The sequence below is a fragment of the Taudactylus pleione genome, unplaced genomic scaffold (genome assembly GCF_031769625.1).
Source record: "Taudactylus pleione unplaced genomic scaffold, aTauple2 ptg000862l, whole genome shotgun sequence".
Taxonomy (NCBI): Eukaryota; Metazoa; Chordata; class Amphibia; order Anura; family Myobatrachidae; genus Taudactylus; species Taudactylus pleione.
In genome coordinates this window covers 1,287,118-1,575,475 of record NW_028285264.1, presented here as the reverse complement: position 1 = coordinate 1,575,475, position 288,358 = coordinate 1,287,118, and the positions used below count along the sequence as shown (strand labels likewise).

At 47.5% G+C, this 288,358-nt stretch overlaps 1 protein-coding gene across 1 annotated transcript; it reads right to left on the bottom strand.

Annotated features, from left to right (window-relative positions):
• Positions 1–53,932: 53,932 nt before the first annotated feature.
• LOC148474244 (C-type lectin domain family 2 member B-like) lies at positions 53,933–182,860 on the bottom strand. Its single transcript, XM_088458897.1, has 5 exons — positions 182,720–182,860; positions 180,096–180,147; positions 166,572–166,723; positions 102,877–102,983; positions 53,933–54,038 (listed from the first exon to the last, which is right to left on the bottom strand). The coding sequence occupies exons 1-5, from the start codon at positions 182,858–182,860 to the stop codon at positions 53,933–53,935; spliced, it is 558 nt and encodes a 185-aa protein (XP_088315023.1).
• Positions 182,861–288,358: the final 105,498 nt, after the last annotated feature.

Here is a 288,358-nt window from a genome sequence, read left to right as displayed (position 1 = left end):
GTGACAGTAGATATGTCAGAAATTGTTGCCAGGTCCTACAGTCAGGACCAGATGTCCAAACTTGGTCCTGCCTGCCCTGCATTACTGCCAGCAGGTTGCTTAGGTTAGTTTTTTCCTGGCAGCCCCAGTTGTGGGAGAAAATGAAGAAGGAGCTGTTGACATGTCACGTTCCGCTTCAGCTGACAGTGTTTTCACCAGCAGGTCTTTGCACCTCTGCAGGCTTGTGTCAGCCGGAAAGAGAGACACCACATAGGCTTTAAACCTAGGATCGAGCACGGTGGCCAAAATGTAGTGGTCTGATTTCAACAGATTTACCACCCTGGAATCCTGGCATTGCGAATGAAGGGCTTCATTGACAAGTCCCACTTGCCGAGCGGAATCGCTCCATCTTAGCTCCTCCTTCACTTTCTCCAGCTGCTTCTGCAAAAGCTTGATGAGGGGAATGACCTGACTCAAGCTGGCAGTGTCTGAACTGACTTCACGTGTGGCAAGTTCGAAGGGCTGGAGAACCTTGCACAACACGGAAATCATTCTCCACTGCGCTTGAGTCAGGTGCATACCCCTCCTTTGCCTATGTCATAGGTGGATGTATAGGCTTCAATGGCCTTTTGCTGCTCCTCCATCCTCTGAAGCATATAGAGGGTTGAGTTCCACCGCGTCACAACCTCTTGCTTCAGGTGATGGCGGGGCAGGTTCAAGAGTGTTTGCTGGCGCTCCAGTCTTCGGCATGCAGTCGCTGAATGGCGAAAGTGGCCAGAAATTTTTTGGGCCACCCAAAGCGTCTCCTGCACGCCCCTGTCACTTTTCAGAAAATTCTGCACCACCAAGTTTATTGTGTGAGCAAAACATGGGACGTGCTGGAATTTGCCCAGATATAATGCCCGCACAATATTGGTGGTGTTGTCAGATATCACAAATCCCCAGGAGAGTCTAAGTGGGGTAAGCCACTGGGCGATGATTTCCCTCAGTTTCTCTAAGAGGTTGTTGGCGGTGTGCCTCTTATTGAAACCGGTGATACACAGCGTAGCCTGCCTTGGAACGAGCTGGCGTTTCTGAGATGCTGCTACTGGTGATGCTGCTGTTGTTGCTGCATAAGGTGATACATCTACCCAGTGGGCTGTCACAGTCATATAGTCCTTAATCTGCCCTGTTCCACTTGTCCACATGTCTGTGGTTAAGTGGACATTGGGTATAACTGTATTTTTCAGGACACTGAGGACATTTTTTCTGATGTTTCTGTACAGTCTCGGTATCGCCTGCCTAGTGAGTGGAATCTAGATGGGATATGGAACCGGGGACACACTACCTCCATCAATTGTCTAAATTCCACTGCACTAATGGCGGATACCGGACACACATCTAACACCAACATATCAGTCAAGGCCTCAGTTATACATTTTTCTTCAGGATGACTGCTGTCGTACTTCATCCTCCTCGCTAAGGACTGTTGGAGGGTCAATTGTTTAGAAAAAGTAGTGGTGTTCCTACTTCCTCTCTGGGATGAAGAATGACTCCCAGCAGCAGCAACAGCAGCAGCGGCAGCAGTAGGTGTAGCAATGCAGGATCCTCCGGAGGAATCCAGGATAGGAGAGTCAGTCATGCCAGTGACATTGCCTGCAGGACTACTTCCGATCCTGACTAAGGAGGAAATTGACGAAGAGGGAGTTGACGGTGTGGTTTGCAGGCACTTGGATACAACAGGACAATGGGATTTAGGTGTCCCTGGACAGCTTATGGTCTTAGCCAAAGTTTCTGAACTTGACAGTAACTTATTATGAACACACTGCAGGTGACGTATAAGGGAGGATGTTCCGAAGTGGTTAAAGTCCCTACCCCTACTTAGTTCACCTTTACATATGGTACATATGGCAAGACAGTTGTTGTCTGGATTTGGATAGAAATATTGCCAGACCAAAGAGGTGGAATGTTTGGTCTTCTGCCCAGGCATGACCGTGATGGGCTTTTTCATCCCACAGACAACAACTGTCTCCCCCGGAGCCTGATTTAAACAAACCACATCACCATCAGAATCCTCCTTGCCATCTTTCTCCTCAGCGCCAGCTACACCAGTATCCTCATCCTGTTGTACTTCAACAGTGACATCTTCAATTTGCATATCAGCAAGTGGACTGTATGTGCTCCTTCCAGCACTTGCAGGGGGCGTGCAAATGGTGGAAAAAGCCACCTCTTCCCATCCAGTGCTGGGAAGGTCAGGCATCACAACCACCACCACACTTCGACTCTCCTTGGGGATTTGTGATATCTTCTTAGAATTCACAGTTATTCGCTGTGCTTTTGACAGGTTAACTCATTTGATTTTTTTAGTGGGAGGAGGGCTTCCATCGTCATGTGAAGCTGAACCTCTAGTCATGAACATAGGGAAAGACCTTAGCCATTCCTTGCCACTCCGTGTCGTAAATGGCATATTGGCAAGTTTACGTTTCTCTTCAGATGATTTAAATGTTTTTTTAAGGTCATTTTCCTGAACTTTGTCATTTGGGATTGTATGTGCCCTCTACTATGACATTGGGCATCGGCCTTGGCAGACGACGTTGATGGCATGTTATCGTCTATGTCATGACTAGTGGTAGCAGCTTCAGCACTAGGAGGAAGTGGTTCTTGATCTTTCCCTATTTTATTTTTATCAGATATAGTTTGGTCCTCCATTTATGTTATATTGATATATACGTGCGGCTAAGGCGCACACAAACACAGAAAATATTTTTTTATTTTTGTTGGAGACTAGTGCACTTTGTGGGTTACACCACCCTTTAAGAAAAGAGCCAGCCGGCTCTTTACTTATGGGACACAGGCGCACGCTTGGCGCTGCTCCTTTGTTGATGAAGGTGCAGCTACAGCCCACACAATTCACAAAGACAGAAAAAAAAAGAATTTTTTATTCTTTGTGGAGCTCACTTTGAGGGTTACACAACCCTTTAACAGACAGACGCACGCTTGGTGCTGATGCTTTGAGGATGCACTTACAGTGCAGACAATTCATAAACACAGAAGATAATGTTTTATTTTTATTGGAGTGCATTTTGAGGGATACACCACCCTTTAACAGACAGACGCACGCTTGACGCTGCTGATTTGAGGATGCAGGTGCAGCTACAGCCCACACAATTCACAAAGACAGAAAAAAAGGAGAATGTTTAATTTTTTGTGGAGCGCACTTTGTGGGTTACACCACCCTTTAACAGACAAGCCAGCCGGCCCTTTACTTATGGGACACAGGCGCACGCTTGGAGCTGCTCCTTTGTTGATGCACGTGCAGCCACAGTGCACACAATTCACAAACACAGAAAATATTTTTTTATTTGGTTTGGAGTGCACTTTGGGGGTTACAGCACCCTTTAATGGTCAAGCCAGCCAGCCCTTTACCTATGACACAGGCGCACACTTGGCGCTACTTTGTTGATGCACGTGCGGCTACTGCGCACACAATTCACAAACACAAAAAAATATTTGTTTTTATTTTTTATGGAGTGCACTGTGGGGGTTACAGCACCCTTTAACGGACAAGCCAGCCTGCCCCTTACTTATGACACAGGCACACGCTTGGCACTACTTTGTTGATGCACATGCGGCTACTGCACACACAATTCACAAACACAGAAAAAATATTAATTTTTTTTGCACTTGGGGGGAGCACCCCTGATGGACAGAGCACCCCCTGGACAAAACAACAGCACCCCTTTAGAACTGGGACACTGCACAGGACTTTGGAGTGGACACAGCCCCTATGGACAACTGACTGCACAACACAGCCCAGCCAGCCCCTATGGACTTTGGAGGAGTGGACACAGCCCCTATGGACAATAGCAGCACAGCACAACACAGCCAGCCCCTATGGACTTTGGAGTAGTGGACACAGCCCCTATGGACAACAGCAGCACAGCACAGAGCAGCATAGCACAACACTACTCTGCACTACACTACACTACACTACACAGCCCAGCCAGCCCTAACTCCCACCCTCCCTCTTCACTGACCACAGCCGAGTGAGAAAATGACACCGACGCGGGTACCTTATATAGAATCCAAAACCCGCGAGACCCGGAAGGCGGGATGATGATGTTTTGCCTTGATTTCAGATCCGAGTCAGACGGGAAAAGTCGAGCCTGATTTGGATCTGCCTCGGATCGGGGGGACTCGGGGGGGTTTGGATTTCAGAAATCCAAACCCGCTCACCCCTATAAAATCAAGATGATGTTACCCGATAATATTCTGTGCAACATCGTCACAGTGGCTGAATAGGCCCCTCAGTGCTTATATATTAGCATTAGGGGTGTGCACCGGCCACTTTTCGTGTTTTGTGTTTTGGATCTGGATCTTTCTTCGTGTTTTGGATCTGGATTGGTTTTGCCAAAACCACCCTTCCGTGTTTTGGGTTCTGGGTTTTGTGTTTTGGATCTGTATTTTTTTTTTAAAAAGCATAAAAACAGCTAAAATCACAGAATTTGTGGGTTTTTCTGCTCCTATGCTATTATTAACCTCAATAACCTAAATTTCCACTAATTACCATTCTATTCTTAACACCTCACACCTCACAATAGTGTTTTTATATCCAAAAGGTTGCACCGAGGTAGCTGGATGACTATGCTAAGCGACACGAGTGGGCGGCACAAACACGTGGCCCATCTAGCAGTGACACTGCAGTGGCAGACAGGATGGCAGTTTGAAAAACTAGGCCCCAAACTGTACATAATGCAAAGAAAAAAAAGAGATGCAAGATGGAATTGTCCTTGGGCCCTCCCACCCACCCTTATGTTGTATAAACAGGACATGCACACTTTAACAAACCAATCATTTCAGCGCCAGGGTCTGCCACACGACTGTGGCTGAAATGATTGGCTCGTTTGGGCCCCCACAAAACAAGCTGGCAATTAATCTGTCCCTGCACAAACTGGCTCTACGGAGGCAAGATGTCGTCCTCATCCTCCTCATCCACCGATTCCTCACCCTCTTCAGTGTTATGTACATCCTCACAGAGTATTAATTCGTCCCTGCTGGAACCACAGGTCCCTCTGTACGTTCTGGAGGCTGGTCTCCCTGGAAGAGTTGATAATTCATTTTTATGAATATCATCTTCTCCACATTTTGTGGAAGCAACCTCCTACGCCTTTCACTGACAAGGTTCCCGGCTGCACAAAACACTCTTTCGAAGTACACACTGGAGGGGGGGCAACTCAGGTAACATAGAGCCAGTTTGTACAGGGGCCTCCAAATTGCCTCTTTTTCCTGCCAGTACATGTACGGACTGTCTGACATGCCTACTTGGATGCTGTCACCGATGTAATCCTTTAACAGACAGACGCACGCTTGTTGCTGCAGCTTTGAGGATGCAGGTGCGGCTACAGCCCACACAATTCACAAAGACAGAAAAAAAAAAGAATTTTTTTATTGTTTGTGGAGCACACTTTGAGGGTTACACCACCCTTTAACAGACAGATGCACGCTTGTCGCTGCTGCTTTGAGGATGCAGGTGCGGCTGCAGCCCACGCAATTCACAAACACAGAAAATATTTTTTATTTTGTTTGGAGTGCACTTTGGGGGTTACAGCACCCTTCAACGGGTCAAGCCAGATGGCCCTTTACTTATGACACAGGCCCATGCTTGGCACTACTTTGTTGATGCACGTGCGGCTACTGTGCACACAATTCACAAACACAGAAAAAATATTTATTTTTTTTGCACTTGGGGGGAGCACCCCTGATGGACAGAGTACCCCCTGGACAACACTACAGCACCCCTTTAAGACTGGGACACTGCACAGGACTTTGGAGTGGACACAGCCCCTATGGACAACTGACTGCACAACACAGTCCAGCCAGCCCCTATGGATTTTGGAGGAGTGGACACAGCCCCTATGGACAACAGCAGCATAGCACAGCACAACACTACACTGCACTACACTACACAGCCCCTATGGACAACAGCAGCACAGCACAGAACAACAATACACTGCACTACACTACACTACACAGCCCAGCCAGCCCTAAATCCCACCTTCCCTCTTCACTGTCCACAGCCGAGTGAGAAAATAGCGCCGACGCGGGTACCTTATATAGAATCCAAAACCTGCGAGACCCGGAAGATGGGATGATGACATTTTGCCTCGATTTCAGATCCGAGTCAGGCGGGAGAAGTCGAGCCTGACTCGGATCGGCCTCGGATCGGGGGGGCTCGGGGGGGTTCGGATTTCAGAAATCCGAACCCGCTCACCCTTAATTAGCATACTGGCTGAATAGGCCTCTCAGTGCTTATATATTAGCATACTGACATATAAATGTAACACAGTGGACCCTGCCGATGAGCATTTCTCAGGTATGTGTCTTCACCAAGACAAGCCAAGTGACCCTTCTCGCCAAGCTAATATACACTCTCCATGTTAATCCCTTTTGGGAGGTGTGTCTATTAACTCTTTCATGCCTGTTTTTATATGCCTACAGTTGTTACTCATGGTTATGTTTTATCCTTTTGGGTCCCCTTCTGGATGACAGGACGTATTCTCATGGGAATAATCCTCATTTCCAGTCTGTGTATTTGTCTACATTGAGATGTGGAAACGGGGGGGATAGCCAGACCTAAAGTCCCCAGGCCTGGGCAGAAAGTGGGCCCGTGTGGTAGCAGAGTGAATAAGCACCATCAGCATATTGCAAGTGGCACTGGCCATGAGCCAATCTAAGCTCCTAATTGACTACCGGTCCGCGAGCTCCAATTAAATTGCGGCCGGCATCACAGAAGGAGCCACTGCCCGGCAACGGCCAGCCTGCATGGAGAGACCGGGCCAGGCCAGGAAGAATACAGACGGGGGAGAGGAAGAAGCAGTTGTGCCGGGGGAGAAGCTATCTGCATCCACTGCCGCACGATGGGGAAGGTAAAGAGCTCAGATGGGCAGGAGAGGCTTCTGGGATCCAACTTCCCATCCAGTTATTCCCATGGTAGAGACATCAGGTACAGAGACTTCTGCTCTCCCACCCTCACCCTGCTCTCTCACCCTCATCCTGCTCTCTCACCCTCACCCTGCTATCCTACCCTCACCCTGCTTTCCCACCCTCACCCTGCTCTCTCACCCTCACCCTGCTCTCCTACCCTCACCCTGCTCTCCTACCCTCACCCTGCTATCCCACCCTCACCCTGCTCTCCTACCCTCACCCTACTCTCCCACCCTCACCCTGCTCTCCCACCCTCACCCTGCTCTCCCACCCTACCCTGCTCTCTCACCCTCTCCCTGCTCTCCCACCCTCACCCTGCTCTCCCACCCTCACCCTCATCCTGCTCTACTACCCTCACCCTGCTCTCCCACCCTCACCCTGCTCTCCCACCTTCACCCTGCTCTCCCACCCTCACTCTGCTCTCCTACCCTCACCCTGCTTCCTACACTCACCCTGCTCTCCCACCCTCACCCAGCTCTCCCACCCTCACCCAGCTCTCCCACCCTCACCCTGGTCTCTTACCCTCACCCTGCTCTCCTACCCCCACCCTGCTCTCTCACCCTCACCCTACTCTCCCACCCTCACCCTGCTCTCCCACCCTCACCCTGCTCTCCTAACCTCACCCTGCTTCCTACCCTCACCCTGCTCTCCCACCCTCACCCTGCTCTCCCACCCTCACCCTGCTCTCTTACCCTCACCCTGCTCTCCTACCCTCACCCTGCACTCCCACCCTCACCCTGCTCTCCTACCCTCACCCTGCTCTCCCACCCTCACCCTGCTCTCCAACCCTCACCCTGCTCTCCCACCCTACCCTGCTCTCTCACCCTCTCCCTACTCTCCCACCCTCACCCTGCTCTCCCACCCTCACCCTGCTCTCTCACCCTCACCCAGCTCTCCTACCCTCACCCTGCTCTCCCACCCTCACCCAGCTCTCCCACCCTCACCCTGCTCTCCCACCTTCACCCTGCTCTCCTACCCTCACCCTGCTCTCCTACCCTCACCCTGCTTCCTACCCTCACCCTGCTCTCCCACCCTCACCCTACTCTCCCACCCTCACCCTGCTCTCCCACCCTCACCCTGGTCTCTTAATCTCACCCTGCTCTCCTACCCTTCCCCTGCTCTCCCACCCTCACCCTGCTCTCCCACCCTCACCCTGCTTTCCTACCCTCACCCTGCTTCCTACCCTCACCCTGCTATCCTACACTCACCCTGCACTCCCACCCTCACCCTGCTCTCCCACCATCACCCTGCTATACCACCCTCACCCTGCTCTCCCACCCTCACCCTGCTCTACCACTCTCACCCTGCTCTCCTACCCTCACCCTGCTCTCCCACCCTCACCCTGCTCTCCCACCCTAACCCTGCTCTCTCATCCTCACCCTGCTCTCCCTCCCTCACCCTGCTCTCCCACCCTCACCCTGGTATCCCACCCTCACCCTGCTCTCCCACCCTCACCCTGCTATCTCACCCTCACCCTGCTCTCCTACCCTCACCTTGCTCTCCCACCCTCACCCAGCTCTCCCACCCTCACCCTGCTCTCCCACCTTCACCCTGCTCTCCTACCCTCACCCTGCTCTCCTACCCTCACCCTGCTTCCTACCCTCACCCTGCTCTCCCACCCTCACCCTACTCTCCCACCCTCACCCTGCTCTCCCACCCTCACCCTGTTCTCTTAATCTCACCCTGCTCTCCTACCCTTACCCTGTTCTCTCACCCTCACCCTGCTCTCCCACCCTCACCCTGCTCTCCTACCCTCACCCTGCTTCCTACCCTCACCCTGCTATCCAACACTCACCCTGCACTCCCACCCTCACCCTGCTCTCCCACCATCACCCTGCTATACCACCCTCACCCTGCTCTCCCACCCTCACCCTGCTCTACCACTCTTACCCTGCTCTCCTACCCTCACCCTGCTCTCCCACCCTAACCCTGCTCTCTCACCCTCACCCTGCTCTCCCACCCTCACCCTGCTATCCCACCCTCACCCTGCTCTCCCACCCTGACCCTGCTCTCTCACCCTCACCCTGCTCTCTCACCCTCACCCAGCTCTCCTACCCTCACCCAGCTCTCCTACCCTCACCCTGCTCTACCACCCTCACCCAGCTCTCCCACCCTCACCCTGCTCTCCCACCTTCACCCTGCTCTCCTACCCTCACCCTGCTCTCCTACCCTCACCCTGCTTCCTACCCTCACCCTGCTCTCCCACCCTCACCCTACTCTCCCACCCTCACCCTGCTCTCCCACCCTCACCCTGGTCTCTTAATTTCACCCTGCTCTCCTACCCTTCCCCTGCTCTCCCACCCTCACCCTGCTCTCCCACCCTCACCCTGCTTTAATACCCTCACCCTGCTTCCTACCCTCACCCTGCTATCCTACACTCACCCTGCACTCCCACCCTCACCCTGCTCTCCCACCATCACCCTGCTATACCACCCTCACCCTGCTCTCCCACCCTCACCCTGCTCTACCACTCTCACCCTGCTCTCCTACCCTCACCCTGCTCTCCCACCTTCACCCTGCTCTCCCACCCTCACTCTGCTCTCCTACCCTCACCCTGCTTCCTACACTCACCCTGCTCTCCCACCCTCACCCTACTCTCCCACCCTCACCCTGCTATCCCACCCTCACCCTGCTCTCCCATCCTCACCCTGCTATCTCACCCTCATCCTGCTCTCCTACCCTCACCCTGCTCTCCCACCCTCACCCAGCTCTCCCACCCTCACCCTGCTCTCCCACCTTCACCCTGCTCTCCTACCCTCACCCTGCTCTCCTACCCTCACCCTGCTTCCTACCCTCACCCTGCTCTCCCACCCTCACCCTACTCTCCCACCCTCACCCTGCTCTCCCACCCTCACCCTGGTCTCTTAATCTCACCCTGCTCTCCTACCCTTACCCTGTTCTCTCACCCTCACCCTGCTCTCCCACCCTCACCCTGCTCTCCTACCCTCACCCTGCTTCCTACCCTCACCCTGCTATCCAACACTCACCCTGCACTCCCACCCTCACCCTGCTCTCCCACCATCACCCTGCTATACCACCCACACCCTGCTCTCCCACCCTCACCCTGCTCTAACACTCTTACCCTGCTCTCCTACCCTCACCCTGCTCTCCCACCCTAACCCTGCTCTCTCACCCTCACCCTGCTCTCCCACCCTCACCCTGCTCTCCCACCCTCACCCTGCTATCCCACCCTCACCCTGCTCTCCCACCCTCACCCTGCTCTCTCACCCTCACCCTGCTCTCCCACCCTTACCCTGCTCTCTCACCCTCACCCTGCTCTCCTACCCTCACCCTGCTTCCTACCCTCTCCCTGCTCTCCTACCCTCACCCTGCACTCCCACCCTCACCCTGCTCTCCTACCCTCACCCTGCTCTCCCACCATCAACCTGCTCTCCCACCATCACCCTGCTATACCACCCTCACCCTGCTGTCTCACACCTCACCCTGCTCTCCCACCCTCACCCTGCTATCCCACCCTCACCCTGCTGTCTCACCCTCACCTTGCTCTCTCACCCTCACCTTGCTCTCTCACCCTCACCCCTCTCTCACCCTGCACTCACTCCGCCACCCTTCTCTCACCCTGCTCTCATACCGTCACCCCTCTCTCACCCTGCACTCACACCGTCACCCCTCTCTCACCCTGCTCTCACACCGCCACCCCTCTCTCACACCATCACCCCTCTCTCACCCTACTTTCACACCATCACCCCCCACTCATCATCACCCCTCTCTCACCCTGCTCTCACACCATCACCCCTCTCTCACCCTGCTCTCACACCATCACCCCTCTCTCACCCTACTTTCACACCATCACCCCCCACTCACCATCACCCCTCTCTCACCCTGCTCTCACACCGCCACCCCTCTCTCACCCTGCACTCACACCATCACCCTCCACTCACCATCACCCCTCTCTCACCCTACTTTCACACCATCACCTCCAACTCACCATCACCCCTCTCTCACCCTGCTCTCACATACCTGGGCTTCCATGTTACAGCAGGACATACCGGGGCTTCCATGTTACAGCAGGACATAACGTGGCTTCCATGTTACAGCAGGACATAACGGGGCTTCCATGTTACAGCAGGACATAACGGGGCTTCCATGTTACAGCAGGACATACCGGGGCTTCCATGTTACAGCAGGACATACCGGGGCTTCCATGTTACAGCAGGACATAACGGGGCTTCCATGTTACAGCAGGACATAACGGGGCTTCCATGTTACAGCAGGACATAACGGGGCTTCCATGTTACAGCAGGACATAACGGGGCTTCCATGTTACAGCAGGACATAACGGGGCTTCCATGTTACAGCAGGACATAACGGGGCTTCCATGTTACATCAGGACATACCGGGGCTTCCATGTTACAGCAGGACATAACGGGGCTTCCATGTTACAGGAGGACAAAACGGGGCTTCCATGTTACAGCAAGACATAACCGGGCTTCCATGTTACAGCAGGACATAACGGGGCTTCCATGTTACAACAGGACATAACGGGGCTTCCATGTTACAGCAGGACATAACGGGGCTTCCATGTTACAGCAGGACATAACGGGGCTTCCATGTTACATCAGGACATAACGGGGCTTCCATGTTACAGCAGGACATAACGGGGCTTCCATGTTACATCAGGACATAACGGGGCTTCCATGTTACATCAGGACATAACGGGGCTTCCATGTTACATCAGGACATAACGGGGCTTCCATGTTACATCAGGACATAACGGGGCTTCCATGTTACATCAGGACATACCGGGGCTTCCATGTTACATCAGGACATAACGGGGCTTCCATGTTACATCAGGACATAACGGGGCTTCCATGTTACATCAGGACATACCGGGGCTTCCATGTTACATCAGGACATAACGGGGCTTCCATGTTTCTGTTTCACAGTAGTAGGTGCATTGATTTTGTAGCACACCATTTTGGTAGACGAAATCTGTATAGGATTGAGGACAGATAAGATTGATGGTTTCTGCAAGGTGTTTTTGTATATGACAGCCTGTTGGCTGAGTGAAGGGTTTGTGTCAGGTGGTCAGTTCATCCTATAAGCAGAGGGATAGGAGGAGTTAAATGGAGGATATATAAGGTAGGGTTAGAGGGCAGCTCAGCCTCTTTTGCAGTGGAATTTCGGAAAGGCTGAGTATCACTTGCATATTTATTCCTATCCATTTATACCAACTGTCTCTATCACCATGTCCCGTCCTCGTCGCGATGCCCCCCCTCCCTGCAGGCTGGCTGAATTTGCTTGTCCTCTGCGCGCTGTGCCAGCCTGAATATCTCCCCCATCCTCCCCTTCCCAGATATATATGTCTTCCCCGAGCGGCTCTGCCCCGCTTACCGTCTGCTCCCCAGCGGCTGCTGGGTCCGCTCCCTCATCTGCTTGCACGCTTTCCCCAGGCGCGTCAGTATCTGGCCCGGCTGCATCCCCACCACGCCCCGGCGCCAGCTCTTCTTGCAGCATCACGGCCCCTGCTTCTCCGGCACGTGACGCGCACGGACGTCCCCTTCCATGCACCTTCACTCCGGTTGGCAGCGCGTCTCCTCTGGCGCCGCTGGGGTCCCCTACCATACCGGCTTTGTCCGCGGCTTCTGCGGGGGCTCTCAGCAGTGTCACGGAAGTGCACGCGGCGTTCTCAGCGGGTCTGCCCCATGCAGTCAGCAGGGGTCACCTGACCTCAGCCCCATCCTGGCCTTATGTGGGGTCCGGTGGGGGTATATACACCGCGGCTGTGACCTCCGCCGCTCTGCTTCCCAGTGGCCCAGCCGGCCTGGCCCATGCGGCGGGCCCGGCGGCCATCTTTCCTCAGGCGGCCATTTTAGGTGCGGGGTCTCCCTATTTCCCAGGCACCTTTTCACATTTTTTGGGGGGTTCAGTGCAGCGGTTAAGCTCCCCAACTTTGCCCGCAACTCCATTCGCTGGAGTATCATTTGGGCACATGGTGCCGCTTTCGATTCAACTCCCATGGTACACCCCAGCTGGCAACCAGGCACCATCCTTTAATGTGCCACCTCCTCTTTCTGTGGCTGGCCCTTCTTGGGGTCAGACTTCTTGGAGCTCAGGCGGAGCTCCGCCGATCTTTACATCTTCTGCTGCTGTTCCTCCTGCCCCCTTTTATTCTCCCCATTTCGCAGCCCCTCCTTCGGCATATCCTCCTGCTTTTCAGCATGCGCAATTTCAGAACCCTTACATGCCAGCTTGGCAAGTTTACCCACCTGCCTCGGTCGCGCCCCCGCCTTTGCCTTCAGTTTCATCTTTCAGCACGCACACCCTGGCCAAAACGCTTCTTCTTTGCTCCCGTCCAGTTTGTCGCCATTTCCACGGGCGCCAGCCATTCCTCCTCCTAAGCCGGTCACCATGTCTCTCCCCACGTCGGAGGTTTCCAGGTCTGTTTCTGCGGTGGCTCACACGTCTTCCTTAGTTCCAGGCCTTGAAGTATCTGATGGTCCAGGTGGTGAGGTGTCCGTGGTTCTTTCGTTGCCTGCTTCGGGACAGGAAGATTCAGCACCGGTATCCGAAGCTGTGGCTTTGTCAGGGGAGAATTCTGCTTGAGCGGGTCCGCTTCCTTCTGGTTCCGGTGAGTATGAAACTCCTTTATCTTCTTCTGACTCTTCTTCTTCAAATCACTCTTCTGGTTCCCCCGCTCGCCCCCGTAAAATTGCTAGACTGGTTGCGCGTCGGCTGGCGAAAAAGTCAGGTAGCGAGACTAGGAAGTCTGATGAGTCAGGGGCAAAAGAGCAGGAGACAGGGGCAGATACAGTGCATTGCACGAATACTGCGGTGCTACGTGGCTTACGGAAAAGTGTAAAAGGCAAAATTCGAAAAGGGAAATTTGTAGACCTTTTTACGCTCACAGATGACATGAAGAAAGGCTTGGCGCAGGCTAAAAAAGTGGGAGGCATAGGGGAAGATGCTTTCTGTAGCTTTAATACTTGGTTGAAAGGCATGCTCATATTTGCGACATGCTATTTGGAGACCAGGGCACAGGAGCACGTTAACATTCTCAGGTATCTATTTTTAGTGCTCGACATGTTCGTCAGGTCTCGTAACTTGGCATGGCGTGAATATGATTCACAATTTAGAAAAAAACATGACGGTTCTTCAGTTATTCCTTTCGGGGTTAAGGATGTTGAAGTATGGTTAGAGGTCTCTCAACAGCGTCGGCCTCCCTTGGACGGTGCGCCTCCTCGGAAAAGCTATGCTGCCAACAGGCAGGGGTCGACAGGAGTGGGGAGAGGGAAATGCTTCGCCTATAACGACTCCAAATGTACTAGGGGGTCGGGGTGTCGCTTTCGCCACTCCTGTCGTCTCTGCGGAGGTGAGCATCCGGCCAAGGATTGTCAACGTGGGGCGGGAGGTATTTCCCAGGACCGTGCCGAGGGACCCAGGAGTGCTAGTTAAGGCTTGTTCTCCAGTTCGTTTAGATTCTCTTATGAGATGGTTACATTTATACCCATGTAGGGAGGATGCACTTTTTCTTTACGAGGGTTTTTCAGTAGGTTTTTGTTTGCCCATAGACAAGCAGTTGATAGTTAAGGCGTCGCAGAATTTGCGCTCCGCCAGGGATTTTCCCCGGGAATTGAGGGTTAAGGTGCGTGCGGAGGTTTTGCTGGGGAGGATGGAGGGTCCTTTTCCTTGTCCTCCCTTGCATAATCTCTGTATTTCTCCAGTGGGCGTAGTTCCGAAAAAAGTGCCGGGCAAGTTTCGTTTGATTCAGCATCTCTCATATCCGCAGGCAGGTTCTGTTAATGATACCATTCCAGAGAATTGTCGTAGGGTCGTTTACCAATCATTTGACGATACCTTGGATTTAGTTCGTAGTTTTGGACATGGCGCTTTGTTGGCAAAATTAGATATAGAATCAGCGTTTTGTTTATTACCAATGCATCCTGAGGCAATGAGATTTCTGGGTTTTAGGTTAGATTCGGGTTATTTTGTAGATAAGTGTTTACCTATGGGCTGCGCGGTTTCCTGTGCCTATTTTGAGAAATTCAGCTCCTTTCTGCAGTGGTGTCTACATGCCGGGACCGGACAAACGGGCATAGCGCACTATTTAGATGATTTTCTCTTTATTGGTCCAGGAAGAAGTGACGTTTGTTCTGACCTCCTTTTTTCTGCGCAGTCCTTATTTAGAGTTTTAGGTGTTCCCGTTGCTAATGAGAAGACAGAGGGTCCGTCTGTTTGTTTATCTTATTTGGGAATTGAGATATATACGTTGGAGGGCTGTTGTAGACTTCCCATTGATAAGGTTGAGAAACTGCGGGGTCTTATTGAGGTCTGCTTAGCAGAGGATTCGGTTAGGTTACGTAGAGTTCAGTCTCTCCTCGGCTCTTTAAATTTTGCTTGCCGTATTATTCCAGTGGGTAGGGTTTTTTGTAGAATTTTGGAGAGGGCAACAGCTGGCGTGGTTCGGCCGCATCACTACATTCGCCTTTCTGCGGAGATAAAGGAGGATCTTCGTATGTGGAATAGGTTTTTGATACACTTTAATGGCGAACGCATTTGGCCTTCGCCTCCGTTAGCGAACAGTTCGTTGCAACTTTTTACGGATGCGGCCGGATCGTCCGGTTTTGGGGCCTTTTTCAATGGGGAATGGTGCGCGGCTCCGTGGCCGATAGCTTGGCGCGAGGAGGGTTTAACAGAGAACTTGTTGCTGCTGGAACTTTTTCCAATTGTCGTATCAGTTGAACTTTGGTCCGTGCGACTGAGCAACTGTCATGTAGTATTTTGGTGCGACAATTTGGGTGTGGTTCATGCCATCAACAACCAGCGTTCGTCTTCACATTTTGTTTTGCGTTTGCTCCGGCATTTAGTTTTGCGCTGCTTGGAGTTTAATATTAGATTCAGGGCGAAGCATGTACCAGGTGTATGTAATGACATTGCAGACGCGCTGTCCCGTTTTCAATTTGATCGCTTCCGGGCGCTTGTGCCGTCGGCTTCTAACGTTGGTTTGGTATGCCCCTCGTTTGTGTGGCAGATTATCAGGCCGGCTTAGAAGGTTTGGCGTTAAAGTCGCTTGCTCCTTCGACTTTCCGGGCTTACTCAGCCGCTTGGCGGGATTGGTGCACGCATTGTGCTCTCCCAGACGTGGAGGGTAAGTCTCCGGAACAGTTGATTTCATCGTTTGTTTGGTTTAGATATCAACAGGGCAGATCTAGAGCGTTTATAGGTTCCGCGCTTGCTGGTGTCTCCTTTTTCTGCAAATTAAAAGGTTTACATGATCCCACCAAGGCTTTCGTGTTAGTGAAGGCTTTGAGGGGTTGGGCTAAGGGGTCGCCAGCACGTTCAGACTCTCGCCGGCCAATTGATTTGCAGCTTTTGTCTGGCTTGTTGACTTCAATGGGAAAGATAGCGGTTGATTTGTATGAAACTTTTCTTTTTAGGCTTGCTTTTGCGGTAGCATTTTTTGGGGCGTTTCGTGTTAGCGAGGTAGTGTCTACCAATAAAACTTCCACAGTTTCTGGTCTTTTGTTAAAAGACATTGTTTTTCGTGACTCAGCGATACTTTGCAAGCTGCGTTTCTCCAAAACAGATCAAACAGGCAGGGGGAAATGGGTTACTCTGCATAAGAATAGGGATTTAGACATCTGTACAGTTCAGTTAGCTGCAAGGTTTATGGAGTTACGTCCTAGTGGGGGTGCGCAGTGGCTAATTCATGCGGATGTCACTCCTCTGACCAAGTTTCAATTTGCAGCGGTTTTTAAGAAAGGTTTGTTAGAGTTGGGTTTGAATCCTTCAGAGTATGGCACGCATTCTTTTCGTATTGGCGCTGCTACTTGTGCGGCCCTCTCAGGGGCATCTGTGCAGGACATTCAGAAGGTGGGGCGTTGGAAGTCAGCTGCATATAAAAAGTACGTGCGTTGCGATAAGGTATAGGGGCGCACCCTGCGTTAACCCGAAAACGTTGCTTACCCGCCAATTGGTCAACGGTTAGCGTTGAGCAATTGGGGGTGTGAAGGGATTTTTAATTTTTCCTCCCGTTAGCCATGATTTGACCCATTTGGTTCACGGGCAGGTTTTTTTGGGTTTTTCTTCTTCACTCGGGTTCCTGTTTTCCCCAGTTCTGCATCCCTGCTAGTCAGTTGCTATGTGTTACTAAAGTTGTGTTAGTTGGAATTGGGTTTGGTGCGGTTCTCACGATTAGGTTCTCTCTTTTTCCACAGCATTGGCGGAAGAAGAGGGGCAGGTGTGGCTTCTTGGTCACTCATATATTTTTTGGGCGGAAAAATATGTGTTGTCCCAAAAACAGGTTTTGTAGCCTCGCAGATTTAGAGTGCGTTGGATTGGTGTAAGGGGCTTGCGTGTGGCATCTGTTTTGGCACTGATAGTTTCATCGGTGGCTAAGTGGGGAGTTCCAAAAATATTGGTTTTACATGTTGGTGGCAATGATGTGGGCCAGTTGAAAGGTGTGGAGCTGATTGTCAGGATTTGTGAAGTGATGGACGAGATACGTTTGCAGTGGCCCAATATTCGGATTGTATGGTCTGAAATGATGCCTCGTTTGACATGGAGGGGAGTGCGCAAGTATGGTGCTTTGGAGAGAGCACGTAAGAAAGCGAATGTTGCAATTGCCAAGCATGTGGAAAAAATTGGAGGAATTTTGGTGAGTCATGGCTTTTTGGTTGGTGATATTGGGAAGTTCCTTCGTCATGATGGTGTGCATTTGAATGCTGTGGGGACCAGTTTGTTTGTGAAGGATTTATTCTCATTTTTGGTGTAGTTTTTGGGTGGCGGGCCAGTCTTTCCTTAGGGCCTGGCTTTGGCGGGAGTTCGCTGCAACTCAGTGGCTTTAGGTGGCGTAAGACAACTTTGTGGGGGCACTGTCCCTCATTGCCCCTGGCGAATTTGTCCTTCTCTTTGCGGGGGGACCCGGGTGCTGTTTTAGTGCGAAAGCACCTCGGATTGGCCCAGGAGGGAAGTGAGACTCTCGCATCGTTAGTACGTCTTGAAGGGGGGTCGTTTAGTCGTCCTCCGAGTATTGATCAACGTGAAAGCTAGAACTGAGTTGCAGCGTCTCTTGGCCACCCTGGTTAGGTTGATTGAATTTAATTTATAAATAAAAAGCTGTGACCTTTTTTAGCCAAGCTCTGGTGTCCGTGTCTTTATTTATTTGTAACTTAAGTTAAGTAAGCTAATCAGGTGTTAAGGTATTGTAAAGCAGTAAACCAATACAGATCTTATAGTATAACAACATACAGTACATTTAAACATACATTGCTATACTGTAGACTGACATTGTCATTCACACTGCATTTAGGAGCAATATTTCCTGTGAGCCAAAGCAACTAATCAGAAATGGGCTTTCATCTGTCCACAGTAAGAAAAATAGACAGAGAAAGCAAAAATCTGATAGGATGCTATTGGATTTGTGTTAATTTTCAACTAAATGCAGAATAACTAAGTAATGCTGGCAGTAATGCAGTGTATGGTACAGAGGGGTCAGTAATGCAGTGTACGGTACAGAGGGGTCAGTAATGCAGTGTACGGTACAGAGGGGTCAGTAATGCAGTGTACGGTACAGAGGGGTCAGTAATGCAGTGTACGGTACAGAGGGGTCAGTAATGCAGTGTACGGTACAGAGGGGTCAGTAATGCAGTGTACGGTTCAGAGGGGTCAGTAATGTAGTGTAGGGTATAGAGGGGTCAGTAATATAGTGTACGGTATAGAGGGGTCAGTGATGTAGTGTAGGGTATAGAGGGGTAAGTAATGTAGTGTAGAGTATAGAGGGGTCAGTAATGTAGTGTAGGGTATAGAGGGGTCAGTAATGTAGTGTATGGTATAGAGGGGTCAGTGATGTATTGTAGGGTATAGAGGGGTCAGTAATGTAATGTATGGTACACAGGGTTCAGTAGTGGCGTAACTAGGGCAGGCCGAGCGGGGTGCGTGCCCTGGGCGCCGTTGGACCTGCGGCGCGGGGGGGTGCCGCCGGCCACGGTACCGGCCCGCCCGCCCTAGTTAGCCAGTGTAGAGCTGACCGCAGTGAGTGCAGTCAGCACTACACATTTACACAGGACCGGCGCTAGGATTCCAGCAATGGTCCTGTGCTTCACACCTGAGCCCGTTCCCTCCCCCTGAGCGCTTGCCCAATAGTGCCAGGAGGCGGGCTCAGGCTGTGCATAACACACGCATCGCCGCCAGCACTGGCGGCGATGCGTGTGTTAAACAGCAGCCAATGAGAGTCAGATAGACTCTCATTGACTGCTGCAGCACCCACTGCAAAAGCTGGACTTTCGTCCGGCTCCTGCAGTGGGTAATGGGACTGACATCATGACGTCAGTCCCATAATGCTGAGCACGCCAGCCCGGGCGGGAGCAGTGTCGCGAGCAGGACCAGGAGCAGAGATTCAGGTAAGTATATTTTTATGTATAAATATATATGTTTTTTTAACCTATCTGCACAATGGGGGAGGGGGGTGGCTACTACTGGGGGCGCCATTGGGAGGACCTCTACTGGGGGTGGGCTACTCTACTGGGGACTATTACTTGGGGGGGAACTACCACTGGGGGCATTATAAAAGGGGCCTACTACTAGAGGCACTGCACTCGGGGGACCACTACTGGGGGCAATAATAGGAAGGGCCACTACAGGGGGCACTGGAAAGGGGGAATCACTACAGGGTGCCTGCATAAGGTGACCACTACTGGGAAAACTGCATGGGGGGGACTACTGCTGGGGGCACTATATAAAAGGGCACTGCATGGGGGGGACAACTACTGGGGGTACTGAGTAAGGGAAATTAATTGGGGGCTGTATAAGGGGGACCACTACTGTGGATACTGTATAAGTGGCACTACTATGGGCCTGCATAAGAGGGACCACAACTGCATACTGGGGGTACTGTATAAGGGGTACTACTGGGGTTAAGGTGCATATGGATAGGAATGTTCAGCGTGAAAATAAAGGGATGTGTCATGTTGACATGCCCCATTTTTAAGTGACCATGCCCATTTCTTTTCCACGCACGCCTTTAGCGCGTGCACATCTCGGAATGTTAGAGAGAAGGGGGGCTCCCTTTTCAAATTCGCCCTGGGCTCCAAATACCCTAGTTATGCCACTGAGGGTCAGTAATGTAGTGTAGGGTATAGAGTGGTCAGTAATGTAGTGTAGGGCATAGAGGGGTTAGTGATGTAGTATAGGGTATAGAGGGGTCAGTAATGTAGTGTAGGGTATAGACGGGTAAGTAATGTAGTGTAGGGTATAGAGGGGTCAGTAATGTAGTGTAGGGTATAGTGGGGTCAGTGATGTAGTGTAGGCTACAGAGGGGTAAGTAATGTAGTGTAGGGTATAGAGGGGTCAGTAATGTAGTGTAGGGTATAGTGGGGTCAGTGATGTAGTGTAGGGTATAGAGGGGGTCAGTGATGTAGTGTAGGGTACAGAAGGGTAAGTAATGCAGTGAAGGGTATAGAGGGGTCAGTAATGTAGTGTATGGTATAGAGGGGTCAGTGATGTAGTGTAAGTGTATAGAGGGGTCAGTGATGTAGTGTAGTGCATAGAGGGGTCAGTAATGTAGTGTAGGGTACATAGGGGTCAGTGATGTAGTGTAGAGTATAGAGGGGTCAGTGATGTAGTGTAGGGTATAGAGGGGTCAGTAAAGTTTTGTAGGATATAGAGGGGACAGTCATGTAGTGTAGGGTATAGAGAGGTCAGTAATGTAGTGTACGGTATAGAGGGGTCAGTAATGTAGTGTATGGTATAAAGGGTTCAGTAATGTATTGTAGAGTATAGAGGGGTCAGTGATGTAATGTAGGGTATAGAGGGGTCACTAATGTAGTGTATGGTATAGAGGGGTCAGTAATGTAGTGTAGGGTATAGAGGGGTCAGTGATGTAGTGTATGGTATTAAGGGGTCAGTAATGTAGTGTATGGTATAGAGGGGTCAGTGATGTAATGTAGGGTATAGAGGGGTCAGTGATGTAGTGTAGTGTATAGAGGGGTCAGTGATGTATTGTAGGGTATAGAGGGGTCAGTGATGTAATGTAGGGTATAGAGGGGTCAGTGATGTAGTGTAGTGTATAGAGGGGTCAGTGATGTATTGTAGGGTATAGAGGGGTCAGTGATGTAATGTACGGTACAGAGGGGTCAAGGGATGTAGTGTAGGATATAGAGGGGTCAGTAATGTAGTGTTGGGTATAGAGCGGTGAGTGATGTAGTGTTGGTATAGAGGGGTCAGTGATGTAGTGTAGGGTATAGAGGGGTCAGTAATATAGTGTAGGGTATAGAGAGGTCAGTAATGTAGTGTTGGGCATAGAGAGGTCAGTAATGTAGTGTATGGTATAGAAGGTATAGAGGGGTCAGTGATGTAGTGTAGGGTATAGAGGGGTCAGTGATGTAGTGTAGGGTAAAGAGGGTTCAGTAATGTAGTGTAGGGTATAGAGTGGTCAGGAATGCAGTGTAGGGTATGGAGTGGTCAGTAATGTAGTGTAGGGTACAGAGGGGTCAGTAATGTAGTGTACGGTACAGAGGGGTCAGTAATGTAGTGTAGGCTATAGTGGTGTCAGTGATGTAGTGTAGGCTACAGAGGGGTAAGTAATGTAGTGTAGGGTATAGAGGGGTCAGTAATGTAGTGTAGGGTATAGTGGGGTCAGTGATGTAGTGTAGGGTATAGAGGGGGTCAGTGATGTAGTGTAGGGTACAGAAGGGTAAGTAATGCAGTGAAGGGTATAGAGGGGTCAGTAATGTAGTGTATGGTATAGAGGGGTCAGTGATGTAGTGTAAGTGTATAGAGGGGTCAGTGATGTAGTGTAGTGCATAGAGGGGTCAGTAATGTAGTGTAGGGTACATAGGGGTGAGTGATGTAGTGTAGAGTATAGAGGGGTCAGTGATGTAGTGTAGGGTATAGAGGGGTCAGTAAAGTTTTGTAGGATATAGAGGGGACAGTCATGTAGTGTAGGGTATAGAGAGGTCAGTAATGTAGTGTACGGTATAGAGGGGTCAGTAATGTAGTGTATGGTATAAAGGGTTCAGTAATGTATTGTAGAGTATAGAGGGGTCAGTGATGTAATGTAGGGTATAGAGGGGTCACTAATGTAGTGTATGGTATAGAGGGGTCAGTAATGTAGTGTAGGGTATAGAGGGGTCAGTGATGTAGTGTATGGTATTAAGGGGTCAGTAATGTAGTGTATGGTATAGAGGGGTCAGTGATGTAATGTAGGGTATAGAGGGGTCAGTGATGTAGTGTAGTGTATAGAGGGGTCAGTGATGTATTGTAGGGTATAGAGGGGTCAGTGATGTAATGTAGGGTATAGAGGGGTCAGTGATGTAGTGTAGTGTATAGAGGGGTCAGTGATGTATTGTAGGGTATAGAGGGGTCAGTGATGTAATGTACGGTACAGAGGGGTCAAGGGATGTAGTGTAGGATATAGAGGGGTCAGTAATGTAGTGTTGGGTATAGAGGGGTCAGTGATGTAGTGTAGGGTATAGAGGGGTCAGTGATGTAGTGTAGGGTAAAGAGGGTTCAGTAATGTAGTGTAGGGTATAGAGTGGTCAGGAATGCAGTGTAGGGTATGGAGTGGTCAGTAATGTAGTGTAGGGTACAGAGGGGTCAGTAATGTAGTGTACGGTACAGAGGGGTCAGTAATGTAGTGTAGGCTATAGAGGGGTCAGTGATGTAGTGTAGGGTATAGAGTGGTCAGTGATGTAGTGTATGGTACAGAGGGGTCAGTAATATAGTGTAGGGTATAGATGGGTCAGTGATGTAGTGTAGGGTATATAGGGGTCAGTGATGTAGTGTAGGGTATAGAGGGGTCAGTAATGTAGTGTAGGGTATAGTGGAGTCAGTGATGTAGTGTAGTGTATAGAGAGGTCAGTAATGTAGTGTAAGGTATAGAGTGGTCAGTAATGTAGTGTAGTGTATAGAGGGGTCAGTAATGTAGAGTAAGGTATAGAGGGGTCAGTAATGTAGTGTAGGGTATAGAGGGGTCAGTAATGTAGAGTAGGATATAGAGGGGTCAGTGATGTAGTGTAGGGTATATAGAGGTCAGTGATGTAGTGTAGAGTTTAGAGGGGTCAGTAATGCAGTGTAGGGTATAGAGGGGTCAGTAATATAGTGTAGGGTATAGAGAGGTCAGTGATGTAGTGTAGGGTATAGAGGGGTCAGTGATGTAGTGAAGGGTATAGAGGGGTCAGTAATGTAGTGTACGGCACAGAGGGGTCAGTAATATAGTGTAGGGTATAGAGGGGTCAGTGATGTAGTGTAAGGTATAGAGGGGTCAGTAATTTAGTGTAGGGTATAGAGGGGTCAGTAATGTAGTGTATGGTACATAGGGGTCAGTGATGTAGTGTAGGCTACAGAGCGGTAAGTAATGTAGTATAGGGTATAGAGGGGTCAGTAATGTAGTGTAGGGTACAGTGGGGTCAGTGATGTAGTGTAGGGTATAGAGGGGGTCAGTGATGTAGTGTAGGGTACAGATGGGTAAGTAATGCAGTGAAGGGTATAGAGGGGTCAGTAATGTAGTGTATGGTATAGAGGGGTCAGTGATGTAGTGTAAGTGTATAGAGGGGTCAGTGATGTAGTGTAGTGCATAGAGGGGTCAGTAATGTAGTGTAGGGTACATAGGGGTCAGTGATGTAGTGTAGAGTATAGAGGGGTCAGTGATGTAGTGTAGGGTATAGAGGGGTCAGTAAAGTTTTGTAGGATATATAGGGGACAGTCATGTAGTGTAGGGTATAGAGAGGTCAGTAATGTAGTGTACGGTATAGAGGGGTCAGTAATGTAGTGTATGGTATAAAGGGTTCAGTAATGTAGTGTAGGGTATAGAGGGGTCAGTAATGTAGTGTAGGGTATAGAGGGGTCACTAATGTAGTGTATGGTATAGAGGGGTCAGTAATGTAGTGTAGGGTATAGAGGGGTCAGTGATGTAGTGTATGGTATTAAGGGGTCAGTAATGTAGTGTATGGTATAGAGGGGTCAGTGATGTAATGTAGGGTATAGAGGGGTCAGTGATGTAGTGTAGTGTATAGAGGGGTCAGTGATGTATTGTAGGGTATAGAGGGGTCAGTGATGTAATGTACGGTACAGAGGGGTCAAGTAATGTAGTGTAGGGTATAGAGAGGTGAGTGATGTAGTGTTGGTATAGAGGGGTCAGTGATGTAGTGTAGGGTATAGAGGGGTCAGTAATATAGTGTAGGGTATAGAGAGGTCAGTAATGTAGTGTTGGGCATAGAGAGGTCAGTAATGTAGTGTATGGTATAGAAGGTATAGAGGGGTCAGTGATGTAGTGTAGGGTATAGAGGGGTCAGTGATGTAGTGTAGGGTAAAGAGGGTTCAGTAATGTAGTGTAGGGTATAGAGTGGTCAGGAATGCAGTGTAGGGTATGGAGTGGTCAGTAATGTAGTGTAGGGTACAGAGGGGTCAGTAATGTAGTGTACGGTACAGAGGGGTCAGTAATGTAGTGTAGGCTATAGAGGGGTCAGTGATGTAGTGTAGGGTATAGAGTGGTCAGTGATGTAGTGTATTGTACAGAGGGGTCAGTAATATAGTGTAGGGTATAGATGGGTCAGTGATGGTCAGTGATGTAGTGTATTGTACAGAGGGGTCAGTAATATAGTGTAGGGTATAGATGGGTCAGTGATGTAGTGTAGGGTATATAGGGGTCAGTGATGTAGTGTAGGGTATAGAGGGGTCAGTAATGTAGTGTAGGGTATAGTGGAGTCAGTGATGTAGTGTAGTGTATAGAGAGGTCAGTAATGTAGTGTAAGGTATAGAGTGGTCAGTAATGTAGTGTAGTGTATAGAGGGGTCAGTAATGTAGTGTAAGGTATAGAGGGGTCAGTAATGTAGTGTAGGGTATAGAGGGGTCAGTAATGTAGAGTAGGATATAGAGGGGTCAGTGATGTAGTGTAGGGTATATAGAGGTCAGTGATGTAGTGTAGAGTTTAGAGGGGTCAGTAATGCAGTGTAGGGTATAGAGGGGTCAGTAATGTAGTGTAGGGTATAGAGGGGTCAGTGATGTAGTGAAGGGTATAGAGGGGTCAGTAATGTAGTGTACGGCAAAGAGGGGTCAGTAATATAGTGTAGGGTATAGAGGGGTCAGTGATGTAGTGTAAGGTATAGAGGGGTCAGTAATTTAGTGTAGGGTATAGAGGGGTCAGTAATGTAGTGTATGGTCCATAGGGGTCAGTGATGTAGTGTAGGGTAAATAGGGGTCAGTGATGTAGTGTAGGATATAGAGGGGTCAGTAAAGTTGTGTAGGATATAGAGGGGTCAGTGATGTAGTGTACGGTACAGAGGGGTCAGTAATGTAGTGTAGGGTATAGAGGGGTCAGTGATGTAGTGTACGGTACAGAGGGGTCAGTAATGTAGTGTAGGGTATAGAGGGGTCAGTAATGTAGAGTGCAGTACAGAGGGGTCAGTAATGTAGTGTAGGGTATAGAGGGGTCAGTGATGTAGTGTATGGTACAGAGTGGTCTGTAATATAGTGTAGGGTATAGATGGGTCAGTGATGTAGTGTAGGGTATATAGGGGTCAGTGATGTAGTGTAGGGTATAGAGGGGTCAGTAATGTAGTGTAGGGTATAGTGGAGTCAGTGATGTAGTGTAGTGTATAGAGAGGTCATTAATGTAGTGTAAGGTATAGAGTGGTCAGTAATGTAGTGTAGTGTATAGAGGGGTCAGTAATGTAGTGTAAGGTATAGAGGGGTCAGTAATGTAGTGTAGGGTATAGAGGGGTCAGTAATGTAGAGTAGGATATAGAGGGGTCAGTGATGTAGTGTAGGGTATATAGAGGTCAGTGATGTAGTGTAGAGTTTAGAGGGGTCAGTAATGCAGTGTAGGGTATAGAGGGGTCAGTAATGTAGTGTAGGGTATAGAGGGGTCAGTGATGTAGTGAACGGTATAGAGGGGTCAGTAATGTAGTGTACGGCACAGAGGGGTCAGTAATATAGTGTAGGGTATAGAGGGGTCAGTGATGTAGTGTAAGGTATAGAGGGGTCAGTAATTTAGTGTAGGGTATAGAGGGGTCAGTAATGTAGTGTATGGTACATAGGGGTCAGTGATGTAGTGTAGGGTAAATAGGGGTCAGTGATGTAGTGTAGGATATAGAGGGGTCTGTAAACTAGTGTAGGATATAGAGGGGTCAGTGATGTAGTGTACGGTACAGAGGGGTCAGTGATGTAGTGTAGGGTATAGAGGGGTCAGTGATGTAGTGTACGGTACAGAGGGGTCAGTAATGTAGTGTAGGGTATAGAGGGGTCAGTAATGTAGTGTGCAGTACAGAGGGGTCAGTAATGTAGTGTAGGGTATAGATGGGTCAGTGATGTAGTGTGGGGTATATAGGGGTCAGTGATGTAGTGTAGGGTATAGAGGGGTCAGTAATGTAGTGTAGGGTATAGTGGAGTCAGTGATGTAGTGTAGTGTATAGAGAGGTCAGTAATGTAGTGTAAGGTATAGAGTGGTCAGTAATGTAGTGTAGTGTAAAGAGGGGTCAGTAATGTAGTGTAAGGTATAGAGGGGTCAGTAATGTAGTGTAGTGTATAGAGGGGTCAGTAATGTGGTGTATGGTATAGAGGGGTCAGTAATGTAGTGTAGTGTATAGAGGGGTCAGTAATGTAGTGTAGTGTACAGAGGGGTCAGTAATGTGGTGTATGGTACAGAGGGGTCAGTAATGTAGTGTAGGGTATAGAGGGGTCAGTAATGTAGAGTAGGATATAGAGGGGTCAGTGATGTAGTGTAGGGTATAGAGGGGTCAGTAATGTAGTGTAGGGTATAGAGGGGTCAGTAATGTAGTGTAGGGTATAGAGGGGTCAGTGATGTAGTGTAGGGTATAGAGGGGTCAGAAATGTAGTGTACGGCACAGAGGGGTCAGTAACATAGTGTAGGGTATAGAGGGGTCAGTGATGTAGTGTAAGGTATAGAGGGGTCAGTAATGTAGCGTAGAGTTATAGAGGGGTCAGTAATGTAGTGTAGGATATAGGGGGGTCAGTAATTTAGTGGAGGGTATAGAGGGGTCAGTAATGTAGTGTAGGGTACATAGGGGTGAGTGATGTAGTGTAGGGTACATAGGGGTCAGTGATGTAGTGTAGGGTATAGAGGGGTCAGTGATGTAGTGTAGGGTATAGAGGGGTCAGTGATATAGTGTAGGGTATAGAGGGGTCAGAAATGTAGTGTAGGATATAGAGGGTTCAGCCATGTAGTGTAGAGTATAGAGAGGTCAGTAATGTATTGTAGGTTATAGATGGGTCAGTGATGTAGTGTAGGGTATAGAGGGGTCAGTGATGTAGTGTAGGCTATAGAGGGGTCAGCAATGTAGTGTAGGGTATAGAGGGGTCAGTAATGTGGTGTAGAGTATAGAGAGGTCAGTAATGTAGTGTAGGGTATAGAGGGGTTAGTAATGTAGTATAGGGTACAGAGGGGTCAGTGATGTAGTGTAGGGTATAGAGGGGTCAGTAATGTAGTGTAGAGTACAGAGGGGTCAGTAATGTAGTGTATAGTATAGAGAGGTCAGTTATGTAGTGTAGGGTATAGGTTTAGAGGGGGTCAGTGATGTAGTGTAGGGTATAAAGGGGTCAGTGATGTAGTGTAGGCTATAGAGGGGTCCGCAATGTAGTGTAGGGTATAGAGGGGTCAGTGATGTAGTGTAGGGTATAGAGGGGTCAGTAAAGTAGTGTAGGATATAGAGGGGTCAGTAATGTAGTGTAGGGTATAGAGAGGTCAGTAATGTAGTGTAGGGTATAGAGGGGTCAGTAATGTAGTGTAGGGTATAGAGGGGTCAGTAATGTAGTGTAGGGTATAGAGGGGACAGTAACGTAGTGTAGGGTATAGAGGGGTCAGTAATGTAGTGTAGGGTATAGAGAGGTCAGTAATGTAGTGTAGGGTATAGTGGGGTCAGTGATGTAGTGTAGGGTATAGAGGGGTCAGTAATGTAGTGTAGGGTATAGAGGGGTCAGTAATGTAGTGTAGGGTATAGAGGGGTCAGTGATGTAGTGTAGTGTATAGAGGTGTCAGTGATGTATTGTAGGGTATAGAGGGGTCAGTAATGTAGTGTACGGTACAGAGGGGTCAGTATTGTAGTGTAGGGTATAGAGAGGTCAGTGATGTAGTGTAAGGTATAGAGGCGTCAGTAATGTAGTGTAGGGTACAGAGGGGTCAGTGATGTAATGTAGTGTATAGAGGGGTCTGTAATATAGTGTAGGGTATGGAGAGGTCAGTAATGTATTGTAGGGTATAGAGGGGTCAGTAATGTAGTGTACGGTACAGAGGGGTCAGTATTGTAGTGTAGGGTATAGAGAGGTCAGTGATGTAGTGTAAGGTATAGAGGGGTCAGTAATGTAGTGTAGGGTACAGAGGGGTCAGTGATGTAATGTAGTGTATAGAGGGGTCAGTAATGTAGTGTAGGGTATAGAGGGGTCAGTAATTTAGTGGAGGGTATAGAGGGGTCAGTAATGTAGTGTAGGGTACATAGGGGTGAGTGATGTAGTGTAGGGTACATAGGGGTCAGTGATGTAGTGTAGGGTATAGAGGGGTCAGTGATGTAGTGTAGGGTATAGAGGGGTCAGTGATATAGTGTAGGGTATAGAGGGGTCAGAAATGTAGTGTAGGATATAGAGGGTTCAGCTATGTAGTGTAGAGTATAGAGAGGTCAGTAATGTAGTGTAGGCTATAGAGGGGTCAGCAATGTAGTGTAGGGTATAGAGGGGTCAGTAATGTGGTGTAGAGTATAGAGAGGTCAGTAATGTAGTGTAGGGTATAGAGGGGTTAGTAATGTAGTATAGGGTACAGAGGGGTCAGTGATGTAGTGTAGGGTATAGAGGGGTCAGTGATGTAGTGTAGTGTATAGAGGTGTCAGTGATGTATTGTAGGGTATAGAGGGGTCAGTAATGTAGTGTACGGTACAGAGGGGTCAGTATTGTAGTGTAGGGTATAGAGAGGTCAGTGATGTAGTGTAAGGTATAGAGGGGTCAGTAATGTAGTGTAGGGTACAGAGGGGTCAGTGATGTAATGTAGTGTATAGAGGGGTCTGTAATATAGTGTAGGGTATGGAGAGGTCAGTAATGTAGTGTAGGGTATAGAGGGGTCAGTAATGTAGTGTAGGGTAAAGAGGGGTCAGTAATGTAGTGAAGGATATAGAGGAGTCAGTGATGTAGTGTAGGGTACAGAGGGGTCAGTAATGTAGTATAGGGTATAGAGGGGTGAGTAATGTAGTGTAGTGTATAGAGGGGTCAGTACTGTAGAGTAAGGAATAGAGGGGTCAGTAATGTAATGTAGGGTATGGAGGGGTCAGTAATGTAGTGTAGGGTATAGAGGGGTCAGTGATGTAGTGTAGGGTATAGAGGGGTCAGTGATGTAGTGTAGGGTATAGAGAGGTCAGTAATGTAGTGTAGGGTATAGAGGCGTCTGTAATGCAGTATAGGGTATAGAGGTGTCAGTAATATAGTGTAGGGTACAGAAGGGTCAGTGAAGTAGTGTAGGGTACAGAGGGGTCAGTAATGTAGTGTAGGGTACAGAAGCGTCAGTGATGTAGTGTAGGGTACAGAGGGGTCAGTAATGCAGTGTAGGGTATAGAGGGGTCAGTAATGTAGTGTACGGTACAGAGGGGTCAGTGATGTAGTGTAGGGTATAGATGGGTCAGTGATGTAGTGTAGGGTATAGAGGGGTCAGTGATGTAGTGTAGGCTATAGAGCGGTCAGCAATGTAGTGTAGGGTATAGAGGGGTCAGTAATGTGGTGTAGAGTTTAGAGAGGTCAGTAATGTAGTGTAGGGTATAGAGGGGTTAGTAATGTAGTATAGGGTACAGAGGGGTCAGTGATGTAGTGTAGGGTATAGAGGGGTCAGTAATGTAGTGTATGGTACAGAGAGGTCAGTAATGTAGTGTACGGCACAGAGGGGTCAGTAACATAGTGTAGGGTATAGAGGGGTCAGTGATGTAGTGTAAGGTATAGAGGGGTCAGTAATGTAGCGTAGAGTTATAGAGGGGTCAGTAATGTAGTGTAGGGTATAGAGGGGTCAGTAATTTAGTGGAGGGTATAGAGGGGTCAGTAATGTAGTGTAGGGTACATAGGGGTGAGTGATGTAGTGTAGGGTACATAGGGGTCAGTGATGTAGTGTAGGGTATAGAGGGGTCAGTGATGTAGTGTAGGGTATAGAGGGGTCAGTGATATAGTGTAGGGTATAGAGGGGTCAGAAATGTAGTGTAGGATATAGAGGGTTCAGCCATGTAGTGTAGAGTATAGAGAGGTCAGTAATGTAGTGTAGGGTATAGATGGGTCAGTGATGTAGTGTAGGGTATAGAGGGGTCAGTGATGTAGTGTAGGCTATAGAGGGGTCAGTAATGTAGTGTAGAGTACAGAGGGGTCAGTAATGTAGTGTATAGTATAGAGAGGTCAGTTATGTAGTGTAGGGTATAGGTTTAGAGGGGGTCAGTGATGTAGTGTAGGGTATAAAGGGGTCAGTGATGTAGTGTAGGCTATAGAGGGGTCCGCAATGTAGTGTAGGGTATAGAGGGGTCAGTGATGTAGTGTAGGGTATAGAGGGGTCAGTAAAGTAGTGTAGGATATAGAGGGGTCAGTAATGTAGTGTAGGGTATAGAGAGGTCAGTAATGTAGTGTAGGGTATAGAGGGGTCAGTAATGTAGTGTAGGGTATAGAGGGGTCAGTAATGTAGTGTAGGGTATAGAGGGGACAGTAACGTAGTGTTTGGTATAGAGGGGTCAGTAATGTAGTGTAGGGTATAGAGGGGTCAGTAATGTAGTGTAGGGTATAGAGGGGTCAGTGATGTAGTGTAGTGTATAGAGGTGTCAGTGATGTATTGTAGGGTATAGAGGGGTCAGTAATGTAGTGTATGGTACAGAGGGGTCAGTATTGTAGTGTAGGGTATAGAGAGGTCAGTGATGTAGTGTAAGGTATAGAGGGGTCAGTAATGTAGTGTAGGGTACAGAGGGGTCAGTGATGTAATGTAGTGTATAGAGGGGTCTGTAATATAGTGTAGGGTATGGAGAGGTCAGTAATGTAGTGTAGGGTATAGAGGGGTCAGTAATGTAGTGTAGGGTAAAGAGGGGTCAGTAATGTAGTGAAGGATATAGAGGAGTCAGTGATGTAGTGTAGGGTACAGAGGGGTCAGTAATGTAGTATAGGGTATAGAGGGGTGAGTAATGTAGTGTAGTGTATAGAGGGGTCAGTACTGTAGAGTAAGGAATAGAGGGGTCAGTAATGTAATGTAGGGTATAGAGGGGTCAGTAATGTAGTGTAGGGTATAGAGGGGTCAGTGATGTAGTGTAGGGTATAGAGGGGTCAGTGATGTAGCGTAGGGTATAGAGAGGTCAGTAATGTAGTGTAGGGTATAGAGGCGTCTGTAATGCAGTATAGGGTATAGAGGTGTCAGTAATATAGTGTAGGGTACAGAGGGGTCAGTGAAGTAGTGTAGGGTACAGAGGGGTCAGTAATGTAGTGTAGGGTACAGAAGCGTCAGTGATGTAGTGTAGGGTACAGAGGGTTCAGTAATGCAGTGTAGGGTATAGAGGGGTCAGTAATGTAGTGTACGGTACAGAGGGGTCAGTGATGTAGTGTAGGGTATAGATGGGTCAGTGATGTAGTGTAGGGTATAGAGGGGTCAGTGATGTAGTGTAGGCTATAGAGCGGTCAGCAATGTAGTGTAGGGTATAGAGGGGTCAGTAATGTGGTGTAGAGTTTAGAGAGGTCAGTAATGTAGTGTAGGGTATAGAGGGGTTAGTAATGTAGTATAGGTTACAGAGGGGTCAGTGATGTAGTGTAGGGTATAGAGGGGTCAGTAATGTAGTGTATGGTACAGAGAGGTCAGTAATGTAGTGTAGAGTACAGAGGGGTCAGTAATGTAGTGTATAGTATAGAGAGGTCAGTTATGTAGTGTAGGGTATAGGTATAGAGGGGGTCAGTGATGTAGTGTAGGGTATAAAGGGGTCAGTGATGTAGTGTAGGGTATAGAGGGGTCAGTAAAGTAGTGTAGGATATAGAGGGGTCAGTAATGTAGTGTAGGGTATAGAGAGGTCAGTAATGTAGTGTAGGGTATAGAGGGGTCAGTAATGTAGTGTAGGGTATAGAGGGGTCAGTAATGTAGTGTAGGGTATAGAGGGGACAGTAACGTAGTGTACGGTATAGAGGGGTCAGTAATGTAGTGTAGGGTATAGAGGGGTCAGTAATGTAGTGTAGGGTATAGAGGGGTCAGTGATGTAGTGTAGGGTATAGAGGGGTCAGTAATGTAGTGTAGGGTATAGAGGGGTCATTGATGTAGTGTAGGGTATAGATTGGTCAGTGATGTAGTGTAGTGTATAGAGGTGTCAGTGATGTATTGTAGGGTATAGAGGGGTCAGTAATGAAGTGTACGGTACAGAGGGGTCAGTAATGTAGTGTAGGGTATAGAGAGGTCAGTTATGTAGTGTAGGGTATAGAGGGGTCAGTAATGTAGTGTAGGGTATAAAGGGGTCAGTAATGTAGTGTACGGTACAGAGGGGTCAGTAATGTAGTGTAGGGTATAGAGAGGTCAGTGATGTAGTGTAAGGTATAGAGGGGTCAGTAATGTAGTGTAGGGTACAGAGGGGTCAGTGATGTAATGTAGTGTATAGAGGGGTCTGTAATATAGTGTAGGGTATGGAGAGGTCAGTAATGTAGTGTAGGGTATAGAGGGGTCAGTATTGTAGTGAAGGATATAGAGGGATCAGTGATGTAGTGTAGGGTATAGAGAGGTCAGTAATGTAGTGTAGGATATAGAAGGATCAGTGATGTAGTGTAGGGTATAGAGAGGTCAGTAATGTAGTGTAGGGTATAGAGGGGTCAATAATGTAGTGTAGGGTATAGAGGCGTCTGTAATGCAGTAAAGGGTATAGAGGTGTCAGTAATATAGTGTAGGGTACAGAGGGGTCAGTAATATAGTGTATGGTACAGAGAGGTCAGTAATGTAGTGTAGAGTACAGAGGGGTCAGTATTGTAGTGTATAGTATAGAGAGGTCAGTTATGTAGTGTAGGGTATAGGTATAGAGGGGGTCAGTGATGTAGTGTAGGGTATAAAGGGGTCAGTGATGTAGTGTAGGGTATAGAGGGGTCAGTAAAGTAGTGTAGGATATAGAGGGGTCAGTAATGTAGTGTAGAGTATAGAGAGGTCAGTAATGTAGTGTAGGGTATAGAGGGGTCAGTAATGTAGTGTAGGGTATAGAGGGGACAGTAACGTAGTGTATGGTATAGAGGGGTCAGTAATGTAGTGTAGGGTATAGAGGGGTCAGTGATGTAGTGTAGGGTATAGAGGGGTCAGTAATGTAGTGTAGGGTATAGAGGGGTCATTGATGTAGTATAGGGTATAGAGGGGTCAGTGATGTAGTGTAGTGTATAGAGGTGTCAGTGATGTATTGTAGGGTATAGAGGGGTCAGTAATGTAGTGTACGGTACAGAGGGGTCAGTAATGTAGTGTACGGTACAGAGGGGTCAGTAATGTAGTGTAGGGTATAGTGAGGTCAGTGATGTAGTGTAAGGTATAGAGGGGTCAGTAATGTAGTGTAGGGTACAGAGTGGTCAGTGATGTAATGTAGTGTATAGAGGGGTCTGTAATATAGTGTAGGGTATGGAGAGGTCAGTAATGTAGTGTAGGGTATAGAGGGGTCAGTATTGTAGTGAAGGATATAGAGGGATCAGTGATGTAGTGTAGGGTATAGAGAGGTCAGTAATGTAGTGTAGGGTATAGAGGGGTCAGTAATGTAGTGTAGGGTATAGAGGGGTCAGTAATGTAGTGAAGGATATAGAGGAGTCAGTGATGTAGTCTAGGGTACAGAGGGGACAGTAATGTAGTATAGGGTATAGAGGGGTCAGTAATGTAGTGTAGTGTATAGAGTGGTCAGTACTGTAGAGTAAGGAATAGAGGGGTCAGTAATGTAATGTAGGGTATAGAGGGGTCAGTAATGTAGTGTAGGGTATAGAGGGGTCAGTGATGTAGTGTAGGGTATAGAGGGGTCAGTGATGTAGTGTAGGGTATAGAGAGGTCAGTAATGTAGTGTAGGGTATAGAGGCGTCTGTAATGCAGTATAGGGTATAGAGGTGTCAGTAATATAGTGTAGGGTACAGAGGGGTCAGTGATGTAGTGTAGGGTACAGAGGGGTCAGTGATGTAGTGTAGGGTACAGAAGCGTCAGTGATGTAGTGTAGGGTACAAAGGGGTCAGTAATGCAGTGTAGGGTATAGAGAGGTTAGTAATGTAGTGTAGGGTATAGAGGGGTCAGTAATGTAGTGTAGGGTATAGAGGGGTCAGTAATGTAGTGTAGGGTATAGTGATGTCTGTAATGTAGTGTAGGGTATAGAGGCGTCAGTAATGCAGTGTAGGATATAGAGGGGTCAGTGATGTAGAGTAGGGTATAGAGGGGTCAGTAATGTAGTGTAGGATATAGAGGGGTCAGTGATGTAGTGTAGGGTATAGAGGGGTCAGTAATGTAGTGTAGGGTATAGACGGGTCAGTAATGTAGTGTAGGGTACAGAGGGGTCAGTGATGTAGTGTAGGGTTAGAGGGGTCAGTAATGTAGTGTAGGGTATAGAGGGGTCAGTAATATAGTGCAGGGTACAGAGGGGTCAGTGATGTAGTGTAGTGTATAGAGGGGTCAGTGATGTAGTGTAGGGTATAGAGGGGTCAGCAATGTAGTGTAGGGTATAGAGGGGTCATTGATGTAGTGTAGGGTATAGATTGGTCAGTGATGTAGTGTAGTGTATAGAGGTGTCAGTGATGTATTGTAGGGTATAGAGGGGTCAGTAATGAAGTGTACGGTACAGAGGGGTCAGTAATGTAGTGTAGGGTATAGAGAGGTCAGTTATGTAGTGTAGGGTATAGAGGGGTCAGTAATGTAGTGTAGGGTATAAAGGGGTCAGTAATGTAGTGTACGGTACAGAGGGGTCAGTAATGTAGTGTAGGGTATAGAGAGGTCAGTGATGTAGTGTAAGGTATAGAGGGGTCAGTAATGTAGTGTAGGGTACAGAGGGGTCAGTGATGTAATGTAGTGTATAGAGGGGTCTGTAATATAGTGTAGGGTATGGAGAGGTCAGTAATGTAGTGTAGGGTATAGAGGGGTCAGTATTGTAGTGAAGGATATAGAGGGATCAGTGATGTAGTGTAGGGTATAGAGAGGTCAGTAATGTAGTGTAGGATATAGAAGGATCAGTGATGTAGTGTAGGGTATAGAGAGGTCAGTAATGTAGTGTAGGGTATAGAGGGGTCAATAATGTAGTGTAGGGTATAGAGGCGTCTGTAATGCAGTAAAGGGTATAGAGGTGTCAGTAATATAGTGTAGGGTACAGAGGGGTCAGTAATATAGTGTATGGTACAGAGAGGTCAGTAATGTAGTGTAGAGTACAGAGGGGTCAGTATTGTAGTGTATAGTATAGAGAGGTCAGTTATGTAGTGTAGGGTATAGGTATAGAGGGGGTCAGTGATGTAGTGTAGGGTATAAAGGGGTCAGTGATGTAGTGTAGGGTATAGAGGGGTCAGTAAAGTAGTGTAGGATATAGAGGGGTCAGTAATGTAGTGTAGAGTATAGAGAGGTCAGTAATGTAGTGTAGGGTATAGAGGGGTCAGTAATGTAGTGTAGGGTATAGAGGGGACAGTAACGTAGTGTATGGTATAGAGGGGTCAGTAATGTAGTGTAGGGTATAGAGGGGTCAGTGATGTAGTGTAGGGTATAGAGGGGTCAGTAATGTAGTGTAGGGTATAGAGGGGTCATTGATGTAGTATAGGGTATAGAGGGGTCAGTGATGTAGTGTAGTGTATAGAGGTGTCAGTGATGTATTGTAGGGTATAGAGGGGTCAGTAATGTAGTGTACGGTACAGAGGGGTCAGTAATGTAGTGTACGGTACAGAGGGGTCAGTAATGTAGTGTAGGGTATAGTGAGGTCAGTGATGTAGTGTAAGGTATAGAGGGGTCAGTAATGTAGTGTAGGGTACAGAGTGGTCAGTGATGTAATGTAGTGTATAGAGGGGTCTGTAATATAGTGTAGGGTATGGAGAGGTCAGTAATGTAGTGTAGGGTATAGAGGGGTCAGTATTGTAGTGAAGGATATAGAGGGATCAGTGATGTAGTGTAGGGTATAGAGAGGTCAGTAATGTAGTGTAGGGTATAGAGGGGTCAGTAATGTAGTGTAGGGTATAGAGGGGTCAGTAATGTAGTGAAGGATATAGAGGAGTCAGTGATGTAGTCTAGGGTACAGAGGGGACAGTAATGTAGTATAGGGTATAGAGGGGTCAGTAATGTAGTGTAGTGTATAGAGTGGTCAGTACTGTAGAGTAAGGAATAGAGGGGTCAGTAATGTAATGTAGGGTATAGAGGGGTCAGTAATGTAGTGTAGGGTATAGAGGGGTCAGTGATGTAGTGTAGGGTATAGAGGGGTCAGTGATGTAGTGTAGGGTATAGAGAGGTCAGTAATGTAGTGTAGGGTATAGAGGCGTCTGTAATGCAGTATAGGGTATAGAGGTGTCAGTAATATAGTGTAGGGTACAGAGGGGTCAGTGATGTAGTGTAGGGTACAGAGGGGTCAGTGATGTAGTGTAGGGTACAGAAGCGTCAGTGATGTAGTGTAGGGTACAAAGGGGTCAGTAATGCAGTGTAGGGTATAGAGAGGTTAGTAATGTAGTGTAGGGTATAGAGGGGTCAGTAATGTAGTGTAGGGTATAGAGGGGTCAGTAATGTAGTGTAGGGTATAGTGATGTCTGTAATGTAGTGTAGGGTATAGAGGCGTCAGTAATGCAGTGTAGGATATAGAGGGGTCAGTGATGTAGAGTAGGGTATAGAGGGGTCAGTAATGTAGTGTAGGATATAGAGGGGTCAGTGATGTAGTGTAGGGTATAGAGGGGTCAGTAATGTAGTGTAGGGTATAGACGGGTCAGTAATGTAGTGTAGGGTACAGAGGGGTCAGTGATGTAGTGTAGGGTTAGAGGGGTCAGTAATGTAGTGTAGGGTATAGAGGGGTCAGTAATATAGTGCAGGGTACAGAGGGGTCAGTGATGTAGTGTAGTGTATAGAGGGGTCAGTGATGTAGTGTAGGGTATAGAGGGGTCAGCAATGTAGTGTAGGATATAGAGGGGTCAGTGATGTAGTGTAGGGTATAGAGAGGTCAGTGATGTAGTGTAAGGTATAGAGGGGTCAGTAATGTAGTGTAGGGTACAGAGGGGTCAGTGATGTAGTCTAGGGTACAGAGGTGTCAGTAATGTAGTGTAGGGTACAGAGGGTTTAGTAATGTAGTGTAGGGTATAGAGGGGTCAGTAATGTAGTGTAGGGTATAGAGGGGTCAGTGATGTAGTGTAGGGTATAGAGTGGTCAGTAATGTAGTGCAGGGTATAGAGGGGTCAGTAATGTAGTGTAGGGTATAGAGGGGTCAGTGATGTAGTGTAGGATATAGAGTGGTCAGTAATGTAGTGTAGGGTATAGAGTGGTCAGTAATGTAGTGTAGGTAGTGTAGGGTATAGAGGGGTCAGTGATGTAGTGTAGTGTATAGAGTGGTGAGTAATGTAGTGTAGGATATAGAGTAGTCAGTAATGTAGTGTAGGTAGTGTAGGGTATAGAGGGGTCAGTAATGTAGTGTAGGGTATAGAGTAGTCAGTAATGTAGTGTAGGGTATAGAGGGGTCAGTAATGTAGTGTAGGGTATAGAGGGGTCAGTTATGTAGTGTAGGGTATAGAATGGTCAGTAATGTAGTGTAGGGTATAGAGGGGTCAGTAATGTAGTGTAGGGTATAGAGGGGTCAGTAATGTAGTGTAGGGTATAGAGGGGTCAGTAATTTAGTGTAGGGTATAGAGAGGTCAGTAATGTAGTGTAGGGTATAGAGGGGTCAGTAATGTAGTGAAGGATATAGAGGAGTCAGTGATGTAGTGTAGGGTACAGAGGGGTCAGTAATGTAGTATAGGGTATAGAGGGGTCAGTAATGTAGTGTAGTGTATAGAGGGGTCAGTACTGTAGAGTAAGGAATAGAGGGGTCAGTAATGTAATGTAGGGTATAGAGGGGTCAGTAATGTAGTGTAGGGTATAGAGGGGTTAGTGATGTAGTGTAGGGTATAGAGGGGTCAGTGATGTAGTGTAGGGTATAGAGAGGTCAGTAATGTAGTGTAGGGTATAGAGGCGTCTGTAATGCAGTATAGGGTATAGAGGTGTCAGTAATATAGTGTAGGGTACAGAGGGGTCAGTGATGTAGTGTAGGGTACAGAGGGGTCAGTGATGCAGTGTAGGGTACAGAGGGGTCAGTAATGCAGTGTAGGGTATAGAGAGGTTAGTAATGTAGTGTAGGGTATAGAGGGGTCAGTAATGTAGTGTAGGGTATAGAGGGGTCAGTAATGTAGTGTAGGGTATAGACGGGTCAGTAATGTAGTGTAGGGTACAGAGGGGTCAGTGATGTAGTGTAGTGTATAGAGGGGTCAGTGATGTAGTGTAGGGTATAGAGGGGTCAGCAATGTAGTGTAGGATATAGAGGGGTCAGTGATGTAGTGTAGAGTATAGAGAGGTCAGTGATGTAGTGTAAGGTATAGAGGGGTCAGTAATGTAGTGTAGGGTACAGAGGGGTCAGTGATGTAGTCTAGGGTACAGAGGTGTCAGTAATGTAGTGTAGGGTACAGAGGGTTTAGTAATGTAGTGTAGGGTATAGAGGGGTCAGTAATGTAGTGTAGGGTATAGAGGGGTCAGTGATGTAGTGCAGGGTATAGAGGGGTCAGTAATGTAGTGTAGGGTATAGAGGGGTCAGTAATGTAGTGTAGGGTATAGTGATGTCTGTAATGTAGTGTAGGGTATAGAGGCGTCAGTAATGCAGTGTAGGATATAGAGGGGTCAGTGATGTAGTGTAGGGTATAGAGGGGTCAGTGATGTAGTGTAGGGTATAGACGGGTCAGTAATGTAGTGTAGGGTACAGAGGGGTCAGTTATGTAGTGTAGGGTTAGAGGGGTCAGTAATGTAGTGTAGGGTATAGAGGGGTCAGTATTGTAGTGAAGGATATAGAGGGATCAGTGATGTAGTGTAGGGTATAGAGAGGTCAGTAATGTAGTGTAGGATATAGAAGGATCAGTGATGTAGTGTAGGGTATAGAGAGGTCAGTAATGTAGTGTAGGGTATAGAGGGGTCAATAATGTAGTGTAGGGTATAGAGGCGTCTGTAATGCAGTAAAGGGTATAGAGGTGTCAGTAATATAGTGTAGGGTACAGAGGGGTCAGTAATATAGTGTATGGTACAGAGAGGTCAGTAATGTAGTGTAGAGTACAGAGGGGTCAGTATTGTAGTGTATAGTATAGAGAGGTCAGTTATGTAGTGTAGGGTATAGGTATAGAGGGGGTCAGTGATGTAGTGTAGGGTATAAAGGGGTCAGTGATGTAGTGTAGGGTATAGAGGGGTCAGTAAAGTAGTGTAGGATATAGAGGGGTCAGTAATGTAGTGTAGAGTATAGAGAGGTCAGTAATGTAGTGTAGGGTATAGAGGGGTCAGTAATGTAGTGTAGGGTATAGAGGGGACAGTAACGTAGTGTATGGTATAGAGGGGTCAGTAATGTAGTGTAGGGTATAGAGGGGTCAGTGATGTAGTGTAGGGTATAGAGGGGTCAGTAATGTAGTGTAGGGTATAGAGGGGTCATTGATGTAGTATAGGGTATAGAGGGGTCAGTGATGTAGTGTAGTGTATAGAGGTGTCAGTGATGTATTGTAGGGTATAGAGGGGTCAGTAATGTAGTGTACGGTACAGAGGGGTCAGTAATGTAGTGTAGGGTATAGTGAGGTCAGTGATGTAGTGTAAGGTATAGAGGGGTCAGTAATGTAGTGTAGGGTACAGAGTGGTCAGTGATGTAATGTAGTGTATAGAGGGGTCTGTAATATAGTGTAGGGTATGGAGAGGTCAGTAATGTAGTGTAGGGTATAGAGGGGTCAGTATTGTAGTGAAGGATATAGAGGGATCAGTGATGTAGTGTAGGGTATAGAGAGGTCAGTAATGTAGTGTAGGGTATAGAGGGGTCAGTAATGTAGTGTAGGGTATAGAGGGGTCAGTAATGTAGTGAAGGATATAGAGGAGTCAGTGATGTAGTCTAGGGTACAGAGGGGACAGTAATGTAGTATAGGGTATAGAGGGGTCAGTAATGTAGTGTAGTGTATAGAGGGGTCAGTACTGTAGAGTAAGGAATAGAGGGGTCAGTAATGTAATGTAGGGTATAGAGGGGTCAGTAATGTAGTGTAGGGTATAGAGGGGTCAGTGATGTAGTGTAGGGTATAGAGGGGTCAGTGATGTAGTGTAGGGTATAGAGAGGTCAGTAATGTAGTGTAGGGTATAGAGGCGTCTGTAATGCAGTATAGGGTATAGAGGTGTCAGTAATATAGTGTAGGGTACAGAGGGGTCAGTGATGTAGTGTAGGGTACAGAGGGGTCAGTGATGTAGTGTAGGGTACAGAGGGGTCAGTGATGTAGTGTAGGGTACAGAAGCGTCAGTGATGTAGTGTAGGGTACAAAGGGGTCAGTAATGCAGTGTAGGGTATAGAGAGGTTAGTAATGTAGTGTAGGGTATAGAGGGGTCAGTAATGTAGTGTAGGGTATAGAGGGGTCAGTAATGTAGTGTAGGGTATAGTGATGTCTGTAATGTAGTGTAGGGTATAGAGGCGTCAGTAATGCAGTGTAGGATATAGAGGGGTCAGTGATGTAGAGTAGGGTATAGAGGGGTCAGTAATGTAGTGTAGGATATAGAGGGGTCAGTGATGTAGTGTAGGGTATAGAGGGGTCAGTAATGTAGTGTAGGGTATAGACGGGTCAGTAATGTAGTGTAGGGTACAGAGGGGTCAGTGATGTAGTGTAGGGTTAGAGGGGTCAGTAATGTAGTGTAGGGTATAGAGGGGTCAGTAATATAGTGCAGGGTACAGAGGGGTCAGTGATGTAGTGTAGTGTATAGAGGGGTCAGTGATGTAGTGTAGGGTATAGAGGGGTCAGCAATGTAGGTAGGATATAGAGGGGTCAGTGATGTAGTGTAGGGTATAGAGAGGTCAGTGATGTAGTGTAAGGTATAGAGGGGTCAGTAATGTAGTGTAGGGTACAGAGGGGTCAGTGATGTAGTCTAGGGTACATAGGTGTCAGTAATGTAGTGTAGGGTACAGAGGGTTTAGTAATGTAGTGTAGGGTATAGAGGGGTCAGTAATGTAGTGTAGGGTATAGAGGGGTCAGTGATGTAGTGTAGGGTATAGAGTGGTCAGTAATGTAGTGCAGGGTATAGAGGGGTCAGTAAGGTAGTGTAGGGTATAGAGGGGTCAGTGATGTAGTGTAGGATATAGAGTGGTCAGTAATGTAGTGTAGGGTATAGAGTGGTCAGTAATGTAGTGGAGGTAGTGTAGGGTATAGAGGGGTCAGTGATGTAGTGTAGTGTATAGAGTGGTGAGTAATGTAGTGTAGGGTATAGAGTAGTCAGTAATGTAGTGTAGGTAGTGTAGGGTATAGAGGGGTCAGTAATGTAGTGTAGGGTATAGAGTGGTCAGTAATGTAGTGTAGGGTATAGAGGGGTCAGTAATGTAGTGTAGGGTATAGAGGGGTCAGTTATGTAGTGTAGGGTATAGAATGGTCAGTAATGTAGTGTAGGGTATAGAGGGGTCAGTAATGTAGTGTAGGGTATAGAGGGGTCAGTAATTTAGTGTAGGGTATAGAGAGGTCAGTAATGTAGTGTAGGGTATAGAGGGGTCAGTAATGTAGTGAAGGATATAGAGGAGTCAGTGATGTAGTGTAGGGTACAGAGGGGTCAGTAATGTAGTATAGGGTATAGAGGGGTCAGTACTGTAGTGTAGTGTATAGAGGGGTCAGTACTGTAGAGTAAGGAATAGAGGGGTCAGTAATGTAATGTAGGGTATAGAGGGGTCAGTAATGTAGTGTAGGGTATAGAGGGGTTAGTGATGTAGTGTAGGGTATAGAGGGGTCAGTGATGTAGTGTAGGGTATAGAGAGGTCAGTAATGTAGTGTAGGGTATAGAGGCGTCTGTAATGCAGTATAGGGTATAGAGGTGTCAGTAATATAGTGTAGGGTACAGAGGGGTCAGTGATGTAGTGTAGGGTACAGAGGGGTCAGTGATGTAGTGTAGGGTACAGAGGGGTCAGTGATGTAGTGTAGGGTACAGAAGCGTCAGTGATGCAGTGTAGGGTACAGAGGGGTCAGTAATGCAGTGTAGGGTATAGAGAGGTTAGTAATGTAGTGTAGGGTATAGAGGGGTCAGTAATGTAGTGTAGGGTATAGAGGGGTCAGTAATGTAGTGTAGGGTATAGACGGGTCAGTAATGTAGTGTAGGGTACAGAGGGGTCAGTGATGTAGTGTAGTGTATAGAGGGGTCAGTGATGTAGTGTAGGGTATAGAGGGGTCAGCAATGTAGTGTAGGATATAGAGGGGTCAGTGATGTAGTGTAGGGTACAGAGGTGTCCGTAATGTAGTGTAGGGTACAGAGGGTTTAGTAATGTAGGGTATAGAGGGGTCAGTAATGTAGTGTAGGGTATAGAGGGGTCAGTGATGTAGTGTAGGGTATAGACTGGTCAGTAATGTAGTGCAGGGTATAGAGGGGTCAGTAATGTAGTGTAGGGTATAGAGGGGTCAGTGATGTAGTGTAGGATATAGAGTGGTCAGTAATGTAGTGTAGGGTATAGAGTGGTCAGTAATGTAGTGTAGGTAGTGTAGGGTATAGAGGGGTCAGTGATGTAGTGTAGTGTATAGAGTGGTGAGTAATGTAGTGTAGGGTATAGAGTAGTCAGTAATGTAGTGTAGGTAGTGTAGGGTATAGAGGGGTCAGTAATGTAGTGTAGGGTATAGAGTGGTCAGTAATGTAGTGTAGGTTATAGAGGGGTCAGTAATGTAGTGTAGGGTATAGAGGGGTCAGTTATGTAGTGTAGGATATAGAGGGGTCAGTAATGTAGTGTAGGGTATAGAGAGGTCAGTAATGTAGTGTAGGGTATAGAGGGGTCAGTAATGTAGTGTAGGGTATAGAATGGTCAGTAATGTAGTGTAGGGTACAGAGGGGTCAGTAATGCAGTGTAGGGTATAGAGAGGTTAGTAATGTAGTGTAGGGTATAGAGGGGTCAGTAATGTAGTGTAGGGTATAGAGGGGTCAGTAATGTAGTGTAGGGTATAGTGATGTCTGTAATGTAGTGTAGGGTATAGAGGCGTCAGTAATGCAGTGAAGGATATAGAGGGGTCAGTGATGTAGTGTAGGGTATAGAGGGGTCAGTAATGTAGTGTAGGATATAGAGGGGTCAGTGATGTAGTGTAGGGTATAGAGGGGTCAGTAATGTAGTGTAGGGTATAGACGGGTCAGTAATGTAGTGTAGGGTACAGAGGGGTCAGTGATGTAGTGTAGGGTTAGAGGGGTCAGTAATGTAGTGTAGGGTATAGAGGGGTCAGTAATATAGTGCAGGGTACAGAGGGGTCAGTGATGTAGTGTAGTGTATAGAGGGGTCAGTGATGTAGTGTAGGGTATAGAGGGGTCAGCAATGTAGTGTAGGGTATAGAGGGGTCAGTGATGTAGTGTAGGGTAAAGAGAGGTCAGTGATGTAGTGTAAGGTATAGAGGGGTCAGTAATGTAGTGTAGGGTACAGAGGGGTCAGTGATGTAGTCTAGGGTACAGAGGTGTCAGTAATGTAGTGTAGGGTACAGAGGGTTTAGTAATGTAGTGTAGGGTATAGAGGGGTCAGTAATGTAGTGTAGGGTATAGAGGGGTCAGTGATGTAGTGTAGGGTATAGAGTGGTCAGTAATGTAGTGCAGGGTATAGAGGGGTCAGTAATGTAGTGTAGGGTATAGAGGGGTCAGTGATGTAGTGTAGGATATAGAGTGGTCAGTAATGTAGTGTAGGGTATAGAGTGGTCAGTAATGTAGTGTAGGTAGTGTAGGGTATAGAGGGGTCAGTGATGTAGTGTAGTGTATAGAGTGGTGAGTAATGTAGTGTAGGGTATAGAGTAGTCAGTAATGTAGTGTAGGTAGTGTAGGGTATAGAGGGGTCAGTAATGTAGTGTAGGGTATAGAGGGGTCAGTAATGTAGTGTAGGGTATAGAGGGGTCAGTTATGTAGTGTAGGATATAGAGGGGTCAGTAATGTAGTGTAGGGTATAGAGAGGTCAGTAATGTAGTGTAGGGTATAGAGGGGTGAGTGATGTAGTGTAGGGTATAGACGGGTCAGTAATGTAGTGTAGGGTACAGAGGGGTCAGTGATGTAGTGTAGGGTTAGAGGGGTCAGTAATGTAGTGTAGGGTATAGAGGGGTCAGTAATATAGTGCAGGGTACAGAGGGGTCAGTGATGTAGTGTAGTGTATAGAGGGGTCAGTGATGTAGTGTAGGGTATAGAGGGGTCAGCAATGTAGTGTAGGATATAGAGGGGTCAGTGATGTAGTGCAGGGTATAGAGAGGTCAGTGATGTAGTGTAAGGTATAGAGGGGTCAGTAATGTAGTGTAGGGTACAGAGGGGTCAGTGATGTAGTCTAGGGTACAGAGGTGTCCGTAATGTAGTGTAGGGTACAGAGGGTTTAGTAATGTAGGGTATAGAGGGGTCAGTAATGTAGTGTAGGGTATAGAGGGGTCAGTGATGTAGTGTAGGGTATAGAGTGGTCAGTAATGTAGTGCAGGGTATAGAGGGGTCAGTAATGTAGTGTAGGGTATAGAGGGGTCAGTGATGTAGTGTAGGATATAGAGTGGTCAGTAATGTAGTGTAGGGTATAGAGTGGTCAGTAATGTAGTGTAGGTAGTGTAGGGTATAGAGGGGTCAGTGATGTAGTGTAGTGTATAGAGTGGTGAGTAATGTAGTGTAGGGTATAGAGTAGTCAGTAATGTAGTGTAGGTAGTGTAGGGTATAGAGGGGTCAGTAATGTAGTGTAGGGTATAGAGTGGTCAGTAATGTAGTGTAGGGTATAGAGGGGTCAGTAATGTAGTGTAGGGTATAGAGGGGTCAGTTATGTAGTGTAGGATATAGAGGGGTCAGTAATGTAGTGTAGGGTATAGAGAGGTCAGTAATGTAGTGTAGGGTATAGAGGGGTCAGTAATGTAGTGTAGGGTATAGAATGGTCAGTAATGTAGTGTAGGGTACAGAGGGGTCAGTAATGCAGTGTAGGGTATAGAGAGGTTAGTAATGTAGTGTAGGGTATAGAGGGGTCAGTAATGTAGTGTAGGGTATAGAGGGGTCAGTAATGTAGTGTAGGGTATAGTGATGTCTGTAATGTAGTGTAGGGTATAGAGGCGTCAGTAATGCAGTGTAGGATATAGAGGGGTCAGTGATGTAGTGTAGGGTATAGAGGGGTCAGTAATGTAGTGTAGGATATAGAGGGGTCAGTGATGTAGTGTAGGGTATAGAGGGGTCAGTAATGTAGTGTAGGGTATAGACGGGTCAGTAATGTAGTGTAGGGTACAGAGGGGTCAGTGATGTAGTGTAGGGTTAGAGGGGTCAGTAATATAGTGCAGGGTACAGAGGGGTCAGTGATGTAGTGTAGTGTATAGAGGGGTCAGTGATGTAGTGTAGGGTATAGAGGGGTCAGCAATGTAGTGTAGGGTATAGAGGGGTCAGTGATGTAGTGTAGGGTAAAGAGAGGTCAGTGATGTAGTGTAAGGTATAGAGGGGTCAGTAATGTAGTGTAGGGTACAGAGGGGTCAGTGATGTAGTCTAGGGTACAGAGGTGTCAGTAATGTAGTGTAGGGTACAGAGGGTTTAGTAATGTAGTGTAGGGTATAGAGGGGTCAGTAATGTAGTGTAGGGTATAGAGGGGTCAGTGATGTAGTGTAGGGTATAGAGTGGTCAGTAATGTAGTGCAGGGTATAGAGGGGTCAGTAATGTAGTGTAGGGTATAGAGGGGTCAGTGATGTAGTGTAGGATATAGAGTGGTCAGTAATGTAGTGTAGGGTATAGAGTGGTCAGTAATGTAGTGTAGGTAGTGTAGGGTATAGAGGGGTCAGTGATGTAGTGTAGTGTATAGAGTGGTGAGTAATGTAGTGTAGGGTATAGAGTAGTCAGTAATGTAGTGTAGGTAGTGTAGGGTATAGAGGGGTCAGTAATGTAGTGTAGGGTATAGAGGGGTCAGTAATGTAGTGTAGGGTATAGAGGGGTCAGTTATGTAGTGTAGGATATAGAGGGGTCAGTAATGTAGTGTAGGGTATAGAGAGGTCAGTAATGTAGTGTAGGGTATAGAGGGGTCAGTAATGTAGTGTAGGGTATAGAGGGGTCAGTTATGTAGTGTAGGATATAGAGGGGTCAGTAATGTAGTGTAGGGTATAGAGAGGTCAGTAATGTAGTGTAGGGTATAGAGGGGTCAGTAATGTAGTGTAGGGTATAGAGTGGTCAGTAATGTAGTGTAGGGTATAGAGGGGTCAGTAATGTAGTGTAGGGTATAGAGTGGTCAGTATGTAGTGTAGGTAGTGTAGGGTATAGAGGGGTCAGTGATGTAGTGTAGGGTTTAGAGTGGTCAGTAATGTAGTGTAGGGTATAGAGGGGTCAGTAATGTAGTGTAGGTAGTGTAGGGTATAGAGGGGTCAATGATGTAGTGTAGGGTATAGAGTGGTGAGTAATGTAGTGTAGGTAGTGTAGGGTATAGAGTGGTCAGTGATGTAGTGTAGGGTATAGAGGGGTCAGTGATGTAGTGTAGGGTACAGAGGGGTGAGTAATGCAGTGTACGGTAAAAAAAAATTACACTAAAATATGATACAAGTGACCCGCTTAATGCCTTGTACCCTGTATTTTTAGGGTGTCTTCTGAAATTATTTTGTGAAATAAATACTCATACATTTGAATGGTAAGTGTGTTCATGCGAAATATGAGGATACATTTGTTTATATTATATATAGATACATATACATTTACATTTACAGGTCCATTCAATAGAAAATTGAGAGAGAACGATATGATGTTGTTATTGTTACCATGGTTTCAGTGCATACTATGCCTTTTTTTTTCCCTGATAGTTTTTGCTAATTGGATAAATTTCTGATGTGTTTGAAGATTCTATATAGAGCCTGATAGATTGTATCACTATAGGTGCATACACACACATTGATTTTTTGAACGATTATCGTTAAACGATATAGTTTAACGATAATCGTTTGAAAAAATCGTTCACTTTCTGAGTCAAACGATGAACGAATATCGTTCATGCGCGTTCACGTTTGTAGTTTGTAGATTGTAATTTGTAGTTCGAATTGTAATTTGAATAGCCACCCCTATTTTCTGGACGAGCGAGCGCAAATAGCGACCGGCTCTGAATCAGGCCCTCTGTGTCTTGTTTTTAGATATAATGTGAAATTGGATTACATTGAACATTTTGGAATTTTTGTCAAATCTTGAAAAAGGTTCATATTAGAACCGAAACGTCGATAAATGACCACAAATGACTATTATTTACATGGCAAATGTGAACAACTTTTTTGAACCCTGATGATTAAAATAAGACTTTATTGGATTAACTAAAGACGTTCTTTTTATTTTTGGTCAGTGCTCCAATCCAGGAGACTGGATTAAGTTGGATATTTGATTGGATTGGAGCAATACTGATCTTGGTTTAGCACCCCACTGATGAGTTTTTCTGATGAGAGTGCAGGATTTCAAAGGATATATATATAATGATGGCACAGTCGAGCCCTTATATTAAGGCTGCATCTAAAAAAACAAATTTCTCCATAGAGAATTCTGGAGGGGGGCAGGGTGTTTAAGGGGCTAAACCTCAAAAGTTATAGGAGGTACCGGGCTAAAATTTGGCAAGGCCGGGTAGAACTGTTGCTCGGTGCTGCATGCCTAATTTCAGGGCAAAAACATAAAAAAATGAGGATTTGGGAATAATCTAAAGCTCCAACTGTCACTTTTATCTGACATTCTCAATTAGGACCACTTTTCTGCTGTAGTCTATGAGGGATTTTTGGGAAGGCAAAACTCAGGATAGGGGTGGAATTTAGACTTGGGGTTTGTTTTATTAGGTAGCTATTGTGCCATTTGAGGTTCAGGTAAATTAGAAAGTTACAGTTTTTAAACTATTACCTCCAGAATGCCCCATTATAAAGATAGGACTTTTCAACTAGTTGCGCAGCCTCAGTAGGAGCCTCAAGCAGGTGTATTCACTGTGGCTTCACTTGGGTGTACCAAGATGGCCATTATTTGTGGGCATTAGTTGTGGACCAACCCAGCAATGGCAGCGGGCATAAACGGGGACATGGCGGCAGTCAAGTGAGCATCAGTGGTGGTGGTGGAGTGGACGACAGCGGTGGAGCGAGCAGCAGTGGCATCTTTGCTGTTACAGCAGCGGCATTGATGTGCGGGCAGCGGGAGTGGCGGCAGTGGTGGAGACAGTAGCGGTGGGACCCAGCGCCTGTGCGGGTGTCGGTGGTGGGCCTGGATCCGAAAGGATCCAGTCCCTGCCAGGCACTCTGCTGTGTACAGCAGCGGCGCCCATTTCAAAAATAGCACCCAGCGCCATTTTTGAATTTCAAAGATGGCCGCTGCGAGCCAATCACCATTTTTTAAATGGGCACCGCCATCATACTGGGCAAAATGAGTGGCAGGGACTGGATCCTCTCGGATCCAGGCCAGCTGCCGCAACCTGCATGGGCACCAGATCCCGCAGCTGCTGCTGCCGGGTGCCACCACCGATGACATCACAAGCCGTTATTGACTTGCGGTGGCCATCTTGGAATTTCAAAGATGGCCGCTGTGAGCCAATCGCGGCTCCCTACATCATCGGAGGCAGCAGCTGAGGGACCCAGCACTTCTGAAGAGGACAACAGAAGCCCTATGGAGGTGGCAGACACCTCCCAGGCAAAGACGCCAAATCCTTGGTTGGTTGGCGCGCACCAGCCTAAGATGCAGGAGCCCTGGTGGGCAGTGGCCATGCAAAAGAGCTGACACAGGCTGCCGTCCACTAGGTGAAGATGCCAAAGCCAGGCAATAATGCCGAAGCTCTGGCAGGTTGGTGCCCGCCAGGTGAAAATGCCAAAGCCCTGGTAGATTGGCACCTGTCAGGTGAAGGCACCGGAAATCCAAGTGGACGGCAGCCATGAAAAAGAGCTAACACAGGCTGCTGCCCACTAGGTGAAAACGCTGAAGCCCTTGGGGTTGATGTCCTTCAGGCGAAGACATGCGAAGTCCTAGTGGGTGGCAGCCATGCAAAAGAGCTGACACAGGCTGCAACCTACTAAGTAAAGATGCCGAAGCTCTGGTGGGTTGGCGACCACCAGGCAGAGACGCCGGAAGTTCTAGTGGGAGGCAGCCACGATAAAGAGCTGACACAGATTGCTGCCCACTAGGTGGATGCTGAACCCTGGCCGGTTGGCGGCCACCAGGCAAAAACGCCAAAGCACTGGTGCATTGACGCCCACCAGGCTGAAAACGCCAAAGCCCTAGTGGGTTGGCGTCCATCAGGCAAAGATGCCGGAAGTCCTAGTGGATGGCAGCCATGAAAAAGAGCTGGCACAGGCTGCTGCCCACTAGGTGAAGACACCGAAGCCCTGGTGGGTAGGCGCACATCAGGCAAAAATGCCGAAGCCCTGGCGGGTTGGTGTCCACATGGTGAAGACGCCGAAGCCCTGTTGGGCTGGTGCCCGCCAGGCTAACACATGAGAAGTCCTAGTGGGTGGCGGCCATTCAAAAGAGCTGACACAGGATGCCGCCCAGTAGGCGAAGACACAGAGGTCCTGGCGGGTGAAAATGCTGAAGCCCTGGCGAGTTGGCGCCCACCAAACAAAGATGTTCAAAGCCCTAGCAGGTTGGTGCTCACCAGGCGAAGATGCCGAAGTCCTGGGGTGGTGGTTGCCATGAAAAAGAACTTAAAGGCCACCACACAGGTGAAGGTGCAGATAAAATACATTTTATTTAAAAAATGATGTCATGTTCATTTTAATATTTCTTTTACAGGTGTACTAAAGGTACCAGTGGGCCCAAAATTCCCCACTTGCTGGTACTTGTGGTTTTCCAAGTACTAGCATGCGAGGAAGGCTTGCTGGGACCTATAGTTCACCTGCAAAAGAAAATATTCTTTAAAATGCAACATTACACAATCAACCCGGCACCCACTGCCCAAGGGTGCCAGGTATAGCCCTGGGCTATAAGCCTGGGCCTGGGGTGTCCTGGAGAGGGGGACCCCTTTATTGGGAGGGTCCCCAGCTCCCCATGGATCCCAAGCCTAGGCTAACTAGCAGTCAGGGTTAATGCTGTGGCTGAGGGTCCTGGTGAAAGGGCTCCCCTGGCTGTGGCATTAGCCCCCCGCTAGAAAAAGTTCCCCCTATATTTCCAAAACTAGGACCAGATCAAAGCCCATTGCTGGCTGCACAAAGTACAGGGGACCCCTATGTCATTTGTCCCCCCTATTTTGGCAACCAAGCCTGGTTCTCACTAGCCCAGTGCTGGTTTGGCTTAAGTACGGGGGACCCCTACATCATCTGTCCAATGTATTTATGCACAACCAGGGCTGGCCATTAAAAGCCTGGGGCTAGTTGTGCTTCAGGGGAAGGGGGTCACTTCACACAATCAACCCAGCACCCACAGCACGGGGGTGCTGGGGATAGCCCATGGCTATCAGTTTAAGCCTGGGGTGCCCTAGAGAGGGGATCCCTTTATTGAAGGGGGTCCCCAGCTCCCCAGTGATCCCTGGCCTGGGCTGACTAGTAGTTAGGGTTAATGCTGCGGCTGGGGCGCCCAATGAAAGGACTCAACTGGCTGTGGCATTAGCCCCCCACTAGAAAAAGTTTGGTGCTGGTTCTGAAGAATACGGTTGGACCCTACAAATTTTTCCCCCTATATTTCCAGAACCAGGACCGGATCAGAGCCCAGTGCTGGTTGCACAAAGTACGGGGACCTCTATGTAATTTGTTCCCTTTATTTTGGCAACCAGGGCTGGTTCTGACTAGCCCGGTGCTGGTTGTACTTAAGTACAGGGGACCCCTACATCATTTGTCCCCTGTTCTTAAGCTCAACCAGGAATTGCCATTAAAAGCCCGGTGCTGGTTGTGTTTTGGGGGTGCAAGGTACCTTTTTTTATTTTAGATTCATTTTTTAACATAGATGCAATTTTATTTTCTCAGGTGCATGCACAGTACCAGTGAGCCTTCTGTCACCCACTGATGCCCCCTTTTCACTGCACCACTGCCACTGCTCTGCAGCATCGCTGCTGCCACTACCCCGCATGCCTACACCCTGCCCCTGCAGCCATCTTGCACTCTGCACCTCCCAAACCACCTCCTGTGTGCTGGCCCCTCTTCCACCTGCGCTAGTGTACCATTTTGTTGCCCTTCTCCCCTGCAGGTGGCCCGGTTTGCACCTCCAAACCCTGATAGTTAATACATTTTAAAAAAGCTATCAAATTCCATAGACAAAAAACCTTACGGTTTCACATGTCCCATTAAGGCTTCTTAGACATGATCTGAAATTTCACAAAACATTCTGAATTTGTGCCACTCAAACTAAAAAAAACAATGAAATTGCGATCATTAAGACTGACACAAAATATTGCATAATATAGATATGGTATGCCATCACACCCTGTGGTTAACTGTAGATTCAGCACTCTCACAGAGTGAGATTGCTGTCACTCACAAAATGGAGCTGCTAATTCACAGAATTGTGTGCTCATTGGAATACACACCTGCAGTCTATGCAACTGAGGTCTGAGCAGAACATAGAACTGCGCAGATGGGATAAGAGTATGGTGGATGGGGCAGAAGACAGAGCAGTGTGGATGGGGCAAACAGGCGTGGAGAGGGGAAGATTAAGCAGTAAGGTTGGGGGTGAGCCAAAGTGATGCAGTAGTGCACATGGGGGGGAAGATAGAGTGGCACATGGTGGGGAGACAGAGTGACACAGTTTAGGGGAACAGAGCAACATGAATGGGGGTTCAGAGTGGCATGGATGCGGAAAGACAGAGCAGCGCAGATGGGTAAATAATAGATTGGTGTGGATGAGGAATACAGACTAGCACAATGAGAGAACACACAACAGTAGGGATTGGGGAAGACAAATTGGTTCGGATGGGTGGGAAGACAGAGTAGTACCGGTGGGAGGGGAAAGACAGAGTGGCACGGTTGGGGGGGACAGAGTGGTGCAGACGGAGGAATAAAGAGTGGCAGAGATGAGGGGAAGACAGAGTGGCATGGTTGGGGCAAGGCAGTGGTGCAGATGGAAGGAAACAGTGGCATGGATGCAGGAAGACAGGACTGTGCACATGGGGAAATACATATTGGTGTGGATGAGGGCATGCAGACTAGCACAGTTGTGGGAACACACAGATGTAGGGAATGGGGAAGTTATAGCAGCATGGAGGTGAAGATAGTATACATAGACAGAGTATGATAGTTTTAGCAATTGGGAAGCTGAATGTGTATAATGAGTGAGAAGGATGTTGGAACCCAGTGGGATTATTGTGGTGAGTGAATGGGAAGATTGTGGGCACAGAGTGGGATGTGGGAACCACATAACTGCTCAGACCTCAGTTGCATAGACTGCATGTGTGTATTCCAATGAGCACACAATTCTGTGAATTGGCAGCTCCACCATTTTGTGAGTGACAGCAATCGCATTCTGTGAGAGTGCTGAATCTGCAGTTAACCACAGGGTGTGATGGCATACCATATGTGTATTACGCAAGGAGAACGTCCATTAAGGCGTCAGTCTTAATTATCGTAATGTCATTGCTTTTTTTAGTTTGAGTGGCAGCAATTCAATAGGTTCTGTGAATTTCAGATCATGTCTAAGGAGCTTTAATGGGACATTTGAAACCGTAAGGTTTTTAAGCCTATAGAATATATATATATATATATATATATATATATATATATCGGGTTATGCTACGTGAGTAGTCCAACACCACACAGGTCACTCCAGGGCTTTCCAGGAAAGGTTTAATGTGATCGACATTTCAAGACTACACAGAGGGCCTCATTCAGAGGCGGTCGGAGGATGCAAGCGGTCGCTCAGAAACTGGGCGGCCACTTGCATCCTGACCGCCCGCCTCTGTTGTGGTCGGTAGGCTGTGGGTTAACACCCACAGCTCTAACGACCGCTCGGGTGATGGTCGTGATGGTCATTGACCATCGTGACCATCGGGGCTTACGACAAGACCCTAGGGTAGGGTCTCACTTGTCGTAAGCCCCGGAGAGCTTCTGGCTCTGTCAGAGCCGGAAGCTCTCCACTGACATCACTAGTGATGTCAGTGGGGCCTCCCTCAAACGGCAGGCGGTCCCATGGGAACGCCTCCATTTGGGCTGCCACCCCCACGGCCCGCCTTCCAAACGGGGCGAGCTGTCAATCAACATTGACAGCTCACCCCCTTTGGAAAGAGACCTGCTACGACCGGCGCTGTCGGTCGTAGCGGGTCTCACGCATGAGCACGAGGGAGCCGGCTCCCTCGTGCGCATGCGCACTGGCAAAACATCGAGGTGGCTGTGCGGTCGTAGACCGTACGGCCACCTCTGAATAAGGTCCAGAGTCTCTTTGTCAAGATACAAGGCAATATAGAAAACAATACAAATATGTGCTTACCTTATATCCTTAATGCAGTGATCTAAGCTTCCATCGGAGGTGAGAGTGGCATGCACGCTCATCCGGGGTCGCATTCCAGATGACGTCAGTGCCCAGTGGAGGTTGGTTACCATGGTAGCACTATGCTCTGTCTCCTCCTCTGGCGGACAGCTAGAATAAAGATTAAAAACAGTCAATAATGACTATGTCCACTCAAATATATGCGCACAATTCTGTTATATCAGTAAGAATAAATATATTTCTTTATCATCTCTGGCATCTGATTAACTGAGCATGGAGGAGACTGCAACATTGTGTCATAATCTATTTATTTATATCAACCAACTCCTGAGTGATATCTATTATACATCCAATTGTAGGTGAATAGGTGCAAATAGAATTTATCATCTCTCCCACATTGCTACATGAAAGTGGTATGATCCAGCATACAGGCACCAGGTACAGGCAGGACAGCCGTATAGAGAGGATCTGAATACTGATTGGTAACATTTATTTTACTGTATTATAGTATGTGGTGACAACGGGAAACACAGGTAACAAATGACTATTCCACAATTATCGGCCAGATCAGTCCTCTCCTGCAGATAGTTACATTGTGTCTCTCTCACAGATCCAGTGCAGCTCTGCGTAACAGTTCTCCAGAAACAGACGACGTCCTATCTTCACACAACTTCCAGTCCCTTCACTGACAGATCTAAGAGAGAGATAATAATTAGGTGAAAGCTCATGTTCCTCTCATTCCCTACAGGAGATGCCCGGATGTACTGGTGAGGTGTCTATCAGAGATGTGTGCTATGCCCATATAATCACTGTGCCTGCTACGGGTTTCCTGTCTGTATATATGCTGGGACTATGGCCTCATACAGAGATGTGCGCTATGCCCATATAATCACTGTGCCTGCTACGGGTTTCCTGTCTGTATACATGCTGGGACTATGGCCTCATACAGAGATGTGCTCTATGCCCATATAATCACTGTGCCTGCTACGGGTTTCCTGCCTGTATATATGCTGGGACTATGGCCTCATACAGAGATGTGCGCTATGCCCATATAATCACTGTGCCTGCTACGGGTTTCCTGCCTGTATACATGCTGGGACTATGGCCTCATACAGAGATGTGCTCTATGCCCATATAATCACTGTGCCTGCTATGGGTTTCCTGCCTGTATACATGCTGGGACTATGGCCTCATACAGAGATGTGCGCTATGCCCATATAATCACTGTGCCTGCTACGGGTTTCCTGCCTGTATATATGCTGGGACTATGGCCTCATACAGAGATGTGCGCTATGCCCATATAATCACTGTGCCTGCTACGGGTTTCCTGTCTGTATATATGCTGGGACTATGGCCTTATACAGAGATGTGCGCTATGCCCATATAATCACTGTGCCTGCTACGGGTTTCCTGTCTGTATATATGCTGGGACTATGGCCTTATACAGAGATGTGCGCTATGCCCATATAATCACTGTGCCTGCTACGGGTTTCCTGCCTGTATACATGCTGGGACTATGGCCTTATACAGAGATGTGCGCTATGCCCATATAATCACTGTGCCTGCTACGGGTTTCCTGCCTGTATATATGCTGGGACTATGGCCTTATACAGAGATGTGCGCTATGCCCATATAATCACTGTGCCTGCTACGGGTTTCCTGTCTGTATATATGCTGGGACTATGGCCTCATACAGAGATGTGCACTATGCCCATATAATCACTGTGCCTGCTACGGGTTTCCTGCCTGTATATATGCTGGGACTATGGCCTCATACAGAGATGTGCGCTATGCCCATATAATCACTGTGCCTGCTACGGGTTTCCTGTCTGTATATATGCTGGGACTATGGCCTTATACAGAGATGTGCGCTATGCCCATATAATCACTGTGCCTGCTACGGGTTTCCTGTCTGTATATATGCTGGGACTATGGCCTTATACAGAGATGTGCGCTATGCCCATATAATCACTGTGCCTGCTACGGGTTTCCTGCCTGTATACATGCTGGGACTATGGCCTTATACAGAGATGTGCGCTATGCCCATATAATCACTGTGCCTGCTACGGGTTTCCTGCCTGTATATATGCTGGGACTATGGCCTTATACAGAGATGTGCGCTATGCCCATATAATCACTGTGCCTGCTATGGGTTTCCTGCCTGTATACATGCTGGGACTATGGCCTCATACAGAGATGTGCGCTATGCCCATATAATCACTGTACCTGCTACGGGTTTCCTGTCTGTATATATGCTGGGACTATGACCTCACACAGAGATGTGAGCTATGCCCATATAATCACTGTGCCTGCTATGGGTTTCCAGTCTGTATACATGCGGGGACTATGGTCTCATACAGAGATGTGCGCTATGCCCATATAATCACTGTGCCTGCTACGGGTTTCCTGTCTGTATATATGCTGGGACTATGGCCTCATACAGAGATGTGCGCTATGCCCATATAATCACTGTGCCTGCTACGGGTTTCCTGCCTGTATATATGCTGGGACTATGGCCTCATACAGAGATGTGCGCTATGCCCATATAATCACTGTGCCTGCTACGGGTTTCCTGCCTGTATACATGCTGGGACTATGGCCTCATACAGAGATGTGCGCTATGCCCATATAATCACTGTGCCTGCTACGGGTTTCCTGCCTGTATATATGCTGGACTATGGCCTCATACAGAGATGTGCGCTATACCCATATAATCACTGTGCCTGCTATGGGTTTCCTGCATGTATACATGCTGGGACTATGGCCTCATACAGAGATGTGCGCTATGCCCATATAATCACTGTGCCTGCTACGGGTTTCCTGTCTGTATATATGCTGGGACTATGGCCTTATACAGAGATGTGCGCTATGCCCATATAATCACTGTGCCTGCTACGGGTTTCCTGCCTGTATACATGCTGGGACTATGGCCTTATACAGAGATGTGCGCTATGCCCATATAATCACTGTGCCTGCTACGGGTTTCCTGCCTGTATATATGCTGGGACTATGGCCTTATACAGAGATGTGCGCTATGCCCATATAATCACTGTGCCTGCTACGGGTTTCCTGTCTGTATATATGCTGGGACTATGGCCTCATACAGAGATGTGCGCTATGCCCATATAATCACTGTGCCTGCTACGGGTTTCCTGTCTGTATACATGCTGGGACTATGGCCTCATACAGAGATGTGCGCTATGCCCATATAATCACTGTGCCTGCTACGGGTTTCCTGTATGTGTACATGCTGGGACTATGGCCTTATACAGAGATGTGCGCTATGCCCATATAATCACTGTGCCTGCTATGGGTTTCCTGTCTGTATACATGCTGGGACTATGGCCTCATACAGAGATGTGCGCTATGCCCATATAATCACTGTGTCTGCTACGGGTTTCCTGCCTGTATACATGCTGGGACTATGGCCTTATACAGAGATGTGTGCTATGCCCATATAATCACTGTGCCTGCTATGGGTTTCCTGTCTGTATACATGCGGGGTCTATGGCCTCATACAGAGATGTGCGCTATGCCCATATAATCACTGTGCCTGCTACGGGTTTCCTGTCTGTATATATGCTGGGACTATGGCCTCATACAGAGATGTGCGCTATGCCCATATAATCACTGTGCCTGCTACGGGTTTCCGGTCTGTATACATGCTGGGACTATGGCCTCATACAGAGATGTGCGCTATGCCCATATAATCACTGTGCCTGCTACAGGTTTCCTGCCTGTATATATGCTGGGACTATGGCCTCATACAGAGATGTGCGCTATGCCCATATAATCACTGTGCCTGCTACGGGTTTCCTGCCTGTATACATGCTGGGACTATGGCCTCATACAGAGATGTGCTCTATGCCCATATAATCACTGTGCCTGCTACGGGTTTCCAGCCTATATACATGCTGGGACTATGGCCTCTTACAGAGATGTGCTCTATGCCCATATAATCACTGTGCCTGCTACGGGTTTCCTGTCTGTATACATGCGGGGACTATGGCCTCATACAGAGATGTGCGCTATGCCCATATAATCACTGTGCCTGCTATTGGTTTCCGGTCTGTATAAATGCTGGGACTATGGCCTCTTACAGAGATGTGCTCTATGCCCATATAATCACTGTGCCTGCTACGGGTTTCCTGTCTGTATACATGCGGGGACTATGGCCTCATACAGAGATGTGCGCTATGCCCATATAATCACTGTGCCTGCTATTGGTTTCCAGCCTGTATACATGCTGGGACTATGGCATACAGAGATGTGCGCTATGCCCATATAATCACTGTGCCTGCTACGGGTTTCCTGACTGTATACATGCTGGGACTATGGCCTCATACAGAGATGTGCGCTATGCCCATATAATCACTGTGCCTGCTACGGGTTTCCTGCCTGTATACATGCTGGGACTATGGCCTCATACAGAGATGTGCTCTATGCCCATATAATCACTGTGCCTGCTACGGGTTTCCTGCCTGTATACATGCTGGGACTATGGCCTTATACATAGATGTGCGCTATGCCCATATAATCACTGTGCCTGCTATGGGTTTCCTGTCTGTATACATGCGGGGACTATGGCCTCATACAGAGATGTGCGCTATGCCCATATAATCACTTTGCCTGCTACGGGTTTCCTGTCTGTATACATGCGGGGACTATGGCCTCATACAGAGATGTGCGCTATGCCCATGTAATCACTGTGCCTGCTACGGGTTTCCTGCCTGTATATATGCTGGGACTATGGCCTTATACAGAGATGTGCGCTATACCCATATAATCATTGTGCCTGCTACGGGTTTCCGGTCTGTATACATGCTGGGACTATGGCCTCATACAGAGATGTGCGCTATGCCCATATAATCACTGTGCCTGCTACGGGTTTCCTGCCTGTATATATTCTGGGACTATGGCCTCATACAGAGATGTACGCTATGCCCATATAATCACTGTGTCTGCTACGGGTTTCCTGCCTGTATATATGCTGGGACTATGGCCTCATACAGAGATGTGCGCTATGCCCATATAATCACTGTGCCTGCTACGGGTTTCCTGTCTGTATACATGCTGGGACTATGGCCTCTTACAGAGATGTGCACTATGCCCATATAATCACTGTGCCAGCTACGGGTTTCCTGCCTGTATACATGCTGGGACTATGGCATACAGAGATGTGCGCTATACCCATATAATCACTGTTCCTGCTACAGGTTTCCTGCCTGTATACATGCTGGGACTATGGCCTCATACAGAGATGTGCGCTATGCCCATATAATCACTGTGCCTGCTATGGGTTTCCTGACTGTATACATGCTGGGACTATGGCATACAGAGATGTGCGCTAAGCCCATATAATCACTGTGCCTGCTACGGGTTTCCAGCCTGTATATATGCTGGGACTATGGACCTCATACAGAGATGTGCGCTATGCCCATATAATCACTGTGCCTGCTACGGGTTTCCTGCCTGTATATATGCTGGGACTATGGCCTCATACAGAGATGTGCGCTATGCCCATATAATCACTGTGCCTGCTACGGGTTTCCTGTCTTTTTATATGCTGGGACTATGGCCTCATACAGAGATGTGCGCTATGCCCATAAAATTACTGTGCCTGCTACGGGTTTCCTGTCTTTTTATATGCTGGGACTATGGCCTCATACAGAGATGTGCGCTATGCCCATAAAATTACTGTGCCTGCTACGGGTTTCCTGTCTTTATATATGCTGGGACTATGGACTCATACAGAGATGTGCACTATGCCCATATAATGACTGTGCCTGCTACGGGTTTCCTGCCTGTATACATGCTGGGACTATGGACCTCATACAGAGATGTGCACTATGCCCATATAATCACTGTGCCTGCTACGGGTTTTCCTGTCTGTATATATGCTGGGACTATGGCCTCATACAGAGATGTGCGCTATGCCCATATAATCACTGTGCCTGCTACGGGTTTCCTGTCTGTATACATGCGGGGACTATGGCCTCATACAGAGATGTGCGCTATGCCCATATAATCACTGTGCCTGCTACGGGTTTCCTGCCTGTATACATGCTGGGACTATGGCCTCATACAGAGATTTGCGCTATGCCCATATAATCACTGTGCCTGCTACGGGTTTCCTGCCTGTATACATGCTGGGACTATGGCCTCATACAGAGATGTGCGCTATGCCCATATAATCACTGTGCCTGCTACGGGTTTCCTGCCTGTATACATGCTGGGACTATGGCCTCATACAGAGATGTGCTCTATGCCCATATAATCACTGTGCCTGCTATGGGTTTCCTGCCTGTATACATGCTGGGACTATGGCCTCATACAGAGATGTGCGCTATGCCCATATAATCACTGTGCCTGCTACGGGTTTCCTGCCTGTATATATGCTGGGACTATGGCCTCATACAGAGATGTGCGCTATGCCCATATAATCACTGTGCCTGCTACGGGTTTCCTGTCTGTATATATGCTGGGACTATGGCCTCATACAGAGATGTGCACTATGCCCATATAATCACTGTGCCTGCTACGGGTTTCCTGCCTGTATATATGCTGGGACTATGGCCTCATACAGAGATGTGCGCTATGCCCATATAATCACTGTGCCTGCTACGGGTTTCCTGTCTGTATATATGCTGGGACTATGGCCTTATACAGAGATGTGCGCTATGCCCATATAATCACTGTGCCTGCTACGGTTTTCCTGTCTGTATATATGCTGGGACTATGGCCTTATACAGAGATGTGCGCTATGCCCATATAATCACTGTGCCTGCTACGGGTTTCCTGCCTGTATACATGCTGGGACTATGGCCTTATACAGAGATGTGCGCTATGCCCATATAATCACTGTGCCTGCTACGGGTTTCCTGCCTGTATATATGCTGGGACTATGGCCTTATACAGAGATGTGCGCTATGCCCATATAATCACTGTGCCTGCTATGGGTTTCCTGCCTGTATACATGCTGGGACTATGGCCTCATACAGAGATGTGCGCTATGCCCATATAATCACTGTACCTGCTACGGGTTTCCTGTCTGTATATATGCTGGGACTATGACCTCACACAGAGATGTGAGCTATGCCCATATAATCACTGTGCCTGCTATGGGTTTCCAGTCTGTATACATGCGGGGACTATGGTCTCATACAGAGATGTGCGCTATGCCCATATAATCACTGTGCCTGCTACGGGTTTCCTGTCTGTATATATGCTGGGACTATGGCCTCATACAGAGATGTGCGCTATGCCCATATAATCACTGTGCCTGCTACGGGTTTCCTGCCTGTATATATGCTGGGACTATGGCCTCATACAGAGATGTGCGCTATGCCCATATAATCACTGTGCCTGCTACGGGTTTCCTGCCTGTATACATGCTGGGACTATGGCCTCATACAGAGATGTGCGCTATGCCCATATAATCACTGTGCCTGCTACGGGTTTCCTGCCTGTATATATGCTGGACTATGGCCTCATACAGAGATGTGCGCTATACCCATATAATCACTGTGCCTGCTATGGGTTTCCTGCATGTATACATGCTGGGACTATGGCCTCATACAGAGATGTGCGCTATGCCCATATAATCACTGTGCCTGCTATGGGTTTCCTGTCTGTATATATGCTGGGACTATGGCCTTATACAGAGATGTGCGCTATGCCCATATAATCACTGTGCCTGCTACGGGTTTCCTGCCTGTATACATGCTGGGACTATGGCCTTATACAGAGATGTGCGCTATGCCCATATAATCACTGTGCCTGCTACGGGTTTCCTGCCTGTATATATGCTGGGACTATGGCCTTATACAGAGATGTGCGCTATGCCCATATAATCACTGTGCCTGCTACGGGTTTCCTGTCTGTATATATGCTGGGACTATGGCCTCATACAGAGATGTGCGCTATGCCCATATAATCACTGTGCCTGCTACGGGTTTCCTGTCTGTATACATGCTGGGACTATGGCCTCATACAGAGATGTGCGCTATGCCCATATAATCACTGTGCCTGCTACGGGTTTCCTGTATGTGTACATGCTGGGACTATGGCCTTATACAGAGATGTGCGCTATGCCCATATAATCACTGTGCCTGCTATGGGTTTCCTGTCTGTATACATGCTGGGACTATGGCCTCATACAGAGATGTGCGCTATGCCCATATAATCACTGTGTCTGCTACGGGTTTCCTGCCTGTATACATGCTGGGACTATGGCCTTATACAGAGATGTGTGCTATGCCCATATAATCACTGTGCCTGCTATGGGTTTCCTGTCTGTATACATGCGGGGACTATGGCCTCATACAGAGATGTGCGCTATGCCCATATAATCACTGTGCCTGCTACGGGTTTCCTGTCTGTATATATGCTGGGACTATGGCCTCATACAGAGATGTGCGCTATGCCCATATAATCACTGTGCCTGCTACGGGTTTCCGGTCTGTATACATGCTGGGACTATGGCCTCATACAGAGATGTGCGCTATGCCCATATAATCACTGTGCCTGCTACAGGTTTCCTGCCTGTATATATGCTGGGACTATGGCCTCATACAGAGATGTGCGCTATGCCCATATAATCACTGTGCCTGCTACGGGTTTCCTGCCTGTATACATGCTGGGACTATGGCCTCATACAGAGATGTGCTCTATGCCCATATAATCACTGTGCCTGCTACGGGTTTCCAGCCTATATACATGCTGGGACTATGGCCTCTTACAGAGATGTGCTCTATGCCCATATAATCACTGTGCCTGCTACGGGTTTCCTGTCTGTATACATGCGGGGACTATGGCCTCATACAGAGATGTGCGCTATGCCCATATAATCACTGTGCCTGCTATTGGTTTCCGGTCTGTATAAATGCTGGGACTATGGCCTCATACAGAGGTGTACACTATGCCCATATAATCACTGTGCCTGCTACGGGTTTTCCTGTCTGTATATATGCTGGGACTATGGCCTCATACAGAGATGTGCGCTATGCCCATATAATCACTGTGCCTGCTACGGGTTTCCTGTCTGTATACATGCGGGGACTATGGCCTCATACAGAGATGTGCGCTATGCCCATATAATCACTGTGCCTGCTACGGGTTTCCTGCCTGTATACATGCTGGGACTATGGCCTCATACAGAGATGTGCGCTATGCCCATATAATCACTGTGCCTTCTACGGGTTTCCTGTCTGTATACATGCTGGGACTATGGCCTCATACAGAGATGTGCGCTATGCCCATATAATCACTATGCCTGCTATGGGTTTCCTGTCTGTATATATGCTGGGACTATGGCCTCATACAGAGATGTGTGCTATGCCCATATAATCACTGTGCCTGCTACGGGTTTCCTGTCTGTATATATGCTGGGACTATGGCCTCATACGGAGATGTACGCTATGCCCATATAATCACTGAGCCTGCTACGGGTTTCCTGTCTGTATATATGCTGGGACTATGGCCTAATACAGAGATGTGCGCTATGCCCATATATTCACTGTGCTTGCTACGGGTTTCCTGTCTGTATACATGCTGGGACTATGGCCTCATACAGAGATGTGCGCTATGCCCATATAATCACTGTGCCTGCTACGGGTTTCCTGTCTGTATATATGCTGGGACTATGCCCTCATACAGGGATGTGCGCTATGCCCATATAATCACTGTGCCTGCTACGGGTTTCCTGCCTGTATACATGCTGGGACTATGGCCTCAAACAGAGATGTGCCCTATGCCCATATAATCACTGTGCCTGCTATGGGTTTCCTGACTGTATACATGCTGGGACTATTGCCTCATACAGAGATGTGCGCTATGCCCATATAATCACTGTGCCTGCTACGGGTTTCCTGTCTATATACATGCTGGGACTATGGCCTCATACAGAGATGTGCGCTATGCCCATATAATCACTGTGCCTGCTACGGGTTTCCTGACTGTATACATGCTGGGACTATGGCCTCATACAGAGATGTGCGCTATGCCCATATAATGACTGTGCCTGCTACGGGTTTCCTGCCTGTATACATGCTGGGACTATGGCCTCATACAGAGATGTGCGCTATGCCCATATAATCACTGTGCCTGCTACGGGTTTCCGGTCTGTATACATGCTGGGACTATGGCCTCATACAGAGATGTGCGCTATGCCCATATAATCACTGTGCCTGCTACGGGTTTCCGGTCTGTATACATGCTGGGACTATGGCCTCATACAGAGATGTGCGCTATGCCCATATAATCACTGTGCCTGCTACAGGTTTCCTGCCTGTATATATGCTGGGACTATGGCCTCATACAGAGATGTGCGCTATGCCCATATAATCACTGTGCCTGCTACGGGTTTCCTGCCTGTATACATGCTGGGACTATGGCCTCATACAGAGATGTGCTCTATGCCCATATAATCACTGTGCCTGCTACGGGTTTCCAGCCTATATACATGCTGGGACTATGGCCTCTTACAGAGATGTGCTCTATGCCCATATAATCACTGTGCCTGCTACAGGTTTCCTGTCTGTATACATGCGGGGACTATGGCCTCATACAGAGATGTGCGCTATGCCCATATAATCACTGTGCCTGCTATTGGTTTCCGGTCTGTATAAATGCTGGGACTATGGCCTCATACAGAGGTGTACACTATGCCCATATAATCACTGTGCCTGCTACGGGTTTTCCTGTCTGTATATATGCTGGGACTATGGCCTCATACAGAGATGTGCGCTATGCCCATATAATCACTGTGCCTGCTACGGGTTTCCTGTCTGTATACATGCGGGGACTATGGCCTCATACAGAGATGTGCGCTATGCCCATATAATCACTGTGCCTGCTACGGGTTTCCTGCCTGTATACATGCTGGGACTATGGCCTCATACAGAGATGTGCGCTATGCCCATATAATCACTGTGCCTTCTACGGGTTTCCTGTCTGTATACATGCTGGGACTATGGCCTCATACAGAGATGTGCGCTATGCCCATATAATCACTGTGCCTGCTACGGGTTTCCTGTCTGTATATATGCTGGGACTATGGCCTCATACGGAGATGTACGCTATGCCCATATAATCACTGAGCCTGCTACGGGTTTCCTGTCTGTATATATGCTGGGACTATGGCCTAATACAGAGATGTGCGCTATGCCCATATATTCACTGTGCTTGCTACGGGTTTCCTGCCTGTATACATGCTGGGACTATGGCCTCATACAGAGATGTGCGCTATGCCCATATAATCACTGTGCCTGCTACGGGTTTCCTGTCTGTATATATGCTGGGACTATGCCCTCATACAGGGATGTGCGCTATGCCCATATAATCACTGTGCCTGCTACGGGTTTCCTGCCTGTATACATGCTGGGACTATGGCCTCAAACAGAGATGTGCAATATGCCCATATAATCACTGTGCCTGCTATGGGTTTCCTGACTGTATACATGCTGGGACTATGGCCTCATACAGAGATGTGCGCTATGCCCATATAATCACTGTGCCTGCTACGGGTTTCCTGTCTATATACATGCTGGGACTATGGCCTCATACAGAGATGTGCGCTATGCCCATATAATCACTGTGCCTGCTACGGGTTTCCTGACTGTATACATGCTGGGACTATGGCCTCATACAGAGATGTGCGCTATGCCCATATAATGACTGTGCCTGCTACGGGTTTCCTGCCTGTATACATGCTGGGACTCTGGCCTCATACAGAGATGTGCGCTATGCCCATATAATCACTGTGCCTGCTACGGGTTTCCTGTCTGTATACATGCTGGGACTATGGCCTCATACAGAGATGTGCGCTATGCCCATATAATCACTGTGCCTGCTACGGGTTTCCTGTCTGTATACATGCTGGGACTATGGCCTCATACAGAGATGTGCGCTATGCCCATATAATCACTGTGCCTGCTATGGGTTTCCTGTCTGTATACATGCGGGGACTATGGCCTCATACAGAGATGTGCTCTATGCCCATATAATCACTGTGCCTGCTACGGGTTTCCTGCCTGTATATATGCTGGGACTATGGCCTCATACAGAGATGTGCGCTATGCCCATATAATCACTGTGCCTTCTACGGGTTTCCTGTCTGTATACATGCTGGGACTATGGCCTCATACAGAGATGTGCGCTATGCCCATATAATCACTATGCCTGCTATGGGTTTCCTGTCTGTATATATGCTGGGACTATGGCCTCATACAGAGATTTGTGCTATGCCCATATAATCACTGTGCCTGCTACGGGTTTCCTGTCTGTATATATGCTGGGACTATGGCCTCATACGGAGATGTACGCTATGCCCATATAATCACTGAGCCTGCTACGGGTTTCCTGTCTGTATATATGCTGGGACTATGGCCTAATACAGAGATGTGCGCTATGCCCATATATTCACTGTGCTTGCTACGGGTTTCCTGTCTGTATACATGCTGGGACTATGGCCTCATACAGAGATGTGCGCTATGCCCATATAATCACTGTGCCTGCTACGGGTTTCCTGTCTGTATATATGCTGGGACTATGCCCTCATACAGGGATGTGCGCTATGCCCATATAATCACTGTGCCTGCTACGGGTTTCCTGCCTGTATACATGCTGGGACTATGGCCTCAAACAGAGATGTGCCCTATGCCCATATAATCACTGTGCCTGCTACGGGTTTCCTGTCTGTATACATGCTGGGACTATGGCCTCATACAGAGATGTGCGCTAAGCCCATATAATCACTGTGCCTGCTACGGGTTTCCTGACTGTATACATGCTGGGACTATGGCCTCATACAGAGATGTGCGCTATGCCCATATAATCACTGTGCCTGCTACGGGTTTCCAGCCTGTATATATGCTGGGACTATGGCCTCATACAGAGATGTGCGCTATGCCCATATAATCACTGTGCCTGCTACGGGTTTCCTGCCTGTATATATGCTGGGACTATGGCCTCATACAGAGATGTGCGCTATGCCCATATAATCACTGTGCCTGCTACGGGTTTCCTGCCTGTATATATGCTGGGACTATGGCCTCATACAGAGATGTGTGCTATGCCCATATAATCACTGTGCCTGCTACGGGTTTCCAGCCTGTATACATGCTGGGACTATGGCCTCATACAGAGATGTGCGCTATGCCCATATAATCACTGTGCCTGCTACGGGTTTCCTGTCTGTATACATGCTGGGACTATGGCCTCATACAGAGATGTGCGCTAAGCCCATATAATCACTGTGCCTGCTACGGGTTTCCTGACTGTATACATGCTGGGACTATGGCATACAGAGATGTGCGCTATGCCCATATAATCACTGTGCCTGCTACGGGTTTCCAGCCTGTATATATGCTGGGACTATGGCCTCATACAGAGATGTGCGCTATGCCCATATAATCACTGTGCCTGCTACGGGTTTCCTGCCTGTATATATGCTGGGACTATGGCCTCATACAGAGATGTGTGCTATGCCCATATAATCACTGTGCCTGCTACGGGTTTCCAGCCTGTATACATGCTGGGACTATGGCCTCATACAGAGATGTGCGCTATGCCCATATAATCACTGTGCCTGCTACGGGTTTCCTGCCTGTATACATGCTGGGACTATGGCCTCATACAGAGATGTGCGCTATGCCCATATAATCACTGTGACTGCTACGGGTTTCCTGTCTGTATACATGCTGGAACTATGGCCTCATACAGAGATGTGCGCTATGCCCATATAATCACTGTGCCTGCTACGGGTTTCCTGACTGTATACATGCTGGGACTATGGCCTCATACAGAGATGTGCGCTATGCCCATATAATCACTGTGCCTGCTACGGGTTTCCTGACTGTATACATGCTGGGACTATGGCCTCATACAGAGATGTGCGCTATGCCCATATAATCACTGTGCCTGCTACGGGTTTCCTGACTGTATACATGCTGGGACTATGGCCTCATACAGAGATGTGCGCTATGCCCATATAATCACTGTGCCTGCTACGGGTTTCCTGACTGTATACATGCTGGGACTATACCCTCATACAGAGATGTGCGCTATGCCCATATAATCACTGTGCCTGCTACGGGTTTCCTGTCTGTATACATGCTGGGACTATACCCTCATACAGAGATGTGCGCTATGCCCATATAATCACTGTGCCTGCTACGGGTTTCCTGCCTGTATATATGCTGGGACTATGACCTCATACAGAGATGTGTGCTATGCCCATATAATCACTGTGCCTGCTATGGGTTTCCTGCCTGTATATATGCTGGGACTATGACCTCATACAGAGATGTGCGCTATGCCCATATAATCACTGTGCCTGCTACGGGTTTCCTGCCTGTATACATGCTGGGACTATGGCCTCATACAGAGATGTGCGCTATGCCCATATAATCACTGTGCCTGCTATGGGTTTCCAGTCTGTATATATGCTGGGACTATGGCCTCATACAGAGATGTGCGCTATGCCCATATAATCACTGTGCCTGCTACGGGTTTCCTGTCTGTATATATGCTGGGACTATGACCTCATACAGAGATGTGCGCTATGCCCATATAATCACTGTGCCTGCTACGGGTTTCCTGCCTGTATACATGCTGGGACTATGGCATCATACAGAGATGTGCGCTATGCCCATAAAATCACTGTGCCTGCTACGGGTTTCCTGTCTGTATATATGCTGGGACTATGACCTCATACAGAGATGTGCGCTATGCCCATATAATCACTGTGCCTGCTACGGGTTTCCTGCCTGTATACATGCTGGGACTATGGCCTCATACAGAGATGTGCTCTATGCCCATATTATCACTGTGCCTGCTACGGGTTTCCTGTCTGTATATATGCTGGGACTATGACCTCATACAGAGATGTGCGCTATGCCCATATAATCACTGTGCCTGCTACGGGTTTCCTGCCTGTATACATGCTGGGACTATGGCCTCATACAGAGATGTGCGCTATGCCCATAAAATCACTGTGCCTGCTACGGGTTTCCTGCCTGTATATATGCTGGGACTATGGTCTCATACAGAGATGTGCGCTATGCCCATATTATCACTGTGCCTGCTACGGGTTTCCTGCCTGTATATATGCTGGGACTATGGCCTCATACAGAGATGTGCGCTATGCCCATATAATCACTGTGCCTGCTACGGGTTTCCTGACTGTATACATGCTGGGACTATGGCCTCATACAGAGATGTGCGCTATGCCCATATAATCACTGTGCCTGCTACGGGTTTCCTGCCTGTATATATGCTGGGACTATGGCCTCATACAGAGATGTGCGCTATGCCCATATAATCACTGTGCCTGCTACGGGTTTCCTGCCTGTATACATGCTGGGACTATGGCCTCATACAGAGATGTGCGCTATGCCCATATAATCACTGTGCCTGCTACGGGTTTCCTGCCTGTATACATGCTGGGACTATGGCATACAGAGATGTGCGCTATGCCCATATAATCACTGTGCCTGCTACGGGTTTCCTGACTGTATACATGCTGGGACTATGGCCTCATACAGAGATGTGCGCTATGCCCATATAATCACTGTGCCTGCTACGGGTTTCCTGACTGTATACATGCTGGGACTATGGCCTCATACAGAGATGTGCGCTATGCCCATATAATCACTGTGCCTGCTACGGGTTTCCTGACTGTATACATGCTGGGACTATACCCTCATACAGAGATGTGCGCTGTGCCCATATAATCACTGTGCCTGCTACGGGTTTCCTGCCTGTATACATGCTGGGACTATGGCCTCATACAGAGATGTGCGCTATGCCCATATAATCACTGTGCCTGCTACGGGTTTCCTGCCTGTATACATGCTGGGACTATGGCATACAGAGATGTGCGCTATGCCCATATAATCACTGTGCCTGCTACGGGTTTCCTGACTGTATACATGCTGGGACTATGGCCTCATACAGAGATGTGCGCTATGCCCATATAATCACTGTGCCTGCTACGGGTTTCCTGACTGTATACATGCTGGGACTATGGCCTCATACAGAGATGTGCGCTATGCCCATATAATCACTGTGCCTGCTACGGGTTTCCTGACTGTATACATGCTGGGACTATGGCCTCATACAGAGATGTGCGCTATGCCCATATAATCACTGTGCCTGCTACGGGTTTCCTGACTGTATACATGCTGGGACTATGGCCTCATACAGAGATGTGCGCTATGCCCATATAATCACTGTGCCTGCTACGGGTTTCCTGACTGTATACATGCTGGGACTATACCCTCATACAGAGATGTGCGCTATGCCCATATAATCACTGTGCCTGCTACGGGTTTCCTGTCTGTATACATGCTGGGACTATACCCTCATACAGAGATGTGCGCTATGCCCATATAATCACTGTGCCTGCTACGGGTTTCCTGCCTGTATATATGCTGGGACTATGACCTCATACAGAGATGTGCGCTATGCCCATATAATCACTGTGCCTGCTATGGGTTTCCTGCCTGTATATATGCTGGAACTATGACCTCATACAGAGATGTGCGCTATGCCCATATAATCACTGTGCCTGCTACGGGTTTCCTGCCTGTATACATGCTGGGACTATGGCCTCATACAGAGATGTGCGCTATGCCCATATAATCACTGTGCCTGCTATGGGTTTCCAGTCTGTATATATGCTGGGACTATGGCCTCATACAGAGATGTGCGCTATGCCCATATAATCACTGTGCCTGCTACGGGTTTCCTGTCTGTATATATGCTGGGACTATGACCTCATACAGAGATGTGCGCTATGCCCATATAATCACTGTGCCTGCTACGGGTTTCCTGCCTGTATACATGCTGGGACTATGGCCTCATACAGAGATGTGCGCTATGCCCATAAAATCACTGTGCCTGCTACGGGTTTCCTGTCTGTATATATGCTGGGACTATGACCTCATACAGAGATGTGCGCTATGCCCATATAATCACTGTGCCTGCTACGGGTTTCCTGCCTGTATACATGCTGGGACTATGGCCTCATACAGAGATGTGCTCTATGCCCATATTATCACTGTGCCTGCTACGGGTTTCCTGTCTGTATATATGCTGGGACTATGACCTCATACAGAGATGTGCGTTATGCCCATATAATCACTGTGCCTGCTACGGGTTTCCTGCCTGTATACATGCTGGGACTATGGCCTCATACAGAGATGTGCGCTATGCCCATAAAATCACTGTGCCTGCTACGGGTTTCCTGCCTGTATATATGCTGGGACTATGGTCTCATACAGAGATGTGCGCTATGCCCATATTATCACTGTGCCTGCTACGGGTTTCCTGCCTGTATATATGCTGGGACTATGGCCTCATACAGAGATGTGCGCTATGCCCATATAATCACTGTGCCTGCTACGGGTTTCCTGTCTGTATACATGCTGGGACTACGGCCTCATACAGAGATGTGCGCTATGCCCATATAATCACTGTGCCTGCTACGGGTTTCCTGTCTGTATATATGCTGGGACTATGGCCTCATACAGAGATGTGCGCTATGCCCATATAATCACTGTGCCTGCTACGGGTTTCCTGCCTGTATACATGCTGGGACTATGGCCTCATACAGAGATGTGCGCTATGCCCATATAATCACTGTGCCTGCTACGGGTTTCCTGTCTGTATACATGCTGGGACTATGGCCTCATACAGAGATGTGCTCTATGCCCATATAATCACTGTGCCTGCTACGGGTTTCCTGCCTGTATACATGCTGGGACTATGGCCTCATACAGAGATGAGCGCTATGCCCATATAATCACTGTGCCTGCTACGGGTTTCCTGTCTGTATACATGCTGGGACTATGGCCTCATACAGAGATGAGCGCTATGCCCATATAATCACTGTGCCTGCTACGGTTTTCCAGCCTGTATACATGCTGGGACTATGGCCTCATACAGAGATGTGCGCTATGCCCATATAATCACTGTGCCTGCTACGGGTTTGCTACCTGTGTACATGCTGGGACTATGACCTCATACAGAGATGTGCGCTATGCCCATATAATCACTGTGCCTGCTACGGGTTTCCTGTCTGTATACATGCTGGGACTATGGACTCATACAGAGATGTGTGCTATGCCCATATAATTACTGTGCCTGCTACGGGTTTCCTGCCTGTATATATGCTGGGACTATGGCCTCATACAGAGATGTGCGCTATGCCCATATAATCACTGTGCCTGCTACGGGTTTACTGTCTGTATACATGCTGGGACTATGGCCTCATACAGAGATGTGTGCTATGCCCATATAATCACTGTGCCTGCTACGGGTTTCCTGCCTGAATATATGCTGGGACTATGGCCTCATACAGAGATGTGCGCTATGCCCATATAATCACTGTGCCTGCTACGGGTTTCCTGTCTGTATGCATGCTGGGACTATGGCCTCATACAGAGATGTGCGCTATGCCCATATAATCACTGTGCCTGCTACGGGTTTCCTGCCTGTATATATGCTGGGACTATGGCCTCATACAGAGATGTGCGCTATGCCCATATAATCACTGTGCCTACTACGGGTTTCCTGTCTGTATGCATGCTGGGACTATGGCCTCATAAAGAGATGTGCGCTATGCCCATATAATCACTGTGCCTGCTACGGGTTTCCTGCCTATATACATGCTGGGACTATGGCCTCATACAGAGATGTGCGCTATGCCCATATAATTACTGTGCCTGCTACGGGTTTCCTGCCTGTATATATGCTGGGACTATGGCCTCATACAGAGATGTGCTCTATGCCCATATAATCAATGTGCCTGCTACGGGTTTACTGTCTGTATATATGCTGGGACTATGGCCTCATACAGAGATGTGCGCTATGCCCATATAATCTCTGTGCCTGCTACGTGTTTCCTGCCTGTATATATGCTGGGACTATGGGCCTCATACAGAGATGTGCGCTATGCCCATATTATCACTGTGCCTGCTACGGGTTTCCTGCCTGTATACATGCTGGGGCTATGGCCTCATACAGAGATGTGCGCTATGCCCATATAATCACTGTGCCTGCTACGGGTTTCCTACCTGTATACATGCTGGGACTATGGCCTCATACAGAGATGTGCGCTATGCCCATATAATAATCACTGTGCCTGATACGGGTTTCCTACCTGTATACATACTGGGACTATGGCCTCATACAGAGATGTGCGCTATGCCCATATAATCACTGTGCCTGCTTTGGGTTTCCTGTCTGTATATATGCTGGGACTATGGCCTCATACAGAGATGTGCGCTATGCCCATATATTCACTGTGCCTGCTATGGGTTTCCTATCTGTATACATGCTGGGACTATACCCTCATACAGAGATGTGCGCTATGCCCATATAATCACTGTGCCTGCTACGGGTTTCCTACCTGTATACATGCTGGGACTATGGCCTCATACAGAGATGTGCGCTATGCCCATATAATCACTGTGCCTGCTACGGGTTTCCTGTCTGTATATATGCTGGGACTATGGCCTCATACAGAGATGTGCGCTATGCCCATATAATCACTGTGCCTGCTACGGGTTTCCTGTCTGTATATATGCTGGGACTATGGCCTCATACAGAGATGTGCGCTAGGCCCATATAATCACTGTGCCTGCTACGGGTTTCCTGTCTGTATACTTGCTGGGACTATGGACCTCATACAGAGATGTGCGCTATGCCCATATAATCACTGTGCCTGCTACGGGTTTCCTCCCTGTATAAATGCTGGGACTATGGCCTCATACAGAGATGTGCGCTATGCCCATATAATCACTGTGCCTGCTACAGGTTTCCTGCCTGTATATATGCTGGGACTATGGCCTCATACAGAGATGTGCGCTATGCCCATATAATCACTGTGCCTGCTACGGGTTTCCTGCCTGTATACATGCTGGGACTATGGCCTCATACAGAGATGTGCGCTATGCCCATATAATCACTGTGCCTGCTACGGGTTTCCTGTCTGTATACTTGCTGTGACTATGGACCTCATACAGAGATGTGCGCTATGCCCATATAATCACTGTGCCTGCTACGGGTTTCCTGTCTGTATACATGCTGGGACTATGGCCTCATACAGAGATGTGCGCTATGCCCATATAATCACTGTGCCTGCTACGGGTTTCCTGTCTGTATATATGCTGGGACTAAGGCCTCATACAGAGATGTGCGCTATGCCCATATAATCACTGTGCCTGCTACGGGTTTCCTGCCTGTATACATGCTGGGACTATGGCCTCATTCAGAGATGTGCGCTATGCCCATATAATCACTGTGCCTACTACGGGTTTCCTGCCTGTATACATGCTGGGACTATACCCTCATACAGAGATGTGCGCTATGCCCATATAATCACTGTGCCTGCTACGGGTTTCCTGCCTGTATACATGCTGGGACTATGGCCTCATACAGAGATGTGCGCTATGCCCATATAATCATTGTGCCTGCTACGGGTTTCCTGCCTGTATATATGCTGGGACTATGGCCTCATACAGAGATGTACGCTATGCTCATATAATCACTGTGCCTGCTACGGGTTTCCTGTCTGTATACATGCTGGGACTATGGCCTCATACAGAGATGAGCGCTATGCCCATATAATCACTGTGCCTGCTACGGGTTTCCTGTCTGTATATATGCTGGGACTATGGCCTCATACAGAGATGTGCGCTATGCCCATATAATCACTGTGCCTGCTACGGGTTTCCTGTCTGTATATATGCTGGGACAATGGCCTCATACAGAGATGAGCGCTATGCCCATATAATCACTGTGCCTGCTACGGGTTTCCTGTCTGTATACATGCTGGGACTATGGCTTCATACAGAGATGAGCGCTATGCCCATATAATCACTGTGCCTGCTACGGGTTTCCTGTCTGTATACATGCTGGGACTATGGTCTCATACAGAGATGTGCGCTATGCCCATATAATCACTGTGCCTGCTACGGGTTTCCTGTCTGTATACATGCTGGGACTATGACCTCTTACAGAGATGTGCGCTATACCCATATAATCACTGTGCCTGCTACGGGTTTCCTGTCTGTATATATGCTGGGACTATGGCCTCATACAGAGTTATGCGCAATGCCCATATAATCACTGTGCCTGCTACGGGTTTCCTGCCTGTATACATGCTGGGACTATGGCCTCATACAGAGATGTGCGCTATGCCCATATAATCACTGTGCCTGCTATGGGTTTCCTGACTGTATACATGCTGGGACTATGGCCTCATAAAGAGATGTGCGCTATGCCCATATAATCACTGTGCCTGCTGCGGGTTTCCTGCCTGTATATATGCTGAGACTATGGCCTCATACAGAGATGTGTGCTATGCCCATATAATCATTGTGCCTGCTACGGGTTTCCTGTCTGTATAAATGCGGGGACTATGGCCTCATACAGAGATGTGCGCTATGCCCATATAATCACTGTGCCTGCTACGGGTTTCCTACCTATATACATGCTGGGACTATGGCCTCATACAGAGATGTGCGCTATGCCCATATTATCACTGTGCCTGCTACGGGTTTCCAGTAGGGGTGTGCACCGGCCACTTTTCGTGTTTTGTGTTTTGGTTTTGGATCTGGATCTTTCTTCGTGTTTTGGATCTGGATTGGTTTTGCCAAAACCACCCTTCCGTGTTTTGGGTTCTGGGTTTTGTGTTTTGGATCTGTATTTTTTTTAAAAAAAGCATAAAAACAGCTAAAATCACAGAATTTGTAGGTTTTTCTGCTCCTATGCTATTATTAACCTCAATAACCTTAATTTCCACTCATTTCCAGTCTATTCTGAACACCTCACACCTCACAATAGTGTTTTTATGTCCAAAACGTTGCACCGAGGTAGCTGGATGACTATGCTAAGTGACACGAGTGGGCGGCACAAACACGTGACCCATCTAGGAGTGACACTGCAGTGGCAGACAGGATGGCAGTTAGAAAAACTAGGCCCCAAACTGTACATAATGCAAAGAAAAAAAAGAGGTGCAAGATGGAATTGTCCTTGGGCCCTCCCACCCACCCTTATGTTGTATAAACAGGACATGCACACTTTAACAAACCAATCATTTCAGCGCCAGGGTCTGCCACACAACTGTGGCTGAAATGATTGGTTCGTTTGGGCCCCCACAAAACAAGCTGGCAATTAATGTGTCCCTGCACAAACTGGCTCTATGGAGGCAAGATGTCATCCTCATCCTCCTTATCCACCGATTCCTCACCCTCTTCAGTGTGTACATCCTCATCCTCACAAAGTATTAACTCGTCCCCACTTGAATCCACCACCACAGGTCCCTCTGTACCTTCTGGAGGCTGGTCTCCCTGGAAGAGCTGATAATTCATTTTGATGAACATCATCTTCTCCACATTCTGTGGAAGCAACCTCCTACGCCTTTCGCTGACAAGGTTCCCGGCTGCACTAAACACTCTTTCGGAGTACACACTGGAGGGGGGGCAACTCAGGTAAAATAGAGCCAGTTTGTACAGGGGCCTCCAAATTGCCTCTTTTTCCTGCCAGTACAGGTATGGACTGTCTGCCATGCCTACTTGGATGCTGTCACCGATGTAATCCTCCACCATTCTGTCAATGGTGACAGTATCATATGCAGTGACAGTAGACATGTCAGAAATTGTTGCCAGGTCCTTCAGTCCGGACCAGATGTCCAAACTTGGTCCTGCCTGCCCTGCATCACCGCCAGCGGGTTGCTTAGGATACCTAAGTTTTTTCCTGGCAGCCCCAGTTGCAGGAGAAAATGAAGAAGGAGCCGTTGACGTGTCACGTTCCGCTTCAGCTGACAGTGTGTTCACCAGCAGGTCTTTGCACCTCTGCAGGCTTGTGTCGGCCGGAAAGAGAGACACCACATAGGCTTTAAACCTAGGATCGAGCACGGTGGCCAAAACGTAGTGGTCTGATTTCAACAGATTGACCAACCTGGAATCCTGGCAAAGCGAATGAAGGGCTTCATCCACAAGTCCCACATGCCGAGCGGAATCGCTCCGTCTTAGCTCCTCCTTCACTTTCTCCAGCTGCTTCTGCAAAAGCCTGATGAGGGGAATGACCTGACTCAAGCTGGCAGTGTCTGAACTGACTTCACGTGTGGCAAGTTCGAAGGGCTGGAGAACCTTGCACAACATGGAAATCATTCTCCACTGCGCTTGAGTCAGGTGCATACCCCCTCCTTTGCCTATGTCATAGGTGGATGTATAGGCTTGTATGGCCTTTTGCTGCTCCTCCATCCTCTGAAGCATATAGAGGGTTGAGTTCCACCGCGTCACAACCTCTTGCTTCAGGTGATGGCGGGGCAGGTTCAAGAGTGTTTGCTGGCGCTCCAGTCTTCGGCACGCAGTCGCTGAATGGCGAAAGTGGCCAGAAATTTTTCGGGCCACCCAAAGCGTCTCCTGCACGCCCCTGTCGCTTTTCAGAAAATTCTGCACCACCAAGTTTATTGTGTGAGCAAAACATGGGACGTGCTGGAATTTGCCCAGATGTAATGCCCGCACAATATTGGTGGCGTTGTCAGATATCACAAATCCCCAGGAGAGTCTAAGTGGGGTAAGCCACTGGGCGATGATTTCCCTCAGTTTCTCTAAGAGGTTGTCGGCGGTGTGCCTCTTACTGAAACCGGTGATACACAGCGTAGCCTGCCTTGTAACGAGCTGGCATTTCTGAGATGCTGCTACTGGTGACGCTGCTGCTGTTGCTGCGTAAGGTGATACATCTACCCAGTGGGCTGTCACAGTCATATAGTCCTTAGTCTGCCCTGTTCCACTTGTCCACATGTCCGTGGTTAAGTGGACATTGTGTACAACGGCATTTTTCAGGACACTGAGGACACTTTTTCTGACGTTTCTGTACAGTCTCGGTATCGCCTGCCTAGTGAAGTGGAATCTAGACGGGATTTGGAACCGGGGACACACTACCTCCATCAATTGTCTAAATCCCACTGCACTAATGGCGGATACCGGACGCACGTCTAACACCAACATAGCAGTCAAGGCCTCAGTTATACGTTTTGCTTCAGGATGACTGCTGTCGTACTTCATCCTCCTCGCTAAGGACTGTTGGAGGGTCAATTGTTTAGTAAAAGTAGTGGTGTTCCTACTTCCTCTCTGGGATGATGAACGACTCCCAGCAGCAGCAACAGCAGCAGCGGCAGCAGTAGGCGTAGCAATGCAGGATCCTCCGGAGGAATCCCGGATAGGAGAGTCAGTCATGCCAGTGACATGGCCTGCAGGACTACTTCCGATCCTAACTAAGGAGGAAATTGACGAGGAGGGAGTTGACGGTGTGGTTTGCAGGCGCTTGGATACAACAGGACAATGGGATTTAGGTGTCCCTGGACTGCTTACGGTCTTAGCCAAAGTTTCTGAACTTGACAGTAACTTTTTATGAACGCGCTGCAGGTGCCGTATAAGGGAGGATGTTCCTAGGTGGTTGACGTCCCTACCCCTACTTATTTCACCTTTACATATGGTACATATGGCAAGACAGTTGTTGTCCGGATTTGGATAGAAATATTGCCAGACCAAAGAGGTGGAATGTTTGGTCTTCTGCCCAGGCATGACCGTGATGGGCTTTTTCATCCCACGGACAACAACTGTCTCCCCCGGAGCCTGATTTAAACAAACCACATCACCATCAGAATCCTCCTCGCCAACTTAGTCCTCAGCGCCAGCTACACCAGTATCCTCATCCTGTTGTACTTCAACAGTGACATCTTCAATTTGCATATCAGCAAGTGGACTGTGGGTGCTCCTTTCAGCACTTGCAGGGGGCGTGCAAATGGTGGAAAGAGCCACCTCTTCCCGTCCAGTGCTGGGAAGGTCAGGCATCGCAACCACCACCACACTTGGACTCTCCTTGGGGATTTGTGATATCTTCTTAGAAAGCACAGTTCTTCGCTGTGCTTTTGCCAGCTTAACTCTTTTGATTTTTTTAGTGGGAGGAGGGCTTCCATCGTCATGTGAAGCTGAACCACTAGTCATGAACATACTAGGGATCGACCTTAGCCGTTCCTTGCCACTCCGTGTCGTAAATGGCATATTGGCAAGTTTACGTTTCTCTTCAGCTGATTTAAATGTCTTTTTCAAGGTCATTTTCCTGAACTTTGCCATTTGGGATTGTATGTGCCCTCTACTATGACATTGGGCATCGGCCTTGGCAGACGACGTTGATGGCATGTTATCGTCTATGTCATGACTAGTGGCAGCAGCTTCAGCACTAGGAGGAAGTGGTTCTTGATCTTTCTCTATTTTATTTTTATCGGAGAAAGTTTGGTCCTCCATTTATGTTATATCGATTTGATATATACGTGCGGCTAAACACAGAAAATAATTTTTTTTTTGGTTTGGACTGGAGTGTACTTTGTGGGTTACAGCACCCTTTAACGGTCAAGCCAGCCGGCCCTTTACTTATGACACAGGCGCACTCTTGGCACTACTTTGTTGATGCACGTGCGGCTACTGCGCACACAATTCACAAACACAGAAAATAATTTTTTTTTGGTTAGGACTGGAGTGTACTTTCGGGGGTTACAGCACCCTTTAACGGTCAAGCCAGCCGGCCCTTTACTTATGACACAGGCGCACGCTTGGCACTACTTTGTTGATGCACGTGCGGCTACTGCGCACACAATTCACAAACACAGAAAATAATTTTTTTTTTGGTTTGGACTGGAGTGTACTTTCGGGGGTTACAGCACCCTTAACGGTCAAGCCAGCCGGCCCTTTACTTATGACACAGGCGCACGCTTGGCACTACTTTGTTGATGCACGTGCGGCTACTGCGCACACAATTCACAAACACAGAAAATAATTTTTTTTTTGGTTTGGACTGGAGTGTACTTGGGGGTTACAGCACCCTTTAACGGTCAAGCCAGCCGGCCCTTTACTTATGACACAGGCGCACGCTTGGCACTACTTTGTTGATGCACGTGCGACTACTGCGCACACAATTCACAAACACAGAAAATAATATTTTTTTTGGTTTGGACTGGAGTGTACTTTCGGGGGTTACAGCACCCTTAACGGTCAAGCCAGCCGGCCCTTTACTTATGACACAGGCGCACGCTTGGCACTACTTTGTTGATGCACGTGCGGCTACTGCGCACACAATTCACAAACACAGAAAATAATTTTTTTTTGGTTTGGACTGGAGTGTACTTTCGGGGGTTACAGCACCCTTAACGGTCAAGCCAGCCGGCCCTTTACTTATGACACAGGCGCACGCTTGGCACTACTTTGTTGATGCACGTGCGGCTACTGCGCACACAATTCACAAACACAGAAAATAATTTTTTTTTTGGTTTGGACTGGAGTGTACTTTCGGGGGTTACAGCACCCTTAACGGTCAAGCCAGCCGGCCCTTTACTTATGACACAGGCGCACTCTTGGCACTACTTTGTTGATGCACGTGCGGCTACTGCGCACACAATTCACAAACACAGAAAATAATTTTTTTTTGGTTAGGACTGGAGTGTACTTTCGGGGGTTACAGCACCCTTTAACGGTCAAGCCAGCCGGCCCTTTACTTATGACACAGGCGCACGCTTGGCACTACTTTGTTGATGCACGTGCGGCTACTGCGCACACAATTCACAAACACAGAAAATAATTTTTTTTTTGGTTTGGACTGGAGTGTACTTTCGGGGGTTACAGCACCCTTAACGGTCAAGCCAGCCGGCCCTTTACTTATGACACAGGTGCACGCTTGGCCCTACTTTGTTGATGCACGTGCGACTACTGCGCACACAATTCACAAACACAGAAAATAATATTTTTTTTGGTTTGGACTGGAGTGTACTTTCGGGGGTTACAGCACCCTTAACGGTCAAGCCAGCCGGCCCTTTACTTATGACACAGGCGCACGCTTGGCACTACTTTGTTGATGCACGTGCGGCTACTGCGCACACAATTCACAAACACAGAAAATAATTTTTTTTTGGTTTGGACTGGAGTGTACTTTCGGGGGTTACAGCACCCTTAACGGTCAAGCCAGCCGGCCCTTTACTTATGACACAGGCGCACGCTTGGCACTACTTTGTTGATGCACGTGCGGCTACTGCGCACACAATTCACAAACACAGAAAATAATTTTTTTTTTGGTTTGGACTGGAGTGTACTTTCGGGGGTTACAGCACCCTTAACGGTCAAGCCAGCCGGCCCTTTACTTATGACACAGGCGCACTCTTGGCACTACTTTGTTGATGCACGTGCGGCTACTGCGCACACAATTCACAAACACAGAAAATAATTTTTTTTTGGTTAGGACTGGAGTGTACTTTCGGGGGTTACAGCACCCTTTAACGGTCAAGCCAGCCGGCCCTTTACTTATGACACAGGCGCACGCTTGGCACTACTTTGTTGATGCACGTGCGGCTACTGCGCACACAATTCACAAACACAGAAAATAATTTTTTTTTTGGTTTGGACTGGAGTGTACTTTCGGGGGTTACAGCACCCTTAACGGTCAAGCCAGCCGGCCCTTTACTTATGACACAGGCGCACGCTTGGCACTACTTTGTTGATGCACGTGCGGCTACTGCGCACACAATTCACAAACACAGAAAATAATTTTTTTTTTGGTTTGGACTGGAGTGTACTTGGGGGTTACAGCACCCTTTAACGGTCAAGCCAGCCGGCCCTTTACTTATGACACAGGCGCACGCTTGGCACTACTTTGTTGATGCACGTGCGGCTACTGCGCACACAATTCACAAACACAGAAAATAATTTTTTTTTTGGTTTGGACTGGAGTGTACTTTCGGGGGTTACAGCACCCTTAACGGTCAAGCCAGCCGGCCCTTTACTTATGACACAGGCGCACGCTTGGCACTACTTTGTTGATGCACGTGCGACTACTGCGCACACAATTCACAAACACAGAAAATAATATTTTTTTTGGTTTGGACTGGAGTGTACTTTCGGGGGTTACAGCACCCTTAACGGTCAAGCCAGCCGGCCCTTTACTTATGACACAGGCGCACGCTTGGCACTACTTTGTTGATGCACGTGCGGCTACTGCGCACACAATTCACAAACACAGAAAATAATTTTTTTTTTGGTTTGGACTGGAGTGTACTTTCGGGGGTTACAGCACCCTTAACGGTCAAGCCAGCCGGCCCTTTACTTATGACACAGGCGCACGCTTGGCACTACTTTGTTGATGCACGTGCGGCTACTGCGCACACAATTCACAAACACAGAAAATAATTTTTTTTTTGGTTTGGACTGGAGTGTACTTTCGGGGGTTACAGCACCCTTAACGGTCAAGCCAGCCGGCCCTTTACTTATGACACAGGCGCACGCTTGGCACTACTTTGTTGATGCACGTGCGGCTACTGCGCACACAATTCACAAACACAGAAAATATATTATTTTTTTAGCACTTGGGGGGAGCACCCCTGATGGACAGAGCACCCCCTGGACAACACTACAGCACTCCTTTAGGACTGGGACACTGCACAGGACTTTGGAGTGGACACAGCCCCTATGGAGAACTGACTGCACAACACAGTCCAGCCAGCCCCTATGGACTTTGAAGTAGTGGACACAGCCCCTATTAACAACAGCAGCACAGCACAACACAGCCAGCCCCTATGGACTTTGAAGTAGTGGACAACAGCAGCACTACACTACACTACACTACACAGCCCTAACTCCCACCCTCCCTCTTCACTGTCCACAGCCGAGTGAGAAAATGGCGCCGACGTGTGTACCTTATATAGGATCCAAAACCCGCGAGACTCGGAAGGCGGGAAGATGACGTTTTGCCTCGATTTCAGATCCGAGTCAGGCGGGAAAAGTCGAGCCTGACTCGGATCGGACTCGGATCGGGGGGGCTCGGGGGGGTTCGGATTTCAGAAATCCGAACCCGCTCACCCCTAGTTTCCAGCCTTTATACATACTGGGACTATGGCCTCATACAGAGATGTGCGCTATGCCCATATAATCACTGTGCCTGCTACAGGTTTACTGTCTGTATATATGCTGGGACTATGGCCTCATACAGAGATGTGCGCTATACCCATATAATCACTGTGCCTGCTACGTGTTTCCTGCCTGTATATATGCTGGGACTATGGCCTCATACAGAGATGTGCTCTATGCCCATATAATCACTGTGCCTGCTACGGGTTTCCTGCCTGTATATATGCTGGGACTATGGCCTCATACAGAGATGTGCTCTATGCCCATATAATCACTGTGCCTGCTACGGGTTTACTGTCTGTATATATGCTGGGACTATGGCCTCATACAGAGATGTGCGCTATGCCCATATAATCTCTGTGCCTGCTACGTGTTTCCTGCCTGTATATATGCTGGGACTATGGCCTCATACAGAGATGGGCGCTATGCCCATATAATCTCTGTGCCTGCTACGTGTTTCCTGCCTGTATATATGCTGGGACTATGGCCTCATACAGAGATGTGCGCTATGCCCATATAATCACTGTGCCTGCTACGGGTTTCCTACCTATATACATGCTGGGACTATGGCCTCATACAGAGATGTGCGCTATGCCCATATTATCACTGTGCCTGCTACGGGTTTCCAGCCTTTATACATACTGGGACTATGGCCTCATACAGAGATGTGCGCTATGCCCATATAATCACTGTGCCTGCTACAGGTTTACTGTCTGTATATATGCTGGGACTATGGCCTCATACAGAGATGTGCGCTATACCCATATAATCACTGTGCCTGCTACGTGTTTCCTGCCTGTATATATGCTGGGACTATGGCCTCATACAGAGATGTGCTCTATGCCCATATAATCACTGTGCCTGCTACGGGTTTCCTGCCTGTATATATGCTGGGACTATGGCCTCATACAGAGATGTGCTCTATGCCCATATAATCACTGTGCCTGCTACGGGTTTACTGTCTGTATATATGCTGGGACTATGGCCTCATACAGAGATGTGCGCTATGCCCATATAATCTCTGTGCCTGCTACGTGTTTCCTGCCTGTATATATGCTGGGACTATGGCCTCATACAGAGATGTGCGCTATGCCCATATAATCACTGTGCCTGCTACGGGTTTCCTACCTATATACATGCTGGGACTATGGCCTCATACAGAGATGTGCGCTATGCCCATATTATCACTGTGCCTGCTACGGGTTTCCAGCCTTTATACATACTGGGACTATGGCCTCATACAGAGATGTGCGCTATGCCCATATAATCACTGTGCCTGCTACAGGTTTACTGTCTGTATATATGCTGGGACTATGGCCTCATACAGAGATGTGCGCTATACCCATATAATCACTGTGCCTGCTACGTGTTTCCTGCCTGTATATATGCTGGGACTATGGCCTCATACAGAGATGTGCTCTATGCCCATATAATCACTGTGCCTGCTACGGGTTTACTGTCTGTATATATGCTGGGACTATGGCCTCATACAGAGATGTGCGCTATGCCCATATAATCTCTGTGCCTGCTACGTGTTTCCTGCCTGTATATATGCTGGGACTATGGCCTCATACAGAGATGTGCGCTATGCCCATATAATCACTGTGCCTGCTACGGGTTTCCTACCTATATACATGCTGGGACTATGGCCTCATACAGAGATGTGCGCTATGCCCATATTATCACTGTGCCTGCTACGGGTTTCCAGCCTTTATACATACTGGGACTATGGCCTCATACAGAGATGTGCGCTATGCCCATATAATCACTGTGCCTGCTACAGGTTTACTGTCTGTATATATGCTGGGACTATGGCCTCATACAGAGATGTGCGCTATACCCATATAATCACTGTGCCTGCTACGTGTTTCCTGCCTGTATATATGCTGGGACTATGGCCTCATACAGAGATGTGCTCTATGCCCATATAATCACTGTGCCTGCTACGGGTTTCCTGCCTGTATATATGCTGGGACTATGGCCTCATACAGAGATGTGCGCTATACCCATATAATCACTGTGCCTGCTACGTGTTTCCTGCCTGTATATATGCTGGGACTATGGCCTCATACAGAGATGTGCTCTATGCCCATATAATCACTGTGCCTGCTACGGGTTTCCTGCCTGTATATATGCTGGGACTATGGCCTCATACAGAGATGTGCGCTATGCCCATATAATCTCTGTGCCTGCTACGTGTTTCCTGCCTGTATATATGCTGGGACTATGGCCTCATACAGAGATGTGCGCTATGCCCATATAATCTCTGTGCCTGCTACGTGTTTCCTGCCTGTATATATGCTGGGACTATGGCCTCATACAGAGATGTGCGCTATGCCCATATAATCACTGTGCCTGCTACGGGTTTCCTACCTATATACATGCTGGGACTATGGCCTCATACAGAGATGTGCGCTATGCCCATATTATCACTGTGCCTGCTACGGGTTTCCAGCCTTTATACATACTGGGACTATGGCCTCATACAGAGATGTGCGCTATGCCCATATAATCACTGTGCCTGCTACAGGTTTACTGTCTGTATATATGCTGGGACTATGGCCTCATACAGAGATGTGCGCTATACCCATATAATCACTGTGCCTGCTACGTGTTTCCTGCCTGTATATATGCTGGGACTATGGCCTCATACAGAGATGTGCTCTATGCCCATATAATCACTGTGCCTGCTACGGGTTTCCTGCCTGTATATATGCTGGGACTATGGCCTCATACAGAGATGTGCTCTATGCCCATATAATCACTGTGCCTGCTACGGGTTTACTGTCTGTATATATGCTGGGACTATGGCCTCATACAGAGATGTGCGCTATGCCCATATAATCTCTGTGCCTGCTACGTGTTTCCTGCCTGTATATATGCTGGGACTATGGCCTCATACAGAGATGTGCGCTATGCCCATATAATCTCTGTGCCTGCTACGTGTTTCCTGCCTGTATATATGCTGGGACTATGGCCTCATACAGAGATGTGCGCTATGCCCATATAATCACTGTGCCTGCTACGGGTTTCCTACCTATATACATGCTGGGACTATGGCCTCATACAGAGATGTGCGCTATGCCCATATTATCACTGTGCCTGCTACGGGTTTCCAGCCTTTATACATACTGGGACTATGGCCTCATACAGAGATGTGCGCTATGCCCATATAATCACTGTGCCTGCTACAGGTTTACTGTCTGTATATATGCTGGGACTATGGCCTCATACAGAGATGTGCGCTATACCCATATAATCACTGTGCCTGCTACGTGTTTCCTGCCTGTATATATGCTGGGACTATGGCCTCATACAGAGATGTGCTCTATGCCCATATAATCACTGTGCCTGCTACGGGTTTCCTGTCTGTATACATGCTGGGACTATGGCCTCATACAGAGATGTGCGCTATGCCCATATAATCACTGTGCCTGCTACGGGTTTCCTGCCTGTATATATGCTGGGACTATGGCCTCATACAGAGATGTGCGCTATGCCCATATAATCACTGTGCCTGCTACGGGTTTCCAGCCTGTATACATGCTTGGACTATGGCCTCATACAGAGATGTGCGCTATGCCCATATAATCACTGTGCCTGCTACGGGTTTCCTGTCTGTATACATGCTGGGACTATGGCCTCATACAGAGATGTGCACTATGCCCATATAATCACTGTGCCTGCTACGGGTTTCCTGTCTGTATACATGCTGGGACTATGGCCTCATACAGAGATGTGCGCTATGCCCATATAATCACTGTGCCTGCTACGGGTTTCCTGCCTGTATACATGCTGGGACTATGGCCTCATACAGAGATGTGCGCTATGCCCATATAATCACTGTGCCTGCTACGGGTTTCCTGCCTATATACATGCTGGGACTATGGCCTCATACAGAGATGTGCGCTAGGCCCATATAATCACTGTGCCTGCTACGGGTTTCCTCTCTGTATACTTGCTGGGACTATGGACCTCATACAGAGATGTGCGCTATGCCCATATAATCACTGTGCCTGCTACGGGTTTCCTGCCTGTATACATGCTGGGACTATGGCCTCATACAGAGATGTGCGCTATGCCCATATAATCACTGTGCCTGCTACGGGTTTCCTGCCTGTATACATGCTGGGACTATGGCCTCATACAGAGATGTGCGCTATGCCCATATAATCACTGTGCCTGCTACGGGTTTCCTGTCTGTATACTTGCTGGGACTATGGACCTCATACAGAGATGTGCGCTATGCCCATATAATCACTGTGCCTGCTACGGGTTTCCTGTCTGTATACATGCTGGGACTATGGCCTCATACAGAGATGTGCGCTATGCCCATATAATCACTGTGCCTGCTACGGGTTTCCTGTCTGTATCTATGCTGGGACTAAGGCCTCATACAGAGATGTGCGCTATGCCCATATAATCACTGTGCCTGCTACGGGTTTCCTGCCTGTATACATGCTGGGACTATGGCCTCATTCAGAGATGTGCGCTATGCCCATATAATCACTGTGCCTACTACGGGTTTCCTGCCTGTATATATGCTGGGACTATGGCCTCATACAGAGATATGCGCTATGCCCATATAATCACTGTGCCTGCTACGGGTTTCCTGTCTGTACACATGCTGGGACTATGGCCTCATACAGAGATGTGCGCTATGCCCATATAATCACTGTGCCTGCTACGGGTTTCCTGCCTGTATACATGCTGGGACTATGGCCTCATTCAGAGATGTGCGCAATACCCACATAATCACTGTGCCTGCTACGGGTTTCCTGTCTGTATACATGCTGGGACTATGGCCTCATACAGAGATGTGCGCTATGCCCATATAATCACTGTGCCTGCTACGGGTTTCCTGTCTGTATACATGCTGGGACTATGGCCTCATACAGAGATGTGCGCTATGCCCATATAATCACTGTGCCTGCTACGGGTTTCCTGTCTGTATACATGCTGGGACTATGGCCTCATACAGAGATGTGCGCTATGCCCATATAATCACTGTGCCTGCTACGGGTTTCCTGTCTGTATACATGCTGGGACTATGGCCTCATACAGAGATGTGCGCTATGCCCATATAATCACTGTGCCTGCTACGGGTTTCCTGTCTGTATACATGCTGGGACTATGGCCTCATACAGAGATGTGCGCTATGCCCATATAATCACTGTGCCTGCTACGGGTTTCCTGTCTGTATACATGCTGGGACTATGGCCTCATACAGAGATGTGCGCTATGCCCATATAATCACTGTGCCTGCTACGGGTTTCCTGCCTGTATACATGCTGGGACTATGGCCTCATACAGAGATGTGCGCTATGCCCATATAATCACTGTGCCTGCTACGGGTTTCCTGCCTGTATATATGCTGGGACTATGGCCTCATACAGAGATGTGCGCTATGCCCATATAATCACTGTGCCTGCTATGGGTTTCCTGACTGTATACATGCTGGGACTATGGCCTCATAAAGAGATGTGCGCTATGCCCATATAATCACTGTGCCTGCTGCGGGTTTCCTGCCTGTATATATGCTGAGACTATGGCCTCATACAGAGATGTGTGCTATGCCCATATAATCATTGTGCCTGCTACGGGTCTCCTGTCTGTATATATGCTGGGACTATGGCCTCATACAGAGATGTGCGCTATGCCCATATAATCACTGTGCCTGCTACGGTTTTCCTGTCTGTATACATGCTGGGACTATGGCCTCATACAGAGATGTGCGCTATGCCCATATAATCACTGTGCCTGCTACGGGTTTCCTACCTATATACATGCTGGGACTATGGCCTCATACAGAGATGTGCGCTATGCCCATATTATCACTGTGCCTGCTACGGGTTTCCAGCCTTTATAAATGCTGGGACTATGGCCTCATACAGAGATGTGCGCTATGCCCATATAATCACTGTGCCTGCTACAGGTTTACTGTCTGTATATATGCTGGGACTATGGCCTCATACAGAGATGTGCGCTATACCCATATAATCACTGTGCCTGCTACGTGTTTCCTGCCTGTATATATGCTGGGACTATGGGCCTCATACAGAGATGTGCTCTATGCCCATATAATCACTGTGCCTGCTACGGGTTTACTGTCTGTATATATGCTGGGACTATGACCTCATACAGAGATGTGCGCTATGCCCATATAATCACTGTGCCTGCTACGTGTTTCCTGCCTGTATATATGCTGGGACTATGGGCCTCATACAGAGATGTGCTCTATGCCCATATAATCACTGTGCCTGCTACGTGTTTCCTGCCTGTATATATGCTGGGACTATGGGCCTCATACAGAGATGTGCTCTATGCCCATATAATCACTGTGCCTGCTACGTGTTTCCTGCCTGTATACATGCTGGGACTATGGCCTCATACAGAGATGTGCGCTATGCCCATATAATCACTGTGCCTGCTACGTGTTTCCTGCCTGTATATATGCTGGGACTATGGGCCTCATACAGAGATGTGCGCTATGCCCATATTATCACTGTGCCTGCTACGGGTTTCCTGCCTGTATATATGCTGGGACTATGGCCTCATACAGAGATTTGCGCTATGCCCATATAATCACTGTGCCTGCTATGGGTTTCCTGCCTGTATATATGCTGGGACTATGGCCTCATACAGAGATGTGCGCTATGCCCATATAATCACTGTGCCTGCTACGGGTTTCCTGTCTGTATACATGCTGGGACTATGTCCTCATACAGAGATGTGCGCTATGCCCATATAATCACTGTGCCTGCTACGGGTTTCCTGCCTGTATATATGCTGGGACTATGGCCTCATACAGAGATGTGCGCTATGCCCATATAATCACTGTGCCTGCTATGGGTTTCCTGTCTGTATATATGCTGGGACTATGGCCTCATACAGAGATATGCGCTATGCCCATATAATCACTGTGCCTGCTACGGGTTTCCAGCCTGTATACATGCTGGGACTATGGCCTCATACAGAGATGTGCGCTATGCCCATATAATCACTGTGCCTGCTACGGGTTTCCTGCCTGTATACATGCTGGGACTATGGCCTCATACAGAGATGTGCGCTATGCCCATATAATCACTGTGCCTGCTACGGGTTTCCTGCCTGTATATATGCTGGGACTATGGCCTCATACAGAGATGTGCGCAATACCCACATAATCACTGTGCCTGCTACGGGTTTCCTACCTGTATACATGCTGGGACTATGGCCTCATACAGAGATGTGCGCTATGCCCATATAATCACTGTGCCTGCTACGGGTTTCCAGCCTGTATACATGCTTGGACTATGGCCTCATACAGAGATGTGCGCTATGCCCATATAATCACTGTGCCTGCTACGGGTTTCCTGCCTGTATACATGCTGGGACTATGGCATCATACAGAGATGTGCGCTATGCCCATATAATCACTGTGCCTGCTACGGGTTTCATGCCTGTATACATGCTGGGACTATGGCCTCATACAGAGATGTGCGCTATGCCCATATAATCACTGTGCCTCCTACGGGTTTCCTGCCTGTATACATGCTGGGACTATGGCCTCATACAGAGATGTGCGCTATGCCCATATAATCACTGTGCCTGCTACGGGTTTCCTGCCTGTATATATGCTGGGACTATGGCCTCATACAGAGATGTGCGCAATACCCACATAATCACTGTGCCTGCTACGGGTTTCCTGCCTGTATATATGCTGGGACTATGGCCTCATACAGAGATGTGCGCAATACCCACATAATCACTGTGCCTGCTACGGGTTCCTGCCTGTATATATGCTGGGACTATGGCCTCATACAGAGATGTGCGCTATGCCCATATAATCACTGTGCCTGCTACGGGTTTCCTGTCTGTATACATGCTGGGACTATACCCTCATACAGAGATGTGCGCTATGCCCATATAATCACTGTGCCTGCTACGGGTTTCCTGTCTGTATACATGCTGGGACTATGGCCTCATACAGAGATGTGTGCTATGCCCATATAATCACTGTGCCTGCTACGGGTTTCCTGTCTGTATATATGCTGGGACTATGGCCTCATACAGAGATGTGCGCTATGCCCATATAATCACTGTGCCTGCTACGGGTTTCCTGTCTGTATACATGCTGGGACTATGGCCTCATACAGAGATGTGTGCTATGCCCATATAATCACTGTGCCTGCTACGGGTTTCCTGTCTGTATATATGCTGGGACTATGGCCTCATACAGAGATGTGCGCTATGCCCATATAATCACTGTGCCTGCTACGGGTTTCCTGTCTGTATACATGCTGGGACTATGGCCTCATACAGAGATGTGCGCTATGCCCATATAATCACTGTGCCTGCTACGGGTTTCCTGCCTGTATATATGCTGGGACTATACCCTCATACAGAGATGTGCGCTATGCCCATATAATCACTGTGCCTGCTACGGGTTTCCTGCCTGTATACATGCTGGGACTATGGCCTCATACAGAGATGAGCGCTATGCCCATATAATCACTGTGCCTGCTACGGGTTTCCTGTCTGTATACATGCTGGGACTATGGCCTCATACAGAGATGAGCGCTATGCCCATATAATCACTGTGCCTGCTACGGGTTTCCAGCCTGTATACATGCTGGGACTATGGCCTCATACAGAGATGTGCGCTATGCCCATATAATCACTGTGCCTGCTACGGGTTTCCTACCTGTGTACATGCTGGGACTATGACCTCATACAGAGATGTGCGCTATGCCCATATAATCACTGTGCCTGCTACGGGTTTCCTGCCTGTATATATGCTGGGACTATGGCCTCATACAGAGATGTGCGCTATGCCCATATAATCACTGTGCCTGCTACGGGTTTCCTGTCTGTATACATGCTGGGACTATGGCCTCATACAGAGATGTGTGCTATGCCCATATAATCACTGTGCCTGCTACGGGTTTCCTGCCTGTATATATGCTGGGACTATGGCCTCATACAGAGATGTGCGCTATGCCCATATAATCACTGTGCCTACTACGGGTTTCCTGTCTGTATGCATGCTGGGACTATGGCCTCATAAAGAGATGTGCGCTATGCCCATATAATCACTGTGCATGCTACGGGTTTCCTGCCTGTATATATGCTGGGACTATGGCCTCATACAGAGATGTGCGCTATGCCCATATAATCACTGTGCCTGCTACGAGTCTCCTGCCTATATTCATGCTGGGACTATGGCCTCATACTGAGATGTGCGCTATGCCCATATAATCACTGTGCCTGCTACGTGTTTCCTGTCTGTAGACATGCTGGGACTATGGCCTCATACAGAGATGTGCTCTATGCCCATTTAATCTCTGTGCCTCCTACGGGTTTCCTGCCTGTATATATGCTGGGACTATGGCCTCATACAGAGATGTGCGCTATGCCCATATAATCACTGTGCCTGCTACGGGTTTCCTGCCTGTATATATGCTGGGACTATGGCCTCATACAGAGATGTGCGCTATGCCCATATAATCACTGTGCCTGCTACGGGTTTCCTGTCTGTATACATGCTGGGACTATGGCCTCATACAGAGATGTGCGCTATGCCCATATAATCACTGTGCCTGCTACGGGTTTCCTGCCTATATACATGCTGGGACTATGGCCTCATACAGAGATGTGCGCTATGCCCATATTATCACTGTTCCTGCTACGTGTTTCCTGTCTGTATACATGCTGGGACTATGGCCTCATACAGAGATGTGCGCTATGCCCATATAATCACTGTGCCTGCTACGGGTTTCCTGCCTATATACATGCTGGGACTATGGCCTCATACAGAGATGTGCACTATGCCCATATAATCACTGTGCCTGCTACGTGTTTCCTGCCTGTATACATGCTGGGACTATGACCTCATACAGAGATGTGCGCTATGCCCATATAATCACTGTGCCTGCTACGGGTTTCCAGCCTTTATACATGCTGGGACTATGGCCTCATACAGAGATGTGCGCTATGCCCATATAATCACTGTGCCTGCTACGGGTTTCCTGCCTGTATATATGCTGGGACTATGGCCTCATACAGAGATGTGCGCTATGCCCATATAATCACTGTGCCTGCTACGGGTTTCCTGTCTGTATACATGCTGGGACTATGGCCTCATACAGAGATGTGCGCTATGCCCATATAATCACTGTGCCTGCTACGGGTTTCCTGTCTGTATATATGCTGGGACTAAGGCCTCATACAGAGATGTGCGCTATGCCCATATAATCACTGTGCCTGCTACGGGTTTCCAGCCTGTATACATGTTTGGACTATGGCCTCATACAGAGATGTGCGCTATGCCCATATATTCACTGTGCATGCTACGGGTTTCCTGCCTGTATACATGCTGGGACTATGGCCTCATACAGAGATGTGCGCTTTGCCCATATAATCACTGTGCCTACTACGGGTTTCCTGCCTGTATATATGCTGGGACTATGGCCTCATACAGAGATATGCGCTATGCCCATATTATCACTGTGCCTGCTACGGGTTTCCTGTCTGTACACATGCTGGGACTATGGCCTCATACAGAGATGTGCGCTATGCCCATATAATCACTGTGCCTGCTACGGGTTTCCTGCCTGTATACATGCTGGGACTATGGCCTCATACAGAGATGTGCGCAATACCCACATAATCACTGTGCCTGCTACGGGTTTCCTGTCTGTATACATGCTGGGACTATGGCCTCATACAGAGATGTGCGATATGCCCATATAATCACTGTGCCTGCTACGGGTTTCCTGTCTGTATACATGCTGGGACTATACCCTCATACAGAGATGTGCGCTATGCCCATATAATCACTGTGCCTGCTACGGGTTTCCTGTCTGTATATATGCTGGGACTATGGCCTCATACAGAGATGAGCGCTATGCCCATATAATCACTGTGCCTGCTACGGGTTTCCTGCCTGTATACATGCTGGGACTATGGCCTCATACAGAGATGAGCGCTATGCCCATATAATCACTGTGCCTGCTACGGGTTTCCTGCCTGTATACATGCTGGGACTATGGCCTCATACAGAGATGTGCGCTATGCCCATATAATCACTGTGCCTGCTACGGGTTTCATGCCTGTATACATGCTGGGACTATGGCCTCAGACAGAGATGTGCGCTATGCCCATATAATCACTGTGCCTCCTACGGGTTTCCTGCCTGTATACATGCTGGGACTATGGCCTCATACAGAGATGTGCGCTATGCCCATATAATCACTGTGCCTGCTACGGGTTTCCTGCCTGTATATATGCTGGGACTATGGCCTCATACAGAGATGTGCGCAATACCCACATAATCACTGTGCCTGCTACGGGTTTCCTGCCTGTATATATGCTGGGACTATGGCCTCATACAGAGATGTGCGCTATGCCCATATAATCACTGTGCCTGCTACGGGTTTCCTGCCTGTATATATGCTGGGACTATGGCCTCATACAGAGATGTGCGCTATGCCCATATAATCACTGTGCCTGCTACGGGTTTCCTGTCTGTATACATGCTGGGACTATACCCTCATACAGAGATGTGCGCTATGCCCATATAATCACTGTGCCTGCTACGGGTTTCCTGTCTGTATACATGCTGGGACTATGGCCTCATACAGAGATGTGTGCTATGCCCATATAATCACTGTGCCTGCTACGGGTTTCCTGTCTGTATATATGCTGGGAATATGGCCTCATACAGAGATGTGCGCTATGCCCATATAATCACTGTGCCTGCTACGGGTTTCCTGTCTGTATACATGCTGGGACTATGGCCTCATACAGAGATGTGCGCTATGCCCATATAATCACTGTGCCTGCTACGGGTTTCCTGTCTGTATATATGCTGGGACTATGGCCTCATACAGAGATGTGCGCTATGCCCATATAATCACTGTGCCTGCTACGGGTTTCCTGTCTGTATACATGCTGGGACTATGGCCTCATACAGAGATGTGCGCTATGCCCATATAATCACTGTGCCTGCTACGGGTTTCCTGCCTGTATATATGCTGGGACTATACCCTCATACAGAGATGTGCGCTATGCCCATATAATCACTGTGCCTGCTACGGGTTTCCTGCCTGTATATATGCTGGGACTATACCCTCATACAGAGATGTGCGCTATGCCCATATAATCACTGTGCCTGCTACGGGTTTCCTGCCTGTATACATGCTGGGACTATGGCCTCATACAGAGATGTGCGCTATGCCCATATAATCACTGTGCCTGCTATGGGTTTCCTGTCTGTATACATGCTGGGACTATGGCCTCATACAGAGATGAGCGCTATGCCCATATAAATCACTGTGCCTGCTACGGGTTTCCAGCCTGTATACATGCTGGGAATATGGCCTCATACAGAGATGTGCGCTATGCCCATATAATCACTGTGCCTGCTACGGGTTTCCTACCTGTGTACATGCTGGGACTATGACCTCATACAGAGATGTGCGCTATGCCCATATAATCACTGTGCCTGCTACGGGTTTCCTGCCTGTATATATGCTGGGACTATGGCCTCATACAGAGATGTGCGCTATGCCCATATAATCACTGTGCCTGCTACGGGTTTCCTGTCTGTATACATGCTGGGACTATGGCCTCATACAGAGATGTGTGCTATGCCCATATAATCACTGTGCCTTCTACGGGTTTCCTGCCTGTATATATGCTGGGACTATGGCCTCATACAGAGATGTGCGCTATGCCCATATAATCACTGTGCCTGCTACGGGTTTCCTGTCTGTATGCATGCTGGGACTATGGCCTCATAAAGAGATGTGCGCTATGCCCATATAATCACTGTGCCTACTACGGGTTTCCTGTCTGTATGCATGCTGGGACTATGGCCTCATAAAGAGATGTGCGCTATGCCCATATAATCACTGTGCATGCTACGGGTTTCCTGCCTGTATATATGCTGGGACTATGGCCTCATACAGAGATGTGCGCTATGCCCATATAATCACTGTGCCTGCTACGGGTCTCCTGCCTATATTCATGCTGGGACTATGGCCTCATACTGAGATGTGCGCTATGCCCATATTATCACTGTGCCTGCTACGTGTTTCCTGTCTGTAGACATGCTGGGACTATGGCCTCATACAGAGATGTGCTCTATGCCCATTTAATCTCTGTGCCTCCTACGGGTTTCCTGCCTGTATATATGCTGGGACTATGGCCTCATACAGAGATGTGCGCTATGCCCATATAATCACTGTGCCTGCTACGGGTTTCCTGCCTGTATATATGCTGGGACTATGGCCTCATACAGAGATGTGCGCTATGCCCATATAATCACTGTACCTGCTACGGGTTTCCTGTCTGTATACATGCTGGGACTATGGCCTCATACAGAGATGTGCGCTATGCCCATATAATCACTGTGCCTGCTACGGGTTTCCTGCCTATATACATGCTGGGACTATGGCCTCATACAGAGATGTGCGCTATGCCCATATTATCACTGTTCCTGCTACGTGTTTCCTGTCTGTATACATGCTGGGACTATGGCCTCATACAGAGATGTGCGCTATGCCCATATAATCACTGTGCCTGCTACGGGTTTCCTGCCTATATACATGCTGGGACTATGGCCTCATACAGAGATGTGCACTATGCCCATATAATCACTGTGCCTGCTACGTGTTTCCTGCCTGTATACATGCTGGGACTATGACCTCATACAGAGATGTGCGCTATGCCCATATAATCACTGTGCCTGCTACGGGTTTCCAGCCTTTATACATGCTGGGACTATGGCCTCATACAGAGATGTGCGCTATGCCCATATAATCACTGTGCCTGCTACGGGTTTCCTGCCTGTATATATGCTGGGACTATGGCCTCATACAGAGATGTGCGCTATGCCCATATAATCACTGTGCCTGCTACGGGTTTCCTGTCTGTATACATGCTGGGACTATGGCCTCATACAGAGATGTGCGCTATGCCCATATAATCACTGTGCCTGCTACGGGTTTCCTGTCTGTATATATGCTGGGACTAAGGCCTCATACAGAGATGTGCGCTATGCCCATATAATCACTGTGCCTGCTACGGGTTTCCAGCCTGTATACATGTTTGGACTATGGCCTCATACAGAGATGTGCGCTATGCCCATATATTCACTGTGCATGCTACGGGTTTCCTGCCTGTATACATGCTGGGACTATGGCCTCATACAGAGATGTGCACTTTGCCCATATAATCACTGTGCCTACTACGGGTTTCCTGCCTGTATATATGCTGGGACTATGGCCTCATACAGAGATATGCGCTATGCCCATATAATCACTGTGCCTGCTACGGGTTTCCTGTCTGTACACATGCTGGGACTATGGCCTCATACAGAGATGTGCGCTATGCCCATATAATCACTGTGCCTGCTACGGGTTTCCTGCCTGTATACATGCTGGGACTATGGCCTCATACAGAGATGTGCGCAATACCCACATAATCACTGTGCCTGCTACGGGTTTCCTGTCTGTATACATGCTGGGACTATGGCCTCATACAGAGATGTGCGCTATGCCCATATAATCACTGTGCCTGCTACGGGTTTCCTGTCTGTATATATGCTGGGACTATGGCCTCATACAGAGATGAGCGCTATGCCCATATAATCACTGTGCCTGCTACGGGTTTCCTGCCTGTATACATGCTGGGACTATGGCCTCATACAGAGATGAGCGCTATGCCCATATAATCACTGTGCCTGCTACGGGTTTCCTGCCTGTATACATGCTGGGACTGTGGCCTCATACAGAGATGTGCACTATGCCCATATAATCACTGTGCCTGCTACGGGTTTCCTACCTGTATACATGCTGGGACTATGGCCTCATACAGAGATGTGCGCTATGCCCACATAATCACTGTGCCTGCTACGGGTTTCCTGCCTGTATATATGCTGGGACTATGGCCTCATACAGAGATGTGCGCTATGCCCATATAATCACTGTGCCTGCTACGGGTTTCCTGTCTGTATACATGCTGGGACTATGGCCTCATACAGAGATGTGCGCTATGCCCATATAATCACTGTGCCTGCTACGGGTTTCCTGTCTGTATACATGCTGGGACTATGGTCTCATACAGAGATGTGCGTAATGCCCATATAATCACTGTGCCTGCTACGGGTTTCCAGCCTGTATACATGCTGGGACTATGGTCTCATACAGAGATGTGCGCTATGCCCATATAATCACTGTGCCTGCTACGGGTTTCCTGTCTGTATACATGCTGGGACTATGGCCTCATACAGAGATGTGCTCTATGCCCATATAATCACTGTGCCTGCTACGGGTTTCCAGCCTGTATACATGCTGGGACTATGGTCTCATACAGAGATGTGCGCTATGCCCATATAATCACTGTGCCTGCTAAGGGTTTCCTACCTGTATACATGCTGGGACTATGGCCTCATACAGAGATGTGCGCTATGCCCATATAATCACTGTGCCTGCTACGGGTTTCCTGCCTGTATATATGCTGGGACTATGGCCTCATAAAGAGATGTGCGCTATGCCCATATAATCACTGTGCCTGCTACGGGTTTCCTGCCTGTATATATGCTGGGACTATGGCCTCATAAAGAGATGTGCGCTATGCCCATATAATCACTGTGCCTGCTACGGGTTTCCTGCCTATATATATGCTGGGACTATGGCCTCATACAGAGATGTGCGCTATGACCATATAATCACTGTGCCTGCTACGGGTTTCCTGCCTGTATATATGCTGGGACTATGGCCTCATACAGAGATGTGCGCTATGCCCATATAATCACTGTGCCTGCTACGGGTTTCCTGCCTGTATATATGCTGGGACTATGGCCTCATAAAGAGATGTGCGCTATGCCCATATAATCACTGTGCCTGCTACGGGTTTCCTGCCTGTATATATGCTGGGACTATGGCCTCATACAGAGATGTGCGCTATGCCCATATAATCACTGTGCCTGCTACGGGTTTCCTGCCTATATATATGCTGGGACTATGGCCTCATACAGAGATGTGCGCTATGACCATATAATCACTGTGCCTGCTACGGGTCTCCTGTCTGTATATATGCTGGAACTATGGCCTCATACAGAGATGTGCGCTATGACCATATAATCACTGTGCATGCTACGGTTTTCCTGCCTGTATATATGCTGGGACTATGGCCTCATACAGAGATGTGCGCTATGCCCATATAATCACTGTGCCTGCTACGGGTCTCCTGCCTATATTCATGCTGGGACTATGGCCTCATACAGAGATGTGCGCTATGCCCATATTATCACTGTGCCTGCTATGGGTTTCCTGCCTATATATATGCTGGGACTATGGCCTCATACAGAGATGTGCGCTATGACCATATAATCACTGTGCCTGCTACGTGTTTCCTGTCTGTATACATGCTGGGACTATGGCCTCATACAGAGATGTGCGCTATGCCCATATTATCACTGTGCCTGCTATGGGTTTCCTGCCTATATATATGCTGGGACTATGGCCTCATACAGAGATATGCGCTATGCCCATATAATCACTGTGCCTGCTACGGGTCTCCTGTCTGTATATATGCTGGAACTATGGCCTCATACAGAGATGTGCGCTATGACCATATAATCACTGTGCCTGCTACGGGTCTCCTGCCTATATTCATGCTGGGACTATGGCCTCATACAGAGATGTGCGCTATGCCCATATAATCACTGTGCCTGCTACGTGTTTCCTGTCTGTATACATGCTGGGACTATGGCCTCATACAGAGATGTGCGCTATGCCCATATAATCACTGTGCCTGCTACGGGTTTCCTGCCTTTATACATGCTTGGACTATGGCCTCATACAGAGATGTGCGCTATGCCCATATAATCACTGTGCCTACTACGGGTTTCCTGCCTGTATATATGCTGGGACTATGGCCTCATACAGAGATGTGCGTTATGCCCATATAATCACTGTGCCTGCTACGGGTTTCCTGCCTGTATACATGCTGGGACTATGGCCTGATACAGAGATGTGCGCTATGCCCATATAATCACTGTGCCTGCTACGGGTTTCCTGCCTGTATACATGCTGGGACTATGGCCTGATACAGAGATGTGCGCTATGCCCATATAATCACTGTGCCTGCTACGGGTTTCCTGCCTGTATACATGCTGGGACTATGGCCTGATACAGAGATGTGCGCTATGCCCATATAATCACTGTGCCTGCTACGGGTTTCCTGCCTGTATACATGCTGGGACTATGGCCTGATACAGAGATGTGCGCTATGCCCATATAATCACTGTGCCTGCTATGGGTTTCCTGCCTGTATACATGCTGGGACTATGGCCTCATACAGAGATGTGCGCTATGCCCATATAATCACTGTGCCTGCTACGGGTTTCCTGCCTGTATACATGCTGGGACTATGGCCTCATACAGAGATGTGCGCTATACCCATATAATCACTGTGCCTGCTACGGGTTTCCTACCTGTATATATGCTGGGACTATGGCCTCATACAGAGATGTGCGCTATGCCCATAAAATCACTGTGCCTGCTACGGGTTTCCTGCCTGTATACATGCTGGGACTATGGCCTCAGACAGAGATGTGCGCTATGCCCATATAATCACTGTGCCTGCTACGGGTTTCCTGCCTATATACATGCTGGGACTATGACCTCATACAGAGATGTGCTCTATGCCCATATAATTACTGTGCCTGCTACGGGTTTCCTGCTTGTATACATGCTGGGACTATGGCCTTATACAGAGATGTGCGCTATGCCCATATAATCACTGTGCCTGCTACGGGTTTCCTACCTGTGTACATGCTGGGACTATGACCTCATACAGAGATGTGCGCTATGCCCATATAATCACTGTGCCTGCTACGGGTTTCCTGCCTGTATATATGCTGGGACTATGGCCTCATACAGAGATGTGCGCTATGCCCATATAATCACTGTGCCTGCTACGGGTTTCCTACCTGTGTACATGCTGGGACTATGACCTCATACTGAGATGTGCGCTATGCCCATATTATCACTGTGCCTGCTACGTGTTTCCTGTCTGTATATATGCTGGGACTATGGCCTCATACAGAGATGTGCTCTATGCCCATTTAATCTCTGTGCCTCCTACGGGTTTCCTGCCTGTATATATGCTGGGACTATGGCCTCATACAGAGATGTGCGCTATGCCCATATAATCACTGTGCCTGCTACGGGTTTCCTGCCTGTATATATGCCTGGACTAAGGCCTCATACAGTTATGTGCGCTATGCCCATATAATCACTGTGCCTGCTACGGGTTTCCTCCCTGTATATATGCTGGGACTATGGCCTCATACAGAGATGTGCGCTATGCCCATATAATCACTGTGCCTGCTACGGGTTTCCTGCCTGTATACATGCTGGGACTATGGCCTCATACAGAGATGTGCGCTATGCCCATATAATCACTGTGCCTGCTACGGGTTTCCTGCCTGTATATATGCTGGGACTATGGCCTCATACAGAGATGTGCGCTATACCCATATAATCACTGTGCCTGCTACGGGTTTCCTGCCTGTATACATGCTGGGACTATGACCTCATACAGAGATGTGCGCTATGCCCATATAATCACTGTGCCTGCTACAGGTTTCCTGCCTGTATACATGCTGGGACTATGGCCTCATACAGAGATGTGCGCTATGCCCATATAATCACTCTGCCTGCTACGGGTTTCCTGCCTGTATACATGCTGGGACTATGGCCTCATACAGAGATGTGCGCTATGCCCATATAATCACTGTGCCTGCTATGGGTTTCCTGTCTGTATTCAGGGGAGACCATGTTTGAGTTCACCGGGTATTGGAAACGTTGGCCCTCATTCAGAGCCGTACGCTCTGAGCAGAGCGCATGCTCTGAATGAGGGCCGGCCTCCATGAAAATGGAGCGTCCTTCAGGACGCTCGTATAGCTGTGGGTCACCACCCACAGGCTATACGAGCGTGCATTTTGATGGCCGCGATGGTCGTGACCATCGCGACCATCGAAATTGCGAGCCAGAGCCTGCGGTTGAGGTTTTCAACCGCAAGCTCCGGAGTGATTTTGGCTCTATCAGAGCCAAAATCACTCCCACTGACATCACTAGTGATGTCAGTGGGCCGGCTTTTGACGGGAGGCGTTCCCGTGGGAACGCCCCCGTCAGGGAGGCACGCCCCCGGCACGCCTACCAAAGGGGGCATGCTGTCAATCAACATTGACAGCACGCCCCCTTTGATTGGACACAACGAGCGAAGGACTTTCCTTCGCTCGTCGCATCTGGCACATGCGCACGACGGAGCTCCCTCCGTCGTGCGCATGCTCAGTCCAGAACATCGACCCACTTGTGAGCGGACAGCCGCTCGCGAGTGGGTCTGAATCAGGCCTGTAGTTCGCTAATTGTGCCCTGATCCTTAGGTTCAGCAATAACACAGGTAAGGAGGAGAGAAAGTTACAACAGCACCTTTATTGCATAATAATGTCAACAATATGCAAAACAAAAGACTAAAACCACTAAAAAAAATTTAGCACCTTAAATAACGTGTCAGGGTATTACTAGTCTCATTAACTCATCATCCCCCATAAAGTCTATAACAGCCCAGAGACAAGCCAGCAAGCACAGTCCCTTTATCTCACCAGGCTTTGGGTAAGGGTCCTGGCCAAGCTCTTCACCTGCATGGTGGGGCTCTGGGTCTCAGTCACCCTGCTCCAGCCGCCACACCAAATACCACAGAACCAGCGAGCTGCTCTGGATGGAGCGATGCCTCGTACAGGTCCTCAGTGGTGACTCAGATTTGCCAGTAATCCAGCAGATTATCTCCCACATATATACTAGGTGCTTGTAGAGATCAATACTGCAACATCAGGCAGGATCTGAAATACCCCCTCACTGAACTTGTGCTCCTCAAACTCCCCCTCCCCTTCCCTTCTGCTACCTGGGGTGTGTGACTAAAGTCCATTGGTCAGGGGGTATATAATGGATGATGTTGAATGGGTGGGTCAGTCTTCTACACTGTGACTGGGAGATTGCTGATGCTACCACCCTGGTGTCTGCTGGGAATCCTGTACACAGTGGGGTGTATGGGATCAGATTACCGGCCTCTCCAGAGATAACCTGGTTACTAATTATCCTAATATAATCTAATTATACAGTCAGGGAACTAGACTTATTCCTACTGACAACTATGCACACACTGAACATAGTATAACAAAATAAATTACAATTCCGAATATAATGGATACAATATAACTATACAATATAATAAACATCTAACTTATTTTAAAGCCTGTTATGGGAACCAAGGACAAAAAGTCACTCATAATTGTGCAAAATGAGGTACAACATGGCTGTGAGTTAAGGGAGCCCTCATGTCATCACACCATGTATATTGGGGCTGGGGGGTAGTAGGGGCATGTGTCCTCTGTGATGGAATAGGGTGGGGGGAAAGCAGTGGGGCCGTGTACATGAGAGATGGAGAATTCTGGATTTGGGGTGATATGTGTGCGACCTCACAGCTGGAGATGATATAATGAGAGGACCTTACTGAGTGCTGCCATCAGCCCAATTTCCTGTCCACATGTTCCCCTGGTAATGGCTTCCTTCAGGAGATAATCCAATCCAGAACTCCTGTGCTGTGATAGTCACCAGTTTCTGTGAACACACCACATATAGATAACATATAAAGGTTAGAATTAGTGCTCTGTGCATTTATATCTATATCATAGAGAGGAAACTGTAATATGGCTTCTGGTCTGACACTAAATATAACGGAGGTTAGGAATAGAGCCGACGGCACATAAACTTCTAGTCAGGGATAGAGGGGTTAATAAATTTAAAAATGTTTGTTGACAGTAGTAGGCAGATGTGATAGGACGTTAGGTTAGGGGCGGAGTGAGTGAGAGGGTGTGGTGATAGGACGTTGGGTTAGGGGCGGGGTGAGTGAGAGGGTGTGGTGATAGGACGTTAGGTTAGGGGCGGGGTGAGTGAGAGGGTGTGGTGATAGGACGTTAGGTTAGGGGCGGGGTGAGTGAGAGGGTGTGGTGATAGGACGTTAGGTTAGGGGCGGGGTGAGTGAGAGGGTGTGGTGATAGGACGTTAGGTTAGGGGCGGGGTGAGTGAGAGGGTGTGGTGATAGGACGTTAGGTTAGGGGCGGGGTGAGTGAGAGGGTGTGGTGATAGGACGTTAGGTTAGGGGCGGGGTGAGTGAGAGGGTGTGGTGATAGGACGTTGGGTTAGGGGCGGGGTGAGTGAGAGGGTGTGGTGATAGGACGTTAGGTTAGGGGCGGGGTGAGTGAGAGGGTGTGGTGATAGGACGTTGGGTTAGGGGCGGGGTGAGTGAGAGGGTGTGGTGATAGGACGTTAGGTTAGGGGCGGGGTGAGTGAGAGGGTGTGGTGATAGGACGTTGGGTTAGGGGCGGGGTGAGTGAGAGGGTGTAGTGAATCTACTGTGGAAAATCTGCCTCTTTGAATTGATCTGCGACCAGGGAAGTACTGTTCCTTTATTAACAAATCTGTCTGTTGGGATAATCGTTTTTATTCATCCCTACTTTCTCTTTCCCTACTTTATATCTTTCCCTACTCTCTTCTCCATACTTTCCCTATATCTACACTCTTTTTTCTTAGCTAACTTTTCTTTCTCTTTCTTTGCTCTACCTATCTTGCTAACCTGCATTAGCACTATGAGCCGCCCCCAGCGCGCGCGCTCGGTACCCGCCCGTCTGTCAGACGGTGTCGGGCCCGGTGCTCTTTATTCCCCGCAGGTCCTGCCCTCCCGGCGTTCGGGAGGGTCAGGTACAGCGGGCCCCTTATCAGGCAACGCTGCGGTCCCATGCACGCGGCTGCGGCGGTCCCGTGAGGCGCCACAGTTGCTGCCTCCGCCTGCCCCTGGTTCCCCGCTGGTCGCCAGTACTAGTGCGACTGGGGACCAGGGCAGGCGGGGATCGGGGGTGGCTGGGCATAATACAGCGCCCGCGCGAGTAGCGGGCGCTCACTCCGGCCGTTCCCGCGGCCAGCAGCGCTCAGTTACACCGCCCGTCCCTTCTCCCCCAATTGCCGCTCAGAGTGAGCCGGCTGAAGTCCGGGGGGAAGGGCGGCGGAAGCGGCCACATAAGCGTGCAGGCCGGATGCCTGTCATGGCGCCGGCTTGCACGCAGGCCAATATTTCTTCAGGCGGGGGGCGGAGACGAAGGGGGCGGAGCCAACGCCTGCATAGTGACAGGCAGGTTAATCCGCCCCCTCTTCTGCTGCCCTCTGTTTATAATGATGCAGACATGGGGTCCCCCATGTCTGCAGTAGCCAGCTCCTCCAGGCCTGCGGGGGTGGCAGCTGCTCCGGCGTCTGCTATGCCCGCAGGGCCTGCGGCACCAGGGAGCGCTCTGTTGCTGGATGCTGGTGCCATAGCCGGACTGCTGGTGTCTGTGGTGGGTGCACTGACACCGCTTTTGACCCAGCAGCCCAAAAACGCTGACACTGGAGGCCCTTCTGCGTCAGCGGTGTCCGCCATGCAGACGCAGCTTGGCCCTCTGGTGCAGCAATTAGGCAGGATTTGCGGTCTTTCCCTCGTTCCCATGCCCGCAGCTCCTTCCGTTTCTTTCTCTCCCTCTGCCATCTCCCTTCCACAGCCCAATCAGGCTACGGACACAGACAATGCGCACGATGCCGCCTCAGTCTCTTCTTTTACAGACGACAGTCTGGAGGAGTTAACAGTGGTCGCAGCCCCGACCAGAAGTGCGACGGCAGAAGTCGGAGCTAACGCAGGCGCTGGAGTTACCAATGCCCTTGCCATTGCTTCTGGTGAGTGTGACAGTACATCTGACTGCGGGTCTACTTCCATTTCCTCCTCCTCTTCAAGCGATAGTTCGCGGAAGGCTAGGCGTAAAAGGGCAAGGAGGTCTCGCAGACGTCGCTCACGTCGTCACAGGCATTCTAGCGAACGGTCCTCTGGCAGTAGTACCAGTGTAGATCGCGGAGCGGGTCCGGAGGATATTGTACACTGCGCTAATACAGCTGTCACTCGAGGTATGCGTACCAGGGTTAAGCAGCGGATCAAAAAAGGGTGCTACGTAGATATGTTCACCCTTACAGCTACGGCGAAGAAAGCTGCTGCGACCGCAAAGGCAAAAGAGGGTATTGGTCTGGAGGCCTTTAAGTCTTACACGAATTGGTTATCTGGGTTCTGCGTGTTCTCAACTTGCTATCTCAAAACCAGGCCTTCCGAGTACCTTAATGTGATAAGATATTTACACCTGATACATGGCCTATTCAAGGCCTCACGCAGTACGGCGTGGCGCCAATACGACGAAGAGTTTCGTCGAAAGCAAGATCGGGTTAAGGTCATGGAATTGGGTTGTAAAGATGTTGAAGTGTGGATGGAGGTTACACAGCCTACACACGTCCTTGTTGATCAGTCCCCTGGGCGGCCAGTTCAACCCTCGTCCCCCTCGGCACCAAGGACAGCCAATGGATGGCAAAACAAGCGGAAGTGTTACGCATACAACAATGGGAATTGTACCCTTGGTAACAGGTGTCGCTTTCGACACCAGTGCCTCCGCTGCGGCGCGGCACACCCCAGTAAGGACTGCTCCCGCGGTCCAGGAGGAGCTCAGGCCTCCTCTGCAGCACCCTCTGCCAAACGGTCGGGGGCTGGGACTTCGAAGTAAAGCGTCGACTCCCATTCGTCTGGATGCCATGGCAAAATGGTTAGACTGGTATCCTGTGCGGGACAACGCCGCCTTTTTGCGTAAGGGTTTTGCAGAGGGATTTTCGCTTCCAATAATACGGCCTGTCGGTTCCGGGTCCCCTAGGAATTTACGCTCAGCCTGCAATTTACCTCACGTGCTAAAGGATAAGGTTATGAAGGAGGTCGGGCTGGGTCGCATGATTGGACCTTTCCCGCAGCCTCCGATACCCGATCTGGTCCTTTCCCCTGTGGGTGTTGTCCCCAAGAAGGCCCCCGGGAGTTACCGTTTAATTCAGCACCTGTCACATCCGTCAGGCACGTCGGTTAACGACGCCATAGATGTTGAGGTCTGCCGCGTACAGTACCAGTCATTCGAATCTGCGTTAGCATTGGTTCGCGCAGCGGGTCCGGGTTCTTTCATGGCGAAAGTGGACATTGAGTCCGCCTTCAGATTGTTGCCCCTGCATCCTGAATCATTTCGCTTCATGTTGTTTCGGTTGACGGATGGCTATTACTTGGACAAATGTCTTCCGATGGGCTGTTCTATTTCCTGCGCGTTCTTCGAGCGTTTCAGTTCCTTTCTCCATTGGTGTGTCGCGGTGGGGTCTGGGGAGACGAGCATAGCCCATTACTTGGTTGACTTCTTGTGCGTAGGTCCAGCTGGTTCGCGTCGCTGCAATCGTCTCCTTTTTTCATTGCAAGCACTCTTCTCGGAATTTGGAGTACCTATCGCGCACGATAAAACTGAGGGCCCAGCCACTAAGCTGGTTTTCTTGGGTATTGAAATTGATACCTTGGAGGGTCTTTGCCGGCTGCCGCCGGACAAGATTCGTCATTTGCAGGATATTATACTCCTAGCGTTGGCAGGAGGAAAGGTAACTCTTCGTCAAGGTCAATCCCTGCTCGGGCTGTTTAACTTCGCGTGTCGAGTTATCCCGATGGGGAAGATTTTCTGTCGGAAGCTACAGAGGGCTTTGGTAGGGCTGCGTCACCCGCACCATTTTCTGCGACTGTCGTCTGAACTAAAGCTGGACCTGGCGGTTTGGGACGCATTTTTGGTCGATTTTAATGGAGTGCGCGTCTGGCCTGCGGATCCTCAGCCTAATGCTTGCCTGCAGCTCTTCACGGATGCTGCTGGATCATCAGGTTTCGGATCTTTTTTGGGAGGAGATTGGTGTTTTTCAGTTTGGCCGGCTGAATGGGCACAGGCAGGATTGACCAAGAACTTGCTCCTACTGGAGCTGTTTCCCATAGTGGTGGCATTAGAGCTATGGTGTCAGCGGTTGCGCGACCGTTCCATAGTTTTTTGGTGCGATAACCTGGGGGTAGTACATGCGATCAATAACCAAAGATCGTCGTCGCTGCCAGTGTTGCGGCTGCTTGCTTGGCTGGTTCTGCGCGCTTTGCAGTTTAACATATTGTTCACAGCTCGTCATGTGCCGGGTACTGATGATTCCATTGCTGATGCGCTCTCCAGACAGGATTGGCGAAGGTTCCGCGAATTGGCCCCGTACGCGGCATTAAAAGGTGAGCTTTGTCCATTTCATTGTTGGCAGATCATCAAACCAGAATGGAAGATCTCGCACGTCGGTCCGTGGCCCCACGGACGTTGACGGCCTACCAGACATCTTGGCAACAGTGGGAGAAGTTTTTGCAAGGACGGAGTTCGTCAGGTAACTCTCGTGATACTAATATGGTTGCTTTTGTTTGTTTCTTGTTCGATTCCGGCAGGTCGCGAGCTTATGTTGCCCAGAGGCTTGCTGGGATTTCGTTATTTTTGCGCCTAGCGGGGCGGAGGGACATAACTAAGGGTTTTTTAATACAAAGGGCCCTTAGGGGTTGGTCTCGCACCAGGCCTGCCACGGATGACCAGCATCGTCCTATTGGTCCTGATTTGTTAGCGCGTCTAGGTGAAAGTTTGACGGGCATTTGTTCTTCGCAATTCGAGGTTCTGTTATTCCGCCTCGCTTTTGCGATGGCCTTTCATGGCTTTTCGCATCAGCGAGCTGGTAGCGTCTTCACGCCGCGCTCAGCCCCCTCGGCGTTCCAAGACCGATCAGTTGGGTAGAGGTCGCTGGGTGTTCCTGAAGTCCTGTCCTGATGACGGGATTTGTCCGGTTCACTTGGCCTCCCAATATACACTTTGCAGGCCAATGCGGCCGGGGGCTTGGCTTATGCACGAGGACGGAAGTCCTTTGACTAAATTCCAATTTAGATCGGTCTTCCATCGCTGCATACGGCACCTTGGGCTTTCCCCTTCAGATTACGGCACCCATTCTTTTAGAATAGGTGCCGCCACTTTTGCGGCCTCCTCGGGTCTTTCTTCACAGGAGATCCAGGCTCTCGGAAGATGGAAGTCCAATGCCTACAGAAATTATGTTCGTCTGGAATCATAAATTGTTATACTTTATTCGTTTGGACTTGAGTGCCTTGGCCAACTCGCTGCCTTTCCGGTGGGGGTCCCGAGAGATTTTGCCCTGTTTTTTGCCCTGCTTTGGACATTGATCGTTTAGCTTAATATAATATTAATGTGAACGAATGAAATATAGAAAAGATCCTGCAGGTTTTTTTGTAGGTTTTCACCTCGGGTCAAGTCTTCCTCCCCCCCTCCCATCCTCCCACTCCTCCTTTGTGATTTACATGCTGCATATATGCTTATCTATTTTATTTCTGTATATTTGCAGGTGTCCAGGACGCTAGGCCCATTTGGCTCATTGGTCACTCTTTTATTTTTTGGGCTGAGCAGTCACGCTTTGCTGTAGATGCCTCCGTGTTCCCATGTTGGGAGAGTGTTAGGTGGTTGGGGCAGAGGGGCATGCTTTGGGAAGCTTTGTTGCGCAACTTGCACAGGTCAGTGGCTGAATTTGGTTCCCCTTTAGTGTTAATTATACATCTCGGGGGCAATGATTTGGGCCAGCAAACTTCCTTAGAGTTGCGCCATGCGATTGTTCGTGACTTGAGAAAGGTGGTTCGGTTATTGCCTAACTGCCTTTTGGTGTGGTCCCCTATCATCGCCAGGCTTTCATGGCAATATTGCTATAATAGTGTGGCTTTGGACAGGTCCAGGAGGAAGGTTAACAAATGGGTGGCTAGGCACGTGCTGGAATTGGGAGGGTTGGTGGTGCACCATCCTTTAATTCGGATTCAGGATGCCCACCTTTTCCGCAGGGATGGAGTTCATCTTACTGAGGAGGGTAATTTTTTGTTTCTAGAAGATATTTTTGCAGTTTTTAAGGGTTTGGTTTGTTAGCATGGTGGCTGGCTGCTTCTCTTCTGAGAGCCGCTGTGGCGGGAAAGACCGGCAATATTGAAGTGTCCATCTTGCAGCAGTAATAGCGGTGCGCACCCCTTCAATGCACTGGTAGGCTGATTTCACCCTATTGGGGTCAGCGGCACCTCTCGACCGAGCAGGATGTATGGTGCATTGGCATGGGTGTTGGGGCCGCATCACTTGCTCTGAAAGGGATAGTTGGCCCTTGCAAGTTTTAAGATCACCCTACCCTTGTGTGGGATAGTTGGCCCTCACAAGTTGTGATCTACTTCCGGCCTAAGACAAGTGGACGCTGGTTAGTTGCCGTTCTTTCTCCTGCCACCATGTCTACCTTGTAACCAAATAAAGCTGACCAATTAATTTAAACGGCATAACTTGGTCTCCTGTGTTTATTTTAGTTTAGTTTAAGTTTATGGGTCACATCTATCATCTGACGATAGAAAGTTTATGGGCCTATATGTTATTTTGATTATAGTGCTCCGAGCGGACCCCGATAATTAACATAACTTGCCATAAGCACCGGAGCAATTCATCATTGCTCCAGTATGGAGACAACCGATTTGAAAGACAGCTGTCTCCCCAAAGCAACTTCACTGCTCCTTTCAGAACAGTGAAACTTAGTACTTCTGAGTCAACTCGGCAGTACTAGTGCACCTGCATGACCCCGAGTTCACGCAGACGCACAAAGCCCCAACGTCCGGCGGAAGGAGCCAGACAGGGGCAGAGAGAGCCAAAAGGGTGTGCACTGCTAGCGGGAGCAAATGCCATCTGAAGATGGCGAATGCTCCTGCAATCAAGCTCCGAAAATATTGGGGCCACATCGGAAGTGAAAGGTAAGTAGGGGATATCTGTGATCTCTCTACTGCATTACCTTTTTGATGAATTGCCCAGACACGTAATTTCTACAAAAGTAGGTGACAATGTTAATTTTCTGCTTTTGTATAAGAGATCACAGCATTGGGCTGTCTGCTAGATGATAATGAGAGCTTCCCCTCTTTCTTTAGAGAGAGATATGAGAGAGAGAGAGAGAGAGAGAGAGAGAGTGAGAATCAAAACTCCTACATTATGGGTTATGTGGTCTTCCTGTTCCTCTGGGGAGGCTTTATGTCCTCTTCCAAGATGGCTGCCAAGATCACTACAGTGCAAGTACAGAGCCCATTTTATCTTTGAGTGACATGGTTAGCTCATATGAGAGACCCAGTTAATACCTGTATATTAACCTGTTCCAGCATCTGTGCACCACTACCCAATTGCAGCATACACTCACCGGTTGTTAAACTGTATAGCACCCTGATTGGCTCAAGCTCCACTCCTTCACTTATGTACATGTAACATTGAGTATGTCTGTACATATAATATTTAATAAACCAACAACACTAAGTAACTGCACTGTTAATAGTTTTAAACATCTGCAGGTGTATGCCTACATAACTCTGCAATAACAAAACCTGTGCACACATCATTTCCAACAGGTTATGGGACCAGACACCCAAAAACATAAACATGCCAGCTATTGGGATTCCCACAGCAGTACACTGATGACATCTTAAGGACATGTGTAGTGCTGTTCTGCATAGAAGCACAGAGTGAAGACTACACAGAGAACTTCCAGTACAATATGTTAGCACAGAAGCTCTGTAAGAGCACAGGGCCTGATTCAGACCCACTTGCAAGCGTTATGCGCTCGCGAGCGGGTCGATGTTTGGCCACTGCGCATGCGCACGCCAGAGCCGGCTCCGACGTGTGCAAGCGCGAGGCCTGGCTAGCGAAGGGTTCTCCAAAGTGGGGCAGCTGTCGATTTTGATTGACAGCTTGCCCCGTTTTGGAGGCGGGAAGGAGGGGTGGCTGGCCAAATGGAGGTGTTCCCGAAGGAACGCCTGCCATTTGGGGGTGGCCCCAGTGACATCACGGGTGATGTCAGTGGGTGAGCTTCTGGCTCTAGTAGAACCAAAAGCTCACTGGGGCTTGCGGGAACGAGACCCTACCACAAGGGTCTCATTGCAAGCCCTGAGGGTCGCGATGGTCGAGACCATCGCGACCATCACCTGGCTGCTCGCAATAGCTGTGGGTGGTCACCCACAGTTAGGCGAGCGGCCAGGAGGCCGCACAAACTAAAAAAAAAAAAGGCCCTGATTCAGAGCGAGCACTCTTTCACAGTGTCCGGCTCGGAATCAAGCCCACAGAGCAAGGACAGCACAAACTTTTTCCAGTGCAATACAGCAGAAGTGAAGCTGATTAGAATCAGAAGCAGCACAGTAATGTCTGTAACAAGCCTACATAGAGGAGCTATACCCATGCAGCTGAACTGTGTTGTTGCACATGAATCAATGTAATGGTGAATGTTTCACCAAGTTAACCAAATGTGACCCTATCACTATGAAATGAATTGGCAAACAAGTCCTTACAACAACAAAAGTTGGGACAATTAAAGCTTTCTTAAATATTGTGACAAAAACCAAAGTCACAGAAATCCAAAATCTGCTTTATATACGAGATATTGGAACAAATTTTATAGCCATCAGTGCCCTAGAACAGAGAGGCCACAGAGTTCATTGTGAAAGTGCATTGTGAGAAACTGAATGGAGACTGATATAGTTACACGATGATGACAACTGAGTCACAGTCACTGTAACAAATAACAGAGAAGATTTTGGATACGACAGTGGTCAGAAGCTACAGAGCAGGATGGTCACAGGAATGTCAGTGACTAATGCAGTGAAACCCATATGTGAGAGCTGTATTGTGGAGAAACAACAACTTCAACCATTTCCAAAATCAACAGAACTACAAATAGTTTATTCATATGTGGTCCAATGGAAGTACAGTTTGAGTGGATACAGAATTGTGATGTTTATAGAGGACTTAACAAGGATGACACATGTGTACTTCATCAGAAAAATCTGGTGGCAAAAAAATTAAGGTTTACAATAGAATTGTAGAGAATCAGACAGGTCACAGACTCAAGACCTTGATATCTGATAATGCTGGAAAATATCTCAAGATCTGATAACGTTGGAGCAATTCTTAATAAAATATGGAATAGAGTATCAATTGACTATTGCTTATACTCATGCAAAATGTTGTCAGTGAATGAGTAAACCATACATTAGTAGAAAGAGCAAGATGCATGCTAAGATACTCAGGCCTAGACAAGCAATTTTGGGCAGAAAACATGTCCACAGCAGTTAATGCAACAGTGTACGCAGATCGATCGATGGTGTATACTGTGCATGTATATGCATTACAGTGCATGTGCATGAGTAAACATTGGGTTCACTCTGCAATCATGCACACAGAAAGAAAGCCAGCGCAGATGCAGGGACGGGACAGGGGAGTGGTTGGAGCAATGCAGGTGTGCCTGTCCACTTGAACAACATTTCCAGGATGTGCATAAATTTGCAACTGCGATGGCATATGCAGTTTGAGTACTCACTGTGTGCAACGAGGTTAGCAATTTCCAAGTAAGGTCAGACCTGTTGTAATTCTGCATGAGAGGCCGATGGTACTCTATGTTCCTGATTTCTATGCAGGACTGCAAGATCTTATGTACGTGCAAAAGTGGTAGTGGACAACTCTATGATGGCTTTGCGATTGTAAACATTTGCATATTTTCACAGTGGGTCTGCAATAGCGATCCATAGTGAATCAGGCCCCATGGGCCTATACTCTACCAAAAGAGAGAAGATGAAAGCTTTATTTAAAGACAGTAAAATGCATCATGCTTGGCTATTGCCATGAGAGAAAAGGTTACAGATTGTGGAATCCAAATACCAGAAAACTTATCAAGTCCAGAAATGTTATCTTTAAAGAGACAATGCAAACTGTGGAATAGTTGGAATCTGATATACAGAGCAAGTACAGTATGTATCAGTGGACATTCTAGCAGCTGGAGATATATCTGAATCACAGACATAACAGTTTAACCAAAGAAAAGATCTTCTTCATGGTCAAATATTGGCAAATGCCCTAAAAGGTATGATCAAGAATTTGCATACCTTGCATTCAGTAAGCCTCTAGATATTCAAGAAGCACACAAAAGTGCCAACTGGTCTGAATGGAAGTCATCGATAGACAACGAGATGAAGTCGCTATAACAATATGTAGACTATATTTCAGTGACCAAGTTATTGCAAAACAGTTAGAAGTAAATGGGTCTTCTGCATAAACTTGAAAGCAGATGAAAAGCATTGCACGGTACAAGGCCTGATTGGTTGCAAAAGGTTATATACAAAAATCATGAATTAATTACAGTGAGACATTTCCTTCAGGGGCAAAATACAGTACCTTAGAACTGGTCATGGATATCAGCATTGTATGATATAATACTATCCCAAATTTTGATTTAGCATCCCTGGTGAACTGGCAGAGGACATGTACATGGATCTGCCAAAATACTATAATGGGAAGATGCTCAAGGAAGACGTTCACCTTTAAAAAGGCACAATATGCAGCCCTGTAACAAAAATTACACATTGGGCTACAAGAAATGGGGTTTGACTGTTCAAAAACAAACCATTTTATTTACTATAAATATATACATACTGTAAGGAACCTGGGGACAACACATTATTTGTTAAGCGTGAGGATTAAGCAAGACCTAGAGAAGGGTGTCATATCCATTGTCCAGCAGACATATATTGAAAATAACTTCTGCAAAAGCACAAAAGAGTTTATCACCCAAAGATGAGAAACAGGTATAATATATGAAAAATGTCCCCTATGAGAATGCTATGGGGCATCTGATGCAAGTGTTGGAACTTGGCCCAAGATCATGTGGTGAGTAAAGTCAGCCAGTTTGCTCAAAACTATGAAGACAGCATTGGACAGCTGTAAAAAGTATTTAAAAGGAATGCCATAAATGAAGTTGGAATTCCACATTGAAGTCATTCTGCAATGCCGACTGGGGGGCTGCCATTCCTACATGGGATACTTGTTCCTACTGGCAGGTGCAGTGGGCAGCTAAGGCAAGCAGGAGCAGCCCACAGTAGCATTGTGCATCAGAGAAACAGAATATACAAAATTGACTGAAATGGTCAAGGAGGCTCTACACTTCAAGGAAACCTTGGGTGAACTAAGGGCCTGATTCAGAGCTGCTCGCTGCTGGCGAGTGCTCGCTCTGAATCAGGGCATGTTTTATTTTTGTGTTTTTTTTTCTCCTGCCCGCTCGCAAAGCTGTGGGTGACCACTAGGGGTGAGCGGGTTCGGTTTTCTGAAATCCGAACCCCCCCGAGCCCCCCGATCCGAGGCCGATCCGACTTTGCCCGCCTGACTCGGATCTGAAATCGAGGCAAAACGTCATCATCCCGCCTTCCGGGTCTCACGGGTTTTGGATCCTATATATGGTACCCGCGTCGGCGCCATTTTCTCACTCGGTTGTGGACAGTGAAGAGGGATGGTGGGAGTTAGGGATGGCTGGGCTGTGTAGTGTAGTGTAGTGCAGAGTAGTGTAGTGTAGTGTTGTGCTGAGCTGTGCTGCTGTTGTCCATAGGGGCTGTGTCCACTACTTCAAAGTCCATAGGGGCTGGCAGGACAGTGTTGTGCAGTCAGTTGTCCATAGGGGCTGTGTCCACTGCAAAGTCCTGTGCAGTGGCCCAGTCCTAAAGGGGTGCTGTAGTGTTTTCCAGGGGGTGCTCTGTCCGTCAGGGGTGCTCCCCCCAAGTGCAAACATTTTTTTATATTTTTTCTGTGTTTGTGAAATGTGTGCACTGTGGCTGCACGTGCATCAACAAAGGAGCAGCGCCAAGCGTGCGCCTGTGTCCCATAAGTAAAAGGCCGGCTGGCTTGTCCGTTAAAGGGTGCTGTAACCCCGTAAGGGCACTCCAAACAAAATTAAAAAAAATATTTTTTTGTGTTTGTGAATTGTGTGCGCAGTAGCCGCACGTGCATCAACAAAGTAGTGCCAAGCGTGCACCTGTGTCCCATAAATAAAGGGCTGGCTGGATTTACTGCTAAAGGGTGCTGTAACCCCCAAAGGGCACTCCAAACAAAATAAAAAAATTATTTTCTGTGTTTGTGAATTGTGTGGGCTGTAGCTGCACGTGCATCAACAAAGGAGCAGCGCTAAGTGTGCGCCTGTGTCCCACAAAGTGCACTACTCTCCAGCAAAAATAAAAAAATATTTTCTGTGTTTGTGTGCGCCTTAGCCGCACGTATATATCAATATAACATAAATGGAGGACCAAACTTTCACAGATGAAAATAAAATAGGGAAAGATCAAGAACCACTTCCTCCTAGTGCTGTTGCTGCTGCTGGGAGTTGTTCATCATCCCAGAGAGGAAGTAGGAACACCACTACTTTTACTAAACAATTGACCCTCCAACAGTCTCTACTGAGGAGGATGAAGTACGACAGCAGTCATCCTGAAGCAAAACGTATAACTGAGGCCTTGACTGCTATGTTGGTGTTAGACGTGCGTCCAGTATCCGCCATTAGTGCAGTGGGATTTAGACAATTTATGGAGGTAGTGTGTCCCCGGTTCCAAATCCCGTCTAGATTCCACTTGCATCCTCAAAGCAGCAGCGACAAGCATGCATCTGTCTGTTAAAGGGTGGTGTAACCCTCAAAGAGTGCTCCACAAACAATAAAAAAAATCTTTTTTTTTCTGCATTTGTGAAATGTGTGGGCTGTAGCCGCACCTGCATCCTCAAAGCAGCAGCGACAAGCATGCGTCTGTCTGTTAAAGGGTGGTGTAACCCTCAAAGTGCGCTCCACAAACAATAAAAAAATCTTCTTTTTTTTCTATCTTTGTGAATTGTGTGGGCTGTAGCCACACCTGCATCCTCAAAGCAGCAGCGACAAGCGTGCGTCTGTCTGTTAAAGGGTGGTGTAATCCTCAAAGTGCTCCAAGAAATAAAAAACAATTTTTTTAATGTTTGTGACTTGTGTGCGATGTAGCCGCACGTGCATCAACACAGTAGCAGCGCCAAGCGTGCGCCTGTGTCATAAGTCAAGGGCCGGTTTGGACATCTGGTCCGGACTGAAGGATGTGCCAACAATTTCTGACAAGTCTACTTTCACTGCATATGATACTGTCCTCAAAGCAGCAGCGACAAGCATGCGTCTGTCTGTTAAAGGGTGGTGTAACCCTTAAAGTGCGCTCCACAAAAAATAAAAAAATTTTTTTTTCCTGTCTTTGTGCATTGTGTGGGCTGTAGCCACACCTGCATACTCAAAGCAGCAGCGACAAGCGTGCGTCTGTCTGTTAAAGGGTGGTGTAACCGTCAAAATGCTCCAAAAAATAAAAAACTATTTTTTTAATGTTTGTGACTTGTGTGCGATGTAGCCGCACGTGCATCAACACAGTAGCAGCGCCAAGCGTGCGCCTGTGTCATAAGTCAAGGGCCGGTTTGGACATCTGGTCCGGACTGAAGGACGTGCCAACAATTTCTGACAAGTCTACTTTCACTGCATATGATACTGTCCTCAAAGCAGCAGCGACAAGCGTGCGTCTGTCTGTTAAAGGGTGGTGTAACCCTCAAAGTGCGCTCCACAAAAAATAAAAAATTCTTTTTTTTCCTGTCTTTGTGAATTGTGTGGGCTGTAGCCACACCTGCATACTCAAAGCAGCAGCAACAAGAGTGCATCTGTCTGTTAAAGGATTACATCGGTGACAGCATCAAAGTAGGCATGTCAGACAGTCTGTACATGTACTGGCAGGAAAAAGAGGCAATTTGGAGGCCCCTGTACAAACTGGCTCTATTTTACCTGAGTTGCCCCCCCTCCAGTGTGTACTCCGAAAGAGTGTTTAGTGCAGCCGGTAACCTTGTCAGCGAAAGGCGTAGGAGGTTGCTTCCACAAAATGTGGAGAAGATGATGTTCATAAAAATGAATTATCAACTCTTCCAGGGAGACCAGCCTCCAGAACGTACAGAGGGACCTGTGGTGGTGGATTCCAGTGGGGACGAGTTAATACTCTGTGAGGATGAGGATGTACACAACACTGAAGAGGGTGAGGAATCAGTGAATGAGGAGGATGAGGACGACATCTTGACTTCGTAGAGCCAGTTTGTGCAGGGCCAGATTAATTGCCAGCTTGTTTTGTGGGGGCCCAAATGAACCAATCATTTCAGCCACAGTCGTGTGGCAGACCCTGGTGCTGAAATGATTGGTTTGTTAAAGTGTGCATGTCCTGTTTATACAACATAAGGGTGGGTGGGAGGGCCCAAGGACAATTCCATCTTGCAGCTCTTTTTTTTCTTTGCATTATGTACTGTTTGGTGCCTAGTTTTTCAAACTGCCATCCTGTCTGCCACTGCAGTATCACGCCTAGATGGGCCACGTGTTTGTGCTGCCCACTCGTGTCGCTTAGCATAGTCATCCATCTACCTCGGTGCAACCTTTTGGGCATAAAAAACACTATTGTGAGGTGTGAGGTGTTCAGAATAGACTGGAAATGAGTGGAAATTAAGGTTTTTGAGGTTAATAATAGAATAGGAGCAGAAAAATCAACACATTCTGTGATTTTAGCTGTTTTTATGCTTTTTAAAAAAAAAATACAGATCCAAAACACAAAACCCAGAACCCAAAACACCAAAGGGTGGTTTTGGCAAAACCAATCCAGATCCAAAACATGAAGAAAGATCCAGATCCAAAACCAAAACACAAAACACGAAAAGTGGCCGGTGCACACCCCTAGTGACCACCCACAGCTTGTGCAAGCGACCTGGAGTCCATCGCGATTATTGCGACCATCGGACTTGTGACGAGACCCTGTGGTAGGGCCTCGGGTCCCGCAAGCCCGAGTGGACTTCCTACTTTAATAGAGCAGGAAGTCCACTACTGACATCACTAGTTATGCTGCATACATACTAGATGATAAATTGGACGATAACGATATCATTATTGTTCATCGCGTTCAATATCGTAGAGTGTGTATGCATGATATCATTAACGATGCCTGCTCCCGCACATCTTTAACAATGATTGCCATCACCGGAATATGCAGGGCAACCTGACGATATCATCAGGTTGTGCATGTTCAGGGATGAGGGAGGGTGCCGTCACTGATCGATATCATTAATGATATTGTACAGTGTGCACGCTCAATGTCGTCTTGACATTGAGCCCGGCAGTTCAGGGAAAACACTTAACGATATCGCTCATGGAGAATATCATTAAGTGTGTATGCGGCTTAAAAAGAGTGACGTGGAGAGAGACTGAAGTCTCCTGCTTAGCTCTTATGAGAGACCCAGGTAATACCCTGCATATAAAGCTGTTACTCATTTGCAGCATTCACTGGTGAGCTGTATAGGACTCTGCTTTGCTCAAGTTACGCTCCATCACCAGTGTGCACGTAACAGTGAGTACAGCTGTGCCTACAATACTTCAATAAACCAACACCACTGGTTATGTAACTGGGCTGTTCATAGTCATTTGTTGGTTTATGCCTACATAACTCTGCAATAAAAACATCTGTGCACAAACATCCTTTCCAACAAGTTACACTGTGCGTGCACAAATTTGCTCTGCCCCAGTGAAGTGGTAAGTTATCTTTGCTGCTCCAGGTCAGTATTGCAACCGAAAGATTGCATAAGAAAAGAGGTGTGTTAAACCTCTAGGATGGGGGCAGGCATGTATGCAAATTACTGTTTAGAGTTAGCCTATCGTTAGCAGGGGCGGGTTTTCAATAGAGACATTATATAAGGGGCTAGAAGTGTGGGCCAAAGCCTCTTTGTTCCAGATTCCTCCAGGACAGGGAAGTGCATTTTGTCAGTTGTCATTTTCCTTAATAAAACTCTCTTAGTGCTTCTCCTTCTTCTCTTCTTCTCTCCTCCTTTTCCTTATTGTATTTAGTCTCTTTTCATTTACTTCATATCATTGCTTTTACTTTTCCTTTCTGTCCTCAATCACTGTCTTTTCTGATTTCTTGTTCTGCTGGGGGTGGGTGTAGCTATGTCCTGCCTAGTAATGAGCCTCCCCAGACCCTGGTCCCTGGCTCCACAGTGTCCCCATGTTATTAGGAGCTGCAGGTGTGGTTCCCCTATTGATAGTTCTATCCCCCCCAGGCTGCAGCAGCTTTGTGGAAGGTGTGCCAGTGCGGGGGAGGGGTGCTTCCCTTTAGTCCTTAATGCCCCTGGTCAATATTATCTTTGTGGCTGCAATGGCCAGCACCATAGGCAAATGCAGGAGGGGTTTATGAGTGCCTTACCTGAACCCCCCCTCAGCCCACACCATGATGACTACAATAGAAATGGCATATAATACTAAAGTTGCATGTTTTTTAGGATCCCCTCAGTGTCACAAATGAAATAACTAGCACTACAGTCCCTGTTGATCTTTTAAATGTGTCAGCCAGTAGAAAAAGTTAAAAAGCCAGTAATGAATATTGTTGTGCACCAACTAGATCTGGAAAACATGCACTGTACGGGGTGCACTGATATGGATCACCTATTGGATCAATTATTAATACTGGATAATACACCATCCAGTACATAAGGGGACCAATCTGTGCATCTATGTCCAGGACAGAGCATGGTTTCTTTTTCTGCCCTCTCCCAGATTCCCCAACTTGCTCATATGATCTGTAAAGGAGCCGGCACATGAAATAAAAGGATTCAGCTCAGACAGGATGGCCCTACTTCTACATATAATTACTTACTGTGTCTGCTGGTCCTGTATATGCCAGAATTATATCATTCAGTACATTCGTATGATGTATTTTATAGATGGTCTAAGTGCTGATTATGGCTCTTAATGGTAGAAAACAGTTGCAGCAAACAGTGTCAGTATTATGCTGGGCATTGAGGTATCATTGGGGGAATAGAATGCTTTAGTGATGCGTTATATGACAGTAAGGGGTAATGGCTTTGACTCTGCTTTATTTATCTATAGCACCTTAGATCTAGCTTTTATCTCCTTTGAATCATATTATCAGCCAATAGAGGAGATTGTATTATATACTGTATTCTGAGCATTTAACTTACAAAATAGACAGAATACATGTGCTACAGTGAATTTCTACAGGGTGCACAGCTTATTATTGCAATCACTGCCCCAAGCAGCTATCACCGGGAAGCTCCATTCTCAGCTATGCTCCTACTTCCACAAATATACATTGCTGGAGGTCACGCAGCCTTCGCGTCCTGCCTATGAGGGGTACAACGCGAGCAAAGCAGCTAGTTCAGTTCGTCAGGGCTAACAGCAGGCGTCTGGGGAAAATGCTTCGCCTTTAATAATTCCACATTAAAATGTCGTTTTCGTCACCTCTGCTTGCGATGTGGTGGCAATCACCCAGTTGCCAAGTGTTTCAAGGGGGGTGCCCAGCAGCAGCCTGCACAGCCAGCAAAAGGCACAAGTGCTAAGTAAAGTTCCATCCCCTGTCCGTGTCACAGCGATAGCAAAATGGTTGAGTTGGTTATCGGTTCTGCAGGACGCAGAATTTTCGTTAAAAGGCTTCAGTTTTGGTTTTCGTTTACCTATTTGCAGGGATGTCGACACATATTCGCCTAGAAATTTGAAGTCTGCCTTTGAATTGCCTCACATTCTTAGGGAAAAAGTGGCTGGCGAGGTTAGCGCAGGCGCATTGCTGGGCCTTTTGCAGAACCCCCATTAGGGATCTTGTGAATTCCCCGGTGGGAGTGGTTCCCAAGAAAATTCCAGGAAAATAAGGGCTCATGCAACATCTGTCTTATCCGCCAGGCTCGTCAGTAAATTATGCCATACCAGTTGAGGTTTCCTCGGTGGTGTACCAGTCTTTTGACGATGCTTTGGACGTCATTAGGTGTTATGGTCCGGGCGCACTGATGGCTAAGATAGATGTTGAGTCAGCTTTTCGTCTACTTCCTTTGCACCCAGAGTCATTCCAGTTTATGGGTTTTTAGCTTGGACAACGGATATTGCATAGACAAATGCTTGCCTATGGGGTGTTCTGTGTCCTGTGCGTTTTTCGAGCATTTTAGCACCTTCCTACACTGGTGCGCGGAATTTATTTATTTAATTTTTGCGGTAGTCATGGAATAGCCCACTATCTCGATGACTTTCTGTGTGTCGGCCCTTCCGGTTCAGGCAGATGCAGTTATCTTTTGTTTTCTTTACGAGCGCTGTTTTTTCATTTGGAGTTCCCGTTGCTGTGGACAAAACGGAGGGCCCTTCCCCTTGTCATTCCTGGGTATCGAGATCTGTACCTCGGTGGGTTCTTGTCGCATTCCTCTCGATAAGCCTGTCAAGTAATGCCATAGCGGAATGCACGGCTTCCAGTAGAATTACCCTGCGGCAGGCGCAATCCCTCCTGGGCCTGTAAAGTAATTCCAATGGGCAGAGCTTTTTCACGTAAATTGGAAAGGGCCACGGCTGGTGTCACTAACCGAGACATTTGCTACGTTTATCCTCAGAGATTAAGCAGGACCTCTCTGTCTGGGTCTCGTTTCTTCGGGATTTTAATGGCTTTCGGTTGTGGATGTCTCCAGCCGCTGACAATTTGCAGCTGCAGCTGTTCACCGACGCAGCAGGCACCACGGGGTTCGGATGTTACCTTGATGGCTCCTGGTGCGTTGGCCGTTGGCTGGAAGAATGGGTGGGAAAGGGTTTGACTAAGGACTTACTCCTTCTCAAACTCTTTCCCATAATGGTTTCCTTGGAAATCTGGGGGGAATGGTTACGCAATCGCAGCATCATTATCAGGTGTGACAACCTGGGCTTGGTCCATGCGATACAATCAGCAACATGCGGCTTCCCTGCTGGTTTTGCGCTTGCTAGCGCAGCTGTGCTCACATGTTTGCGCTGTAACATCATGTTTAAGGCAAGACACGTTCCTGGGGTGGAGAATGAGATAGACGATGCGTTATCACGTTTCCAGTGGGCTAGGTCCCGATCTGTGGCCCTGGTGCTGACGTTGTGCTTTGCCCCTCTTATGTTTGGCAGGTGATCGAGCCGGCATGGAGGGCTAAGCAGAACAGTCTTTAGCCCCCTCCACGTTGCGAGCATATCGGCAGGCATGGAATGAATGGGAAGATTATTCCCGTAGCAGCAAACAGGCAGGTAAGAGTCAGCATCATTCGATGCTTTCTTTTATTTGGAGTCTCCGTTTGGCTGGCAGATCCAGGGCTTCTGTTGCGCGCTCTTTGGGGGGCATTGCATTTTATTGTAAATTGAAGGGCCAACCTGACTTTACTAAAAGTTTTCTGATAGTGAAGGCTTTAAAGGGTTGGGCACGGGTCTCCCGGCCAGTAGCTGACCGTAGGAGACCTGTGGACGCTCATCTGCTTCCGGCAGTATTAGGGGCGGTTCTCGGAGTGGCTCTTACTGCATATGAGGCGGTCCTGATTCAAGTGGTGTTTTCGGAGGCTTTTCACGGCACCTTGAGGGTATCGGAGCTGGTGGCATCATCCAAATGGGTTGATGCCGCCATGCTCCTCTCGGATATCCTGGTCAGTGAGAGGTCTGTTCTCTGTAGGATTCGGCAGTCGAAGACCGACCAGACTGGTAGGGGTAGGTGGATCTCGTTGGGTCCATCTAGGGACGAACAGATCTGCCCCGTGGCACTAGCTATGCGGTATGAGTTATTGCAGCCGGATGTTCCTGGTTCATGACTCATGCATATGGACAGGACTCCGCTTACCAAATACCAGTTTGGTTGGTTTTTGAAGAGGTGTGTATCAGTTTTAGGCCTCCCGCCTCAGGATTTTGGTACACACTCGTTTCTGATCGGAGCCGCAACTTCGGCGGCAGCTGCGGGTTTCTCGGCATCAGAAATTAAGGCCCTAGGACATTGGAAATCGGATAGTTATAAAGGTTACATTCGACCTAGGCATGAAGGCCCTTTGTTTAAAGTCATTTCACAGTCTGTTCCGGTTACGTTTATATTTTATGCTTGCCTGGTTTTTGTCTTGTCTCATGTACTGTCCTGTCTTGTCTGTTACCCCTGTCCGTCCTACTCGGGATTAGCTACTCGCCATTGCTGGCAATGGGAGTCTTGAGGGATTTTACAATTTTTACCTGAACTGACGGATTCAATTCGGCTATTCTCAATCATTTAATTAGGCCATAGTCCATCCCTCAGCAGGTTTTTATTTTACCTCTTGCCGAGTTCACCTGTTTTTTCCCAATTCCCCCCCACCCATTCTTCCCCTTTGTGTCTTCTGTTTGTCTCAGCCACTTCAAATAGTAAAGTCGGCGACCAATAGAAAATTTTTCTTTTTGGCAGATACTCACTTATGTTCTATCAGATCCCACTAATACACCATAAAATTTTATTGTTTTATGACAATTACTAATTTTTTATTTACTGCTTTCCTCCACCTTTAGGATTGCTCTTTGACACGCAGGACATTTGGGTTATAGGCCACTCATATATTTTCTGGGCTGCTAGGTTTGAGTTCAGATCAAGCTCCAATTTTTGAATATTCAGCTAGGGTCCGTTGGATAGGTTCCAGAGGTATGAGATAGCATTCCTTTTGTCCTAAACTGTTAGAGTATGCAAGGCTTTTTGGTAGGCCACGTATTTTGGTGGCTTATTTAGGAGGCAACGACTTAGGGCAGAGGTCCACTGTAGAATTACGAGTTGATATTGTCAACGATTTGGCGAGGGTGCTATCGGCCTGGCCCTTGTGTAAATTAATTTGGTCTTGCATTGTACCTCGACAGGTCTGGTGTGGGGTTAGGAGTTTTCCTGCTAATGACAAAGCTAGGAAGAAACTTAATTTCACAGTTGCCAAATTTGTGATGGCCAATTATGGCCGTTTCATTTACCATAATAACATTCAATTTCGATTTAGTTATATGTATAGACCTGATGGAGTTCATTTAACAGAGGAGGGTGTGTCATTGTTTATTGGGGATCTTTTTGAGGAGTTGGCGTTATTGGGGTAGTACTTGGTATGGTGGCGGTGCGGCGGTTCTATAAGCTGAACCTTGCTGTGGCGGGAAAGAACGGCAGTTCACCAGTCCAGGTGCAATTATGAGTTAAGGGCGTTCCCTTCGTTGACTGGTAGTTGGCTGTACCAACCTAACGGGGGGCAGTATCATCACCTAAACGGGTGGGTAGTCAAGTTGGAGGGTGAGCGTTACCTTTTGTGTTTGACAAGGTTTACATGGTTATGTGTATGCACTCTGGGCGATCTACGCCTGCTATGTCTTTTGTTGTTTGTGTGTGGGCATAGCAGATCTGGCTGATTTCTGGCCGTCCTTTCTTTGCCACCATACATCCTTAATTAATTTAAGAATTAATAAATAATATTAATTTCTCCAATAAATCGCCATCAAGTTATCTGCCAAATCCACGTCTCAGTGTCTTTATTTTATGTTAGTATGATAAGTGGTTTGCACACATGACAACACCTCATCCGATAGAAGGTTTAAGAATAAATTTTAAGAAAAAAAATTGCAGTGATACATGGGACTGGCCAGCCACCAGACAGCTCAGCAATGGAGGGGCTGGCCCTTTTATATGATCTGCCCCATAACACAGGGCCAACCAGCACAGTAACCTACCCCTTGTACAGCTACAACCTAGGGTACTCCCAAGTAAGGGCTTCAGCTGTATATGTGGGTTGTAAAAGCAGGTGATAGACAGATACTCCAGGCCCTGGGAAGGCATCTTGTTTGCCTAATGGTGAGACATCCCTCTGTGACTGCACTGAACGTAAGCTGGCCAAAGCATTTCACCCTATCACGCTACAGCATATGAAGGCAATATGGGGAGCAGGTATAGAGATGGGACAAGGGGCCTGATTCAGAGCCAGACGCTATTTGCGGACGCTCGTTCAGAAAAAGGGGCTGGCTATTTAAATTGAGCGCTCGCTCTTTGCGGTCTGTTGACACCTCTATGTCTGAGCGAGCGTCCGAAACATGCGCTCGCTATTTTGTAAAGACGCCCCTTGGCCGCTCACATCATACGTCATCTCCGCTATTTATTTGATTAATCGAGTACATCAAAAGGTGTATGAACTGCTCGCTATTCTTGTGGTAGCATTTTCCTACCGCAATCATGCGAGCAGTTCAGGCTAAAAGACAACCAAGTGACGTGGTCGATGACGCTGCTTTGTTAATTATGCACACCCTTAAAATGCCCGTTTTGACCGTTTGGCACGCCTGCATTTGGATCTTCACTCCCCATTTTCAAGCACCTTCCCGTTACCACCCACAAACGCCTCATTCTGTCACTCAAATTAGCAGGCACTCGCTATTTTGCGAGCACACGATTTCCAACCGCACTGACTGGTTGGCGCATGCGCATTACAACCCATACTCATGCGCAGATGTGCGAACATCGCTCGGAGCAAACGAGCGGCCGCTTACGAGCGGCTCTGAATCAGGCCCAAGGTCTTCTACATTTTAACATCCAATGATACGAGCCTAATACATTAGATACTAGAGATTGGAGGTCTTTTATACACTAGATACTAGAGATTACTAGAGATACTTGAGATTGGATGTCTTCTATACAACAGATGCAAATACTATATACTGTACTGGAGGTCTTCTATACATTAGATACTAGAGATTGGAGGTCTTCTATGCATTCTATACTAGAGTTTGGAGGTGTAAATGTAAGAGAGTTCTAGTTTGGAAAATGTGCAAGTATAGAGCTGTACTCGCACATTTTAGAACTCACCCTATGTAATACGGTGGGGAAAACATGTACACTCGCATGTTTCTCACACCCCCCGCAACTCGCAATGGAAAAACATGCATCAAGATGTTTAACTCGCACACTATTACTGCCTGAAATCTTGGAAAAAAACAGACCTACTTCAGGATAGCGAGTCTAGCCTGAGCAGGTCCGTGGGGATGGGTACAGGATGCCGGCATTCGGGATCCAGTTGGTCAGAATCCAAATGCCGTCATCATGACAGGGTTAGAATACCGACACTTTGTTGGTCTGTATGCTAACCATCCCCCTTTCTCTACCCTAGCCCTTACCTCCCCCCTAGTGCCTAAACCTGGTCTCCCCCTTCTTGCAACCTAAACCTAACCCTCCCCCTTAGTGCCTATCCCTAATGCTAACCCCAGCCCACCCTAACTCCGCTACTTACCTTCAGGATGCCGGTGCCAGAATTCTGATAAGTGTTGAGATTCCAGCATATCCATTCTGGCCTGCACACTGGTACTTGTGGTTCTCCAAGTATCAATATGCAAGGGAAGTGTGCTGGGATCTCTAGTTCTCCAGCAAAAGACAATATTAGTTATTCTATTTTTTACAATTACATTTACACAATCAACCCAACACCCACTGGCCAGGTTTGCCAAGGATGCCCTGGGCTATCAACCCAGGTTTGGAGTGCCCTGGAGAACGGGGAAGAGGGCCCCCACCTCTCCAGGGACCCCTTGCCTAGGGTCAGGGGTAATGCTTTGACCAAGAGACCTGGTGAAAGGGTTTACTGGTTGTGGCATACACCCCTGCTAGAAAGAGTCAGGTGCTGGTTACAGAAAATAAAGGGGGACCCTGACTTGTTTTATTCCCTGTATTCCTACAACCAGGACTGGCTCAACATAGCCTTGTGCTGGTTCATAAAATACAGGGGAACCCTATGATTTTTTCCTCTGTATTTTAAGAACCAGGACTGGATCAACAGAGCCCAGGGCTGGTTATGCTTGTCGTGAGGGGGGCACACGTAATTATTTTTTTTATAGATTATTATTTTTTTAACACAGAAGCCTTCATGGATCTCAATGATGTGTGAAGGCTTCTGTAAAACTTGGACCTTTTATGCTAGTCACTGTCACGTTCTGGCTAAGATGATTCTCTGACACAAGATTAGAAGATGTGGACCCAGGTTGAGGATGGAACAGGAAGTGAGGGCCTGGATAAGTTACTTCCTCATCCACTAGTACCAGATGTTGGCGAGACCTGACCAAAGGCTCAATGTCTAACTTACTGGGAGGTGTTCACCAGTGACCCCTTCAAGCAGGATTTGGGTTTAAGCTACACCCAATAAGCAGGTCTTGTGATCTGTGTAAACTGTCACCAGAAATTTTGCCCCCTCCAGCAGATATCTCCACTCTTGCAATGCCAGCTTAATGGCTAGTAACTCCTTATCACCAACTGCATAATTCCTCTCTGTAGCAGAAAACTTATGGGAAAAGAACCCACAGGAGTACCACTTGCCCCATTCATCCTTCTGTGACAGTACAGCCCCAACTCCAACCGTGGAGGCGTCCACCTCCAAGAAGAAAGGCAGATTGCAATCAGGTTGTCCTAGAATAGGGGCTGACATGAAGCATTGTTTTAAAAGAACAAAGGCCTATTCAGCTGCAGGAGACCATCTCCGAGTATCTTGTCCTTTTAAGGTGAGCGCAGTGATTGGGGCTGCTATGGAAGAATAGTGTCTGATGAACTGGCGATAAAAATTGCAGAATCCCAGGAAGCTTTGTATTGCTTTCAACCCAACAGGGCGAGGCCAGTTAGTAATGGCAGCTAGTTTTGCTGGATCCATCTGAAGGCAGGAACCAGCAATAATGTATCCCAGAAACGTTAGCTCTTTTTGCTCAAAGAAACATTTTTCAAGCTTGCAAAACAGCTGGTTGGCCCAATCATATCAGCACTTCACATACATGCAGGCAATGACTTGTTACATCTTCTGAGAATATTAGGATGTCATCTAAACATACCACAACGTATTTATAGAGCAAATCCCTGAAGATGTGATTCATATATTTTTGGAAGACAGCTGGAGCGTTGCTTAACCCAAAAGGCATGACTAGGTACTCGAAGTGACCATCACGAATATTGAATGCTGTCTTCCACTCATCTCTGGCCTGAATCCTGATTAAATTATAGGCCCCATGAAGATCTAGCTTGGTAAAAACCTTGGCTCCCTTAATTCGGTCGAACAGTTCAGATATCAGCGGTAATGGAAATAAGTCTTTGATAGAAATAGAATTCAGGCCCCGGTAATCTTTGCATGGTCTCAGACCTCCGTTCTTCTTTTTGACAAAGAATAGACCAGCACCTGTGGGTGATATGGACTCCCTTATGAACCCGCATTCCAGATTCTCCTAAATATACTCAGACACCGATTGGGACTCGGGAAGTGAAAGAGGGAAAATTCTCCCATGAGGTGGCTCTTTACCAGGTAATAGGTCAATAGCACAATCCCAGTCCCTATGAGCAGGAAGTTTCTCAGCGGCTTTCTTACTAAAGACATCTCAGAAGGACCGGTATGAAGCTGGAAGATGAACTTCCGGAGAAATGACTGAACTCCGAATGCTTGGCTGGGGAGGTTTGAAGGATGACAAACAGGAACCATGGCATCGAGGACCCAATGAGAAAATTTGAGGCTCCTCCCAAACAAGCACAGGAGAATGCTTGCGGAGCCAAGGAAGACCCAGGATGACAGGACTCTCAGCTGATGGAAGTATATAGTAAAACTGACAAGACTGTTCCTTTTCTATTGTTCTCTCCCTAAGGCGAAGATCCACTCGGATACACAGGGAGATCAAGTCATCCAAAGAAGTTGGCAGTTCCCTGGATGCAAGTACATCTTTGATCTGACCGGACAAACCCTGCATGAATGCGGCAACTAAGGCTTCATTGTTCCATCCCAATTCTGAATCAAGGGATCAGAACTGCACAGCATACTGTCCTGCAGATTGATTGCCTTGACTCAGCTGTAGAATAGCCGATCCCGCAGAGGAAACTCGACCGGGCTCATCGAAGACCCTTCGGAAAACCGTTAGGAATTATGCGCTATTGTTAACCAGAGGATCATTCCTCTCCCATTGTGGAGAAGCCCAAGCCAGGGCCTGACCAGAGAGCAGCGAGATCACATAAGCCACTTTCATCTTTTCTGACCTGAAATTTGCTGCTTGAATCTCAAAGTGAATTGAGCACTGATTCAGGAATCCTCTACAGTCCTTTGAGTCCAAATCATAATTCATAGGATTCGGGATGCAAAATGGTGCAGAAGCATTTGCAGCCTGTACAGTCATAGGAGGTGGGACTGATTGTACTGGTGCCGGCTGAGCGGTACTGACTTGTTTCATCAAGGTCTGCAGACACTGCATAATCTGCGCCTGGTCTTGTTCTTGTTTCTCGACTCTAGCAAGTAGGTTCTCGAGCAAGTCTCGGAGTGATTGGTTACCAGCAGCACAAACTCTCGGACAGATTGCAACCTGTATTCAGGGAATTGGCTAGACCTATAAATGAGGTGCAGAGTCTAATGTGCTGGCAGTATTCACAAGGGACCCTCACAAGAAGGTATGGACTTGGCTGTGTCCGACACACAGGTCACGGCCCTCAAGTTAGGTTTCTCTATATAGGTGCTGGTGAACTTGGTAGGAGTGCAGAAGACTTTAGTGAAGTCCACAAGCTGGGTCAGAACCAAATGGAGGAGATGGTATCAGGGAGCAGGTGTAAATAGGTCAAAAGGAATAGCCAAGGTCAGAACCAGATATCAAGGCAGAACCAGGGGTCAGGCAGAATTGGAGTCACGAACAAGCTGAGGTCAGAACCAATAGTCAGGATATGCACAGGAATGCTGGAGTATGGTAATGGAGCCTATACTCTGGCACAAGAGTGATCCCAGGAACTTCCTTTTATAGGCAGCTTTGAATGAGGCACCTCCTGTGACATCATGCAGAAGTGTACTAGCCCTTTAAATCCTCCTGCAGTACAGCGTGTGCACCCCTGGGGAAGCAACGGGCATCTGCGCATACCATAACAGCAGGAGTTGTACAGCCACAGGCGCCAAGATCTCCCTGCTGCCGCTTGCCGGAGGACCCCCCAGGAGCCGGAGAGAACTTTGTTGGCTGCGGGCGCAGGGATTTCCCCGCCCACTGCCCATCATAGAACCAGTGCTGCCGGACCCAGTAAGTTAAGACCGGAGTCTGGCACACTGTGACAAGAAAACTGAAATTGATTAAGGATTAATGGTTGTAGAAGAGAAATATGAAGTGTTTTGGAAATCTTCAATTGAGGAGGTAGCTCTAGTTAATACACCACCAAATTGATGATTTTAAAAATACGATATGGTTAAATAAAGCGTGGAGCAAATTTCATGCATGGAACCTTTAGTTGAATGTTCTTTGTTGACAACAACATCCTATCTCCAATCTGCAGAAGAGGAATAGTATACGAAGGCGGGATAAGCGTGAGTATAACTAAGAATACTAGGTTTTTTGCTGTATGGCTGTTGATAACAGCCTTGTTGCTGGGCAGATTATAAGGCTGTCTGGTCAGCTGGTTGGGAGCCAATGATATTGCTTGAAGGAGTGGTCAGATGATCACTATATATTGGGCTGTGTGAGCATAGACAGCCTCTTGGTTCCTGGAGTTTTGAAACACTATCAGGCTGAGTAGTTTTCCCCTTTTTTTGCATAATCCTACTACCTTTTCATTCCCAGTTATTACCTTGCTTTCCCCCCCTTTTTCATATCTTCCCACTGGTTCATCCTTTTACTTACATATCCTGTATATGCCGGCCTGCTCCCCCCCCTCTGTTCCTGTCCATATATAGCCCGGCCATGCCATCCTGCCCCCCCCTCCAACCGGGCTAATTAAGCACACAAGCACCGCTCACCTGCATGAGGCATCCCCCTTTCCACCTCCACTTGTTTGGTCTCCCTTATGGCTGCAGGTCCCCTTCTCATCCCGGGTCAGCATGTATCATTCCGTGCCAGTGGGAGCTCCCGCTTCCGTGCCTCCCGCTGGTGCACTGTTGTCTGCCCTCTAGCCCCCCCCTCCTTCTCCGGCAGGGGTGAGTGCTCCCGCGCCTCCTGCCAGTTCTCAGTCCCCGGCGGCGCGAGCGCCTCTCTGAGCCCCTGGGAGCTCCAGCTCCATCCACTGGCGCTCCTGCATCTGCCCTACAGCCCGCTTCACCTTACCACCGGCGGGGGTGAATGCTCCCGCGCCTCCCGCCAGTGCCCAGTCCCGGCACCACAGGTGCCTCCCTGCACCAGCTGTGCTTCTGCGGCTCCCGCGGGTGCTCCTGGTTACCCCCTTTAGCTCCCCCTTTCATCTCCTCCGGCAGGGGCCACCTCTCCCGCACCTTCTGCCGGCTCACGGCCACCCCGCCGCGAGAGCGGCACAATCCAACCCCCCCCCCCGCGCGACAGATCCCCCGTGGCTGGGGGGGGCCCCCCTTAAATTTTCCTACCAGCGCCAGCCATCTTCTTTGCCCATGCGGCAGGCTCAGCGGCCATTTTCGTGTGGCGGACATTTTGTTGTCCCAACATTCAGCCTTCAGCCTCTCCTGAGCTGCGCTTGCAGCTTTAGTTGCACTCCTTTTTATTATCCCCTGCTACCTCCACTAGCCCTCTGCCCTCTCTCCCCCACCCCCCTTTCAATTTTTTATTTTTTTTTAAGCTCCCTCGCCCCCCCTCCCCCGGCCTCATATTCATTGTTTCCCTTTCTGTACCCCCATCATGTGTTATTATTATCTGCTGCCCCTCCTTCCCTGGCTATCCTTCTGTACACCTTCATCCATGCCTCTTTATAATATGTTCTCTTATGGCTCCCTTCATCTTTTCTTTGGCTCTGCTTCCGGTACCCCATCTTCCCCTTTATCCACCATCCTCACCTCTGTTGGTCACATGTACCCTCCCTGCATACACCCCTGCCCCCCCCCCTCGTCCCTGCACCCTCTTCTTCTGCTCACCTTTCTCCTTTAGTTACAGGTCGGCCTGGCTCTGTGGGCACCTTAAGATGATGCAGTAGTTCATACGGCTAATGTTCCAGTGCGGTGGCTATTGATCCTGTACATGTTGAGACGGTCATGGCGGTCGAGCTGGTTATGGCGGTCGAGCTGGTGGCTCCGCCATATTAAAACATCAAAGATGGCGCCTCGCAGAAGCATTGTAGAGGAGGTTCTGGGTCCACCTGGTGATGGCGAGTATGATTGTGTCACAAATTTTGTTATGACTCCAGTTTTTGTTTTTCATCTAACGTTTGCCTGGCCCGATTGCGTTAGATTGACAGGAGGGTTATTTCTCTTCATGGGTGTGGGAAGGAGTGACGTCTGTTTGGACCTCCTCTTGGGGCGCAGTCACCTTTTTACCATGTTTTGGATGTTCCAGTTGCACGTGATATGATTGTAGGTTTTGTGTCCGGTTGGTAGGTTGGAGAAGGAGATAGTCATGATAGCAGGTTATGGTTGTTTGGTAGGTTTTGTAGCGTAGTGGGAAATGGACCACATATCACACTAGACATTTAAGGTTTTGAGCCTCAGTGGAAACATTTAAAAAATAAATAAATAAAATAATAATAATAATAATGATGTACGGGGTTTGTAAGTTGTTTGCTTAAAGGCGGCGGATTTATAGGTTTACACAGTTTGAGCGAGCACTTCGTGGTTGGGCAAGTTTTCTTGTTCAATTTGACGGTGAACTAATTTGTACTTCAGCAGCAATTTTGCTGCAATTTGTTTACCAATGCGGCTGGCTGGTCAGGTTTTTTTGGGTTTTCAGTTGTAGGGAAATTTTTCAGCATGGTTTATTACGATGCAGGTTTTTCGAGTAATTGTTGCAATTGGAGCCGTTCCCAATTTTCATGGCCAAATTTGCTGGTTAGTGCGACTGAGGTTTAATTATTTTCTAATCTACTCAATTGGATGCAGTTCATGCCATCTACAACCGAAACTCGTTCCTTTTGCGTTTGCGTTGTCATTTAGTTTTGTACGTTTAGTTTCAGAATATTATATTTCTGATGTGAATTTAAGATCTTCTCTGTAAAGCGCTGTGGAATATGTGTGCGCTATATAAATAACTGGTAATAATAATAATAATAATAATAATAATTTCTACATACAAGTTGTGCTTCGGTTTCTTGTCCCAATGATACCAAGGAGGTAATCGTCTGCCTGGCAATTTTGGCGAGCTTATGGGCTCAGCCATCTACGGAGGGTAAGTTTTTCAATATTGCCTTTACTTCTTTGTTTGGAGCCATTCATAGCGGAGTGGCTCCAAAGCCTCTGCAGTGGCGGCGCCAGCGGGGATCTCATCTATTGTTAGCTTGAAGGTATTGATGTACATACCCAGTCAGTTATTACATGTTGGGTGAATGGTTTCCCCGTTCGCGTCATCTCCCGGCGGTTTTCTTTGATGTACGTTTTTTTATGCGTTGCTTGTGGTTACGGGCAGGTGGCTTTCTAACGGGTTTGAGGCTTCGCTTTTGCATTGGAACTTTCCAGCTGCTATTTTGGAGTGTTTCATTTCGTCGGGGATTTTGTTTAAAGATATTGTTTTTCAGGAGATCAGTGGTGCTTTGCAAGTTTTCATTGGGCAGTTCAGACCATAAAGGGGGGGGTGGATAGTTTATTTTTCTCAACATCCAGAGGTTCATTTGCCCAGTACGCCTCGCGGTGCATTACAGATGTGGCGTCTTATCCTGCATTTCTTCAGTTCCCTTAGAGCACGAGGGTGGTGTACAGGCCAATTTTATCCTACGCACTATATTTTAGTTTTCTGCGGTTTTTGGTCTAAGTTTTGATTGGGGCAGTTTCTATGCTTCAGTTTCTAGTACTTAATTTCTTCAAATTGGCGCAGCAATTGCGGTGGCATTTCCTGCAGAGTTTAGGGCGTGCAAATGGCTGCCTATGAGACATGTTCAGTTGTGACTAGAATGAGTTGCGCACCTGGCGACAACCTGAAACATTGTTTACCAACCAATCGTTGAACGGCTATCATTCAACAATTGGGGGGTGGTGAAGGGATTTTTTAATTTTTCCTCCCGGGATCCTTGATCCGGTCCAATTTGGTTCACGGGTAGGTTTTTTAGTTTTTCCCCTTCACTCGGGTTATTTGTTTCCCCTCTTATGCATCCCTGCTATTTAGTTGCTATGTGTTTTCTTAAAGTTGTGTTGGGATGGTTCAGGTTTGGTGTGATATTCATGGTACGGAACTTTGTTGCTCACTGGGAGTGCAACATTGACAATTTGGGTTGTGAGTGATGTGCGCGGTTTGATGTAGATTTTCGTGCTGGGGTTTCTTGTGTCCTCGGTGACTAAATAGGATGTGCCTGACTAGGAGGGTTGCCAGTCAGGGAACGATGTGCGACAGCAGACAGGTGCGGGATGATCGTTCGTGGTGAGAGGTTTTGTTGGGCTTACGGACAAATGGGAGGATGTATGATCTGGCTGGTATATAGTTTGACTTGGAGAGTGGTGTATAAGCACGGTGTGTTAGACAGGACGAGGAAGAAGGTGAATGTGTCAGAAGACTGTCATGCGGAGTCACTGGGTGGCTTGGTTGTGAGTCATAGCTTTTAGTTGGAGATTTAACTCGGTATTTTTCAATCCTGATTGAGGGCATCTTGATGACTTGGATTCAGTTTCCTTATTTAGGAATTCTTGTTTTGGGCTAGGTCGTGTTGGGTGGCGGGCCAGTTTCCTTTGGAGTCTGGCTTTGGCGGGAGTACGCTGCAGCTGTTTTAAGAAGATTGTATCCATAAAAGGGAATAAGAATATCATTCCGCATAGAACAGTTCTCCTCTTTATGAACTTATAGTAGGAGATTGATGAACTGCATACCTTTGATTTTTTAAACGGATATACCCATTGGACGTTTTTTTTCTTCTTTTATCTCACTTTCTTTCTCACATGTTTCCTGGCACGTGGATAAACCGGCAGAACATTATAAGAAGTGAGAACTAAGAACTCCTACCACCTCATCCTACTTAGGGGTATTTATATGTTATCGTTCTGTTCACCCCAATACCTATATTCACGTAATTTTTCGGATTGTATGTATAGCGCTCCCATCCAAGTTCCACTATCTATTGTATATAAAGTAAAACTAGAACTGAGTCTGTAGCGTCTCTTTGCCACCCTGGTTAGGTTAATTCATTATAAATAAAAGTTGTGACCTTTTAGCCAAGCTCTTGTTGTCTGTGTCGTTATTTATTAGTTTAAGTTAAGTAAGCTATACAAGGTTGTTAAGGGTTAGAAGCAATAAATCAATGTATTTCTTATTGTCACACGTTTTCGATCTGCAAACTTTTTGTAATTACTAGAAGCTTTTTTCAAAGAGGAGTGAGTGTTTTTCCTTGTATCAGACAATGATTTCACAAGATTAGTGACAGCAGGCACTTCCATTGCATTTGAAGAAAAGTGGTACCTTAAATTGTGCGCAAACTCTGCCCATGGCAATAAATCGAGCCAGTCATCTTGAGAAGAATATTGGTGAATATTAATTTCTCTTTTTCTTGTGTGGGATACGAAGATTATCTCTAAAAAAAGCCAAGAATTGAAAACAGGAACTCACAAAAAGCAAGTTGGAAACCAGATGGAGAAAAAAATAAACAAATCCGGGAGGTCACTACTACAACTGCCTTAACGGTATAGCATGTAAAACCACAATAAGAAACAATCCAAAAGCCACCACTCAATTTCAGTCAAATCAAACAAAAAGGAATATGTAATAAGAAATCTTATAACATGCGACACAGAAGGAATAGTATATCTACTGGAATGCCCCTGCGGTTACCAATATATTGGACAAACAAAGAGAAAGATAAAAATAAGAATAGCTGAACACTTAACAATATAAAAAAAGGTTTATTAACACACAGTGATTCACAACACTATCTAGATTGTCATGATAAGGACCCTTCATCCATCAATTCTTGGGCATACAAAAAGTGAATGTAACTTGGAGAGGAGGTAGCATGACAGCTGAACTATTAAAAAACGAAACCAGATGGATTTATTACTGAAAAACATTAAAACCACATGGATTAAATATAGACATAGAGATAAAAGTCTATTTATAATATTTCAACATTCCTTTTCTCAATTTTAAAAATGTTATATAGATTTCTTCTTTTAATTTAAGAACCATTTAGTTCTTACATAATACAACAGTGACCAGAGGCCGGCCACACGTGGTTAATGGCTGCCGCGGCACTGAAGGGGGTATTCCCGCCCGTGCTACGTTGCCATTTTTTACAGTAACAATGGGCGCTAGGCACCACATTTAATTGTATTATCGGCACTAGGCGCCATCTTTTAAATGTTTTACCGATGCTTGGCGCCGAGTGTTTCAGGTGTTGAAGACCATGTTGCTGTGCCGCAGCCCTGGACTGTCCCCAGCGGCTGCTACAATGACTGATTTTAACCCCCCACATGCTGCACTGGGGGCGGGGCTTTTATGTTGGCACCCCAGCCCCGGATCAGCTCCGGTGACTGTGGCAGAGTGACAGGAGGACCCGACGCTGGGGACCGGGTGCCTGGCTCCTGGCTCCACAGGACAGTGCAGGGAGCAGTTGAGTGCTCCATGCTGGGGGCAGAAGCTTAGCTCCCAGTGCCCCAGTGAGACAGCGGGCTGAAGAGCTGTAGCTGACTGCCGGGGATCGGGAGCAATGCTCCCGGCGCTCCAGGGCAGACAGAAGCCACTGCAGCCAGGACGAGTGTTCTGTACTGCAGGGCAGAGCACCACACATCGGGGGACAAGGAAAGCCAGCCCCCCGTACAACACTGCAGGCCAGAGTAGCTGCACACGGGGGGCGGGAGTGCCGACCACCATGCAGAGAAAGAGGGCATCATGCTGAGGACTGGGAGCCTGGCTCCTTGCACCCCAGCTCCATGGCAAGGTGATCGGCACTGGAGGGCCGAGAGCTGTGTGCTGTGCTACAGCCCTGGCCAACCCGGAGGCTGCAGGGCTAGATAATACCCAGGGGTACCAGACAAGCCGGCTCCCTGTGCGGTGAGGTAGGGTTTAAAAGTGCTGCTATAGCCTGGGCTGTGGCGTTCAGGAGGTTTAACCTCTGGTGGAGCCCCAGCAGTCCAGGAATGCAGGAATAAGGGAGCCCAGTGCTGAGCGTTGGACACAATAAAATAATAAATGACAATAAATGTATTTAAAAGTAGGGGTGTGCACCGGCCACTTTTCATGTTTTGGTTTTGGATCTGGATCTTTCTTCGTGTTTTGGATCTGGATTAGTTTTGCCAAAACCACCCTTCCGTGTTTTGGGTTCTGGGTTTTGTGTTTTGGATCTGTATTTTTTTTTAAAAAGCATAAAAACCGCTAAAATCACAGAATGTGTTGGTTTTTCTGCTCCTATGCTATTATTAACCTCAATAACATTAATTTCCACTCATTTCCAGTCTATTCTGAACACCTCACACCTCACAATAGTGTTTTTATGTCCAAAAGGTTGCACCGAGGTAGCTGGATGACTATGCTAAGCGACACGAGTGGGCGGCACAAACACGTGACCCATCTAGGAGTGGCACTGCAGTGGCAGACAGGATGGCAGTTTGAAAAACTAGGCCCCAAACAGTACATAATGCAAAGAAAAAAAAGAGGTGCAAGATGGAATTGTCCTTGGGCCCTCCCACCCACCCTTATGTTGTATAAATAGGACATGCACACTTTAACAAACCAATAATTTCAGCGCCAGGGTCTGCCACACGACTGTGGCTGAAATTATTGGTTTGTTTGGGCCCCCACAAAACAAGCTGGCAATTAATCTGTCCCTGCACAAACTGGCTCTACGGAGGCAAGATGTCGTCCTCATCCTCCTCATCCACCGATTCCTTGGATAAAACAGGAAAAAGGGATTTAGGTGACCCTGGACTGCTTACGGTCTTAGCCAAAGTTTCTGAACTTGACAGTAACTTTTTATGAATGTGCTGCAGGTGACGTATAAGGGAGGATGTTCCTAGTTGGTTAACGTCCCTACCCCTACTTATTCCACCTTTACATAAGGTACATATGGCAAGACAGTTGTTGTCCGGATTTGGATAGAAATATTGCCAGACCAAAGAGGTGGAATGTTTGGTCTTCTGCCCAGGCATGACCGTGATGGGCTTTTTCATCCCACGGACAACAACTGTCTCCCCCGGAGCCTGATTTAAACAAACCACATCACAATCAGAATCCTCCTCGCCAACTTCCTCCTCAGCGCCAGCTATACCAGTATCCTCATCCTGTTGTACTTCAACAGTGACATCTTCAATTTGCATATCAGCAAGTGGACTGTGGGTGCTCCTTTCAGCACTTGCAGGGGGCGTGCAAATGGTGGAAAGAGCCACCTCTTCCCGTCCAGTGCTGGGAAGGTCAGGCATCGCAACCGCAACCACACTTGGACTCTCCTTGGGGATTTGTGATATCTTCTTAGAACGCACAGTTCTTCACTGTGCTTTTGCCAGCTTAACTCGTTTGATTTTTTTAGTGGGAGGAGGGCTTCCATTGTCATGTGAAGCTGAACCACTAGTCATGAACATAGGGAAAGACCTTAGCCGTTCCTTGCCACTCCGTGTCATAAATGGCATATTGGCAAGTTTACGTTTCTCTTCAGATGATTTAAATGTTTTTTACCTGAACTTTGTCATTTGGGATTGTATGTGCCCTCTACTATGACATTGCGCATCGGCCTTGGCAGACGACGTTGATGGCATGTTATCGTCTATGCAATGACTAGTGGCAGCAGCTTCAGCACTAGGAGGAAGTGGTTCTTGATCTTTCCCTATTTTATTTTTATCGGAGAAAGTTTGGTCCTCTATTTATTTTATATTGATATATACGTGCGGCTAAGACTCACACAAACACAGAAAATAATTATTTATTTTTGTTGGAGACTAGTGCACTTTGTGGGTTACACCACCCTTTAAGAAATGAGTCAGCCGGCCCTTTACTTATGGGACACAGGCGCATGCTTGGCGCTGCTCCTTTGTTGATGCACGTGCAGCTACAGCCCACACAATTCACAAAGACAGAACGAAAAAAGAATTTTTTATTCTTTGTGGAGTGCACTTTGGGGTTTACAGCACCCTTTAACAGACAGACGCACGCTTGGCGCTGCTCCTTTGTTGATGCACGTGCAGCCACAGTGCACACAATTCACAAACACAGAAAATATTTTTTTATTTTGTTTGGAGTGCACTTTGGGGGTTACAGCACCCTTTAACGGTCAAGCCAGCCGGCCCTTTACCTATGACACAGGCGCTAAGCTTGGCACTACTTTGTTGATGCATGTGCGGCTACTGCGCACACAATTCACAAACACATAAAAATATATTTTTTTATTTTGTTTGGAGGGCCCTATGGGGGTTACAGCACCCTTTAGCAGTCAAGCCAGCCGGCCCTTTACTTATGGGACACAGGCGCACGCTTGGCGCTGCTCCTTTGTTGATGCACGTGCAGCCACAGTGCACACAATTCACAAACACAGAAAATATATTTTTATTTTGTTTGGAGTGCCCTTTGGGGGTTACAGCACCCTTTAACAGACAAGCCAGCTGGCCCTTTACTTATGGGACACAGGCGCACGCTTGGCGCTGCTCCTTTGTTGATGCATGTGCAGCCACAGTGCACACAATTCACAAACACAGAATTTTTTTTTAATTTTGTTTGGAGTGCACTTTGGGGGTTACAGCACCCTTTAACGGTCAAGCCAGCCGGCCCTTTACTTATGACACAGACGCACACTTGGCACAACTTTGTTGATGCATGTGCGGCTACTGCGCACACAATTCACAAACACAGAATTTTTATTTTTTTTTTGCACTTGGGGGGAGCACCCCTGATGGACAGAGCACCCCCTGGACATCACTACAGCACCCCTTTAGGACTGGGACACTACACAGGACTTTGGAGTGGACACAGCCCCTATGGACAACTGACTGCACAACACAGTCCAGCCAGCCCCTATGGACTTTGGAGGAGTGGACACAGCCCCTATGGACAACAGCAGCACAGCACAACACAGCCAGCCCCTATGGACTTTGGAGGAGTGGACACAGCCCCTATGGGCAACAGCAGCACAGCACAACACAGCCAGCCCCTATGGACTTTGGAGGAGTGGACACAGCCCCTATGGACAACAGCAGCACAGCACAACACAGCCAGCCCCTTTGGACTTTGGAGGAGTGGACACAGCCACTATGGACAACAGCAGCATAGCACAGCACAGCACAACACTACACTGCACTACACTACACTACACAGCGAGCCCTAACTCTCACCCTCCCTCTTCACCGTCCACAGCCAAGTGAGAAAATGGCGCTGATGCAGGTACCTTATATAGAATCCAAAACCCGCGAGACTTGGAAGGTGGGATGATGACGTTTTGCCTCGATTTCAGATCTGAGTCAGGCGGGAAAAGTCGAGCCTGACTCGGATCGGCCTCGGATCGGGGGGGTTCGGATTTCAGAAATCCGAACCCGCTCACCCCTAATTTAAAGGGGTATGTGCAGCACTGAGCCAGGAAAGCAGGTCCTGGGCTGCAGTGCTGTCAGTGCTTCAAAGCCTGATGCTGTGCACAGGCACAAAAGAGGAATGTATTTAAAGTGTTTAAATGTATTTTAAGTGTATCATTTAAAGAGAATGCACTTACCTGTGGTCTGTGGAGGTCCAGGGGTATCCGGAGCTCTCTGTGGGCTGCTGGGTCCCCCAGCTTCTCCCCTAGGGGAATTAAATGCCCAACTGTAAGTTCTCATGCATGGAGGTGGCATGAGAATGTAGAGGGAAAGCTGGCTAAGGCAGCCAGCTAACAGGGGAGCTCCAAAATTGCTTCCCTTCCATGGCCAGGGAACGCTGCCCAGGGACCCTGCTTGCCCACCTCTGGAGCTCAGATTCAGGCAGGGGTGGCAGGCATGGTCCCTTAGCAGATTCCTGGAAGTAGGGTTTTGGATTGAAACTTCCCCCAGCCATAGACGAGCCGACTCCTGGGTGGCGACCAAAACACCAGGTAGTCTCAGGCCCAGGGGAGCGACCACTCCCCCCTGTCCATTGGAGAAAATGTTAAAAGTGCATCTGGCCTGCACATTGGAGTGGCATAAAAGAAGGCTTCGTGTCTGTTAATGTTGTACATCTTTGAAAATCCTTTGTGGAGAAGTACTGCTGTTTGATTTCTGTATGAAATTCCCCTTCAGGCAGAAGGAAGGGTCTTCTTTAAGACTTTGAGCAAGAAACAACTTTGTCTTCACTTCGACTACATCTGTACACTGCTACCAACAGAATTGCGCAAAACGCTATTCCGTTCTCCTGCTGTTCTGGGTAAGAGCTCCGTGTCTCCAAGTTCAAGCTCTCTGCCAAGCTACCGTGCAGACCTGGTCCATTGCGGGGGATCAGGTGGGAACAGCCAACACCAAACAGGAGGTGTGGCTGCAGCCAGTCGACGCATTCACAGCAGATTGGTTCCAGGCGCCGGCAGTAGGAGCCTGAGTGTACCTAAGAAGCGGTTCCAAACCCCGATGGTAGAGTTTGGTGGTGGCAGCATTGTTACGCCCATGGCACAGTGGGTGGAGTCAGTGACAGGCGGTCACTGACGGTAAGTGGGAATCCCTGATACCCCAAGGTCAAGTGGGGATCGAGACCCCAGCCTGTGATCGGGAGTCCGGGCTGGAAGCCATCTGGTCACAATAACTATAATGCATTAATTACTATGTAATTTTTTGCTCATAATAATGTAATATAACACACATACAATTCATATATTACATTATTCCGGTGCAATAACTTTTTACCATGCAATTGCCATTTTTGACAACTTTATGACAACTTCCGGAATAGAGCTTCCGTTTTAGCAAACATAGAAAATAAAGTTTTTTCAAAGTTTTTAAAGTTTTGGTATAAATAAAGCATCTTAGAGACAAAAATCATCCTTGACAAAGTGTGCATGCACGAAATGCATTGGATGACGTAAAGCCAGAACCTAAAATGCGGGAAGCGCTGATACTACAAGCAGTGCTATTGGCGTTGTGGAAACCAGCCGGAAGGAAGTTCAACGGCAATCCCGCAAGACACCCAAAGGTAGGAGTGTAGGGTCAGCTACTGGAGATTAGCACATTGTGGATGCACCTCTTTACCTAACTCAATTAGGAATCCTTCCCATATAACACCAGAACCGCAATTTGATCATGAGAGTGATATAAACATAAAGAGTACCTCTCTATTTTATTTTTTGTTTTAATTAATGTTATTGCAGTATTTTATAATTTTTTTTATCCACAGCGCTCTGTAATTATTACCTAGTATTCACACTGGAAACTGGGTCTGTGATACAGTATGCACCAGAAATTGTATGTCTCTATGTACCAGCCCTAAGTGCCACATATACATCATAACTGCAGATGGCAAGTCCCACTCAGTGTCCACCCTACAGTGTCAATGAAAACACATACTTACTAAAGGAGTGATGTCATTGTGTCAGTGGGCAATGATGTCACTAAGAGCAATGGCGCTCCTCTACACTACAGAAGCATGATTTTATGATGCAGGGGGGGTGGTAGAATGTCCTCTATCTTCCCCATTCTGGTATTTCCAAAGTTGGGGTCAGAGAAAGAAGATATACTCTGAGGATTAGTGTGATCACTGGACAAGAACCTCTATACCACAGAAAACTATGGAGGTCCAGGGATGAGGGAAGATCTCCCCTATTTTGGCTTCAATAATTTAGGGGTACACACATTAAAAAGAGGGGACACTTAATTACTTGTACGCGTGGCCAATGGGCTGTACAATTGCAAGTATCAGCTACTGGAACAGAACCCACGTATCCCTCTACAGTGAAAGAAAATGCAAAAGGTGGTTTATAGGCTACAGTGGATAAAGACAACTAAAATGTCAACTTTAATGTAATATTTTGCACAAATTGCAAAATAAAAAGGTATATTCCATAAGCAGGACACTCAAGGTCAGTTTGGAAATGTATGTGGGACCCTTCTTAAAATAATTATTCTGTTTACTTCAAATTAGATACCACTCTCGATATCTTATAGACATACAACACAGGGAAATTATATATATATATATAATGTGATCTTGGTGTAAAAACAATCTAAAAGGAAATTAAATTTGACAAACATGAAAAGTAAAACCACGTACTGTACAGCAATATCCCATAAAGAATAAAAATGTTTTGTAATGAGTAATATTAGTGACCATCAGTTGCTCATTCCCAAGTATGTGTTCACATGGAGATACGTTCAGCATCCCGAAACAGGGAATGTCAGTGCTTAGAATCCCGACACCTGTCAAAATCCCTTTGCTGGCTTCCTGAAGGTAAGTAGTGTAGTTCAGGGAAGGGTTATGGTGAGTGGTTAGGCACTAGTGGGAAGGTTAGGGTTAGGCACTAGTGGGAGGGTTAGGTTTAGGGTGCAAGGAGGGGGAGACGGAGGTTAGGATTAGGCACTGAGGATGGGAGGGTTAGGGTAGGGAGAAGGGGAGGGCTAGGAAACCTACTGTGACTGGATGGCCTCTTGCCAACTCCCGATCACAGGTTTGGGGTTTGATCCCTACTTGGCCTTGGGGTATCAGGGATTCCCACTTACCGTCAGTGACTGCCTATCACTGACTCCGCCCACTGCACCATGGGCGTAACAATGCTGCCACCACCAAACTCTACCATCAGCATTTGGAACCGCTTCTTAGGTATATTCAGGCTACTACCACTGGCACCTGGAACCACTCTGCGCCGACTAACTGCGGACACACCTCCTGTTTGGTGTCGGCTGTTCCCACCTGATCCCTCACAATTTACCAGGTTTGCATGGTAGCTGGCAGAGGGTTTGAGCTTTGGAGATACCTGACTCAACCCAGAACAGTAGGAGAACGGAATAGCGTTTGGCGCAATTCTGTTGGTCACAGGGTACAGATGTAGTTGAAGTGTAGGCAAGATGATTATTGCTCAATGGTCTTTAAAAAGACCCATCCTTCCGGATGAAGGGGTACATTAGCATACATGAATCTTAACAGCAGTTCTTCTCCACAAATGATATACAGAAGATGTACAATTTTACCAGGCATGAAGCCCTCTTTTATGCTACTTCAATACACATTATCACAGGTGGTAAGTCCGCCCTGTGGTTTCCAACCAATCTCCTTAAGTGCATGACCTGTGCATGTGCTGGCCGCATGCACATTTAACATTGTCCCCCTATGGACAGTGGGAAGTGGTCACTCCCCCGAGCCTGAGACTACCTGGTGTTTTGGTCACCACCCAGGAGTTGGCTCATCTAGGGCCGGGAGGTTTCCCTCCAATAACCGACTTCCAGGAATCTGATAAGGGACCAGGCCAGCCATCTCTGCCTGAATCTGAGCTCCAGAGGTGGGCAAGCAGGGTTCCCGGGCACGGTTACTGGCCATGGAAGGGAAACTATTTTGGAGCTCCCTGAAACGGTTAGCTGGCTGCATTAGCCAGCTACCTATGCACCTCCTCATACCACATCCAGGCATGAGGCTGCATAGGAGGACATTTTATTTCTGTGGAAGGGGCTGGGGGATCCAGCAGCCCACTAAGGACTCTGAATCCGCTGGCCATCCAGAGAAACCACAGGTAAGTGCACTTTTTACTTTAAATTATACATACATGCTGTCCTGGCTCAGTGCTGCACAAACCATTTTAAATGCATTGTTTTATTTATTTTAAATGTGTGCTAGTGTGCTTTGACTCTGGGCCTGATTCAAACCCGGTCGCAAGCACTGAGCGCTCTCAACTGGGTCGATGGTGGCCCAGAGTGCATGTGCACGACGGAGCCGGCTCCGTCGTGCGCATGCACAAGACCCGGATAGCGACGGGCACTCTGTCGCTCTTGGTCTCGGAACAAAGGGGGTGAGCTGTCGATGTTGAGTGATGTTGGTGGGCGGGCCAGGGGGGTGGCTGCCCAAACAGAGGCATTCCCTTGAGAATGCCTGTCATTTGGGGGCGGCCCCACTGACATCACAAGTGATGTCAGTGGAGAGCTTCCGGCTCTGTTAGAGCTGAAAGCTCTCTGGGGCTTGCGGCCATGAGACCATACCACAAGGGTCTCGTCGCAAGCCCGATGGTCACAATGGTCTTGGCCATCGTGACCATCATCATGGCCGCTTGCTTTAGCTGTGAGTGGTCACCCACAGATATGCGATCGGCCAGGAGGCCGTTCTAAAAAAAAAAAGCCTGGCCCTGATTCAAAGCGAGCGGTCTGTCAGAGCGACCGGGTCTGAATCAGGGTCTCTGTACCCAGCACTAAATGCTGGGCTCCACTAGCCCTGCAGTTTGGGACTGCAGGGGCTCTCCCTTGATGCAGCACCCAGTTGCTGCCATCATTGCTGGGTGTCCAGGGAGTGTGCTCTCCCTGTCACACAGCATACAGGCACACAGCTCATTGCGCACTCTGCTTCCAGGCCGCGTTAAGCAGCCAGTACGGAGTGATGAGCGGTACCCCCCATTGGGATGGGGTGCCAGGAGCCAGCCTCCAGCCACTCTTCTCCTCCCCCCTCAAGCGGGCCACCAGAGGGCCACATCCTAACAATTTGGCTCCTGGTCCCGCAGTCTCTTGGGGGGTTCAGGGAAGCTACCTGGGGGGCTTTGGCTCCGGCCTTGACAGTTCATCCATATTGGAGTGGGCCGTTCCTTGTCGCTGAACAATGTCCAAATAGTCTGTTTTCCCATAGTGCTGAAGGTGATCCAATGCCCAAGCAATTGCCAACCACTGTATTCCAAACGTTGCATACCCCACCTCCCACCATAGCAGTATCCTGCTTAAACAGGCAACAGGGTGCTCCTGCCAATATGGCTTCTCCTGGCTCTGTACTGCTCCCAGTCCATGCAATGATGCGTTAGTTAATACCACAATGTCCTGGTCCTGAAATTGCGGCATCTGCACTGGAGCTGGTACCAGAGCCTCCTTCAATGACTGGAATGCCAACTCAGGAGCAGGTATCCAGTCCACTGACTTTGGAAGTCCCTCCCTAGACCAATCTGTAAGGGCTGTCACTACCGTACTAAAGTCAGGGACAACTCATCCGTAGGGCCTTACCGTTTCTAAGGTCAGTATCTGTCTTGGGGTTGTGGGCCGGGGACAGTTTCTGGTTGCCTCTACCTCCACTGGTCTGGGCCTAACCCCGTCTATCCCCACACTATACGCTGGGGACTGCACCTTTATCATTTCCACCGGGCATCTGTCTGCACTGCCTCTCAGACCTGCCCTACCATCCTCCTCCAATTACCTATGACTAAGGGAACCTACCCTGTCACCTAGGCCTCCTCTTACCATCTTGCCTACTACCTGTTCCACAGTGATGGTGGACAGATCACCAGCCTCTGAACCCCGTGTGGCATCCACCATGGTTAGGCTGAATGTCTTCCCTGATCTACTTGGAACAGGCAGGGGACCTTGCTCCTTAACTGGCCTATCCCCTCCTACCTTCCTGGCTACCCTGTATCTTAACCCTTCCCGCCAGGTCACACTCATGGCCACCATCCCTGAAAGGCCGCTGCCAGTGTGGCACGATATGCCTTCCAAAGATGCATCAGCAAGCTGAGCTGCCCTGAACTCCTGTCTGTGGCCCTCACTTCCTTCTAAGTAGGGACAGTCTACAGAGGGGTATGGGTTGGGATCGCTAGGGTCAGTCTGGTTGAGGTTAGTGAAAGGGAAGTCAGTGTGGCCATTCATACTCACCGCCGGAGTTGGCAAACCACTAGGGACAGGAGCATCACTGGGCACCCTCACAGGATTCACCGAGCTGGAAACAACATCCTCTGTGTTGCTAGGGGACGTAGGCATACCAAAGGCAAAAGTCATTCTGGGTAGATGTGCTGATCTAGCCGCTGTAATCTTTTCCACTGGGCTGGCTGATGCTTTGGTAAGCTGCGCTGGCAGTTGTCTAGCCGCTGTGGTCTTTTCATCTGGCATGGGCTGCTCTGGAGCAGTTGATGTAGACTGTAATCCGGAAACTTGAATCCAGGCGATGGCATCAGCAAACGTGGTACGATGGCGTCAGCAAACATGGTAATGATTCCACCACCAAGGTCATTCCCCAGGACCACATCAGTTGGAAGGCCATCCATGATGGCAACATCCCTCAACTCTGGGCAAGCTCCCCAGTCCAGGTAGACTCTTGCCACAGGTACCTCTTGCTCCATTCCGCCTGCCATGGTCAATTTGGTAGTGTGACTTGGCATTACTGCAGCAGGATCAAAAAGGTAGGGGCTGACAACAGTGATTTAAGCCCCAGAGTGAGTCTTTTAATACTTGTCCCTGCAGGGGCCCCACTTGGACCATCTGCTGATGCTGCCATATATTTTGTGGTGGCCCCTTGGCCGTGCAGGTGACTCTCTCTGTAGAGGTCACCTGATTCTCCCCACACTCCAGTGGACTGACTGGAATAGGAACAGTCTGTTTGGGCTCACCTCCCTGGGTTAGACAGGCAAGCCAGGCTCCAGCACTCAGATTTGGGGCACGAGTCTGGAGTGCTTGGGGTGTGGGATAGTTCATCCTCAGATGTCTGATTTTCCCACAGCTGTAGCTGTCATGGCCCCGGTGGTCTCTGATGATTTACAGGGGCGGGGCAGTTGCTGGCCAAGAGAACCTGGATTGGAGGATGCCCACTTTGGGGGTTGATGAGCAGAAGAGGGGTGTTTCCCTGGTTGTACAGTCCATTGGAGTTGGCTGCTTGTTGGGTGCTTCTGCCTTCATGGCCGAATTGCCACATACTTGTCTGCTAACTGGGCCGCCATCTTCAAGCTGGGTGACTCCAGGTCTAGTACCCACTCCTTCACCTCCACAGCGCACCTGCGGTAGAACTGCTCTTGACACAGCAGATCAATTAGTGCATCCCAGGTAGTGGCACCAGATCCCTTCACCCACTTCACCACGTACTACCTCAGCTGGGTGGCGAACTGCTCATGGGTTCTTGGGCAAGTCCCGTAACTTTTTCCTGTAGGACTCAGGAGTAACAAAGTATCACTGAAGGAGGGCCCTTATGACTTTGTCATAGTCACCCAGTCCTCGGTGCCACTCCTCGATAGGCCTCCAGGGCCTCTCTGAGCAGTGTGGGCACTAGGTGTCTGACTCACTCCTGCTTGGGTAAATCATGTAGTTTACAAGTCCTTTCAAATACTTGCAAATGTCCATCAATGTCCCCATTGCTGTCTGCAAACTTAGCAAACTGTATATGATCTGATCCAGGTACATCAGTGTGCAATGGTGCTCGGGGTACCACACCTGGTGGTGCCCGCTCGTCATGCCACATCCGAATGATGAGCATACTTTCCTACTCTGTTGCCCTTTCTCCCAAATCTGCTAGCCGATCCGCTAGGATATCCATTCATTGGGATCCCTGCCATGCTGGGGAATGCTGGGAAACATAACTGCTGCGAGAGGGGGTGGGACTTGTTGCTCTTGCCATGTTCTGAGGGGCATCTGTTGTTTTGCCAGCCGCACTTTCCACCTCCGTCTGATGCAACTCCATTACGCTGTGATCAGTCATCCTGCACATTCTCCTGAACTGCAGTTACTCCTCTCCTGATTAACTCGGCTTCTCTCGTCAGGTGACCGAAAAGCCGCCTGGTATTATCCCACTGCTGCCACCAATTTTTGTGATTGGATGGCCTCTTGCTGACTCCCAATCACAGGTTGGGCGTTTAATCCCCACTTGATCATGGGGTATCAGGAATTCCCGCTTACCATCAGTGACCACCTGTCACTGACTCCGCCCACTGCACCATGGGCATTACGATTCTGCCACCACCAAACTCTACCATCAGCGTTTGGAACCGCTTCTTAGGTACACTCAAGCTCCAACCACCAGCACCTGGAACCGCTCTGCTGCATATGCATTGACTAACTGTGGACACACCTCCTGTTTGATGTCAGCTGTTCCCACCTGATCCCTCTCAATGGACCAGGTCTGCACGGTAGCAGGCAGAGGGCTTGAGTTCCGGAGATGCCTGACTCAACCCAGAACAGTAGGAGAACGGAATAGCATTTGACGCAATTCTGTTGGTTGCAGGGTACAGATGTAGTCGAAGTGTAGACAAGATGATTATTGCTCAATGGTCTTTAAAAAGACCCATCCTTCCAGATGAAGGGGTACATTAGCATACAGGAATCTTAACAGCAGTTTTTCACCACAAAGGATATACAGAAGATGTACAATTTTACCAGGCACAAAGCCTTTTACGCTACTTCAATACACATTACCACAGGGGGTAAGTCTCCCCTGTGGTTTCCAACCAATCTCCTTAAGTGCATGACCTGTGCATGTGCTGGCCATATGCACATTTAACATTGTCCCCTATGGACAGGGGGGGTGGTCACTCCCCCAAGCCTGAGACTACCTGGTGTTTTGGTCACCACCCAGGAGTTGGCTTGTCTAGGGCCGGGGGAGGTTTCCCTCCAAAACCCTACTTCCAGGAATCTGCTAAGGGACCAGGCCAGCCACCTCTGCCTGAATCTGAGCTTCAGAGGTGGGCAAGCAGGGTCCCCGGGCACATTTCCTGGCCATGGAAGGGAAGCTATTTTGGAGCTCCCTGAAATGGTTAGCTGGCTGCCTTAGCCAGCTCCCTATTCACCTCCTCACACCACTTCCAGGCAAAAGGCTGCATAGGAGGACATTTTATTTCTCTGGAAGGGGCTGGGGTATCCAGTAGCCCACTGAGGACTCTGGATCCCCTGGCTGTCCAGAGAAAACACAGGTAAGTGCACTTTGTACTTTAAATTTTACATTTTACCTTAACACATACATGAAATATATATACAGTCAGGTGCATATTGGGACATTGACAGAATTTTCATATTTTGGCCTCTATTCACCACCACAATGACTTTGAAATGAAACAAACAAGATCTGCTTTAACTGCAGACTTTCAGATTTAATTTGAGGGTAATTACATCCAAATCAGGTGAACGGTGTAGGAATTACCACGGTTTCTATATGTGCCTCCCACTTTTTAAGGTGCCAAAAGTAATGGGACTATCAACTCAAAAGCTATTTCATGGACAGGTGTGGGCTATTCCCTCATTATTTCATTATCAATTAAGCAGGTAAAATGTCTGGAGTTGATTCTAGGTGTGACATTTGCATTTGGAATCAGTTGCTGTCGACTCTCAATATGAGATCCAAAGAGCTGTCACTATCAGTGAAGCAAGCCATCACTAGGCTGAAAAATCAAAACAAACCCATCAAAGAGATAGCAAAAACATTAGGTGTGTCCAAATCAACTGTTTTGAACATTCTTAAAATGAAAGAACGCACCGGAGAGCTCAGCAACACCAAAAGACCCGGAAGACCACGGCAAACAACTGTGGTGGAAGACAGAAGAATTATTTCCCTGGTGAAGAAAAACCCCTTCACAACAGTTGGCCAAATCAAGAACACTCTCCAGGAGGTAGGTGTATATGTGTCAAAGTCAACAATCAAGAGAAGATTTCACAAGAGTGAATATAGAGGGTTCACCACAAGATGTAAACCATTGGTGAGCCTCAAAAACAGGAAGACCAGATTAGAGTTTACCAAACAACATCTAAAAAAGCCATTACAGTTCTGGAACAACATCCTATGGACAGATGAGACAAAGATCAACTTGTACCAGAGTGATGGGAAGAGAAGAGTATGGAGATGGAAAGGAGCTGCTCATGATCCAAAACATACCACCTCATCAGTGAAGCATGGTGGTGGTAGTGTCATGGTGTGTGCATGTATGGCTGCCAATGGAACTGGTTCCCTGGTATTTATTGATGATGTGACTGCTGACAAAAGCAGCAGAATGAATTCTGAAGTGTTTTGGGCAATATTATATGCTCATATTCAGTCAAATGCTTCAGAACTGATTGGACGGTGCTTCACAGTGCAGATGGACAATGACCCGAAGCATACTGCAAAAGCAACCAAAGAGTTTTTTAAGGCTAAAAAGTGGAATGTTATGCAATGGCCAAGTCAAACCCCTGACCTGAATCCGATTGAGCATGCATTTCACTTGATAAAGACAAAACTGAAGGGAAAATGCCCCAAGAACAAGCAGGAACTGAAGACATTTGCAGTAGAGGCCTGGCAGAGCATCACCAGGGATAAAATATGAGGGGCCGTTCAAGTCAAAATTACAGCTTTCTGGATATGTCATATACCTAAATTATTGCTTTCTGGATATGATGTATACTGAAATGGATATGACGTATGCTGAAATGGATATGACTTATGCTGAAATGGATATAACTTATGCTGAAATGGATATGACGTATGCTGAAATGGATATGACATATGACGTATGCTGAAATGGATATGACGTATGCTGAAATGGATATAACCTATACTGAAATGGATATGACTTATGCTGAAATGGATATGATAAATGCTGAAATGGATATGACCTATGCTGAAATGGATATGACTTATGCTGAAATGGATATGACTTATGCTGAAATGGATATGACATATGATGAAATGGATATGACTTATGCTGAAATGGATATGATAAATGCTGAAATGGATATGACCTATGCTGAAATGGATATGACTTATGCTGAAATGGATATGACCTATGCTGAAATGGATATGACCTATGCTGAAATGGATATGACATATGCTAAAATGAATATGACATATGCTAAAATAGATATGACATATAGGGAAATGGATATGACATATAGTGAAATGGATATGACATATGCTGAAATGGATATGACATATGCTGAAATGGATATAACATATACTGAAAAGCACATGACAGTGCCAGCCAATCACGGCTCTCTTATATAAGCAGGGCTGCTGAGAAGGAAAAGCAGGAGTACAGTGTGGCATCCTGCACTGTCTCTAGGACTTATTTGACCTACCGGTAGGTGGAGAGATGTCCGTGGTGCTATGCAGCGTAAGCTGTGGTCTCAGATGCTGGCCCGGTGTTTTGTTGCATCTCCACAAGCCCGCGTGGTGCCTGGCAGACGGGCACCCGTTGATGTCCTGCTGTGGGCTGTAGAGTGATGTGGAGAGCTGCAGTGTGGTGCTGTACCACAGTCCCGTGGTGTCAGTCTACTGTGCTGTATGCACTGCCAGGGTGGCCTCGGGGCCTTTTTCAATGATTCCTTGAAAAAGGCCCTGAGGCCGAAATGCATTGAAGATCAAGCCTCCCACTCTCACCACCACTACAAGAACTTTAATCAACCATTTATTGCTACACCGAATCCAGGCCACAGAGGATCCAGCACTGTACAACCCGGCAAACCTTGGGTCCCCCTTGCCCGCCCTGGCAGTGCATACAGCACAGTAGACTGACTCTACAGGACCATGGGGCAGCACCACACCACGGCTCTCCACATCACTCTACAGCCCACAGCAGGACATCGATGGGCGCCCATCTGCCAGGCACCCCGCGGGCTCATGGAGGTGCAACGCAACACCTGGCCAGCATCTGGGACCACAGCTTGTGCTGCACAGCACCACAGACATCACTCCACCTACCGGTAGGTCAAACAGGTCCCAGAGACAGTGCGGGATGCCGCCAACTGCACAAGCTACAGGACTTGAACAACACCCCATGCATCCCGGTTCCGGAAGACTGAGACCATTGGTCCAGCAGGGGAATGTGCAGGAGTAAGGACCGCTCAGATAGGAGCCCCCTCAAATGGTCTACCCACTCCCCAACCGAGGATCGCACAGAGCCATCTGCTCATCCCAACACCCCATAATGGAACCACATAGGGAAGCACTGTGTCTTACTGAATAAAACAGGTTAGATTCCACACTTACTGTCTGCCTAATTTTTTCTCACCCACACACCCACTAACATAGCCTCCATTTAGCCCCAATACACAAACCCCTCTCCTCTCCATCTCCCCTCCCCACACTCCCCTTGCCCCCCCCCCTCCCCAGCCAATTCCCCCACACCATCGTATCACACACACCCAGCTGGAGCGCACGTGTACCCCTTTTTCCTCATATTCTACCTGCAGGCATTGGTACTCATGTTAATATCATGTTGCTGAACCTGCCCACTTCCCGCCAGTCCCCTATCCTCACCCCATCACTCCACTACTTTCTCTCCTCAGACCTTCCCTCTATTATCCTCGGTGACTTCAATATTCCTATTGATATCCCCACAGAATCTACCGCCTCCAAACTACTCACCCTCACCTCCTCATTTGGACTCTCCCAATGGACCTCCTCACCCTCCCATGCGAGTGAGCATTTGCTTGATCTGGTATTCACTCACTGTTGTGATATTTCTGCCTACTCCAATTCCCCATTCTGCCTCTCTGACCATCACCTCCTCTCAATTAACCTATCCCTCTCTCCTTCCCCTCCTCTACCTCCCAGAGCCACCATCACTAAGCATAACATTGAAGCTATTGACACTGCTTTCTTTTCTTCCCTACTTGACTCACTTCTCTCCCCTATCCTCTCTTTCTCCTGCGTTGAACAAGCTGCTTCCCTATACAATGCCTCCCTTACTTCTGCTCTTGACTCTGTTGCTTTGGCAATCACTACTCACCCTCGCAAATCCACACCTCAACCCTGGCATTCCAAATGCTCCAGATACCTGCAAAAATGTTCACGAACCGCCAAGTGACAGTGGAGAAGATCACACTCTCAGGCAGATTTTCTCAATTTCAAATTCATGCTGTCATCCTACAGTGCTGCCCTTTCCCTCTCTAAACAGTCATATTTCAAAAACCTCATCTCCTCTCAGTCCTCATATCCCCAGCGTCTCTTTTCCACCTACAACTCCGTCCTCTGACCACCCCCTCCTCCCCTCCCCTCCTTGCTCTCTGCCACTGAGTTTGCTACATATTTCACATCTAAAATTGATTCTGTACGTCACGACATCATATCCAACCAGTCCCCCAGCTCTCCACCTCCTCCTTTCCTGGATCACCCCTCCCTATCCATTTTACTGACTCTGACATCCTTCTCCCCTGTGACTGGAGAGGAAGTTAAGGCCCTTATCCAGTCCTCCCCCATTTCCACCTTTCCCCTATCCCATCCCACCTCCTCCGCTACCTCTCTCCTTCTGCCTGCTCCCATCTTGCCCACCTCCTTAATCTCTCCCTCTCTTCTTGCACTGTTCCTTCTGCATTCAAGCATGCCCTTGTCTCCACCATTCTTAAAAAGCCTAACCTTGATCCTAACATTCTCTCTAACTACTGACCAATCTCTCTCCTCCCTTTTGCCTCCAAACTCCTTGAGCGTATTGTTTATAACCGCCTCACCACATTTCTTTCCTCCCACTCCCTCCTTGACCCTTTTCAGTCTGGCTTCCATTCTCTCCACTCCAATGAAACTGCCCTCAGAAAAGTCTGCAACGACCTCCTTGCTGGAAAATCCAAGAGCCACTACTCCCTGCTCATTCTCCTTGACCTCTCTGCTGCTTTTGACACTGTGGACCACCCTCTACTACTGCATATTCTTCACTCCCTTGGTCTACGTGACACTGCTCTCTCCTGGCTGTCCTCCTATCTCTCTGAACGTTCCTTCTCTGTTTCCTCTCATGACGATTCCTCCCCCCCACAGCCTCTTACAGTAGGTGTTCCCCAAGGTTCTGTTCTTGGACCTCTCCTATTCTCTCTCTATACGTATTCTCTAGGTAAACTCATCAGCTCTTTTGACCTCCATTATCATCTCTATGCTGATGATACTCAGATCTACCTTTCCTCACCTGATCTGTCCCCCTCTCTACTGACTCGTATCTCTAACTGTCTCTCTGCTATCTCTTCCTGGATGTCCCAGCTATTTCTCAAACTTAATATGTCTAAGACTGAGCTGATAGTCTTCCCACCCACCCACCCACATAACATCATGTCCCACTATTTCTTTATTAATAGATGGCATAACTATCTCATCTAGTCCCAAAGTGTGTTGTCTTGGAGTCATCCTGGACTCTTCCCTCTCCTTCAAGCCACACATTCAGAACCTCTCGCAGTCCTGTCATTTCCATCTCAAGAATATTTCCTAGATCAGACCCTTTCTCACCCTGGATGCTTCCAAAACCGTTGTACATTCACTGGTCATGTCCAGATTGGACTACTGTAACCTTCTCCTAGCTGGCCTCCCCAAATCCCATCTCTCTCCTCTCCAGTCTGTGGTAAATGCTGCTGCTCGGCTCATCTTCATCTCCAAATGCTCTACATCTGCCTCCCCTCTACTACAAGCCCTCCATTGGCTCCCTTTCCCTTTCAGAACCTAATTCAAGGCTCTCACACTCACTTACAAAGCCCTCACCCAATCTTCTCCCATTTACATCTCTGATCTCATCTCCCTTCACTCTTCTGTCCGTCCACTTTGTTCACTTAGTACACGCCACTTTTCATGCCAATTGATTACTTCCTCCCACTCCCGCCACCAAGATTTTGCCCATGCTGCTCCTCACCTTTGGAACTCCCTCCCTCTCCCCATCAGACTCTGAACCTCTCTGCAATCTTTCAAATGAGCTCTTAAGACCCACTACTTCATTAAAGCCTTCCTGCTCTCATCCTAACTTGCTGCTACATCTTCCTTCCTCCCCGCCTACCCCATCTGTGTCACTCCTGTTTGTCATCCCCTCCCTTAAAGAATGTTAGCTCTTTCGAGCAGGGCCCTCTACCCTCTTGTGCTTCTCCCTACTGTAATTTAATTAATCTCTTACTCCCCAGTAGGGCAACTAACACTTGGCTGCTTATGCTGGCATAAAGGTTGCTTATATAGCAATGTTTATCCATGTCCTGTATTGTATTGTATTGTAAGTCAATGGTTACTTATTTGTCTATGTACTGTGTAAGGCACTGCGGAACACTTGTGGCACCATATAAATAAATTAATGATAATAATATAAATAATAATTTGAAGCGCAGCCCACCCCTCTTACTTGTACAGTGTGGCAGATCTGTAAAGTGGAGGTGAGTGCTAACACTATAGTCAGTGGTGTAATAACTTTTGCTGTGCTGATGATGGTAATGTAACATATAACTACTACTGCATGTACTATTAGTAATAGCTGCAGATAGGAGACTGCCTCTTTTCAGCTCTTTCTCCTGTGAGGATCGTGCTCCTGCTGCAGGCAGGTTATGTATTAATGTTACTTTCACTTTCCTTTCTGTCCTCATTCTCTCTCATCTCAGCTCTTTCTTTACTCTCCTTTCTCTATGTCTGATTTCTTGCCAGTACCCCAGGACCCTGCTCATGTTAGGGAGTGCCCTGACTCCCAGCAAGATGGCTCCTTCATAATCCAGCAGGTGGGGTAGGATTCCCCTGTTGTCTGGCTGGATGTACTGTTACTGTATGCAGGCTGCTGGGTCAGACAATCGGCAGTAGGCTGTGGTTTTCACACCCCACATGTGCCAAGCATTATTATAACATTTACATGGCTTTCTGTTTTTATTTAGTGCATATACTGTATAGGTACTGTATCAGGCTTGCCTACCCTCCCGATTTGGTCGGGAACCTCCCGAATATCGGGTGCCGCTCCCGACCCCCGGAAAGGCAGGCAAGCCTCCCGGCTGCCTCCTACCCCCCCAGACTACTAGTAAAAAACCCCGCTGCCGGGGGGCCCGATGACGCAATTTGCGCTGAATCGCGTCATCGAGGCTCCGCCCCCTGCTTTGCAATGCCTTTTTTCCGGCATTGTGAAGAGGGGGCGGGGCCACGATGACGAGATCGGGCTGTCACGCCCCCAGCCCCGCCCCCAAAACGGCATCACAGTCCGGCCATGCCCCCCACAGAATGCAGGCATTCAGCTCCCTCCCGGAAGGAGGGAGCTGAATGTCGGCATGTATGTACTTTTATGTGCATGTCTACATACAATTCTACATCTAGGGCTTTTTATTGTGTATGTATGTATGTATACATGGGCAACGAGAGGGGGGGAGTGGGTACAGTTTACCCGGGCCTGGGCTTGCTAGAGGAGCCCGGCGTGGCCCCCCCCTCCCTCACAGCAGCTCAGCACACAGCATGTACTGGGCTGCAGTGTGAGACTGCTTGCAGCTGCTGCAGCAGCCGGAGCAGTCTCCTATGGCTGTGGGGGGGAGCGATCACACTGATCGTGCCCCCCCCCTGCTTAGTGCTGGGCTGATATATTTTTGTGTTTTTTCCAAGGGGGCGTGGCCACATGTCCAGCGATTAGGCCATGCCCCCTCCTTTACCCGGGACTGGCCAGGCTCTCTACGGCCCTGTATGTATGTATTTATTCTGCCACTCACAAGTAGCGGAAGAATAAATACATACATACATACATACACAATATAAAGTCCTAGACATAGAATTGCATGTAGACATGCACATACAGTACCTATACAGTATATGCACTAAATAAACACACAAAGCCATGTAAGTGTTATAACATACCTCCCAACTTTTGCAGAGTTCCACTCGGGACATCTACGCGGCAAAGCTTTCCTGAAAAGGGGTGTGACCTATGTGAAAAAAGGGCGTGACCTAGTGGCACGCCCTGTTTACATTGCTAAGGGGCGTGCCCAGCATCTCCGAGATGCTGGGCTGCCCCCGGACCTCCTCCCATACTGTGAATAATATCAGATATGGCAAGAACTTACCATTGTTATCTCTATTTCTACGACGTCCATAGGGTTCCACAGGACTCCCGCCCTGTCGAACCTGTACTCCAGATGGGCTTTGATCTGGTTACCGTTTTTCTGTCTCCTTCTGGTGAGAATGTGATTCTTGTGTGTTCCAGACTTTCTTCTCTCTCTTTCTTCTCCTCCTCCAGCCTATGGCTTGATATATAACTGGTTTGCCTTGTCTCTGGGGCGGGATATAGAAGGGGGACCCCAGTCCATAGGGTTCCACAGGATATCTTGGGGTATAGGCAGATGATGTCAGACATAGGACACCACAGAGTTCAAGTTTTCAGCCTCCCAGGATGCACTGGGATCCCCCTTCTATACCCGCCCCCAGCCAAGGCAAACCAGTTATGTAACAAGCCATAGGCCAGAGGAGGAGAAAAAGTCTGGAACACACAAGAATCACATTCTCACCAGAAGGAGATGGAAAAACTGGTGACCAGAACAAAGCCCATCTGCAGTACAGGTGAGACAGGGTGGGAGTCCTGTGGAACCCTATGGACTTTGTAGAAATAGAGATAACAAGGGTAAGTTCTTACCATATCTCATATTTTCTACTTCAGGGTCCATAGGGTATCCAAAGGATACCTTGGGGATGTCCCAAAGCAGTATCAGTTAAGGGTGGGGACGCTCCTGTGCTGAAAGGGGAATCCACCGCCCAAAGGAAGCATCCTGAGAGGCGAAGGTATCGAATGCATAATACCTTAAAAGGTATGGACAGAAGACCACGTGGCTGCCTTGCAAAGCTGAACAGCAGAGGCACCACATAGAGCTGCCCATGAAGGACCCACAGACCTAGTGGAATGAGCCCTAACAGAGGATGGAACAGGAAGGCCTTCATGAATATAAGACTTAGAAATAGCCATGCAAATCCATCCTGCCAAAGTTTGCTTAGTGGCAGGCCCTCCCTTCTTAGGGAAGCTATAGAGGACAAACAAGGAGTCCGACTTCCTAAAAGAATTGGTACGGTCAACATAAATCCTTAGAGCCAGTACCACATCTAAGGTGGCCTCACCAACCGAGAGGTCTGGAGAATTAAAGGCCGGCACTATGATTTCCTCGTTAATGTGGAAACTAGATACCACCTTTGGGAGAAAACCAGGGTGAGTGTCCCTATGAAAAATGAGAAAGGGAGGCCGACATGAGAGAGCCCCCAATTCTGAAACCCTTCTGGCTGAAGCAATGGCCAGAAGAAATACAGTCTTAGCTGTAAGCCATTTCAAATCCACTGAGCCCAGTGTTTCAATTGTGGTCCTTGGAGAGCCCTCGGGACCACAGCAAGATCCCAAGGAGCCACTGGAGGAACAAAGGGAGGCTGAACATGAAGTACACCTTGCAGAAAGGTGCGGACATCAGGAAAAGTAGCAATCCTACGCTGAAACCACACTGACAGGGCAGAAACCTGCACCTTCAGAGAAGAAAGGCGAAGACCGTGATCTAAGCCCACCTGCAGGAAAGCCAACACCCTGGATATCCGGAACACCTGAGAATCAAAGGCTCTAGGGTGACACCATTCAAAGAAAGTATGCCATACTCGATGGTAAATTCTTGCAGATGTAGGCTTCCGAGCTCTGAGCATGGTGTTAACTACAGACCTGGAAAAACCCCTGGACCTTAAGTCTCAACAGCCATGCCATCAAAGACAAACAACCCAGGTCCGGGTAATGGCAAGGACCTTGAGACAACAGGTCCGGACATAGAGGCAACAGCTTTGGAGTGTCTAAGGAGAGACACTGAAGATCTGAGTACCAGTGCCATCTGGCCAAGCTGGAGCTATCAGCAGCAGCATGCCACCTTCTTGCTTGAATTTGTGAATCACTTGAGGAAGAAGGGAGAACAGCGGGAAGTGGTATGCAAACTGGAAGGTCCACCGGACCAACAGAGCTTCTACCAGAAGTGCCTCTGCATCTATTGTTCTTGACCCATACACAGGTAGCTTGTTGTTGTGTTGGGAGGCCATGAGGTCTATCTCTGGAAGGCCCCACTTGTTCACCAGGAGTTGAAACACCTCCTGGTGAAGAGACCATTCTCCTGGAAGCACGTCTTGATGGCTGAAATAGTCTGTCTCCCAGTTGAGGACTCCTGGTATGAACACTGCCGAAATGGCAGGGAGATTGCCTTCTGCCCAAGCTAGAATGCGGGACACCTCCGTCAGGGCTGTCTGACTGCGGGTCCCTCCTTGGCGGTTTAGGCAAACCACTGTGGTGGCATTGTCTGACTACCCCTGCATGGGTTTTCTGTGCAGGACATTTCTTGCTTGCTGGAGAGCTTTGAATACTGCCCGAAGTTCCAAGATGTTTATCAGAAGGGCATATTCTGCTGGCATCCACCTTCCCTGGAAGAAGTGCGGACCCATCACCGCTCCCCAGCCTCGGAGACTGGCGTTCATGTCAGAAGGGCCCAGTCCGCAATCCAAAAGGGGTGCCCCTTGTTCAGATGAGCAGTGTGCAGCCACCAGGCCAGAGACAGACGTACCTCCGGAGAAAGCACCATTGTCTGTGTCTTTATCCAATGGGGAAACCCATTCCATCTGGAGAGGATCAACTTCTGCAGAGGTCTGGAGTGAAACTGGGCAAACTCCACCATGTCGAACATCGACACCATGGATCCCAGTAACCTCATCGCCGAGTGACTAGACACCCGGCAACTCTGCAGGCAACTGCGTACTTTTGCCTGTAATGCAGAGATCTTTTCCTCTGTCACAAAGATCCTCTGTTGGGAGTCCAACAGGGCTCTGAGATGGAGCATCCTCTGTGAGGGAACCAGGGAGGACTTCTTCCAGTTTACCAGCCAGCTATGAGTCTGCAACACAGAGACTGCCAGTTGCAGATGGCACTGAAGTATCTCTGGAGACCCTGCCAACAACAGGTCATCCAGATAGGGCAACAAGCGGACCCCCTGCATCCGCAAGTGGGCTGCCATAACTTTGGTAAACACTCGAGGTGCCGTGGCCAGACCAAAGGGCAGTGCCTGAAACTGAAAGTGTTGGTGGGCCACTGCAAACCTGAGGAAACATTGGTGTGCTGAAACAATGGGGATATGCAGGTAAGCGTCCTGAATATCTAGCGACACTATAAAATCCCCAGGCTCCATCGCTAAAATGATGGAATGCAGGGTCTCCATCCAGAACAGAGGAACCCTCAAGAATTGTTGAGGGTTTTGAGGTTGAGGATGGGCCGGTAAGACCATTGGGTTTCTGTACCAGAAAAATATTGGAGTAATACCCCGATCCCCTCTGGGACAATGGAACCGCCACTATAACTCCAGCCTGGAGCAGAGAGTGCAACACCTTCCGGAATACCAGGGCCTTGTCTTGATCCGACTGACAGCCCGTGGTGATTCTGGAAGTGAGGAGACCTATATCCGAGGCTGCCTCATTAATGTACGTGGCTGAGTTTCTGAGATTACCCACTAACTCCACCTGCTCAGGTGAAGAGTCAGTGTCCAGAGATGCCTCCAAGCTATCAGCCCAACACTCCATGGCTCTGGCCACCCAGCACACAGCCATAGCCAGTCTGGACGCCCCCCAGCAAGGGAATAAATGGATTTCAAGCACAGTTTCACCTTGCGATCTGTAGCATCCTTTAAGGAGGACATGGAGGGCATGGGCAATGTATCACTCTTCACAAGGCATGTGACATGAGAGTCCACTTGCAGAGGAGTTTCCCACTTGAAAAAATAATTATCCGCAAAGGGGTATGCAAAGGCCAAATGTTTTTAAGGCTGGTACCGCTTACCCGGATTTTTCCACGCCTCCTCTAAATGATCCACTAACTGACCAGATAGAGGAAATACAGTAGCATCTCCCTTAATATCCTTAAAGAAGGTGTATTTAGATTTAGCCACGGGGGAATTATCATCCTCAATGACCAAGGCTGCATGGACTGCCCATATAAGGCCAGGTATATACACTTTAGACTTAGACTCCGCCTTATTAGTATGGAGGGGCTCCTGGTCTGAAAAGTCAAACATCTCATTGTCATCAGACAACATCATACTGAGCCATCTGAGACACTAAAGGCCGCTTAGGAGGCTGCAATGATGACTACCCCTGTAAAACATCCGACAGGTGTTGCACCATATTCGACAATGAATTCACCCACGCAGGCTCCTGCGAGACCTGGGGGGGCGAAAGCGGGAGACACTGGGGTACCAACAACTGCCTGGGGAACCCCTGCATGGGTGACGACACAACCGACTGCTGTGATAACCCCATCTGGGGGAACGTAGGGGGAGTCGCTAGCTGGCCCACAAGGGTTGTAAGTGCCTTAGCAAAACAAGCCTAGGGCAGTTCCTGCACAGGTGCAGTGACAGAAATCGGGTGTGATATAAGATAACACGCCCTACATAACCCCTCAGTGTTTCCATCACTCTCCGCTAATGGTACATTACATGTGGTACACATTAGCTGAAGAGGAAAATCATGTTTACTCTCAGACATGATGAGTGTAATGTAGTGTGGAATCGGTATGAAATACCGCCGGCCGCATGGCTGGCAGCTCGACTCCCGGCATCGGCAGGCCGACAGATTAGCAGAGCCCGGCAGAGGAAGCCCGACAGCGCAGGAAATCCCGATCGTCCTAAAGGTAAGTATATTCTATACTAACCTAACCCCCTAACCCTATCCCTCCTTTAGGGTGCCTAACCCTAACCCCCCCCAAGTTCCTAACCCTAATCCCCCCTCTAAGTGCCTAACCCTAACCTCCCCTCCCCCTGCTTCCTAAACCTAAGTCCCCCGGGCTGTGCCTAACCCTAAGTCCCCCCCGGGGGTGCCTAACCCTTACCCTCCCTCCCCGTAGCCTAACCCTAAACCTCCCAGTGGGGTGCCTAACTCTAAGTCCCCCCAGGTACCCTAAACCTAACCCTCCCCTCCCACGGCTGTCTGCTCATGGCGCTCCTGGCATCCCTTTGATTGGGATGCCGGGCGCCAGTCTCCCGGCATCAGGAAAATGACAGGCGTCTAGATATAGACGCCGGTCATTTATCCCATGCCGTGATAAAGCACTCAGGAAGCCGGCTGTCGTGATTTCGGCAGCCAGCTTCCCGATTGTATACCCACAGTGTATGTGACTCCCCTCACAGATAAATGCTTTTACAGTGAAGCAATGAACACCCTGCAACACCTCACCGCAAGGGCTTTAGCAGAGGAAGAACAGGGATAGTAAAATGTCTGACAGTCAGAAGTGAAAGTACAGGCAGCAGCGTTAGCAGTTAGTCACATACAATGCAGAAATAAATCACCTGCAGTACCAGCACGGAGATCAACTACACAGACACAGAGCCTGGTAGGAAACAGTGCTGCATACTCTGACCTTAATCGCAGGAGTGGTATGGGGGGGACCCGGACCGCGATGCCACCTTGATTCAGCGTCCAGCAGCGTTTGCACACTCTTAGAAAATGGCCGCCAAGGAGCAGAGAGGAGGCGGGCCAGGGGGAGGAGTGCTGACACAGCCCGCCAGACCGCTATGGGGAGCCACTGTGCAGCAGGGGAGGCGCCAGCTGAGAGACAGGGAAAGCCTCTCCCCTGACATGCAATTAACCCCTGGGATGCCAGACCTTTGCCGCTCAGCCGCGCCCACTGTCCCTGGTGGTCTAGTGGAAGCGCAAGTTAATACCTGGCTCCACGTGCAGCCAGTCCCGAGGGAGCCCCCTGCCTGGGGACTTTGGACTGTGTTTCAGCGTGTACCATCCAAGGGACAGCGCCACTTACCTGCCCCCTTGAATCCGGCCACAGTCCGGGTAATTCAGGGTCACCGCTAGCTGTGACCCCAGACACCCACCAGCATCCCCGGATCAGTACCGGTGTTCTGGTCTGGTGGGGTGAAGGAGGGACAGCATAGATGTCAGTACTGACTGTGTATACTGTGCAGCTCATCTTGTGCACCCACAGCTGCCTTGAAGAACTTCAGGGGCCATTACAGCCCCCCTCTGTTATATGGTGATCCGACTCCGAGCTGTGCACCAACGAAACTAGTTTGTCTTGGCTCAGAGGCAGGGTATAGGAGGGAGATCCCAGTGCATCCTGGGAGGCTGAAAACTTTAACTCTGTGATGCCCAATGTCTGACATCATCCGCCTACACCCCAAGGTATCCTGTGGATACCCTATGGACCCTGAAGTAGAAAGATACTGTGCACATCTATTCTCACTCTGCGTACACACTGCTCTGCTATGCAGAGCAGCAGTGTATGCTTCCCCAACTCCCCCCCAACTGCGGGACACTGCAGCCCATGGGTGGGACAGCGGGACAGTCCCAAAAAAACAGGACTGTCCCACTGAATGTGGGACAGTTGGGTGGTATGGTTATAATAATGCTTGGCACGTGTGGGGTGTGAAAATCACAGCCTACTGCCGATTGTCTGACCCAGCAGCCTGCATACAGTAACAGTACATCCAGCCAGACAACAGGGGAATCCTACCCCACCTGCTGGATTATGAAGGAGCCATCTTGCTGGGAGTCAGGGCACTCCCTAACATGAGCAGGGTCCTGGGGTACTGGCAAGAAATCAGACATAGAGAAGAAGAGAAAGGAGAGTAAAGAAAGAGCTGAGATGAGAGAGAATGAGGACAGAAAGGAAAGTGAAAGTAACATTTATACATAACCTGCCTGCAGCAGGAGCACGATCCTCACAGGAGAAAAAGCTGAAAAGAGGCAGTCTCCTATCTGCAGCTATTACTAATAGTACATGCAGTAGTAGTTATATGTTACATTACCATCATCAGCACAGCAAAAGTTATTACACCACTGACTATAGTGTTAGCACTCACCTCCACTTTACAGATCTGCCACACTGTAATCCTGCTCTTCCTTCCCAGGAGCCCTGCTTATATAGGAGAGCTGTGATTGGCTGGCACTGTCATGTGCTTTTCAGTATATGTTATATCCATTTCAGTATATGTTATATCCATTTCAGCATACGTCATATCCAGAAAGCTGTAATTTAGGTATATGACATATCCAGAAAGCTGTAATTTTGACCTGAACGGCCCCTCATAATAAAACCCAGCGTCTGGTGATGTCTATGTGTTCCAGACTTCAGGCTGTAATTGCCTGCAAAGGATTTGCAACAAAGTATTAAAAAGTGAAAGTTAGATTTAGGATTGTTTAGTTTGTCCCATTACTTTTGGCCCCTTAAAAAGTGGGAGGCACATATAGAAAGCGTTGTAATTCCTACACCGTTCACCTGATTTGGATGTAATTACCCTCAAATTAAATCTGAAAGTCTGCAGGTAAATTACATCTTGTTTGTTTCATTTCAATGCCATTGTGGTGGTGAATAGAGGCCAAAATATTAAAATTCTGTTAATGTCCCAATATTTATGCACCTGACTGTATATATATATATCATTTTGTGCCTGTGCCCAGCATCAGGCTTTTACACCATGCAGCACTGTAGACCAGGACCTGCTGTCCTGGCTCAGTGCTGCACATACCATTTTAAAAGCATTGTTTTATTTATTTTAAATGTGAGCTTTTTCTCTGTGCCCAGCACTCAACGCTGGGCTCCACTAGCCCTGCAGTCTGGGACTGCTGGGGCTCTCCCTTGATGCAGCACCCAGTTGCTGCCCTCATTGCTGGGTGTCCAGGGAGCATGCTCTCCCTGTCACCCAGCGTACAGGCACACAGCTCATCGTGCACTCCGCTGCCTGGCCACGGTAAGCAGCCAGCACGGTGTGATGAGCGGTACCCCCCAGCTCCCGGTTCCCAGCCCTTTGCTTTACCTGGCCCTGCATTGCCGCATGGGGAGCCAGCTTGCCCGGACCTCCCCCCAGTGTGTGGCTTTGAGCACTCTCAGTGCTGGAGGTACAGGGAGCTGGATCTCCCTGTCCTCAAGCAGACGGCTACCTAGCCCTGCTGCGCTGGGACACTTGTCCCAGTGGCAGCAGTTTCCTGCCGCCCTCCATGCTGGGGATCAGATAAGCTGGCTCTCCCTCTCCCCCAGCATGTGCACAACCGGCCTTGTGGAGCTAGTTCCCAGTCCCCAGCAGCTGGCACACAGCCACCCTCTGCACCATTGCGCTGTGGAGCTGGGGGCAGTGGGAGCTAGGCTTCCGGTCCCCAGCCTCAGAGCACAGCACCACATCACACAGGGAGCCGGCTAACCCGGTCCCCCTGTGTACTATTTATCCCTGCAGTCCGAGACACTTGTCCCGGCTGCAGCGGCTCAGCCACATGGTCCACCATTGCCGCAGCAAAACATCTTTTAAACACATGGCGCCTACCACCGGCAATACATTTATAACATGGCGACTAGCGACAGTAATACATTTATGCCAGGGCGCCTATTGTCCGTTTAAAAATGGCACCGCAGCACGGGGGTTAACCCCTTCAGTGCCACAGCCTCCATTATACACGTGGGGCCGGCCTCTGGCCACACCTACCAACAGAAGTTGGTATCCTAACCCTCTCAGGATGCCGGCATCAGGATTTTGACCACTGGGATCCCGAGCGCTGGTATCCCGTACTCATCACAGGTTATTACTGATATTAAAGATCAATGATGTTAAAGTAGTTATTATTGGTTGGAAATGCTCTATGGAGGAGATTGTGCAGTAAATTAAGGGTGGGCTCAGCATATAAACAAAAATTAAATTGCAAATAGAACTTTTATTACACTGTTATGTGTCCAACATATTTGTTCTATGATTTAAGGCAGGGGTAGCCAACCCTAGTCCTTGAGAGCTACCAATAGTGCATGTTTTCCAGGTCTCCTCTCAGAATCGCAAGTGAAATAATTAGCTCCACCTGTGGATTTTTTCAAATGTGTTAGTGAGTAATGAATACACCTGTGCACCTGCTGGGAGGTCTGGAAAACGTGAACTGTTGGCTACCCCTGCTCTGACATGTTTTTTGCACTAGTCTCTATTACAGAGGGCGATATTGTGACTTATGTAACTGCAGCTCCAGACACAGATTATTTAGGTGCCTGTTAGGAATTTCTTTTGTTTGTTTGTTAACATAAAATGATTTATCCTGAGGTGTCTGCAACAAATGGGGCTTATTTACATAATATTCACAGGTTACAACTTTATTATTTATAATTCTGATAAACTGGAAAGTTTGGGCATTTTCTTTCTTAAACAATAATAACTCACAAGACACCACCAAGTGAGAAGAATACACAGTCACATAGGAGCTCTCTGCCCCCCAACCACCAGTGACCCCGAGACTAACCAGTATTACTCCCTCCTTCACCGTTGCCAGCCGGGAGCCGCTCTCAGTGCAGTTTCTCTCACTCTGATCCTTGTTCTTTTTGTTTTCAGAGAAGAAATAACATTTGTTATCAATAAGGATCCAGTTAGCCGGACACAGGGGACAGCGACCTCCTGTAACATAGTATATAGGAGATTAAATTACTACAGCGTCATATACAATAATATGGTCATACAGATATATAGAATAATACAGACACCTGGGAGCATCACCTGAATGACCTATTCACATATGATAAAACATTGATATGGGGCCTGATTCATCAATGATTGCAACTAAGATTACGCATGCAATCGTCTGATCATAGCGTTCTGTGCATGCGTCTCAGTGTGCGTGCATGAACACTCCACTGCGGTTAGGACCCAGATGCATCACAGAGTGTTTGACAGGAAGTACCATTTGGGGGTGGTTACGGGGGGCAGTCAGCGAAATGTAGGCGTGCCAGTACATTTGAACACTGTTGCATGGGCATGCATAAATTATCCACTGCAATGCCATACATAGAGTGAGCTTTCACTGCACTCGAGGTTATAGCTATTCCTGAGTAAGGTCAGAGCCTGTGTAAGTGTGTGTGAGGATGTGATAGTACTCCATGTTACTGATGGTCTCTCAGTCTTGTGTAATCACTGCGTGTGATGAGGTTAGTAATTCCTGAGTAAGGTCAGAGCCTGTGTAAGTGTGTGTGAGGATGTGATGGTACTCCATGTTACTGATGGTCTCTCAGTCTTGTGTAATCACTGTGTGTGATGAGGTTAGTAATTCCTGAGTAAGGTCAGAGCCTGTGTAAGTGTGTGTGAGGATGTGATGGTACTCCATGTTACTGATGGTGTCTCAGTCTTGTGTAATCACTGTGTATGATGAGGTTAGTAATTCCTGAGTAAGGTCAGAGCCTGTGTAAGTGTGTGTGAGGATGTGATGGTACTCCATGTTACTGATGGTCTCTCAGTCTTGTGTAATCACTGTGTGTGATGAGGTTAGTAATTCCTGAGTAAGGTCAGAGCCTGTGTAAGTGTGTGTGAGGATGTGATGGTACTCCATGTTACTGATGGTGTCTCAGTCTTGTGTAATCACTGTGTGTGATGAGGTTAGTAATTCCTGAGTAAGGTCAGAGCCTGTGTAAGTGTGTGTGAGGCTGTGATGGTACTCCATGTTACTGATGGTTTCTCAGTCTTGTGTAATCACTGTGTATGATGAGGTTAGTAATTCCTGAGTAAGGTCAGAGCCTGTGTAAGTGTGTGTGAGGATGTGATAGTACTCCATGTTACTGATGGTTTCTCAGTCTTGTGTAGTCACTGTGTGTGATGAGGTTAGTAATTCCTGAGCAAGGTCAGAGCCTGTGTAAGTGTGTGTGAGGATGTGATGGTACTCCATGTTACTGATGGTCTCTCAGTCTTGTGTAATCACTGTGTGTGATGAAGTTAGTAATTCCTGAGTAAGGTCAGAGCCTGTGTAAGTGTGTGTGAGGCTGTGATGGTACTCCATGTTACTGATGGTTTCTCAGTCTTGTGTAATCACTGTGTGTGCTGAGATTAGTAATTCCTGAGTAATGTCAGAGCTGTGTAAGTGTGTGTGAGGCTTTGCTGGTACTCCATGTTACTGATGGTATCTCAGTCTTGTGTAGTCACTGTGTGTGCTGAGATTAGTAATTCCTGAGTAATGTCAGAGCTGTGTAAGTGTGTGTGAGGCTTTGGTGGTACTCCATGTAACTGATGGTATCTCAGTCTTGTGTAGTCACTGTGTGTGATGAGGTTAGTAATTCCTGAGTAAGGTCAGAGCCTGTGTAAGTGTGTGTGAGGATGTGATGGTACTCCATGTTACTGATGGTATCTCAGTCTTGTGTAGTCACTGTGTGTGCTGAGATTAGTAATTCCTGAGTAATGTCAGAGCTGTGTAAGTGTGTGTGAGGCTTTGGTGGTACTCCATGTTACTGATGGTATCTCAGTCTTGTGTAGTCACTGTGTGTGCTGAGATTAGTAATTCCTGAGTAATGTCAGAGCTGTGTAAGTGTGGGTGAGGCTTTGGTGGTACTCCATGTTACTGATGGTATCTCAGTCTTGTGTAATCACTGTGTGTGATGAGGTTAGTAATTTCTGAGTAAGGTCAGAGCCTGTGTAAGTGTGTGTGAGGCTGTGATGGTACTCCATGTTACTGATGGTGTCTCAGTCTTGTGTAATCACTGTGTGTGATGAGGTTAGTAATTCCTGAGTAATGTCAGAGCCTGTGTAAGTGTGTGTGAGGATGTGATGGTACTCCATGTTACTGATGGTATTTCAGTCTTGTGTAGTCACTGTGTGTGATGAGGTTAGTAATTCCTGAGTAATGTCAGAGCCTGTGCAAGTGTGTGTGAGGATGTGATGGTACTCCATGTTACTGATGGTATCTCAGTCTTGTGTAATCACTGTGTGTGATGAGGTTAGTAATTCCTGAGTAAGGTCAGCGCCTGTGTAAGTGTGTGTGAGGCTGTGATGGTACTCCGTGTTACTGAAGGTATCTCAGTCTTGTGTAATCACTGTGTGTGATGAGGTTAGTAATTCCTGAGTAATGTCAGAGCCTGTGTAAGTGTGTGTGAGGATGTGATGGTACTCCATGTTACTGATGGTATTTCAGTCTTGTGTAGTCACTGTGTGTGATGAGGTTAGTAATTCCTGAGTAAGGTCAGAGCCTGTGTAAGTGTGTGTGAGGATGTGATGGTACTCCATGTTACTGATGGTCTCTCAGTCTTGTGTAATCACTGTGTGTGATGAGGTTAGTAATTCCTGAGTAATGTCAGAGCCTGTGTAATTGTGTGTGAGGATGTGATGGTACTCCATGTTACTGATGGTATTTCAGTCTTGTGTAGTCACTGTGTGTGATGAGGTTAGTAATTCCTGAGTAAGGTCAGAGCCTGTGTAAGTGTGTGTGAGGATGTGATGGTACTCCATGTTACTGATGGTATCTCAGTCTTGTGTAATCACAGTGTGTGATGAGGTTAGTAATTCCTGAGTAAGGTCAGAGCTGTGTAAGTGTGTGTGAGGCTGTGATGGTACTCCATGTTACTGATGGTATCTCAGTCTTGTGTAGTCACTGAGAGTGATGAGGTTAGTATTGCCTGAGTAATGTCAGAGCCTGTGTAAGTGTGTGTGAGGCTATGATGGTACTCCATGTTACTGATGGTTTCTTAGTCTTGTGTAATCACTGCGTGTGATGAGGTTAGTAATTCCTGAGTAAGGTCAGAGCCTGTGTAAGTGTGTGTGAGGCTGTGATGGTAGTCCATGTTACTGATGGTCTCTCAGTCTTGTGTAATCACTGAGTGTTGAGGTTAGCAATTCCTGAGTAAGGTCAGAGCATGTGTAAGTGTGTGTGAGGCTGTGATGGTACTCCATTTTACTGACTGTTTCTCAGTCTTGTGTCATCACTGTGTGTTATGAGGTTAGTAATTCCTGAGTAAGGTCAGAGCCTGTGTAAGTGTGTGTGATGCTGTGATGGTACTCCATGTTACTGATGGTATCTCAGTCTTCTGTAATCACTGTGTGTGATGTTTAGTAATTCCTGAGTAAGGTCAGAGCCTGTGTAATTGTGTGTGAGGCTGCGATGGTATTCCATGTTACTGATGGTATCTCAGTCTTGTGTAATCACTGCGTGTGATGAAGTTAGTAATTCCTGAGTAAGGTCAGAGCCTATGTAAGTGTGTGTGAGGATGTGATGGTACTCCATGTTACTGATGGTATCTCAGTCTTGTGTAATCACTGTGTGTGCTGAGATTAGTAATTCCTGAGTAATGTCAGAGCTGTGTAAGTGTGTGTGAGGCTTTGGTGGTTCTCCATGTTACTGATGGTCTCTCAGTCTTGTGTAATCACTGTGTGTGATGAGGTTAGTAATTCCTGAATAATGTCAGAGCTGTGTAAGTGTGTGTGAGGCTGTGTTGGTACTCCATGTTACTGATAGTTTCTCAGTCTTGTGTAATCACTGTGTGTGATGAGGTTAGTAATTCCTGAGTAATGTCAGAGCCTGTGTAAGTGTGTGTGTGAGGATGTGATGGTACTCCATGTTACTGATGGTTTTCAGTCTTGTGTAGTCACTGTGTGTGATGAGGTTAGTAATTCCTGAGTAAGGTCAGAGCCTGTGTAAGTGTGTGTGAGGATGTGATGGTACTCCATGTTACTGATGGTCTCTCAGTCTTGTGTAATCACTGTGTGTGATGAGGTTAGTAATTCCTGAATAATGTCAGAGCTGTGTAAGTGTGTGTGAGGCTGTGTTGGTACTCCATGTTACTGATAGTTTCTCAGTCTTGTGTAATCACTGTGTGTGATGAGGTTAGTAATTCCTGAGTAATGTCAGAGCCTGTGTAAGTGTGTGTGAGGATGTGATGGTACTCCATGTTACTGATGGTTTTCAGTCTTGTGTAGTCACTGTGTGTGATGAGGTTAGTAATTCCTGAGTAAGGTCAGAGCCTGTGTAAGTGTGTGTGAGGATGTGATGGTACTCCATGTTACTGATGGCCTCTCAGTCTTGTGTAATCACTGTGTGTGATGAGGTTAGTAATTCCTGAGTAAGGTCAGAGCCTGTGTAAGTGTGTGTGTAGGATGTGATCGTACTCCATGTTACTGATGGTCTCTCAGTCTTGTGTAATCACTGTGTGGGATGAGGTTAGTAATTCCTGAGTAAGGTCAGAGCCTGTGTAAGTGTGTGTGAGGCTGTGATGGTACTCCATGTTACTAATGGTATCTCAGTCTTGTGTAGTCACTGTGTGTGATGAGGTTAGTAATGCCTGAGTAATGTCAAAGCCTGTGTAAGTGTGTGTGAGGCTATGATGGTACTCCATATTACTGATGGTTTCTCAGTCTTGTGTAGTCACTGCGTGTGATGAGGTTAGTAATTCCTGAGTAAGGTCAAAGCCTGTGTAAGTGTGTGTGAGGCTGTGATGGTAGTCCATGTTACTGATGGTCTCTCAGTCTTGTGTAATCACTGTGTGTGATGAGGTTAGTAATTGCTGAGTAAGGTCAGAGCCTGTGTAAGTGTGTGTGAGGCTGTGATGGTACTCCATGTTACTGATGGTATCTCAGTCTTGTGTAATCACTGTGTGTGATGTTTAGTAATTCCTGAGTAAGGTCAGACCCTGTGTAAGTGTGTGTGAGGCTGCGCTGGTACTGAATGTTACAGATGGTATCTCAGTCTTGTGCAATCACTGCGTGTGATTAGGTTAGTAATTCCTCAGTAAGGTCAGAGCCTGTGTAAGTGTGTGTAAGGATGTGATGGTACTCCATATTACTGATGGTATCTCAGTCTTGTGTAATCACTGTGTGTGCTGAGATTAGTAATTCCTGAGTAATGTCAGAGCTGTGTAAGTGTGTGTGAGGCTTTGGTGGTTCTCCATGTTACTGATGGTCTCTCAGTCTTGTGTAATCACTGTGTGTGATGAGGTTAGTAATTCCTGAAAAAGGTCAGAGCCTGTGTAACTGTGTGTGAGGATGTGATGGTACTTCATGTTACTGATGGTGTCTCAGTATTGTGTAATCACTGTGTGTGATGAGGTTAGTAATTCCTGAACAAGGTCAGTGCTGTGTAAGTGTGTGTGAGGCTGTGATGGTACTCCATGTTACTAATGGTTTCTCAGTCTTGTGTAGTCACTGTATATGATGAGGTTAGTAATTCCTGAGTAAGATCAAAGCCTGTGTAAGTGTGTGTGAGGCTATGATGGTACTCCATGTTACTGATGGTATCTCATTCATGTGTAATCACTGTGTGTGGTGAGATTAGTAATTCCTGAGTAAGGTCAGAGCTGTGTAAGTGTGTGTGAGGCTTTGCTGGTAATCCATGTTACTGATTGTCTCTCAGTCTTGTGTAATCAATGAGTGTGATGAGGTTAGTAATTCCTGAGAAATGTCAGAGCCTGTGCAAGTGTTTGTGAGGATGTGATGGTACTCCATGTTACCGATGGTTTCACAGTCTTGTGAAATCACTGTGTGTGATGAGGTTAGTAATTCCAGAGTAAGGTCAGAGCCTGTGTAAGTGTGTGTGAGGCTGTGATGGTACTCCATGTTACTAATGGTTTCTCAGTCTTGTGTAGTCACTGCGTATGATGTGATTAGTAATTCCTGAGTAAGCTCAAAGCCTGTGTAAGTGTGTGTGAGGCTGTGATGGTACTCCATGTTACTGATGGTGTCTCAGTCTTGTGTAGTCACTGCGTGTGGTGAGGTTAGTAATTCCTGAGTAAGATCAGAGCCTGTGTATGTGAGTGTGAGGCTGTGATGGTACTCCATGTTACTGATGGTGTCTCAGTCTTGTGTAGTCACTGCGTGTGATGAGGTTAGTAATTCCTGAGTAAGGTCAGAGCCTATGTAAGTGTGTGTGAGGCTGTGATGGTACTCCATGTTACTGATGGTCTCTCAGTCTTGTGTAATCACTGTGTGTGATGAGGTTAGTTTATTCCTGAGTAAGGTCAGAGCCTGTGTAAGTGTGTGTGAGTCTGCGATGGTACTCCATGTTACTGATGGTTTCTCAGTCTTGTGTAGTCACTGCGTGTGATGAGGTTAGTCATTCCTGAGTAAGGTTAGAGCCTGTGTAAGTGTGTGTGAGTCTGCGATGGTACTCCATGTTACTGATGGTTTCTCAGTCTTGTGTAGTCACTGCGTGTGGTGAGGTTAGTAATTCCTGAGTAAGATCAGAGCCTGTGTATGTGAGTGTGAGGCTGTGATGGTACTCCATGTTACTGATGGTGTCTCAGTCTTGTGTAGTCACTGCGTGTGATGAGGTTAGTAATTCCTGAGTAAGGTCAGAGCCTATGTAAGTGTGTGTGAGGCTGTGATGGTACTCCATGTTACTGATGGTCTCTCAGTCTTGTGTAATCACTGTGTGTGATGAGGTTAGTTTATTCCTGAGTAAGGTCAGAGCCTGTGTAAGTGTGTGTGAGTCTGCGATGGTACTCCATGTTACTGATGGTTTCTCAGTCTTGTGTAGTCACTGCGTGTGATGAGGTTAGTCATTCCTGAGTAAGGTTAGAGCCTGTGTAAGTGTGTGTGAGTCTGCGATGGTACTCCATGTTACTGATGGTTTCTCAGTCTTGTGTAGTCACTGCGTGTGATGAGGTTAGTAATTCCTGAGTAAGGTCAGAGCCTATGTAAGTGTGTGTGAGGCTGTGATGGTACTCCATGTTACTGATGGTCTCTCAGTCTTGTGTAATCACTGTGTGTGATGAGGTTAGTTTATTCCTGAGTAAGGTCAGAGCCTGTGTAAGTGTGTGTGAGTCTGCGATGGTACTCCATGTTACTGATGGTTTCTTAGTCTTGTGTAGTCACTGCGTGTGATGAGGTTAGTCATTCCTGAGTAAGGTTAGAGCCTGTGTAAGTGTGTGTGAGTCTGCGATGGTACTCCATGTTACTGATGGTTTCTCAGTCTTGTGTAGTCACTGCGTGTGATGAGGTTAGTCATTCCTGAGTAAGGTTAGAGCCTGTGTAAGTGTGTGTGAGTCTGCGATGGTACTCCATGTTACTGATGGTTTCTCAGTCTTGTGTAGTCACTGCGTGTGATGAGGTTAGTAATTCCTGAGTAAGGTCAGAGCCTATGTAAGTGTGTGTGAGGCTGTGATGGTACTCCATGTTACTGATGGTCTCTCAGTCTTGTGTAATCACTGTGTGTGATGAGGTTAGTTTATTCCTGAGTAAGGTCAGAGCCTGTGTAAGTGTGTGTGAGTCTGCGATGGTACTCCATGTTACTGATGGTTTCTCAGTCTTGTGTAGTCACTGCGTGTGATGAGGTTAGTCATTCCTGAGTAAGGTCAGAGCCTGTGTAAGTGTGTGTGAGGATGTGATGGTACTCCATGTTACTGATGGTTTCTCAGTCTTGTGTAGTCACTGTGTGTGATGAGGTTAGTAATTCCTGAGTAAGGTCAGAGCCTGAGTAAGTGTGTGTGAGGATGTGATGGTACTCCATGTTACCGATGGTTTCACAGTCTTGTGAAATCACTGTGTGTGATGAGGTTAGTAATTCCAGAGTAAGGTCAGAGCCTGTGTAAGTGTGTGTGAGGCTGTGATGGTACTCGATGTTACTAATGGTTTCTCAGTCTTGTGTAGTCACTGCGTATGATGTGATTAGTAATTCCTGAGTAAGCTCAAAGCCTGTGTAAGTGTGTGTGAGTCTGCGATGGTACTCCATGTTACTGATGGTTTCTCAGTCTTGTGTAGTCACTGCGTGTGATGAGGTTAGTAATTCCTGAGTAAGGTCAGAGCCTATGTAAGTGTGTGTGAGGCTGTGATGGTACTACATGTTACTGATGGTCTCTCAGTCTTGTGTAATCACTGTGTGTGATGAGGTTAGTTTATTCCTGAGTAAGGTCAGAGCCTGTGTAAGTGTGTGTGAGTCTGCGATGGTACTCCATGTTACTGATGGTTTCTCAGTCTTGTGTAATCACTGTGTGTGATGAGGTTAGTAATTCCTGAGTAAGGTCAGAGCCTGTGTAAGTGTGTGTGAGGCAGTGATGGTACTCCATGTTACTGATGGTCTCTCAGTCTTGTGTAATCACTGCGTGTGATGAGGTTAGTAATTCCTGAGTAAGGTCAGAGCCTGTGTAAGTGTGTGTGAGGATGTGATGGTACTCCATGTTACTGATGGTTTCTCAGTCTTGTGTAGTCACTGTGTGTGATGAGGTTAGTAATTCCTGAGTAAGGTCAGAGCCTGTGTAAGTGTGTGTGAGGATGTGATGGTACTCCATGTTACTGATGGTTTCTCAGTCTTGTGAAATCACTGTGTGTGATGAGGTTAGTAATTCCAGAGTAAGGTCAGAGCCTGTGTAAGTGTGTGTGAGGCTGTGATGGTACTCCATGTTACTGATGGTGTCTCAGTCTTGTGTAGTCACTGCGTGTGGTGAGGTTAGTAATTCCTGAGTAAGATCAGAGCCTGTGTATGTGAGTGTGAGGCTGTGATGGTACTCCATGTTACTGATGGTGTCTCAGTCTTGTGTAGTCACTGCGTGTGATGAGGTTAGTAATTCCTGAGTAAGGTTAGAGCCTGTGTAAGTGTGTGTGAGTCTGCGATGGTACTCCATGTTACTGATGGTTTCTCAGTCTTGTGTAGTCACTGCGTGTGATGAGGTTAGTATTTCCTGAGTAAGGTCAGAGCCTATGTAAGTGTGTGTGAGGCTGTGATGGTACTCAATGTTACTGATGGTCTCTCAGTCTTGTGTAGTCACTGTGTGTGATGAGGTTAGTTTATTCCTGAGTAAGGTCAGAGCCTGTGTAAGTGTGTGTGAGTCTGCGATGGTACTCCATGTTACTGATGGTTTCTCAGTCTTGTGTAATCACTGTGTGTGATGAGGTTAGTAATTCCTGAGTAAGGTCAGAGCCTGTGTAAGTGTGTGTGAGGCAGTGATGGTACTCCATGTTACTGATGGTCTCTCAGTCTTGTGTAATCACTGCGTGTGATGAGGTTAGTAATTCCTGAGTAAGGTCAGAGCCTGTGTAAGTGTGTGTGAGGATGTGATGGTACTCCATGTTACTGATGGTTTCTCAGTCTTGTGTAGTCACTGTGTGTGATGAGGTTAGTAATTCCTGAGTAAGGTCAGAGCCTGTGTAAGTGTGTGTGAGGCAGTGATGGTACTCCATGTTACTGATGGTTTCTCAGTCTTGTGTAGTCACTGCGTGTGATGAGGTTAGTCATTCCTGAGTAAGGTCAGAGCCTGTGTAAGTGTGTGTGAGGATGTGATGGTACTCCATGTTACTGATGGTTTCTCAGTCTTGTGTAGTCACTGTGTGTGATGAGGTTAGTAATTCCTGAGTAAGGTCAGAGCCTGTGTAAGTGTGTGTGAGGATGTGATGGTACTCCATGTTACCGATGGTTTCACAGTCTTGTGAAATCACTGTGTGTGATGAGGTTAGTAATTCCAGAGTAAGGTCAGAGCCTGTGTAAGTGTGTGTGAGGCTGTGATGGTACTCCATGTTACTAATGGTTTCTCAGTCTTGTGTAGTCACTGCGTATGATGTGATTAGTAATTCCTGAGTAAGCTCAAAGCCTGTGTAAGTGTGTGTGAGGCTGTGATGGTACTCCATGTTACTGATGGTGTCTCAGTCTTGTGTAGTCACTGCGTGTGGTGAGGTTAGTAATTCCTGAGTAAGATCAGAGCCTGTGTATGTGAGTGTGAGGCTGTGATGGTACTCCATGTTACTGATGGTGTCTCAGTCTTGTGTAGTCACTGCGTGTGATGAGGTTAGTAATTCCTGAGTAAGGTCAGAGCCTATGTAAGTGTGTGTGAGGCTGTGATGGTACTCCATGTTACTGATGGTCTCTCAGTCTTGTGTAATCACTGTGTGTGATGAGGTTAGTTTATTCCTGAGTAAGGTCAGAGCCTGTGTAAGTGTGTGTGAGTCTGCGATGGTACTCCATGTTACTGATGGTTTCTCAGTCTTGTGTAGTCACTGCGTGTGATGAGGTTAGTCATTCCTGAGTAAGGTTAGAGCCTGTGTAAGTGTGTGTGAGTCTGCGATGGTACTCCATGTTACTGATGGTTTCTCAGTCTTGTGTAGTCACTGCGTGTGGTGAGGTTAGTAATTCCTGAGTAAGATCAGAGCCTGTGTATGTGAGTGTGAGGCTGTGATGGTACTCCATGTTACTGATGGTGTCTCAGTCTTGTGTAGTCACTGCGTGTGATGAGGTTAGTAATTCCTGAGTAAGGTCAGAGCCTATGTAAGTGTGTGTGAGGCTGTGATGGTACTCCATGTTACTGATGGTCTCTCAGTCTTGTGTAATCACTGTGTGTGATGAGGTTAGTTTATTCCTGAGTAAGGTCAGAGCCTGTGTAAGTGTGTGTGAGTCTGCGATGGTACTCCATGTTACTGATGGTTTCTCAGTCTTGTGTAGTCACTGTGTGTGATGAGGTTAGTCATTCCTGAGTAAGGTTAGAGCCTGTGTAAGTGTGTGTGAGTCTGCGATGGTACTCCATGTTACTGATGGTTTCTCAGTCTTGTGTAGTCACTGCGTGTGATGAGGTTAGTAATTCCTGAGTAAGGTCAGAGCCTATGTAAGTGTGTGGGGCTGTGATGGTACTCCATGTTACTGATGGTCTCTCAGTCTTGTGTAATCACTGTGTGTGATGAGGTTAGTTTATTCCTGAGTAAGGTCAGAGCCTGTGTAAGTGTGTGTGAGTCTGCGATGGTACTCCATGTTACTGATGGTTTCTCAGTCTTGTGTAGTCACTGCGTGTGATGAGGTTAGTCATTCCTGAGTAAGGTTAGAGCCTGTGTAAGTGTGTGTGAGTCTGCGATGGTACTCCATGTTACTGATGGTTTCTCAGTCTTGTGTAGTCACTGCGTGTGATGAGGTTAGTCATTCCTGAGTAAGGTTAGAGCCTGTGTAAGTGTGTGTGAGTCTGCGATGGTACTCCATGTTACTGATGGTTTCTCAGTCTTGTGTAGTCACTGCGTGTGATGAGGTTAGTAATTCCTGAGTAAGGTCAGAGCCTATGTAAGTGTGTGTGAGGCTGTGATGGTACTCCATGTTACTGATGGTCTCTCAGTCTTGTGTAATCACTGTGTGTGATGAGGTTAGTTTATTCCTGAGTAAGGTCAGAGCCTGTGTAAGTGTGTGTGAGTCTGCGATGGTACTCCATGTTACTGATGGTTTCTCAGTCTTGTGTAGTCACTGTGTGTGATGAGGTTAGTCATTCCTGAGTAAGGTCAGAGCCTGTGTAAGTGTGTGTGAGGATGTGATGGTACTCCATGTTACTGAAGGTTTCTCAGTCTTGTGTAGTCACTGTGTGTGATGAGGTTAGTAATTCCTGAGTAAGGTCAGAGCCTGAGTAAGTGTGTGTGAGGATGTGATGGTACTCCATGTTACCGATGGTTTCACAGTCTTGTGAAATCACTGTGTGTGATGAGGTTAGTAATTCCAGAGTAAGGTCAGAGCCTGTGTAAGTGTGTGTGAGGCTGTGATGGTACTCCATGTTACTAATGGTTTCTCAGTCTTGTGTAGTCACTGCGTATGATGTGATTAGTAATTCCTGAGTAAGCTCAAAGCCTGTGTAAGTGTGTGTGAGGCTGTGATGGTACTCCATGTTACTGATGGTGTCTCAGTCTTGTGTAGTCACTGCGTGTGGTGAGGTTAGTAATTCCTGAGTAAGATCAGAGCCTGTGTATGTGAGTGTGAGGCTGTGATGGTACTCCATGTTACTGATGGTGTCTCAGTCTTGTGTAGTCACTGCGTGTGATGAGGTTAGTAATTCCTGAGTAAGGTTAGAGCCTGTGTAAGTGTGTGTGAGTCTGCGATGGTACTCCATGTTACTGATGGTTTCTCAGTCTTGTGTAATCACTGTGTGTGATGAGGTTAGTAATTCGTTATTCGGGTATCGCGCATGCGCACGATGGAGCCACCTCCGTCGTGCGCATGCGCACTTGGGCAACATTGACCCGCTTGCGAGCGCTCAGCACTCGCGAGCGGGTCTGAATCAGGCCCACAGTTAGTAACAGGCTTAATACTAAAGGTCTGTGATCCATAGGAAGCTCAGAACATGTGACCCAAATAGAATCAGGTTTGGAATAATAAGCAATCGAGGAATCAAACAACCTGGCAACTTCTAAGAAACAGACGCTCACTTTAACTCTTTGCACACTGCATGTGATGAACGCCAGCAACCAGGATAGATCCTCCAAAGACAACAATGGAACTTTGGCAAGTGTAGTTTATCTTTATGTACTGAAATAGTCACAGTCCTGACAGTAAGTGTGTGTGAGGCTGCGATGGTACTCCATGTTACCGATGGTTTCTCAGTCTTGCTAAGTATTATATATGTGTGTGTGGTAAGGTGGGCATCCTTATGTAGTGCTGCGATGGCATAACAATCACAGTGGATTAGCATACTATCGCAGTGAGACTGTGGCCCTCATTCAGAGGCAGTTGCAAGAAGCGAGCGCTCGCTCTAAATGAGGGCGGCTGCTTGCCTTTTCAAGTGCGGCCTTCTGGTCGCTAGCTAAGCTGTGAGTTACCACCCACAGCTTTAGCGACCGACCAGGTTGATGGTCACGATGGTCAAGACCATTGCGACCATCGGGGCTTGTGATGAGACCCTAAGGTGGGTCTCGGCAACTGATCGAGCAGGAAGCTCCCCACTGACATCACTGCTGATGTCAATGCGACCACACACAAAACGGCAGGCATTCCTTAAGTATCGCCTCCGTTTGTGAAACCACCCCCACCAGCCACGGCTACAAAACGGGTCAAGCTGTCGATCAACATCGACAGCCGCCCCTTTTGTAGTGAGCTCCGGAGCGAGAGAATTTCTCATTCGCTGCGGGGCTTGCGCAAGCACAGTGTGGCAGCTGAGCGTGCATAGGGCCTAAACATCGCCCCGGTTGCGAGCGCTCAGCGCATGCGACCGGGTCTGAATGAGATCCTGTGTGTGTAATCGCAGTTGCAATCCTTGCTGAATCAGGCCCATGGAATTTAGCAGAGGATTTGTAGCTCTTTGAAGACCGAGATTTAAAAATTTTCATCTGCATCTTGAATGCAGCAAAAGAGCGTTACTTTGTAATATTCGGCCTGAGTCAGAGATGGATCCCTTATCTATGTATGTACACTGAGAAGGGATGGGGCAGATAATTACAATATAGAATTCATATTTTGTTGGCTGGATGTACTAAGCACCGCCTCTCATCGGGTACATCCCGGCTCTCACCATGTAAATCCCGCCTTTCATCATGTACATCCCGATGCCTCTCATCATGTACATCCCGATGCCTCTCATCATGTACATCCCACCTCTCATCATGTACATCCCGCCTCTCATCGGGTACATCCCGCCTCTCACCATGTACATCCCGCCTCTCATCATGTACATCCCGATGCCTCTCATCATGTACATCCCGCCTCTCATCAGGTACATCCCGCCTCTCACCATGTACATCCCGCCTCTCATCGTGTACATCCCGTCTCTCATCATGTACATCCCGCCTCTCATCAGGTACATCCCGCCTCTCATCAGTTACATCCCGCCTCTCATGGGGTACATCCCGCCTCTCATCATGTACATCCCGCCTCTCATCATGTACATCACGCCTCTCATCAGGTACATCCCGCCTCTCACCATGTACATCCCGCCTCTCATCTTGTACATCCCGCCTCTCATCAGGTACATACCGCCTCTCATCAGTTACATCCCGCCTCTCATGGGGTACATCCCGCCTCTCATCATGTACATCCCACCTCTCATCATGTACATCCCGCCTCTCATCAGGTACATCCCGCCTCTCATCATGTACATCCCGCCTCTCATCAGGTACATCCCGCCTCTCACCATGTACATCCCGCCTCTCATCTTGTACATCCCGTCTCTCATCATGTACATCCCGCCTCTCATCAGGTACATCCCGCCTCTCATCAGTTACATCCCGCCTCTCATGGGGTACATCCCGCCTCTCATCATGTACATCCCGCCTCTCATCATGTACATCCCGCCTCTCATCAGGTACATCCCGCCTCTCACCATGTACATCCCGCCTCTCATCTTGTACATCCCGTCTCTCATCATGTACATCCCGCCTCTCATCAGGTACATCCCGCCTCTCATCAGTTACATCCCATCTCTCATGGGGTACATCCCGCCTCTCATCATGTACATCCCACCTCTCATCATGTACATCCCGCCTCTCATCAGGTACATCCCGCCTCTCATCATGTACATCCCGCCTCTCATCATGTACATCCCGCCTCTCATCATGTACATCCCGCCTCTCATCAGGTACATCCCGCCTCTCATCAGGTACATCCCGCCTCTCATCAGGTACATCTCGCCTCTCATCATGAACATCTCGCCTCTCCTCATGTACATCCCGCCTCTCATCGGGTACATCCCGCCTCTTATCATGTACATCCCGCCTTCATCAGGTACATCCCGCCTCTCACCATGTACATCCCGCCTCTCACCATGTACATCCCGCCTCTCATCCTGTACATCCCGCCTTTCATCCTGTACATCCCACCTCTCATCAGGTACATCGCGCCTCTCATCATGTACATCCCGCCTCTCATCATGTACATCCCGCCTCTCATCATGTACATCCCGCCTCTCACCAGGTACATCCCGCCTCTCACCACGCACATCCCGCCTCTCATCACGTACATCCCGCCTCTCACCATGTACATCCCGCCTCTCATCCTGTACATCCCCCCTCTCATCAGGTACATCCCGCCTCTCATCAGGTACATCCCGCCTCTCATCAGGTACATCCCGCCTCTCATCATGTACATCTCGCCTCTCATCAGGTACATCCCGCCTCTCATCAGGTACATCTTGCCTCTCATCAGGTACATCCCGCCTGTCATCAGGTACATCCCGCCTGTCATCAGGTACATCCCGCCTCTCACCACGTACATCCCGCCTCTCACCACGTACATCCCGCCTCTCATCAGGTACATCCCGCCTCTCATCACGTACATCCCACCTCTCACCATGAACATCCCACCTCTCACCACGTACATCCCGCCTCTCATCAGGTACATCCCGCCTCTCATCACGTACATCCCGCCTCTCACCATGAACATCCCGCCTCTCTTCAGGTACATCCCGCCTCTCATCACGTACATCCCACCTCTCATCACGTACATCCCGCCTCTCATCATCTACATCCCGCCTCTCATCATGTACATCCCGCCTCTCATCATCTACATCCCGCCCCTCATCATGTACATCCCGCCCCTCACCATGTACATCCCGCCCCTCACCATGTACATCCGCCCCTCATCATGTACATCCCGCCTCTCACCATGTACATCCCGCCTCTCATCATGTACATCCCGCCTCTCACCATGTACATCCCGCCTCTCACCATGTACATCCCGCCTCTCATCATGTACATCCCGCCTCTCATCATGTACATCCCGCCTCTCATCATGTACATCCCGCCTCTCATCATGTACATCCCGCCTCTCATCAGGTACATCCCGCCTCTCATCAGGTACATCCCGTCTCTCATCAGGCTGGCAAAGCCAAACTTGGTATCGAAAATTCGGTTGCAGGTGGTACAGTATAAATGTCCACTGTGTAGTTATAGGAGGGTTTCGAGTGTTTTTTCCGGATTTGGCATTTGGCGTCAAGGTTTTCTAAGCACAAACTTTTAAAGTTATCAGTTCCATTTTAGACACCATTTTACCTCTCCGTTCTGCCTAGTGCGAGTTCCTCCCAGGTGATGCTTCAGGACATCCTTGTACCGCAGGTATTGACCCCCAGCCTTGCGTTTTCCACTCACAAGCTCAGAGTAGAAAACCGACTTCGGCAACCTTGAGTCATTCATCCGCACTAGTGCACTAGGGAGCTGATTTCAGACCCGGACACTATGAAGCGTTCGCTTGTAGCTGGCCGATGTTCACATTGTGCACATGCATCGCAGTGTGCGTGCGTGAACTACTGCGAAAGATCAAGATGCACTCGCTCGCCATTCACAGGCAGCCCAGCAGAGGGAGTGACAGGAGAAGTCATTTGTGGTTGGTGACAGGGGCTGGCCATTAGAAACGAGGGAGTGGAGGTGCGAACGCAGGCGTGCCTGAGCGTATCAATGCCGTTTTAAAGGTGTGCATAATTAAAAGGAAGCATCATAGTACGCATCACCTGGCTGTTTTTTACACTAAAGTGATCGCAGTGCCTGCAGTAGGGTATAGTGAACCTCAAGCGCTGTGTTTGCTTCCGATGGTACCCGATGTACCGATGCTTGCATACACTTCCTGGAGATGATGTGCATTAGTGGGCGTCTTAATACAGGCTGGTGGGCATCTGCATACACAATGTGATCGCACACCAAGACATAGTGGGCGTGCTTATGCCTTGCCGTGCGATCGCCTGCCGTGCTGTCACTTAGCCAAATTTGCATATGCTGAGAGTGAAAGAACACGTCTAGCGAGTGGGTCTGAATGAGCTCCTAAGTGTCGATACCATCTCAACTGGCCTCTCATCAGAAAATACTCCATGCCATTCATCAGAATCTCAGAGTTTGGGACACGATTCTGCTAACTCACATGCAGAATTGCCCGGAGGCATCTCAGTTGGAGGCTGCCCAGTCTTCTAATGTCTTCCCTGTAGAGGCACCAGGTCTCAGAGGCGTACAGTAATAAGGGAAGCACAAATGCTTATATACAGTAAGTTTAGTCTGCAGATCTCTGACTGAGTTTGACAAAAGCAGCAGCTGTTTTGCCGATACGTGTAGCAATTTCGGACTGGAGGCGGTTGTCATCACCTATTATGCTTCCCAAGTACTGAAACAATCGGACTTCTTCCAGCTGTTTTCCACCCAGGGTGACAATTGCGTCGTTCGCAGGTGTACCATTTACAGGTTGTTTCAGTATCTTGGTTTTCGACACGCTTATCACCAGGCCGAATTTATGGCATGACGCATCCAAGTTCCCCACATATGGCAGCAGGTTTTCCATGCTGTCAGCCATAAGGTAAACATCATCAATATACAGAACTTCTAACACAGAGACTTGTCTGACTTTACGTTTTGCCCTGAAGCGAGATAGGTCGAAGATGCTCTTATCAGTCCTTACGTGTATTTGTATTTGTCCCCTGTAGTCCTTTAGAGCATCATTTATCACAGCAGTGATGTACATGGGGAAGAGTGTGGGAGCCATTACACAGCCTTGCTGGACACCGCTGGTGACTGGGAACCTGTATTTGAAGTCATTTTCATGTTGTACTCTGGCCATCATACCGTCATGGAATTGGCTTACTAAGTTAATCAACCTCGCAGGACATCTAATCTTCTCGAGCATAATCCAGAGAGCAGTCCTCGGTACCCTGCCAAAAACTTTCTCAAGGTCAACAAAGCACAAATAGAGAGCCCGATGCTGCTCCAATCTTTTTTTCTTGAAGTTGCTTAACAACATCTATTAGGATGAAACCCGCATTGACTCTCTGGAAAAAGTCGCTCTGGCAGCATCTTCAGATGTTTGTTAATGATATGACTCAGAACTTTACCAGATGCACTAAGAAGAGCTAAGCCCCTGTACGATCCACAATCCGACAAATCGTCCTTACCTTTGTACAGTTTTCATATAGAAGCGTCCTTCCAGTCCTGAGGCATGGCTTTTTATATCTGATATCTGGGTCTTAAGACACTTTTGAGCCCTTCAGAGAACTTTGCAGTCTGGTTGGTATCTGCAAAATGCTGTAGTTCCTCGGCCTTTGCAAACCACCACCGATTATTCAGCTCTCGCACCTTCAATTTGAGTTCCTGCTGGATGATTCTGTATTGCTCATCACATGATGAAGTCTTTAGGACTCACCTTGATTCCTCACCGAGCTTCCGTATATACCTCACTAAAGCCCTGCATGTTCATTTAGAGGCACACTGTACTGTTCTAGTAATTAGACATAGGGAAGTATAATTTAATCCATTGTGCCAAACCTAATTCCATAACTGAGACTTATCCGATCATTCTAGCTCAGGGAGGTCCATACAGGACTGTGATAATTAAGGATCTAAGGGCCTGATTCAGAGCCGTTCGCTATTTGCGGTCGTTCGTTCAAAAACAAGGGGTGGCTATTCAAATGATCCGTTCGCAAATTGCAGTCTGTTCACACCTCTAAGTCTGAACGAGCGAGCAAAACATACGCTCGTTTATTTGTTAAAAACGCCCCCTGGCCGCTCGCACCATACGTCATGTCCGCTATTTATTAGATTGATCGAGTACATCGACCAGCGTATGAACTGCTCGCTATTCTTGTGGTTGGTTTTTGCTACCACAATTTTGCGAACAGTTCTGGCTTAAAAAAAACCCAGTGACGTGGTCAATGACGCTGCTGTTTTAAATATGCACACCCATAAAACGCCCGTTTTGACCTTTAAGCACGCCTGCGTTCTGATTTCCACTCCCCGTTTTCAAGCACCTTCCCCTGTTACCACCCACATACGCCTCATCCTGTCACTCAAATTATCAGGCATTCGCTATTTTGCGAGCACATGAATTTCGGCCGCACTGACTTGTTCGCGCATGCGTATAACGATCCGTACGCATGCGCAGATGTGCGAACATCGCTCGGAACGAGCGTACTGCCGCTAGCGAGTGGCTCTGAATGAGGGCCTAAATACATTAAACAGAACCAGAAGGCCACCTACTACTATGGTAATGTATAGGATAAGTGCTTTCACTGGAGGAGGAACTGCTGTAATAACAAGTGATATAATAAATATATACGTTACTTAGAAAATAGTAAAACTGTATCTTCTTTCCATAACAGTACGAAAGGATTTATATGTATACATTTTCTCTCACACATATATATGTTGTCGCGTTTAACAGTAAATTATATCCACAGTAATATAGAACATTAATGATTTCAATTGTTTCAAAAGGAACCTGTTATAGACTATATAGACTTTATATGCTCTTTCTTACAAAGGCAATACATCAGCCCTATTATCCCAGGAGTTATTTATGCCCTTTAGTACACAGTGGGGGGAATTAAACTCAGTGCGATGATGAATTGATGGAGTTCCCGGAGCTATTCAATACATTGCGCTGTTTGCCTGGTCGGGAATTGGTTAAGTCAGAGAATGCTGATTCATGCGACTTAACTTGGGTGTTTAGTCGCGAGAACCGGAATTCTCCGACTAAGGTGCTGGGTGCGCGGCTGTTAGCACCACGCTAAGCCGGCAAACAGCTGTGCGGCTGTCACTGTTGTCGGACTTCTACTCATATCCCCAGGGGGTGCGAGAAGAAATCCGACAAAAGCCCACCCAAGCAGCGCATTGAATTTTAAAACTTCTGGAGCTCCCATTCAGCATCACATTGAATTGAAGTAGGAGAATAAAATAATTATTTATTTCTTCCACTAGAGCTACGGTACTGGAGAAAGTGATTGTAGAGTCTTCATTTCACATCTTAAGGACCCCTATTGTGATTGCTATTACCGCACAATTTTATATACCAGTCTATAACACGGCATCACCCAGAACTTTTGTTGATACTTACCTCGATGCATAATTTGAGGGTCCATGTTTACCGCATATCATTTTAATCAGCAGAATTCACTTAGTGGGGTTACGGGTGCCGGCCGCCTGCTGGCCCTTGTAGTTCCACAAGTGCCAAAGGGCTGACAAGCTGGCAACTGTAGTTCTGCTGTAAAATACAATCATTTATAACCATTTAACACATTATTACCCCTGTACCCTCAGCTCAGGGGTGTGGAGAATAGCCCAGGGCTTCAGCCCAAGCCTGGAGTTTTGGGAGAGGGGGGACACCTTCTTGCGGGGGTCCCCAACTCCCCTAAGATCCCCGGCTTGGGCTGACCAGCTTTGGATGCGAATGCTGTGGCCATGGAGCCCCGGTGATAGGGTCTCCTGGCTGTGGCATTGCACCCCAGTTGGTTTGGGTCTGGTGCTGATTTTTAAATATATGGGACCCCTATGCATTTTCTTTCCCCCTATATTTAAAATCGGGACTGGCCCTGCAGTCTGGTGCTGGTTCCTAAGTTACGGGAGAAACCTACACATTTTTTCCCTGGTAAGTTTAGGAACCTGAACTGGCTGACAAGTCCAGGGCTGGTTGTTTCTTTGGGGGGTGACCCCACATCATTTAAAAAAAAAAATTAACCCTTAACATAAAAAAAATAAAAACAAGCATCTTGCACATTTTTCGCTGATATATGCTGGCTGCTTGTTTGGAAGAGAAAGTCGGGCAGGGATCTCAGGGCTTCAACATGGACAGGATCGATCAAATACACCATCAAACACCTCGATCCTGTCAAAACCGGGAGCATGGTTTGAACGATCCTATCCAAGTTTAAAAACAGGACAAATCGGGACCAACACGAATCTTGGTAAATTTACCCCTTAGATTCTCCTCAGGGATTTGTGATATTTCTGACCACACAGTTGGTTCCTGTGCCTTAACGATTTCATTTTTTTTTTAAACGTCAACAGTGTGAAGTGCTTAAATCATCATAAGAGGCAGAACCACCATTCATAAATAAACCAATGCCTGAGCCTTTCCTTACCACTTTGTGTGGTGAAAGGCATATTGCCAATTTTAAGTCTTTCTGCAGCTAACTTCCTGTGAGGTTTTTTTCTTTACCACTGTAAAAGATTGATTCTTTGATATTAGATGCCCTGACTTAAGCCCTGTATGCCCTTGGGCATCGGCTTTAGTAGATGATGTAAACGGACTAGTATCATCATGACTGGTTGTACTGGTAGCAGCTCCAGCACTAGTATGTGGTTCCTGCTCTCCTCTCAACTGATCATTCTCCATTTCAACAAATAAGCATGAAGTGGGGTACAGCACTCACGTCAATTTGTACCAATTTGAAATATTACACTGCAGTATCAATGACCTACAGTGTCACAATATTTTTTATGAATAAGAAAAGTATAACACACTGCGCTACCACTTACAGTGTCACAAGATTTTTTATGAATAAGAAGAAAAGAATAACACACTTCGCTATCACTTATAGGGGTAAATTTACTAAAGTTACAGTTTTAGAAATGAGTTTTAGAAGTGATGTTGCCCATAGCAACCAATCAGATTCTACTTCACATTTAACTAGCACCTTCTAGAAGATAATAACTAGTATTTGATTGGTTGCTATGGGCAACATCTAAATTTACCCCACAGTGTCACAATATGTTTTATGAAAAACACACTGCGCTATGACTTATAGTGCCGCAATATGTGGATGATAAACTGCAGTCTGGAAGGCAGATGTCACCGAACAATGATACTGTAGCTAAGCACACACTAAAAACTGAAAAAAATATTATATTTTTAATTTTTTGTGGAATGATAATTGTATTTAACTTTTATTTTTTTTACACAGGAGAAGAGCCCCCCTGTATGTACTGCAGCCCCAGCCCCTTTATAGACAACACAGCAGCCCCCCTGTATGTACTGCAGCCCCAGCCCCTTTATAGACAACACAGCAGCCCCCCTGTATGTACTGCAGCCCCAGCCCCTTTATAGACAACACAGCAGCCCCCCTTTATGTACTGCATCCCCAGCCCCTTTATAGACAACACAGCAGCCCCCCTTTATGTACTGCATCCCCAGCCCCTTTATAGACAACACAGCAGCACCCCTTTATGTACTGCATCCCCAGCCCCTTTATAGACAACACAGCAGCACCCCTGTATGTACTGCATCCCCAGCCCCTTTATAGACAACACAGCAGCCCCCCTTTATGTACTGCATCCCCAGCCCCTTTATAGACAACACAGTAGTGCCCCTGTATGTACTGCAGTCCTAGCCCCTTTAAAGACAACACAGCAGCCCCCCTTTATGTACTGCAGTCCTAGCCCCTTTATAGACAACACAGCAGCCCCCCTTTATGTACTGCATCCCCAGCCCCTTTATAGACAACACAGTAGTGCCCCTGTATGTACTGCAGTCCTAGCCCCTTTAAAGACAACACAGCAGCCCCCCTTTATGTACTGCAGTCCTAGCCCCTTTATAGACAACACAGCAGCCCCCCTTTATGTACTGCATCCCCAGCCCCTTTATAGACAACACAGCAGCACCCCTGTATGTACTGCATCCCCAGCCCCTTTATAGACAACACAGCAGCCCCCCTTTATGTACTGCATCCCCAGCCCCTTTATAGACAACACAGCAGCCCCCCTTTATGTACTGCATCCCCAGCCCCTTTATAGACAACACAGCAGCACCCCTGTATGTACTGCATCCCCAGCCCCTTAATAGACAACACAGCAGCCCCCCTTTATGTACTGCATCCCCAGCCCCTTTATAGACAACACAGCAGCCCCCCTTTATGTACTGCATCCCCAGCCCCTTTATAGACAACACAGCAGCACCCCTGTATGTACTGCATCCCCAGCCCCTTTATAGACAACACAGCAGCCCCCCTGTATGTACTGCATCCCCAGCCCCTTTATAGACAACACAGCAGCCCCCCTTTATGTACTGCATCCCCAGCCCCTTTATAGACAACACAGTAGTGCCCCTGTATGTACTGCAGACCTAGCCCCTTTAAAGACAACACAGCAGCCCCCCTTTATGTACTGCAGTCCTAGCCCCTTTATAGACAACACAGCAGCCCCCCTTTATGTACTGCATCCCCAGCCCCTTTATAGACAACACAGCAGCACCCCTGTATGTACTGCATCCCCAGCCCCTTTATAGACAACACAGCAGCCCCCCTTTATGTACTGCATCCCCAGCCCCTTTATAGACAACACAGCAGCCCCCCTTTATGTACTGCATCCCCAGCCCCTTTATAGACAACACAGCAGCACCCCTGTATGTACTGCATCCCCAGCCCCTTTATAGACAACACAGCAGCCCCCCTTTATGTACTGCATCCCCAGCCCCTTTATAGACAACACAGCAGCCCCCCTTTATGTACTGCATCCCCAGCCCCTTTATAGACAACACAGCAGCACCCCTGTATGTACTGCATCCCCAGCCCCTTTATAGACAACACAGCAGCCCCCCTGTATGTACTGCATCCCCAGCCCCTTTATAGACAACACAGCAGCCCCCCTTTATGTACTGCATCCCCAGCCCCTTTATAGACAACACAGTAGTGCCCCTGTATGTACTGCAGTCCTAGCCCCTTTAAAGACAACACAGCAGCCCCCCTTTATGTACTGCAGTCCTAGCCCCTTTATAGACAACACAGCAGCCCCCCTTTATGTACTGCATCCCCAGCCCCTTTATAGACAACACAGTAGTGCCCCTGTATGTACTGCAGTCCTAGCCCCTTTAAAGACAACACAGCAGCCCCCCTTTATGTACTGGAGCCCCAGCCCCTTTATAGACAACACAGCAGCACCCCTTTATGTACTGCAGTCCCAGCCCCTTTATAGACGAAACACAGCAGCCCCCCTTTATGTACTGCAGCCCCAGCCCCTTTATAGACAACACAGTAGCCCCCCTTTATGTACTGCAGCCCCATCCCCTTTATAGACAACACAGTAGCTCCCCTTTATGTACTGCAGCCCCAGCCCCTTTATAAACAACACAGCAGCCCCTCTTTATGTACTGCAGCCCCAGCCCCTTTATAGACAACACAGCAGCCCCCCTTTATGTACTGCAGCCCCAGCCCCTTTATAGACAACACAGTAGCACCCCTTTATGTACTACAGCCCCAGCCCCTTTATAGACAACACAGCAGCCCCCCTTTATGTACTGCAACCCCAGCCCCATTATAGACATCACAGTAGCACCCCTTTATGTACTGCAGCCCCAGCCCTTTTATAGACAACACAGCAGCCCCCCTTTATGTACTGCAGCCCCAGCCCCTTTATAGACAACACAGCAGCCCCCGTTTATGTACTGAAGCCCCAGCCCCTTTATAGACAAAACACAGTAGCACCCCTTTATGTACTGCAGCCCCAGCCCCTTTACAGACAATACAGCAGCCCCCCTTTATGTACTGAAGCCCCAGCCCCTTTATGGACAACACAGCAGGCCCCCTTTATGTACTGCAGCCCCAGCTACTTTATAGACAACACAGCAGCACCCCTTTATGTACTGCAGCCTCTGCCCCTTGATTGACAGGAGAACAGTGACAGTAGCCCCAGCCTGACAACACTGCAGCCTTGAGAAGTTGAGAACACGAGCACAGACAGAGCAGCCCAGAGCACGTCTGTTCTGTACCCTCTCCACAGCCAGAGTGAAAATGGCGCCAATCACCAGGACCTTTATATAATCTAAACCTCGCGAGAATCTGACAGCGGGATGATGATGGTTTGCCTTGTTTTGGGTTCCAAGTTATACGGGAATACCCAAGCCAGACTCGGATCCTACTCGGATCCCCTATGTTCGGGTGGATCTGGTTCACTCGTTATAAGGCACAATGATCCCTATGGTTACATGCATTTTATGGAAAGTATCAGTGTGTCTTCATCACCAAGTAGATCTTACTAACAGCTTTGGGGCTCATTTACATTTGGATGTAAATCAATTTTATAACACGCATCTCAGATGTAGCAGTACAGTCAGTGGTGTAAGTTCATCCCAGATGCCCGGAGGCAAGTTATAATTTGGAGCCCCCCCGTCACACCTGCTGACACTGTAATGTAGCAATTTGCATGCAGACAAGCTATAGATAGACAAAGGCAGCAGCTGATTGTGTGACATGGAGATCTCAGGTGCCGGGATGGGACGCAATGTATTGGGTGGCTATGACGGTACATTCCGGGTACATAGTTACAACCCAAAGTGGCGTGAACATGTTGTGGACAATGGAGGAGGTGCCCCTTCAGAGCTAGAGCCCGGCGGCAGGCGCCTCCATTGTCTCACATAGTTCTGCCCCTGGTACAGTCCACTTTACCTCCGCGCTCATAGGTGCTGCTTACTCAATCTCCCTGAAAAGCTACAGTATTTCAAAAGTAGGCAATTATGGTATTAAGGAAATAATATTCAGTAACTGTTACTAAGCTGCAATACAGGAATGATCACCTGGTTATCTGAGCGGATTCGTTTGCACTGGTACAGTGAGCGTTACAGGCTTTTATTTATTTTTGCAAGCAGCATGTGCCACCTACTTCATTACAGCGCCGTAAACACGTATATGTAAAGTTTTTTTATTGACCTCTCATTTTATGTATTAGTAAATATGATTTTATTTTATTATTGTTTTTTGTGTCATTTTGTATTCCCTGCACTCTGACAGCGCTCAGCACCCGATATCTGTCTATAAATGCACCTTCTGATAGTCTAAACCTACTCCAATTCTCTCCCACCCCTCTGCTTCCTCCTAAAGCCCCAAACAATATCACTCTCTCCCCCCTCTCTTATCATGTATATGTAACATAACTACACACAGCTCTTATCATGTACATGTAACATAACTACACACAGCTCTTATCATGTACATGTAACATAACTACACACAGCTCTTATCATGTACATGTAACATAACTACACACAGCTCTGATCATGTACATGTAACATAACTACACACAGCTCTTATCATGTACATGTAACATAACTACACACAGCTCTTATCATGTACATGTAACATAACTACACACAGCTCTTATCATGTACATGTAACATAACTACACACAGCTCTTATCATGTACATGTAACATAACTACACACAGCTCTGATCATGTACATGTAACATAACTACACACAGCTCTGATCATGTACATGTAACATAACTACACACAGCTCTTATCATGAACATGTAACACGACTGCGCAAAGCTCTTGTCATGTACATGTATCACAACTACACACAGCTCTTATCATGTACAAGTAACATAACTACACACAGCTCTTATCATGTACATGTAACATGACTGCACACAGCTCTTATCATGTACATGTAACATGACTACACACAGCTCTTATCAAATACAGTACATGTAACACAACTACACACAGCTTTTATCTTCTACATGTAACATGACTGCACACAGCTCTTATCATGTACATGTAACATGACTGCACACAGCTCTTATAATGTACATGTAACACAACAGCACACAGCTCTTATGTACATGTGACATGACTACACACAGCTCTTATTAAATAAAGTACATGTAACATCTACACACAGCTTATATCTTGTACATGTAACATGACTGCACACAGCTCTTATCATGTACATGTAATACAACAGCACACAGCTCTGATCATGAACATGTAACATGAATGCACACAGCTCTTATCATGTACATGTAACACGACTGCACAGAGCTCTTGACATGTACATGTAACATGACTGCAAACAGCTCTTATCATGTACATGTAACATGACTGCAGACAGCTCTTATAATGTACATGTAACATAACTACACACAGCTCTTATCATGTACATGTAACATAAATGCACACAGCTCTTATCATGTATATGTAACATGTCTTCACAGCTCTTATCATGTACATGTAACATGAATGCACACAGCTCTTATCATGTACAGAACATGTAACACAACTACACACAGCTCTTATCATGTACATGTAACATGACTGCACACAGCTCTTATCATGTACATGTAACACGACTGCACACAGTTCTTATCATGTACATGTAACTTAACTACACACAGCTCTTATCATGTACATGTAACATAAATGCACACAGCTCTTATCATGTACATGTAACATAAATGCACACAGCTCTTATTATGTACATGTACCATGACTACACACAGCTCTTATCATGTACATGTAACACAACTGCACACAGCTCTTATCATGTACATGTAACACAACTACACACAGATCTTATCATGTACAAGTAACGTGACTGCACACAGCTCTTATCATGTACATGTAACATAACTACACACAGCTCTTATCATGTACATGTAACATAAATGCACACAGCTCAATCATGTACATGTAACATAAATGCACACAGCTCTTATCATGTACATGTAACATGACTGCACACAGCTCTTATCATGTACATGTAACATAATTGCACACAGCTCTTATCATGTACATGTAACACGACTACACACTGCTATTATCTTGTACATGTAACATGACTGCACACAGCTCTTATCATGTACATGTAACATGACTGCACACAGCTCTTACCATGTACATGTAATACAATAGCACACAGCTCTGATCATGAACATGTAACATAAATGCACACAGCTCTTATCATGTACATGTAACATGACTGCACACAGCTCTTATCATGTACATGTAACATAACTACACACAGCTCTTATCATGTACATGTAACATAACTACACACAGCTCTTATCATGTACATGTAACATGACTGAACACAGCTCTTATCATGTACATGTAACATAACTACACACAGCTCTTATCATGTACATGTAACATGACTGCACACAGCTCTTACCATGTACATGTAATACAATAGCACACAGCTCTGATCATGAACATGTAACATAAATGCACACAGCTCTTATCATGTACATGTAACATGACTGAACACAGCTCTTATCATGTACATGTAACATGACTACACACAGCTCTTATCATGTATATGAAACATGACTACACACAGCTCTTATCATGTACATGTAACATGACTGAACACAGCTCTTATCATGTACATGTAACATAACTACACACAGCTCTTATCATGTACATGTAACGTGACAACACACAGCTCTTATAATGTACATGTAACACAACGGCACACGGCTCTTATCATGTACATGTAATACAACAGCACACTGCTCTTATCATGTACATGTGACATTACTACACACAGATCTTATTAAATACAGTACATGTAACACAACTACACACAGCTCTTATCTTGTACATGTAACATGACTGCACACAGCTCTTATCATGTACATGTAATATGACTGCACACAGCTCTTATCATGTATATGTAATACAACAGCACTCAGCTCTGATCATGAACATGTAACATGACTGCACACAGCTCTTATCATGTACATGTAACACGACTGCACACAGCTCTTATCATGTACATGTAACATGACTGCACAGAGCCCTTGTCATGTACATGTAACATGACTGCACACAGCTCTTATAATGTACATGTAACACAAATGCACACAGCTCTCATCATGTATATGTAACATGACTTCACAGCTCTTATCATATACAGTACATGTAACAAATACACACAGCTCTTATAATGTACATGTAACATGACTGCAAACAAGACTTATCATGTACATGTAACAACATCACACAGCTCTGATCATGAACATGTAACATGACTGCACACAGCTCTTATCATGTACATGTTACATGACTGCACACAGCTCTTATCATGTACATGTAACACAACTGCACACAGCTCTTATCATGTACATGTAACATGACTGCACACAGCTCTTATCATGTACATGTAACATAATTGCACACAGCTCTTATCATGTACATGTAACACGACTACACACAGCTCTTATCTTGTACATGTAATACAACAGCACTCAGCTCTGATCATGAACATGTAACATAAATGCACACAGCTCTTAGCATGTACATGTAATACAACAGCACTCAGCTCTGATCATGAACATGTAACATAAATGCACACAGCTCTTATCATGTACATGTAACATGACTGCACACAGCTCTTATCATGTACATGTAACACGACTGAACACAGCTCTTATCATGTACATGTAACATGACTACACACAGCTCTTATCATGTATATGAAACATGACTACACACAGCTCTTATGTACATGTAACATGACTGAACACAGCTCTTATCATGTACATGTAACATAACTACACACAGCTCTTATCATGTACATGTAACATGACTACACACAGCTCTTATAATGTACATGTAACACAACTGCACACAGCTCTTATCATGTACATGTAATACAACAGCACACAGCTCTGATCTTGAACATGTAACATGACTGCACACAGCTCTTATTAAATACAGTACATGTAACACAACTACACACAGCTCTTATCATGTACATGTAACGTGACTGTACACAGCTCTTATCATGTACATGTAATACAACAGCACACAGCTCTGATCATGAACATGTAACATGACTGCACACAGCTCTTATCATGTACATGTAACACAACTTCACACAGCTCTTATCATGTACATGTAACAGGACTGCACAGAGCTCTTGTCATGTATATGTAACATGACTGCACACAGCTCTTATGATGTATATGTAACATGACTACACAGCTCTTATCATATACAGTACATCTAACACAACTACACACAGCTCTTATGTACATGTAACATGACTGCACACAGCTCTTATCATGTACATGTAACACAACAGTACACAGCTCTGATCATGAACATGTAACATGGCTGCACACAGCTCTTCTCATGTACATGTAACACAACTACACACAGCTCTTTTCATGTACATGTAACACGACTGCACACAGCTCTTATCATGTACATGTAACACAACTACACACAGCTCTTATCATGTACATGTAACATAAATGCACACGGCTCTTATCATGTACATGTAACATGACTGCACACAGCTCTTATCATGTACATGTAACATAACTACACACAGCTGTTATAGTGTACATGTAACATAAATGCACACGGCTCTTATCATGTACATGTAACTTGACTGCACACAGCTTTTATCATGTACATGTAACATAAATGCACACAGCTCTTTTGTACATGTAACACGACTACACACAGCTCTTCTCTTGTACATGTAACATGACTGCACACAGCTCTTATCATGTACATGTAACATGACTGCACACAGTTCTTATCATGTACATGTAAGACAACAGCACACAGCTCTGATCATGAACATGTAACATGACTGCACACAGCTCTTATCATGTAAATGTTACACGACTGCACACAGCTCTTGTCATGTACATGTAACACAACTACACACAACTCTTATCATGTACATGTAATACAACAGCACACAGCTCTGATCATGAACATGTTACATGACTGCACACATCTCTTATCATGTACATGTTACACGACTGCACGTAACTCTTATCATGTACATGTAACACGACTGAACACAGGTCTTATCATGTACATGTAACATAACTACACACAGCTCTTATAATGTACATGTAATACAACAGCACACTGCTCTTATCATGTACATGTAACATAACTACACACAGCTCTTATCATGTACATGTAACATGACTGCACACAGCTCTTATCATGTACATGTAATACAACAGCACACAGCTCTGATCATGAACATGTTACATGACTGCACACATCTCTTATCATGTACATGTTACACGACTGCACGTAACTCTTATCATGTACATGTAACACGACTGAACACAGGTCTTATCATGTACATGTAACAACTACACACAGCTCTTATCATGTACATGTAACATGACTGCACACAGCTCTTATCATGTACATGTAATACAACAGCACTCAGCTCTGATCATGAACATGTAACATGACTGCACACAGCTCTTATCATGTACATGTAACATGACTGCACACAGCTCTGATCATGTACATGTTACATGACTGCACACAGCTCTTATCATGTACATGTAACACAACTGCACACAGCTCTTATCATGTACATGTAACATGACTGAACACAGCTCTTATCATGTACATGTAACATGACTACACACAGCTCTTATTATATACTGTACATGTATCACAACTACACACAGCTCTTATCATGTACATTTAACATGACTGCACACAGCTCTTATCATGTACATGTAACATAACTACACACAGCTCTTATCATGTACATGTGACATAAATGCACACTGCTCTTATCATGTACATGTAACATGACTGCACACAGCTCTTATCATGTACATGTAACATAAATGCACACAGCTCCTATCATGTACATGTAACATGACTACACACAGCTCTTATCATGCACATGTAACACAACTGCACACAGCTCTTATCATGTACATGTATCACAACTATACACATAGCTCTTATCCTGTACATGTAACATGACTGCACACAGCTCTTATCATGTACATGTAACACGACTGCACACAGGTATTATCATGTACATGTAACATGAATGCACCAATCTCTTATCATGTATATGTAACAATTGCACACAGCTCTTATCATGTACATGTAACATGAATGCACACAGCTCTTATCATGTACATGTAACATAAATGCACACAGCTCTTATCATGTACATGTACCATGACTACACACTGCTCTTATCATGTACATGTACCACAACTGCACACAGCTCTTATGATGTATATGTAACATGACTACACAGCTCTTATCATGTACATGTAACGTGACTGCACACAGCTCTTATCATGTACATGTAATACAACAACACACAGCTCTGATCATGAACGTGTAACATGACTGCACACAGCTCTTATCATGTACATGTAACACGACTGCACACAGCTCTTATCATGTACATGTAACACGACTGCACAGAGCTCTTGCCATGTACATGTAACATGACAGCACACAGCTCTTATGATGTATATGTAACATGACTACACAGCTCTTATTATATACAGTACATGTAACACAACTACACCCAGCTCTTATCATGTACATGTAACATGACTGCACACAGCTCTAATCATGTACATGTAACACAACAGTACACAGCTCTGATCATGAACATGTAACATGACTGCACACAGCTCTAATCATGTACATGTAAGATGACTGAACACAGCTCTTATCATGTATATGTAACATGACTACACACAGCTCTAATCATGTACATGTAACATAACTACACACAGCTCTTATCATGTACATGTAACTTAAATGCACACAGCTCTTATCATGTACATGTAACATGACTGCACACAGCTCTTATCATGTTCATTTAACACAACTACACACAGCTCTTATCATGTACATGAAACATGACTACACACAGCTCTTATCATGTACAAGTAACATAACTACACACAGCTCTTATCATGTACATGTAACATGACTGCACACAGCTCTTATCATGTACATGTAACATGACTACACACAGCTCTTATCAAATACAGTACATGTAACACAACTACACACAGCTTTTATCTTCTACATGTAACATGACTGCACACAGCTCTTATCATGTACATGTAACATGACTGCACACAGCTCTTATAATGTACATGTAACACAACAGCACACAGCTCTTATGTACATGTGACATGACTACACACAGCTCTTATTAAATAAAGTACATGTAACATCTACACACAGCTTATATCTTGTACATGTAACATGACTGCACACAGCTCTTATCATGTACATGTAATACAACAGCACACAGCTCTGATCATGAACATGTAACATGAATGCACACAGCTCTTATCATGTACATGTAACACGACTGCACAGAGCTCTTGACATGTACATGTAACATGACTGCAAACAGCTCTTATCATGTACATGTAACATGACTGCAGACAGCTCTTATAATGTACATTTAACATAACTACACACAGCTCTTATCATGTACATGTAACATAAATGCACACAGCTCTTATCATGTATATGTAACATGTCTTCACAGCTCTTATCATGTACATGTAACATGACTGCACACAGCTCTTATCATGTACAGAACATGTAACACAACTACACACAGCTCTTATCATGTACATGTAACATGACTGCACACAGCTCTTATCATGTACATGTAACACGACTGCACACAGTTCTTATCATGTACATGTAACTTAACTACACACAGCTCTTATCATGTACATGTAACATAAATGCACACAGCTCTTATCATGTACATGTAACATAAATGCACACAGCTCTTATTATGTACATGTACCATGACTACACACAGCTCTTATCATGTACATGTAACACAACTGCACACAGCTCTTATCATGTACATGTAACACAACTACACACAGATCTTATCATGTACAAGTAACGTGACTGCACACAGCTCTTATCATGTACATGTAACATAACTACACACAGCTCTTATCTTGTACATGTAACATAAATGCACACAGCTCAATCATGTACATGTAACATAAATGCACACAGCTCTTATCATGTACATGTAACATGACTGCACACAGCTCTTATCATGTACATGTAACATAATTACACACAGCTCTTATCATGTACATGTAACACGACTACACACTGCTATTATCTTGTACATGTAACATGACTGCACACAGCTCTTATCATGTACATGTAACATGACTGCACACAGCTCTTACCATGTACATGTAATACAATAGCACACAGCTCTGATCATGAACATGTAACATAAATGCACACAGCTCTTATCATGTACATGTAACATGACTGCACACAGCTTTTATCATGTACATGTAACACGACTGAACTAGGGATGAGCGGGTTCGGTTCCCTGAGAACCGAACCCACCCGAACTTCGGGGATCCGGGGCGATCCGAGCCCAAGCTCGGATCTCCCTGTCTGCCCCGGATCCCTCTCCCGAGGCAAAACCTCGAGATCTGCTGTCGGATCTCGAGGTTTTGCCTCGAGCGGCCATTTTAAAAAAAATGCCTTTGCCTTTAATGGGCAAAGTGCTGATTGGCTGACAGAGCCGTCTGTCACGGCTCTCAGCCAATCAGCATTATGGTGCTCATTTGCATGTAGCACGGACTCGTGAGATCCGTGCTACATGCATCTGTGTGATTGACAGTGACACAGAGCACAGATGGGTCAGTGAGACCCGTCTGTGCTGCTGTGTATTTCAATGACACAGATGCACGCACGGACCAGGAGATCCGTGCTACTTGCATCTGTGTCATTGACACAGAGCACTAACGGGTCCGTGAGACCCGTCTGTGCTGCTGTGGTAAAAAAAAAAAAAAAAAACCTGTGTAAAAAGAGAAAAAAATGGCGTGCCCCCCCCAAAAAAAAGAGCAACCAGCCCCGGGCATTAGTGACCCAGTGCTGGGTGTGCTTAAATACAGGGGACAAACGACATAGGGGTCCCCTGTACTGAAACACAACCAGCACCGGGCTAGTCAGAACCAGAGCTGGTTGCCAAAATACGGGGGACAAACGACGTAGGGGTCCCCCGTATTCTGCGCAACCAGCTCTGGGCTCTGATCCGGTCCTGGTTCTGGAAATACAGGGGAAAAAAATGAGTAGGGTTCCCCTGTATGTTCCAGAACCAGCACTGGACTTTTTCTAGCGGGGGGCTGATGCCACAGCCAGGGGAGCCCTTTCACCGGGCCCCCCAGCCGCAGCATCAGCCCTGACCGCTAGTCAGCCCAGGCCGGGGATCCCTGGAGAGCTGGGGACCCCCCCAATAAAGGGGTCACCCTCTCCAGGGCTCCCCAGGCCCAGGCTGATAGCCCGGGGCTATCCCCGCCACCCCTGGTGGCGGTGGGTGGCGGGTTGATTGTGTGGTGTGGTGTAAATAAAGAATATCAAACATTGTCTTTACAAGTAGAACTGCAAGTCCCAGCAAGCCTGCCCCGCATGCTGGTACTTGGAGAACCACAAGTACCAGCATGCAGGGCATTAAGGGCCCACTAGTACCTGTAGTTCACCTGTAAAAAAATGTTTAAAAAAAACACAGGACACACACACCGTGACAGTATAAGTTTATTAAACATACATACACACACACACACACACACATGTACACATACTCACCTATGTAACCTGTAGCATCGGTCCACTTGTCTGGTAAAGTATCCCTAGGGGACCTGTGAAAAAAAACATACTCACCATCTCCTATGCGAGGTTCTGTCCTCTTCGTTCCAAAGTAGGCATCCCCGGACTTGGCAAAAAAAAAAAAAACGAAAACGCGATCCACGAACTTAGTACCGTTCTATAGAACGGTACTTCCCGAATGAGAGCTTAGCGGCGGGGTATCACCATGGAAACCCCGCTGCTAAGCGTTCATTGGCTGAGAGAGGCCATCTCCCGTCTCTCTCAGCCAATGAACGGCTCCCTCCATTGTAGTCAATGCTGGGAGCCGCAAGGTTATTAAAGTTTACCCTGCGGTTCCCACCATTGACTACAATGGAGGGAGCCGTTCATTGGCTGAGAGACGGGAGATGACCTCTCTCAGCCAATGAACGCTTAGCAGCGGGGTTTCCATGGTGATACCCCGCCGCTAAGCTCTCATTCGGGAAGTACCGTTCTATAGAACGGTACTAAGTTCGTGGATCGCGTTTTCGTTTTTTTTTTTTGCCAAGTCCGGGGATGCCTACTTTGGAACGAAGAGGACAGAACCTCGCATAGGAGATGGTGAGTATGTTTTTTTTCACAGGTCCCCTAGGGATACTTTACCGGACAAGTGGACCGATGCTACAGGTTACATAGGTGAGTATGTGTACATGTGTGTGTGTGTATGTATGTTTAATAAACTTATACTGTCACGGTGTGTGTGTCCTGTGTTTTTTTAAACATTTTTTTTACAGGTGAACTACAGGTACTAGTGGGCCCTTAATGCCCTGCATGCTGGTACTTGTGGTTCTCCAAGTACCAGCATGCGGGGCAGGCTAGCTGGGACTTGCAGTTCTACTTGTAAAGACAATGTTTGATATTCTTTATTTACACCACACCACACAATCAACCCGCCACCCACCGCCACCAGGGGTGGCGGGGATAGCCCCGGGCTATCAGCCTGGGCCTGGGGTGCCCTGGAGAGGGTGACCCCTTTATTGGGGGGGTCCCCAGCTCTCCAGGGATCCCCGGCCTGGGCTGACTAGCGGTCAGGGTTGATGCTGCGGCTGGGGGGCCCGGTGAAAGGGCTCCCCTGGCTGTGGCATCAGCCCCCCGCTAGAAAAAGTCCAGTGCTGGTTCTGGAACATACAGGGGAACCCTACTCATTTTTTGTCCCCTATATTTCCAGAACCAGGACCGGATCAGAGCCCAGAGCTGGTTGCGCAGAATACAGGGGACCCCTACGTCGTTTGTCCCCCGTATTTTGGCAACCAGCGCTGGTTCTGACTAGCCCGGTGCTGGTTGTGCTTAAGTACAGGGGACCCCTATGTCGTTTGTCCCCTGTATTTAAGCACACCCAGCACTGGGTTACTAATGCCCGGGGCTGGTTGCTCTTTTTTGGGGGGGTGCACGCCATTTTTTTCTTTTTTTACACAGGTTTTTTTTTTTTTTTTTTACCACAGCAGCACAGACGGGTCTCACGGACCTGTCATTGCTCTGTGCCAATCACACAGATGCATGTAGCACGGATCTCCCGGGTTCGTGCTACATGCAAATGGGCACCATAACGCTGATTGGCTTCCTGTCTGCCACTGCAGTGCCACTCCTAGATGGGCCACGTGTTTGTGCCGCCCCCTTGTGTCGCTTAGCATAGTCATCCAGCTTCCTCGGTACAACCTTTTGGCCTAAAAACAATATTGTGAGGTGTGAGGTGTTCAGAATAGAGTGGAAATGAGTGGAAATTAATGTTATTGGGGTTATTAATAGCGTAGGAACAAAAAAAGGCCCATTTATGTGATTTTAGCGTTTTTTTTTTATTTTTTAAGAAAAAATCCAGATCCAAAACACAAAACCCAGAACCCAAAACACGGAAGGGTGGTTTTGGCAAAACCAATCCAGATCCAAAACACGAAGAAAGATCCAGATCCAAAACCAAAACACAAAACACGAAAAGTGTCGGGTGCACACCCCTAGACTGAACACAGCTCTTATCATGTACATGTAACATGACTACACACAGCTCTTATCATGTATATGAAACATGACTACACACAGCTCTTATCATGTACATGTAACATGACTGAACACAGCTCTTATCATGTACATGTAACATAACTACACACAGCTCTTATCATGTACATGTAACGTGACAACACACAGCTCTTATAATGTACATGTAACACAACGGCACACTGCTCTTATCATGTACATGTGACATTACTACACACAGCTCTTATTAAATACAGTACATGTAACACAACTACACACAGCTCTTATCTTGTACATGTAACATGACTGCACACAGCTCTTATCATGTACATGTAATATGACTGCACACAGCTCTTATCATGTATATGTAATACAACAGCACTCAGCTCTGATCATGAACATGTAACATGACTGCACACAGCTCTTATCATGTACATGTAACACGACTGCACACAGCTCTTATCATGTACATGTAACATGACTGCACAGAGCCCTTGTCATGTACATGTAACATGACTGCACACAGCTCTTATAATGTACATGTAACACAAATGCACACAGCTCTCATCATGTATATGTAACATGACTTCACAGCTCTTATCATATACAGTACATGTAACAAATACACACAACTCTTATAATGTACATGTAACATGACTGCAAACAAGACTTATCATGTACATGTAACAACATCACACAGCTCTGATCATGAACATGTAACATGACTGCACACAGCTCTTATCATGTACATGTTACATGACTGCACACAGCTCTTATCATGTACATGTAACACAACTGCACACAGCTCTTATCATGTACATGTAACATGACTGCACACAGCTCTTATCATGTACATGTAACATAATTGCACACAGCTCTTATCATGTACATGTAACACGACTACACACAGCTCTTATCTTGTACATGTAATACAACAGCACTCAGCTCTGATCATGAACATGTAACATAAATGCACACAGCTCTTACCATGTACATGTAATTCAACAGCACTCAGATCTGATCATGAACATGTAACATAAATGCACACAGCTCTTATCATGTACATGTAACATGACTGCACACAGCTCTTATCATGTACATGTAACACGACTGAACACAGCTCTTATCATGTACATGTAACATGACTACACACAGCTCTTATCATGTATATGAAACATGACTACACACAGCTCTTATGTACATGTAACATGACTGAACACAGCTCTTATCATGTACATGTAACATAACTACACACAGCTCTTATCATGTACATGTAACATGACTACACACAGCTCTTATTAAATACAGTACATGTAACACAACTACACACAGCTCTTATCATGTACATGTAACGTGACTGTACACAGCTCTTATCATGTACATGTAATACAACAGCACACAGCTCTGATCATGAACATGTAACATGACTGCACACAGCTCTTATCATGTACATGTAACACAACTTCACACAGCTCTTATCATGTACATGTAACAGGACTGCACAGAGCTCTTGTCATGTATATGTAACATGACTGCACACAGCTCTTATGATGTATATGTAACATGACTACACAGCTCTTATCATATACAGTACATGTAACACAACTACACACAGCTCTTATGTACATGTAACATGACTGCACACAGCTCTTATCATGTACATGTAACACAACAGTACACAGCTCTGATCATGAACATGTAACATGGCTGCACACAGCTCTTCTCATGTACATGTAACACAACTACACACAGCTCTTTTCATGTACATGTAACACGACTGCACACAGCTCTTATCATGTACATGTAACACAACTACACACAGCTCTTATCATGTACATGTAACATAAATGCACACAGCTCTTATCATGTACATGTAACATGACTGCACACAGCTCTTATCATGTACATGTAACATAACTACACACAGCTCTTATAGTGTACATGTAACATAAATGCACACGGCTCTTATCATGTACATGTAACATGACTGCACACAGCTTTTATCATGTACATGTAACATAAATGCACACAGCTCTTTTGTACATGTAACACGACTACACACAGCTCTTCTCTTGTACATGTAACATGACTGCACACAGCTCTTATCATGTACATGTAACATGACTGCACACAGTTCTTATCATGTACATGTAAGACAACAGCACACAGCTCTGATCATGAACATGTAACATGACTGCACACAGCTCTTATCATGTAAATGTTACACGACTGCACACAGCTCTTGTCATGTACATGTAACACAACTACACACAGCTCTTAACATGTACATGTAACATGACTACACACAGCTCTTATCTTGTACTTGTAATACAACAGCACACAGCTCTGATCATGAACATGTTACATGACTGCACACATCTCTTATCATGTACATGTTACACGACTGCACGTAACTCTTATCATGTACATGTAACACGACTGAACACAGGTCTTATCATTTACATGTAACATAACTACACACAGCTCTTATCATGTACATGTAACATGACTGCACACAGCTCTTATCATGTACATGTAATATGACTGCACACAGCTCTTATCATGTACATGTAATACAACAGCACACTGCTCTTATCATGTACATGTAACATGACTACACACAGCTCTTATCATGTACATGTAATACAACAGCACACTGCTCTTATCATGTACATGTAACATAACTACACACAGCTCTGATCATGAACATGTAACATGACTGCACACAGCTCTTATCATGTACATGTAACACGACTGCACACAGCTCTTATCATGTACATGTAACATGACTGCACACAGCTCTGATCATGAACATGTAACATGACTGCACACAGCTCTTATCATATACAGTACATGTAACACAACTACACACAGCTCATATAATGTACATGTAACATGACTGCAAACATGACTTATCATGTACATGTAACACAACATCACACAGCTCTGATCATGAACATGTAACATGACTGCACACAGCTCTTATCATGTACATGTAACACAACTGCACACAGCTCTTATCATGTACATGTAACATGACTGCACACAGCTCTTATCATGTACATGTAACATAACTACACACAGCTCTTATCATGTACATGTAACATGACTGCACACAGCTCTTATCATGTACATGTAACATAACTACACCCTGCTCTTATCATGTACATGTAAGACAACAGCACACAGCTCTGATCATGAACATGTTACATGACTGCACACATCTCTTATCATGTACATGTTACACGACTGCACGTAACTCTTATCATGTACATGTAACACGACTGAACACAGGTCTTATCATGTACATGTAACATAACTACACACAGCTCTTATCATGTACATGTAACATGACTGCACACAGCTCTTATCATGTACATGTAATACAACAGCACTCAGCTCTGATCATGAACATGTAACATGACTGCACACAGCTCTTATCATGTACATGTAACACGACTGCACACAGCTCTTATCATGTACATGTAACATGACTGCACACAGCTCTGATCATGTACATGTTACATGACTGCACACAGCTCTTATCATGTACATGTAACACAACTGCACACAGCTCTTATCATGTACATGTAACATGACTGCACACAGCTCTTATCATGTACATGTAACATAACTACACACAGCTCTTATCATGTACATGTAACATAACTACACACAGCTCTTATTATATACTGTACATGTATCACAACTACACACAGCTCTTATCATGTACATGTAACATGAATGCACACAGCTCTTATCATGTACATGTAACATAACTACACACAGCTCTTATCATGTACATGTAACATAAATGCACACAGATCCTATCATGTACATGTAACATGACTACACACAGCTCTTATCATGCACATGTAACACAACTGCACACAGCTCTTATCATGTACATGTATCACAACTATACACATAGCTCTTATCCTGTACATGTAACATGACTGCACACAGCTCTTATCATGTACATGTAACACGACTGCACACAGGTATTATCATGTATATGTAACATGACTGCACCCATCTCTTATCATGTATATGTAACAATTGCACACAGCTCTTATCATGTACATGTAACATGAATGCACACAGCTCTTATCATGTACATGTAACATAAATGCACACAGCTCTTATCATGTACATGTACCATGACTACACACTGCTCTTATCATGTACATGTACCACAACTGCACACAGCTCTTATGATGTATATGTAACATGACTACACAGCTCTTATCATGTACATGTAACGTGACTGCACACAGCTTTTATCATGTACATGTAATACAACAACACACAGCTCTGATCATGAACATGTAACATGACTGCACACAGCTCTTATCATGTACATGTAACACGACTGCACACAGCTCTTATCATGTACATGTAACACGACTGCACAGAGCTCTTGCCATGTACATGTAACATGACAGCACACAGCTCTTATGATGTATATGTAACACAACAGTACACAGCTCTGATCATGAACATGTAACATGACTGCACACAGCTCTAATCATGTACATGTAAGATGACTGAACACAGCTCTTATCATGTATATGTAACATGACTACACACAGCTCTAATCATGTACATGTAACATAACTACACACAGCTCTTATCATGTACATGTAACTTAAATGCACACAGCTCTTATCATGTACATGTAACATGACTGCACACAGCTCTTATCATGTTCATTTAACACAACTACACACAGCTCTTATCATGTACATGTAACGTGACTGCACACAGCTCTTATCATGTACATGTAATACAACAACACACAGCTCTGATCATGAACGTGTAACATGACTGCACACAGCTCTTATCATGTACATGTAATACAACAGCACACAGCTCTGATCATGAACATGTAACATAAATGCACACAGCTCTTATCATGTACATGTAACATGACTGCACACAGCTTTTATCATGTACATGTAACATGACTACACACAGCTCTTATCATGTATATGAAACATGACTACACACAGCTCTTATCATGTACATGTAACACAACTGCACACAGCTCTTATCATGTACTTGTAATACAACAGCACACAGCTCTGATCATGAACATGTAACATGACTGCACACAGCTCTTATCATGTACATGTAAAACACCTGCACACAGCTCTTTTCATGTACATGTAACACGACTGCACACAGCTCTTATCATGTACATGTAACATGACTGAATACAGCTCTTATCTTGTACTTGTAACATGACTGCACACAGCTCTTATCATGTACATGTAATACAACAGCACTCAGCTCTGATCATGTAAATGTAACATGACTGCACACAGCTATTATCATGTACATGTAACATGACTGCACACAGCTCTTATCATGTACATGTAACACGACTGCACACAGCTCTTATCATGTACATGTAAAACGACTGCACAGAGCTCTTGTCATGTACATGTAACATGACTACACAGCTCTTATCATATACAGTACATATAACACAACTACACACAGCTCTTATCATGTACATGTAACATGACTGCACACAGCTCTTATCATATACATGTAACACAACAGTATACAACTCTGATCATGAACATGTAACATGACTGCACACAGCTCTTCTCATGTACATGTAACACCTGCACACAGCTCTTTTCATATACATGTAACACGACTGCACACAGCTCTTATCATGTACATGTAACATGATTGAATACCGCTCTTATCATGTACATGTAACATGTCTACACACAGCTCTTATCATGTACATGTAACATAACTACACACAGCTCTTATCATGTACATGTAACAAAAATGCACACAGCTCTTTTCATGTACATGTAAAATGACTTCACACAGCTCTTATCTTGTACTTGTAACATGACTGCACACAGCTCTTGTCATGTACATGTAATATGACTGCACAAAGCTCTTATCATTTACATGTAATACAACAGCACTCAGCTCTTATCATGTACATGTAACATGACTGCACACAGCTCTTATCATGTACATGTAATACGACTGCACACAGCTCTTATCATGTACATGTAAAACGACTGCGCAGAGCCCTTGTCATGTACATGTAACATAACTGCACACAGCTCTCATCATGTATATGTAACATGACTTCACAGCTCTTATCATATACAGTACATGTAACACAACTACACACAGCTCTTATAATGTACATGTAACATGACTGCACACAGCTCTTATCATGTACATGTAACACAATAGCACACAGCTCTGATCATGAACATGTAACATGACTGCACACAGCTCTTATAATGTACATGTAACACGACTGCACACAGCTCTTATCATGTTCATGTAACACGACTGCACAAAGCTCTTGTCATGTACATGTAACATAAATGCACACAGCTCTTATCATGTACATGTAACATAACTACACACAGCTCTTATCACGTACATGTAACATAAATGCACACAGCTCTTATCATGTACATGTAACATAACTGCACACAGCTCTTATCATGTACATGTAACATAAATGCACACAGCACTTATTATGTACATGTAACACGACTACACACAGCTCTTATCTTGTACATGTAACATGACTGCACACAGCTCTTATCATGTACATGTAATACAACAGTACACAGCTCTTATCATGTACATGTAACATGACTGCACCCATCTCTTATCATGTATATGTAACACAATTGCACACAGCTCTTATCCTGTACATGTAACATGACTGCACACAGCTCTTATCATGTACATGTAACACGACTGCACACAGGTCTTATCATGTACATGTAACATGACTGCACCCATCTCTTATCATGTATATGTAACACAATTGCACACAGGTCTTATCATGTACATGTAACACAAATGCACACAGCTCTGATCATGAACATGTAACATGACTACACACAGCCCTTATCATATACTGTACATGTAACACAACTACACACAGCTCTGATCATGAACATGTAACATGACTGCACACAGCTCTTATCATGTACATGTAACACAACTGCACACAGCTCTTATCATGTACATGTAATACAACAGCACACAGCTCTGATCATGTACATGTAACACAACTGCACACAGCTCTTATCATGTACATGTAACATGACTGAACACAGCTCTTATCATGTACATGTAATATGACTACACACAGCTCTTATTATATACTGTACATGTATCACAACTACACACAGCTCTTATCATGTACATGTAACATGACTGCACACAGCTCTTATCATGTACATGTAACATAACTACACACAGCTCTTATCATGTACATGTAACATAAATGCACACAGCTCTTATCATGTACATGTAACATGACTGCACACAGCTCTTATCATGTACATGTAATACAACAGTACACAGCTCTTATCATGTACATGTAACATGACTGCACCCATCTCTTATCATGTATATGTAACACAATTGCACACAGCTCTTATCCTGTACATGTAACATGACTGCACACAGCTCTTATCAAGTACATGTAACACAACTGCACACAGGTCTTATCATGGACATGTAACATGACTGCACCCATCTCTTATCATGTATATGTAACACAATTGCACACAGCTCTTATCATGTACATGTAACATGACTGCACACAGCTGTTATCATGTACATGTAACATAAATGCACACAACTCTTATCATGTACATGTACCATGACTACACACATCTCTTATCATGTTCATGTAACACAACTGCACACAGCTCTTATCATGTACATTTAACACAACTACACACAGCTCTTATCATGTACATGTAACATGACTGCACACAGCTCTTACCATGTACATGTAACATAAATGCACACAACTCTTATCATGTACATGTACCATGACTACACACATCTCTTATCATGTTCATGTAACACAACTGCACACAGCTCTTATCATGTACATTTAACACAACTACACACAGCTCTTATCATTTACATGTAACATGACTGCACACAGCTCTTACCATGTACATGTAACATGACTGCACACAGCTCTTATCATGTTCATGTAACACAACTGCACACAGCTCTTACCATGTACATGTAATACAATAGCACACAGCTCTGATCATGAACATGTTACATGACGGCACACAGCTCTTATCATGAACATGGAACACGACTGAACACAGCTCTTATCATGTACATGTAACCAGACTGCACACAGCTCTTATCATGTACATGTAACATAATTGCACACAGCTCTTATCATGTACATGTAACACGACTACACACAGCTCTTATCTTGTACATGTAACATGACTGCACACAGCTCTTATCATGTACATGTAACATGACTGCACACAGCTCTTACCATGTACATGTAGCACAACTACACACAGATCTTATCATATACAAGTAACGTGACTACACACAGCTCTTATCATGTACATGTAACATGACTGCACACAGCTCTTACCATGTACATGTAGCACAACTACACACAGGTCTTATCATGTACATGTAACATGACTGCACCCAGCTCTTATCATGTATATGTAACACAATTGCACACAGGTCTTATCATGTACATGTAACACAAATGCACACAGCTCTGATCATGAACATGTAACATGACTACACACAGCTCTTATCATATACTGTACATGTAACACAACTACACACAGCTCTGATCATGAACATGTAACATGACTGCACACAGCTCTTATCATGTACATGTAACACAACTGCACACAGCTCTTATCATGTACATGTAATACAACAGCACACAGCTCTGATCATGTACATGTAACACAACTGCACACAGCTCTTATCATGTACATGTAACATGACTGAACACAGCTCTTATCATGTACATGTAATATGACTACACACAGCTCTTATATATACTGTACATGTATCACAACTAAACACAGCTCTTATTATGTACATGTAACATGACTGCACACAGCTCTTATCATGTACATGTAACATAACTACACACAGCTCTTATCATGTACATGTAACATAAATGCACACAGCTCTTATCATGTACTTGTAACATGACTGCACACAGCTCTTATCATGTACATGTAATACAACAGTACACAGCTCTTATCATGTACATGTAACATGACTGCACCCATCTCTTATCATGTATATGTAACACAATTGCACACAGCTCTTATCCTGTACATGTAACATGACTGCACACAGCTCTTATCATGTACATGGAACACGACTGCACACAGGTCTTATCATGTACATGTAACATGACTGCACCCATCTCTTATCATGTATATGTAACATAATTGCACACAGCTCTTATCATGTACATGTAACATGACTGCACACAGCTGTTATCATGTACATGTAACATAAATGCACACAACTCTTATCATGTACATGTACCATGACTACACACATCTCTTATCATGTTCATGTAACACAACTGCACACAGCTCTTATCATGTACATTTAACACAACTACACACAGCTCTTATCATGTACATGTAACATGACAGCACACAGCTCTTACCATGTACATGTAGCACAACTACACACAGATCTTATCATATACAAGTAACGTGACTACACACAGCTCTTATCATGTACATGTAACATAACTACACACAGCTCTTATCATGTACATGTAACATAATTGCACACAGCTCTTAGCTTGTACATGTAACATGACTGCACACAGCTCTTACCATGTACATGTAACATGACTGCACACAGCTCTTACCATGTACATGTAAAACAACAGCACACAGCTCTGATCATGAACATGTAACATAATTGCACACAGCTCTTATCATGTACATGTAACATAATTGCACACAGCTCTTATCATGTACATGTAACACGACTACACACAGCTCTTATCATGTACATGTAACATGACTGCACACAGCTCTTATCATGTACATGTAACACTACTGAACACAGCTCTTATCATGTACATGTAACATGACTACACACAGCTCTTATCATGTATATGAAACATGACTACACACAGCTCTTATCATGTACATGTAACATAACTACAGACAGCTCTTATAATGTACATGTAACACAACTGCACACAGCTCTTATCATGTACGTGTAATACAACAGTACACAGCTCTGATCATGAACATGTAACATGACTGCACACAGCTCTTATCATGTACATGTAATACAACAGTACACAGCTCTGATCATGAACATGTAACATGACTGCCCACAGCACTTATCATGTACATGTAACACAACTTCACACAGCTCTTATCATGTACATGTAACACGACTTCACACAGCTCTTATGATGTATATGTAACATGACTACACAGCTCTTATCATATACAGTACATGTAACACAACTACACACAGCTCTTATCATGTACATGTAACATGACTGCACACAGCTCTTATCATGTACATGTAACACAACTGTACACAGCTCTGATCATGACCATGTAACACGACTGCACACAGCTCTTATCATGTACATGTAACATGACTACACACAGCTCTTATCATGTACATGTAACACAACTATATACATAGCTCTTATCCTGTACATGTAACATGACTGCACACAGCTCTTATCATGTATATGTAACACGACTGCACACAGGTCTTATCATGTACATGTAACATGACTGCACACATCTCTTATCATGTATATGTAACACTATTGCACACAGCTCTAATCATGTACATGTAACATAATAGCACACAGCTCTGATCATTAACATGTAACACAACAGCACACAGCTCTTATGTACGTGTAACACAACAGCACACAGCTCTGATCATGAACATGTAACACAACAGCACACAACTCTTATAATGTACACGTAACATGACGGCACACAGCTCTTTTCATGTACATGACACATGACTACACACAGCTCTTATCATGTACATGTAACACGACTGAACACATCTCTTATCATGTACATGAAACATGACTACACACAGCTCTTATCATGTACATGTAACATGACTACACACAGCTCTTATCATGTATATGTAACACGACTGAACACAGGGCCTGATTCAGAGCCGGACGCTATTTGCGGACCGCTCGTTCAGAAAAAGGGGCTGGCTATTTAAATTAAGCGCTCGCTCTTTGCGGTCTGTTGAAGCCTCTATGTCTGAATGAGTGAACGAAACATGCGCTCACTATTTTGGAAAAAACGCCCCCTGGCCGCTCGCATCATACGTCATCTCCGCTATTTATTTGATTAATTGAGTACATCAAAAGGCGTATGAACTGCTCGCAGTGCTTGTGGTTGGATTTTCCTACTGCAATCATGCGAACAGTTCAGGCTAAAAGAAAACCAAGTGACATGGTACATGACGCTGCTTTGTTAATTATGCACACCCTTAAAACGCCTGTTTTGACCATTTGGCACGCCTGCGTTCGGATCTCCACTCCCCGTTTTCAAGCACCTTCCCCTGTTACCACCCACAAACGCCTCATTCTGTCACTCAAATTAGCAGCATTCGCTTTTTTGCAAGCACAAGATTTTCGACCGCACTGACTGGTACGCGCATGCATACTAAAATCCATCGTGATGCGCAGATTTGCGAACATCGCTCGGAGTGAACGAGCGGCCGCTTACGAGCGGCTCTGAATCAGGCCCACAGCTCTTATCATGTACATGTAACATGACTGCACACAGGGCGTGATTCAAAACTGGACCACCCACAGCTATTGCAAGCAGCCAGGTGATTGTCGCGATGGTCTCAACCATCGCGACCATCGGGGCTTGCAACAAGACCCTTGTGGTAGGGTCTTATTCCCTCAAGCCGCAGTGAGCCTTCGGCTCTGTTACAGCCAGAAGCTCACCACTGACCATCGCAACCATCGTGACCATCACCTGGCCGCTTGCTAAAGCTGTGGGTGGTCACCCACAGCTTAGCGAGTGGCCAGTAGGCTGTCTTTAAAAAAAAAACAGGGATGCCCTGATTCAGAGCGAGTGCTCTCAAGGAGCGTCCGGCTATGAATCAGGCCCACATCTCTTATCATGTACATGTAACATGACAGCACACACACAAACACGTTACCTGTGGAATTAAATGCTTCCGATCCATTACAGTGTGTATCCAATTGGCTTCTGCCTAGATATGGAGACAAAGGCCCTCATTCAGAGCCACTCGCAAGTGGCAGTACGCTCGTTCCGAGCGATGTTCGCACATCTGCGCATGCGTACGGTTTTTAGTACGCATGCGCGAACCAGTCAGTGCGGCCGAAAATCGTTGGTACGCAATATAGCGAGGGCCTGCTATTTTGAGTGACAGAATGAGGCGTATGTGGGTGGTAACAGGGGAAGGTGCTTGAAAACGGGAAGTGGAGATCCGAACGCAGGCGTGCTTAAAGGTCAAAACGGGCGTTTTAAGGGAGTGCATATTTAATACAGCAGCGTCATTGACCACGTCACTTGGTTTTTTTTAACTCAGAACTGCTCGCAAAATAGCGGTTGAAAACACCAACCACATGAATAGCGAGCAGTTCATACGCTGTACGATGTACTCGATTAATCTAATAAATAGTGGACATGACGTATGGTGCGTGCGGCCAGGGGGTGTTTTTATCAAATAAACGAGCGTATGTTTTGCTCGCTTGTTCAGACTTAGAGGTGGGAACAGACTGCAATTTGCGAACGGCTCATTTGAATAGCCACCCCTTGTTTTTGAACGAACGACCACAAATAGCGAACGGCTCTGAATCAGGCCCAAAGTCAGTACAGATATAAATCCCATTATACACTAACACATGTAACAGGTAGTTACCAGCAGCAGCACAGATTAATGATGGTTGTAGGTAAAGGGCTGCAGAGAGCCATCCCAGGTTACATTAGTATGGAGGGTGTGGCCTAATCACAGGAGGCCTGGTCATGCACCCTTAGACAAACATGTGCTGGGTTACTCAAATGTAAGAGGGAGGAGAGGTGGCGTCAGACCAAAGCCCCCACCAGGCCGCTCCAACAAACCCACACCCGGGTAATTATTAATATCAGTATAACACATGTGACAGGAGGGTACCAGCAGCAGACAAAAGTAGAAGATGGATGTAAGTGTGTACAAGAGGGTAGGAGCAGGGGTGTAAGTAGAACTTTGTGGAGCCCATAACAAAATTTTTAAACCCCCCCCATTGGCACCAAGAAAATCACATTTGTCCCCACATGAACAAAGAAAACTTACCCATCATACTGCTCTACACTAATCTATGCTCCTCTACATCCCTCTAATGCTCTCTAACAGCCAGAGCACGGCACCCTTGCATCTATATATGTTTATGGGTGGCACTAGAGATGAAACAAGAGGAGGGAGGGATGAAACAAGAGGAGGGAGGGATGAAACAAGAGGAGGGAGGGATGAAACAAGAGGAGGGAGGGATGAAACAAGAGGAGGGAAGGATGAAACAAGAGGAGGGAAGGATGATACAAGAGAAGGGAGGGATGATACAAGAGGGATGATACAGGAGGGAGGGATGAAACTAGAGGAGGGAGGGAAGATACAAGAGGAGGGAGGGATGATACAGGAGGGAGGGATGATACAGGAGGGAGGGATAAAACAAGAGGAGGGAGGGATGATACAATAGAAAGGGGGGATGATACAAGAGGAGGGAGGGATGATACAAGAGGAGGGAGGGATGAAACAAGAGGAGGGAGGGATGAAACAAGAGGAGGGAGGGATGATACAAGAGGAGGGAGGGATGATACAATAGAAAGGGGGGATGATACAAGAGGAGGGAGGGATGATACAAGAGGAGGGAGGGATGAAACAAGAGGAGGGAGGGATGAAACAAGAGGAGGGAGGGATGAAACAAGAGGAGGGAGGGATGATACAAGAGGAGGGAGGGTTGATACAAGAGGAGGGAGGGATGATACAAGAGGAGGGATGGATGAAACAAGAGAAGGGATGGATGATACAAAAGGATGGAGGGATGATACAAAAGGAGGGAAGGATGAAACATGAGGAGGGAGGGAAGAAACAAGAGTAGGGAGGGATGAAACAGGAGGAGGGAGTGATGATACAAGAGGGAGGGATTATACAAGAGGAGGAAGGGATGATACAAAAGGAGGGATGGATGATACAAGAGAAAGGATGGATGAAACAAGAGGAGGGAGGGATGAAACAGGAGGTAGGGATGAAACAAGAGGAGGGAGGGATGATACAAGAGAAAGGACAGATGAAACAAGAGGAGGGAGGGATGAAACAAGAGGAGGGAGGGATGAAACAAGAGAAGGGAGGGATGATACAAGAGAAGGGATGGATGATACAAGAGGAGGGAGGGATGATACAAGAAAAGTGAGGGATGTTACAAGAGGAGGGAAGGATGATACAAGAGGAGGGAGGGATGAAACAAGAGGAGTGAGGGATGAAACGAAAGGAAGGAGGGAAGATACAAGAGGAGGGAGGGATGATTCAAGAGGAGTAAAGGATGAAATAGGATGAGGAAGGGATGATACAAGAGGAGGGAGGGATTTGAGAGATGAAACAAGAGGAGGGAGGGATGAGAGAGATGAAACAAGAGGAGGGAGGGATGAGAGGGATGAAACAAGAGAAAGGACGGATGAAACAAGAGGAGGGAGGGATGAAACAAGAGGAGGGAGGGATAAAACAAGAGGAGGGAGGGATGATGCAAGAGGAGGGAGGGATGAAACAAGAGGAGGGAGGGATGAAACAAGAGGAGGGAGGGATGATATAAGAGAAAGGACAGATGAAACAAGAGGAGGGAGGGATTAAACAAGAGGAGGGAGGGATGAAACAGGAGGAGGGAGGGTTGAAACAGGAGGAGGGAGGGATAAAACAAGATTGGGGATGAAACAAGAGGAGAGAGGGATGAAACAGGAGGATGGAGGGATGATAAAAAAGAGGAGGGAGGGATGAAACAAGAGAAGGGAGGGATGAAACAAGAGAAGGGATGGATGATACAAGAGGAAGGAGGGATGATACAAGAGGAGGGAGGGATGAAACAAGAGGAGGGAGGGATGAAACAACAGGAGGGAGGGATGAAACAAGAGGAGGGAAGGATGAAACAAGAGGAGGGAAGGATGAAACAAGAGAAGGGAGGGATGATACAAGAGAAGGGAGGGATGATACAGGAGGGAGGGATGAAATTAGTGGAGAGAGGGATGAAACAAGAGGAGGGAGGGATGATACAAGAGAAGGGAGGGATGATACAAGAGGAGGGAGGGATGATACAAGAGGAGGGATGGATGAAACAAGAGGAGGGAGGGATGATACAAGAGAAGGGATGGATGATACAAGAGGATGGAGGGATGATACAAGAGGAGGGAGGGATGATACAAAAGGAGGGAAGGATGAAACATGAGGAGGGAGGGAAGAAACAAGAGTAGGGAGGGATGAAACAGGAGGAGGGAGGGATGATACAAGAGGGAGGGATGATACAAGAGGAGGAAGGGATGATACAAAAGGAGGGATGGATGATACAAGAGTAAGGATTGATGAAACAAGAGAAGGGAGGGAAGAAACAAGAGGAGGGAGGGATGATACAAGAAAACTGAGGGATGATGCAAGAGGAGGGAAGGGTGATACAAGAGGAGGGAGGGATGAAAAAAGAGGAGGGAGGGATGATACGAAAGGAGGGAGGGAAGATACAAGAGGAGGGAAGGATGATAAAAGAGGAGGGAGGGTTGAAACAAGAGAAGGTCAGGATGAAACATGAGGAGGGAGGGATGATTCAAGAGGAGGAATGGATGAAATAGGATGAGGAAGGGATGATACAAGAGGATGGAGGGATTTGAGAGATGAAACAAGAGGAGGGAGGGATGAGAGAGATGAAACAAGAGGAGGGAGGGATGAAACAAGAGGAGGGAGGGATGAAACAAGAGGAGGGAGGGATGATACAAGAGGAGGGAGGGATGATACAAGAGGAGGGTTGCATGAAACAAGAGGAGGGAGGGATGAAACAAGAGGAGGGAGGGATGATACAAGAGAAAGGACATATGAAACAAGAGGAGGGAGGGATAAAACAAGTGGAGGGAGGCATGAAACAGGAGGAGGGAGGGTTGAAACAGGAGGAGGGAGGGATAAAACAAGAGGGGGGATGAAACAAGAGGAGGGAGGGAAGAAACAGGAGGATGGAGGGATGATAAAAAAGAGGAGGGAGGGATGAAACAAAAGAAGGGAGGGATGAAACAAGAGAAGGGAGGGATGAAACAAGAGAAGGGATGGATGATACAAGAGGAAGGAGGGATGATGGAAGAGGAGGGAGGGATGATACAAGAGGAGGGAAGGATGAAACACGAGGAGGGAGGGAAGAAACAAGAGGAGGGAGGGATAAAACAAGAGGTGGGAGGGATGAGAGGGATGAAACAAGAGGAGGGAGGGATGAAACAGGAGGAGAGAGGGATGATACAAGAGAAAGGATGAATGAAAAAAGAGGAGGGAGGGATGAAACAGGAGGTAGGGATGAAACAAGAGGAGGTAGCGATGATACAAGAGAAAGGACGGATGAAACAAGAGGAGGGAGGGATGATACAAGAGGAGGGAGGGATGAAACAAGAGAAGGGAGGGATGAAACAAGAGGAGGGAGGGATGATACAAGAGAAAGGACAGATGAAACAAGAGGAGGGAGGGATGAAACAAGAGGAGGGAGGGATGAAACAAGAGAAGGGAGGGATGATACAAGAGAAGGGATGGATGATACAAGAGGAGGGAGGGATGATACAAGAAAAGTGAGGGATGTTACAAGAGGAGGGAAGGATGATACAAGAGGAGTGAGGGATGAAACAAGAGGAGTGAGGGATGAAATGAAAGGAAGGAGGGAAGATACAAGAGGAGGGAGGGATGATTCAAGAGGAGTAAAGGATGAAATAGGATGAGGAAGGGATGATACAAGAGGAGGCAGGGATTTGAGAGCTGAAACTTGAGGAGGGAGGGATGAGAGAGATGAAACATGAGGAGGGAGGGATGAACGGGATGAAACAAGAGAAAGGATGGATGAAACAAGAGGAGGGAGGGATGAAACAAGAGGAGGAAGGGATGAAACAAGAGGAGGGAGGGATGATGCAAGAGGAGGAAGGGATGAAACAAGAGGAGGGAGGGATGAAACAAGAGGAGGGAGGGATGATACAAGAGAAAGGACAGATGAAACAAGAGGAGGGAGGGATTAAACAAGAGGAGGGAGGGATGATGCAAGAGGAGGGAGGGATGAAACAAGAGGAGGGAGGGATGATACAAGAGAAAGGACAGATGAAACAAGAGGAGGGAGGGATTAAACAAGAGGAGGGAGGGATGAAACAGGAGGAGGGAGGGTTGAAACAGGAGGAGGGAGGGATAAAACAAGATTGGGGATGAAACAAGAGGATGGATGGATGAAACAGGAGGATGGAGGGATGATAAAAAAGAGGAGGGAGTGATGAAACAAGAGAAGGGAGGGATGAATCAAGAGAAGGGAGGGATGAAACAAGAGAAGGGATGGATGATACAAGAGGAAGGAGGGATGATACAAGAGGAGGGAGGGATGAAACAAGAGGAGGGAGGGATGAAACAACAGGAGGGAGAGATGAAACACGAGGAGGGAAGGATGGAACAAGAGGAGGGAAGGATGAAACAAGAGAAGGGAGGGATGATACAAGAGAAGGGAGGGATGATACAGGAGGGAGGGATGAAATTAGTGGAGAGAGGGATGAAACAAGAGGAGGGAGGGATGATACAAGAGAAGGGAGGGATGATACAAGAGGAGGGAGGGATGACACAAGAGTTGGGAGGGATGAAACAAGAGGAGGGAGGGATAATACAAGAGAAGGGATGGATGATACAAGAGGATGGAAGGATGATACAAGAGGAGGGAGGGATGATACAAAAGGAGGGAAGGATGAAACATGAGGAGGGAGGGAAGAAACAAGAGTAGGGAGGGATGAAACAGGAGGAGGGAGGGATGATACAAGAGGGAGGGATGATACAAGAGGAGGAAGGGATGATACAAAAGGAGGGATGGATGATACAAGAGAAAGGATTAATGAAACAAGAGAAGGGAGGGATGAAACAAGAGGAGGGAGGGATGATACAAGAAAAGTGAGGGATGATACAAGAGGAGGGAAGGGTGATACAAGAGGAGGGAGGGATGAATAAAGAGGAGGGAGGGATGATACGAAAGGAGGGAGGGAAGATACAAGAGGAGGGAAGGATGATAAAAGAGGAGGTTGGGTTGAAACAAGAGAAGGTCAGGATGAAACAGGAGGAGGGAGGGAGGATTCAAGAGGAGGAAAGGATGAAATAGGATGAGGAAGGGATGATACAAGAGGATGGAGGGATTTGAGAGATGAAACAAGAGGAGGGAGGGATGAGAGAGATTTAACAAGAGGAGGGAGGGATGAGAGGGATGAAACAAGAGAAAGGACGGATGAAACAAGAGGAGGGAGGGATGAAACAAGAGGAGGGAGGGATGAAACAAGAGGAGGGAGGGATGATGCAAGAGGAGGGAGGGATGATGCAAGAGGAGGGAGGGATGAAACAAGAGGAGGGAGGGATGAAACAAGAGAAAGGACAGATGAAACAAGAGGAGGGAGGGATTAAACAAGAGGAGGGATTGATGAAACAGGAGGAGGGAGGGTTGAAACAGGAGGAGGAAGGGATAAAACATGAGGAGTGAGGGATGAAACAAAAGGAAGGAGGGAAGATACAAGAGGAGGGAGGGATGATTCAAGAGGAGTAAAGGATGAAATAGGATGAGGACGGGATGATACAAGAGGAGGGAGGGATTTGAGAGATGAAACAAGAGGAGGGAGGGATGAGAGAGATGAAACAAGAGGAGGGAGGGATGAGGGATGAAACAAGAGAAAGGACGGATGAAACAAGAGGAGGGAGGGATGAAACAAGAGGAGGGAGGGATGAAACAAGAGGAGGGAGGGATGATGCAAGAGGAGGGAGGGATGAAACAAGAGGAGGGAGGGATGATACAAGAGAAAGGACAGATGAAACAAGAGGAGGGAGGGATTAAACAAGAGGAGGGAGGGATGAAACAGGAGGAGGGAGGGTTGAAACAGGAGGAGGGAGGGATAAAACAAGATTGGGGATGAAACAAGAGGAGGGATGGATGAAACAGGAGGATGGAGGGATGATAAAAAAGAGGAGGGAGGGATGAAACAAGAGAAGGGAAGGATGAATCAAGAGAAGGGAGGGATGAAACAAGAGAAGGGATGGATGATACAAGAGGAAGGAGGGATGAAACAAGAGGAGGGAGGGATGAAACAACAGGAGGGAGAGATGAAACAAGAGGAGGGAAGGATGAAACAAGAGGAGGGAAGGATGATACAAGAGAAGGGAGGGATGATACAAGAGAAGGGAGGGATGATACTGGAGGGAGGGATGAAATTAGTGGAGAGAGGGATGAAACAAGAGGAGGGAGGGATGATACAAGAGAAGGGAGGGATGATACAAGAGGAGGGAGGGATGATACAAGAGGAGGGATGGATGGAACAAGAGGAGGGAGGGATGATACAAGAGAAGGGATGGATGATACAAGAGGAAGGAGGGATGATACAAGAGGAGGGAGGGATGATACAAAAGGAAGGAAGGATGAAACATGAGGAGGGAGGGAAGAAACAAGAGTAGGGAGGGATGAAACAGGAGGAGGGAGGGATGATACAAGAGGGAGGGATGATACAAGAGGAGGAAGGGATGATACAAAAGGAGGGATGGATGATACAAGAGAAAGGATTGATGAAACAAGAGAAGGGAGGGATGAAACAAGAGGAGGGAGGGATGATACAAGAAAAGTGAGGGATGATACAAGAGGAGGGAAGGGTGATACAAGCGGAGGGAGGGATGAAAAAAGAGGAGGGAGGGATGATACGAAAGGAGGGAGGGAAGATACATGAGGAGGGAAGGATGATAAAAGAGGAGGGAGGGTTGAAACAAGAGAAGGTCAGGATGAAACAGGAGGAGTGAGGGAGGATTGAAGAGGAGGAAAGGATGAAATAGGATGAGGAAGGGATGATACAAGAGGAAGGAGGGATTTGAGAGATGAAACAAGAGGAGGGAGGGAAGAGATAGATGAAACAAGAGGAGGGAGGGATGAGAGGGATGAAACAAGAGAAAGGACGGATGAAACAAGAGGAGGGAGGGATGAAACAAGAGGAGGGAGGGATGATACAAGAGGAGGGAGGGATGATACAAGAGGAGGGTTGCATGAAACAAGAGGAGGGAGGGATGAAACAAGAGGAGGGATGGATGATACAAGAGAAAGGACAGATGAAACAAGATGAGGAGGGATAAAACAAGTGGAGGGAGGGATGAAACAGGAGGAGGGAGGGTTGAAACAGGAGGAGGGAAGGATAAAACAAGAGTGGGGATGATACAAGAGGAGGGAGGGATGAAACAGGAGGATGGAGGGATGATAAAAAAGAGGAGGGAGGGATGAAACAAGAGAAGGGAGGGATGAAACAAGAGAATGGAGGGATGAAACAAGAGAAGGGATCGATGATACAAGAGGAAGGAGGGATGATAGAAGAGGAGGGAGGGATGATACAAGAGGAGGGAAGGATGAAACACGAGGAGGGAGGGAAGAAACAAGAGGAGGGAGGGATAAAACAAGAGGAGGGAGGGATGAGAGGGATGAAACAGGAGGAGAGAGGGATGATACAAGAGAAAGGATGAATGAAACAAGAGGAGGGAGGGATGAAACAGGAGGTAGGGATGAAACAAGAGGAGGTAGCGATGATACAAGAGAAAGGACGGATGAAACAAGAGGAGGGAGGGATGATACAAGAGGAGGGAGGGATGAAACAAGAGAATGGAGGGATGATACAAGAGGAGGGAGGGATGATACAAGAGGAGGGAGGGATGATACAAGAGGAGGGAGGGATGATACAAGAGAAAGGATGGATGAAACAGGAGGAGGGAGGGATGAAACAGGAGGTAGGGAAGAAACAAGAGGAGGGAGGGATAAAAAAAGAGGAGGGAGGGATGAGTGGGATGAAACAAGAGTAGGGAGGGATGAAGCAGGAGGAGGGAGGGAAGATACAAGAGGAGAGAGGGATGATACACGAGGAGGGAGGGATGATACAAGAGGAGGGATGGATGAAACAAGAGGATGGAGGGATGATAAAGGAGGAGGGAGAGATGAAATAGGAGGAGGGAGGGATGATACAGGAGGAGGGAGGGATGAAATAAGAGGACAGAGGGATGATACAAGAGGAGGGAGGGATGATACAAGAGAAAGGACTGACGAAACAAGGGGAGGGAGGGATGAAACAGTAGGAGCGGGGAAAGAAACAAGAGGAGGGAGGGATGAAACAAGAGGAGAGAGGGATGATACAAGAGGAGGGAGGGATGAAACTAGAGGAGGGAGGGATGAAACTAGAGGTGGGAGGGATGAAACTAGAGGAGGGAGGGATGATACAAGAGGGGGGACGGATGAAACAAGAGGAGGGAGGGATGAAACAAGAGGAGGAAGGGATGAAACAGGAGGAGGTAGGGATGATACAAGAGAAAGGACGGATGAAACATGAGGAGGGAGGGATGAAACAAGAGGAGGAATTGATGAAACAGGAGGAGGTAGGGATGAAAAAAGAGGAGGTTGGGATGATTCAAGAGAAGGGAGGGATGATTGAAGAGGAGGGAGGGATGAAACAAGAGGAGAGTTGGATGAAACAAGAGGAATGAGGGATGAAACAAGAGAAAAGACGGCTGAAACAGGAGGAGGGAGGGATGATATAAGAGAAGGGAGGGATGAAACAAGAGGAGGGTGGGATGATAGAAGAGGAGGGAGGGATGACACAAGAGAAGGGAAGGATGAAACACGAGGAGGGAGGGAAGAAACAAGAGGAGGGAGGGATAAAACAAGAGGAGGGAGGGATGAGAGGGATGAAACAGGAGGAGAGAGGGATGATACAAGAGAAAGGATGAATGAAACAAGAGGAGGGAGGGATGAAACAGGAGGTAGGGATGAAACAAGAGGAGGTAGCGATGATACAAGAGAAAGGACGGATGAAACAAGAGGAGGGAGGGATGATACAAGAGGAGGGAGGGATGAAACAAGAGAAGGGAGGGATGATACAAGATGAGGGAGGGATGATACAAGAGGAGGGAGGGATGATACAAGAGAAAGGATGGATGAAACAAGAGGAGGGAGGGATGAAACAGGAGGTGGGAGGGAGGATTGAAGAGGAGGAAAGGATGAAATAGGATGAGGAAGGGATGATACAAGAGGATGGAGGGATTTGAGAGATGAAACAAGAGGAGGGAGGGAAGAGATAGATGAAACAAGAGGAGGGAGGGATGAGAGGGATGAAACAAGAGAAAGGACGGATGAAACAAGAGGAGGGAGGGATGAAACAAGAGGAGGGAGGGATGATACAAGAGGAGGGAGGGATGATACAAGAGGAGGGTTGCATGAAACAAGAGGAGGGAGGGATGAAACAAGAGAAAGGACAGATGAAACAAGAGGAGGGAGGGATAAAACAAGTGGAGGGAGGGATAAAACAAGTGGAGGGAGGGATGAAACAGGAGGAGGGAGGGTTGAAACAGGAGGAGGGAGGGATAAAACAAGAGTGGGGATGATACAAGAGGAGGGAGGGATGAAACAGGAGGATGGAGGGATGATAAAAAAGAGGAGGGAGGGATGAAACAAGAGAAGGGAGGGATGAAACAAGAGAAGGGAGGGATGAAACAAGAGAAGGGACGGATGATACAAGAGGAAGGAGGGATGATAGAAAAGGAGGGAGGGATGATACAAGAGGAGGGAAGGATGAAACACGAGGAGGGAGGGAAGAAACAAGAGGAGGGAGGGATAAAACAAGAGGAGGGAGGGATGAGAGGGATGAAACAAGAGGAGGGAGGGATGAAACAGGAGGAGAGAGGGATGATACAAGAGAAAGGATGAATGAAACAAGAGGAGGGAGGGATGAAACAGGAGGTAGGGATGAAACAAGAGGAGGTAGCGATGATACAAGAGAAAGGACGGATGAAACAAGAGGAGGGAGGGATGATACAAGAGGAGGGAGGGATGAAACAAGAGAAGGGAGGGATGATACAAGAGGAGGGAGGGATGATACAAGAGGAGGGAGGGATGATACAAGAGGAGGGAGGGATGATACAAGAGAAAGGATGGATGAAACAGGAGGAGGGAGGGATGAAACAGGAGGTAGGGAAGAAACAAGAGGAGGGAGGGATAAAAAAAGAGGAGGGAGGGATGAGTGGGATGAAACAAGAGTAGGGAGGGATGAAGCAGGAGGAGGGAGGGAAGATACAAGAGGAGAGCGGGATGATACACGAGGAGGGAGGGATGATACAAGAGGAGGGATGGATGAAACAAGAGGATGGAGGGATGATAAAGGAGGAGGGAGAGATGAAATAGGAGGAGGGAGGCATGATACAGGAGGAGGGAGGGATGAAATAAGAGGACAGAGGTATGATACAAGAGGAGGGAGGGATGATACAAGAGAAAGGAATGACGAAACAAGGGGAGGGAGTGATGAAACAGTAGGAGCGGGGAAAGAAACAAGAGGAGGGAGGGATGAAACAAGAGGAGAGAGGGATGATACAAGAGGAGGGAGGGATGAAACTAGAGGAGGGAGGGATGAAACTAGAGGTGGGAGGGATGAAACTAGAGGAGGGAGGGATGATACAAGAGGGGAGACGGATGAAACAAGAGGAGGGAGGGATGAAACAAGAGGAGGAAGGGATGAAACAGGAGGAGGTAGGGATGATACAAGAGAAAGGACGGATGAAACATGAGGAGGGAGGGATGAAACAAGAGGAGGAATTGATGAAACAGGAGGAGGTAGGGATGAAAAAAGAGGAGGTTGGGATGATTCAAGAGAAGGGAGGGATGATTGAAGAGGAGGGAGGGATGAAACAAGAGGAGAGTTGGATGAAACAAGAGGAATGAGGGATGAAACAAGAGAAAAGACGGCTGAAACAGGAGGAGGGAGGGATGATATAAGAGAAGGGAGGGATGAAACAAGAGGAGGGAGGGATGATAGAAGAGGAGGGAGGGATGACACAAGAAGAAGGGAAGGATGAAACACGAGGAGGGAGGGAAGAAACTAGAGGAGGGAGGGATAAAACAAGAGGAGGGAGGGATGAGAGGGATGAAACAGGAGGAGAGAGGGATGATACAAGAGAAAGGATGAATGAAACAAGAGGAGGGAGGGATGAAACAGGAGGTAGGGATGAAACAAGAGGAGGTAGCGATGATACAAGAGAAAGGACGGATGAAACAAGAGGAGGGAGGGATGATACAAGAGGAGGGAGGGATGAAACAAGAGAAGGGAGGGATGATACAAGAGGAGGGAGGGATGATACAAGAGGAGGGAGGGATGATACAAGAGAAAGGATGGATGAAACAAGAGGAGGGAGGGATGAAACAGGAGGTAGGGAAGAAACAAGAGGAGGGAGGGATAAAAAAAGAGGAGGGAGGGATGAGTGGGATGAAACAAGAGTAGGGAGGGATGAAGCAGGAGGAGGGAGGGAAGATACAAGAGGAGAGAGGGATGATACACGAGGAGGGAGGGATGATACAAGAGGAGGGATGGATGAAACAAGAGGATGGAGGGATGATAAAGGAGGAGGGAGAGATGAAATAGGAGGAGGGAGGGATGATACAGGAGGAGGGAGGGATGAAATAAGAGGACAGAGGGATGATACAAGAGGAGGGAGGGATGATACAAGAGAAAGGACAGACGAAACAAGGGGAGGGAGGGATGAAACAGTAGGAGCGGGGAAAGAAACAAGAGGAGGGAGGGATGGAACAAGAGGAGAGAGGGATGATACAAGAGGAGGGAGGGATGAAACTAGAGGAGGAAGGGATGAAACTAGAGGTGGGAGGGATGAAACTAGAGGAGGGAGGGATGATACAAGAGGGTGGACGGATGAAACAAGAGGAGGGAGGGATGAAACAAGAGGAGGAAGGGATGAAACAGAAGGAGGTAGGGATGATTCAAGAGAAAGGACGGATGAAACATGAGGAGGGAGGGATGAAACAAGAGGAGGAATTGATGAAACAGGTGGAGGTAGGGATGAAAAAAGAGGAGGTTGGGATGATTCAAGAGAAGGGAGGGATGATTGAAGAGGAGGGAGGGATGAAACAAGAGGAGAGTTGGATGAAACAAGAGGAATGAGGGTTGAAACAAGAGAAAAGACGGCTGAAACAGGAGGAGAGAGGGATGATATAAGAGAAGGGAGGGATGAAACAAGAGGAGGGAGGGATGATACAAGAGTTGGGAAGGATGAAACAAGAGGATTGAGGGATGATCAAGAGGAGGGAAGGATGAAACAAGAGGAGGGAGGGATGAAACAAGAGAAGGGAGGGATAATTCAAGAGAAGGGAGGGATGATACAAGAGGAGGGAGGGATGATACAAGAGTTGGGAAGGATGAAACAAGAGGATTGAGGGATGATCAAGAGGAGGGAAGGATGAAACAAGAGGAGGGAGGAATGAAACAAGAGAAGGGAGGGATAATTCAAGAGAAGGGAGGGATGATACAAGTGGAGGGAGGGAAGAAACAAGAGGAGGGAGGGTTGAAACAAGAGGAGGGAGGGATGAAACAAGAGGAGGGAGGGATGAAACAAGAGGAGGGAGGGATTAAACAAGAGGAGGGAGGGATGCATACAGAATGAGGGAGGGATGATACAAGAAAAGGGAGGGATGATACAAGAGGAGGGAGGGATGATACAAGAGGAGGGAGGGATGATACAGGAGGGAGGGAAGAAACAAGAGGAGGGAGGGATGAAACAGGAGGGAGGGATGAAACAAGAGGAGGGAGGGATGAAACAAGAGAAATTATGGATGAAATAAGAGGAGGGAGGGATGAAACAAGAGGAGGGAGGGATGATACAAGAGGAGGGAGGGATGATACAAGAGGAGGGATGGATGATACAAGAGAAGAGAGGGATGATACAAGAGAAGGGAGGGATGAAAAAGGAGGTAGGGATGAAACAAGAAGAGGGAGGGATAAAAATAGAGGAGGGAGGGATGAGAGGTATGAAATAAGAGGTGGGAGGGATGATACAAGAGAAGGGAGGGATGATACAAGAGAAGGGAGGGAAGAAACAGGAGGTAGGTATGAAACAAGAGGAGGGAGGGATAAAAATAGAGGAGGGAGGGATGAGAGGTATGAAACAAGAGGAGGGAGGGATGATACAAGAGAAGGGAGGGATGATACAAGAGGAGGGAGGGATGAAACAAGAGGAGGGATGGATGATACAAGAGAAAAGCTGGATGAAACAAGAGGAGTGAGGGATGAAACAGGAGGTAAGGATGAAACAAGAGGAGGGAGGGATGATACAAGAGAAAGGACAGATGAAACAAGAGGAGGGAGGGATAAAACAAGAGGAGGTATGGATGAAACAAGAGGAGGGATGGATGAAGCAAGAGGAGGGAGGGCAGAAACAAAATGAGGTAGGGATGAAAAATGAGGAAGTGATGACACTAGCGGAGGGAGGAATGATAGAAGAGGAGGGAGGGATGAAACAAGAGGAGGAATGGATGATTAAAGAGAAGGGAGGAATGATATAAGAGGAGGGAGGGATGAAACAAGAGGAGGGAGGGATGATACAAGAGGAGGGAGGGATGAATCAAGAGGATGGAGGGATGATATAAGAGAAAGGATGGATGAAACAAGAGGAGGGAGGGATAAAACAAGAGTAGGGAGGGATGAAACTGGAGGAGGGAGGGATAAAACAAAAGGATTGAGGGACGAAACAAGAGGAAGGAGGGATGAAACAGGAGGATGTAGGGATTATAAAAGAGGAGGGAGGGATACAATAAGAGGAGGGAGGGATGAGAGGGATGAAACAAGAGGAGGGAGGGATGATACAAGAGGGAGGGATGGTACAAGAGGAGGGAGGGATGATACAAGAGGAGTGATGGATGATACAAGAGAAAGGATGGATGAAACAAGAGGAGGGAGGGAAGATACAAGAGGAGGGAGGGATGATACAAGAGTTGCGAAGGATGAAACAAGAGGAGGGAGGGAAGAATCAAGAGGAGGGAGGGATAAAATAAGAGGAGGGTGGGATGAAAGGGATGAAACAAGAGAAGGGAGGGATGAAACAGGAGGGAGGGATGATACAAGAGGGAGGGATGATACAAGAGGAGGAAGGGATGATACAAAAGGAGGGATGGATGATACAAGAGAAAGGATTGATGAAACAAAAGAAGGGAGGGATGAAACAAGAGGAGGGAGGGATGATACAAGAAAAGTGAGGGATGATACAAGAGGAGGGAAGGGTGATACAAGAGGAGGGAGGGATGAAAAAAGAGGAGGGAGGGATGATACGAAAGGAGGGAGGGAAGATACAAGAGGAGGGAAGGATGATAAAAGAGGAGGGAGGGTTGAAACAAGAGAAGGTCAGGATTTAACAGGAGGAGGGAGGGAGGATTCAAGAGGAGGAAAGGATGAAATAGGATGAGGAAGGGATGATACAAGAGGATGGAGGGATTTGAGAGAAGAAACAAGAGGAGGGAGGGATGAGAGGGATGAAACAAGAGAAAGGACGGAAGAAACAAGAGGAGGGAGGGATGAAACAAGAGGAGGGAGGGATGAAACAAGAGGAGGGAGGGATGATGCAAGAGGAGGGAGGGATGAAACAAGGGGAGGGAGGGATGAAACAAGAGGAGGGAGGGATGATACAAGAGAAAGGACAGATGAAACAAGAGGAGGGAGGGATGAAACAAGAGGAGGGAGGGATGAAACAGGAGGAGGGAGGGTTGAAACAGGAGGAGGGAGGGATAAAACAAGAGGAGTGAGGGATGAAACGAAAGGAAGGAGGGAAGATACAAGAGGAGGGAGGGATGATTCAAGAGGAGTAAAGGATGAAATAGGATGAGGAAGGGATGATACAAGAGGAGGGAGGGATTTGAGAGATGAAACAAGAGGAGGGAGGGATGAGAGAGATGAAACAAGAGGAGGGAGGGATGAGAGGGATGAAACAAGAGAAAGGACGGATGAAACAAGAGGAGGGAGGGATGATGCAAGAGGAGGGAGGGATGAAACAAGAGGAGGGAGGGATGAAACAAGAGGAGGGAGGGATGATACAAGAGAAAGGACAGATGAAACAAGAGGAGGGAGGGATTAAACAAGAGGAGGGAGGGATGAAACAGGTGGAGGGAGGGATAAAACAAGATTGGGGATGAAACAAGAGGAGGGATGGATGAAACAGGAGGATGGAGGGATGATAAAAAGAGGAGGGAGGGATGAAACAAGAGAAGGGAGGGATGAATCAAGAGAAGGGAGGGATGAAACAAGAGAAGGGATGGATGATACAAGAGGAAGGAGGGATGATACAAGAGGAGGGAGGGATGAAACAACAGGAGGGAGAGATGAAACAAGAGGAGGGAAGGATGAAACAAAGGAGGGAAGGATGATACAAGAGAAGGGAGGGATGATACAAGAGGAGGGAGGGATGATACAAGAGGAGGGAGGGATGATACAAGAGGAGGGAGGGATGATACAAGAGGAGGGATGGATGAAACAAGAGGAGGGAGGGATGATACATGAGAAAGGATGGATGATACAAGAGGATGGAGGGATGATACAAGAGGAGGGAGGGATGATACAAAAGGAGGGAAGGATGAAACATGAGGAGGGAGGGAAGAAACAAGAGTAGGGAGGGATGAAACAGGAGGAGGGAGGGATGATACAAGAGGGAGGGATGATACAAGAGGAGGAAGGGATGATACAAAAGGAGGGATGGATGATACAAGAGAAAGGATTGATGAAACAAGAGAAGGGAGGGATGAAACAAGAGGAGGGAGGGATGATACAAGAAAAGTGAGGGATGATACAAGAGGAGGGAAGGGTGATACAAGAGGAGGGAGGGATGAAAAAAGAGGAGGGAGGGATGATACGAAAGGAGTGAGGGAAGATACAAGAGGAGGGAAGGATGATAAAAGAGGAGGGAGGGTTGAAACAAGAGAAGGTCAGGATGAAACAGGAGGAGGGAGGGAGGATTCAAGAGGAGGAAAGGATGAAATAGGATGAGGAAGGGATGATACAAGAGGATGGAGGGATTTGAGATATGAAACAAGAGGAGGGAGGGATGAGAGAGATGAAACAAGAGGAGGGAGGGATGAGAGGGATGAAACAAGAGAAAGGACGGATGAAACAAGAGGAGGGAGGGATGAAGCAAGAGGAGGGAGGGATTAAACAAGAGGTGGGAGGGATGATACAAGAGGATGGAGGGATGATACAAGAGGAGGGTTGCATGAAACAAGAGGAGGGAGGGATGAAACAAGAGGAGGGAGGGATGATACAAGAGAAAGGACAGATGAAACAAGAGGAGGGAGGGATAAAACAAGTGGAGGGAGGGATGAAACAGGAGGAGGGAGGGTTGAAACAGGAGGAGGGAGGGATAAAACAAGAGTGGGGATGAAACAAGAGGAGGGAGGGATGAAACAGGAGGATGGAGGGATGATAAAAAAGAGGAGGGAGGGATGAAACAAGAGAAGGGAGGGATGAAACAAGAGAAGGGAGGGATGAAACAAGAGAAGGGATGGATGATACAAGAGGAAGGAGGGATGATAGAAGAGGACGGAGGGATGATACAAGAGGAGGGAAGGATGAAACACGAGGAGGGAGGGAAGAAACAAGAGGAGGGAGGGATAAAACAAGAGGAGGGAGGGATGAGAGGGATGAAACAAGAGGAGGGAGGGATGAAACAGGAGGAGAGAGGGATGATACAAGAGAAAAGATGAATGAAACAAGAGGAGGGAGGGATGAAACAGGAGGTAGGGATGAAACAAGAGGAGGTAGCGATGATACAAGAGAAAGGACGGATGAAACAAGAGGAGGGAGGGATGATACAAGAGGAGGGAGGGATGAAACAAGAGAAGGGAGGGATGATACAAGAGGAGGGAGGGATGATACAAGAGGAGGGAGGGATGATACAAGAGGATGGAGGGATGATACAAGAGAAAGGATGGATGAAACAAGAGGAGGGAGGGATGAAACAGGAGGTAGGGAAGAAACAAGAGGAGGGAGGGATAAAAAAAGAGGAGGGAGGGATGAGTGGGATGAAACAAGAGTAGGGAGGGATGAAGCAGGAGGAGGGAGGGAAGATACAAGAGGAGAGAGGGATGATACACGAGGAGGGAGGGATGATACAAGAGGAGGGATGGATGAAACAAGAGGATGGAGGGATGATAAAGGAGGAGGGAGAGATGAAATAGGAGGAGGGAGGGATGATACAGGAGGAGGGAGGGATGAAATAAGAGGACAGAGGGATGATACAAGAGGAGGGAGGGATGATACAAGTGAAAGGACGGACGAAACAAGAGGAGGGAGGGATGAAACAGTAGGAGCGGGGAAAGAAGCAAGAGGAGGGAGGGATGAAACAAGAGTAGAGAGAGATGATACAAGAGGAGGGAGGGATGAAACTAGAGGAGGGAGGGATGAAACTAGAGGTGGGAGGGATGAAACTAGAGGAGGGATGGATGATACAAGAGGGGGGACGGATGAAACAAGAGGAAGGAGGGATGATACAAGAGGAGGAAGGGATGAAACAGGAGGAGGTATGGATGATACAAGAGAAAGGACGGATGAAACATGAGGAGGGAGGGATGAAACAAGAGCAGGAATTGATGAAACAGGAGGAGGTAGGGATGAAAAAAGAGGAGGTTGGGATGATTCAAGAGAAGGGAGGGATGATTGAAGAGAAGGGAGGGATGAAACAAGAGGAGAGTTGGATGAAACAAGAGGAATGAGGGATGAAACAAGAGAAAAGACGGCTGAAACAGGAGGAGGGAGGGATGATATGAGAAGGGAGGGATGAAACAAGAGGAGGGAGGGATGATACAAGAGTTGGGAAGGATGAAACAAGAGGATTGAGGGATGATCAAGAGGAGGGACGGATGAAACAAGAGGAGGGAGGGATGAAACAAGAGAAGGGAGGGATAATTCAAGAGAAGGGAGGGATGATACAAGTGGAGGGAGGGAAGACACAAGAGGAGGGAGGGATGAAACAAGAGGAGGGAGGGATGAAACAAGAGGAGGGAGGGATGATAAAAGAGGAGGGAAGCATAAAATAAGAGGAGGGAGGAATGAAACAAAAGAAGGGAATGATGATATAAGAGGAGGGAGTGAAGAAACAGGAGGAGAGAGGGATGAAAAAAGTGGAGGGAGGGATGAAACAAGAGGAGAGAGGGATGAAACAAGAGGAGGGAGGGAAGAAACAAGAGAGAGGGATGAAACAAGAGGAGGGAGGGATGATACAGGAGGAGGGAGGGATGATAAAAATTGAGGGAGGAATGAAACAAGAGGAGGGATGGATGAAACAGGAGGATGGAGGGATGATAAAAAGAGGAGGGAGGGATGAAACAAGAGAAGGGAGGGATGAATCAAGAGAAGGGAGGGATGAAACAAGAGAAGGGATGGATGATACAAGAGGAAGGAGGGATGATACAAGAGGAGGGAGGGATGAAACAAGAGGAGGGAGGGATGAAACAACAGGAGGGAGAGATGAAACAAGAGGAGGGAAGGATGAAACAAAGGAGGGAAGGATGATACAAGAGAAGGGAGGGATGATACAAGAGGAGGGAGGGATGATACAAGAGGAGGGAGGGATGATACAAGAGGAGGGAGGGATGATACAAGAGGAGGGATGGATGAAACAAGAGGAGGGAGGGATGATACATGAGAAAGGATGGATGATACAAGAGGATGGAGGGATGATACAAGAGGAGGGAGGGATGATACAAAAGGAGGGAAGGATGAAACATGAGGAGGGAGGGAAGAAACAAGAGTAGGGAGGGATGAAACAGGAGGAGGGAGGGATGATACAAGAGGGAGGGATGATACAAGAGGAGGAAGGGATGATACAAAAGGAGGGATGGATGATACAAGAGAAAGGATTGATGAAACAAGAGAAGGGAGGGATGAAACAAGAGGAGGGAGGGATGATACAAGAAAAGTGAGGGATGATACAAGAGGAGGGAAGGGTGATACAAGAGGAGGGAGGGATGAAAAAAGAGGAGGGAGGGATGATACGAAAGGAGTGAGGGAAGATACAAGAGGAGGGAAGGATGATAAAAGAGGAGGGAGGGTTGAAACAAGAGAAGGTCAGGATGAAACAGGAGGAGGGAGGGAGGATTCAAGAGGAGGAAAGGATGAAATAGGATGAGGAAGGGATGATACAAGAGGATGGAGGGATTTGAGATATGAAACAAGAGAAGGGAGGGATGAGAGAGATGAAACAAGAGGAGGGAGGGATGAGAGGGATGAAACAAGAGAAAGGACGGATGAAACAAGAGGAGGGAGGGATGAAGCAAGAGGAGGGAGGGATTAAACAAGAGGTGGGAGGGATGATACAAGAGGATGGAGGGATGATACAAGAGGAGGGTTGCATGAAACAAGAGGAGGGAGGGATGAAACAAGAGGAGGGAGGGATGATACAAGAGAAAGGACAGATGAAACAAGAGGAGGGAGGGATAAAACAAGTGGAGGGAGGGATGAAACAGGAGGAGGGAGGGTTGAAACAGGAGGAGGGAGGGATAAAACAAGAGTGGGGATGAAACAAGAGGAGGGAGGGATGAAACAGGAGGATGGAGGGATGATAAAAAAGAGGAGGGAGGGATGAAATAAGAGAAGGGAGGGATGAAACAAGAGAAGGGAGGGATGAAACAAGAGAAGGGATGGATGATACAAGAGGAAGGAGGGATGATAGAAGAGGACGGAGGGATGATACAAGAGGAGGGAAGGATGAAACACGAGGAGGGAGGGAAGAAACAAGAGGAGGGAGGGATAAAACAAGAGGAGGGAGGGATGAGAGGGATGAAACAAGAGGAGGGAGGGATGAAACAGGAGGAGAGAGGGATGATACAAGAGAAAAGATGAATGAAACAAGAGGAGGGAGGGATGAAACAGGAGGTAGGGATGAAACAAGAGGAAGGTAGCGATGATACAAGAGAAAGGACGGATGAAACAAGAGGAGGGAGGGATGATACAAGAGGAGGGAGGGATGAAACAAGAGAAGGGAGGGATGATACAAGAGGAGGGAGGGATGATACAAGAGGAGGGAGGGATGATACAAGAGGAGGGAGGGATGATACAAGAGAAAGGATGGATGAAACAAGAGGAGGGAGGGATGAAACAGGAGGTAGGGAAGAAACAAGAGGAGGGAGGGATAAAAAAAGAGGAGGGAGGGATGAGTGGGATGAAACAAGAGGAGGGAGGGATGAAACAAGAGGAGGGAGGGATGATAAAAGAGGAGGGAAGCATAAAATAAGAGGAGGGAGGAATGAAACAAAAGAAGGGAGTGATGATATAAGAGGAGGGAGTGAAGAAACAGGAGGAGAGAGGGATGAAAAAAGTGGAGGGAGGGATGAAACAAGAGGAGAGAGGGATGAAACAAGAGGAGGGAGGGAAGAAACAAGAGGAGAGAGGGATGAAACAAGAGGAGGGAGGGATGATACAGGAGGAGGGAGGGATGATAAAAATTGAGGGAGGAATGAAACAAGAGGAGGGAGGGATGAAACAAGAGGAGGGAGGAATGATACAAGAGGATGGAGGGATGTTACAAGAGGAAGGAAGGATGAAACAAGAGGAGGGAGGGTTAATACAGGTTGGAGGGATGAAACAAGAGGAGGGAGGGATGAAACAAGAGGAGGGAGGGATAATACAGGAGGGAGGGATGATACAAGAGGAGGGAAGGATGATACCAGAGGAGGGAGGGATGATACAAGAGGAGGAAGGGATGATACAAGAGGATGGAAGGATGACACAAGAGGATGGAGGGATGATACAAAAGGAGGGAGGGATGAGAGGGATGAAACAAGAGGAGGGAGGGATGAAATCGGAGGAGGGAGGGATGCTACAAGAGGAGGGAGAGATGATACAAGAGGAGGGAGGGATGTTACAAGAGGAGGGAAGGATGATACAGGAGGGAGGGAAGAAACAAGAGGAGGGAGGGATGAAACAGGAGGGAGGGATGAAAGAAGAGGAGGGAGGGATGAAACTAGAGAAATTATGGATGAAATAAGAGGAGGGAGGGATGAAACAAGAGGAGGGAGGGATGATACAAGAGGAGGGAGGGATGATACAAGAGGAGGGATGGATGATACAAGAGAAGAGAGGGATGATACAAGAGAAGGGAGGGAAGAAAAAGGAGGTAGGGATGAAACAAGAAGAGGGAGGGATAAAAATAGAGGAGGGAGGGATGATACAAGAGGAGGGAGGGATGATACAAGAGGAGGGAGGGATGATACAAGAGAAAGGATGGATGAAACAAGAGGAGGGAGGGATGAAACAGGAGGTAGGGAAGAAACAAGAGGAGGGAGGGATAAAAAAAGAGGAGGGAGGGATGAGTGGGATGAAACAAGAGTAGGGAGGGATGAAGCAGGAGGAGGGAGGGAAGATACAAGAGGAGAGAGGGATGATACACGAGGAGGGAGGGATGATACAAGAGGAGGGATGGATGAAACAAGAGGATGGAGGGATGTTAAATGAGGAGGGAGAGATGAAATAGGAGGAGGGAGGGATGATACAGGAGGAGGGAGGGATGAAATAAGAGGACAGAGGGATGATACAAGAGGAGGGAGGGATGATACAAGAGAAAGGACGGACGAAACAAGAGGAGGGAGGGATGAAACAGTAGGAGCGGGGAAAGAAGCAAGAGGAGGGAGGGATGAAACAAGAGGAGAGAGAGATGATACAAGAGGAGGGAGGGATGAAACTAGAGGAGGGAGGGATGAAACTAGAGGTGGGAGGGATGAAACTAGAGGAGGGAGGGATGATACAAGAGGGGGGACGGATGAAACAAGAGGAGGGAGGGATGATACAAGAGGAGGAAGGGATGAAACAGGAGGAGGTAGGGATGATACAAGAGAAAGGACGGATGAAACATGAGGAGGGAGGGATGAAACAAGAGGAGGAATTGATGAAACAGGAGGAGGTAGGGATGAAAAAAGAGGAGGTTGGGATGATTCAAGAGAAGGGAGGGATGATTGAAGAGGAGGGAGGGATGAAACAAGAGGAGAGTTGGATGAAACAAGAGGAATGAGGGATGAAACAAGAGAAAAGACGGCTGAAACAGGAGGAGGGAGGGATGATATAAGAGAAGGGAGGGATGAAACAAGAGGAGGGAGGGATGATACAAGAGTTGGGAAGGATGAAACAAGAGGATTGAGGGATGATCAAGAGGAGGGACGGATGAAACAAGAGGAGGGAGGGATGAAACAAGAGAAGGGAGGGATAATTCAAGAGAATGGAGGGATAATACAAGAGGAGGGAGGGATGATACAAGAGTTGGGAAGGATGAAACAAGAGGATTGAGGGATGATCAAGAGGAGGGAAGGATGAAACAAGAGGAGGGAGGGATGAAACAAGAGAAGGGAGGGATAATTCAAGAGAAGGGAGGGATGATACAAGTGGAGGGAGGGAAGACACAAGAGGAGGGAGGGATGAAATAAGAGGAGGGAGGGATGAAACAAGAGGAGGGAGGGATGAAACAAGAGGAGGGAGGGATGCATACAGAATGAGGGAGGGATGATACAAGAAAAGGGAGGGATGATACAAGAGGAGGGAGGGATGATACAAGAGGAGGGAGGGATGATACAGGAGGGAGGGAAGAAACAAGAGGAGGGAGGGATGAAACAGGAGGGAGGGAAGAAACAAGAGGAGGGAGGGATGAAACAAGAGAAATTATGGATGAAATAAGAGGAGGGAGGGATGAAACAAGAGGAGGGAGGGATGATTCAAGAGGAGGGAGGGATGATACAAGAGGAGGGATGGATGATACAAGAGAAGAGAGGGATGATACAAGAGAAGGGAGGGATGAAAAAGGAGGTAGGGATGAAACAAGAAGAGGGAGGGATAAAAATAGAGGAGGGAGGGATGAGAGGTATGAAATAAGAGGTGGGAGGGATGATACAAGAGAAGGGAGGGATGATACAAGAGAAGGGAGGGAAGAAACAGGAGGTAGGTATGAAACAAGAGGAGGGAGGGATAAAAATAGAGGAGGGAGGGATGAGAGGTGTATGAAACAAGAGGAGATGATACAAGAGAAGGGAGGGATGATACAAGAGGAGGGAGGGATGAAACAAGAGGAGGGATGGATGATACAAGAGAAAAGTTGGATGAAACAAGAGGAGTGAGGGATGAAACAGGAGGTAAGGATGAAACAAGAGGAGGGAGGGATGATACAAGAGAAAGGACAGATGAAACAACAGGAGGGAGGGATAAAACAAGAGGAGGTATGGATGAAACAAGAGGAGGGATGGATGAAGCAAGAGGAGGGAGGGCTGAAACAGAATGAGGTAGGGATGAAACAGGAGGAGGGAGGGAAGAAACAGGAGAGAGGGATGATACAAGAGGAGGGAGGGATGAAAAATGAGGAAGTGATGACACTAGCGGAGGGAGGAATGATAGAAGAGGAGGGAGGGATGAAACAAGAGGAGGAATGGATGATTCAAGAGAAGGGAGGGATGATATAAGAGGAGGGAGGGATGAAACAAGAGGAGGGAGGGATGATACAAGAGGAGGGAGGGATGAATCAAGAGGATGGAGGGATGATATAAGAGAAAGGATGGATGAAACAACAGGAGGGAGGGATAAAACAAGAGTAGGGAGGGATGAAACTGGAGGAGGGAGGGATAAAACAAGAGGATTGAGGGACGAAACAAGAGGAAGGAGGGATGAAACAGGAGGATGTAGGGATGATAAAAGAGGAGGGAGGGATACAATAAGAGGAGGGAGGGATGAGAGGGATGAAACAAGAGGAGGGAGGGATGAAACAGGAGGGAGGGATGATACAAGAGGGAGGGATGGTAAAAGAGGAGGGAGGGATGATACAAGAGGAGTGATGGATGATACAAGAGAAAGGATGGATGAAACAAGAGGAGGGAGGGAAGATACAAGAGGAGGGAGGGATGATACAAGAGTTGCGAAGGATGAAACAAGAGGAGGGAGGGAAGAATCAAGAGGAGGGAGGGATAAAATAAGAGGAGGGTGGGATGAAAGGGATGAAACAAGAGAAGGGAGGGATGAAACAGGAGGGAGGGATGATACAAGAGGGAGGGATGATACAAGAGGAGGAAGGGATGATACAAAAGGAGGGATGGATGATACAAGAGAAAGGATTGATGAAACAAGAGAAGGGAGGGATGATACAAGAAAAGTGAGGGATGATACAAGAGGAGGGAAGGGTGATACAAGAGGAGGGAGGGATGAAAAAAGAGGAGGGAGGGATGATACGAAAGGAGGGAGGGAAGATACAAGAGGAGGGAAGGATGATAAAAGAGGAGGGAGGGTTGAAACAAGAGAAGGTCAGGATGAAACAGGAGGAGGGAGGGAGGATTCAAGAGGAGGAAAGGATGAAATAGGATGAGGAAGGGATGATACAAGAGGATGGAGGGATTTGAGAGATGAAACAAGAGGAGGGAGGGATGAGAGAGATGAAACAAGAGGAGGGAGGGATGATACAAGAGAAAGGACAGATGAAACAAGAGGAGGGAGGGATTAAACAAGAGGAGGGAGGGATGAAACAGGAGGAGGGAGGGTTGAAACAGGAGGAGGGAGGGATAAAACAAGATTGGGGATGAAACAAGAGGAGGGATGGATGAAACAGGAGGATGGAGGGATGATAAAAAAGAGGAGGGAGGGATGAAACAAGAGAAGGGAGGGATGAATCAAGAGAAGGGAGGGATGAAACAAGAGAAGGGATGGATGATACAAGAGGAAGGAGGGATGATACAAGAGGAGGGAGGGATGAAACAAGAGGAGGGAGGGATGAAACAACAGGAGGGATAGATGAAACAAGAGGAGGGAAGGATGAAACAAGAGGAGGGAAGGATGATACAAGAGAAGGGAGGGATGATACAAGAGAAGGGAGGGATGATACAGGAGGGAGGGATGAAATAAGTGGAGAGAGGGATGATACAGGAGGAGGGAGGGATGAAATAAGAGGACAGAGGGATGATACAAGAGGAGGGAGGGATGATACAAGAGAAAGGACGGACGAAACAAGAGGAGGGAGGGATGAAACAGTAGGAGCGGGGAAAGAAACAAGAGGAGGGAGGGATGAAACAAGAGGAGAGAGGGATGATACAAGAGGAGGGAGGGATGAAACTAGAGGAGGGAGGGATGAAACTAGAGGTGGGAAGGATGAAACTAGAGGAGGGAGGGATGATACAAGAGGGGGGACGGATGAACCAAGAGGAGGGAGGGATGATACAAGAGGAGGAAGGGATGAAACAGGAGGAGGTAGGGATGATACAAGTGAAAGGACGGATGATACATGAGGAGGGAGGGATGAAACAAGAGGAGGAATTGATGAAACAGGAGGAGGTAGGGATGAAAAAAGAGGAGGTTGGGATGATTCAAGAGAAGGGAGGGATGATTGAAGAGGAGGGAGGGATGAAACAAGAGGAGAGTTGGATGAAACAAGAGGAATGAGGGATGAAACAAGAGAAAAGACGGCTGAAACAGGAGGAGGGAGGGATGATATAAGAGAAGGGAGGGATGAAACAAGAGGAGGGAGGGATGATACAAGAGTTGGGAAGGATGAAACAAGAGGATTGAGGGATGATCAAGAGGAGGGAAGGATGAAACAAGAGGAGGGAGGGATGAATCAAGAGAAGGGAGGGATAATTCAAGAGAAGGGAGGGATGATACAAGTGGAGGGAGGGATGATACAAGAGTTGGGAAGGATGAAACAAGAGGATTGAGGGATGATCAAGAGGAGGGAAGGATGAAACAAGAGGAGGGAGGGATGAAACAAGAGAAGGGAGGGATAATTCAAGAGAAGGGAGGGATGATACAAGTGGAGGGAGGGAAGACACAAGAGGAGGGAGGGATGAAACAAGAGGAGGGAGGGATGAAACAAGAGGAGGGAGGGATGAAACAAGAGGAGGGAGGGATGCATACAGAATGAGGGAGGGATGATACAAGAAAAGGGAGGGATGATACAAGAGGAGGGAGGGATGATACAAGAGGAGGGAGGGATGATACAGGAGGGAGGGAAGAAACAAGAGGAGGGAGGGATAAAATAAGAGGAGGGTGGGATGAAAGGGATGAAACAAGAGAAGGGAGGGATGAAACAGGAGGGAGGGATGATACAAGAGGGAGGGATGATACAAGAGGAGGAAGGGATGATACAAAAGGAGGGATGGATGATACAAGAGAAAGGATTGATGAAACAAGAGAAGGGAGGGATGATACAAGAAAAGTGAGGGATGATACAAGAGGAGGGAAGGGTGATACAAGAGGAGGGAGGGATGAAAAAAGAGGAGGGAGGGATGATACGAAAGGAGGGAGGGAAGATACAAGAGGAGGGAAGGATGATAAAAGAGGAGGGAGGGTTGAAACAAGAGAAGGTCAGGATGAAACAGGAGGAGGGAGGGAGGATTCAAGAGGAGGAAAGGATGAAATAGGATGAGGAAGGGATGATACAAGAGGATGGAGGGATTTGAGAGATGAAACAAGAGGAGGGAGGGATGAGAGAGATGAAACAAGAGGAGGGAGGGATGAGAGGGATGAAACAAGAGAAAGGACGGATGAAACAAGTGGAGGGAGGGATGAAACAAGAGGAGGGAGGGATGAAACAAGAGGAGGGAGGGATGATGCATGAGGAGGGAGGGATGAAACAAGAGGAGGGAGGGATGAAACAAGAGGAGGGAGGGATGATACAAGAGAAAGGACAGATGAAACAAGAGGAGGGAGGGATTAAACAAGAGGAGGGAGGGATGAAACAGGAGGAGGGAGGGTTGAAACAGGAGGAGTGAGGGATAAAAAAAGAGGAGTGAGGGATGAAACGAAAGGAAGGAGGGAAGATACAAGAGGAGGGAGGGATGATTCAAGAGGAGTAAAGGATGAAATAGGATGAGGAAGGGATGATACAAGAGGAGGGAGGGATTTGAGAGATGAAACAAGAGGAGGGAGGGATGAGAGAGATGAAACAAGAGGAGGGAGGGATGAGAGGGATGAAACAAGAGAAAGGACGGATGAAACAAGAGGAGGGAGGGATGAAACAAGAGGAGGGAGGGATGAAACAAGAGGAGGGAGGGATGATGCAAGAGGAGGGAGGGATGAAACAAGAGGAGGGAGGGATGAAACAAGAGGAGGGAGGGATGATACAAGAGAAAGGACAGATGAAACAAGAGGAGGGAGGGATTAAACAAGAGGAGGGAGGGATGAAACAGGAGGAGGGAGGGTTGAAACAGGAGGAGGGAGGGATAAAACAAGATTGGGGATGAAACAAGAGGAGGGATGGATGAAACAGGAGGATGGAGGGATGATAAAAAAGAGGAGGGAGGGATGAAACAAGAGAAGGGAGGGATGAATCAAGAGAAGGGAGGGATGAAACAAGAGAAGGGATGGATGATACAAGAGGAAGGAGGGATGATACAAGAGGAGGGAGGGATGAAACAAGAGGAGGGAGGGATGAAACAACAGGAGGGATAGATGAAACAAGAGGAGGGAAGGATGAAACAAGAGGAGGGAAGGATGATACAAGAGAAGGGAGGGATGATACAAGAGAAGGGAGGGATGATACAGGAGGGAGGGATGAAATAAGTGGAGAGAGGGATGAAACAAGAGTAGGGAGGGATAATACAAGAGAAGGGAGGGATGATACAAGAGGAGGGAGGGATGATACAAGGTGAGGGATGGATGAAACAAGAGGAGGGAGGGATGATACAAGAGAAGGGATGGATGATACAAGAGGATGGAGGGATGATACAAGAGGAGGGAGGGATGATACAAAAGGAGGGAAGGATGAAACATGAGGAGGGAGGGAAGAAACAAGAGTAGGGAGGGATGAAACAGGAGGAGGGAGGGATGATACAAGAGGGAGGGATGATACAAGAGGAGGAAGGGATGATACAAAAGGAGGGATGGATGATACAAGAGAAAGGATTGATGAAACAAGAGAAGGGAGGGATGAAACAAGAGGAGGGAGGGATGATACAAGAAAAGTGAGGGATGATACAAGAGGGAAGGGTGATACAAGAGGAGGGAGGGATGAAAAAAGAGGAGGGAGGGATGATACGAAAGGAGGGAGGGAAGATACAAGAGGAGGGAAGGATGATAAAAGAGGAGGGAGGGTTGAAACAAGAGAAGGTCAGGATGAAACAGGAGGAGGGAGGGAGGATTCAAGAGGAGGAAAGGATGAAATAGGATGAGGAAGGGATGATACAAGAGGATGGAGGGATTTGAGAGATGAAACAAGAGGAGGGAGGGATGAGAGAGATGAAACAAGAGGAGGGAGGGATGAGAGGGATGAAACAAGAGAAAGGACGGATGAAACAAGAGGAGGGAGGGATGAAACAAGAGGAGGGAGGGATGAAACAAGAGGTGGGAGGGATGATACAAGAGGATGGAGGGATGATACAAGAGGAGGGTTGCATGAAAAAAGAGGAGGGAGGGATGAAACAAGAGGAGGGAGGGATGATACAAGAGAAAGGACAGATGAAACAAGAGGAGGGAGGGATAAAACAAGTGGAGGGAGGGATGAAACAGGAGGAGGGAGGGTTGAAACAGGAGGAGGGAGGGATAAAACAAGAGTGGGGATGAAACAAGAAGAGGGAGGGATGAAACAGGAGGATGGAGGGATGATAAAAAAGAGGAGGGAGGGATGAAACAAGAGAAGGGAGGGATGAAACAAGAGAAGGGAGGGATGAAACAAGAGAAGGGATGGATGATACAAGAGGAAGGAGGGATGATAGAAGAGGATGGAGGGATGATACAAGAGGAGGGAAGGATGAAACACGAGGAGGGAGGGAAGAAACAAGAGGAGGGAGGGATAAAACAAGAGGAGGGAGGGATGAGAGGGATGAAACAAGAGGAGGGAGGGATGAAACAGGAGGAGAGAGGGATGATACAAGAGAAAGGATGAATGAAACAAGAGGAGCGAGGGATGAAACAGGAGGTAGGGATGAAACAAGAGGAGGTAGCGATGATACAAGAGAAAGGACGGATGAAACAAGAGGAGGGAGGGATGATACAAGAGGAGGGAGGGATGAAACAAGAGAAGGGAGGGATGATACAAGAGGAGGGAGGGATGAAACAAGAGAAGGGAGGGATGATACAAGAGGAGGGAGGGATGATACAAGAGGAGGGAGGGATGATACAAGAGGAGGGAGGGATGATACAAGAGAAAGGATGGATGAAACAAGAGGAGGGAGGGATGAAACAGGAGGTAGGGAAGAAACAAGAGGAGGGAGGGATAAAAAAAGAGGAGGGAGGGATGAGTGGGATGAAACAAGAGTAGGGAGGGATTGAGCAGGAGGAGGGAGGGAAGATACAAGAGGAGAGAGGGATGATACATGAGGAGGGAGGGATGATACAAGAGGAGGGATGGATGAAACAAGAGGATGGAGGGATGATAAAGGAGGAGGGAGAGATGAAATAGGAGGAGGGAGGGATGATACAGGAGGAGGGAGGGATGAAATAAGAGGACAGAGGGATGATACAAGAGGAGGGAGGGATGATACAAGAGAAAGGACGGACGAAACAAGAGGAGGGAGGGATGAAACAGTAGGAGCGGGGAAAGAAACAAGAGGAGGGAGGGATGAAACAAGAGGAGAGAGGGATGATACAAGAGGAGGGAGGGATGAAACTAGAGGAGGGAGGGATGAAACTAGAGGTGGGAAGGATGAAACTAGAGGAGGGAGGGATGATACAAGAGGGGGGACGGATGAACCAAGAGGAGGGAGGGATGATACAAGAGGAGGAAGGGATGAAACAGGAGGAGGTAGGGATGATACAAGTGAAAGGACGGATGATACATGAGGAGGGAGGGATGAAACAAGAGGAGGAATTGATGAAACAGGAGGAGGTAGGGATGAAAAAAGAGGAGGTTGGGATGATTCAAGAGAAGGGAGGGATGATTGAAGAGGAGGGAGGGATGAAACAAGAGGAGAGTTGGATGAAACAAGAGGAATGAGGGATGAAACAAGAGAAAAGACGGCTGAAACAGGAGGAGGGAGGGATGATATAAGAGAAGGGAGGGATGAAACAAGAGGAGGGAGGGATGATACAAGAGTTGGGAAGGATGAAACAAGAGGATTGAGGGATGATCAAGAGGAGGGAAGGATGAAACAAGAGGAGGGAGGGATGAATCAAGAGAAGGGAGGGATAATTCAAGAGAAGGGAGGGATGATACAAGTGGAGGGAGGGATGATACAAGAGTTGGGAAGGATGAAACAAGAGGATTGAGGGATGATCAAGAGGAGGGAAGGATGAAACAAGAGGAGGGAGGGATGAAACAAGAGAAGGGAGGGATAATTCAAGAGAAGGGAGGGATGATACAAGTGGAGGGAGGGAAGACACAAGAGGAGGGAGGGATGAAACAAGAGGAGGGAGGGATGAAACAAGAGGAGGGAGGGATGAAACAAGAGGAGGGAGGGATGCATACAGAATGAGGGAGGGATGATACAAGAAAAGGGAGGGATGATACAAGAGGAGGGAGGGATGATACAAGAGGAGGGAGGGATGATACAGGAGGGAGGGAAGAAACAAGAGGAGGGAGGGATGAAACAGGAGGGAGGGATGAAACAAGAGGAGCGAGGGATGAAACAAGAGAAATTATGGATGAAATAAGAGGAGGGAGGGATGAAACAAGAGGAGGGAGGGATGATACAAGAGGAGGGAGGGATGATACAAGAGGAGGGATGGATGATACAAGAGAAGAGAGGGATGATACAAGAGAAGGGAGGGATGAAAAAGGAGGTAGGGATGAAACAAGAAGAGGGAGGGATAAAAATAGAGGAGGGAGGGATGAGAGGTATGAAATAAGAGGTGGGAGGGATGATACAAGAGAAGGGAGGGATGATACAAGAGAAGGGAGGGAAGAAACAGGAGGTAGGTATGAAACAAGAGGAGGGAGGGATGAAACAAGAGGTGGGAGGGATGATACAAGAGGATGGAGGGATGATACAAGAGGAGGGTTGCATGAAAAAAGAGGAGGGAGGGATGAAACAAGAGGAGGGAGGGATGATACAAGAGAAAGGACAGATGAAACAAGAGGAGGGAGGGATAAAACAAGTGGAGGGAGGGATGAAACAGGAGGAGGGAGGGTTGAAACAGGAGGAGGGAGGGATAAAACAAGAGTGGGGATGAAACAAGAAGAGGGAGGGATGAAACAGGAGGATGGAGGGATGATAAAAAAGAGGAGGGAGGGATGAAACAAGAGAAGGGAGGGATGAAACAAGAGAAGGGAGGGATGAAACAAGAGAAGGGATGGATGATACAAGAGGAAGGAGGGATGATAGAAGAGGATGGAGGGATGATACAAGAGGAGGGAAGGATGAAACACGAGGAGGGAGGGAAGAAACAAGAGGAGGGAGGGATAAAACAAGAGGAGGGAGGGATGAGAGGGATGAAACAAGAGGAGGGAGGGATGAAACAGGAGGAGAGAGGGATGATACAAGAGAAAGGATGAATGAAACAAGAGGAGCGAGGGATGAAACAGGAGGTAGGGATGAAACAAGAGGAGGTAGCGATGATACAAGAGAAAGGACGGATGAAACAAGAGGAGGGAGGGATGATACAAGAGGAGGGAGGGATGAAACAAGAGAAGGGAGGGATGATACAAGAGGAGGGAGGGATGAAACAAGAGAAGGGAGGGATGATACAAGAGGAGGGAGGGATGATACAAGAGGAGGGAGGGATGATACAAGAGGAGGGAGGGATGATACAAGAGAAAGGATGGATGAAACAAGAGGAGGGAGGGATGAAACAGGAGGTAGGGAAGAAACAAGAGGAGGGAGGGATAAAAAAAGAGGAGGGAGGGATGAGTGGGATGAAACAAGAGTAGGGAGGGATTGAGCAGGAGGAGGGAGGGAAGATACAAGAGGAGAGAGGGATGATACATGAGGAGGGAGGGATGATACAAGAGGAGGGATGGATGAAACAAGAGGATGGAGGGATGATAAAGGAGGAGGGAGAGATGAAATAGGAGGAGGGAGGGATGATACAGGAGGAGGGAGGGATGAAATAAGAGGACAGAGGGATGATACAAGAGGAGGGAGGGATGATACAAGAGAAAGGACGGACGAAACAAGAGGAGGGAGGGATGAAACAGTAGGAGCGGGGAAAGAAACAAGAGGAGGGAGGGATGAAACAAGAGGAGAGAGGGATGATACAAGAGGAGGGAGGGATGAAACTAGAGGAGGGAGGGATGAAACTAGAGGTGGGAAGGATGAAACTAGAGGAGGGAGGGATGATACAAGAGGGGGGACGGATGAACCAAGAGGAGGGATGGATGATACAAGAGGAGGAAGGGATGAAACAGGAGGAGGTAGGGATGATACAAGTGAAAGGACGGATGATACATGAGGAGGGAGGGATGAAACAAGAGGAGGAATTGATGAAACAGGAGGAGGTAGGGATGAAAAAAGAGGAGGTTGGGATGATTCAAGAGAAGGGAGGGATGATTGAAGAGGAGGGAGGGATGAAACAAGAGGAGAGTTGGATGAAACAAGAGGAATGAGGGATGAAACAAGAGAAAAGACGGCTGAAACAGGAGGAGGGAGGGATGATATAAGAGAAGGGAGGGATGAAACAAGAGGAGGGAGGGATGATACAAGAGTTGGGAAGGATGAAACAAGAGGATTGAGGGATGATCAAGAGGAGGGAAGGATGAAACAAGAGGAGGGAGGGATGAATCAAGAGAAGGGAGGGATAATTCAAGAGAAGGGAGGGATGATACAAGTGGAGGGAGGGATGATACAAGAGTTGGGAAGGATGAAACAAGAGGATTGAGGGATGATCAAGAGGAGGGAAGGATGAAACAAGAGGAGGGAGGGATGAAACAAGAGAAGGGAGGGATAATTCAAGAGAAGGGAGGGATGATACAAGTGGAGGGAGGGAAGACACAAGAGGAGGGAGGGATGAAACAAGAGGAGGGAGGGATGAAACAAGAGGAGGGAGGGATGAAACAAGAGGAGGGAGGGATGCATACAGAATGAGGGAGGGATGATACAAGAAAAGGGAGGGATGATACAAGAGGAGGGAGGGATGATACAAGAGGAGGGAGGGATGATACAGGAGGGAGGGAAGAAACAAGAGGAGGGAGGGATGAAACAGGAGGGAGGGATGAAACAAGAGGAGCGAGGGATGAAACAAGAGAAATTATGGATGAAATAAGAGGAGGGAGGGATGAAACAAGAGGAGGGAGGGATGATACAAGAGGAGGGAGGGATGATACAAGAGGAGGGATGGATGATACAAGAGAAGAGAGGGATGATACAAGAGAAGGGAGGGATGAAAAAGGAGGTAGGGATGAAACAAGAAGAGGGAGGGATAAAAATAGAGGAGGGAGGGATGAGAGGTATGAAATAAGAGGTGGGAGGGATGATACAAGAGAAGGGAGGGATGATACAAGAGAAGGGAGGGAAGAAACAGGAGGTAGGTATGAAACAAGAGGAGGGAGGGATAAAAATAGAGGAGGGAGGGATGAGAGGTATGAAACAAGAGGAGGGAGGGATGATACAAGAGAAGGGAGGGATGATACAAGAGGATGGAGGGATGAAACAAGACGAGGGATGGATGATACAAGAGAAAAGTTGGATGAAACAAGAGGAGTGAGGGATGAAACAGGAGGTAAGGATGAAACAAGAGGAGGGAGGGATGATACAAGAGAAAGGACAGATGAAACAAGAGGAGGGAGGGATAAAACAAGAGGAGGTTGGGATGAAACAAGAGGAGGGATGGATGAAGCAAGAGGAGGGAGGGCTGAAACAAAATGAGGTAGGGATGAAACAGGAGGAGGGAGGGATGAAACAGGAGGGAGGGATGATACAAGAGGAGGGAGGGATGAAAAATGAGGAAGTGATGACACTAGCGGAGGGAGGAATGATAGAAGAGGAGGGAGGGATGAAACAAGAGGAGGGAGGGATGATACAAGAGGAGGGAGGGATGAATCAAGAGGATGGAGGGATGATATAAGAGAAAGGATGGATGAAACAAGAGGAGGGAGGGATAAAACAAGAGTAGGGAGGGATGAAACTGGAGGAGGGAGGGATAAAACAAGAGGATTGAGGGAGGAAACAAGAGGAAGGAGGGATGAAACAGGAGGATGTAGGGATGATAAAAGAGGAGGGAGGGATAAAATAAGAGGAGGGAGGGATGAGAGGGATGAAACAAGAGGAGGGAGGGATGAAACAGGAGGGAGGGATGATACAAGAGGGAGGGATGGTACAAGAGGAGGGAGGGATGATACAAGAGGAGTGATGGATGATACAAGAGAAAGAATGGATGAAACAAGAGGAGGGAGGGAATATACAAGAGGAGGGAGGAATGATACAAGAGTTGGGAAGGATGAAACAAGAGGAGGGAGGGAAGAATCATGAGGAGGGAGGGATAAAATAAGAGGAGGGTGGGATGAAAGGGATGAAACAAGAGAAGGGAGGGATGAAACAGGAGGGAGGGATGATACAAGAGGGAGGGATGATACAAGGGGAGGGATGATACAAGATGACTGATGGATGATACAAGAGAAAGGATGGATGAAACAAGAGGAGCGAGGGATAATACAAGAGTTCGGAAGGATGAAGCAAGAGGAGGGAGGGATGAAACAAGAGAAGGGAGGGATGAAACGAGATGAGGGAGGGATGAAACAAGAGGAGGGAGTGATGAAACGAGATGAGGGAGGGATGAAACGAGAGGACGGAGTGATGAAACAAGAGGAGGGAGAGATGCAATCAGAATGAGGGAGGAATGATACAAGAGAAGGGCGGTATGATACAAGAGGAGGGAGGGATGAAACAAGAGAAGGGAGGGATAATTCAAGAGAAGGGAGTGATGATATAAAAGGAGGGAGGGATGAAACAAGAGGAGCGAGGGAAGAAACAGGAGGAGAGAGGGATGAAACAAGAGGAGGGAGGTATGAATCAGGAGGAGGGAAGGATGATACAAGAGGAGGGAAGGATGAAACAAGAGGAGGGAGGGTTGATACAGGTTGGAGGGATGAAACAAGAGGAGGGAGGGATGAAACAAGAGGAGGGATAATACAGGAGCGAGGGATGATACTTGAGGAGGGATGGATGATACAAGAGGAAGAGGGATGATACAAGAGGAGGAAGGGATGATACAAGAGGAGGGAGGGATGATACAAGAGGAGGGAGGGATGATACAAGAGGAGGAAAGTATGAAACAGGAGGAGGGAGGGATGTTACAAGAGGAGGGAGGGATGACACAAGAGGAGGGAGGGATGTTACAAGAGTAGGGAAGGATGATACAAGAGGAGGGAGGGATGAAACAAGAGGAGGGAGGGATGAATCAGGAGGAGGACGGGATGAAACAAGAGGAGGGAGGGAAGATACAAGGGGAGGGAAGGATGATAAAAGAGGAGAGAGGGATGAAACATGAGAAGGTCAGAATGAAACAGGAGGAGGGAGGGATGATACAAGAGGAGGAAAGTATGAAACAGGAGGAGGGAGGGATGTTACAAGAGATGGGTGGGATTTGAGGGATGAAACAAAAGGAGGTAGGGATTATACAAGAGGAGGGAGGGATGAAACAGGAGGAAGTGAAGATACAAGAGGAGGGAGGAATGATACAAGAGAAGGGAGGGTGAAACAAGAGGAGGGAGGGATGAAACAAGAGGAGGGATGGATGATACAAGAGGAAGGATGGATGAAACAAGAGGAGGGTGGGATGAAAGGGATGAAACAAGAGAAGGGAGGGATGAAACAGGAGGGAGGGATGATACAAGAGGGAGGGATGATACAAGGGGAGGGATGATACAAGATGACTGATGGATGATACAAGAGAAAGGATGGATGAAACAAGAGGAGCGAGGGATAATACAAGAGTTCGGAAGGATGAAGCAAGAGGAGGGAGGGATGAAACAAGAGAAGGGAGGGATGAAACGAGATGAGGGAGGGATGAAACAAGAGGAGGGAGTGATGAAACGAGATGAGGGAGGGATGAAACGAGAGGACGGAGTGATGAAACAAGAGGAGGGAGAGATGCAATCAGAATGAGGGAGGAATGATACAAGAGAAGGGCGGTATGATACAAGAGGAGGGAGGGATGAAACAAGAGAAGGGAGGGATAATTCAAGAGAAGGGAGTGATGATATAAAAGGAGGGAGGGATGAAACAAGAGGAGCGATGGAAGAAACAGGAGGAGAGAGGGATGAAACAACAGGAGGGAGGTATGAATCAGGAGGAGGGAAGGATGATACAAGAGGAGGGAAGGATGAAACAAGAGGAGGGAGGGTTGATACAGGTTGGAGGGATGAAACAAGAGGAGGGAGGGATGAAACAAGAGGAGGGATAATACAGGAGCGAGGGATGATACTTGAGGAGGGATGGATGATACAAGAGGAAGGAGGGATGATAGAAGAGGAGGAAGGGATGATACAAGAGGAGGGAGGGATGATACAAGAGGAGGGAGGGATGATACAAGAGGAGGAAAGTATGAAACAGGAGGAGGGAGGGATGTTACAAGAGGAGGGAGGGATGACACAAGAGGAGGGAGGGATGTTACAAGAGTAGGGAAGGATGATACAAGAGGAGGGAGGGATGAAACAAGTGGAGGGAGGGATGAATCAGGAGGAGGACGGGATGAAACAAGAGGAGGGAGGGAAGATACAAGGGGAGGGAAGGATGATAAAAGAGGAGAGAGGGATGAAACATGAGAAGGTCAGAATGAAACAGGAGGAGGGAGGGATGATACAAGAGGAGGAAAGTATGAAACAGGAGGAGGGAGGGATGCTACAAGAGATGGGTGGGATTTGAGGGATGAAACAAAAGGAGGTAGGGATGATACAAGAGGAGGGAGGGATGAAACAGGAGGAAGTGAAGATACAAGAGGAGGGAGGAATGATACAAGAGAAGGGAGGGTGAAACAAGAGGAGGGAGGGATGAAACAAGAGGAGGGATGGATGATACAAGAGGAGGGATGGTTGAAACAAGAGGAGGGAGGGATGAAACAAGAGGAGGGAGGGATGAAACAGGAGGAGGGAGGTTGATACAAGAGGAAGGAGGGATGAATCAAGAGAAGCGAGGGATGACACAAGAGAAGGGAGGGATGATACAAGAGGAGGGAGGGATGATACAAGAAGAGGGAGGGATGATACAAGAGGAGGGAAGGATGAAACAGGAGGAAGGAGGGATGATACAAGAGGAGGGAGGGATGATACAAGAGAAAAGATGGATGAAACAAGAGGAGTGAGGGATGAAACTAGAGGAGGGTGGGATGAAACTAGAGGAGTGAGGGATGATACAAGAGGAGGGAGGGATGATGCAAGAGAAAGGACGGATGAAACAAGAGGAGGGAGGGATGAAACAAGAGGAGGAAGGGATGAAACAGGAAGAGGTAGGTATGAAAAAAGAGGAGGTTGGGATGATACAAGAGGAGGGAGGGATGGATCAAGAGGAGGGAGGGATGATTCAAGAGGAGGGAGGGATGAAAGAAGAGGAGAGAGGGATGAAACAAGAGGAATGAGGGATGAATCAAGAGAAAAGACGGCTGAAACAGGAGGAGGGAGGGATGATATAAGAGAAGATAGGGATGAAACAAGAAGAGGGAGGGATGAAACAGGAGGAGGGAGGGATAAAACAAGAGGAGGGAGGGGTGATACAAGAGGAGGGAGGGATGATACAAGAGGAGGGAGGGATGATTAAAGAGGAGGGAGGGATGATAGAAGAGGAGGGAGGGATGAAACAAGAGGAGGGAGGGATGATACAGGAGGGAGGGATGATACAGGACGAGGGAGGGATGATACAGGAGGGAGGGATGAAACAAGAGGAGGGAGAGATGATCCAAGAGGAGGGAGGGATGATACAAGAGGAGGGAGGGATGATACAAGAGTTGGGAAGGATGAATCAAGAGGAGGGAGGGATGATACAAGAGAAGTGAAGGATGAATCAAGAGGAGGGAGGGATGAAACAAGAGAAGGGAGGGATAATTCAAGAGAAGGGAGGGATGATACAAGAGGAAGGAGGGATGATACAGGAGGGAGGGATGAATTAAGAGGAGGGAGGGATGATACAAGAGGAGGGAGGGATGAAATAAGAGGAGGGAGGGATGAAACAAGAGGAAGGAGGGATGAAACAAGAGGAGGGAGGGATGAAACAAGAGGATGGAGGGATGATACAAGAGGAGGGAAGGATGAAACAAGAGGAGGGAGGGTTAATACAGGTTGGAGGGATGAAACAAGATGAGGGAGGGATGAAACAAGAGGAGGGAGGGATGAAACAAGAGGAGGGAGGGATGATACAAGAGGATGGAGGTATGATACAAGAGGAGGGAAGGATGAAACAAGAGGAGGTAGGGTTAATACAGGTTGGAGGGATGAAACAAGAGGAGGGAGGGATGAAACAAGAGGAGGGAGGGATAATACAGGAGGGAGGGATGAAAAAAGAGGAGGGAGGGATGAAACAAGAGGATGGAGGGATGAAAAGGAGGAGGGAGGGATGAGAGAGATGAAACAAGAGGAGGGAGACATGCAAACAGAATGAGGGAGGGATGATACAAGAGAAGGGAGGGATGATACAAGAAGAGGGAGGGATGATACAGTAGGGAGGGATGTTTCAAGAGGAGGGAGGGATTATACAAGAGGAGGTAGGGATGAGAGGGATGAAACAAGTGGAGGGAGGGATGAAACCGGAGGAGGGAGGGATGATACAAGAGGAGGGATGGATGATACAAGAGGAGGGAGGGATGATACAAGAGGAGGGATGGATGATACAAGAGAAAGGATGGATGAAATAAGAGGAGGGAGGGATGAAACAGGAGGTAAGGATGAAACAAGAGGAGGGAGTGATGATACAAGAGAAAGGACAGATGAAACAAGATGAGGGAGGGATAAAACAAGAGGAGGTAGGGATAAAACAAGAGGAGGGAGGGATGTAGTAAGAGGAGGGAGGGATGAAACAAGAGGAGGGAGGGATGCAAACATAATGAGAGAGGGATGATACAAGAGAAGGGAGGGATGCTACAAGAGGAGGGAGGGATGATAAAAGAGGAGGGAGGGATGAAACGAGAGTAGGGAGGGATGATAAAAGAGGAGGGAAGCATAAAATAAGAGGAGGGAGGAATGAAACAAAAGAAGGGAGTGATGATATAAGAGGAGGGAGTGAAGAAACAGGAGGAGAGAGGGATGAAAAAAGTGGAGGGAGGGATGAAACAAGAGGAGAGAGGGATGAAACAAGAGGAGGGAGGGAAGAAACAAGAGGAGAGAGGGATGAAACAAGAGGAGGGAGGGATGATACAGGAGGAGGGAGGGATGATAAAAATTGAGGGAGGAATGAAACAAGAGGAGGGAGGGATGAAACAAGAGGAGGGAGGAATGATACAAGAGGATGGAGGGATGTTACAAGAGGAAGGAAGGATGAAACAAGAGGAGGGAGGGTTAATACAGGTTGGAGGGATGAAACAAGAGGAGGGAGGGATGAAACAAGAGGAGGGAGGGATAATATAGGAGGGAGGGATGATACAAGAGGAGGGAAGGATGATACCAGAGGAGGGAGGGATGATACAAGAGGAGGAAGGGATGATACAAGAGGATGGAAGGATGACACAAGAGGATGGAGGGATGATACAAAAGGAGGGAGGGATGAGAGGGATGAAACAAGAGGAGGGAGGGATGAAATCGGAGGAGGGAGGGATGATACAAGAGGAGGGATTGATGATACAAGAGGAGGGAGGGATGTTACAAGAGGAGGGAAGGATGATACAGGAGGAGGGAGGGATGAAACAAGAGGAGGGAGGGAAGATACAAGAGGAGGGAAGGATGATAAATGAGGAGGGAGGGATGAAACAAGAGAAGGTCAGGATGAAACAGGAGGAGGGAGGGATGATACAAGAGGATGGAGGGATGATATAAGAGAAAGGATGGATGAAACAAGAGGAGGGAGGGATAAAACAAGAGTAGGGAGGGATGAAACTGGAGGAGGGAGGGATAAAACAAGAGGATTGAGGGAGGAAACAAGAGGAAGGAGGGATGAAACAGGAGGATGTAGGGATGATAAAAGAGGAGGGAGGGATAAAATAAGAGGAGGGAGGGATGAGAGGGATGAAACAAGAGGAGGGAGGGATGAAACAGGAGGGAGGGATGATACAAGAGGGAGGGATGGTACAAGAGGAGGGAGGGATGATACAAGAGGAGTGATGGATGATACAAGAGAAAGGATGGATGAAACAAGAGGAGGGAGGGAAGATACAAGAGGAGGGAGGGATGATACATGAGTTGGGAAGGATGAAACAAGAGGAGGAAGGGAAGAATCATGAGGAGGGAGGGATAAAATAAGAGGAGGGTGGGATGAAAGGGATGAAACAAGAGAAGGGAGGGATGAAACAGGAGGGAGGGATGATACAAGAGCGAGGGATGATACAAGGGGAGGGATGATACAAGATGACTGATGGATGATACAAGAGAAAGGATGGATGAAACAAGAGGAGCGAGGGATAATACAAGAGTTCGGAAGGATGAAGCAAGAGGAGGGAGGGATGAAACAAGAGAAGGGAGGGATGAAACGAGATGAGGGAGGGATGAAACAAGAGGAGGGAGTGATGAAACGAGATGAGGGAGGGATGAAACGAGAGGATGGAGTGATGAAACAAGAGGAGGGAGAGATGCAATCAGAATGAGGGAGGAATGATACAAGAGAAGGGCGGTATGATACAAGAGGAGGGAGGGATGAAACAAGAGAAGGGAGGGATAATTCAAGAGAAGGGAGTGATGATATAAAAGGAGGGAGGGATGAAACAAGAGACGCGAGGGAAGAAACAGGAGGAGAGAGGGATGAAACAAGAGGAGGGAGGTATGAATCAGGAGGAGGGAAGGATGATACAAGAGGAGGGAAGGATGAAACAAGAGGAGTGAGGGTTGATACAGGTTGGAGGGATGAAACAAGAGGGGGGAGGGATGAAACAAGAGGAGGGATAATACAGGAGCGAGGGATGATACTTGAAGAGGGATGGATGATACAAGAGGAAGGAGGGATGATACAAGAGGAGGGAGGGATGATACAAGAGGAGGGAGGGATGATACAAGAGGAGGGAGGGTTGATAAAAGAGGAGGGAGGGATGATACAAGAGGAGGAAAGTATGAAACAGGAGGAGGGAGTGATGTTACAAGAGGAGGGAGGGATGACACAAGAGGAGGGAGGGATGTTACAAGAGTAGGGATGGATGATACAAGAGGAGGGAGGGATGAAACAAGAGGAGGGAGGGATGAATCAGGAGGAGGACGGGATGAAACAAGAGGAGGGAGGGAAGATACAAGGGGAGGGAAGGATGATAAAAGAGGAGAGAGGGATGAAACATGAGAAGGTCAGAATGAAACAGGAGGAGGGAGGGATGATACAAGAGGAGGAAAGTATGAAACAGGAGGAGGGAGGGATGTTACAAGAGATGGGTGGGATTTGAGGGATGAAACAAAAGGAGGTAGGGATGATACAAGAGGAGGGAGGGATGAAACAGGAGGAAGTGAAGATACAAGAGGAGGGAGGAATGATACAAGAGAAGGGAGGGTAAAACAAGAGGAGGGAGGGATGAAACAAGAGGAGGGATGGATGATACAAGAGGAGGGATGGATGAAACAAGAGGAGGGAGGGATGAAACAAGAGGAGGGAGGGATGAAACAGGAGGAGGGAGGTTGATACAAGAGGAGGGAGGGATGAAACAAGAGAAGCTAGGGATGATACAAGAGAAGGGAGGGATGATACAAGAGGAGGGAGGGATGATACAAGAGGAGGGAGGGATGATACAAGAGGAGGGAAGGATGAAACAGGAGGAAGGAGGGATGATACAAGAGGAGGGAGGGATGATACAAGAGGAGGGAGGGATGATACAAGAGAAAAGATGGATGAAACAAGAGGAGGGAGGGATTAAACAGGAGGAGGGGGGATGAAACAAGAGGAGGGAGGGATGAAACAAGAGGAGAGGGGGATGAAACTAGAGGAGTGAGGGATGAAACTAGAGGAGGGTGGGATGAAACTAGAGGAGTGAGGGATGATACAAGAGGAGGGAGGGATGATGCAAGAGAAAGGACGGATGAAACAAGAGGAGGGAGGGATGAAACAAGAGGAGGAAGGGATGAAACAGGAAGAGGTAGGTATGAAAAAAGAGGAGGTTGGGATGATACAAGAGGAGGGAGGGATGGATCAAGAGGAGGGAGGGATGATTCAAGAGGAGGGAGGGATGAAAGAAGAGGAGAGAGGGATGAAACAAGAGGAATGAGGGATGAATCAAGAGAAAAGACGGCTGAAACAGGAGGAGGGAGGGATGATATAAGAGAAGATAGGGATGAAACAAGAGGAGGGAGGGATGAAACAGGAGAAGGGAGGGATAAAACAAGAGGAGGGAGGGGTGATACAAGAGGAGGTAGGGATGATACAAGAGGAGGGAGGGATGATTAAAGAGGAGGGAGGGATGATAGAAGAGGAGGGAGGGATGAAACAAGAGGAGGGAGGGATGATACAGGAGGGAGGGATGATACAGGACGAGGGAGGGATGATACAGGAGGGAGGGATGAAACAAGAGGAGGGAGAGATGATCCAAGAGGAGGGAGGGATGATACAAGAGGAGGGAGGGATGATACAAGAGTTGGGAAGGATGAATCAAGAGGAGGGAGGGATGATACAAGAGAAGTGAAGGATGAATCAAGAGGAGGGAGGGATGAAACAAGAGAAGGGAGGGATAATTCAAGAGAAGGGAGGGATGATACAAGAGGAAGGAGGGATGATACAGGAGGGAGGGATGAATCAAGAGGAGGGAGGGATGATACAAGAGGAGGGAGGGATGAAATAAGAGGAGGGAGGGATGAAACAAGAGGAGGGAGGGATGAAACAAGAGGAGGGAGGGATGAAACAAGAGGATGGAGGGATGATACAAGAGGAGGGAAGGATGAAACAAGAGGAGGGAGGGTTAATACAGGTTGGAGGGATGAAACAAGAGGAGGGAGGGATGAAACAAGAGGAGGGAGGGATGAAACAAGAGGAGGGAGGGATGATACAAGAGGATGGAGGTATGATACAAGAGGAGGGAAGGATGAAACAAGAGGAGGGAGGGATAATACAGGAGGGAGGGAAGTAAAAAGAGGAGGGAGGGATGAAACAAGAGGAGGGAGGGATGAAACAAGAGGAGGGAGGGATGATACAAGAGGATGGAGGGATGAAAAGGAGGAGGGAGGGATGAGAGAGATGAAACAAGAGGAGGGAGACATGCAAACAGAATGAGGGAGGGATGATACAAGAGAAGGGAGGGATGATACAAGAGGAGGGAGGGATGATACAGTAGGGAGGGATGTTTCAAGAGGAGGGAGGGATTATACAAGAGGAGGTAGGGATGAGAGGGATGAAACAAGTGGAGGGAGGGATGAAACCGGAGGAGGGAGGGATGATACAAGAGGAGGGATGGATGATACAAGAGGAGGGAGGGATGATACAAGAGGAGGGATGGATGATACAAGAGAAAGGATGGATGAAATAAGAGGAGGGAGGGATGAAACAGGAGGTAAGGATGAAACAAGAGGAGGGAGTGATGATACAAGAGAAAGGACAGATGAAACAAGATGAGGGAGGGATAAAACAAGAGGAGGTAGGGATAAAACAAGAGGAGGGAGGGATGAAGTAAGAGGAGGGAGGGATGAAACAAGAGGAGGGAGGGATGCAAACATAATGAGAGAGGGATGATACAAGAGAAGGGAGGGATGATACAAGAGGAGGGAGGGATGATAAAAGAGGAGGGAGGGATGAAACGAGAGTAGGGAGGGATGATAAAAGAGGAGGGAAGCATGAAATAAGAGGAGTGAGGAATGAAACAAAAGAAGGGAGTGATGATATAAGAGGAGGGAGTGAAGAAACAGGAGGAGAGAGGGATGAAACAAGTGGAGGGAAGGATGAAACAAGAGGAGAGAGGGATGAAACAAGAGGAGGGAGGGATGATACAGGAGGAGGGAGGGATGATAAAAAAGGAGGTAGGAATGAAACAAGAGGAGGGAGGGATGAAACAAGAGGAGGGAGGAATGATACAAGAGGATGGAGGGATGTTACAAGAGGAAGGAAGGATGAAACAAGAGGAGGGAGGGTTAATACAGGTTGGAGGGATGAAACAAGAGGAGGGAGGGATGAAACAAGAGGAGGGAGGGATAATACAGGAGGGAGGGATGATACAAGAGGAGGGAAGGATGATACCAGAGGAGGGAGGGATGATACAAGAGGAGGGAGAGATGATACAAGAGGAGGGAGGGATGTTACAAGAGGAGGGAAGGATGATACAGGAGGAGGGAGGGATGAAACAAGAGGAGGGAGGGAAGATACAAGAGGAGGGAAGGATGATAAAAGAGGAGGGAGGGATGAAACAAGAGAAGGTCAGGATTAAACAGGGGAGGGAGGGATGATACAATAGGAGGAATGGATGAAACAGGAGGAGCGAGGGATGAAACAAGAGGAGGTAGGGATAATACAAGAGGAGGGAAGGATGATACAAGAGGAGGGAAGGATGATACAAGTGGAGGGAAGAATGATACAAGAGAAGAGAGGGATAAAACAAAAGGAGGTAGGGATGAAACAGGAGGAGGGAGGGATGAAACAGGAGACAGGGATGATACAAGAGGAGGGAGGGATGAAACAGGAGGAAGTGATGATACTAGAGGAGTGAGGAATGATATATGAGAAGGGAGGGATGAAACAAGAAGAGGGAGGGATGAAACAGGAGGAGGGAGGGATGATACAAGAGGAGCGAGGGATGAAACAAGAGGAGTTAGGGATAATACAAGAGGAGGGAAGGATGATACAAGAGGAGGGAAGGATGATACAAGAGAAGAGAGGGATGATGCAAGAGAAGGGATGGATGATACAAGAGAAGGGAGGGATGATAAAAGAGGAGGGAGGGATGATAAAAGAGGAGGGAGGGATGATAAATGAGGAGGGAGGGATGAAACAGGAGGAGGGAGGGATGAGAGAGATGAAACAAGAGGAGGGAGGGATGAGAGGGATGAAACAAGAGAAAGTACAGATGAAACAAGAGGAGTGAGGGATGATACAGGAAGGAGGGATGATACAAGAGGAGGAAGGGATGATACAAGAGGAGGGAGGGATGATAAAAGAGGAGGGAGGGATGATAGAGGAGGAGGGAGGGATGATACAGGAGGGAGGGATGAAACAAGAGAAGGGAGGGATGATACAAGAGGAGGCAGGGATGACAAAAGAGAAGGGAGGGTGAAACAAGAGGAGGGATGGATGATACAAAAGGAGGAAGGGATGAAACAAGAGGAGGGAGGGATAATACAGGAGGGAGGTATGATACAAGAGGAGGAATGGATGATACAAGAGGAAGGAGGGATGATACAAGAGGAGGGAGCGATGATACAAGAGGAGGGAGGGATGATAAAAGAGAAGGGAGGGTGAAACAAGAGGAGGGAGGGATGAAACAAGAGGAGGGATGGATGATACAAGAGGAGGGAGTGATGAAACAAGAGGAGGGAGGGATAATACAGGAGGGAGGGATGATACAAGAGGAGGAACGGATGATACAAGAGGAAGGAGGGATGATACAAGAGGAGTGAGGGATGATGCAAGAGGAGGGAAGGATGACACAAGAGGAGGGCAGGATGACACAAGAGGACGGAAGGATGACACAAGAAGAGGGAGGTATGATACAAGAGGAGGGAGGGATGACATAAGAGGAGGGAGAGATGTTACAAGAGTAGGGAAGGATGATACAAGAGGAGGGAGGGATGAAACAAGAGGAGGGAGGGATGAAACAGGAGGAGGGAGGGATGAAACAAGAGGAGGGAAGATACAAGGGGAGGGAAGGATGATAAAAGAGGAGGGAGGGATGAAACAGGAGGAGGGAGGGATGATACAAGAGGAGGAAAGTATGAAACAGGAGGAGGGAGGGATGTTACAAGAGGAGCGAGGGATTTGAGAGATGAAACAAGAGGAGGGAGGGATGAGAGGGATGAAACTAAAGGAGGTAGGGATGATACAAGAGGAGGGAGGGATGAAACAGGAGGAAGTGATGATACAAAAGGAGGGAGGAATGATACAAGAGAAGGGAGGGATGAAATAAGAGGAGGGAGGGATGAAACAAGAGGAGGGATGGATGAAAGAAGAGGAGGGAGGGATGATAAAAGAGGAGGGAAGGATGAAAGAAGAGGAGGGAGGGATGAAACAAGAGGAGGGAAGGATGAAACAAGAGGAGGGAGGGATGAAACAAGAGAAGGGAGGGATAATTCAAGAGAAGGGAGGGATGATACAACAGGAGGGAGGGATGAAATGAGAGTAGGGAGGGAAGAAACAGGAGGAGAGAGGGATTAAACAAGAGGAGGGAGGGATGAAACAAGAGGAGGGAGGGATGCAAACAGAATGAAGGAGGGATGATACAAGAGAAGTGAGGGATGATACAAGAGGAGGGAGGGATGATACGAGAGGAGGGAGAGATGATACAAGAGGAGGTAGGGATGAGACAGGAGGGAGAGATGAAACAAGAGAAATTACAGATGAAATAAGAGGAGGGAGGGATGAAACAGGAGGAGGGAGGGATGAAACAAGAGGAGGGAGGGATGTTACAAGAGGAGGGAGCTATGAAACAAGAGGAGGGAGGGATGATACAAGAGGAGGGAAGGATGAAACAAGAGAAGAGAGGGATGATACAAGAGAAGGGAGGGATGAAACAGTAGGTAGGGATGAAACAAGAGGAGGGAGTGATAAAAAAAGAGGAGGGAGGGATGAGAGGGATGAAACAAGAGGAGGGAGGGATGAAACAGGAGGAGGGAGGGATGATACAAGAGGAGGGAAGGATGATACAAGAGGAGGGAGGGATGATACAAGAGGAGGGAGGGATGATACAAAAGGAGGGATGGATGATACAAGAGGAGGGATGGATGATACAAGAGAAAGTATGGATTAAACAAGAGGAGGGAGGAATGAAACAGGAGGTAAGGATGAAACAAGAGGAGGGAGTGATTAAAAAAAGAGGAGGGAGGGATGAGAGGGATGAAACAAGAGGAGGGAGGGATGAAACAGGAGGAGGGAGGGATGATACAAGAGAAAGGACAGATGAAACAAGAGGAGGGAGGGATAAAACAAGAGGAGGTAGGGATGAAACAAGAGGAGGGAGGGAAGAAGCAAGAGGAGGGAGGGATGAAACAAAAGGAGGGAGTGATGCAGACAGAATGAGGGAGGGATGATACAAGAGAAGGGAGGGATGAAACAAGAGGAGGGAGGGATGAAATAAGAGGAGAGAGGGATGAAACAAGAGGAGGGAGGGAAGAAACAGGAGGAGAGAGGGATGAAACAAGAGGAGGGAGGGATGAAACAGGAGGAGGGTGGGATGAAACAGGAGGAGGGAGGGATGATAAAAAAAGAGGGAGGGATGAAACAAGAGGAGGGAGGGATGAAACAAGAGGAGGCAGAGATGATACAAGAGGAGGGAAGGATGAGACAAGAGGAGGGAAGGATGAGACAAGAGGAGGGAGGGTTAATACAGGTTGGAGGGATGAAACAAGAGGAGGGAGGGATGAAATAAGAGGAGGGAGGGATAATACAGGAGGGAGGGATGACACAAGAGGAGGGAAGGATGATACAAGAGGAGGGAGGGATGATACAATAGGAGGGATGATACATGAGGAAGGAAGGACGACACAAGAGGAAGGAAGGATGACACAAGAGGAGGGAGGGATGATACAAGAGGAGAAAGGGATGATACAAGAAGAGGGAGGGATGATACAAGAGGAGGGAGGGATGATACAAGAGGAGGGAGGGATTTTACAAGAGGAGGGAGGGATGATACAAGAGGAGGAAGAGTTGATACAGGAGGAGGGAGGGATGAGACAGGAGGGAGGGATGAAACTAGAGGAGGGAGGGATGACAAAAGATGAGGGAGTGATGATAGAAGAGGAGGGTTGGATGAAACAAGAGGAGAGAGGGATGATACAGGAGGGAGGGATGATACAGGAGGAGGGAGGGATGATACAGGAGGGAGGGATGAAACAAGAGGAGGGAGGGATGATACAAGAGGAGGGAGGGATGATACAAGAGTTGGGAAGGATGAAACCAGAGGAGGGAGGGACGATACATGAGGAGGGAAGGATGAAACAAGAGGAGGGAGGGATGAAACAAGAGAAGGGAGGGATAATTCAAGAGAAGTGAGGGATGATACAAGAGGAGGGAGGGATGATAAAGGAGGGAGGGATGATACAAGAGGAGGGAGCTATGAAACAAGAGGAGGGAGGGATGATACAAGAGGAGGGAAGGATGAAACAAGAGAAGAGAGGGATGATACAAGAGAAGGGAGGGATGAAACAGTAGGTAGGGATGAAACAAGAGGAGGGAGTGATAAAAAAAGAGGAGGGAGGGATGAGAGGGATGAAACAAGAGGAGGGAGGGATGAAACAGGAGGAGGGAGGGATGATACAAGAGGAGGGAAGGATGATACAAGAGGAGGGAGGGATGATACAAGAGGAGGGAGGGATGATACAAAAGGAGGGATGGATGATACAAGAGGAGGGATGGATGATACAAGAGAAAGTATGGATTAAACAAGAGGAGGGAGGAATGAAACAGGAGGTAAGGATGAAACAAGAGGAGGGAGTGATTAAAAAAAGAGGAGGGAGGGATGAGAGGGATGAAACAAGAGGAGGGAGGGATGAAACAGGAGGAGGGAGGGATGATACAAGAGAAATGACAGATGAAACAAGAGGAGGGAGGGATAAAACAAGAGGAGGTAGGGATGAAACAAGAGGAGGGAGGGAAGAAGCAAGAGGAGGGAGGGATGAAACAAAAGGAGGGAGTGATGCAGACAGAATGAGGGAGGGATGATACAAGAGAAGGGAGGGATGAAACAAGAGGAGGGAGGGATGAAACAAGAGGAGAGAGGGATGAAACAAGAGGAGGGAGGGAAGAAACAGGAGGAGAGAGGGATGAAACAAGAGGAGGGAGGGATGAAACAGGAGGAGGGTGGGATGAAACAGGAGGAGGGAGGGATGATAAAAAAAGAGGGAGGGATGAAACAAGAGGAGGGAGGGATGAAACAAGAGGAGGCAGAGATGATACAAGAGGAGGGAAGGATGAGACAAGAGGAGGGAAGGATGAGACAAGAGGAGGGAGGGTTAATACAGGTTGGAGGGATGAAACAAGAGGAGGGAGGGATGAAATAAGAGGAGGGAGGGATAATACAGGAGGGAGGGATGACACAAGAGGAGGGAAGGATGATACAAGAGGAGGGAGGGATGATACAATAGGAGGGATGATACATGAGGAAGGAAGGACGACAGAAGAGGAAGGAAGGATGACACAAGAGGAGGGAGGGATGATACAAGAGGAGAAAGGGATGATACAAGAAGAGGGAGGGATGATACAAGAGGAGGGAGGGATGATACAAGAGGAGGGAGGGATTTTACAAGAGGAGGGAGGGATGATACAAGAGGAGGAAGAGTTGATACAGGAGGAGGGAGGGATGAGACAGGAGGGAGGGATGAAACTAGAGGAGGGAGGGATGACAAAAGATGAGGGAGTGATGATAGAAGAGGAGGGTTGGATGAAACAAGAGGAGAGAGGGATGATACAGGAGGGAGGGATGATACAGGAGGAGGGAGGGATGATACAGGAGGGAGGGATGAAACAAGAGGAGGGAGGGATGATACAAGAGGAGGGAGGGATGATACAAGAGTTGGGAAGGATGAAACCAGAGGAGGGAGGGACGATACAAGAGGAGGGAAGGATGAAACAAGAGGAGGGAGGGATGAAACAATAGAAGGGAGGGATAATTCAAGAGAAGTGAGGGATGATACAAGAGGAGGGAGGGATGATAAAGGAGGGAGGGATGATACAAGAGGAGGGAGGGATGAAATAAGAGGAGGGAGGGCTGAAACAAGAGGAGGGAGGGATGAAACAAGAGGAGGGAGGGATGATACAAGAGGATGGAGGGAAGAAATAAGAGGAGGGAGGGATGAAAAGGAGGAGGGAGGGATGAGACAGATGAAACTAGAGGAGGGAGAGATACAAACAGAATGAGGGAGGGATGATACAAGAGAAGGTTGGGATGATACAAGAGGAGGGAGGGATGATAAAAGAGGAGGGAGGTATGATAAAAGAGGAGGAAAGGATGATACAAGAGGAGGGAGGGATGATACAAGAGGAGGGAAGGATGAAACAAGAGGAGGGAGGGATGAAACAAGAGATGGGAGGGATAATTCAAGAGAAGGGAGGGATGATACAACAGGAGGCAGGGATGAAATGAGAGTAGGGAGGGAAGAAACAGGAGGAGAGAGAGATTAAACAAGAGGATGGAGGGATGAAACAAGAGGAGGGAGGGATGCAAACAGAATGAAGGAGGGATGATACAAGAGAAGTGAGGGATGATACAAGAGGAGGGAGGGATGATACGAGAGGAGGGAGAGATGATACAAGAGGAGGTAGGGATGAGACAGGAGGGAGAGATGAAACTAGAGAAATTACAGATGAAATAAGAGGAGGGAGGGATGAAACTTGAGGAGGGAGGGATGAAACAAGAGGAGGGAGGGATGTTACAAGAGGGAGCTATGAAACAAGAGGAGGGAGGGATGATACAAGAGGAAGGAAGGATGAAACAAGAGAAGAGAGGGATGATACAAGAGAAGGGAGGGATGAAACAGGAGGTAGGGATGAAACAAGAGGAGGGAGGGATAAAAAAAGAGGAGGGAGGGTTGAGAGGGATGAAACAAGAGGAGTGAGGGATGAAACAGGAGGAGGGAGGGATGATACAAGAGGAGGGAAGGATGATACAAGAGGAGGGAGGGATGATACAAGAGGAGGGAGGGATGATACAAAAGGAGGGATGGATGATACAAGAGGAGGGATGGATGATACAAGAGAAAGTATGGATTAAACAAGAGGAGGGAGGAATGAAACAGGAGGTAAGGATGAAACAAGCGGAGGGAGGGATGATACAAGAGAAAGGACAGATGAAACAAGAGGAGGGAGGGATAAAACAAGAGAAGGGAGGGATGAAACAAGAGGAGGGAGGGATGAAACAAGAGGAGAGAGGGATGAAACAAGAGGAGGGAGGGAAGAAACAGGAGGAGAGAGGGATGAAACAAGAGGAGGGAGGGATGAAACAGGAGGAGGGTGATATGAAACAGGAGGAGGGAGGGATGATAAAAAAAAGAGGGAGGGATAAAACAAGAGGAGGGAGGGATGAAACAATAGGAGGCAGAGATGATACAAGAGGAGGGAAGGATGAGACAAGAGGAGGGAAGGATGAGACAAGAGGAGGGAGGGTTAATACAGGTTGGAGGGATGAAACAAGAGGAGGCAGGGCTGAAATAAGAGGAAGGAGGGATAATACAGGAGGGAGGGATGACACAAGAGGAGGGAAGGATGATACAAGAGGAGGGAGGGATGATACAAGAGGAGGGATGATACAAGAGGAAGGAAGGATGACACAAGAGGAAGGAAGGATGACACAAGAGGAGGAAGGGATGATACAAGAGGGGAAAGGGATGATACAAGAAGAGGGAGGGATGATACAAGAGGAGGGAGGGATGATACAAGAGGAGGGAGGGATGTTACAAGAGGAGGGAAGGATGATACAAGAGGAGGAAGAGATGATACAAGAGGAGGGAGGGATAAGACAGGAGGGAGGGATGAAACAAGAGGAGGGAGGGATGAAACAAGAGAAATTACGGATGAAATAAGAGGAGGGAGGGATGAAACAGGAGGTGGAGGTATGAAACAAGAGGAGGGAGGGATGTTACAAGAGGAGGGATCGATGAAATAAGAGGAGGGAGGGATGATACAAGTGGAGGGAAGGATGACACAAGAGAATAGAGGGATGAAACAAGAGAAGGGAGGGATGAAACAGGAGGAGGGAGGGATGATACAAGAGGAGGGAGGGAAGAAGCAGGAGGAGGGAGGGATGAAACAAAAGGAGGGAGTGATGCAGACAGAATGAGGGAGGGATGATACAAGAGAAGGGAGGGATGAAACAAGAGGAGGGAGGGATGAAACAAGAGGAGAGAGGGATGAAACAAGAGGAGGGAGGGATGAAACAAGAGGAGGGAGGGAAGAAGCAAGAGGAGGGAGGGATGAAACAAAAGGAGGGAGTGATGCAGACAGAATGAGGGAGGGATGATACAAGAGAAGGGAGGGATGAAACAAGAGGAGGGAGGGATGAAACAAGAGGAGAGAGGGATGAAACAAGAGGAGGGAGGGAAGAAACAGGAGGAGAGAGGGATGAAACAAGAGGAGGGAGGGATGAAACAGGAGGAGGGTGGGATGAAACAGGAGGAGGGAGGGATGATAAAAAAAGAGGGAGGGATGAAACAAGAGGAGGGAGGGATGAAACAAGAGGAGGCAGAGATGATACAAGAGGAGGGAAGGATGAGACAAGAGGAGGGAAGGATGAGACAAGAGGAGGGAGGGTTAATACAGGTTGGAGGGATGAAACAAGAGGAGGGAGGGATGAAATAAGAGGAGGGAGGGATAATACAGGAGGGAGGGATGACACAAGAGGAGGGAAGGATGATACAAGAGGAGGGAGGGATGATACAATAGGAGGGATGATACATGAGGAAGGAAGGACGACACAAGAGGAAGGAAGGATGACACAAGAGGAGGGAGGGATGATACAAGAGGAGAAAGGGATGATACAAGAAGAGGGAGGGATGATACAAGAGGAGGGAGGGATGATACAAGAGGAGGGAGGGATTTTACAAGAGGAGGGAGGGATGATACAAGAGGAGGAAGAGTTGATACAGGAGGAGGGAGGGATGAGACAGGAGGGAGGGATGAAACTAGAGGAGGGAGGGATGACAAAAGATGAGGGAGTGATGATAGAAGAGGAGGGTTGGATGAAACAAGAGGAGAGAGGGATGATACAGGAGGGAGGGATGATACAGGAGGAGGGAGGGATGATACAGGAGGGAGGGATGAAACAAGAGGAGGGAGGGATGATACAAGAGGAGGGAGGGATGATACAAGAGTTGGGAAGGATGAAACCAGAGGAGGGAGGGACGATACAAGAGGAGGGAAGGATGAAACAAGAGGAGGGAGGGATGAAACAAGAGAAGGGAGGGATAATTCAAGAGAAGTGAGGGATGATACAAGAGGAGGGAGGGATGATAAAGGAGGGAGGGATGATACAAGAGGAGGGAGCTATGAAACAAGAGGAGGGAGGGATGATACAAGAGGAGGTAAGGATGAAACAAGAGAAGAGAGGGATGATACAAGAGAAGGGAGGGATGAAACAGTAGGTAGGGATGAAACAAGAGGAGGGAGTGATAAAAAAAGAGGAGGGAGGGATGAGAGGGATGAAACAAGAGGAGGGAGGGATGAAACAGGAGGAGGGAGGGATGATACAAGAGGAGGGAAGGATGATACAAGAGGAGGGAGGGATGATACAAGAGGAGGGAGGGATGATACAAAAGGAGGGATGGATGATACAAGAGGAGGGATGGATGATACAAGAGAAAGTATGGATTAAACAAGAGGAGGGAGGAATGAAACAGGAGGTAAGGATGAAACAAGAGGAGGGAGTGATTAAAAAAAGAGGAGGGAGGGATGAGAGGGATGAAACAAGAGGAGGGAGGGATGAAACAGGAGGAGGGAGGGATGATACAAGAGAAAGGACAGATGAAACAAGAGGAGGGAGGGATAAAACAAGAGGAGGTAGGGATGAAACAAGAGGAGGGAGGGAAGAAGCAAGAGGAGGGAGGGATGAAACAAAAGGAGGGAGTGATGCAGACAGAATGAGGGAGGGATGATACAAGAGAAGGGAGGGATGAAACAAGAGGAGGGAGGGATGAAACAAGAGGAGAGAGGGATGAAACAAGAGGAGGGAGGGAAGAAACAGGAGGAGAGAGGGATGAAACAAGAGGAGGGAGGGATGAAACAGGAGGAGGGTGGGATGAAACAAGAGGAGGCAGAGATGATACAAGAGGAGGGAAGGATGAGACAAGAGGAGGGAAGGATGAGACAAGAGGAGGGAGGGTTAATACAGGTTGGAGGGATGAAACAAGAGGAGGGAGGGATGAAATAAGAGGAGGGAGGGATAATACAGGAGGGAGGGATGACACAAGAGGAGGGAAGGATGATACAAGAGGAGGGAGGGATGATACAATAGGAGGGATGATACATGAGGAAGGAAGGACGACACAAGAGGAAGGAAGGATGACACAAGAGGAGGGAGGGATGATACAAGAGGAGAAAGGGATGATACAAGAAGAGGGAGGGATGATACAAGAGGAGGGAGGGATGATACAAGAGGAGGGAGGGATTTTACAAGAGGAGGGAGGGATGATACAAGAGGAGGAAGAGTTGATACAGGAGGAGGGAGGGATGAGACAGGAGGGAGGGATGAAACTAGAGGAGGGAGGGATGACAAAAGATGAGGGAGTGATGATAGAAGAGGAGGGTTGGATGAAACAAGAGGAGAGAGGGATGATACAGGAGGGAGGGATGATACAGGAGGAGGGAGGGATGATACAGGAGGGAGGGATGAAACAAAAGGAGGGAGGGATGATACAAGAGGAGGGAGGGATGATACAAGAGTTGGGAAGGATGAAACCAGAGGAGGGAGGGACGATACAAGAGGAGGGAAGGATGAAACAAGAGGAGGGAGGGATGAAACAAGAGAAGGGAGGGATAATTCAAGAGAAGTGAGGGATGATACAAGAGGAGGGAGGGATGATAAAGGAGGGAGGGATGATACAAGAGGAGGGAGGGATGAAATAAGAGGAGGGAGGGCTGAAACAAGAGGAGGGAGGGATGAAACAAGAGGAGGGAGGGATGATACAAGAGGATGGAGGGAAGAAATAAGAGGAGGGAGGGATGAAAAGGAGGAGGGAGGGATGAGACAGATGAAACTAGAGGAGGGAGAGATACAAACAGAATGAGGGAGGGATGATACAAGAGAAGGTTGGGATGATACAAGAGGAGGGAGGGATGATAAAAGAGGAGGGAGGTATGATAAAAGAGGAGGAAAGGATGATACAAGAGGAGGGAGGGATGATACAAGAGGAGGGAAGGATGAAACAAGAGGAGGGAGGGATGAAACAAGAGATGGGAGGGATAATTCAAGAGAAGGGAGGGATGATACAACAGGAGGCAGGGATGAAATGAGAGTAGGGAGGGAAGAAACAGGAGGAGAGAGAGATTAAACAAGAGGATGGAGGGATGAAACAAGAGGAGGGAGGGATGCAAACAGAATGAAGGAGGGATGATACAAGAGAAGTGAGGGATGATACAAGAGGAGGGAGGGATGATACGAGAGGAGGGAGAGATGATACAAGAGGAGGTAGGGATGAGACAGGAGGGAGAGATGAAACTAGAGAAATTACAGATGAAATAAGAGGAGGGAGGGATGAAACTTGAGGAGGGAGGGATGAAACAAGAGGAGGGAGGGATGTTACAAGAGGGAGCTATGAAACAAGAGGAGGGAGGGATGATACAAGAGGAAGGAAGGATGAAACAAGAGAAGAGAGGGATGATACAAGAGAAGGGAGGGATGAAACAGGAGGTAGGGATGAAACAAGAGGAGGGAGGGATAAAAAAAGAGGAGGGAGGGTTGAGAGGGATGAAACAAGAGGAGTGAGGGATGAAACAGGAGGAGGGAGGGATGATACAAGAGGAGGGAAGGATGATACAAGAGGAGGGAGGGATGATACAAGAGGAGGGAGGGATGATACAAAAGGAGGGATGGATGATACAAGAGGAGAGATGGATGATACAAGAGAAAGTATGGATTAAACAAGAGGAGGGAGGAATGAAACAGGAGGTAAGGATGAAACAAGCGGAGGGAGGGATGATACAAGAGAAAGGACAGATGAAACAAGAGGAGGGAGGGATAAAACAAGAGAAGGGAGGGATGAAACAAGAGGAGGGAGGGATGAAACAAGAGGAGAGAGGGATGAAACAAGAGGAGGGAGGGAAGAAACAGGAGGAGAGAGGGATGAAACAAGAGGAGGGAGGGATGAAACAGGAGGAGGGTGATATGAAACAGGAGGAGGGAGGGATGATAAAAAAAAGAGGGAGGGATGAAACAAGAGGAGGGAGGGATGAAACAATAGGAGGCAGAGATGATACAAGAGGAGGGAAGGATGAGACAAGAGGAGGGAAGGATGAGACAAGAGGAGGGAGGGTTAATACAGGTTGGAGGGATGAAACAAGAGGAGGCAGGGCTGAAATAAGAGGAAGGAGGGATAATACAGGAGGGAGGGATGACACAAGAGGAGGGAAGGATGATACAAGAGGAGGGAGGGATGATACAAGAGGAGGGATGATACAAGAGGAAGGAAGGATGACACAAGAGGAAGGAAGGATGACACAAGAGGAGGAAGGGATGATACAAGAGGGGAAAGGGATGATACAAGAAGAGGGAGGGATGATACAAGAGGAGGGAGGGATGATACAAGAGGAGGGAGGGATGTTACAAGAGGAGGGAAGGATGATACAAGAGGAGGAAGAGATGATACAAGAGGAGGGAGGGATAAGACAGGAGGGAGGGATGAAACAAGAGGAGGGAGGGATGAAACAAGAGAAATTACGGATGAAATAAGAGGAGGGAGGAATGAAACAGGAGGTGGAGGTATGAAACAAGAGGAGGGAGGGATGTTACAAGAGGAGGGATCGATGAAATAAGAGGAGGGAGGGATGATACAAGTGGAGGGAAGGATGACACAAGAGAATAGAGGGATGAAACAAGAGAAGGGAGGGATGAAACAGGAGGTAGGGATGAAACAAGAGGAGGGAGGGATAAAAAAAGAGGAGGGAGGCATGAGAGGGATGAAACAAGAGGAGGGAGGGATGAAACAGGAGGAGGGAGGGATGATACAAGAGGAGGGTGGGATGATACAAGAGGAGGGAGGGATGATACAAAAGGAGGGATGGATGATACAAAAGGAGGTAGGGATGAATCAAGAGGAGGAAGGGATGAAGCAAGAGGAGGGAGGGATGAAACAGGAGGTAAGGATGAAACAAGAGGAGGGAGGGATGATACAAGAGAAAGGACAGATGAAACAAGAGGAGGGAGGGATAAAACAAAAGGAGGTAGGGATGAAACAAGAGGAGGGAGGGATGCAAACAGAATGAGGGAGGGATGATACTAGAGAAGGGAGGGATGATACAAGAGGAGGGAGGGATGATACAAGAGGAGGGAGGGATGAAACGAGAGTAGGGAGGGATGATAAAAAAAGAGGGAAAGATGAAATAAGAGGAGGGAGGAATGAAACAAAAGAAGGGAGTGATGATATAATTGGAGGGAGTGAAGAAACAGGAGGAGAGAGGGATGAAACAAGAGGAGGGAGGGATGAAACAAGAGGAGAGAGGGATGAAACAAGAGTAGGGAGTGAAGAAAAAGGAGGAGAGAGGGATGAAACAAGAGGAGGGAGGGATGAAACAGGAGGAGGGAGGGATGATAAAAAAGAAGGGAGGAATGAAACAAGAGGAGGGAGGGATAAAACAAGAGGAGGGAGGGATGATACAAGAGGATGGAGGGATGATACAAGAGGAGGGAAGGATGAAACAAAAGGAGGGAGGGTTAATACAGGTTGGAGGTATGAAACAAGAGGAGGGATGAAATAAGAGGAGGGAGGGATAAAACAGGAGGGAAGGATTACACAAGAGGAGTGAAGGATGATGCAAGAGGAGGGAGGGATGATAGAAGAGGAGGGAGGGATGATACAAGAGGAGGGAAGGATGACACAAGAGGAGGGAGGGATGATACAAGAGGAGAAAGGGATGATACAAGAAGAGGGAGGGATGATACAAGAGGAGGGAGGGATGATACAAGAGGAGGGAGGGATGATACAAGAGGAGGGAGGGATGTTACAAGAGGAGGGAGGGATGATACAAGAGGAGGGAGGGATGAAACAAGAGGAGGGAGGGATTAAACAAGAGGAGGGAGGGAAGATACAAGTGGAGGGAAGGATGATAAAAGAGGAGGGAGGGATGAAACAAGAGAAGGTCAGGATTAAACAGGAGGAGTGAGGGATGATACAAGAGGAGGAAAGGATGAAACAAGAGGAGGGAGGGATGATACAAGAGGAGGGAGGGATTTGAGAGATGAAACACGAGGAGGGAGGGATGAGACGGATAAAACAAAAGGAGGTAGGGATGAAACAGGAGGAGGGAGGGATGAAACAGGAGGAAGTGATGATACTAGAGGAGGGAGGAATGATATACGAGAAGGGAGGGATGAAACAAGAGGAGGGAGGGATGAAACAAGAGGAGGGATGGATGAGACAAAAGGAGGGAGGGATGAAACATGAGGAGGGAGGGATGAAACAGGAGGAGGGAGGGATGATACAAGAGGAGCAAGGAATGAAACAAGAAGAGAGAGGGATGAAGCAAGAGGAGGGAGGGATGATACAAAAGGAAGGAGGGATGAAACAGGAGGAGGGAGGGATGATACAAGAGGAGGGAGGGATGAAGCAAGAGGAGGGAGGGATGAAGCAAGAGGAGGGAGGGATGATACAAGAGAAAGGATGGATGAAACAAGAGGAGGGAGGGATAAAACAAGAGGAGGGAGGGATGAAACAGGAGGAGGGATGGAAGATAAAAAAGGAGGGAAGAATGATACAAGAGGAGGGAGGGATGAAACAAGAGGAGGGATGGATGATAAAAGAGGAGGGAGGGATTATACAAGAGGAGGGAAGGATGACACAAGAGGAGGGAGGGATGATACAAGAGGAGAAAGGGATGATACAAGAAGAGGGAGGTATGACACAAGAGGAGGGAGGGATGACACAAGAGGAGGGAGGGATGTTACAAGAGTAGGGAAGGATAATACAAGAGGAGGGAGGGATGAAACAAGAGGAGGGAGGGATGAAACAGGGGGAGGGAGGGATGAAACAAGAGGAGGGAGGGAAGATACAAGAGGAGGGAGGGATGTTACAAGAGGAGGGAAGGATGAACAAGAGGAGGAAGGGATGAAACAGGATGAGGGAGTGATGATACAAAAGGAGGGAGGGATGATACAAGAGGAGTGAGGGATGAAACAAGAGGAGGGATGGATGATACAAGAGGAGGGAGGGATGATACAAGAGGAGTGAGGGATGATACTAGAGGAGGGAAGGATGACACAAGAGGAGGGAGGGATGATACAAGAGGAGAAAGGGATGATACAAGAAGAGGGAGGTATGACACAAGAGGAGGGAGGGATGACACAAGAGGAGGGAAGATGTTACAAGAGTAGGGAAGGATGATACAAGAGGAGGGAGGGATGAAACAAGAGGAGGGATGGATGAAACATGAGGAGGGAGGGATGAAACAAGAGGAGGGAGGTAAGATACAAGAGGAGGGAGGGATATTACAAGAGGAGGGAAGGATGAAACAAGAGGAGGAAGGGATGAAACAGGAGGAGGGAGGGATGATATAAAAGGAGGGAGGGATGATACAAGAGGAGGGAGGGATGAAACAAGAGGAGGGAGGGATGATACAAGAGGAGGGAGGGATGATACAAGAGGAGGGAGGGATGAAACAAGAGGAAGGAGGGATGATACAAAAGGAGGGATGGATGATACAAGAGGAGGGATGGATGATACAAGAGAAAGTATGGATTAAACAAGAGGAGGGAGGAATGAAACAGGAGGTAAGGATGAAACAAGAGGAGGGAGTGATTAAAAAAAGAGGAGGGAGGGATGAGAGGGATGAAACAAGAGAAGGGAGGGATGAAACAGTAGGTAGGGATGAAACAAGAGGAGGGAGTGATAAAAAAAGAGGAGGGAGGGATGAGAGGGATGAAACAAGAGGAGGGAGGGATGAAACAGGAGGAGGGAGGGATGATACAAGAGGAGGGAAGGATGATACAAGAGGAGGGAGGGATGATACAAGAGGAGGGAGGGATGATACAAAAGGAGGGATGGATGATACAAGAGGAGGGATGGATGATACAAGAGAAAGTATGGATTAAACAAGAGGAGGGAGGAATGAAACAGGAGGTAAGGATGAAACAAGAGGAGGGAGTGATTAAAAAAAGAGGAGGGAGGGATGAGAGGGATGAAACAAGAGGAGGGAGGGATGAAACAGGAGGAGGGAGGGATGATACAAGAGAAAGGACAGATGAAACAAGAGGAGGGAGGGATAAAACAAGAGGAGGTAGGGATGAAACAAGAGGAGGGAGGGAAGAAGCAAGAGGAGGGAGGGATGAAACAAAAGGAGGGAGTGATGCAGACAGAATGAGGGAGGGATGATACAAGAGAAGGGAGGGATGAAACAAGAGGAGGGAGGGATGAAACAAGAGGAGAGAGGGATGAAACAAGAGGAGGGAGGGAAGAAACAGGAGGAGAGAGGGATGAAACAAGAGGAGGGAGGGATGAAACAGGAGGAGGGTGGGATGAAACAGGAGGAGGGAGGGATGATAAAAAAAGAGGGAGGGATGAAACAAGAGGAGGGAGGGATGAAACAAGAGGAGGCAGAGATGATACAAGAGGAGGGAAGGATGAGACAAGAGGAGGGAAGGATGAGACAAGAGGAGGGAGGGTTAATACAGGTTGGAGGGATGAAACAAGAGGAGGGAGGGATGAAATAAGAGGAGGGAGGGATAATACAGGAGGGAGGGATGACACAAGAGGAGGGAAGGATGATACAAGAGGAGGGAGGGATGATACAATAGGAGGGATGATACATGAGGAAGGAAGGACGACACAAGAGGAAGGAAGGATGACACAAGAGGAGGGAGGGATGATACAAGAGGAGAAAGGGATGATACAAGAAGAGGGAGGGATGATACAAGAGGAGGGAGGGATGATACAAGAGGAGGGAGGGATTTTACAAGAGGAGGGAGGGATGATACAAGAGGAGGAAGAGTTGATACAGGAGGAGGGAGGGATGAGACAGGAGGGAGGGATGAAACTAGAGGAGGGAGGGATGACAAAAGATGAGGGAGTGATGATAGAAGAGGAGGGTTGGATGAAACAAGAGGAGAGAGGGATGATACAGGAGGGAGGGATGATACAGGAGGAGGGAGGGATGATACAGGAGGGAGGGATGAAACAAGAGGAGGGAGGGATGATACAAGAGGAGGGAGGGATGATACAAGAGTTGGGAAGGATGAAACCAGAGGAGGGAGGGACGATACATGAGGAGGGAAGGATGAAACAAGAGGAGGGAGGGATGAAACAAGAGAAGGGAGGGATAATTCAAGAGAAGTGAGGGATGATACAAGAGGAGGGAGGGATGATAAAGGAGGGAGGGATGATACAAGAGGAGGGAGCTATGAAACAAGAGGAGGGAGGGATGATACAAGAGGAGGGAAGGATGAAACAAGAGAAGAGAGGGATGATACAAGAGAAGGGAGGGATGAAACAGTAGGTAGGGATGAAACAAGAGGAGGGAGTGATAAAAAAAGAGGAGGGAGGGATGAGAGGGATGAAACAAGAGGAGGGAGGGATGAAACAGGAGGAGGGAGGGATGATACAAGAGGAGGGAAGGATGATACAAGAGGAGGGAGGGATGATACAAGAGGAGGGAGGGATGATACAAAAGGAGGGATGGATGATACAAGAGGAGGGATGGATGATACAAGAGAAAGTATGGATTAAACAAGAGGAGGGAGGAATGAAACAGGAGGTAAGGATGAAACAAGAGGAGGGAGTGATTAAAAAAAGAGGAGGGAGGGATGAGAGGGATGAAACAAGAGGAGGGAGGGATGAAACAGGAGGAGGGAGGGATGATACAAGAGAAAGGACAGATGAAACAAGAGGAGGGAGGGATAAAACAAGAGGAGGTAGGGATGAAACAAGAGGAGGGAGGGAAGAAGCAAGAGGAGGGAGGGATGAAACAAAAGGAGGGAGTGATGCAGACAGAATGAGGGAGGGATGATACAAGAGAAGGGAGGGATGAAACAAGAGGAGGGAGGGATGAAACAAGAGGAGAGAGGGATGAAACAAGAGGAGGGAGGGAAGAAACAGGAGGAGAGAGGGATGAAACAAGAGGAGGGAGGGATGAAACAGGAGGAGGGTGGGATGAAACAGGAGGAGGGAGGGATGATAAAAAAAGAGGGAGGGATGAAACAAGAGGAGGGAGGGATGAAACAAGAGGAGGCAGAGATGATACAAGAGGAGGGAAGGATGAGACAAGAGGAGGGAAGGATGAGACAAGAGGAGGGAGGGTTAATACAGGTTGGAGGGATGAAACAAGAGGAGGGAGGGATGAAATAAGAGGAGGGAGGGATAATACAGGAGGGAGGGATGACACAAGAGGAGGGAAGGATGATACAAGAGGAGGGAGGGATGATACAATAGGAGGGATGATACATGAGGAAGGAAGGACGACAGAAGAGGAAGGAAGGATGACACAAGAGGAGGGAGGGATGATACAAGAGGAGAAAGGGATGATACAAGAAGAGGGAGGGATGATACAAGAGGAGGGAGGGATGATACAAGAGGAGGGAGGGATTTTACAAGAGGAGGGAGGGATGATACAAGAGGAGGAAGAGTTGATACAGGAGGAGGGAGGGATGAGACAGGAGGGAGGGATGAAACTAGAGGAGGGAGGGATGACAAAAGATGAGGGAGTGATGATAGAAGAGGAGGGTTGGATGAAACAAGAGGAGAGAGGGATGATACAGGAGGGAGGGATGATACAGGAGGAGGGAGGGATGATACAGGAGGGAGGGATGAAACAAGAGGAGGGAGGGATGATACAAGAGGAGGGAGGGATGATACAAGAGTTGGGAAGGATGAAACCAGAGGAGGGAGGGACGATACAAGAGGAGGGAAGGATGAAACCAGAGGAGGGAGGGACGATACAAGAGGAGGGAAGGATGAAACAATAGAAGGGAGGGATAATTCAAGAGAAGTGAGGGATGATACAAGAGGAGGGAGGGATGATAAAGGAGGGAGGGATGATACAAGAGGAGGGAGGGATGAAATAAGAGGAGGGAGGGCTGAAACAAGAGGAGGGAGGGATGAAACAAGAGGAGGGAGGGATGATACAAGAGGATGGAGGGAAGAAATAAGAGGAGGGAGGGATGAAAAGGAGGAGGGAGGGATGAGACAGATGAAACTAGAGGAGGGAGAGATACAAACAGAATGAGGGAGGGATGATACAAGAGAAGGTTGGGATGATACAAGAGGAGGGAGGGATGATAAAAGAGGAGGGAGGTATGATAAAAGAGGAGGAAAGGATGATACAAGAGGAGGGAGGGATGATACAAGAGGAGGGAAGGATGAAACAAGAGGAGGGAGGGATGAAACAAGAGATGGGAGGGATAATTCAAGAGAAGGGAGGGATGATACAACAGGAGGCAGGGATGAAATGAGAGTAGGGAGGGAAGAAACAGGAGGAGAGAGAGATTAAACAAGAGGATGGAGGGATGAAACAAGAGGAGGGAGGGATGCAAACAGAATGAAGGAGGGATGATACAAGAGAAGTGAGGGATGATACTAGAGGAGGGAGGGATGATACGAGAGGAGGGAGAGATGATACAAGAGGAGGTAGGGATGAGACAGGAGGGAGAGATGAAACTAGAGAAATTACAGATGAAATAAGAGGAGGGAGGGATGAAACTTGAGGAGGGAGGGATGAAACAAGAGGAGGGAGGGATGTTACAAGAGGGAGCTATGAAACAAGAGGAGGGAGGGATGATACAAGAGGAAGGAAGGATGAAACAAGAGAAGAGAGGGATGATACAAGAGAAGGGAGGGATGAAACAGGAGGTAGGGATGAAACAAGAGGAGGGAGGGATAAAAAAAGAGGAGGGAGGGTTGAGAGGGATGAAACAAGAGGAGTGAGGGATGAAACAGGAGGAGGGAGGGATGATACAAGAGGAGGGAAGGATGATACAAGAGGAGGGAGGGATGATACAAGAGGAGGGAGGGATGATACAAAAGGAGGGATGGATGATACAAGAGGAGGGATGGATGATACAAGAGAAAGTATGGATTAAACAAGAGGAGGGAGGAATGAAACAGGAGGTAAGGATGAAACAAGCGGAGGGAGGGATGATACAAGAGAAAGGACAGATGAAACAAGAGGAGGGAGGGATAAAACAAGAGAAGGGAGGGATGAAACAAGAGGAGGGAGGGATGAAACAAGAGGAGAGAGGGATGAAACAAGAGGAGGGAGGGAAGAAACAGGAGGAGAGAGGGATGAAACAAGAGGAGGGAGGGATGAAACAGGAGGAGGGTGATATGAAACAGGAGGAGGGAGGGATGATAAAAAAAAGAGGGAGGGATGAAACAAGAGGAGGGAGGGATGAAACAATAGGAGGCAGAGATGATACAAGAGGAGGGAAGGATGAGACAAGAGGAGGGAAGGATGAGACAAGAGGAGGGAGGGTTAATACAGGTTGGAGGGATGAAACAAGAGGAGGCAGGGCTGAAATAAGAGGAAGGAGGGATAATACAGGAGGGAGGGATGACACAAGAGGAGGGAAGGATGATACAAGAGGAGGGAGGGATGATACAAGAGGAGGGATGATACAAGAGGAAGGAAGGATGACACAAGAGGAAGGAAGGATGACACAAGAGGAGGAAGGGATGATACAAGAGGGGAAAGGGATGATACAAGAAGAGGGAGGGATGATACAAGAGGAGGGAGGGATGATACAAGAGGAGGGAGGGATGTTACAAGAGGAGGGAAGGATGATACAAGAGGAGGAAGAGATGATACAAGAGGAGGGAGGGATAAGACAGGAGGGAGGGATGAAACAAGAGGAGGGAGGGATGAAACAAGAGAAATTACGGATGAAATAAGAGGAGGGAGGGATGAAACAGGAGGTGGAGGTATGAAACAAGAGGAGGGAGGGATGTTACAAGAGGAGGGATCGATGAAATAAGAGGAGGGAGGGATGATACAAGTGGAGGGAAGGATGACACAAGAGAATAGAGGGATGAAACAAGAGAAGGGAGGGATGAAACAGGAGGAGGGAGGGATGATACAAGAGGAGGGAGGGAAGAAGCAGGAGGAGGGAGGGATGAAACAAAAGGAGGGAGTGATGCAGACAGAATGAGGGAGGGATGATACAAGAGAAGGGAGGGATGAAACAAGAGGAGGGAGGGATGAAACAAGAGGAGAGAGGGATGAAACAAGAGGAGGGAGGGATGAAACAAGAGGAGGGAGGGAAGAAGCAAGAGGAGGGAGGGATGAAACAAAAGGAGGGAGTGATGCAGACAGAATGAGGGAGGGATGATACAAGAGAAGGGAGGGATGAAACAAGAGGAGGGAGGGATGAAACAAGAGGAGAGAGGGATGAAACAAGAGGAGGGAGGGAAGAAACAGGAGGAGAGAGGGATGAAACAAGAGGAGGGAGGGATGAAACAGGAGGAGGGTGGGATGAAACAGGAGGAGGGAGGGATGATAAAAAAAGAGGGAGGGATAAAACAAGAGGAGGGAGGGATGAAACAAGAGGAGGCAGAGATGATACAAGAGGAGGGAAGGATGAGACAAGAGGAGGGAAGGATGAGACAAGAGGAGGGAGGGTTAATACAGGTTGGAGGGATGAAACAAGAGGAGGGAGGGATGAAATAAGAGGAGGGAGGGATAATACAGGAGGGAGGGATGACACAAGAGGAGGGAAGGATGATACAAGAGGAGGGAGGGATGATACAATAGGAGGGATGATACATGAGGAAGGAAGGACGACACAAGAGGAAGGAAGGATGACACAAGAGGAGGGAGGGATGATACAAGAGGAGAAAGGGATGATACAAGAAGAGGGAGGGATGATACAAGAGGAGGGAGGGATGATACAAGAGGAGGGAGGGATTTTACAAGAGGAGGGAGGGATGATACAAGAGGAGGAAGAGTTGATACAGGAGGAGGGAGGGATGAGACAGGAGGGAGGGATGAAACTAGAGGAGGGAGGGATGACAAAAGATGAGGGAGTGATGATAGAAGAGGAGGGTTGGATGAAACAAGAGGAGAGAGGGATGATACAGGAGGGAGGGATGATACAGGAGGAGGGAGGGATGATACAGGAGGGAGGGATGAAACAAGAGGAGGGAGGGATGATACAAGAGGAGGGAGGGATGATACAAGAGTTGGGAAGGATGAAACCAGAGGAGGGAGGGACGATACAAGAGGAGGGAAGGATGAAACAAGAGGAGGGAGGGATGAAACAAGAGAAGGGAGGGATAATTCAAGAGAAGTGAGGGATGATACAAGAGGAGGGAGGGATGATAAAGGAGGGAGGGATGATACAAGAGGAGGGAGCTATGAAACAAGAGGAGGGAGGGATGATACAAGAGGAGGTAAGGATGAAACAAGAGAAGAGAGGGATGATACAAGAGAAGGGAGGGATGAAACAGTAGGTAGGGATGAAACAAGAGGAGGGAGTGATAAAAAAAGAGGAGGGAGGGATGAGAGGGATGAAACAAGAGGAGGGAGGGATGAAACAGGAGGAGGGAGGGATGATACAAGAGGAGGGAAGGATGATACAAGAGGAGGGAGGGATGATACAAGAGGAGGGAGGGATGATACAAAAGGAGGGATGGATGATACAAGAGGAGGGATGGATGATACAAGAGAAAGTATGGATTAAACAAGAGGAGGGAGGAATGAAACAGGAGGTAAGGATGAAACAAGAGGAGGGAGTGATTAAAAAAAGAGGAGGGAGGGATGAGAGGGATGAAACAAGAGGAGGGAGGGATGAAACAGGAGGAGGGAGGGATGATACAAGAGAAAGGACAGATGAAACAAGAGGAGGGAGGGATAAAACAAGAGGAGGTAGGGATGAAACAAGAGGAGGGAGGGAAGAAGCAAGAGGAGGGAGGGATGAAACAAAAGGAGGGAGTGATGCAGACAGAATGAGGGAGGGATGATACAAGAGAAGGGAGGGATGAAACAAGAGGAGGGAGGGATGAAACAAGAGGAGAGAGGGATGAAACAAGAGGAGGGAGGGAAGAAACAGGAGGAGAGAGGGATGAAACAAGAGGAGGGAGGGATGAAACAGGAGGAGGGTGGGATGAAACAAGAGGAGGCAGAGATGATACAAGAGGAGGGAAGGATGAGACAAGAGGAGGGAAGGATGAGACAAGAGGAGGGAGGGTTAATACAGGTTGGAGGGATGAAACAAGAGGAGGGAGGGATGAAATAAGAGGAGGGAGGGATAATACAGGAGGGAGGGATGACACAAGAGGAGGGAAGGATGATACAAGAGGAGGGAGGGATGATACAATAGGAGGGATGATACATGAGGAAGGAAGGACGACACAAGAGGAAGGAAGGATGACACAAGAGGAGGGAGGGATGATACAAGAGGAGAAAGGGATGATACAAGAAGAGGGAGGGATGATACAAGAGGAGGGAGGGATGATACAAGAGGAGGGAGGGATTTTACAAGAGGAGGGAGGGATGATACAAGAGGAGGAAGAGTTGATACAGGAGGAGGGAGGGATGAGACAGGAGGGAGGGATGAAACTAGAGGAGGGAGGGATGACAAAAGATGAGGGAGTGATGATAGAAGAGGAGGGTTGGATGAAACAAGAGGAGAGAGGGATGATACAGGAGGGAGGGATGATACAGGAGGAGGGAGGGATGATACAGGAGGGAGGGATGAAACAAGAGGAGGGAGGGATGATACAAGAGGAGGGAGGGATGATACAAGAGTTGGGAAGGATGAAACCAGAGGAGGGAGGGACGATACAAGAGGAGGGAAGGATGAAACAAGAGGAGGGAGGGATGAAACAAGAGAAGGGAGGGATAATTCAAGAGAAGTGAGGGATGATACAAGAGGAGGGAGGGATGATAAAGGAGGGAGGGATGATACAAGAGGAGGGAGGGATGAAATAAGAGGAGGGAGGGCTGAAACAAGAGGAGGGAGGGATGAAACAAGAGGAGGGAGGGATGATACAAGAGGATGGAGGGAAGAAATAAGAGGAGGGAGGGATGAAAAGGAGGAGGGAGGGATGAGACAGATGAAACTAGAGGAGGGAGAGATACAAACAGAATGAGGGAGGGATGATACAAGAGAAGGTTGGGATGATACAAGAGGAGGGAGGGATGATAAAAGAGGAGGGAGGTATGATAAAAGAGGAGGAAAGGATGATACAAGAGGAGGGAGGGATGATACAAGAGGAGGGAAGGATGAAACAAGAGGAGGGAGGGATGAAACAAGAGATGGGAGGGATAATTCAAGAGAAGGGAGGGATGATACAACAGGAGGCAGGGATGAAATGAGAGTAGGGAGGGAAGAAACAGGAGGAGAGAGAGATTAAACAAGAGGATGGAGGGATGAAACAAGAGGAGGGAGGGATGCAAACAGAATGAAGGAGGGATGATACAAGAGAAGTGAGGGATGATACAAGAGGAGGGAGGGATGATACGAGAGGAGGGAGAGATGATACAAGAGGAGGTAGGGATGAGACAGGAGGGAGAGATGAAACTAGAGAAATTACAGATGAAATAAGAGGAGGGAGGGATGAAACTTGAGGAGGGAGGGATGAAACAAGAGGAGGGAGGGATGTTACAAGAGGGAGCTATGAAACAAGAGGAGGGAGGGATGATACAAGAGGAAGGAAGGATGAAACAAGAGAAGAGAGGGATGATACAAGAGAAGGGAGGGATGAAACAGGAGGTAGGGATGAAACAAGAGGAGGGAGGGATAAAAAAAGAGGAGGGAGGGTTGAGAGGGATGAAACAAGAGGAGTGAGGGATGAAACAGGAGGAGGGAGGGATGATACAAGAGGAGGGAAGGATGATACAAGAGGAGGGAGGGATGATACAAGAGGAGGGAGGGATGATACAAAAGGAGGGATGGATGATACAAGAGGAGGGATGGATGATACAAGAGAAAGTATGGATTAAACAAGAGGAGGGAGGAATGAAACAGGAGGTAAGGATGAAACAAGCGGAGGGAGGGATGATACAAGAGAAAGGACAGATGAAACAAGAGGAGGGAGGGATAAAACAAGAGAAGGGAGGGATGAAACAAGAGGAGGGAGGGATGAAACAAGAGGAGAGAGGGATGAAACAAGAGGAGGGAGGGAAGAAACAGGAGGAGAGAGGGATGAAACAAGAGGAGGGAGGGATGAAACAGGAGGAGGGTGATATGAAACAGGAGGAGGGAGGGATGATAAAAAAAAGAGGGAGGGATGAAACAAGAGGAGGGAGGGATGAAACAATAGGAGGCAGAGATGATACAAGAGGAGGGAAGGATGAGACAAGAGGAGGGAAGGATGAGACAAGAGGAGGGAGGGTTAATACAGGTTGGAGGGATGAAACAAGAGGAGGCAGGGCTGAAATAAGAGGAAGGAGGGATAATACAGGAGGGAGGGATGACACAAGAGGAGGGAAGGATGATACAAGAGGAGGGAGGGATGATACAAGAGGAGGGATGATACAAGAGGAAGGAAGGATGACACAAGAGGAAGGAAGGATGACACAAGAGGAGGAAGGGATGATACAAGAGGGGAAAGGGATGATACAAGAAGAGGGAGGGATGATACAAGAGGAGGGAGGGATGATACAAGAGGAGGGAGGGATGTTACAAGAGGAGGGAAGGATGATACAAGAGGAGGAAGAGATGATACAAGAGGAGGGAGGGATAAGACAGGAGGGAGGGATGAAACAAGAGGAGGGAGGGATGAAACAAGAGAAATTACGGATGAAATAAGAGGAGGGAGGGATGAAACAGGAGGTGGAGGTATGAAACAAGAGGAGGGAGGGATGTTACAAGAGGAGGGATCGATGAAATAAGAGGAGGGAGGGATGATACAAGTGGAGGGAAGGATGACACAAGAGAATAGAGGGATGAAACTAGAGAAGGCAGGGATGAAACAGGAGGTAGGGATGAAACAAGAGGAGGGAGGGATAAAAAAAGAGGAGGGAGGCATGAGAGGGATGAAACAAGAGGAGGGAGGGATGAAACAGGAGGAGGGAGGGATGATACAAGAGGAGGGTGGGATGATACAAGAGGAGGGAGGGATGATACAAAAGGAGGGATGGATGATACAAAAGGAGGTAGGGATGAATCAAGAGGAGGAAGGGATGAAGCAAGAGGAGGGAGGGATGAAACAGGAGGTAAGGATGAAACAAGAGGAGGGAGGGATGATACAAGAGAAAGGACAGATGAAACAAGAGGAGGGAGGGATAAAACAAAAGGAGGTAGGGATGAAACAAGAGGAGGGAGGGATGCAAACAGAATGAGGGAGGGATGATACTAGAGAAGGGAGGGATGATACAAGAGGAGGGAGGGATGATACAAGAGGAGGGAGGGATGAAACGAGAGTAGGGAGGGATGATAAAAAAAGAGGGAAAGATGAAATAAGAGGAGGGAGGAATGAAACAAAAGAAGGGAGTGATGATATAATTGGAGGGAGTGAAGAAACAGGAGGAGAGAGGGATGAAACAAGAGGAGGGAGGGATGAAACAAGAGGAGAGAGGGATGAAACAAGAGTAGGGAGTGAAGAAAAAGGAGGAGAGAGGGATGAAACAAGAGGAGGGAGGGATGAAACAGGAGGAGGGAGGGATGATAAAAAAGAAGGGAGGAATGAAACAAGAGGAGGGAGGGATAAAACAAGAGGAGGGAGGGATGATACAAGAGGATGGAGGGATGATACAAGAGGAGGGAAGGATGAAACAAAAGGAGGGAGGGTTAATACAGGTTGGAGGTATGAAACAAGAGGAGGGATGAAATAAGAGGAGGGAGGGATAAAACAGGAGGGAAGGATTACACAAGAGGAGGGAAGGATGATGCAAGAGGAGGGAGGGATGATAGAAGAGGAGGGAGGGATGATACAAGAGGAGGGAAGGATGACACAAGAGGAGGGAGGGATGATACAAGAGGAGAAAGGGATGATACAAGAAGAGGGAGGGATGATACAAGAGGAGGGAGGGATGATACAAGAGGAGGGAGGGATGATACAAGAGGAGGGAGGGATGTTACAAGAGGAGGGAGGGATGATACAAGAGGAGGGAGGGATGAAACAAGAGGAGGGAGGGATTAAACAAGAGGAGGGAGGGAAGATACAAGTGGAGGGAAGGATGATAAAAGAGGAGGGAGGGATGAAACAAGAGAAGGTCAGGATTAAACAGGAGGAGTGAGGGATGATACAAGAGGAGGAAAGGATGAAACAAGAGGAGGGAGGGATGATACAAGAGGAGGGAGGGATTTGAGAGATGAAACACGAGGAGGGAGGGATGAGACGGATAAAACAAAAGGAGGTAGGGATGAAACAGGAGGAGGGAGGGATGAAACAGGAGGAAGTGATGATACTAGAGGAGGGAGGAATGATATACGAGAAGGGAGGGATGAAACAAGAGGAGGGAGGGATGAAACAAGAGGAGGGATGGATGAGACAAAAGGAGGGAGGGATGAAACATGAGGAGGGAGGGATGAAACAGGAGGAGGGAGGGATGATACAAGAGGAGCAAGGAATGAAACAAGAAGAGAGAGGGATGAAGCAAGAGGAGGGAGGGATGATACAAAAGGAAGGAGGGATGAAACAGGAGGAGGGAGGGATGATACAAGAGGAGGGAGGGATGAAGCAAGAGGAGGGAGGGATGAAGCAAGAGGAGGGAGGGATGATACAAGAGAAAGGATGGATGAAACAAGAGGAGGGAGGGATAAAACAAGAGGAGGGAGGGATGAAACAGGAGGAGGGATGGAAGATAAAAAAGGAGGGAAAAATGATACAAGAGGAGGGAGGGATGAAACAAGAGGAGGGATGGATGATAAAAGAGGAGGGAGGGATTATACAAGAGGAGGGAAGGATGACACAAGAGGAGGGAGGGATGATACAAGAGGAGAAAGGGATGATACAAGAAGAGGGAGGTATGACACAAGAGGAGGGAGGGATGACACAAGAGGAGGGAGGGATGTTACAAGAGTAGGGAAGGATAATACAAGAGGAGGGAGGGATGAAACAAGAGGAGGGAGGGATGAAACAGGGGGAGGGAGGGATGAAACAAGAGGAGGGAGGGAAGATACAAGAGGAGGGAGGGATGTTACAAGAGGAGGGAAGGATGAACAAGAGGAGGAAGGGATGAAACAGGATGAGGGAGTGATGATACAAAAGGAGGGA

Excerpts from the sequence above, each read along its gene's own strand:
- LOC148474244 (XM_088458897.1), bottom strand. The coding sequence starts at position 182,860 with ATGAATGACTCAAGGTTGCCGAAGTCGGTTTTCTACTCTGAGCTTGTG. Across the intron at positions 166,724-180,095 it reads CTCAGGCCGAATATTACAAA|GAGGTCGCTGTCCCCTGTGT; the intron begins GTAACGCTCTTT and ends ACTATGTTACAG. Across the intron at positions 102,984-166,571 it reads TGAAGGAGGGAGTAATACTG|AAACTGGTGACTATCACAGC; the intron begins GTTAGTCTCGGG and ends GTGTGTTCACAG.